Below are 271,331 nucleotides of genomic sequence, written 5' to 3'. Positions count from 1 at the left end.
GCTCTCTCCTACGGCATGGTAATCGCATCCAAAACAAGCCTCGCGCTGCCTGCGCATTTAAGAAAACCAGCATCAGACGTGAGACTTTGCTCAGTAATTGCACACAGCTTTTATACAAAACATCAGCCGGTTCGCCACGACTCTCACCCACAAGCTGCTCTGCCTTTCCGCGCCGGCCGCTGCAGAGCGGCGCTGACCCTAATGCGGCTTCCCGAGCGGCTGCCTCCTCCCGGCCCTCTCCCCCTGGCCGCTGCGCAGCGGAGACCCCGGCACCTCCGCCCCGCCGCCGCGGGGGCGGCCCGCCAGCGCCGAGCCCCTCCGAGGGGCAGCCGGGGCCCAGGGCCTCCCCCGGCTCCGTTTGTGAAGATGTTTTTGAGTTGCAGCACCCGGCTAAAAAACGTTCTTTGCCTCCCCCAAACCTTCCTTTAGTTCGTGTTGATGGGGGACTGGCTGCAACAGAGGAAAACTCTTTTCTGCTCCCAAATCATTTCCAGAGCGCGAGCTGCGGGCGAGGGCTACTTAACGCGTGCACTCGCTGCAAACAGGGGTTTAGACCCTCACCCGGTTAACCAAGCCCCCTTACTTTGTTATTATTTTAATTCCTGCCTGTGCCAGGTTACTTAACTACTTCATTTCTCGTTTGTGCTCGTGCGTCTTCGCTCCAGTGGAGCGCTGTGCCGTGGCTAACGAACAGGCTGACCCGGGATTAACTTGATTCTCTCTTTAAAGTCAGCGTAGCGCTCACAGGATGATGATAGCTTAGGGAAAGGGAAAAAAACACTGCTAAATTATAAGGTTGCTAAAAATCCTACACAAAAGGAAGCCTCACGTTGCACAGCAGCAGTCAGAGGCAGCTGCAGTCGGTGGCAAACACAAGGCAGACTTTCATCCGCGGCGGATGAGCATCCTTTCCTATCTTTCCAGGTCAGCATCGCTGCCGTCCGAGAGCCCGGCTGCACGTGACTGCAGCGCGTGTGCCCGGCGCTGGAGACGGCCAGGCGCATCGCACGGCCCCGTGCACGCGCCCCCGCAGGGGGGTATCCCGGCGTTTCACTGCCGCACCCCAAACGTGTATAAATAAATAAACAACAGCAAAATGCCAAGGGTGAATGCCCCGGGTTGCAGCCTGGCCGCAAGGTCAGCGCAACGCCCCAGCGCCAGGCAGCTCGCCGGCCCCCTGCCTCCCGCTGCACAGGTTGGAAAATTCCCCCTGGCATCCCTTAATCTGCCCCAGCAGCAGCGCTGCTTTATCTTTTTAGGATTAAGGTCTAATCTATTTATAGTGAGCCGAGGCACAGCGTGCTTCAGGACAAGGCTGCTGCTCGTCTGCCACCCGGGGAATTGCAGGGCTGCCGTCGTAAATAAAACGGACGTCGCCTCCCCGTCAGCCCAGGTAGAAGCGAGAGCTTCCCTGCGAGCGCAGCAGCGCTGCCAGCAGTGCTGGCTCGCCCCGGGAGCCGTCACTGATCCCCTGCGGGAAGCGTCACGGCCGGCAGCAGGTGAGCCGCCTGCGAAGCGGGGTTTTGTGCCCGTTTCCGCTGCCCAAGCCGGACAGCCGCGGGGCGGGCTGCGTCCTGCGCTGCGCACGGGCTGCGGGCACCGCGCGGCTCGCAGCATCCCTACCGCTGGCAGCGAGCCGAGAGGCAGAGCTCGGTTCCAGAGCCTGGGTGAGGCAACCAGTCGGCAGAGAAATCCTCTTTCCGACTGCTGCGCTGCTCCGGAGCTGCGGGAGCAAGAAGAAAAGCCCTCGGCTCGACCCGTCAGCCCGCTCCGCACGCAGAAGCGCTCGAGCAGTTCAGTGACCCCGATGCACTTTCCCGGCGCCGCAGCGATGCCGCCGCTCCGGAGGGGAGTGCCAGCACCGCTTAGGTTCAGCCGCGGTGCTAACGAGGCCCTGCTAATTCAGAGGGACGGGAGCGGCGCCTGCAGAGGCTTCGCGGCGATTTGCTGCAGCCCTCGCACAACCCCCGGGCACAAGCCTTTGCGGGAGGCTCCTCCCGGGCCCCTCCGGCAATCCCGGCAGCCCCCCCGGGGCCGCCCCCGGTAAGCAGCAACGGGCTAAGCCGGAGCAATCTTCCAAGGTCCACTCGATACGCCCAAACGCAGCGCGGCCGCAGAGACCACGGGGATCTCCGTAGCCCAGTTGCTCCCTTCTCCCCATGCAAAGGCGCTGAGGATCCCGACGCTGCCGAGAAACCGAGGGCGGCCGTCGCGTCTCAGCGGTCCAGCTTCGCCCGCCTGCCCGTCCCGGTGCGGACTGGTGCCCGTTTCACACCCTGAAAGTTCGGATTTCAACACGGAGGACCGGAGCCCTAATTGCACCGGAGGCCGGCACCGAGGAGCCCTGCACCGAGGAGCCCTGCACCGAGGAGCCCTGCACCGAGAGCGCAAAACCCGGCTCACCTCTGCGCATCGCCCGCCCTCGCGCTCGGGCTTCCCCCGTAAACATGGGGTGGAAAAGCAAAGGGACGGGGACCGCCGGCAGGATGGGGCACCCCCAGCAGCACCGCGTTCGGCAGCGCCAGCACCCAGCCCCAGCCAGGCTGCTGGGCCATTTAGTCGCTGCTTTCAGTTCCTCGATAGCGAAAACCAGCCGCGGTTTTGCACCCAAATCCCCGCTGAGCCAAGCGGCGTTTCTCCCAGGTGAGCACTGCAGGTCTGCGCCCTGGAAAGCTTCCCTTTGGAGGAGGCTCGGGAAGCTGCTGAGACCCAGCATCTGCAGGATTTCCCCTGAGAATAACAACAAACCCGCTGAGATCAGCTCAGTCTCCGGGTGACTCATTCGCCTCTTGTGTCTCCTAATTACGGTAACGCTCCTCAGCCCCTCGCTCCGGGTATCTCCCTGAGCGTTCACACCTTACAGTGGTTTCAGCCTGTTTTCAGGCCTGTTTCAGCCTGTTTTACTGTGTCCCCAGGCGCGAACGCGCCAGCCTGGCTGCAGCCGGGAGCACGGCTCCACGCGGGCCGGCCGGCGCCCCCAGCTCCGCAGCAGCCAGCACCTGCAAGGCTCCTCGGTCTACAGCAGCCCTTGGGCAGATTCAGGCGAACGGTCTCGAGGCGAAGGGCTCATTTATCAGCCCTCTGAGGGCTTTCCCCATCCTTATTTCGTGTTTTCCTTTGGAAAATGACAGCGATGCTTTTCCTTTCCCACTCCCGTTCCTTCCTCAGTGGGTTACACCACTGCAAGGGACTAAGTACCCCAAGTGCTTCAGAATCAGCCGGTCCCTCGCTCAGCACCTCCCTCCCCTGCATCTCAGGTGACTTACGAATTCCCCTGCTGGGGGCAGCCCGGCCCTGCCTCAGGCACCTTCCGAAAGAGCAGAGACGCTCGGCGACGAAGCTGTCTGCAAGGCAGGAGGTGAATGTTGAGCAGGGACCAGACTCGAACCTGCAACCCCCGTGTCGCAGAACCCCACACAAAGCGCCAGGCATTAACAACACTTGTTCACTCGACACGAACCAAATGTGGCCAAACTCCCAGAAGAAGCTGCTGAAGCCAAGAAATTAGCAACACTCCAAGACGAAACATATGTTTGTATGCATAACACTGAATCATCTTACAATAGTTAAATGCACACAGGAAAACAAGGGGGAAAAAAAAAACCCTTATCATTCCTGCTTTGAATAAATCTTTATCAGGAATCAGGAGGAAACCTTAATGGGGGAGGTTGATCTAGCAGAGGGTCTCTTCCTCTGAAGATCACGGTGTGGACAGCAGCTGCAGATCAGACACATAACAGACAACCTCCCATCCCGCCGCGTGCGTCTTTTTTACATGGAAAACATAACATCACGAGTTAAAATCACGGACCATGGAGCTCTCCCCTTTCAACTGCCACCTCCTCTCCACTCCATACGCAAAGAGCATCTTCCTCCCAAAGGGTGGGAAAAGGCAGGTCTCAAATCTTACGCTGCAGCCAGCTAAAATGAAGTCTTGTTTACCTAAGCCACTGGCAGGCAGCCTCTTCCTCGTGTCCTCACTTCAGCGGTGCCTTTCCAACCTCATTTTTTCACTGGCAAAAAACAGGTCACCATCTGCTGTCCCTACTGACTCTGGCTAGATGACAGCGCCTGCCTCTGCAGGAGATAAAACAACTGCTCCGCAAAGTCCTTTCCCTAACGCACGCTGGGGAGCACAAACGGATTCGCTCTCCCAACCAGATGACCAGGCAAGGACACCAGCCACAGGGACGACCGCTGTCGCAGGGAGGCCTGCAGGCTATGAAATAATGACCGAGAAAGCCTGCCGCTTTCACCGGCGTGCCCCCAGGAGACAGGAGATCTGCAATCTCCACCCGCAGGGCTGCGATTCAATCTGCCTGTCTTTCCACTTCTTTTTCTTTCTTCTTCTTCTTCTTCTTCTTTTTTTTTTTTTTTTTTTTTTTTTTTGTTCTGAAGCCCACAGCCACCCGCTCCCATGGCTGCAGGGTGTGCAAACCAACGCGAAGCACTCACGGGCAGGCAACAGGCGCAGGCGAGACCTCCGCCCTCACCCATCTCTGCAGTCGCCCCGGCCAGCTTCTGGAGGAGACACCAGCAGATCTGAACCTACAGAAAAGCTGCAGGACAGGGGCCAGGGGAGAGCTGCCTTTGCTTTCGGGGGAGCGCTAAGGGCCGGGAGGACCTGGGCTGGCACCCTCCCACCTCCTGCTGCTTCCCCAACAGGCCTTCCCTGGCATGGGGAATAGCTGCACAAGAAACCTCTTCCCAAACCCTTTCCCTGCTGAACTCTTGCTCTTGTCTTTCCCTACCGTGAGCTGCTTTGCCCCTGCAAGGAGAGACCCTGGAGAAAAAGCCACCCAGGTAGCTGGGATTTTATAGCAAATCAGGGAAATACTTAAAAGCATTGATTTGACAAGAAATGACGCTTCTACATGAACGTGCTGATTTCTCCTGATGTTGGTCCTGCTAAGTCTCCCCGGCCAGGACAGCAGGGCTACTCAAAACAAGAGCGAGCAGCCCCACGTAGCCAGTGCCTCCAAGAGGCTCCTTAAAGACGAGTGAGGGATCCGAACACGAATCTCGTCTCTGAGATGCCTGGTGAGCATCTGCTGGCTTTGTAAGGCAAGTTTCTCCCCCATCTGGTGACTATTTCTCTGCGCACGCAAAGAGAGCCAGTCCCCACCAGGAACTCCGCTTTGCCGGCCAGCGGCAACAGCAGCTCGCGTTTGGGTCTGATTCGAAGCAGGAACTTGAACCCGCATCCCCGAAAAGTGCCCAAGCCCTTCGGCTACCTGCAACCAGATGATTGCTCATGTTCACGGGGATAAGATTTCAAAGTGCTGGGTCTGACCTCAAAGCACCACTGTCTGCTGTTCCTGAGGGTGGAAAAAAACCAAGAGCAGGCAAGTAATAGAAAAAGGGAAAAAGGAAAGAGATCCAGAGCGCACAAGTTGCACACTACGTGACTGATGAACGAAAGGACTCTTCCTCCTTGGACGGAAGGGGAGCAGAGATTATCGTCTGGCATTTTCACCTCATCAGTCCGCTGGCGGGTGTCCCATCTCCTACCGAGTCCTGGAAGAGCCTTGCAACGATAAAGCACGGGAGAGAGCAGCCTGCCGACCCCCGACTGCCGCACCGAGGCGGTGGGCAGTTGGGCGGCGCAGAGCACACGGGTCTCTCCTTTTTCCATTAGGAAAAGCCATGAGCGGCGCCGCGGAGGGAAAGAGCAGCTCTGCCCTTGCCCCGCTGGTGCAGGATGAGCTCATCTAACCCTGCCGGCTCCAGCTACGCTTTGCTGCTTTGCACCTGAATCTGTATTCCCCAGGCCTCCTCCCTCTCCTCTTTTTCGGGCTAATCCAAACCTTTGCTCACTGGAGCGAGCTGTGGCAAGCGCGAGCCCATAAATATGCCCCACTGCTTCCACATTCGTTCTTTGCCTTGATGAAGCCATTTAATGTTGCCACGCACAACGCACCAGCCCTCTTCGCAGCAACGCTTCGCATCCATCCCTGCGCATCGGCATGTCACACCGGTTGCCATGGCAATGGACCGTTTGGAGGAAGGAGGGTTTATTATCAGTTTTTCTATTGAATAAAACCTTGGATGAAATTTCTTTTTCTCACTGCTGACGCAAAACGTCACAAATTCGTTTCTGACCCTGCTGAAGCTCACTCTGTATTTACAGATTATCCAGGCGAACTTTCAGAGCAGTATTTTCCGCCACTGCTGAGGGATCCTAACGCACAGGTCTAGCCAGGGCAGCGTCTGAATCCCCACTAACAACTCGCCTGCACCCTGGGGTAAACCCCAGTGAGCTGCATCCTGCAACAAAGCTCATCTGGACGCTTCCCAAACACTTAGCAAACAGCCTGGCTGTTGTTAATTAAATGGCAATCAGCTGCCTCCAAGTAGAAACTTTCCTGCAGACCAGAGCTCTCCGGGATTAATTCTGCAAGGTGCAGAGTGCTTTCTCGTGAGCCCGTTCACGTGCTCCACTACAGTACGGAGAGGCTGCAGAACTACAAGATGTTCAGTACCTCGTGAATTAGGCCCTCGGGCTGGATATCAGAAATGCAGAGCAGCAGGTTTATGAGTCAGTTCTAGGAATGTGAGAAAACTGCGGAGGAAACGGCTAAACAAATTGCAGTTTTTTTGTTTTTTTTTTCTTTTCAACTTTCTGTGTTGCCGTGCCAGGGACCCTCCTGCGCAGGCCAATTCCCCTCTCTCCCCTCGCACCGAAAGCTCTTTGCGATTCGTTCCAGCCGGCTCTCGGGCGGGCGTACTCTCCCGTGGGCTCTCTGGAATACCACGAAGCGGCTCGAGAGACGCTCCGGTGTTTCTACCGGAGTTTTAGAAGTCAGCAGGGGAAGAGGGACGCGCAGAAGTCGGAGCGTCGGCAGAGCGAGCGGCTGAGCTGCTCCCCCCTCTCCCAGGACCGGAGATTCCCAGGAGCGCCCGCCGCAGCGGCGAAGCACCAGGAAAAATCTCCAGAAGTGAAAATCCCGCCTCGCTGCAGCCAAGACATATCCAGTACCAAAATCGAAGGAGCTTGAGCCCACAGACTTCCTCGTTTGACTTATATCAGTTTGGACCGTAACCTAGAAGAAAAGTTATTCATGGACGTACCCCTTTAGGCCACGAACCCCCCGCGCTGGGCTCTGCCACCTCTACGTCCGTCCCGTCTCTCTTAGCTAGCAAAGACGTCCTGCTAAGGGACAGCAGGAGACCTTGGTGCGTCTGGGTCTGTCACACTCAGCCAGGTGACAAATGCGCCCTTGTCCCCCCGCGGGGCTGCGTTCAGATTGCACAAGGCAGGCAGCAGATGGGCAAGCCAGGCTGTACTGCACGGGGAACAGCATCCGGAGAGCTGGCAATCACAAAGCATCGCTGCAGAATTCGGGCAGCCTGGGACGACACCCAGCGCACACGGGATGGGTTAGATTTCTAATTACACTCTACGTCTGCGGTTGATGGAGGCAGCCGAGGTGAAACACCCTTGATTTGCAACACATCTTCCGTCACTCCTAAGTGAAGGTCTGCAAAGGTCAAGCCAGGGAGGAGTTGGTATGATGGAGACCTCCGGAGCCTCTGCCCTGGGAGCGCTCGGCTCCGGGGCCGCCCCGGGACGCGCTCTCCAGCCCAGGGAGGAGCGGACGCTCTCGTAAAAGTGAAAGTTTGCATTTTGCAAGCCTCTGCGAGGACTCGTCCACACCCGAGACTTAGCACCGCCTCGTCCCTCCCCGGGACCTCCAGGGACGGCGCCGGTTCAGCTTCGGAGGCCCCTCAGGCACGTCCCCGTACGGACAAGGGGGGAAAGCCCGCCCGCCCGCTCGCGGGCAGCTTCACCGAAAGCAGCTTTGATGAACGTTAGTAGCTCCGCTCGTTTGAGGCGCTGCGCAGCTCTCGCAGAGCCGGGCGACAAAAGCAGAACGAGGAACCAGAAACGGAGCAGAGCAAGACACGACGCCGGGCGGCCAACCCGAGCGCCGAGCAAGCTGCTCGGCGGGACGCGGGGCGGCGAGGTCCGTAACCTCCCTCCTCGGCGCAGGCCACCCCGCCGCGACCGCTCGCTCCCCTCGCGCGGGGCCGGGCGCCCAAGTCTGCCCTGCAAAGACCACGCGTGAAACTCGTGCGCAGCCCGAGGGCTGCACATATTTGAGATGTTGCACTGGGGATTTAAAAGGTCACTGTCCTCCGCATCAGTAAGTGTTTGCCCTTGAAACATCCTTGTCAAGGGAATAAGAATCATTTCCTGCCTGAGTTCTGCCAAGGCATCCATCTGAAATTCCTTCTTTGTCTCGCACCAAATGCGAAACATGCATTAAATCGACACCCCTGGTGTTTTATTACCCTTTTCTCACTGGAGAGGCAGCGCTGGATTCCACGCAAGTGGGAGAAATCCTCTCAGCCTTTAGCTCTGATAATCATTCTCATCTGTTTTCTGCTTCAGCTACATAGCAAACGTGAGGGAGACTCGAGTTTATAATACAAGTTTTATGAAGCATGGAGATATGACATAACGATGGAAATGTGGTAACGGGAACAGACTCAGAAGGCAGCGTTACAGGGAGCTCCACGCAGACAAGTGCCCCTGCCAACCGCCGGTCGGGAAGTCACTTTACAAGCCTGCAAATATATTTCTTCCACTTCTTGTGGGAGGTCCTGAGAAGGTCCGGATTTAATGCTGCTCCATTTCTACCGGGTATCGATCAGATGTTGGTGTTCTGGAGCGGCAGAGCGCGTCAGTTAGGACGACGCTCCTTGCCGCATTAAGCCCTGCAGACGGTGCAGTCAGAAGCCCTCAAAAGCTGACTCAAACAGCAATTGCTTTCGGTATTATTGCATTTTCAATATGAGACTGATCTCTAAGAGGTCACATTTCATTCTCATCATCAAAATTTGCTAACTGGATGAACGTTGATATAAGCCCCAGCAGTCAGACAGCAAGGACAGAGCAGGGATATCCACAAATAACTCCAGGAAAATGGGACAGGGCACCAAGGAGACGCAGAGTCTGTTTGCTATAAGAATATACTGCACTGTCCAGGGTGCATGGGAGGAAAGAGGCTCTGCTCTAAGGGGCTGCCAAGCTCTCACTAAAGTTACAGAGCCCATGATAAGCACAGCCAGATGATATAACAACTCTCAAAGAGGTATTGAGAGAAGAATATTGACCTAAGGAAGCTCTAATGTCCTGCGTGAGCAGCCAGGCCTCTGAACCCACTGCCAGACTTACTGCAAGAAGCAAAGCTAAAAGAGGACAGAGAGAGTCCAGTGAAAGAGAAGGGCTGGGAGAAAGAGCAGGAAGGTGTAATTAGTACATGCAGGGATGCACGCCTTGGCGGGGAGAAACGTCCCGAGAAACGGACTGAGAGTCACAGACTTTGGGCTTACAGAAGTGCTAAAGGCAGTAATTCACGTCTCTTCGAAAACGAGGAAAGGGATGGCTGTGAATCACTCGTTGCAGCTCAGGTCACCAGCAAAATGGCCTGGCCCAGCTCCTGCGTTTTGCAGGAAACCAGAAAACCGAAGGGGAGGCCTCAGCGGGTGGGTGACGGGAGACCGTAAAGGCAGCCAGAATCACGGGAGAAAAGGCTGAGATATTGCTCCCGTCGTCTCACAGCTGGCTGCCAGAAGCGACCGCCGCTGCGTGCGGGGAGGCAGGGACGGCCGAGCCCCTGCGGCACCGCGCGGGGACTGCCCCGCTCCTCCGCCTCGCGGCCCGTCGCTCCGGCTCGGCTTCGCTTTGTAACCCGGACCCCAAATGAGGCTTAACAGCCTGCAAACCACGGTGGAGCCCGGCCAGGACTTTGTGCCTGGCACCTGAATGCCAGAGGTTTCCAAGAAAGAAAAAGCCCCCTGTTCACGTGGGTTGCTCCAGAGCCGCTTCCAGCCGAGCACATTTCCAGAGCTCAGAGCGCCGGGCGGGAGGGCGCTGGAAGGAGGCAGGGCTGAGGTCTGCTGGGGTGCTTTCTGCTGCATTGACCTACGAGACAAGAGGCTCGGAGCAGAGACAGTAAAACAAAACTGCTGGTTGCTGTCTAGCTAAGACACATCTCTTCTGTGCTGCAGATCCTCCTTCCTATGATCAGTTCAGTGCTGAGGCCGGGGACAACAATGTTTTCTCCCCCAAAACAAGGAGCTGCTTCCAGCGAGGCCAGGACCCCGGGGACTGCCAGGTGTCCCGCAGCATCTCTCCCAGGCAGAGCCACCTTTCTCTAGCCTCCGTGCTTCTGCAGCAAAGCGGCACTGGCAGCAAGTGCGGCTGCCAGAGGGAAGCCCAGAGACTTGCTGAGCGAGCAGAGCTCCGGCGGGTGCAGGGGAAAGGGCGAGCAGAGCTGCGGGATGCCTGCGACGAAGCCCGGATCCATTTGTATTCCACCCGATTCTCTCCTCCGCCTGCTAGCACAACACACGACGGGTCTCCCTCACAAATCGAGGCTGGCATGAAAGCTCAGCAACTGCTCCGCTCAGCAGAAATGCTGTTTCTATTCAGGCTCCCGGGGCCGAGCCCTCTTCCAGGGAATGGATTTTGCCACCGTGCTGGTTTGTTAGCCCGTGGTGAGCAAGGGACTCCAGCACTAGGGAGGAGCAGGAGCACCACTTCCCACTTTGCAAGCGTCTGAGCTCCCCCTTCGCCGGAGGACACAGCATTGCTCTACAGACTGGAAACCCCAGGAGCTCCAAGGCAGCTGGGCAGCAGTTTGGTGTCAGAAGGCCGACAGCTGGTAGCTTCACAGTATGATACTGCAGCACAGAGGAGCGGGTAGCAGTTTCTAATTGTAAAAGCTTGATGAAATTGCTTTTTCAACCTCACTGTTTTTGAGCTGATCTGATTTTTGAACCTAGCCACGATTCTCTGGCACACAGGACCGGCAATTTCTTCCTCAATTTCTCTGCAGTCCCTCTAGAACACAGCATGGCAGATTTCCTTAATTCACATTATCAGCACCATTTGCCTCACGAAAGACCGAAAGACCACCTGAGATTAAAAGAATAGCTGTTGCCCTTTGAGTTTTCCCCTTTCGTAGGCGACATGATGCCTCTGCTTTTACCCTCTTGCCACAGGAGCTGTGCAGAGTTTGAATCTGCTACCTAGCAAATGAGCGATGCATGCAAAGCTCTCTTAAGGAGCAGAAAATCTATTCCCTTCCTAGGCTTTTAGACGCCATGGATAATCGACGCATGATTCTATGAGATAAAGAAATAAACCATTCCTCCTTCTGGAGGCCCCTTCTCCCTCCGACTCTCGGAGCTGGGTAGCCTTTGACCTTGAGTTCTTGCATTAATGCCTGCACACAGCCAGCCAGGGATATCACACACGCACTCAGCTCATCTCCTGGGGTTTCTCTTTCTTCTGCCCCTGAATAATGGCAGCTTTGTCCTCTAGTAAATGAAGGAGCAGCCAGTTTATTGCAGACCCAGCTTGTTCTCAAAGATAAACCCAGTGAAAAATGTCACCTGCTGATTTGATCCGCCCTATGTGCCACTTCAGCAGCTGCTCTATCCCAAACACCCATTATCATCAAACAGGTGGAATAATGGCAGTGTATACAGTATATATACATAAACATGAGAGCTGGGGGGAAGATGGCATTTCATCTCACAGCCCTGCAGGCCTGGCTTAGAAAGCTGCTTTGTTCAGGAGCGACAACAGTCCAGATTCCCAAAGAAGTGTCAGCACTGCCCTGCCGGCATTGCAGCAGCGAAGGGCAGAACTCACAACGCGAGTTAGACACCGGGGCCCCTGCAGGTAACCGGGGAGGTCCACGCACCAAAGCGGGGTTCTCGGCAGTGGCGGGGGTGAGGAGGGAAGTGCCCTGGTGCAAGTCTCAGACTTGAATCCTGGAGGAGTTTAATGCACGTCTGCACTTAAGGAAGCTGGGGGGGGGTCTGATGCTGCATTGTTACTGTAGAGCTGTGGGGCAGAGGAGGCAAGAGAAGCGTGAGTGCTGCTTGCAAAATAGCAGCTGTCCAGAACCGCCTCCAGTTTGAGCTATGAGCACTAAAATTCATTTAAAGCCATTTCCAAGCAAAGGCAAACAGTTTAATTCTGCTGCCCTTTGGCAACCCTGCCTTAATTTCTTACTGAGGTCCTGAAATAAATGAAAGGCTTGAACTCTGCTTAGCAGCGCACAAACAGGAAAGCCGTATGATAAATCACCTTTGCAGGCCTGAAGGATTCACCTGGGATACTGCTATTACCTAGTAACCAGGAAGCAACCGTGGGTTATCAGCGTCACATCTAGCTTTTGCGAGCACAGCTTTTACCTATGATGCGAGTGTGTGGGAGACACCAGCTCTCATTACTCCCGGAAAACGCAGCTCCAGTGGCTTCACCGTGGGGTGATGTTAAAGGAGTCCTATCAGCAGCAGTAGTATTCCGAGACTTGGCAGCTATCTGCAGCCCTCCTGGGGTGTTTAAATTTACTGTCATCATTAAGGACAAAGACGCAAATGTCAAACGCAAGGCATCCTGTAACGGATTTAACGCGGGCTGGAGAGGAGTTAACTGAAATGCAGAGCATTCGTCTTACTTTAAGTAATTATGCTTGCAGGAAGAATACTGCTACCAAAAGCACGTCTGTTGTAATTTCTGCCACCTTTCTCCTGACCCCTCTCCTATTTAAAATTTCTGGCTAGCCTCACAGAAAGGAAAGCAAGACTGGCTCATTAACGAAGGTACAAAGAATAACTACAGCAGGTTGGGACGGAGTCCACACCGTAATCAAAACAAGGCTTTGTAGTTAGCACTGAATTCCTGCCGTCTCAATTACGTTTGCGGAGCCTACCCCGTGCTGTACTCAGCTCCGCTCTGGTGAGGCTTTTCTTTGTGCCGTATTGGCTGCGCGGAGTGGTACTGTGAAAGCAGTTTCCTTGACAACATTTTTTTTTTTTAATGGAATCTTTCTTCTTGCCCCACTCCACGGCTGCAAGATCAGGACCGACTCTGAATCCCACTTGCAAAGATGCCACGAATACAAATTAGAGTCATACACAAAAGGAACAGCCCGAAAGCCGTACGGAAAGGTCCCTGCCCCAAGTAGCTTACAGTGTAACCAGACAGGGCTGGTGGAGGAGCTAAAAAAACAGCTCTGAAGAGAGAGGCTAAATATCATTAAGTTGTGCATTTTTGTAGCTCTCCCTCTACATTTCTTTCCACTGACCTGCCAACATTTTACTATAGTCCTCCTTGTTTTCAGTGTCCAAGGAGAAAGAAGGAATCTATGGCTTACATCTACCCCGCAATAAGTTTCTCCAACTCTGGTCACACAGCAGGTGCTCCGCAGTACAAAACACCCCCCGCTGACTCCCCCGTGGCATCAGCCAGCCCCTCCATCCCTAGGGAGTCCATCAAAGCTGCATTTTCTCTCCCCTGTGCCTGACCTGATGGCAAGAGACTCACTGACTTTCTTACTGCCCCCCAGCAACAAAAGCAAAAAGCATGTACCATTATTTGAACTAGTCAAAGCTTTTCTAGCAGAACATCGCTCCCCTCCTGTGAAATGCGGAAATGATGGAATTGAAGCTTTCTGTAGGAGCACATCGATCTCATCACAGTTTTCAACAAAGCAGGAGGCTCGCCTCGGTTCTAGCACTTTGCTTTTCTACCCAGGCTCCCAGACTGCCTGGTACCCAGGTAGCAGGGCTCAGCAGCAGCAAGGATTTGTCATCAACAAGCTGCTGCTATTTTAAATGTTTCTCCCAATCCCATCTGATAGGCTCTGTTGACCTTTTCTCTAAGAAAAGTTCTTGTTTCACTCCTAAAGCCATTTATATTTCATGCAAGAATGTCCTCTTCCCCTTTACTGTTGAAAATTATTTACACCAGAAATACAGAAGCGCAAGAATTAGATTGTACGTAGTTATCTGCAGCAAAAGGAACCCCAAAGCATTAAGTCTAATCAATTAGAATAACCAGCTCAGCAAGACCGTGCCACCCAGCAAGCTAATGATCCAACAGCCTTTTGGATAAAAACAGCAAGGACAATAAAAAACAGAAACAAAACAGTAGTCTAGGAAGGTCACAAGCTCTGCACACACGGCCTTGCCAAAGATAACGCAAGGGCTTTCTGAATATTATTTCAGCCAGGGGCTCATGCTGTGCTCTCCATTCTCCGCAGAACACTGCAGATGTTAGTAGCCCCTGCCTCCCTGCCTGGCTGCGAGTAGGGGGCCTTTCACACCATCACATCCGCCAACTCGCGGCATGCACATCCACCCAGGGTGCTCGTCAGTGCGAGAATTGTTTCAGTAAAGGACTCCAGCATTCAGCAAGTCTCCCCAGCCTGCCTCCAAGCAATGCGGCTTCTCAGGCACTGTTAGACAGAAGTCTTGAGACTAGGTGCTTTGCCCCCTCTGTCAACTCATTATGCAGCCCTAAAGAAGTCACACCATTAATCCATGCTTTGGTTTCACTAACTGGATAGAGAAGTGATTCCTTACCTGTTTTTCCTCCCCTTCAGCTCTTCTAATCCATCCACAGGTTTGGATCAGGGATTCCCCTCTGGTGTTGGTTCTCAGTGTCCCTCGTTTGTCTCCACCTACAGAGTTAAGCCCTGTAAGAAAGGGCACAGACATAGCCACCTCAAATTCTAGCTGTCCTGCCAGTACCGTTGCAGCCACTGCCAAAATAAAGAAGCTTCTCTAGCAGCCTCAAAATCTCACCCACAACTGTTTCTTCAAGAGGTGAGCTCCATGGCAGGCACAGCACAAACCGTGCAGAGTGCTTGCACGCTCAAGGTAGCTGCTACCACACCCCTGAAACAGGGATGTGCTCAGTAGCCAAGAGGGACTTGGAGAAGGCCGAAGTGTGGCTCCTGTCCCAGACGGTACGCAGGCAGCCTTCACCATCCGCACCAGTAACGTTCTGATGAAACGAGAGGTTGGAACAAGAGGTCTTAAGATTCAGCTCCATGCCTTTGTTTCCGTTTTTGCAAAATGGTATTTAACACAAGACTACCAAGGAAACTGATACCTAGGTAGCTCTCAGATGACCTGAAATGAAAGGTATTCCAGATACTGGGAAAAGGGTTACTTACTTCATCTCTTATAGGGCTGAATCAGAAGTAAACCCAGTTCTAGGGAGGATTCCTTGACGTTTCCATTTTCACAGAAGAGTCAAAGGGCTCCTCAATGTCCCAAATTTTACATCCGTGTGTTCAGTCAAGTCAGCCTACCAGACAGCTTACAGCAAGCCAGTTACCAGAGCTTAGTAATTTACTACAAGCTCAGTTGCAGGTAACTGTGCACTCCAACGTATTAGCTTAAGCAGCCTTTATGACTTTGTTAGGGACCGTGTGCAGACAGCACAGTATTGCAAATCAAAACCACAACTCAGACCATCTTCAGGAGGCACATGAACATTATCATCTAGAGTAGACAATACGCAAATCTAGAGAGGCAACAGATTTGACAGAAGCCTTGACATTTTACTTTAAAATCTGTTTACTGACAAAAAGCTACTCTTCCTATCCCCCAAGAAACACAGCCTTGAAATGCTCTCTTAAAACCATCCCTGGGATCGATTTGCAAGTGCTACCACTAAATTAAATGATTTACAATTACTTAGTTAACAGAACACACACTACTGTAGCAGTGCAAACCATGACTGCTACAGTTTCTTTACCCATGCGCAGTCACTCCACTTTGCGTATCATTCCTAATTACTTCAAAAGCAGTATCTTGAGTGATATAAATATGCATGTGGTATTATCTCCAGTTAAAGGATGAGTCAGTATCTGAAGTTGTGGAGATGGAAGTGAAAAAAAATTAACAGAAGACAAGAAGCTCGTATCATACAAGAATATCTCATTTGCAATTAAGTAAATTATATTTTTGGTATGCAAGATGTTACCTTTTGTTTAGCAAGCACAAAAGTGAAGAAACTTTGAAAAATCAAGCAACAGAGTCTGACGCTGAAAAATATCTACAAAAACATCCACGCAGGAAGAGCAGATGAAGCTTCACAGTTACTGCTTCCAGTCTCAGGGTCAAAATGCTTTATTATCTCGTTGCCATCAGGGACCAAAAACTTGTTCTAACACACTAGTGGGAATATCTGATAAATATTGGAAACATGATACTGATTTACAAGTAACATATTTCTTTGATGGCATTTAAGCAAAGCTGATTGGAGTTGTTATCTGTGAAGCCTGGAAAATAGCACCTTCGTATTATTTAAATAAATTACATCTATCTATTCAGTGGCATTCTGCTACACATGGAAGGGAACTGACTGACTAGGATCCAAGACTGCCAGAAGTCTCTCGTTGTTATCACTGAATAATAACCCAATTCAAACCCTGCCCAGGGGAACGGTGTCTAGTCTTGTCCAGGGCACAACGGGAAGTTTCACAACACATCTTCTACGGTTTTGGGGAAAGTTACCAGAGAATTTTTTTTAATATCCTTACTTATTTTAACAGCAACTGTTTTCTTCCGATCAGGTTGTTTACCTGCAGCATTGCTTGCCCTTCTCAAAAGGTAGAACTGTGTTTTTTCCTAATAGTTACAAAGCCACCAGCAAGTTCAAGCCATGTAGTACTGATGGTGATTAGTAATACAAGGGGCACGGATAGACTTGTTTGAAAGCCTTCAGAGATTACAGAACAGCACTTACCATTAATGAACTGCAATAAATTCATCAAGAGTCAGAGGGAAGAGACATTTTACTGCAAGAACTTTATTGCACTATGTTCAAGTGCTGAATATTATGCCTACTGGACACTGTTCATAATTAAGCTCCCCCCATTTGTGTCTACACTGTATGATAGCCTGCATCGAAGTGCCTTCCTTTTTTTCCCCCTCAATTAAGACTGCCAAGTCACAGTATACTATAAATAGCACATTATAAATCAGAGTAAAACTAGGGGGAAAAATGCAAAGTTATACATATAGCATGTAAAATATTTTTTATTGTTCTTCAAAAGGGCTTGGGTTTTGGTTTTAAATCCAGCTCAACACCTTCCCCTCCAGTTCACCATCTGTCATTTGTCAAGTCCGCTTTAACTACCAGTATTTCATTTTATTAAAAACATCAACGATTTTAATTTGCAGAAACAGTTAGAACATTAGTTTCTAGTTTGTGAGGGGAAGGTAAAGGCCAGAATTAGATACTTTCAGCATTATCTACCTTCCACATGGAATCAAACATTACCACGTTATTTCCCTAATGTAGGCATTAACATCACAAACACTTTTGCGTTTCCTTTATCTATTAAAGAAATCAGGAACATTACACATCTTAAAGGGAGGAAGGAACTTATTACAACAATAAAACTTGAGTCAGGGTACAAGACAAGAGTTTTGCAGAGTGCAGTCTTTTCTAGCCATGAACCTACACACAGGCCTGTTGGCATATCTGTAAAGCAAGGGGCTTGACAAGTACCATTATATTTGCTTAAATTTATAAATCCCTTCTAGGAATAAAATTAAAAATGTCCATCACCTGTTTTCTGAAAGTGTTTGTGCAGTTATGTTACAAATTAAAAACAACTCTAGAACAGGAAGAACTCCTGTGCAGGCAGTTCACATCGCCAGCATCTGAGGTATCAGTAGGAGATGGGTACCAGTCTACACCCACTACAGGCACAGACAAAAGCCTTTGGTGCTCCATAGTAAAAGATCACAGGACAGTATGACCTTAAACCTGTATCCAGTGCCTTCAGTGGCTGCGTATTACAGACATAATGTCAAAGTGAAAGCACATGAGGTCACTAACAGGGCAGGGCACTAAGTTAACCTGTGTTTGGTAAAGCAGCCTGGTTGAAACTGCTTCTTAAAGGCTGTAAAATGACTTGTCTTGATTAATCCAGTGAGCAAATCAGTGGCCCTACAAACAGAATGCAGTGCTGGCCCCAAAATCATACATTCAGCCGCCACGCTCCGAAACCAGCACGTGTTTCCCACTCCTTAAGTTATGGTCTGTCAATGCATGTTAGGCATGTTGGTGTGCAACCAGAGATTCTCCCTCCAGAAGAGTCTAATAAAAAATAACAAGGCAATCAGTGGTTAAACTGAACTGTACATGAAGGCTAGTCTGGGAAAATACCCATATCAGGCATATATATTCATGGACCACATTTCTATGCATACTAGCTTAACCTCATACACAGTACAAATGAGACCCTCCCTCCAAGTCCTGATTTACTGTGTTCAGTAAGGCAGAGAATCTGGGCAGCAGCAAAAAGGTTTTTTTGCTTTCCTCATGACAGATAAGTTATTAAGTCTTTGCCTGAACTCCCCCTTGGTCACCTATGACAGTTTGAACATTTGTCTTCTGCTGGATAGATTTTCTATCTAACAAAAGAAAGATAATTTACCTTTCAGCCAAATTCTTTGGAGAAATACGACTTACACGCACACAAAAGCACACACATGCATGCATTCATACACACACACACACACACACACACACACACACAGTTTAAAACACTATCTCCCACCAATCAAAAAAGGCCTTTAGCAAGTTCAATAAAGATATTGAGTCTTCTGTTAAAGCCCACCAGAAAGTTCCTCATATCTGAAGAGCCTAACACCATGTGGACATACAACACAAACATCATTGAATCTCTAGCAGAATGCCCAGGTTGGGCTTAAGGCTGTCAGACTGCTCACATACAGCAACAAAAGCTCCTCCTCATTTCTGTCTGCCAGCTCTCAGCAAAGAAAAAAAAATCCAAAACAAAAAAACCCCAATTAACTCAATTTAAAAGAGTCCCATGGGAATTAACATATTAGGACCTAACTGTGGGATACTTTCCTCAAATCAAGAAAATAGCTTCTGCACAAGCCAATGCTCTGCTGGTTTTCCTTAAACATAAAATTTACTTTATTTCTTTTTTTAAAAAGTTAAAAATACAGAAGGTTCTGAAACTGATTTTCTCCTTGCAGATGTTCAAACTGCAGCCTGAGGAGAAAATAATCCTTCACTGAAATGTTTCTCTTAATTTTATTTTTTTTTATTTTTTATTTCTTAAATCATCACCACCATTAGGACAGAGGTTGAGGAGGACTGACTCCACCACTATATTGATGACGTAGTTTGATTCCAGATTCACATTTCCAGGTGCCAAGAGTCCAGAAAACAGCCATGATAAACTTCTGCCTTCGTATAGTATTTCTTTCTATTGAACACAGCAGTGACCGTTGGCATCTTTGAAGCGTAATCGCATCTTAGGTCGGTATTTCTCAAGGTAAAGCAGCTGTTTGGAATTGAAAGCTCCCCTCCTTTTCCTAAAACAAACAGAACGAAGGCTAATATCAATGGGAAAGGCATGGCTTCAGTCGCGGTATATATTCTAAAGCAGACCAGTTACTTTGTTTCAAAGCTTTTCCATACCCATAAAACAGCATTTTGGCTTGGTTCTTTATCCATTGACAGTTTGAGGAAGGATAAACCAGACCAGCACATGCCGTTCATTACCTATGTGCCAATGTTAAATCAAAATCCAACTACCAAATTTCAGCGTACTTTCTTGGATTGGGAGAGTTTGTTTCTATCACCAGCAGTACTCACTGAATAACATCAAGGTCAACCATCCCTTGAAGATGCATGTGCTACTTAATGTATTAGCTTAGTAAGACCATGACAGTCAAATAATATATAAATGATGCTCAGAAAAGAATTTAGCATAAATATGAAAGGTATTGTACCTAGAAGGAGAAAAAAGCATTTAAGAAGGAAACACACACATACATACATACACACTTACAAAAACTGTTGACACAGCATAGTTTATGGAGACAATTCGTATTTCAAGGATTATATGCAAGGATGAATTGCTTTTGCAGCAAAGTTTATTCAACATCTCTTACCTGCTGGGCTTCATTTCAAGATCTGATGTTAACACTAAAACGACAGAGCTCTACAGTCTCACCAATGTTATTTTCCAGATGGGAAATGTCAGCAGTCACCCAAACTGGATAATGCACCGTCAGGATTGCTGATGTTTGGGTACTTGCTGTAGAAGCTATTCTGCCTGGAAGCTCGATTTCACTACATTTTTCCTTGAAAGAGCAACACTTTGTCCAACTCGTGCACAGTTTTTACAAACCTAGCCTGTAAATTATCTTTTTCTAGTTCCAAAGATCTGAGTTTTGAACAAAGTCCAAAAACAAAATTCAGATAAAATTTTGAAAAACAAAATCAAGAGTCCAATGGCTTCATATGTTAACCAGGAAATTTATTGTAAATTAAGTTTAACTTACTGCCTTATAAACTGAACTGCATCTTCGTACTTCATTCCACATTCAATAAGAGCAAGTGCAACCAGGACAGGAGCCCTAAATGAGAAATCAATATTTAAGAAAGATCTGGAGAACCAATATATTGAATCCCTCAAAATACATCAAAATTAATCTATAAGAAATATTTAATTGTCTTCTCCTTAAACCTTTTCTACAAAAAGACATTTGCCTGCAGAGTATCTAATGCAAAACTCCTTTTATCAGACAGCTCTGCTTCCAGAGAACACAAACACACACACCAAAAAACAAACAAATAAGCAAACAAAAATAGCACCTTAGTGTTTGGAAAGAAACAGTAATTGTGGATCTTTATGCTTTCACATTTCACTATGGTGGAATTTCTTGCTTTGCTCAAAGAAGTCTACAGTATCTCTTCAATGCATTTTGTTTCTTATGACACTATAGATTTAGTTGCACATGAGGTGTATCTATATGGCATTTAACAAATGACTTCTACAGATTCATCTTTTTTGCTGTATGCTATATATGGAACCAGAGTTCCAGGAGCAATAAAGTAAAACTTTCTACTTTGGCGTTCTCACTTTGGAAATCAGTGAAGTGTAAAGAGTTAGCTTTTCAGATGAGCTGAAATCATAGTATGTATTAGTTTTCTATTGGACTGATGTTTATCCCACTAAACACAGTTGCCACTAGCACCTCAGCAGAGTTTTAATGGCAGTTGGACAACTTGTATTCATAATTAGAAAAGAAACAGTTCAGTAACTAGGAGAAACAACTCACACTATCACTGTCATGCTGCACCTGCATAAACAGAAGAAATTGCTTTCCAAAGGAAATAATCCGAAACCTCAAAAGCACTAAGCACTTTTGTTTTTAATGCTGTCTCTGTTTACTATAGTAAAGGTTTAATTGCCTACTACAGGTAGACAGTTCTCCAGATTAAAGCAAATTCTAGAAAACTTTTTCTTCTGCCTGAAAGAATCTGAGAACAGCAGCACAAAGGTTATTCTGCATGGAATAAACATACATTACAAATTTACGTGATACACATCAGATGGGAAGCTTCTGTGCCCTTTTGCCCGATACCACGCAAGAAACAGGAGAGTTTAAAATCATCTGAGTTACAACACGTGTTCACCTTCCTACAGCTAAACCCTTGAACAGGACCCTCAGCTAAAAATATGGCAGAAATAGATAGGTAAATCATGCTAATTGCCTTGGTTTTGTCTGGCTAGTTTTCAGTCTTAAAACATTGGCCATTTTCCCCCCATCTCTCAATTTCCCCCTACCTCTTCTTCTCTAGTGGAAGAGACTTAAGAACTTCACACACATCAGCCTGCTTACACCTGACTTTGAGTTACTTCACCTTTCTGTCTTATCATCCAGATGCCTGAGTATTAACAATCCTGTAGTTACCATAAAAATACTAGCACTTAAGCTCCACTCCTTCCTAGTTCATAGGATACACAGAACATCTAAAGATTGCCTTTGAGAATGTGAATGTAGCATTTAACTATTTTTATGTGTATTTATTTCACCCTGAAAGTAAATTCTTCCTCGAGATGGAAGTTACACTTTCAGCGACTGGTGGGGGTGGAGAAGGAGGATTCAGCCTGCATGTAAGAAATATTAGACTAACTCTACTTGCCTCTGAAATTATGCCACATAAGAAAAAACAGCAACTGAAGTGCGTTTCTTCTAAATGCATTTTTTTTGACACATGCTGAACAGAATATCCAGTTGAAAATAGGAATTAAAAAAAGTATGGCCTTAAGAAGTTGTACTGCACATGTATATTGCATTTGACAGAAAGCAAAGAGATTTTATTCCTTTAGCAGGAAGAAATCTACTTTCAATTAGTAGTGTCTCCACCTCCTCTTGTGTCATTTATGATTGACAGAAATGTCTTGAACACTCCAAATTTTTCTCTCATCTTGGAGCAGTTATGAAATTATCAGACTTCCACATCACAGTAAATTTCTTTTGCTTTACTGATACAAACTTGATTATGATACTCAAAAGTGTTACTTGGGAGGAAAGAGAAATTGGCAGTTACTCAACACCTTCCATGATCAACCTGCCAAAATATAAACAACTTACTGAAATCCAGCATAAAAACAATATAGCAGAACACCAACCTTCCCAACCCTGCAACACAGTGAACAGCAATACAGCATCCAGGCTCTTCACGAAATTTGCTTTTCAACAGGTTTAGCCAGTCATCAACTATCTGATTCGGGGGTGGTGCTCCATCATCAAATGGCCAGTCCTTTGAAGGAAAAAAGACATTAAATATAAACTTTCCTGAAGCAGATGTCCACACACAAATTTTAATCCATAATCAACAGCAAGGTAACCATATTTAAGATAAAGGAAAATAATCCACTCAGCCAAGAAGTACATATTATAGCAACAGTTTAGTAGGCAGCTTACTAGACATATGCACATCAATATCATAATGTAACACTGAGTTTTTAACAACCAGGTAGCTAGACTTTTCAATAAAATTTCAATAAAACTCTACTTTAGCATAGAATTTTTAGAAAAAAACTGCTTTTGAAATCCCATTTTATTCAAAAAATATAAAAATCAATAGATATTTCAATTAAATATTTGAAAAAATGAGAACTCTAGATTTTTGTTTGTGTTTGTATCAACCTTTTAAAATTCTGTTTGTACTGCAGATTCTGCACAGAGGAAAAGATACTTCAGAACAATTCCAATGGATCAGTTTGTCCAGATGCAACATATGGCATCCAATAAGCAAGACAGTCATAATTACCAAAGTATTTTCCAGTTAAAAATACATTCATAAGCAAAAAAAAAGAGTGCTTAGGCAAAGTCAACAACCAGAATCTATTACTTCATTTCTGCCTATAAAAGGGGTTGCCAATGTTTAAATTATCTAGGCCACACTAAATATCACTAACATGACTGAAAATCAAAATCACATGCAAGAAGCTTCCCATTTTCTCTAGACCATAGCTCCCTCCTGGAATCCATGCTAAGCGGAGTACTATATGTCCTAAAATTACGACCAAGTATAAGATGTCACATGTCTCACACTCTTCTCAGAAACAGAGAGTGCTGCAGAAAGAGCACTCCTAGGTGCAAGGGGGAAAGTGACACCTAGCAGTTACTTAGCACTTGTCATTAGTAGACTGCAACGCATATTACAAGAGAGATTCACAGCCACGCTTTCGTATTATTCAACCACCTCTCCAAATGGTAAGAAAGCTGTTCTGAAAGGAGTCCTCTCTTTCTGTCATTGGCCAAAACTATGCCTTTCAGTCAGTATCTTGAGAACAGGTAACATGAAGAAATTAAAGATTATATAGAAACCCAACAAGCAAAGGAAGGTGAGAGAAACACTAAACTTTCCATTCTAAAGTACACTTACTGCCACCCTGACATTTCCTGTGGAGTAAGCAGTGATTCTTACAGAAGATCTCAGCTAAAAAGCATCTTCTAAATATGTTAGCAATTAAAACCTGCAAGGTGCAAATCCACACTGCAGAACTACAGGTTTAGCTCAGTTGGTTAGAGTGTGGTGCTGCTAATGCCAAGGTCAGGGGTTCAGTCTCCGTATGGGCTATGTTGAGGGTTGGACTAGATGATCTCCAGAGGTCCCTTCCAACCTTACCATTCTATGAACTACAAAAACAAAAAGCTTCAAATTACTAAATAACTTTGTGATTAATTCAGATACAAGAAGTCTGAACCTAAAGAATGTAGAGAACATCTTTTTAAAGGAAATGGAAATTAAAAACATTTGGGACAAAACAGCAAAATAAAAGGCTACAGAAACAAGATTATAAGGTAAAATTTGTGCTTCCTAGTATAAGTCTTTACGTAAGTTTTCACTCAAGCACACATTACTAGCAGTATTATTTTAGGACCAGCGTCTTCCACTGTCAGGAAAAGATGTATGGGCTGTCAAGATACCGGGCATTACCTTTTGCAACACATTTACTTTTGAATTGGACTTGCAAAGAGCAGAATTCACGTATCAGCTCTATAACTTAGTTTAAATTAAATTCAAATTATTTCCTTCAGACTCCAAACATACAAGATTACTATATTACTTTAGGTTACTTTACGCATCATATCCACATAACTCTTGTGCTGGTTGGAATTAATAGCAATCCTTATTTTCCAGAGAGCACCACTTTACCATTACTGATAAAACACTGATATTAAATCAGAGCTGATAAAACACTGCTGCATGTGATACTGCATAAAACGTGACGCAGAAATAATTCTGGGACTGTAACTGTAGCAAAGTTTTGCAGTTTTTCTCCTGATTATGAGTTCTGTCAACATCACCTCAGAACTCCTGTCAGGCAGCACAGAAAACAAACTGCTAAACTCCAAGACCAAAATAGTCATTAATAACCAGAATGATGCACTGAGCTTGTACAAACAGAAAATGTCTCTTTTGTGTCACTCTCCAGAAGCATGATAGGCAAGAAAGAGTTATTCTTATTTACCCTTTATCTAGGGTAGCCCTGCTCAATAGAAGAACAACTCTGGGTTTGTCCATCAGCAGTGACAGCAGGATTAGCAATGCAGAACGGAGATAACCGAGAAGCAGCAACAGAACTTTAAGGTGACAAAGACTCCTTTCTTCAAAATCTACACCGAGCTCACTTGCAGCTCAAATTACAGTGGCAAAACACTCACAGCACAATGACCAATGTCTGCATGTGAGGAGACTGTTGCTATCAGTGTAGAACTTTCCCACCTTCAAGCACCAGAGTCCGTGGTTACAAGATAAATACAGGTGCAATGAGTTGACATCCCTAACATGAGCATTCTTGACTGCTTGCTAGCATTAAAGCGGTGGTTGTTCTGGTAAGTCTAGAGGGCACATAGACACCTTCCCCCCTCTCCTCTCCCCCCCCCCCCCCCCCAGAAAAGGATCCACATCTGAACAGTAAATGAAATTTTGATAGAAGTAGAATAGTGAAAGGTGTTTTAGACCCTTAGGGCAAACAAACCTATTACAGTCTCTTTGGTCACCAGCTAGCCAGCACAAAAATAACTTTAAAGAAAACCAATTGCTGTTTTTCTGAAGCAACATTCATATGCAGACAAAACCTTACACAGGAACATAACTATGAGAACTGCACAGAATCCTACAGAAACTAAATCCATCTCCACCTCCTGTCTCCCTGATTTAATCCCTGTTGATAAACACGCGTATGCAATACTACTACTTCAAACACGGTACATCTAATTCTCTAGTTTCTCACTACACCATCTGCTAATGCAACTCTCTCGCTGCCACATTCTACTCACCCTGCCAGTATATTATTCTGTATCATGGCGTGAAAGCAGGCTTTGCTAAAATGTTCTCAGTTTCAGGGGTTTTGCTAGGCTTTTGACCTCAACAGTTTTAAAATAGACACTAATCGCTCTGAGGCTGTGTGTTTAATCTTCATTATTTTTACAAGCAAATATTAGCTTTAAATAGTGATGTGTTATTTTCTCAGCCAGCTGGTAATTCAATACCATTTCTGCACAGAACAGAATGCTATTTTGAAAAAGCATGTAATAATAGGAAGGAGAAGCTATGTAGGGGGTGGTCATGTTGATTACTACTTAAAGTATCAAAATGCCATTACAATACAGTAAATTTTGAATGCAATATCATGACTATCATGACTGTGATCATCTGGATCAATGATAACACAAACAGTAAACCTTCTCTTGTCACCTCGTTTCCTGTTACCCTTTACGGGTGCCTAGTGGATGCGTGCTCTGTACTGCTTTGCCTTCTGCAGCAATAGAATACTAAGAAAAACTGAACCACACTGAATGCAGACAGGTTGGCTGGCTGAGGCAAATGTGTACAGACACAAGACACTTGTATGCATTACTCAAAGTGAAAGGCTCTCCAACAGCACGGCCCTTAGCAGAGTTGGCTGAAATACCATTTCTAGAATTTGAAAAGCTTCCTCAAAAAATGGTTTCAATTCTAACCAACACCAAGTTTCCAAGTTTTCAAAATTTCTTGAGAATCAAAATCCCCCAAATATTTCAGAAGTGCCTGCTCCAAAGCAAAGAGCACTCCCATGGCTCCTGCACTGCCCAGGGAACAGGGCCATGGCATTCCTGTCGGTTTCACTCACAGCTTGCCAGGATGCCAAGGTCAGCTGGCCCCAGCCAGGCTCCCGGCAGAGGTGGAGCCCTGGGAATTTGGCCTAAGGCTTCTAGGAAGGATTCAAATCTCTGCACTATCACAGAAACATAAAAATACTCTAAGCTCCAGCTTAAACCAGGGCTCTGAGGGCTCCCACACCCTCTTCTGTAGATCTAAGAGAACAGAAGTTTAATCCTTCTTATCTATTCCAATCTTAGGACCACTAAAGCTAGAGGTTTCACAGCAGCGTGCCTGAAAACACAGTGATGCCCAACTCCAGGACAGCTCCTAGACTGAATAAAAACGCTATTCCAGAGCGACAGCCCTAGGAGCCTGGAAGCCTCAGAATGACTGATTTTCCAACAACATAGAGGCACACTTGGCTGCCTACAACTGAAGTAGGTGTTTACTAGGGCTGGGAGCCAAGAAATCTGACTGATCTGTATGTAGAAGCCAGATATACCAGAGTAAAAGTTTTCCTCCTTATGGAAAATTGTAAAAGTATTCCTCCAACTGTGCCATAGAAATCAAGAAGCAAATGGAGGCCTGACTATCTGCAACAGGAAGGCAAGACGCAGTTTCTGGCATCACAACAGAGATTAGTCACTCAGTAAAATAAACTGATCATATCTGACACACCATAATAATTCAGAAGTATTGCCTGGAAAAATACCGCCTGCAAACTTAACATGCACACACACCTATTAAAAAAAAACTCCCTTAAGACATCAAGCAATACTAGATGATGATACAGTCAGACAGCCATTGCATAATATTAACTATGAGTAGCAGTTATGGAATTCCACCTGCTGAACAGGGAAGACGCCAAAAGTCATACTGCTTTTACAGTCAAGCAGTGATGAGGCTACTGATATTCTACTATGGCAGCCAGTGGAAGCCTTGGTTTTATGCAAAACAAGTAGCCTATCAACATGTCAGCTATAGTCTCAAAAGGTGGAACTTTTTGACTGAGAAAAAGAAAGGAGTTTTATCTTCACTCTGAGACAGTCAATGGTAAAGCCAAGAAGTGCTACGCCTAGGGAAAAAAAATACTAAGTTGTATGAACTGCAAGGCTGAATAGGCTGTAAGTTCTACGAATTCACATCAGATTATTAACACAGTCACTAAAAGGCAACAAAAATATCTTAACAAATCTAGAAATCCAAGAATAGAAATTTCTATTCTAACTGAAATGCTTGGTCCGTAGCAATGAATCTGCAAGTATGTTTCACAGAATTACAGTTAAGTTTCTCAAAATCACCTTTACCTGACGCAGGGAAATCACACAGCTTTTGGCCAATCTGAGAGAAATCATGGCATTATTGAGCCTAAAACATTAGGGCCATCTGCAGTCATTTGTAGACCAGTGTGTTGGGGTTTTTTGTTTGTTTGTTTTTTGGGTTTTTTTTTTTATTTTTTAAAAAAGTTTTAGACAGTTTTTAGAGGCAACTCACTAGAACCTGGATTCCTTCTTTTTCAATAGGAGCTTGATCGTAAGTGGCATCACAAACTCGCACCAAGGTTGTCACTCCGTACTTCTTCAGCTCCTTTAAGAACAAGGAAAATGTGTGAGCACACTGATAGAGTAAGAAATTAAGGAATTTTCTCAATAGCTACAAAACTAATCATACTATACTGAGTCCGCAGTATTGCAATCATTCCACAGGTCCAAGGAAACTAGATAATGAAGCAGCAAGGGCCAAATCAGAAAAGAGTGTTTATGGTCTATATAAGGCCAAGGGTTCCAAAATGACAAGAATAAATGTGAAATACCTCTGAAATATTCTTCTCTAGAAAAAAGCCAGAGCGGAAAAAAAATGCATATATATAAGAGCAAAATGAAAATAACTGCTTATACTCTCCATGTACTTTCTTCTTCTCTTTAAATAGAAGCATGGAACTGCTTGCTTCAGCCAGTGTTGACATTTTGAGGCAGGGAGGAACAGAACACGCACCACCATACTCTAGCTTCCTTGTAATGCACTATAAGTAGCACATTGTGCTAGATAAATAATCAGGAGATCAAACAAAAACTGTTCCAGCTCACTTTGAAGGTTCATACAGCAAGCAGAATTTCCTCTCATGTTTGGGCTGAATCACTTGACTTTTAACAATTAGCAATAATAATATCTATTCCAGACTCAAGACTCCTGAAGAGTCTTGAGAGAAATAATGCATAATAATAGGGGGGGGGGAATAGAGAGACCAAAAGAATGCAAGTTTCAGACAAAATTAACCATTCACATATAAGTGGTTCATGGTGAAGAGAATGTTGCTAAATGACGGAAATCTTAGCAGCTGCAGTCAGACATCAGTATCAAATGACAAGACCTCATTAGAATGAAAAAGACCTACATATGCAAGATAAGAGTCCTCTGGACTAGACTAAGGGCACGAAGACTAGGGTACAAAGATATAGAAGATGTGGAACAAACTAGAACGCAGAAATAAGCTGTACTAGTATTTCGCTGATGATACCATCTGTTACTTTTTCAGAAAACTGAATGTTAAATTCTGCAGTATTTAAGACCTCAGTGTCAGTATGATACACTGCCCACTGTAAGTGGCTCTCTTCCCATAATTAGACCCAGGTGGATGTCACCTTTAATGGACAAATTTTAACACCTGGTATCTGACTATGCTGGGACTGGGAGGACAGTTTGAGAAAACATTCCCATAAGTTAAACAACAGTTTTTGAGCATTGTATTAAATTACTCTAAGGGCCAAGAAAGATCAGAAACCAGTTACTGTTAGAACATGCAGTCCTTCAGAAACTTGGACAAGAAGGACGGCAAGGGGTGCCTCCATCACAGTTAAAGAAATGGAGGATTTGAAAAACGTCGTCAGTAGATTCTCTTCCCATACTGTCAGGAGAATGCGAACAATATACTACAGAAAAAAAAGTAAATTTCAAGTAACATGCAAAATACATTCAAAACTTTGTGAACAACAGGTGTGAAGAATAACTGTTTTGCACTTCTTTAGAAACTTTCAGCATATAAGAAAAGGGTGATACTTCAATTGGCTGCCTTACCTCTGTGAACTTGTTGAGGGTTGCATTGGTTGGGTTGTGAGTGATCAGGAAACGCATATTCTCATAGGTAATTTCCACTGGGGCTGGACGGTTCATAATGGCAAACAAAATGTGTAAGGGGCAAAAAAAAATTCAATAACTTTTGAAATGCTTCACAGCAGAAAACATTAAAAAGACCACTAAAATGCCTGGGATTGATCAGAGCTTGCTTTGCCGTGTTTGTTCCTTAAAGACTTCACTTCTAGAAAAGCAGGTTTGCTTTAGAATCCACTTGCCTTCAACTTAGGCCTCAATTACTGCAGATGGTATCCTTCAGACTCCAAAAATTCTGACTACATGCAAGACTAGGCAGCCTGTTCTACATTTAGGCACTGGTGAGGCAAAAAAATAAGGGCAGATTTTCTCTCCACTTCGTTTTCTTGACGCTTAGTTTTGCTAGAGTCAGTAAAAGGAATATGCTTCCAATATGCAAAAGATATCCCATATATTTGAGAGTGTTCACTGTGTCTGGAGTCTTCAAGGCAAAGTAATTATGGCACGTAAAACCCCCTGCACCCAGCTCACTTGTCAGCCAGGGTGCTGTGCTGGGCCTGGCAGAAGTCTGCCCTCACACTCAGAATCGCCATAAATGTGCGCCGTATATTCCAACAGAACACCTAAAGAGAAGAAAAATATCATGTAAGAGGAATCATTGTTTCTAATTCCAGAAACACCAAACACCAGCTCTCCTGAAAGTTAAAAATATTTGTAGTGGTTAAGGACTAAATTCTTTTCAAAACTAGTTGATACAAACGTAATCACACCTTTTAGTACAGTATGAAACAACATTTATTTCTTATTTATCAATAATTCTGATCAATTAAAATTTTAGACTTTTGTTAGCCATTGTACTTAGAGCACCAGTAATAGTGAACAGTTCTAGCAAAGTCATAAAAAAGCCATATACAAAAAATATATATATATATATATAAACAGAAACCCTTCGATAAGTGTATAACTGCCATATATTAGAGCTTTTGTTGGCACGGGAATTTCACCAACATCACTGTATCACCAAACTGCAGACAGGCCCAGCCATTTGGGAGAGGAGACACCATCCACTAGAAGTCATTTCAAAAGCAACTTTTAATCTTTCCCAATCTTATCTGTGTTTGCAAACAGGGGCATTAAGATAGTGGCAACTTCCAACCTTAACACATATGATTCAAAATACAGATGTTTCAGCAACATCAGTAAAAGATGCAATAAGGTAATTTTGCCAGGAAGTTCAGGGAGATTAAAATGTAGCTAACCTGAACTAGCTTAAGTGGGAAGATTTAAGGCTGAAATACTAGAGTAAGCAATATGGCTTTCAAGTTGGTTGAAAGGTTGAAGAATCTTTTTTTTTAGATCATTTTTAATCTACATTTTTATAGCAGAACTTGTCTGGAAGATACTAGTGAGAACTTTGAGAAAGCAAGGCATCATGACAGTAGACTGAAATTTAACTTCAGTTATTTTTCATTTTCTGCAATGTCACAATACAAACTCTTATATGTTTTGCAAAATTCTCTAGCAAACAATAAGTAGGCCAGCAATTTATCACTTATTTTGAGAAGTCAGAATAAAATGATCTTCACTACTCCCTTAGATGTGCAAAGTTGACTTAAAGAGCACCAAACTTTCACCTTTAAAGAAGGGAACCAGCTTTCCTTTGGGAGAAAAAAATAAATTTAGCCAAAATAGTATAATCTGCTTCAGAATAATTCATTATCAGAATAGACCTTAAATTGAAGGAAATAAAGTATGTAAAAAACAGGAGGCCAAAAAATCATTGCAGATACACACACACACACACACAAATACAAAAGCTTTAAAAGTATTTAAATAAAATCCAAGTTACCATCCAGAAATCAAACCTATAACTTCAATTGAAAGCTCAGTGTGGCACTCTCAAATGGATATAATTGGGAGGGGGGGATAAATAAATTAAGAAACACAAAACCATGCCCTGGAAGTTCACACCCCAAACTTCTGGTGCTATCCACATTTTAATGAGACCCTCATTTTAAAACGGTCAAATTAAGTACTACAAAATTATCTTTTTCACTGACATGAAGTCAAAAATCACCCAAAGAACAGCAATTATTTCCTTAAAGAACTTTTTCAATGCCAAAAAATACATTAATTAGATTGCCAGAGGCAAGAACAAAGATGTTTTCAATAAATTCCCTCGACCTTAATGCAGTTCTTACTGAGTGCCTGAAACACAAGTTTCAAAATGAATTCCAGAATATTTTATCAGTTTAATGATTATAGGATTAAGTCTCACCCCAGATGGAAGAGTTCCATCTAAATGCATCATTTCAAATCCTTACATTTGTCAATTCTTGCATATTTGTCACAACTTTTTCTCATATATACTACAGTAACTCAAAGGATTGTTAAAATGTATTACAGTCTGCTGTAGCTATGATGCATCAAGAATAGCATAACTGAAGTTACAGCATTCACATGTGTCCCAGAGCAGTGAATCTTTATGCAAGAAAGTCATCTTTCTGACAAATAATGGGTTTTTCCCACCTCCCATTTAAATGTGTACTCAGTCACCTGACAGCTTTCTGGATAGCTGCATGAAGAATTACATTACTATGGAATAGTCAAAAGATTAACTTCTTTACTTTTGAGAACCTAAAAAGGTCAATTAAAATAAGAAGTGAGCAAAAGATCTTGGTATAGGAGATCTAAATTTGAATCCAGAGAACCAGAGGTTTATAGCATTATCAAAGCACAAAGTCTCAAGGGGGAAGAATTATTTTGTCAGATTTAAACAACTTCTTTAAACATTTTTCCTGTCAGCACTGATCATGTGATTGAAAGGGCCTCATCCAGTGCTATCTACACTGTGAGTTGCATCAAGTACGGTCATTGAGGTTATACTTCTCTTCCTTCAAGCCAATCAAAGAGTTAATTGCTATTTAATTATTTTTAATCTGTTTTGTAAAAACCATTCATCAGGTCATGAATAAAGAACACAGGGAGACAGTATGTTCCAGTAAATCAAGCATGGCACTAGGAGTCACCAGCTCCCAGATCCTACCCACAGTTTGGTGACTGCTCATGGTCCAGCCTTGGCCAAGCCCCTTTCAGTAGCTCAGCTTGTCTGCAGAACAAGAATGATATCATCTTGCCTTCCCCTCAGGAATATTACAAGGATGTTTAATTAGCTAATAGCTCAGAAGTGATTAAAAATGTAAAGCACTGTATTTAAGCATGAAAAATGATTTCCAGAAGGGTAAGACTCTTAAAAGTTTATATAGCACATAATCCTATTTTTAAAACAATTTGGTTAATGACACATATATTCCTTCCTCCTATGACCTTCAACTGCTATACACCATAAAGCTAAATAAGAAAAATCAGGTTTTAAATTATGAAAAACAGGAAAAATCCTATTATCTGTAACTTCTGATCTCACCAAGTAAATACTCTCAAATTTCTTCTTCCCTGTTAGGGCTAGCAATGCAAGTTTGCATTTAAAAATCCCAAGAGAACTGAGTACTTGTTATGGCTGATTATGATAAATAGTAACTATGTGCATGTACAATATGAAACAAGAAATAATATTTCAGCCAATTAATCTTCAACTTTTTTTTTCTTAGAAAGTGAGATAGAATATGGAGAGAAACCAAAAAATTACTACGTTTTATTTGGTTGGCCTCAGAAAGGGAGGAAAAGTATCTAACACATCAGCACTACAAATGAGGTGAAATTACTCCATTAGAAACCAGAAGAGGAGAAAAAAACAGAGATAGCAGCACAAACAAGTCAAGTAATAACAATTCTTGCATCAGAGAAGAACTAGATATGCTTGAGAATTAGTTTCTGATATTGTTCAGCTTAATCATCAAGGATTAATCATCAATCAAGATGTCTATCTACACATTCAAATTTAGTGAACTGTGACAGTCCCTGCACCTATGGAGAGAGTTATTTTAAAACTAACAGTGAGCAGAACCACCAGACTGCATCAGCTCCCCACCCTTCACACTTACAGAGTCTTATATGAGGAGAGCACATGATAAAGCCTAATGAGGCCAATTTGAGAAGAGTATCATTCAAAATACCAAGAATGTGCAAGAATGTGCTTAAAAATGTAAGCAAGGAACAGGCCTTCTATTAATCACGCACATTTATTTGTTTGTATGTGCTAGTTAACTAATTTAGAGAAAAGAGTTAAATGAATTCCTGACTTGAGAGAAGCTTCACTTGTGATTGCCTTAAGCATTAAAGCAACACACCTATAATATCCATCTCCAGTGGCTGCCTAGCCTATCATCGGATTGACTTCTAAATTCAGTACTTAAATTGGGCAAATCATTTACTGTTCTGTATTGATCCTGCACAAGTTAGCGAAGCGGTTCTATTAAGAAATAAGTAACAATATCGTAAGGTATTCCTACCTTCACCATCTCCTTCAAACATGCATTTAGAAGTGCTTCCTTTGCTACACCAAGACAGTTGAACAGCTTGCAACAGCTGCAGCTTCCAAAGATTGCAAAACAGAGATACCTTTAGAAAGGTCACTTGGATCACCTTTCAAAATAAGCCAGTGTACAGGATGCAAAGCAAAGCCTGCTAATTTGTCAGTCGATATTAAAAGGATACTTTAGTTTTTTTTTTTTTTTTTTTTTTTTTTTTTTTTTTTAAAGACCAGTATTTTGAAACTGCCTCAACTGATTCTGTTCATGGAAATCTACATTTGATATGTTAATGAAGTTACTTAATGAGCTCCTGAATTTTTCTCCTTTTCCTCTTCTATAAAACCCCTTTGTGTTTTGTATTTATACACAAGAAATTAGTGTGACAGTGCACTGGACAGTACAAAATTTGATCCTAGAAAAATTACAATTCTGGTATTACCCTGCAGCCCAGCTTGACTCTTCCTGATTTCACATTTCACTTCCTTTTCCTGTATTGCCCTGCTAAATGAGCTACATTCCATCAATAGGCTGTCAAAAAGGTCTTGAAGAGCTGCTTCTTCTGGAAGCAAAAGGCACTCTTCAAGTGACAAAATCCATCAAGACCTCCAAAATTAGTCAACCTTAAAACAGCAGAAACATTAATAAACAGTAAGGCAATTATCTTTTCTAAAACATATTTTCTCTGTATACAGAGAACAAATTCTGTAACTAACGTTCTTAGGAAAAAAAAATCTTGAACAATCTCTGAAGGAAGCTTGTTCAGAATGACACGTGCCTAGAAAGGGGTGAGGTCAAAAATTCTACTGTTCCACCCTATCCACCCCCGCCTCCAAGCTCCCTCCCAGTTTGCTGACAAGTTCTGCTGGTGACTCATTCGTTTCCTTTTGCATTAACCTAGTCACTCTGTCCTAGGCCTTAAACTCAGCAGCAGCAGATAGAAATCTGCCTCAGCAAGATTTTTTTTTTTAATCTCAATTTACATGTGAAACATCAGGAAAGAGTAAGAACTGTCAGACAGACCTAGTAAGACTACTCAGTCAGAGACTAATCCTGCATCAAAATTCTTTTGAGTACTTAAGAAGTTATCTGCCTTCCCTAAATTTGGGTGAGATCAAACCATTAATAATCAACACAGGAATCAATGCATGGAGAATATCATCTTGGCAAGTTCAGCAGGGAGAAGTGATTAGATACTCCATCAACTTTTTCAAAAAATTTTTGATATGTGTGCTTTGCGTTACAGATCTTTTCTGAGAGATAGAACCTGTTTTGTAATTTAAAATGCTGTTCTGACATTTATGATTATTGAACACTTTCTTCACCCACCATTTGTTTAAAAAAAATTTAGAAGGAAGATCAATTTGAATGTCATTTACATACCATAGCCAAAAAATTTAAAGATCCTAAGACTATAACTGTTTGATCAGTCAAAACCAAAAGGCCCGCTAAGAAAAAGGAATTTAAAGTTTATTATCCCCTTGTATTAAGTCACAGAATTATATTTGACTTTAAATACATAAAATAATAAGTTACTTTAGAAAACATTTTATGATTATGTAAGTGATGCTAACAGCTCATTCCTAAAAGCAGAATGCAGTTTTCTAAATTGTCAACTGTTGGTTTTTGAAAATACGGTTCTGATAATCATATTCCCTGACAACTCAAATTAAATATTCTTCTCACATTTAAGATGAAGTAACTAAAAAAAAAAATCATTAACAAGTCAAACTGGACTTAAAAGCAATTTCAAATCACATAGCAACAAGGATGTTATTCAATTAAGTTAGAGTCGAATTACTTGCATCTTACTCATCTCAGTTCTTTGAATTTGCCATGTACCTCTGCTGGAAAAATGACTTAGTGGAGAGCTGGCTTCTCTCCCATGCTCCTGTGGCAGTTAAATTCAGTCTCGCCACTGAAACTTAAGCTTACTGATAAATTTCACTGCACGTCCACAAAGTCTCAGTTGTTAAAATTCACAGTCAACTATTTCAAAAATAGCTAGACTCTCAGTGTAAGAGATGGAAAAAAAATTTACTTTTTATTACAGAAAAGAGAGAAACAAGGGGTAACAAAACAAAGCTGCACATAACAGTGACCTGAATGGAGACAGCAATCCAATGTATCAAGCATTATAACACACAAAGGGATCAAGAGATTTAAGACTCCTGCATCCTTTCACAATTAGTTCAAAGAACCACAACATGATACTGAAGTCAACAGCCACTATAAAGGTATTTTATACTCTTACGATATACATCAGCCAGATACTGTCCTAAATAGATGCCAGGCTGATCTAGCACAGTAACTCACATGTGCCAAAGAGAGTAACTTCTACCCTAGATTCTCAAACCATTAGGTCTGTTTTTCAGTGTTTAGACAGAGCAATTTTAAACCTTCAACTCTTTCACAGGCAAATAAACTTCCAAATGAATCCATTACAATAGACGATACACAGCAAGTATAGCTCCTCTCTCCTACTTCAACAGCGGCGTTTTACCGACACATTTTCTCCTCTAAAGATATTAGCAAAATTAAACAACTTGTAACATTTACAGAAATTATCTGACTGCACCACAACATCTAAAGAGTTGTGTTTTCAGCTATGGATGGTCTGTGTTAATCCAACAGCAGAAATGTGCCTTTACACGAACAACACACAGCCCAGTCCTCTCTAGGCCTGTGCATTGGTCCATCCTCCCTCGGAGGCCTCACAACAGTTAACCAAGACAACATTCCAGAACAGGGCAAAGTACAGAGGCAAGAGCGATGAAACACGCTACGTTCACAGTTCAACTCTGCTCTGATATAGGAAGAATGTTTAAGTACTACCATGTGAAAGAGAAAGATGGGTATTTACAGGTAACTAATTCTGAAATCAACCACCTATGCTTATTAGAGAGGTATGCAAAAACATTACAGTAAGAACCCTGTCTTGTAAGGCCACCTACACTCCTGGTTGTGCATCTGTATGTACACAGATATTTACTCCAACCTTAACTCACAAATGAGACACATTATTTCTTTCCAACAGTTGAGTTCATTAAAGCTAAGCATTATATGTTGAGTCATAAAGAGATAGTTTTCTGGTTGTTGCTGGTGGTGGGTTTATCTTTTTTTCTTCTTTAAATACTAACTGCAGTTCTGAGTCAGAACCTGGTTGGTTCATTTTGGGGGTTTTGAAGCTAGTTTCCATTTATACAGTAGCCTTTAAAAGCCAACTCTCTGCTTTACTCCTCTCATATTGAAAGCAACATGCACACAGCCAGCCTGAGAGAAAAAGGAGATCGTGACTAATCACACCAAGGAACCACGAGGAATCATCACAACAGAGTTGAGGCCTCTTCTATGACAATCTCTGTACTGCAACACCCCCCAGCCTACTACCCCTGCTATGCTCCACATCCAAAACTTCCAGCTCTCAATAACTACATTTCCCCATCAAAGCTTTCCCTTACAGGCAAACCACAGCCCCTTGCAGTAAGTACCAAAGCCTGTCTCAGGCCTTCCTAAGGTCACTCTTACACCAGTACCTTCAGCAACACCAGTACTTTCTTTAGCTCCTCCTTTGGTCAGGCCAGACTTCCTAAACTCCCCGCTTCTAACCCAGGCAACTCCAAATCCCACGGGGCAGCCCTGTATAGACACAAATTGGCCTCAACGTTCACAGCCCTGCCCCCACTCAAACCCTAGGAAAACCACCACATCCTGGACACCCTTCCTTTCCAGCCCCACCTCCCCAGCCTGAACATCATCCCCATAACATTGCTGCCAGCTTTACCCCTTTCCATCTTCCAGTCCAGAAATCCACACCGCAGAAAAAAAAATATATCTTTTTATCCTTTACAGACAACCCCTGGGCTAAACACAAGGGAATCTTCCCTTCCCCCAAAACACCTCCAATCTTTGTCCTCTTATCCTCCCCTGCATAAACTTCTGCAGCATCCCTAAGGCCAAGAGACTCTCTTCAGTCCACCACACACACAAGAAAGTCTCTCTCCTCTCTAATAAACCCCTCTGAATCCCCCCCCAGTGCCATTTCAGGTACAAGCAAGATACCCCCAATCATCCCAAACCAACTCCCCCAAGGTCTCCCAATCCTCCCACTATCGCAGCCCTATTGGCAACGGACTCCTCTTCAACCACTCCTCTAGCCCAGGTACAAGCCAAACTTCCTCCTCTAAACCAGCCCTTAGAGGTTCACTCATCCCAGCCCCAAGAGTAAGAGAGAGAACCCCCACAAACCAGCCCGAAAGGCCAGGAGGGATGCCACAAACCCACCCAGCTGTCCAGGTGATGGAAAGACCCTCCAAACCAGCCTCACAGGTGAAAACAGACCCCCAGAAAATAGTCCAACTCCACAGGCAAGGACTACTCTTCTAAAACCTGCCACACAGGCCAGAGGGAATCCCACACACCCATCAGCCCCAGAGGGAAAGGGGACTCTACACACCCCCAGGCCAGGGAGGAACCCACAAACAAGCCCCAAGAGCCAGCAGAACTCGCTCAGGCCAGGAAGGATTGGCCAAGCCAGCCCCACAGGCCAGGGGACAGCCCCAAGACCAGAAAAGACCCCCCGCCAAACCAACTCCTCATGCCAAAGGGAACCTCCTAGGCCAAGGAGGACACCCTGAAGCCAGAGGAAACTCTCAAACCAGAAAGGACCCTTCAAACCAGCCCCACAAGCTAAGGGGAAACTCTCAAGACCACGCAGGACCTTCTTAAACCATTCTCTTATGCCAAAGTGAACAGGAAAGACCCCCAAACCAGGAAGCACCCCTAAAAACAGGAAGAACCCTCCCAAAGCAGGAAAAAAAAATCAAACCAGCCCCTCAGGCCAAAGGGACTCCCCAGACCAACCCCACAGGCCAAAGGGACTCCCCAGACCAGGAAGAACCCCCCAAAACCAGCTCTGCAGGCCAAAGGGACTCTCCAAACCAGGAAGAACTCCCCCAAACCACTCACGCAGGCCGGAGAAACCCCTGGAGCACGAAGGACACCCCCAAAGCAGCCCCTCAGGCCAGGGGGACCCCCGCAGCCGAGCCCCAGGGGCCGGGGGGGTGCCCAGCCCCCCTCCCGCCGCCGGGCCCGCCCCGGGGCGGGGGCTCGGGCCTCACCCGGCGCCCCCCGGCTCCTCCCCGCGGCGGCCCCCTCACCCTGGGCATTGAGCGCGTCGGCGTTCGTCCGAGCGGGCCCGGCGCCTCCCACACACCGGGCCAGGGGCAGGGAGAGGGCGGGCGGCGGCAGCGGGCCGGGCCCGGCGGCGGAGGGGCCCGTGACTGAGCTGGACCGGGCTCGGCTCGGCCCGGCCGCGCGGAGAAACCCGAGAGCCCGCGCGCCGCCACACGGCTCGCCGCGCACAGGCCGCCTCCCTCCCCCTGCCCGCGCGCCCCGTGGTACGGCCCGCGCGCCCGCGCGCTGATTGGCACGGCCCGCCCCACACCCACATCCGGCAGTGGTACGGTCCGCCCCAGCTCCGCTCGCCCGGAAGCGCCCACCCGCCGCCGCCGCCGGGGGGGGGGGGGGGGCGTGGGAGAGGGAAGCACAGCCCGGCAGCGGGGCAGTTGGCGCTGGGACGCTCCCACCGCCCCTTCCGCACGCCTCGTCCTGCCCTTCGCTTGGGAGCAGCCAGTTTCGCCTCCCAATGGTACAGAAGAGTCGCTGCCTCGGCCTCGCTGGTGTTGGAACAGTCCCACTCTCCCCCCCCCCCCCCTCCCCCGCGACGGAGCTGGCATTGGTACAACCCGCTTCCCCATGCTAGCGCCCCCGCTCGGGCAGTGCCGCGGCTCCCCCGAAAGCGGATGGGGCGCTCGGGGGCGGCTCGCCCGGCGGGGGGCGAGTCCTGCACAGCGCAACCGGCGTGGCCGCTCCCCGCCCCGCGCGGCCCCGAGCAGCACCCCAAAACACACACACACGCACCCCGCTTCGACCCCACGTGCGCACGGCCCCTTCCACGCCAACATCCCCCCCCCCCCCGCCGTCGCCGCGCACTGGTACAGCCCGCCCCCCCCCCCGCAAGACGCAGTGGTTGGGGCCGCCCGGCGGTTCCCACGGCTTCCGCTTCCGCCGCCCCCCGGGGCGAGTCCGCCAACGCGCCGCGGGCGGGCAGCAGCGACTCCCTTGGGGGGGGGGGATTAGTTTATAGCGAAAACTCTGCAAATGCCCCCGTTTCTGGTCTGCGAGCGTTTCTGCCCCTCTTTCAAACGGGACGTTCCCGCGCTGCGCGGGGCGGATCCGAAGCCGCGGGCCCGTCGGCAGGCTGCGGCCCGGGCTGCCCGCGCCGCGCGGGGGCTGAGCGCTGCCCCGGTTCGCGTGCTGTGCGCGGAGCGCGGTGTCTCCGTGCTCAGAGCGGGACGGGAACGGGCAAGAACAAAGCGGCCTGGGGAGGGCGAGCAGGTGCCCAGCCAGCTCGGGGCGCCCGGGGCAGGGCAGCACAGCCTGGAGCAGGTTCACACGGCCAGGGCGGCCCTGACCCCCGCACAAGGTGAAACGAAATCAACGAGTGACCCAGTGATCCGCTTCCCTGAGGGCAGGCGGAGCGCCGGATACCCGTGACTCAGAGTTTGGTCTGAGCAGGATCCTGACCCTTCTCACAGCCTGGGCTCTGCGCCTGGCTCGGAGCCACCCAGAGCAGGAAGCCTTGCACTTGGTGAGAGCCTTCCCAGCCACGTGGCATTAACTGATCAAAGGTGACACCCCATCTGGTACCAACTGGACAGTACCAGGCTGCGTCATACCCCAGGCTTATCCCTTCCTGACATCATGCAGTTTTATCAGTGTGAGCGTGACTCTACATAGCACGTGGCTTCTGCATGCTGTGTTTGTGTAATGGGACTCCAGCACCCCTACTTCCCTGGGTGGAGCCTGGCTTCCTTGGCCTGCCTAGAAAACACTTTCCGTGCCTGTCACCAGCCTGCCAAGAGGCAGAAAGGCCATGCAAAACACACCAGTCCTAAACAGGGTAACAAAATGCTACACAAGGCCAGCACAGAGAAACCCTTACTCGGGAGGCACTGCAGAGGGGAGGGGAGGGCTGTGAGGCCAGACAAGATGCTAGATTACACCTGAGCAGGGGTGACAGTTTCTCCTCCAAAAGCTGCCCTGTTGATGGAGTATGGCTGTGAGGGGACCCTGGGCCTGTGGCAGCCTGCCACAACAGCATGCCAGATCCCACTAGAGGGCATCAGGACATCGCATGGGGACTGGACCTGAGACTGCTCCAGTCTCCCAGGAGGCAGAAATATTTAGCCACGGGATGGAAATCACCAAGGCTTGAGGCTCGTAAAGATCCCTAAAAATAGCAGAGTTAGCGTCTCAGAGACTAACATTTATTAACCCACTGTAACAACAAGTACCTTCTAACATTTCCTTTTCTGCTATATGAGATAAAAATACTGGAGCAAAGGACAGAGACACAGGAGAGGCAGCCTATTCCTGCTGGTATTACTGCTGCCTCTGGTCCAGCTGAACAAGTGGGCGGCTGCACTGGAAGTGGCACCAGCAAGGGCTGGAACAAGAGTCCTTCTGTTCTCAGCTCCAGTAGCAAACCCTCCTCAGGGCCCCTCGCCTGAGTACACATCGGTGGCTCCCTGACGCACATCCATTTGCATAATACACAATGTCTAGTGCTCCAGGCCCGCTGGGCCTCTTCCTCTTCTGCAGCAAAACAAAGGCATTTTCTCAAAAAGCTAGCTGATTAAGGACCCATCATCCCAGCAGCAGGGAATAACTGCAGAAGCAATCACATTCACATACAAGCTATCAGCTATTCTCGTAAGACATCCACAGAGGAACAGACACAGGGAAGACAGAGCAGCAGTGGCCACACACTCAAGCACAACCCAGACCCATCTCTTTTCTCCTTCCTTTTGACTGGGAGATTGCCTAGCACGGTCTAGAAAGGTACCACATCCATTTCAATATCCAGGGACTCTCTATTTCAGCAGCACCTAGAGGCTCTGGCCAAGATAAAGGCTACATGCTCCGTAGGCTCCATTAAGCCTGTAATAACAATATGTCTCGCCCCTGCACACCCTGAGCAGATTGGACAATCCAAGTGCAGGAGAAAGAAGGTAGAAGTAATTTAATTTACAGATGAATGGTTAAGCAAAGTGTCCAGCTTCACTCAGGAACTCTCAGTAGAGCTAGAAACTGGTCCCAGATCTCCTTATTCCAAGTCCAGGGCTCCATCAGGCAACTTTCCTCTAAGAACTAAAACAAACTCTAAAGGAGCCAAATGCACTTTTTCTTTCCCCTCCGCAAGGTTCTTGGGGGAATGAGTCAAATGCAAGCAGCTAATGACAACTGCCTTGCAAAGCAGCACCAGCAGAGCTAAGGGGCCAGTCACAGGAAGATGGAAGCTACATGTACTCCAGGAACCTGACTGAGACAGCAGCTGGAAGCCCTAGGGTGATGATGGCCTTCACCAGCAGCAGAGCTAGCACGACCCAGTTCTGGGAAGGTTCCATGGCATTTACAAGTGAAGCACCTGGCAGCTGTGAGGTAGGATAGGGCAGAGAAGGCAGATAGAGAGAGAGAGTCTTGTTGAAAATATGTAAGAATGACATGAATGACATACAACTGGGGTGAGGAAAAAGAGATAGCCTGTGAAAGAGGGGAGAACTGAGAGGGGAGGAACAGAGCAGACACTGAGATCTGCTTCTGCACGTGGCAAGGACCCATGCTGGTCTGAAGCTGTCAGTGACAGCAGCTCCCTTACACAGGCAGGGCTTTACATGCACAAGCTGCACAGCCATTCACTGAGTGGCAAGGTTGCACAGGTTCAGTGGGTCTCTTAAGAATGGCACCCTGGAGGCAAGAGAGACAGAACAAGATTCAGCCTGTGTTACCTGATGATGTCAGAGGCTACGTCTGTCCATGCACATCAGCTCCAACCCTGCACAGAGGCGGCTGCTGCAGAGTGGTCTATCACAAGACATCCAGACACAAAATGAGTTTGACACTTCCTTAACAGGCTGAAGTATATGTGTAATTACAAGAACTATAAAAGCTGTTAAGTCTTCCTGCTATGTTCTTGAGCTATGAATGTCACTCTATTAATAAGCAAAAGCCACATCTGACACTAAGGGGTTGCAGTGCCTGAGATAGCTCCTGTATGCTAGCTAAATAAAAGCTGCCTCCAAAAACCGCAGCAACAGAAATTTCTGCAGCTAAGAGGCCCTTGCACATGAGATCATCCTGACTGAAAAAAAAAAGCGTTCAGTGCCACTTTTGCTGGGTTTCAGGATGATGCAGATAATCCTTTCCTCACTAGCTCTACTCCAGCAACTCTAACTGACGTTTCTAAACTTCTGATAATGCTTCCCTCTCCAACCCTTCAGATCAACCAGCTCCCAGGCAGCGGGCAAGTGCTCTCTTTGAGACCCTGTACTATAGCATAAGGCCACCAAGATGGATGGGTCAAGGACTCAACTCTCACACAGGCTCCACCACGGCCCTGTACCACAGCACAGGGTCACAGGGGCAGGCAGGGGAAGGCTCAGCTCCCACACAGGCACCACTAAGGCCCTGTACCACGGCCCAGGGTCACAGGGGCAGGCAGGGGAAGGCTCAGCTCCCACACAGGCACCACCAAGGCCCTGTACCACGGCCCAGGGTCACAGGGGCAGGCAGGGGAAGGCTCAGCTCCCACACAGGCACCACCAAGGCCCTGTACCACGGCCCAGGGTCACAGGGGCAGGCAGGGGAAGGCTCAGCTCCCACACAGGCACCACCAAGGCCCTGTACCACGGCACAGGGTCACAGGGGCAGGCAGGGGAAGGCTCAGCTCCCACACAGGCACCACCAAGGCCCTGTACCACGGCCCAGGGTCACAGGGGCAGGCAGGGGAAGGCTCAGCTCCCACACAGGCACCACCAAGGCCCTGTACCACGGCCCAGGGTCACAGGGGCAGGCAGGGGAAGGCTCAGCTCCCACACAGGCACCACCAAGGCCCTGTACCACGGCACAGGGTCACAGGGGCAGGCAGGGGAAGGCTCAGCTCCCACACAGGCACCACCAAGGCCCTGTACCACGGACCAGGATCCCAAGGGCAGGTAGGCCAAGGGCCCAGCTCCACGCACCCACCGAGGCCAGGTGGCTTGTGCTCCCCAGAGCACTGCCCCTCCTGCCACTCTCAGTCTGGAGCCGAGCCGAGGCTGGCCCGGCCCAGGACCCCTCCTCCACCACCACCACCACACCCGGGCCTACGACGCTCCTCGCACCTCCGACCTGCCTCCGCAGAGACAGACAGCCGCAAGGCGCATGCGCGCCGCCTGCTTTGTTCTCGAGCGGGACGCCGCTGCGCATGCGCAACACAACCCGCCACGCAGGCGCTGTGACTCCCCCGCGGGATAAGTTTCTCGGCGGCTGGTGACTAATGTCACGCCGTCGCATCTGCGCGTGCGCGGTCAGGGCAGCGGGGCGGCTGTCCCCGCCCACGTGTCTCTTTCCATCCCCGCCCCTTTCACGGGGCCGGCACTGCGCATGCGCGTCCAGAGTACGCCTCGTTCCCGAGAAGGCCGGCGGCTGACAGCGCAGGCGCGGCGCGGGGGGGGGGCGGGCCGGGGCGCCGCCGCGTGCCCGCGCAGGCGCAGAGGCTCGCGGGGTGGTCGCGCGGGAGCAGCGGCGGCGGCGGCGGCGGTGGAGGAGGAGGGGGGCGGTCCTTCCGGCCCCTCACTTCCGGCCCTGGCGCCGCGGCGGACGGTGTGTGCAGCGCCGCTCGGCCCGCTCCGTGCCCGCCCGCCCCGCCGCCGCCGCCGCCCGCCGCCGCCCGCCCCCCGCATGCAGCGCCGCGACGACCCCGCCGCCCGCCTGGGCCGGGGGCCGGGCCCCGGCGGAGCCCGGCAAGGGGCGCCCCCGCAGCGGCGGCCGCCCCGCGGAGGAGGAGGAGGCGGCGGCGGCGGCGGCGGGGGAGGAGGAGGAGGCCGGGGGGCCGCCGCCGGGGCGCAGCCGCCGCCGCTCCTGCCGCCCAGCGCCACGGCGGCCGCCGCCTCGGCCTCGCAGGCCGCCGCCCCCACCCCGCTGCTGCCCGGCGCCTCCGTCAAGATGGAGCCCGAGAACAAATACCTGCCCGAGCTGATGGCCGAGAAGGACAGCCTCGACCCGTCCTTCACGCACGCCATGCAGCTCCTCACGGCAGGTACCGCGGCCGGGGGGGCGGGGGAGGCCGGGGGGCGGCTCCCGGGCGCGGCGGCGCGGGGCCCCTGGCCGCTGCCCACCCCTCGTAACCCTCCTGCCCGGGGCTCCGCGGGCCCCCGAGAGCCGGCACCGCGGAGGTGCGGCCCGCCTTCCGCGAGGGCTCGGAGGCGTTTCTCCTGTTTAATCTCTCTTTAGCCCCCCCCCTGCTTAACGCGGGGCCTGAGGCGGATTAAGCACAAACCTAGAACTTTCTTTTTAATAAGCAGGGCACGGTCATATTGTCCCTTTTTATCCCCGGGGGAAGAGGGGACCCAAGAGAGTGGTAAAAACTGGGGTTTTCCGTGTAGCATCTGCTTAAGTCCATGTGAGGCATGATCCATGTGATCTCTTTGATTTTCTACTCTGGAAGTCTGTATTAGAGCTTGTTTCATGCTTCTGATGAGCCTAAATAGGGAATGGAAATGGCAGTCTTTGTTCTGTGCCCAGACTAGCCTTCTCCTTCCCCATCACCGCTGTCCAATCGCCTGGCGGCTCTGATTTCTCCGTATCTCTACAGTGCAGCTGCTGCACCCGCATTTGGTGGCTGTATCAAGTAGACTCAGCTGCCTCAAGACACTGTAGTTAGCTTAAGAATTGGAACAAGTTAAACAATTTCTGCCACTTACTGCTTAATGTATCTGGAGTGGAGAGCTGGGATGTACTCAGCACAAGAAGGATGTACTCAGATTTAATCTGCAGATGAGCAGAGCGCTTAGCTCTCTAATTGTTACCATTCTGTTTCTAAATGATTTTAAAAAAAAAAAAAAAAAAAACAGTCTTTAAAATACATAATGTTGCTACAGTCGGGGCAGTGTTAGAGACTTCAACTCCTTTAAAATAGGAAGTAATTCTTAAGGCTTGCTGTCTCCCATTGTACAAGTAACTGAGGTATGTCAGTGTCATAACTTCGCATCACTCATGGGCATCTTGATCTCCATAAATCAAATTTATAATCTTATTTGCCATAAATTTAATAATTTTATTAATAAAACCCTTTAGCCAGCTAATGCTCAGCAGTCCAGTGATAATGCCTTTCAGTGAAATGAAACCTAAGGAATTTGCTCATTCTGTGCAAAGAACAGCACTTTCAGCCCATTTAGGGAAGCTTCGTTCACTGAGTGCTGTGATTAGGATTTATGAGTTTTTCATCAATTTAAAAATTGCTGATAGTAGAGTGCAGCTTTGTGAGACTTAGGATTGATCACTGGAAGAGCTCCAGATGCTTCTGCCTTGCTTTCGTTATTGAAAATTGCTGTCCTTTGGGAGCATTCGCTAGGCAGCCAAATTTAGGGTGATCTAAGCAGGAAGCTCATGAGAGCGAATCTGAAATAAAGCCATGGTTTTAGAAGACTCTTTGCACAGATGACCAGCTGTTCCCTAACTGACCTGGATTACTCAGAATTTCTCTACTGCTATGGCACCTTTGAGGATATTATGTTGACAAAGCTACTGGAAATCTTACTTTGGAATTTAGGTCTGGGCCAAAGATTGTAATGCGTATGTGCAGCATGACTTCAGCAAAATGATTTTTTCAGAAAGGTTTTCAAAACGACTGGTCATTGAATGGCAGCAGTATCCCTATGCTGCAGGTTCTGCACTGAAACTAAGGCATCTTGTTTAAAAACATTTTAAAATAGTCCAAAATACTTGTGTGGTTCTAACACTGTTTAGCATTTCTGAAGAAAATCAGTGTTGTGTAGTAGAAAGATGAAGGGCAACACAGTGACATAATTCTAATTCTTGAACAATGGACTGTGTGATCGAAAGGGAGAAAAGTGACTACTTCTTAGGATTCTGTTACGCAGCATCCTGAATAAAATTGAAACTGGGGTTTCTTGCACTTTGGAATATGATCCACATTTCCTCACTTCTGTGATTCAGGGTCTGCATGACTCTCTTCATAGGAACAAGAAGACCCCTTTTTCTTACTTTGATTTTTGCCCTTCGTCTGTTGTGGAGGGAGATGCTGAGGTTTTGAAAGGCACAGCCTTCTCCGCTTTTGTGCGTTGGGAGGATGGGAGACATCCATCAATGTGTTAGCCAGGCATATTTTTTCAAGTTCGTATGTTAACCTTAATAAGCTATTTTCATTTCATGGAAGAACTCTCCTTGAAAACAGCAGGCCTTTTCATTTGTGAGCTTTCAGTGCTACAAATAGATGTGTAAACCCCACCTGCACTCCACTAGCAGATCTCCACATTGCTAGCATCTAATTGGTCCTCATGTTAAACGCAGCCCTTTACCTCCCCAGATGTGTGGAGCGGTGAGGAGGGATGGAGATGGACGGTGAGGGGTAGTTTCAGAGCAATGGGTAGGATGTTAGAGTAAACTCAAGAAGGGAGGAAGCTGTGAGCAATTGGAATTAAATCAAAACATTGCAAAGTAGGGAGCAACTTGAGAAGTTAAAGGAATCCTCAAAAGAGTGCCCTGCTGACTGTGCTGATTCTTGTGCCAGATTCGTTTAATCTGTATGTATTCCTAGGAAGAATACAAACAGTGGAAACACAGGCTGTATGGGAAAGTCAGATGGTAGTGGCCTCGCTGGAGTAAATTGCCAAGGAACCAAATAGTAGGATAGAGATGGGCTGAGGTCAGAGGGGTGATGAGAAACTGTATATAACCCAAAGCAGTAAAATGTCCTGAAGCTTTCTCAGCATGGAGTTAAGGCTGTTCTGAAATGGAGGAGAAATTTCTGTGTTTTCAAGCATGTATCCTAGCCCCCAAAGGAGCTGTAACTGCCGCCTTAAACTTGTACCCAGATGTTGCAGACTGAGGGATATGCTAATAGCATTTTACTGTTGCATTTTAAATGTATTTCCTGCTAAGCAATGCCAACATTATTAGATGCTGATGCTAGCCTGCCTGTCACTGCTGTGACTCTGCCTCCTCCCACTTCTCTCCCAATTGTCCCTACCACCTGTATCATTTTTCATACCTCTCCTCCAGGCTTTCTCTTCCCCCTCCCACCCCTCCATGCTTGAGCAGTATTTCTTTTCTTCTCCATGCCCCTTTTCCCTGTGATAGTGGCAGTCCTTGCCTTTTCCAGCAAAGCTCCAAAGCAGAGCTCCCTGCATATGAATCCCAGTATACAGGCTGGAGGGTGGGGGGTGTGTTCCAGGAAGAAGTGGGAGGGAAATGGTGGGGTTAGACTTGGCAAATTCTGCTGCTTCCACTGTTAGCTGAATTTGTCCAGGAATGGGTCCCTGATTCCTCTCCTGTGAAATCAAATTAACCAGGGAGCAGTGACATGGGAGAGATGGAGCTCTGCTTCCTTCTAGATGCCCCTGTTCCCCCCCACAAACTCTATTTTTCGGGGAGCATGGGATCAGTATTACCATAATTTTAAGATAGTACTGCTGGTATCAGTATTGTGAAGGAATAAGATGGTATCTCTGCTTACAGAGCATAGGTGTGCTGCAGGACAATGTTTAATGTTTCCTTTGTTAAGGAAAAGCTTGGGCTTAGGTCAGGAGTAGCACTATGGCTGCTGAGCCTCCTCCTTGTGAAGCAGCAGTGTTACCAACCCCCTTTGCCTACCCCTTAGGATTTCTTCTGAGACAATGCAATCACTGCCCCACATGAAGTCCTGGAAACCACTGCCACACATGCTGCCAGACTGCTGACATTCCCCGTGGCAAGAAGGTAACCTTCTGCTGCACCTCTGACACGGCTTTAAAAAATCAGCACTGAAATGAGGCATGCTTAATCCCTCAAGGTATATGTACGCTTCTTCATATCAGTAAGTGGTCTGACAAACTGCTACCACTCATCGGTTCATTCAGTACTGCTTCGTGTTGCATAGCTAATATGCCAGAATGCATACAGATAACGCTGGAATCCAGATCAGTAGGACACGTCACAAGCGGCATGTTTTTAGTCCTTCTGCACACTGCTTTGCAGACCTGGAATTTGTCTGAAGGTGTGAAGGGAGCTGCTAGGTCACCTATGCTGACCTGGATAACAAAAGCTGGAGAACTTCGAGTTGTTCTGCTGGGGTAGGGTTTTTTCTCCTCATATCTTTTGGATTTCGTTTGAAGGCTTGGCAATGGCGAATCCGATGCTTCTCTCGGAAAATGGTTAATGATCTGTTGTCCTTGTAGACCAATTCCCAGACCTTGTTGCTACTGTTGCAGGAGGCAGGATGGATTTTGCTGTGTGGTTGGTGTGAAATGCAATTCACTGGTTTTCAGAGGCTTAATTTGATCACTTTGTGTGTTTTAGCAAGATGGATGCCTCTGGTAGTTTAACTTTGCATTAAGAAATTTTGAGGATGCCTTTATTTTTAATAGGTGCATAGAAAGTACTTTGTTATTGTGCAGAATACATTTCCAGAAACTTACTGTGTTTGCAGAAGCAAAATATCTGAGATGGAATCTCATTGCACTAGAGGATCTAAAGCTATGTTTAGCCAATGATAAGGCCAACAGTGCAATCATTAGTTTCCAAAGCCTTGTTTCTTTGGTGTATTATTATAGTAAAAATTAAAAACCTGTAAGTAAAACCAACCAAAGCAGACAGCTCTTTTGCTTATTTTATAAATTTGATGGTGCTTGAACTTGTTTTTACCTTTGTATGGCATCTTCAGAAAGTTATTTCTTTTTAAAGCAAAAATCAAGCTATCCTTTTCAAAGCCTATTAGATCCTTTCTTTTTTTTCCCTTTTTTTTTAATTTAGGAGTTATGATAACATTTGTAAGGGAGCCAACATGTTGTTGCAAGTAGAACTACAAAATTTAGGGTTTTTTTATGCAATATAATCTCCAAGTTCTATAATTAGATCTCTAAACTAAAAACTAGTTTGTATTAGCTTGACCATAATTGATAATTTAAAATATTGATCATTCAGTCTGTTTCCTTAGGCTTGTTGATTGCCCACCTAGTTGTTTGACTTTCTTGCAGTCTGCATCATTCCAAATATGCCAGTCATGCCTCTCGACGCGTTAGGCTGTGGTTTCCTGTCCAGTCAGAACTTTATGGTAACCCGTTGTTCCTATTTGTTTGGATTACATGGACGTAGTGCTAGGTGGAATGTCAAGTGCCAAAACTGTGAGCATGGAAGTGAAAATTCTAAATATCTAAGTATATAGTTTCTGACATGGACTGAAATCACAGGAAAAACAAGATATTGCAGCTGTCTTCTTTAAAACATGGTAAATGACTAAGCAGTCTTCTGTTTCGTTTCTGTCTTGCAGCTTTAATTCAGTTATGTGTATAATCCTCTGAAAGCCTCTCCCTCTCCCTGCCCCCCTGAGATGTGAGAAGTTGTATTTAGAGCACTTTCGACTCAGAGAGGAGATATTTATAGTTCTTGGGTTTGCTGATGAAACTGCATAATTTAAGGAAGGGTCATGCTCCTCAGCGGATAGTCACCTGTGAATAGGTTGTGGTGGCTGCGCATGGCGTGACAAAATTTTTGATTGGACTGAAGAGTACAAAATGGTTTACCAATAATTTGGGATTGACAGTGATGCATTAGCTCCAAATTCTGGCGAACTGGCTGTCTTGCTATTGGCTATCAAACAGAAACTGCACATGACCGGACATCTGTGGAGGAAAAAAAAGGCAGTCAACTGTGAGCTGTGTTCTTCTGCAAAACTTTGGGACTTGATGTTTGTCTTATTCAAGGAGAAGGACACTTATGCCCCTAGCAGTAATGAATTTGGTGTGAGAAGCTGTGATAGAAATGTCTTCCTTGAAGATGATCTTCAGTCTTTTCCATTTGGGTTACCCTTTATGGGATGCCAGTCTGCTGTCGTCTCTCACTGAAAGCTTAATTTCTTGTCAGATTTGAGAAAGCATGTACTAGTTGCTAATTGACCTACCTTAATAACCTAGTTCTAGAATGCTATTTGGTCTCTGCTCCAGGTTCCCCTTCTGGCTGCATCGGGCTTCAATTCAGTCAGGCCACCTCAGTGTTTTTCCAAGGGTCTGTAATTCACAATAGAAAATTAAAAATCAGAATCCGTGACAGATGAAAACTTAAGAGTTGCATTTAACTCTATCCAGTTAAAGACTTCTGATATTTATGGTTAATATGGCTGAAGCTTACAACTTAAAACTCCAACAGTTATGAATTGCTTGTGTGATAAATATGATAAAGGGGCATTTGTTTAATTCAGTAGAGTTAATAACAATTTAATAAACCACTCCAAACTCTAGGAATGACACTAATTTTAGCTTCTATTTGTTAGGAATGTTTGCAATATGACTGAAATTCATAGCTAATTCAAAAGTGTCAGTGTGTGTTGGCACACCTAATCTACTTAAATTACACATTGAAAATAGTGCATCAGCTTGAATTATAAAAATTTGCCTGAGTAGCAGATAGCTGCTGTATTGAAGTGAGTGTTTATAGTTGGGCGTGTTGAGTATTTTCGGTGTAGCTTAGAGGAGTGTCTATGAGTTTGGGGACTGACAGAGGAAGGCCCAATGCAAGTGAGGTACAGGACTATGCTTAAGGTTTCTTGCTCTTTAATCTATTGAATTTTTGCATAGGATGCTTTCTGCTATTCTTTCTTATCGCTGTTCATTATCTTGGTTTTGGTTTTCTGGAATTCTAGATTTGAAGGGAAGGGAGAAACAAGCTTGGTTAGCACTAAAAAGGCATTTTGTCTGTCCGGATTCCATTATCGTAGAATCACAGAAATCAGTAAGGTTGGAAGGGACCTCTGGAGATCAAAATTAGAAATGTTCATATATTCACAGAGAATAAGGGTGGTATGTCCTGCCATGATTCCAACTCTAAAATGTTGCTTGTTTGAGGAATATAAGCAGCCCTATTTTTATCTTGTTTAGAAATTGAAAAAATTCAGAAGGGTGAAACAACAAAGAAGGATGAGGAAGAGAACTACCTGGATTTGTTTTCCCACAAGAATATGAAACTGAAAGAACGAGTTCTGATACCTGTCAAACAGTACCCCAAGGTGAGGGCCAGAAAATAGCTTACTGAATCTCTGTGTTTTGCTTACTTTCTAAGGACTTTTATGATGGACTGCTAGTGATAGTAGCTGTTAAAGTGTCATTGGGAGTTAAGCCACTGTTCTGCTACCACTATGGTATTTTTCCTATGCAAACTTGCAGGATCTTACTTCTAATATTTTACATTTCTAGAGAGTCTTGAGATGAAGCTAAATGGTGATGCATCATTTTGATCTTTCATTACTGGAATAGACTTTGCGTATGCAGACAGTTTTACAGTGAAAACCATGTTGAACTCTTAAAACTTGCTATACGTTAAAAGACTGGAGAATAGAAATTAGAATTAAATACTTAAACTAAATTGCTTGATTTTTCTGGTGGAGTGGTTTTTCATGAAAAGAATGTTCTGGAACTTACATTTTCCTGTGCAATTTTTTGTCTGAATTTTTGTGAGGCTAGGAGAAAATGCTCTGACTAAACTTTATCAACCAGTGTAACATTAAGAGCAGCTTTTGCTAAGGCTGCAGAGCTTTGAAGCTAAAATAGTGTGGTTTTGTTTTTGTTTTTGTTTTTTTTTGCTTTACAGTTCAACTTTGTTGGGAAGATTTTAGGACCTCAAGGCAACACCATCAAGAGACTTCAGGAAGAAACTGGCGCTAAGATATCTGTGCTTGGGAAGGGCTCAATGCGAGATAAAGCAAAGGTGAGGATATCATCCTTGAAATATGTATTAATGCATTTCACATTGCTGTGAAAAGTAAGTGAAGGAAGTAGAAAGTCACCACTCCTAAATTATCTTGTGTGTTAGGAGCAATGTTGATTGGGGTAGAAGTGATAATTGTTCTCTTTGTGAGTATGGCTTACAGAGACCAGTCATCTTTGATATCCTGTACTTTTGGAGGCAGAGATGAACTTGAGATGTGTTATACTAAACTTGTGAACTACAAGTTTTTAAAGTAAAAAATTAATTCCAAATGGTGAAAAGCCATTTGCTAAAGTAGTGTGTTTCCCCTCTAGAAACAAAACAATTCCTTTTCTGAGCTGTCCCCTCTGAAATCCTGATATTTTTTCATGGTTCACTGAAGATGTCAGAGCAATATGTTCCTGCTAATCTTTAGTGAATCATGAAGTACCAGGAGTCTTTTTGAGCAGAAAAAATGGAATGATTTTTTTTCTTTTTGCTTGTTTCTAAAACTGAGCTAACAAACAGTTAACAGAGCTGTAACTTAATTTAGCTTTTACTTTAGAAGCATAAGAAGATTTTTAATTCTTTCTTTAAGAAGCTAGAATAAATGAAGCTGAATGAATGCAGGTATCTAAGAGCAGAGCTGAAGATGGTTGTTTGAGGCATTAGACATTATTTTTCACTGTAAGTAGTGCCCCGGGCAAGAAGGTGGTATAGAAGAGAAGGAACATTGCTTGTGTGTGCTTAATCTCCTGGAGAAGGTTGCTGATACCAAGGCATTAACAAAAGTATCATGATCACCTAAAAAGGCAAATATGAAAAGCTGGAAGATGTAGACTTGCAGGTGGCTTTTTTATACAGCTGCATTCCTGTGTGCTTAGCCTGTTACTATAATCTGTAGCCAGGCATGGCTAAAAAGCTGTAACAGACATTTTCTGCTAAGGATTAAGAAACAGAAGAAAAACAGTTTCTCTGTGTCTTACTCAATTTTGGGACTCTCTAATCTGCTCTCTTTCAGGAGGAAGAACTGCGTAAAGGTGGGGATCCTAAATATGCTCATCTAAATATGGATTTGCATGTCTTCATTGAAGTTTTTGGACCCCCATGTGAAGCTTATGCTCTAATGGCTCATGCCATGGAAGAAGTCAAGAAATTCCTTGTTCCAGTATGTTTACTGATGCTCTTTTCTTCTTGAGGGAAGTAGATGGGTTGTGAATCTGGCTGTAAGTTTGGGTAAGATATACATAATGTAAGGCTCATGTTTCAGGAACGATGTAGCTGAGGAAGCCTGGAGCTGCAGGAGTGAGTGTGGCAGCTTAAAGTGACCCAAATAATCTTGCTTAGTGGCGTATATTAACTCTATGACAGTAACTGGGGGGGGGGGGGGGAACGCTTTCAAAGCAAAACACTCATTGTATAGAGCACTTAAGGAGCAAGTCTTTTTCTTTCCCATTACTGGTCGTGGACACTGGGACAGGTGGGTAGCTTTTCTAGCTCCATGTGACAATTTAGCAGGAGAATATTTTTAGCTGTGCCTGGCATGGAAGGAGACTTCTTGATTGCTTCCTCTCAGTTGGAACTGCGGCACAGAAAACTAGCTAGGTAACTTTGGTCAGATCAGAAACTGTAATTGTACAGACATCTTTGCAGAAGGTTCTGTGCTGGATAGAGGTCAGAGGAAGTGGAGGATTACTGCCCAGGTACCCCAGTAGCAGTATTGTGGTGAATTTCTGGGATGCATCTGTTTAATCAATATTTCTTCTGCTTTAAATGTCTGTGATGTGAAGCAACCTTTTTGCCATTTTTACAGATGACATTTCTTATCTGTCTGGGGATGTCTTACTGTTCAAGCTTATAAGACCTTTACCAGTAGCGATACATAATGCAGTAGTTCTAGAATATCATCTCTTAAGAACTGCAGAGTTTGAGGGAGTGTTTCATGTGTTACTAAAATGATAGTGTAGCTCACTAAATTAGGAAAAAACAAAATGGGAAGGAAGTACAAAGTGCTCCCTCCTTCTGCCTAGCTCAGCCTGTAATTCTGTAGGTCGAAGAACCAGCTGGTACAGAACTGAATAGATCCCAGTGTCGTACCCCTTTGTTTGAGCTCAGCTGTGACTAGTGAGCTCAGATGTTCTGCCTGAAATACAAAGGGCGGGTGGAACCCAAGAGCAGTAGGTAGGGAAGTGTGAAAAGCATATGGATACTAGATGATTTGTGCGAGTCTGTCATGGAGAGGAGGAGTGATTGGTATGTGAAATGCCTTCGAAGGAGGGAGGTCGTCTTCAAGGAGCCCCTGGGATGTACAGAACCTTGTCTTGCTAAAGCAAGTACGTAGCTTGCTATTTAAAGTGTCCTATCTATTGCTGCCTTCAAACAACATGTTAAACTTGTGAAAATTGGCAGAGAAGTCGCTATGGAAGCCAGCAGTGCTGTGAAGACACATCTGGTAGGAGACTTCTTGCTTTGTGGTGTTGCCATGACAGCACGAAGATCCCCTCTGACAAGATTGGTAGTGCAAGGCCCAGCCTGCGTGAGACTTTAGGGAAAGGGTGGGGTAGAATGACTTCTGCAAGGTTACTAGAGATTTGTGCTAATTCCTCAAGCTAGATCCCCTGGGGAAATAAAAATGCATGGAGCAGAAACATACTGTGTTGTTAAGAATGTGAAAAGGCAGCCTGGATTTGCAAATTGGTATTTACTGTTCATCATGCTGCCTTCTGTCCTGTTCCTTCCGTGTGCTGGGAGCACAGCAGTATACGGTGATGTTGCACAGGCTCGTTGCCAGCCAGCTGCCTTTAAAGGGGAGCTGTAGGTGCTTGAGGTGAGATGTCTCACCTGACTTAGCCTCTGACCTCTCCAGCGTTTGCAAATAGATCTTGCTGATATCCCTGAGATACCAAACATGAGATGGCTCCAGTATTCCTGTGGGTGAGGTTCCCTTTTCACAGGGACTAGCTGTAGTGCCCCACTGCAGTTCCCCGCTGAGAAGGGTGGGATGTGCCTTTTTTGGCTGTTTTGGGGGAAGCTGGCAGTTGTGCATTGCTGCAAGCTAAGTAGATCTCAGTAAAATCAGATTTAACTTAGGAGTATTTGGTAATTTTTCTTCTAGTGTGACAGTCTTTGAGCTCTTGGAGCACAGACTGGCTAGTTGTTGTTTGGAGTTGACTCTTTTTCCATTTCAGGATATGATGGATGATATCTGTCAGGAGCAATTCTTGGAGCTCTCCTATCTGAATGGTGTGCCAGAGCCAACTCGTGGTCGAGGAGTCCCTGTGCGGGGAAGGGGAGCAGCTCCACCGCCACCTCCACCTGTTCCAAGGTATCTTTCCCAAAAGCACGGTCCTGGAAATGCTGTGTCTTGCTCAGTTGCACTGAGAGAGGAGGTTAAACTACTTGTTCTTGCACATCAGCTGTTGGCCTTGAACCTTGGTTTTTGACCAGGGCTTTTTGGCTTTCTGCTTTGAAGGCTTGCTTTTAGCAAATGGGCATCAAATGTTTGGTAGGTTTTGTGATTCTGCAGTGTGACTCAGCTTAATGAATGTCTGTATTCTTGTTATCAGAAATTAGTAGCGTTATAAAGTAACCTTGCAAAAATTGGAAGAATGGATAGATGGTGAAACAAACCCTACATGTGATTTCACAGGCCAAGCTTTTGTTTCAGTAGTCTTCAGCAGAATAAGTACTTGCAATTTAAACTGATCTTTCTTTGAAAGTCATAAGATGCTGTTATTCTGTCATTGCTGTCAAGTCATTGGGCTAAATTGGTGATGAATCTATGTTACTGTAGTTGTTTTGCTATGTAGTTCATGGCGAGGGAGAACTCTTTGCTTCTATCTGAATGTTTACCCAAAAACATCCCTGTTCAGCTCATCATTGATCTTTATTTTTTGGAAGTCTGGCTGATCTTACTAATTACTGATAGAAGGTTGTTTAAAATGAACTTTGAGAAATGGTTTGGCCCCAGTTCTGCAGTAACAGGAGCTGATGGCAAGCTCTGTTAATCAGATTCATTTCTTTGTACATCTAATGCAGCAGAATCCCAGATGAGCTTTTTCAAATCCTACAATACAGCAATATTAACAGTTCTTATATGTTCATTCTTGATAAGGAAATCATGGCTTAGTCAATGATAATTGTATTTATCAAGTAATCCCATTTTATAGTAGGTGTAAGAAGCACATATATTGCCTTCAGTATTCAGAACATGAGCAGTAGAGCAGTAGCTCTTCACAATCCTTTTCTTCCTTTCCAGGGGGCGTGGTGTTGGTCCTCCTCCTCCTCCTCCTCCTCCTCCTCGAGGGGCCCTTGTGCGAGGAGCCCCAGTGCGGGGTGCCATTGCTAGAGGAGCTGCTGTAGCCCGTGGAGTACCTCCTCCCCCAGCAGTAAGGGGTGCTCCTGCACCAAGAGCGCGTGCAGCTGGCATTCAGAGAATACCGCTTCCTCCTCCTCCCGCACCAGAAACCTATGAGGAATATGTAAGAAACTATATATACTTCTTTTTCTTTCTTTTCAGCTAGCTGATCATGTGTTTCATGTTCATATTCAACATTATTGAAATAAGGGCTAACAACAGTGAGATTGCAGTGGAGAAGTGACCATCAACGAAAACACTGGTATTGTGCTGGGTGACCTCAGCTGCCTGTTTAGTTGTCAGAGAAGGAAACTGCTACTGTCATAAACACATGGTAAGGGGTTGTTACAGTAAAACCAAAATGTGCGCAAGATTGCACACTGGCATAAGTATTTGTGCATGGTAGAAAAAGTGCATCAGTGAACTTCTGCAAGAAAATCCTTTGAGCCGGGGGCACCGAGGCTTCTTGTTGCCCCTAAAACCTTTAAGTTAAATATATTAAATGAATATAATGCTGTTTCAAGTCATATAACCAAGCACCTTCCTCCCTCGAAGCTTATCATATAGTATTTGCTCTTTATGTTCTAAAGGGAGAACAAGATGACTGCTTTTGGTACACAGCAGCATTTGGGGGAAACATCACAAATATTGAGACTTTTCAAAGTATTGTTTGTTCTGTCAGTAAAACTTTCCAGTTTTACCTGTGGAGTCAATAAAAATAAATAGTTTTTTTTGTTAATCTGTGTTGGACAACACAGGTGCACCTCAAATCCATGTGTCAAGTGGTTTGTAAGTCAACTGTAAGCTTGGTCATATAACTGACTTTAAAATGTGTTGTACATATTAACGTAGTTCATTCCTTCAAAACTACAGAATAAAGCAGTTTTTAGTGGCCTATCTCTGTTTTGTGATGGAGCCCCTCCTCTGTGGCTGTCAAGGATTCACGTGTTCCTTTGAAAGCTACAGTAGCTTAAATTCAGTTTTGTCATTACCCTTGGCCAGGAATTAACCTTTGGTCCTTCTGTTAACACAGTTTGTAATCATCTGTTTCAGGGCTATGATGATGCCTATGCAGACCAGAGCTATGAGGGGTATGAAGGCTACTACAGCCAGGGCCAAGGGTAAGTTCGTTTGTCTCCTATCTGAGAAAATTATGCATGTTTTTTTCTTTTTAAGTGGAAAAACTTATTTCTGAGTTCGAGCAACAGGGAAAGTGCCTGTTCTGCTGGAATCTAGCAGTGCGTGTCAATTAGCTTTTGGGAGTGTCCCAGTGTTCTTGACTATTCTGTAAAAGCAATAACCAGACTTAACACAATTGTGAACACATATTGAACTGTGAACTATTGTGCATCTTTGCTTTTCAAGTGTTTGTGCAAGTTGTGTTGGTTTAGAAATATTATTTCAGCACTGTATAACCAGCTTAATTACTCTTCCAGGGACACAGAATACTATGATTATGGACATGGGGAGGCACAAGAAACCTATGAAGCTTATGGTATGTCTGGGAATACTGTTGTTGTGGTAGGGAAGGGGCTACACAAGTTTGAGAATTGTTTGTAGCTGATTAGCTATTTTTCAGTGCCACTCCACATTCCTAGCAAAAGCTACTGATACTTAGAAGATCCTGTAGTAGACATGAATGTTTACTCCTACAGATGTAAACATTCATTAAGGCAGAATATTTACATCCTATAGATTTACCTAGATCTAAACAACCAAAAGGACATTTTTTAGATTCTTATCCTGATGGTCACAAAGGTGACCTTTTTAAAATTCTAGTCTTTAACTATAGCAATACCTTTTAATTTTCTTGTAGATTTAGTGTTTTAAGAGCTTTGGATTTCCACCCACAACACCACTTTTGCAGCAGTCTAATTTTTATGGATTGTATTTTGTTGAGCTAGATGAATGTACACTTCCATCAGCTTCCTTATCCTTAAAACCCTTCCAGTTGATGTTGACTCGGTACTAAACATTTGCTTGAAAAAGGATTTAAATGTGATATTAAGGCCTCTCCTTGACAATGTGGAACATTTTGGTCAAAATGACTTGCATGTAGTCTATAAAGTTTGGCTAATTTAACTTAAGGCTAGCAACTCAGGCTAGTCTAAGGGGTACGGGAAATTGATTTAACCAAAACTATCTAAATTGCTAACTGTTGAAAACAACAGGCCTTATATTTGAGATGCTTGTAATAAAGGATTGAATGACTGCTATTTTTTAAGCTTCTTCTGGTATTCAAGCTTATGAATGACATCTGCATGTAGGAGTAAGTAAGACTTGTTTTCCCTTCTCTGTAAGCAAGCTGAACTGTAAACAGTTGCAAAAGTGAGCTGCTTAATGGCATGGAAATATGCTGTATTGACAACTGTCCATTTAGCAGAGCGTCAGTTGCCTGAAGGTATAGATGACTTCAAGTGGAGATGATAATGACCAACAGGAAGGGCCTTTCTGGGCTTCTCAGAAGCAGAGGGAATCCCCTTGCCATCCTAGTATTAGGGAAACCACATTGTTAATGTAGCAGTGTCTTCTGCTTTGAGTGAGCAGAAAACAAGGCCTTCCTCTAGGTGTTCTCTGCTCTGTGCTTAACGTTGTGCAAGGTTCAAATTCAGGCGCCTAATCAGAGATGCTTTTCCAATCTAAGATGAACTTGAATAGACAACTGCTGTCAGTAATGCTGAGTATCTTTTGTGTCTCTGTTTGGAATGGCTGTTAAATGATTTGGTTTGTTGCCTGTGTTAGTCGCACCACACAAAGAGACTTTTGTGTGTCCTATTTGGTAGGAGAGCAGTGTTGTTGTCTGGGATATGAAGGCCAAAATGCTTGTTGTACACTTGGCATTAAGTTGCCACAGCTAATCTCTTTATCCACAATAATTTCCTTTGATCTTTGCTTTCATGAAAACAAAAGTAGAAAAAATAAATTGTTAGGTCAGGATGGAGACAGTTCTGAGGAGATTCGAATGTGTTCCATGGTGGTAGGGAATAGCCTGTTGGGTTGTCTTCAGGGGTTTGAACGCATACTTCCATCAACGGGTGGCTATGGAGAGAATGGCAGACATGCACATGTGAGTATTGCAAACACATGCCATAATGAAAGCTGAGCTGAAATTTGGGGCTAGAACTCGTTCCGGATCAATAGGATTGGAACTTGCTTCAGTTTTGGCTGTCTTGAGTATTTTGTCCTATCAGCAGCATATTAATGCTACTGCAGTGGCTAGCAAGTTATGACTGGTCTCAAGAGGTAAGCAAATGCTATGGTGTCTACTGCTATAAATTTTCCTGGTAGTTGCACAAGGGAAGGAACATCAAGTAACAATAGAAAGCGGACTAATGCTTAAAAGTTCAGTAAGAAGCTGTGCTGTCCTAGAGCGGTGTTAGCGACTTAGTCATTCTGGCAGTCTTTTCCAATGAGACTTCCTGCTTGGCATTTTGGAAGAAGAGAAATGCTACCTGTAGCAATATCCCCCGCACAGTCAGAGTTCCGGAATTGTAAAATGCTGCTGGCTCCCCATCTGAAAGGGCTGGGACTGTTGTGGACTTAGCAGTGGCTGGCTGCCAAAACTGCTCCACGAATTGGCTTCAGCTCTGATGAAATTAATTACTCATAAAAGGCATCAGATTTGTCCAAGCCTGAGCTTAGTAGGGGTGTCAGAGCTGTAGGCTTCCAGGGGATTGCTGTGTGAGTTGCCTTTTTCAATACTTTTAAAAAGATGTGATTGAAAATAGAGTTTTTTTTGGAACTTCAGGGAATTTGTAGATACATTTTAGTGTCAAACTGCTTCGAAGCATGACTTACAAAGCCATAGAAACCAGCAAAATATTTAATGTTCTACTGCAAGTTGATTCCAGCGTTGGAGCTAGGCCCCTCTGACTGGCACCAAGTGGTGCTGCTGCTCCCTGATGTACATGTCGACCCAGAATGTGATGTGCTGTTGCTCTCTTTTCTGCAGGCCAAGATGACTGGAACGGAACGAGGCCCTCCCTGAAGGCCCCACCAGCTAGGCCAGTGAAGGGGGCTTACAGAGAGCACCCATACGGACGTTATTAAACACAAACATGAGGGAAAAATATCAGTTATGAGCAAACAGTTGTTACTGATTCTTGTATCTCCCAGGATTCCTGTTGCTTTACCCACACCAGACAAGTAATTGTCTAACTGTTTTTCTTCGTGGCCCTTTTTCTCCCACTCCATCCTCACCCTGCATTCTGGCTTCTGTACGTAGTATTTTAAAATGAGTTAAATAGATTTAGAGGACCGACTTTAATTTTTTTTTAAGTGTGTAGATTGCTTTTCTTTCTTTGTTGTTTAGATAAACACAACTGTACCTTTTTTAATAAGAAAAAGTTGAGTTAAAATGTTAGTTTCAAAAGTGACATGCTTGCGTAACAGTTATGAAATTAAGGTTTTGTTAACCTTTTAAGTTTGGTTTTAAGCGACCCATAAAAGTTGTAGTTGCAGAATCCCAAAGTAGGCTACATTTCAAAATTCAGGGCTGTTTTTAAGAATTTAAAATCATAATGTAACGGTAGTGGCTGCCACCGTTTAAAAGTAACCACAGATATCAGACTTTCCTTAAAAGCAGATTGCTGATGAATCTAAAGTTTAAATTTTAATACAGAGGATCCTCAAACAAATTAAATAGCATTTTTTTTAAAGTTAATTGACTTAAAAGAAAAAAATTAGGTTTGTAAAATTGACTTTTCTTATGTGGGTTTTGAAATCTAGCCCCGAACATGCAGTGTTGAGAGATGCTTGGGAAGCAGTTTTTCCAATGTAAAGGGGTTCTTAGCTTGGTTCTATATGAAGAACTTTTAAGAGAAGAATAAATTAAAGCATGGCTTTAATTGCCCAGTGATTGATAATAGCTTATTAAAAGAGTAGGTCTGAACTCTGTAAAATTACAGTGTTCTCATTTTTATAGTATTTGGCAGATAATACAGTACGAGTTTAAAACTGATACAAATTGTCAATATTAGCAATCCCATTGATTTGTTCAAGTGTATCTCAACACTAGCTTTACATAAAAAGGGACACTGCAGCTGAAAAAAAAATGAGGAAAAACTTCACTTTGTACATAGGTTAAAGTCCTAATTGGATTTGTACACTGTCCTCCCACTCTGTTCTTGAAGATTAAATGCTACATGTGTAAGTCTGCCTAAATAGGTAGCTAAAACTTGTCAAAATGTCTGCCGCAGTTTGTCAATAAAGTTTAGTCCTTTTTTAATCAAAGTAAATGTGATGAATTGTCATTTTTTGTTGAGCAATAAAATAGCTATTCTCTTTTTCAAATAAATTTAAATTAATGCTAAATCTAATTGTCTTTTTAAAATACAAAGACATTCTAAAAATGGTGGTTTTTGTAAGAATTACAAAAAGTTTATCAAGCTCATTGAATGAGCTTAATTAAAAAAAATTTTGTTTTTCACCCCCTGGAAGTTGTTGAGCTCAGTTTGATCCTGGACTAAAGCAGAAATCTGACCTATGTCTACTGGAAAGAGTGTTTATGGTTCTTAGCTGAATTAATGATTCAGATTTCAGATGGTCTCACAGGGTATTCCAGACTGCAGACTCCAGGTTGAGTCTGAAATGGCTGGTTTAAAAGTAGAATGACAAAATGAGTGCTGAAAAATCGAAGGCTTAGCTGCCACTAGGAGGAAGATGAAGTTTGTTTGTTTGTTTGTTTTTTATATATAAACGCCCCTAGTCCCCTTGACCCCCTCGGCCCCGACGGTGCCCTTCCCGCTTTAAGGTAGCCTTTATTTGGGAAGCCAGTTACAAATGTGTCCCTGTTTGGGAAGGGGGCTGCAGTTGCTCCTCATATCTTCTGAGAGGGTGTGTATGTACGTACATATAGATGTATATATTAGTTAAAAGGTAACTGCTTCTTAGAAAAACATTAAAAAATGGTTTGTATTTCCCATCTGCAAAGTAAATCTGGCATTCTAGGGGGACGTAATTAAACTGCTCGGGGGTGAAAAATAGAACATTAGGAACCAAACTGCTGGTAGCAGTGCATGATTGAGGGGAATACTTTAAAACAAAAAAGTTGTATTTGTAGATTGTTATTAAAGTGTAAATAACTGAATTTTCAACAATGGTTTGGAGTCAGCTTTCAGGGCATAATGTCTTGCTTGATGAAAAGATCACCCTATACCCCCCTTTTAAAGGAAAATTATCGCAGGAGAATCAGGATGTGTAAAGCTAACATGCATCGCAAAAAACAAAAGGTAACATAAATGTCTGATTTTAATAGCACATTTCTTTTACATAAATTGTGACGGCAACTTGCATAAACTTTATTGAAACAATTCTTCAAATGTTAATTTTAATGTAAAAAATTTGAAAAAAAATGTTTAAAATAGACATTTTAAAAAACCCACATGCTTCTGCATAAATTAGCAATAACTTTAATAATGTGCCCTTTGAAAATGCACTGTAATGTAATGTGGGCAAAAAGGAATCGGCAAGCTTAAATATCAAAAGATGTAAAATGACAACGAATATAGATAGTCCTGCTATGGCCAAAAAAAGAATTCTGCTCAGTTATTTAAAAATGTAAAATGATGGCCCTTTTTAGACCCCAGTATTGATATTTACTGTGACCCGTTCAAAGCTCAGCTTAGTTGCATGTTTTCCTTCCTGTATAATTGCATGCAGGAATCTTTTCTTTTGATTTGTGCTTACATTGAGGAAACTCACAAACGTCTTCAATTTGCAGGAGTCGAGAGTACATCACTATGAATCACTTGGGTGAAGAAGAGCAGGGGCAACGTGAAGTGGGTAAGCTTGTCTGTTTATTTTTGCATCTCATTGCAAGCTGCTAACATGTTCTGCGTGGGAAGTGCCATCTGAGCTGCTAAGTAGAAGCCATTCTTTATATACCCACAAATAAATTACTCTTGCAAAAGGTCAGTTACATGACTGACAGTCTTGCAGAGGTCATGATGTGGAGGAGGCTTGAAAATGCACCTGTTTAGAGCTCTCCCATTGAGATCCCATGGAATAGGACATTTAAGTGGATTTGAGAGGGAAGTGTGATTAAGGAGATCTTTCAGAACTGCTTCCTGGCTGAGATGCTTTCATGAGTGCTCTCTGTGGTAAGGTAGCATTGAAGTTGTCCCACGCTCTAGGAACAGAGCAGCCTAAGGAACATATCATTAGGAATTCCTTAGTGAGTCTATAATGCATTAAAATCCCATGCTGCAGATTTAAGACCAGATGCTGCCAAATTAGACCTTGCTAGTATACTGCTTCTATGCCACCATTGCAGCTTGGGCATTGGTGGGCTCTGAAATACAATCTGTTGCTGGCTGGCGTTTTCTATGTCTTTGTGTTTGATGCTGTTGTCAGAGACTGCTCGGCCAGCAGTCCTCAAGGCCCAGCTGGGGCGTGTTTAGCTCAGAGCCGTGCAGGGCGGCACAGCTGAAGTCAGCGAGCAAGCACCCTGAGCTGTTTGGGGGGGCGATGAACCTACAGCACTTCTGGGTGCCAGTGGTGGCCAGCACCCGTGGTGGCAGGGCTCCCTCTGGAGGTTGTTGTGACCACTGCGGCTTGCTTGTTCTCCAGTAATTATCTTAATAAATGCATGCGTATGCTCGCAAAGCAAGCGGTACCTTGATTTGGGAGATCATCTGTGTATCTCGCACGGAGTGACAGCTGAAGGCATCGGTGGAATGACCTGCTTACACAGCAAGGACATGTCTGCCCTCTGGCCCCAAAGACAGCAGCCATAAGAGTTTCCTGCAGGGACAGTTAATCAGTTTCTCTCAAATTTTGAGACCTTTTAAAGTCTGAGCTCCAAAAACGAAGGAACAAAGAAATAAACTCTTGCGTTGCTAAAGAAGTATAATGGCTTCGAAATACTTATTTGGAGTTGTAAAGCTACTAAACAAGTGCCTCTTAGAAGCATTAGGAACAAGAAAATGGTAATATGTGGAAATGTTGCAACAGAGTGAGATTAAAGTCAATTCTTTAACTTTAAAATTGGATCGGTAGTTTTGTTGGAGAAAATCATAGCATGATTGTATTTCTGCTGTTTGTTTATCCAATGCATCTTCTTTTGCAATGTGATTAGAACTTCAGTTTATGGTGTTGTACCAATCTCTCCCATTTTTTTCTTAATAGGCACAACTTTTATATCAAGTGGAAAAGATTTGATAGAGATCATCTATTATGATGCAGTTTTTTACCAGTAGAAGTGGATCTTGTGACACTGCCTTTGGAGTAATACAGCTTCCTTGTGCATTGCATTTATCTTGTTTATGTGAAAGGTTTTGATGTTGTGGAGGAATGTAAATCTTAATATATTGAAAATAACTGCATATGATGATAATATTTTGAAAACATGTCCTGCATCAAACATTTTCCTCCCTCTCATAGCATTACTACACTTGAATTTCAGGCTAGAGCATGCAAAAGCTAATTTGAGATCCCAACATAGCCATCAACATCGGATGTGTATGTCAAAGACACTAATTCGCCAGACGTTCCGGGGGTGATATAGGACTCATTAAAATTTGTGAGGGATAGGAATTCCTTTGAGTACTGAAGTCTGAGTCACCTAAATAACTTCCTCTTTTATACTGACACCTAGCCACTGGATGTAATATTCTGCTGGCTGTTAGCAAACAAGTGCCACAGTGATGCTTAATCTCCAGATTTCCCAAAGAATAAATCCCCATCTTATCATTATTTTTAGGATTTTGGTAAAGGTCACAAACAAGATAAAGGCCCTATTTTGCTTGGTATTGTGCAGCATGATAACGGCGGTCATGTCCTTGTCTGTGGAAGTGTTTCCCAACAATACTGTTCTTCTGAAAAGAAACTTGGCTCTAGAAACATTCTGCGTTTCCCTCCTGCTGCAGGGCTTTTCTTGCTTCAGCAGTCACATCCTCTCTGGCCCTTGTTTCTGGGTGGCCACTGCTCCTTCAGAGCCTAGTCCGGCCCGTTGGTGTAAACACCAGGCTCGCCTAGCTTGGAGCTGGTACAGCTCTGGACTTCACGTGCTCTCAGTCCGGTCTCACCACATGTAGTGGTTCACAGCCAGCGTCTTGGACAGCAACAGGAGCGTGAAACTGGGCTTGCAGGAATAATGCTCCAACTGGTATTGCAGAGCTGTCCCCTGTAGCTTTTCCTGGAAGGAGGTTGTCATACCGTGCCTGTTCCTTACCCTTGGTTTCAAGTTGCTCTTCGGATTATTGAATAAAGCAAATGATTAAATGGCTTTATTTTATAACTTACCTATGATGTTTTTGTTACTGACTTGATTTCTTAGTTGTACTAAAAGCATAGCATTTTACCATGGTATGGCCTTCTGTAAAATTCCTAATTTGGCAAGTTGGGTCCAGCTAAGAGCACAGCTGGATTCCCTATTTGGCTATAAGAGCAGATGATTCTTTTCATACAGAATGAGGTTTTTAAATTTGTATGAGAGCATCTATCATGAACAGAGCCAAGAAAAACAATTTAAGTGTGCACGTCTTTCTTTCCTCGCCCTGTGCTGCTGCTCTCCTAAAGAACACTTGGGGCAGAGGGCGATTTCTGCAGCCTGTGGTAGAGCCCCAGCTGTGACCCGTCTGCTGGGACACGCAGGGAAGAGCGGGAGGTGCTGCTAAGACAGCTGTTCTCTAGGCTGGGAGGAACAAGTGCATGGCTTAGGGAAATTCTTTAATTAATAAACCTGTAACATCTTGGATGCGATGTTGGACACATGGCCTATTTGTAAGCTTTGAAGGGGGAGGAATTTCTGCAGGCCAGACATCCCCCATGGAAACTTCCATCCCAAATGTAGAATTATTCCTCTTTTCTACTAGGAAGCTCAGTTCTTGTGAGCAGAAACATTTACTGCTACTGCTCAGCTGAGCCTTTGGTAACTGCCATATGTTTCAGTAGAAATGTTTGTTTCCATTCTTTCTGCTGCTCTCTGCAAAGTGGGATGAATCTCAAATTAGTTGATTTCAGATATGATAAGGTAACGCAGTTAAGCTGCCTTTCACTTTATTGTGCATGGGAAGTGGGAAACTGCCAGCTTTTGTGAGTGTATTGGAGGACATTGGAGTCTCCTTGCTCTCCAGCTTTTGAAGCAGGCGAAGGAGTGTGTGTTTGAGACCGAAACAAAGTTTGTGTCCCGGAACAGCTGTTCCTTGTGCTGCTGGCTGTAGAGCCCAGTACAGTCAGAGGCTTGTGTGCGGTTACGGAATGAACCTCAGTTTTTAACATGGCATCAGTAGGCTCTACTTGTTATCTTTATAGTTCTACCTGGAAATTTGAGTTTAAGGTGTCTAGATACTCTTGGTTTTGATGGTTTTACACAATGAAGGTTTCAAAACCAATAAAAAATGAAAGATCGGTCTTGTGAAAGTTCATTAATTTTAGAAATGGCTTTGGCTGTAGCCTAGGCAAGGGTGGTTTACAAGATTATATAATATTCCATCTGTACTAAAGCATCAAACACCCACAAGTTAAGGAATTCAATGAAAAATACTGCAAGTCCTTTGTAAAGATGGTGAAAATTGATCAAGGTGAATCACACTTTTAAAATAACTTGTATAGGAAACTGGCAAGCTATTGCATGGCTGGTATTTAGCAGTAAGTGTTCAACAGATGTTTTAAATGATTAGTCATTCCTTGTAATAATAAAGGTCTAACATTTAATTTTATTGTTGAGATTTTCTGTTTCTCTTCCTGCTGCAGAGTCACTGTTTATCTGAAGCTGTAATTCTTGGGATCTCTGTCCAAAGGGTGATGGAAGGGAGGGTGTGAAAAGAAGAGAATATTTGCTGTTAAATCAGAACTGACTTTTGCAGTGTCTTTGAAAATGTTCAAAGGATGCAACAAAATGCTGGTGGTATATAAATACCTGACACAAGCTTCTCAACTCAAGGTCAAATAGAATATAAAAGAAGAAAAGATCTGAAAAAAATCTAAGAGGTTAAGGATCATGTGAGATGGATTAGGTAAGAGACAGCTCTCAAAGTCATGGCAGATCTCAAACTTTGTCAGTTTAGCAGGGATTCGAGGTAAATGCCATGCAGGTAGTCTGTCCTGCTTTTAAGCTTAAATATTTTAGGCATTTATGCAAAATCTGTAAGTTTTCTTGGGAAATTTCATGTGACCTGGAGAGAGGGAGAACCTCCACTTTGTAAAAGGAGGTAGAGGCATTGAAGTGTGCTGACTACATCTGCGGGATCTCGTGGTGGAAGGCATGTGTGGTGTAGGCTGGTGGAGTGCGGTGCCCAGGCCTTGCTCAGGACTAGGTGGGAAGCCCTGATCTCCACAGCTGCATGGGTTGGAGACGTGGGGCTGCGTAATTATTCATCCAAGATCCTTCTTCAGAAAAGGGGGTCATACGGAGTTTGAGCAGCAACTTGGCAGAGCTCTAGCAGAGACTTCTGCGTCGATGGTCGGGTTCTGGCTGGTCGAGTGAAGTCCTCTGCCTGTATCGGGCAGAACCTGGTCGGAGGGGGCAGCGTGTGCCTGCTGCCCAGAGCAGAAAGGGCAGACCTCAACGGCTGAACGCGCCCAGGCACCTCGCGGGCACTTTGGGCACGGTTGTGCCGTGGACAGCTGTACAGGGGGAGCCGGTCAGCTCGGCTTTAGACGAGGCGTCCGCAGGGGTGCGGGGTGGGCGGGAGGGTAGGAGGCTGGACGGGGCGTCCGCAGGGGTGCGGGGTGGGCGGGAGGGCAGGAGGCTGGACGGGGCGTCCGCAGGGGTGCGGGAGGGCAGGAGGCTGGACGGGGCGTCCGCAGGGGTGCGGGGTGGGCGGGAGGGCAGGAGGCTGGACGGGGCGTCCGCAGGGGTGCGGGAGGGCAGGCTGGACGGGGCGTCCGCAGGGGTGCGGGGTGGGCGGGAGGGCAAGAGGCTGGACGGGGCGTCCGCAGGGGTGCGGGGTGGGCGGGAGGGCAGGAGGCTGGACGGGGCGTCCGCAGGGGTGCGGGAGGGCGGGAGGGCAAGAGGCTGGACGGGGCGTCCGCAGGGGTGCGGGGTGGGCGGGAGGGCAGGAGGCTGGACGGGGCGTCCGCAGGGGTGCGGGAGGGCAGGAGGCTGGACGAGGCGTCCGTAGGGGTGCGGGAGGGCAGGCTGGACGGGGCGTCCGCAGGGGTGCGGGGTGGGCGGGAGGGCAAGAGGCTGGACGGGGCGTCCGCAGGGGTGCGGGGTGGGCGGGAGGGCAGGAGGCTGGACGGGGCGTCCGCAGGGGTGCGGGGTGGGCGGGAGGGCAGGAGGCTGGACGGGGCGTCCGCAGGGGTGCGGGGTGGGCGGGAGGGCAGGAGGCTGGACGGGGCGTCCGCAGGGGTGCGGGGTGGGCGGGAGGGCAGGCTGGACCTCCGAGCGTTTGTCCCAGGGTCAGGATTTGTCCCGCACCCTGCGCGGGGCTCGCTGCCGGCTGGCTGTTAGCGTCGGAAGTCAGGAGGTGCTGGGAACCAGCCCGAACAAAGCAGCACCTTCGCCTGCCCCGCATCTTGGGGGGGAGGCAGGAGAGGTGGGAGCGAGCAGCCGTGCGGGGGCTGCGTTTGGGGCTGCGCTGGTGTCCGGGCATCGCCCCTGGAGCCCTGGGGGGCTGCTGTGGGGTGAAGGCCCTCGCGGGGGTCCCCAGGCCTGGGGGGGGTTGGGGGGTTCAGGCCCCCCATGGCTGGACCTCCCCCGCCCTCCCCCCCGAAGCCGCCTGCGCTGGGGGGCGGCGGGGGGGGGGGGGGTCCCCCGGGTGGGCGGGGCGAGGGGCGGGGCCATTGTGGGAGGGGGTGTGGCCACGCCGGCGGGGTGGAGCGGGCGGCGGCGCGCGCGCGCCCTCCAGGAGGATTGTCCGCTCGCGGCCGCCATCGCGCCGCCGGCCCCGCCCGCCATATTGTGCGCGGCGCAGGCTCAGCGGCGGCCGGAGATGGGTGAGGGGGTCGGCGGCGGCGGCGGCACCGGGGCCCGGCACGGGGCGGGGGGGGGGAGGGAGGCAGACGGGCACGGGGCGGCGGGGGGGGGGGGGGGAGGGAGGCAGACGGGCACGGGGCGGCGGCGGGGGGGGGGGGGAGGAGGTCGCGGAGCCGAGGGGCGGGGCGCCTGCCGGGCCCGCGGCCGGGCCCGCCCCCTCGGCGGCCGCTGTGAGGGGGCGGCCCGGGGCCCCGGAGCCGCCCTGCGGCCCCGTCGCAGCCCCCGCTGCGCTCCTGTTGCCTCCGTAGCGTCCCTCGGGCCCTCACTGCCCCGGTCGAGGCCCCCCCCCCCCCCCCCGCGAGCCCCGGTCTGCGTTCCTGGAGCCCCTGCAGCTCGCCTGCAGCCCTCCTGCAATCTCCAGCGCCCCCGACGTTCCCCTGTAGCTTAATTACAGCCCCTGCGGAGTCCCCCGAGGCCCCATTGCACCACTCTGGCACGGGTCGGTGTTCCTACAGCCTCCATAGCCCTCCTGTAGCTCTCGTTGCTTCCATACAGTCCGCAGAGACCCCACAGCTCCGCCGTAGCCCTGGCCTGCAGCTGCAGCGCTCTTGTTGCTCTGTTATAGCACCAGTCTACACACCGAAAGCTCTTATAGCTGTTACTGCTTCCTAAGAGGGCTCCCGTTCCTCTCCCGTAGTCCCCATGTGTGTCCCCAGAATTCTCATTTCTCCTCTGTCACCCTGCTTATAACCTGAGAGCTTCTGTGCACCCTGTTTCTCCCCTATAGACTCTGCTCTGTGCCCCTGCACCTATAGTCCCTGGCCTCAGAGTTCCCGCTGCTCCCTCAGAGCCTCCACCAGAGCTCCTATAGCCTCTGTAGTTGCCAAGCCTGCCCCCCAGATCCCCTCAGCTCCCCAGCTCTCTCCCAGTGTTCCCTAGTGCCTTTTTTGGTCACTCTCTCATGTTTTGGTTCCCTGGGCCCAAACCCACTGCCTTCATCTTCCTCAGCAGTGTCCTGTCTATCTGGTGCCCCTCACATAGTCCCCGTGTCCTGTCCCATGGGGCCCACTGTGCACAGCCCCTTCAGTTCCCTGGTGTCACTTGCAGTTGTTCCATGTGCCCGGTTCATAAGGACTCTGCTGTGCTACGCCACGTACTTGGGTTTCTGGCCTTTGCTCTGTACCCCTCACACTTCTTTCTTCCTCCTCTGCTATGGGCACCTCCGTGTCCCACTGGCCTGTGCAATGGTACCTATCTCTGGAGGTATCTTTTCTTCCTTTGGGTTTAGCCCCAGGTTCATCCTGCACCTTGTTGTCTAGGACTAGTATAACTGTTCAGTGGGAGCTCTGGACCTTAGTGGAAGCTTTAAAATTTGTTAGAGGGCAGTTTTAAACCTTTAGCAAAGTTTTGCATTTTAGATGCTCACTACCGAGTGATGCAGACTGGAAGTAAACAAAAAAAGGAATTTTAAGTAGTTGATGTGGCCTGATCCACTTCCAGTAAATGTTATATTATCATCCTATTCTTTCTTTAAATTATATAGATTCTTCCAATACAGACAAAATCCAGATTTGTTATATGTAAAAACAATGAGGTTTTTTAAACTTTGGGATTATTATTGTTGGTTACACTGTAGCAGGCAAGACATAGAAAATCTAACTTTGGGCTAATGTGCCCTTGAGCTCCGTGGCATGCAAACACTCCGCAACAACAACAAATGCACTGAAAATGCTACAGTGTTTTCTTCCCCACCTTAAAGGACCAAAAGAGATGTGAGTCCATTTGCTTGCTTTTGCAGCTCTTTTAAAGAGCTGCAAATTTTTGATTCCAGCACAGAATTGGGCAAAAGGGGACCTAGATAATATCCCCAGTTTATTGAATCCTTTGGGCGAATTATTTAACATCTCTGTAGGTGTATTGCTCTGCCTATGAAGTAGGTGTAACACTACAGGGATGCAGATTAAATTCCTTGTAAATTGCCTTGGGTTGGGAGAGAAGCATGAAGAGCTGCTTTCTGCTCATTCGAAGCCTGCATACATTAGGCTTTAGACTCTCAAACAATTCATGGCACCTTAACAAGCTGCTGCATGTCGTAGGAGCGTCAGTAACTATCTGAGGCCACATCTATAGCCTGTGGCAAATACAGGAGGAGACGTAGCTCAGCTTAGCGCATAGTGGAAGCAGTTAAGCAAACTTGCATTATTCTGCTTTTTGCTGCAAGCTAACAGTGTGACTGGTCAGCAGGTGTGTGGGAAGCAGATAAGCCATAATTATAAACCTTTTCTTTCCAGTTTTAAGGGCTGAAGAAATAATCCCACAGTGAACAGTAGAGAAGCCACCTCAAGGAACAACCCTCCGTACCCTTTGTTGTTATGGCAGGGGGAAGGCGGGGCCCTAACCGGACATCCTACTGCCGAAATCCTCTCTGCGAACCTGGGGCTGCTGGCGGCTCCAGCCATTCCACGAGTTCCTCTGTCACGGGTGTGCGCTCACGCACCAGGTAAGCCCAAATCTTTTTGTACCTAAGCTGGGTCAGCAACTCCTTTCTGAAGCAGGCGTGAGGCCAGACTGTATCTTCCCATCTCACACTGACTCCTGGTGTCCAGCTGAAATCGTTTTCGTCGTATGTGACAATGTCCATGCTACGTGTTGTAATTCGGAGAGGTGGTTCTAATTTATCTGCAACTGGTAGGTGCTTGATTTGACCATAGCAGACTTCTAGGAGTGTTCAAAAGCCTTAACCAACCATTGTGTGGAAAGTGAGAATAGAGACAAGTTTTTATGCAAAGCCTGACTCCAGAATTTTGGTTGTCATACTCATACCTCTTGTTCCCCAAAGTGTATGTCAGGTTGGGTATTTCTGGGTAAAGTTTGGTGAGATCAGGTGATGTGTAAGCTGCACTTCTTTGGCAGATTCTAGTCCACAGGTTTGGTTGTATTTCTGTTCCTGAGGTAGAGAGGAGGAAAGAGTAGTAGTACACTAACAGGCATACATAGTTGTGTTAGCAGGAGGTACCTTATGAACTCTATACATAGAAAATGTTAGATCTATCTTAACATACTCCCTGCCTATGGCCCTAGGCCAAAAAATCTATATGGATATGGTTACTCAAACAAGTTAGTGCAAAGCCACCGAGAGTGGGGCAATCCACCTTGTACGTACTGTGCTATGAGAGCGTGCACAAAGGTATTTATCACAAAGTAGCTAATGTAGTACAAATCCACACCCCAGCTTACCTCCAAGAAATCTGTTCTTGTAGCCGTGCCATCTGATACCAATCACTTACGTATAGTTCAGGCTGAGGAGTTCCAAAATGCTCTATGCTCTTTATGCACATGGGAGCTTTGATGCACAGGAAACCTTCAGTGATGGAGGGGATGTGTCCCCATGTGATATTGCTGAGGGGGGAATTTGTGAATTCTACTCTTGCAAAAGCACCTTTAGATCTTGTGCATCTGCTCAGAGTAGAAAGGGCCTTGTATCTCTATTTAAAGCCTTCTGAAGGATCAGTGTACAAGAACAGAGTTTATTGGCAGATATATTCAGTACAAGAAGCCAAATCAATCCTGTGAACTTTGCAGTCTGGGGATTTCAGAGAGAAAGTTCAAGTTCCTAAATCATCATGCATGCCTTATTTGAGGCTGTCAGGCTTATATTAAAAAAAAAAAAAAAAAACTAGTTAAACCTGCCCCTGTCCATCCCTGGGCTAGGAGTTTTCCTGTGGTCATGCTCCAAAACTGTTGTGGTTTTGTTTTGGGATTTTCAGCAGAAGTTTGGCACCTAATGCTCTGTAGTTTCTTTGAAACCCCCACCCAGATTCCTTTGACTATTGTTACTTAGAGATTGAAAATCAGGGGAGTTATATCTAGAGCATATTAATTCCCTTCCCTTTGATTAAAAGGGTGGGTGTCTGGAATTGTCTGCGTGCTCACACAGGAATATACACCTCTGACTAAACTTGTTTTTCCTCCATAGTTGAGTAGAAGTTGAAGAATGAGAAAGGGCTTGTGTTTAATTGCTCTGTATTTCATGTTCAAGCACTGTTAGAAATGTAAATAGCAACTCGAGGCCTAAACATTTTCAATTAATTAAAAAGACCACTGGTTGCCCATTGGACAGCACGATACAGCCATGGTTTTTGAACCTGACTCAAAAGAGGGGATTTAATGTCAAATGACCTGGTGCTGTTGACTGGCCTAGTTTCAAATATTGCTTTCTCTTAGCAAATTCCTGCTCACATCTGCCTGCAACAGTTGTTCTAGAAATTCTCAGGGTGCTGACGCTGTTGATTTGTGGCAGTCATTGGCGATGGTAGTTAGCTTAAGTTTTTCAGTCAGTATTAGAACCACCTACCTCTACAATCTGAGTATGTGGGCTGGAAGACAGTGCTACGTTTATCTCAGGGAAGTGACTGCTGGCTTTTGGTTTACCTTGGTAGGAGCGGTTCAGGTACAGGCCTTTCCAGTCCACCACTGGCAACTCAGACAGTCGTTCCCCTCCGGCACTGTAAGATCCCAGAGCTGCCTGTGGAGAGGAGTGTCCTGTTTGAACTTCAGCTCTTCTTCTGTCATCTGATTGCTCTATTCGTCCACTACATCAACATCTACAAAACTGTGTGGTGGTACCCACCTTCCCATCCACCTTCGCACACGTCACTGGTAAGCACCAAAGGACAGCTGCTGTCCTGGCCCCATTCAGAGACTCTTTCTTGGGTCTTGAAGGCTTCTGTTATCTCTGTTTTGTGCAAACTGCATGCAACTCCATGGTCCTGCAGAATTGCTTGTGTGATTCCCATTTGGCAAATTTTAGGAACTAGCTGTCTGCTTGGCATTCTCCTCCTGGTCTTGGAAGAGAGAGCCCAAGGTGAAAAGCGTAATTTGGGGAGCTTCTCTATCAGTTGTGGGTTTCTGCTGCCTGGTGGAAAATGGAATTGTGTTCTTCTTGTCACTGCAGAATTTTCATCTTATTGACTTCAACGTGCTGACAGTGACAACAATTGTCCTGGCACGCCGGCTGATTGGTGCTATTGTGAAGGAGGTAAAGTCCCCGAGTGGATTTCGGAACCATTCTTTCCTCTCAAGTGAATGCAAAATTGTGTGTCCCTTTTGCAGTTTCAACTCTTCTGTCCTTTTCTAAAGAACTTTGTGTTATGTTCAAGTCAGAAACGTGGGCATGGTTTCTGATTAGACGAACAGTGTACAGAAACAAGTATCTCAAACCATCAGTCATGACTGTCACTGTCCTTTTGTTTGTTTCTGAATTACTGTCTCATCTAGACTGTAGTCATTCTGCTTTATTCCTTGCAAAGAACAGTGTTTAGCTCTTCTTTTTTGTTCTCTGAGCTTTCTGTTCTCTCTAGCTTTCTGCAAGGAGAAGCAAACCTAATTCGGTTTCTGCTAACTGCAGAAGCTTTCTGTCGTGAGCAGGTCCTGGAGAGTGGACTGGACTGGATAATTACTAGAGCTTAGCAGGAGAGCTCTCCTCATTCTAGAGTGAGGGAAAAGGCCACTACCCCGGCCCAGAATCCAGTCTGAAGGAGGCCTCTCCTTTATGGTGGCACTCCAACAAAGCCTTCTACTAGCTCTTTCATCATGCTTATGAGACTGATTTTTCTGACTAAGGCTGCTCACTTCCTATTTGTTTCTGGAGGAGGGGTGAATTAGTCTTCTTTCTGCCCTGCTTCTTCTTCTCTCCCGGCAGGCTTCGCAGAGTGGCAAAGTATCCCTGCCACGCTCTATTTTCCTGGTGATCACTCGGTTTGCTGTTCTCACTGGCACAGGCTGGAGTTTATGTCGATCAATAATTCACCTCTTCAGAACCTACTCTTTCCTTAACCTCCTGTTCCTGTGTTACCCGTAAGTATCTCCCCTTTCATTTGTGTGTGATTTCTAATGTTGCTTCAGTGTACTGGTGTTACTCAGATGCAATGAAGCTTGAAAGTAGATAAGCACTTGATTTCCCAATAACAAAATTTAAACAACCCATTCCTTCCTTGCTATGTCACATTTCCTCTTGGATGCAGGGCATATCTTTACCATTTACCTGCATTTCAGCTTTAATGTAAACGTTAATTGTAGTTCTTAGATTGCTCATGACCTCTGAAAAGGATTGCCTGCTTTTCTCATGGTATACAAAGAATCCATTTCTTCAGTTTACTTTAGTCCTTAGGTACCTCTGCCAGATGGAATGATCAAACACACACCTTCCTTGCTTTATGTTAATCAACCTAAGGAAGCCAGTTTTATTTCCAGTCAAGTAGTGGAATTGCTCCCTTCCCTCTGGAAGATGCAGGAGGAAGTATCTCATAAAGATCCAAGACTTGATGCTACTGCTGTTAAAGGTGGCCTGAGTAGATGGGTTGAGGTCAGACAGGGGAGCTGGTCAATGCTGTGGTGGATAGGGTGATCTTACATAAATAGATGATGAGCAAGGGATCAAGCAGACCAAGGAAGGAGGAAAGCTAGCTTGGCCTGTTGCTGACATGAATATCGCCCACACAACTTTGCTGAGCCCTTCTAGAGCCCATACAGCATCAAAGGGAGTCTGGCTAAGGCTGTAATTTGATTTTTGCAAAGTGTAACTTACAGTGCATTCTAGGTGTTCTTTTCTGGAGTGTATATAGTTACCAAATGCCATTTGGGAGGGGATATGAGATAGTAATGCGTACTACCAGCAAAGGCGTTACATACTAATAGGGAAGTAACCAACTTTCTGTACTTGTGCTGCTCCAGGTTTGGCATGTACATTCCCTTCCTTCAACTGAACTGTGACTTTCGGAAGACAGGCCTCTTCTCCCAGGTGGCCAACATCGGACCCAGAGAGACAGGGGAGGTGAACTCTAGGAGCAGAGACTACCTGACTGTCTTAAAGGAAACCTGGAAGCAGCACACTAGACAAATGTACGGCATGGAGGCCATGCCCACTCACGCCTGCTGCCTCTCCCCAGATCTCATCCGCAATGAGGTGGAATACCTGAAAATGGACTTTAACTGGCGGATGAAAGAGGTGCTGGTGAGCTCCATGCTCAGTGCTTACTACGTAGCCTTTGTGCCAGTCTGGTTTGTGAAGGTGAGTGAGGGCCACCACTGTTTTTGAAGCACTGTGCATGCTTCACACCAATCCTCCTGGCCTGGGACTAGCTAGGGAGCATTGAGTCCCCAGGAGAGGAGGATGCAGGATTATGGAAAATGTCTGGTTCTCACTTCTTGCTTAGCCGGAATGTGGGAGAAGTTAGTCAGAGGCCTGGTCTGTGTGTGCAGGCAGCTTTATTAGTCAATCCAATTTAGAGGCCTTGTAAAAAGTAACAAGCAAAAAGATTTAGGTTTAACTTTGTTTAAACTCCAGACAACAGAGAACAATATTGTCCTGGTAAAGCCTGTATTCTGGCTGTTCATGAGAATGTGCACCCATCTATTAGGGAACAGTGTCTTCCTCCCACCTCTCCGTGGAGTTAAAGGACTCCAGTGTGACTTCACACACTGATCTTCTGTGTGGGCAGAGCTCCAGGACGAGAAGAGGATTGACTTTAGTATGGGAGGCAACACAAAAGAGGGCACATTTTATTAGGGTTCTTAGCTGTTTTATGTAGTTTCGTAGTACATTGTGCAATGAGACAAATGTCTTACAGTAAATCTGTCAGACCTCAGGGAGAGGCTCAAATCCTCTTTTCCTCAGGATCTGGTGTTCCCACCCATCATCAGCTGAGCTAGGAGCATCAGGGCAGAAGGAGCTATTTCCCCAGTTATGTTGATGGATGATGATAGCATAAATGTTTCACCGTGGTATGTTCAGGAGTTGTACAGCAGCCACCCTATGTAGGTGCTCATTTTTCAAGCAAGATTAATAGCTAAGTGAAAAGCCCCCGTTTTATCTGTCTGAGTGACATGTGTTTTGATAGTTTTGTTAGGAGAGGCTGTCCAAACACATTGTCACACATTCTTCTTGACCCCCCACAGAACACTCAGTACTATGACAAACGCTGGTCGTGTGAGCTCTTCCTTCTGGTTTCCATCAGCACGTCTGTGATTTTGATGCAGTACCTCTTACCTGCTCGCTACTGTGACCTGCTCCATAAAGCTGCAGCACACCTGGGCTGCTGGCAGAAGGTCGATCCAGCCCTCTGCTCCAATGTGCTACAGCATCAGTAAGGATCTCTCTCCTGGGGCTAGGGCTGGAGGATCCTCTTAGCCAGAGTGCCCGTTGGCAAGCTAGCTTGAGTAGGGGCTGGATGGGGAGCTCAGCAGGCAGTCAGCTTTCCAGCCATCTCTCCTCTTCCTGTTGTTGCTTAAAAAATGAAAGAGAAACGAAAACAGAGTTGCCCACTGACACATCTGACAGCATACAGACACTATCTGTACTGTCCGCTTCAAAGTGTGGCAAGCAGAACCGTTTTTTGGCAAGATGCCTGCTGCTTCTGGCTGTAGATAACTGCAGTTTGTCACTGCCTTAGTTACATGCCTCAGTGGACCAAACTCTGCCCTCAGAAATGACCACAGCTTACTACTACGGAAAACACTCCGGAAGCAGCTCGTACATTATCCTCCCTGATGGTGGGAATGCTGTAGACCTCTTTAACCCCTGTCTCCAGCTGTGGAGGTAGAATTAAGAAAACTCTGCTTGTTTCCTGCTGCAGGTGGACAGAGGAGTGCATGTGGCCACAGGGAGTGTTAGTGAAACACAGCAAGAATGTGTACAAAGCTGTGGGTCATTACAATGTGGCTGTACCATCAGACGTCTCACACTTCCGTTTCCATGTAAGATCACATTTTCTTTCTGTGAATTTAGTTACAGCACTTTGGCAGCATTTTCAGTCTTTTTGTCTTGAGCACCTAAGAGTCCATGTCTGCAAGAGGTGGCTCTCTGAGCATGACAGCTGCCCAGGGGATATACTAGAGGGCAGTGGAATAAGCTGGGTTCAGTACAGTGTTTAACATTAGTCCTACCTCTCCCTTCAGTGCTGCCAACAGGGCAGCTTTGACCCGTGCAGGCTGGGCCTCTGTCCTGAACCATTCACAGCTAAGTGTTGTGTCTCCAGAGGGGAATCCCAATGGGTCACCTCACAGGCTTCTGTTTCCCTTGTCCTGTTGAAAACGCCTCTAGAAGGGCCTAACTTCACTCAGTGCCTTACCATGGTCTCTCTTCTACAGTTCTTTTTCAGCAAACCACTGAGAATCCTCAACATCCTAATTCTGCTGGAAGGAGCCGTCATCTTTTACCAGCTTTACTCACTGATTTCTTCAGAGAAGTGGCACCAGACTATCTCACTGGCTCTGATCCTCTTCAGCAATTATTACGCCTTCTTCAAGCTGCTGCGTGACCGGCTGGTGCTGGGCAAAGCCTACTCATATTCTGCCAGCAGAGACTCAGAGCAGAAGTTAAATTAAAACAATTGCACTGATGCTCAGCTTATTACAAAACAAACAAAACAAGAAACCCTCAGAGCTTTGTATTTTTGTTACCACTGCTTTTTTTTCTTTGATAACTGATGTAATTAAAAGGAAAAAACATATTTTTTTACTCCCAACAGTTGTTTGTGTGTTTGTTGACTGGTGAACTCCCACGAGGAGGCTTCCTCCTGTTTGTATTTGAGAGGAGCAATTTATTAACAATGGTGCTTAGTTTTGAGAGGTACAAATACTGTTTCTCTTGCTGTAGTCAGAGCTCCAGCTGGCAATGAGTGGGAAGATGAGAAATTACAGGTATGTCAAAGCTCACGACTTCCGCTTTGAGTCCTTTTTTAAGTGGCCCATGAATCCTGATGTTGTTTCTTGCTGGGACTCTGAAGAAACTCCTTGCACTGGTACTGCTTCTACCTCTTGCTTTTGGGAGCTGTGATGAGCTTAGCCCCCAGGCAGTGTTCACTAGAAGGGTCTGTATTTCTTGACTCAGAAAGGAGGCAGCAGGGACCTGAAATAATTTGAACTCAACCCCTAAGATACAGTCTAGGTAAAAGCCCCAGACCAGTGCACAGGGAAGGGGCAAATGCTATGTGCTCCTCTGCTTCCCAGTCACACAGGGGTGGCAATCTTGTTCCCCGCTGCTCCAAGGAGCTGGGTTGCTGCGAACAGCTGTTGTTCTGCCTCCTGCCAAGATATATATATATACACATATATAATAAGCCCATTGCTATGAATTTCTATTGTGCACTTTACTCTCAGATGTCATATGCTTATCAGAGATGACAGAGACCAACAGGAGAAATCTTTCAGCAACAGCTTAAAGAAATTACCCCGCCCCAGAAGCAGTTGAAGATGTCTTGAATCATTAATCTCAGCTGAGCACCTCTGCTCCTGCCCAGAATCTCCTAAAAACAAACCTCCCTCCGAGGAGACCTTGGAGCATCCTTTGCTGAACCACTCGTGCAGGTTACGTTATGTTTCAAAGCTGGCACCTGCAGTGGCATGAAGTGACCTGCCATGGAAGGGCAGCTCTCACGCGGCTCCTTTGCCTTTTATGAAGTAGGTTGGGTTTATTTTTTTTTTTCTTTTTGCCTTGCTGCCTAACCTGCCCTTCAGGTCTGGCCAGGGCTGAGGCATCTGGAGGTCTCCAGGATGAGTGAGGGGTGACATCACGGAGGAGGAGGAAGGAGCTCTGCCTCCGGGGGACTCAGGGCTGGGAGCGAGGACACCCCGTTAGTGCCCTGCCCAGGCAGCAGGACCATCCTAGCAGCCGCTGGCAGAGGGACCTGCCAGCTGTCTTACCAAACGAAAAGAAAGGGGGTTGTATAGTACCCGCACAGGCAGCCCTGCGCGTGCCCCCGGCCGCAGTGCTCCTCCCAGGTCGTGGTCAGGCACCAGGCGGGTGGCTTTTCTGGAGGAAAAAAGAAAAAAGAAAAAAAAAAAAACAATAAAATAAAAGCAGTTACAGAACAAGGCAGGAGCATCGATTAGCCCAGTAGTCCGAACAGCTGCGACGGGCTCCTGGCTGGATCCGCACGCCGGGACCGGATCCCGGCTGGATCCGCGTGGCCGCGGCCACATCCCGGCCTTTGTTCGGGCTCCGTCGCCGCTGCCGCGAGGTGGCGCCTCCGGCGAGCTCCGGCGAGCTCCGGCACCGCGCACCCGCCGGACGCCCCTCGTCGTCCGGCCTCGCCGCGCAGCAGCGCCGGCCCCGCAGCCGCTCTGCAGCCTGCTTCCTCCTCCTCCCTGCACCCAAACACCCCCAGTCCTCGGCGACAGCCGGGACCCGCATCCCCCCCCCCCCCCCCCCCCCGCCCTTCGCGGAGCTGGGGGACACCGCCGCACCGCGGCCGGCGCCGGGCTCCCCGGCACGGCGGGGGCCCCTCGTCGCGCCCCGCAGCGCAGACCTCCCGGGCCGTGCCCCCGCTCAGCACCCGGCCCGGCCCGGGGTGGCCGCTGCCGCTCGGGGAGCTCCCGCAGCGATCTAGGCCATTGGAGCACCATCTGTCCCAGCAAGATTATTGCAAATGAAATAAGAAAGGTCTTAGCCCCCAGATTAAATATTTAATAGACGTGTTTCCCCCCACCCAGAGGAGCCTCGCACCGGGGAGGCAGGCGAGTGCAGAGCTGCCCTTTTCGCAGCCCGCCGGCGCAGGGAGCGGCCGCTGCCGGGGCCGGCCTCGCTCGGAGCGGGGCGCAGAGACCCGGCCGCTCGCTGCACTGGTGGCCCCCCCGCCGGGGGAGGTGGGTGCTGCTGCCGGCTGCACCCTGCCCGTCCGGCACCCCCGGCAGCTCCGCAGCCGCCCCGGCCGCGCGGCGGTTAACGACGCGGGGCGCCCGCTGCCTGCTCAGCGCCGAGCCGCTGGCTGTTTCCACAGCAACAGCCGAGCGCTGATTTATTTCCAGCATAATTAAAAGCACCGTGAGCCCCGCAGCCCCCTCCCCGAGCCGGCAGTGCTCCGGGGTGCCGGTGCCCCTGGAACGAGGGGCGGCTGCAGGAAAGCACCCTGCAAAGCCCCACGGTCCCGTGCTCTGGCGCCTCGGGGCTGCCCAGGCTTTGAGCACGGTGCCAGTACAGCTGGCCCGGGTTCGGCCCGCTCTGATGCGTTCCATCACAGCCAGGGTGGGGAAAAATATATATAAATCCCATCAGGAGCAAAGGGAAAGCACCAGAGCCGTGCTGCGCCGGGGGGCCTTCCCCTCGCTCCTGGCTGCTTTCCGCGCGCCGGAGTCGCCCAGCTCCTCCCTGAGATTTCACCCCATCCTTGGCACGGAGCCAGCGGTGCGGGCGAGAGCGTGGTCCCGGCTCCTACTCCGGGATGCCCTGCCCCGCTCCTGGGTGCGGCAAACCCCAGCCAACACCCAGCTGGAGCAAAAGGCGAGGAATCCGCCGGGGCCGAAGGCCGCCCGATGCAAAGCGGCCGGCGGCGGACTCGCCTGCGTCTTATCTCCGCAGCTGGGTGAAGGGCATGGCAGCCAGGGAGGGCCGAGGGCCTGCGGCTCCCCAAAGCATCCGGGGACAGAGCCCAAGGTGGCAGCGGGAGCGTTTGAAGCACGAAGGAGGAGAAAAAGAGACTCCCACCCACGCATCGGCAAGGCAAAGGGAGAGGATTTTGCTTGCAAACGGAGGAGAAAAGCTGCAAGCAGCAGCCCGGGGCCCCTCGCCAGCTCCGGCGGGGCAGGGCGGACGGCAGGGCCCCCGTGCTGTCCTCCATCCCCACATCGCCGAGCGCTAACCATCCCCTCGCGCCCGGGACGGGGCAGCGGGTGCTGCCGGGGGCCCGGCGTGCGGGAGGAAGCCCGTGCGCATCCAGCCTTTCCCGAGGATGAGGGTTTCCTTCCTCCCATTGAGCGGGGACCCTGAGGTTAGCGTGCAGCCCCGGGGACGCCGGGCTGGCGGGGGGGGGGGGGGGCTGCACGGCCCCACGGCGAGGGGCTGCGCAGGGAGTGCAAGAGGGAGGCTCCCAGCCGCTTCCCCGCGTTTTCGCCCCGCTTTGCTCAGCCTGAGCCCGCCGCAGGATTCCCTAGGATGCGGCCGAGCGGGACGGCATCCTAGGGGCACTGGGGCCAGGCGCTGCGCCGGATTCCCAGAAAAGCCTCTTCCTCCTCTCCCGACAGCTGGGAAAGGCTGCGCGTGGGGAAGCCGGGGGCAGCTTTCGTTTCCCTCTAAGGCTGTGACTGCGAGAGCGCTGGGGCTTTCCCCAGGGCCAGGAGATCCCGGGGCGGGAATTCCCCCGCCGGAGCAGCCCCCTATCCCCACATTCCCGGCTCCGTCCGGCCCCCGCCGGAGCAGCCCCCTATCCCCACATTCCCGGCTCCGTCCAGCACCGACTCCAGCTGGCCCCGGCGGGCTCGGCCAACGCCGGCGTGGCCGCGGGCAGCGCCGGGGGGCCCGGCCGGGCTCCATCTGCCGCCCGCCCCGCTAATCCCGGGGATTAGCGGCCAGATGCCAGGCGCAGGTTTGCGGCAGGTAACGAGGATCCCGCGGGGCGGAGGCAATTAGGGCTCATCCCGCGCCGGTGCCTAACGAGGCGGGCAGCGCAGAGCTGGCACCGGGCAGGCCCGTTTCTCCACGTTTCCGGACCTGGGAAAGCTTTGCCAGGCCACGTGCGCTGCCGCCGCCAGCCGGGAATCTCCCGACGCCGCTTCCCGGCAGGGAAGAGCCATCGGGAAGCGGCTGCTTTTCCCGGAAGGTGCTGTCCCGGGGGGGGGCACCCAGCTGGGCTGTTTGGGGGCTCGCTGGCCCCTCACGTCGAGGCCTGTCGGGGGGACGGAGGGGTCCCGGGGGGTCAGGCCTGGGCCCGCCATCGCCGCCCTGCCGCCATCATCGCTGTCACCCCCGGGGCCGGGCCTGGGGCCAGGCCACAGGCGGTTGCTAGGCAACGCCGCTCTCCTCCAATGGGGGCTCGCACCAATGAGGTAATGGCCCTCGCTGGCTTCCCATTGGCCAGGTAGAGCTCTCCCCGCCCCCTCCTCGGGGACTGGCCCCGCCCCCAAGCGATGGGGGACCCCCGAGCCCTGGCCGTGGGTCAGGGACCCCCAGCGTGATGGGGGATGGAGGGCAGAGACGGGCGACTGGGGTCAGGGACCCCCAAGCCATCGGGATGGGGGCCCGGGCCTGGGGGTCAGGGACCTCCGAGCCCCTGTGATGGGGACGTGGGGGTCAGGGACCCCCAAGCCATTGGGATGGGGGCCCAGGCCTGTGGGTCAGGGACATCCGAGCCCCTGTGATGGGGACGTGGGGGTCAGGGACCCCCCAAGCCATTGGGATGGGGGCCCGGGCCTGGGGGTCAGGGACCTCCGAGCCCCTGTGATGGGGACCTGGGGGTCAGGGACCCCCAAGCCATTGGGATGGGGACCCAGGCCTGGGGGTCAGGGACCTCCGAGCCCCTTTGATGGGGACGTGGGGGTCAGGGACCCCCAAGCCATCGGGATGGGGGACCTGGGGGTCACCACAGGCCCAGGAAGGTGCAGAGAGGGGGTCCCCAGCCGCCCCGACCTCCCTTCCCGCTGCCCCCGCCGGAGGGAGGCTTCCCGGCTCCCGGTTTTTCCGGTTCCTTAGGAATCCCTTTGAAGGCCGCGCTGCCCTCGCCGCGGCGGCGTGCTGGCCTCGCGGCTCGCCGGCCGCTCCTCTCCCCGGGCTTCTCCCGGCTTTCTGCAAGCGGGCGGCTGCCGCCAACCCGGCCCCGCTCGCAGCCCGGAGGCGCCGGGTGCCCCCCGGCTCCGGGCCTCGGTTTGCCCACCTGGGAAACGAGGGCGGCTCCAGGGCCAACAACGCGGATCCGATCCATCCCCCGCGGGAGCATCCTCGCCCTGCACCTCCCGGCCGAAATCGGGGCAGGACACAGCCCAGGAGGCCCCGGCGAGACGTGCCTTAATTGGCAGCACCCAATTAGCCGGTGCTGCTCCTCGTTAGCAGTTACGCCCGCGCGCGCCCTCGTTTTCTCCTCCGAACAAGCTCACGGGAGGGAGGCCCTGCCGGGTGGCGGGAGCAGGGGCCGCCGCGCCGGCGTTTCGCGCTCCCAAATTAGCTGATTAGAAAGGCCAGTAACGGAGCGAGCGAAGCGGCGCGGGGCGGCCGCGGCCGCGGTCGAGCCGGAGCACGGGCCCGCGCCGCGGAGGGAGCTCCCGGGGCTCTGTGCGTCCGGCTCCGTCCGTCTGTTCCCCTTCTCCCTCCTCCTTCCCCGCTCGCCTGGATTATCGCCGCGGGGCGGCCGCCCGCCCGCCCGGCCCCTTCCTTTCCCACCCGCCCAGGACTGCTGAACTCGTTGCACTTGTGGCCGATGCCCAGGGAAGCGTCCCCTGGGCCAGCGAGGGGACGGGGACAGCGTGGCCCGCTCCTGCTGCATCCCCTCACCGCGGCCTCTGGGCGTCTCCGGCTCACCACGCCGCAACAGCCAGACCCCGCGCTAGGAGCTGTGCAAACCCCCAGCAAAGGGTCCCCCACGCCCCCCCCGGAGCTCGGAGGCTGAACCTTCCGACTCGTCCCCTCGTGTCCGCCCCCGGGGGGGCTGGCGGCCGGAGCCGCCCCGTCCCGCCACGGAGGGAATCTCCTTCCCGCCGCGGCGCAGGCTGAAGCGGCTCCCGTGCACGGGCACCGGCCGGGGGCCAGCGCGGGCGGGCGGGCGGATCGGCCCCTTTCCCGCCGCCCCCGGCACAGCCGCGCGGCTCTTCCCCGGGGCACGCCGGGGCGCGGGAAATCCGCCCCAAAACGGCTGCCCAAAAAACCGCGGTGGCTCGGGCAGCGCGGCGAGGTCCGGCTTCCTCCGGCCGCGGCCCCCGGCCTTTCCTCCCGCTCTTCCGCCGAGCCGGGGCCGCCGCCGCCGCCTTCCTGCCCCGTCCCGGCCGCCCCCGTTTCCTGCGCCCCGGCCCAGCGCCGGGGTCGCGCATCAGCCCTTCCTCTCGCAGGCTCCTTGCCCGGCGGCCGCCCCCAGCGCTGCCGCTTCCTCCCCCGATCGGCACGGGAAGCCCAGCCCCGGGACGCGTCTTCCTCTTGCAGCACGGCCCCACGGGTGCGCCGGGACCCCTGCCCGCCTGGGCTCGTCCCCGGCCCTCACCCGGCCTCAGGTCTCTTGCACCGGCAGCGATTTCCCTGTTTTCTTCCAGATGTGTGATAAAGCCGTTGAACGGAGCAGGTCTCCTCCGGGCTCGAGCCGGCGACGGACGGGACCCGGGCGGCGATGCCGGAGCCCGCAGCAGGGAGGGAAGCGAGGAATTTCCTTTCCCATCCTCGGGCAGCTTGGCCAAGGCTCCCGCGGAGCCGCCTGCGGGGCTCCCCACCGCCGCGGGGCGGGCGCGGGCCGGGGAGGGCCCCATCTCCCCTCCTGGCTGATGCAAGGCTTGCTCACCGGCCCGCTCCCGGGCCACCCTGCTCCCGGGGAAGGTGACGCTGGCGGCGGCGCTGCTCCGGGCCGGCTGGGCCCTGGCGCCGCCCCGGAGCGTGGGAATTTCTCCAGCCCCGTTCCCGCGTGGCCCCGGTCTTGCTTCCTCCCGCGCCCTCGGGAGAGGCTGGAGCTGGCCCCGGGGCGCCCGCCGAGCTTCTCTTTGCAACCGGATAAATCGCCCCGCGGGGAAAGCCAGCCCGGGGAGAGGCATGTCCGTGGGCCGCAGCGGCTGGGCAGAGCCGCGGCCAGCGGGGCCTCGGCTGCGGCGCCCGCGGGCATCCCCCGAAGGAGCCCGTCTGAGGGCCCCCCGCTCTCACGAGGCCGCTTCCCAAGCACAAATTTGATTCAGTCGCAGCCTTCCCTCGCGTCGCCCAGCATGGACTCAGCTGGGAAGATCTGCAGGTGCCGCACGGAGCATCCTGCCCCCCCCAGCGCCTCCAGTGCTGGAACCTCCCGGCCGGCTCTGACCAGCCCGGCCGGTCGCTGCGGTGGACGCGGCGCCCGCAGGCGGGAGCATCACCGGCGACGCTTCCCGTGGCGTGGGCGAAACCAGCCCCTGCTGCTTTCGGACGCCCGCCGGAGCTAAGGCGGGGGGTCTCCGACGCCGTGTTGCACCCCGGGATCCGTGCAGGGAGCAAGGGGCTGCCACTCCTCCGAATCGGCACCGGCGGGTCCCCCGCGGAGCCCGTCTCACCCGGTGCTGCGCGAAGCCGCCCGGCGAGTTCTGCCGCCCGCAGCGCTCCCAGCCCCCGGGGCTCCAAACCGGGAGAGTTGGGAGGGAGAAACCAGGAAGGAAAAGTGCTGCCGGGAGAGTCACATCCTCGCCGCCGCCCGGCTCCCAGCCTCCTTGCTGCGCAGCCAGGGAAACTGAGGCACGGAGCCGGGGAGCAATGCGCAGTCTCCCAGCCACGGGCAAACTCTCCCAGCGTCCGGACCAGGCTGGCGGCAGCCCTCAGCGCCAGCCAGAAATAAATGGATTAGGCCCCAATCTCATCGCTGCTGTTAGTGGCCTCGGCGCTGCCCGTGTCTCGGACGGGGACGCGGAGCAGGGCCCCGCCGGGGTGCTCGGGGCGGCCGGTGCCCGGTGCGGGGCAGCGGGCGGCCGCGGCGCTTCCCGCGGGACGGCAGAGCCGCGGGCCCGGCTGCCTGCTGCTCCCGGAGACGCAGCATCCAGGCTTTAATGAGCTGGAACAGTTAATTAGCCTGTGTCAATTTATGTTAATTAGCCAGAGGAGTTGCAAGACTGATTCCTCTGCCACCTGGCTGGCACCAGGAAACCAGGGGCACGGGGGAGCTGTGCACGTGCGCACGCGCGTGTGTGTGCGCGCACCTGTGGGCACGCATGTGTGCATGCACACGTGTGCATGCGCGGTGCATGTGCGTGCGCACACACACAAGCATATGTGTGTGTGTACGTGCCCCCCTCCCCAAGCCCCTTCCGAAATAGAAGCGAGGCGGGTTTAACCAGCGGGTTTTAAGGGCCTTGCCCGCGCGCCGGCGCTCGCAGGGCGCAGCGCCCCGGCAGCGCCTGCTCCCGCGCGCGGCCTCGGCCCGGGCTGCAGCAGGACGGGGCGAGCGAGGCAACGTTTCCTGCGGATGATTCACGCTCTTCCTTGCGCTCGCTGCTGTACGAGCGAGAGCTGAAACCGCACAGGAAACCACAGGGATTTCCAAAAGGGCTTGGAAGCCTCCCCCCCCCCGCCCCCCACCCCCGCCGGAACCGATTCCGATTTCCTCCCGTCTTGACCCCCTCCGGCCCCCGCCGGTGCTGCAGGATCCGGCCTGGCCCCCGCAGCCCGAAGCAGCCGTCCCGCCCTCCGGGGCGCGGAGCCCTTCCGCGCGGCTCCCCTGCTCGCAGGCGGCGCGTCCGCGCGGTCCCCAAGGAGCTCGAGCGCAGCCCCGGCGCGCGCGGGGCTCCCCTGGGGAGGGAGCGGGCGCCGGGAGGGCGCCCGGCGAGCGCCCACGTGCACGCGCGTGTGCACGCGTGCAAGCCCCTGTAGGCAGCAGCCTGCATTTTATGCATTTTTTAAGAAGAACAAGGTTAGTGGGTCACTCCAGCGCCGGAGGCTTTTCTCCAGCTGAGCTGCTCCGCTGCCAAGCCCGTCAGGGCCGACAGCTCGCTCCGCGGCGCCGGCGCGCAAGGGCACGGCGGGCAGAGCCCGGCGCGGGGCCCGGCGAGCCGCGGCGCCTCTCCCGCGCCGCGGCCCTTCCCGCCCCGCAGCGAGCGACGGTGCAACCCCAGCGCCAACCCTCGCGTTAGCTGGCCTCTCCCGGCGCCCGCTCCGCCGCGGGAGGAGCACCCTGCTTGCACACGCGTGTGCAAAGCAGCACGTGCATGCTTGTGCCCCCCCTCTCCCCCCAGCGCTGGGCATGCTAATGCGGGCAGCAGGAGGCACATGCTCAGCACCGGGATGGGCACTGGCATCGCCGCTGGGACCCGTGGGCGCTGGAAGCGCAGGGCCGCTCGTGGCCCCCGCCGGCTCGCGGCCCCGCGCTCCCCGCCTCCGCCGCGGCGCCGGCCCTCCGCCCCCGCGCGCCCACCCCTTCTCTCGTGCCCCCCTCCCGCTCGGATCCTGCAGCCGGAGCAGCTGTTTCCATAGCTACGGACATGCAAGTCTTGGCGAAGATGCATCTGTCATTGAAGTGTGCCGAGCCGTGGGGGCGGGGAGGGCCCCGGCGGCGGCGGCTGCACCGAGCGGCCGGGGGGGGGAGGCGGGGGACGCGGTGCGGGAGGCGGCGAGGGGCGACGTCCCACCCCCCCCCCGCCCCGGCACCAGCCCAGACCCTCGTTCCCAGGGTCCGTTTCCATGGCGACCCACCAAACGGCTGCTTGGGGATGCGGCTCGTTTGCAAAGGGGGCGCAGCACGCGTGGGGCAAGGGGGGGGTCTGCGGCCGGCACCTGCCAGACCCTCGTCCCCGGCCTCCGGGAAAGCGGCAGCGTGGTTTTAAGCCGTTAAGGTTGCAGGCGTCCCCCCTGATGCAGGGAAAGCTGGGGCCAGGCGATGCGCCGGGAGCCCCTCACCCGGCTCTCGGGGCTCCGCTCACTGCCCCGGCTCCCGGCCAGCGTAGAGACCCCCGCGCCCCGGCCCTGCTCCCGCTCCACGGTTGTGCATGGAGCGGAGGCGCGGGAACCCAGGGACGCTTTCGGTTTTGTTCTGAGAAAGGGGAATTTCGCTCCTGGCAATTGAGCAATCCCGGCCGCGGCGGAGGGAAGGAGGGGATTTCAGCTGGAAAATCGCGGGCGCTCCCAGGGCTGCCCGCCAGCCCGCGTGTTTCCCCCCCACCCCAGCACCGCGTTCGGCCGCCCCTGCCCAAATCACCCGCGTGGCGAGAGCGTGGGGCGGCCGGCGCCCTGTGGAGCCTGACGGCGCCGGTGCCCGCGGCTGGGCCACTCGCGCCGCCCCGTGCTGGGCCGTGCCAGGCCGTGCCGAGGAGATTTCTCTGGAAATGCTCAGAGGCGGCAGCAGCAGCGGGCAGGCGGACGGCGCTGATGCTCACAGGCTCCCAGCGAGGCTGCAAAGCGGGCCGTGGGGCTGCATCCCTCGGGGATGCTTCTCCAGGCTGTCTGGGTACCAAACGTAACGGCCCCGCGGGAGAGGGGGCACGCGTTACCCCGGGGCTCCCATACCGGCCCCGTCCCGGCCACCCCGGCGCACGGCGAGCTCGGGCCAGGCACCCGGCGCACCCCGACCCGCCGCCCGGCCCCGTCCCGCGCGCGCCGCAGCGACCGGCCGCTTGCAGACCCGGCGCGGCCCCGTGGGGCTGGAGCATCCCGCGGGCAGGGGAAACCCAAGCGGCGCGCGCGGGAGGGACGAGCCCGTCCTCCGGGGCACCGCGCCGCCGCCCGCCTCCTCCCGGGCGCTGCCCTTCCCTCCGGTGGCGGCGGCGGCCCGGCCGGGTCCGCGCGTCCGGCACCGCGGCGGCTCCGCTGGGACCGTCCGCAGCCCTCCCCCCCCCCCCCGCTCCCCGCGGCCCGGCCTCGCGCGCCGGCCGCTCTCGGCCCGGCCCGTCAGATGTTGCTCAAAGGGAACAATGCGCCGCATTGTCTCGCCCGGCTCCCAGGCACCGCCGCAGCCCGGCAGCGCAACAAAAAGGCACATTGACTCGCGCGGAGAAAGAGGCCCATGCACGGCCCCGCCACCGCGCCTCCGACGGGAGGGCCCGCGGCGCCCCGGCAGCCCAGCGCCGCGATCCCGGCCCCGGCCCCGGCCCGCCAGGCTCCGCGGGGAGCAGGTTGCCGCGGCGGGCTGCGGTCGAGCCCCACGGCTGCCCAGGCACTGACACCGCGCGCCCCCCCCCGCACGGGCACCGGTTCTGCCCGGGCAGAAACGGGAGGGCGGCTCACACGCCGTGTGCACGCTGGACCCCACGCTGACGTGGTGCACAGGACGGATGCACACCACCCGCGCACACACGGCTTGGACCCACGCCCGCTGTGCGTGCACAGGTTGGATGCACACCACCCACGCACACACGGCTTGGACCCACGCCCGCTGTGCGTGCACAGGTTGGATGCACACCACCCACGCACACACGGCTTGGACCCACGCCAGCTGTGCGTGCACAGGTTGGATGCACACCGCCCATGCACACACAGCTTGGACCCACGCCCGCTGTGCGTGCACAGGTTGGATGCACACCGCCCATGCACACACAGCTTGGACCCACGCCCGCTGTGCGTGCACAGGTTGGATGCACACCGCCCATGCACACACAGCTTGGACCCACGCCCGCTGTGCGTGCACACCCCTAATCCCAAGGTCCTTGAACAGGAGCAACCGAGGTGCCACGAGCCGGCTCTGCCCCGGCAGGACTGCACTGCAACCCCGGCGCCTTCCCTGCGGCACGGCTGGAGCCAGCGAGCGCCGTGCGATGGGGAGCTGCCCAAACCCCCTGTGGCCCGGCGGCGGGCAGCGTGCGGACACGCTCCCGCTGCCCCTCCGCCAGCGGCTCCGGAGGAAACGGAACGGGAAAAGCTCCATTTGGACCGAGAGTCGCTTTTGTTTTCATTATGCACTTCCCTTTCAAGGAGGAAGGAGGCTTTGCAACATGCTCCCCGCTCAGCCCCCGGCCGCGGGGACCCTGCCAGCGGCGGCGGGGAGGCAGCCCCGGCCGCGGCAGCCCCGCCACCCCCCCGGCCTCCGCTGCCAGTTGGCTGCCGCAGCCCCTTTCCTGCCCAGCTCACCGCTGGCAGCTGGCCTGCCGCCGTAACGCGGCCGAACCGGCAGCGCACGGCTCGGCCGGGCTCGGGCAGCTCTTTATCAGCGCCGAGCCGCAGCCTGCGGCGGGCGCAAGGGCGATGATAAGGTGCGCGGGGCGAGCGTCCCGCGCGGGCGGCAGCGCTGCAGCGAGTTCCCGCTGTGCCGGGGGGGGGGATCGGGAGAGCCCGGCTCCTGGGAAAGGCGGCGTGGAGCAGCCCCGCTCGGCCCTGCGTCCCGCGGCCGCGGCGGCGGGGGCGGCGGGACGGGCGGGCGGGCGCGAGAACTGCCTCGGCGAGCTGAAAAGCCGGCACGGAAATAGAAAACGTGGTTACACAAGGCTCCGGTTGCCATGGGATCTGCACAACCAAAACCGCCGGGGCCGCTGGCGAAGGCAAGAACGGGCCCTTTTATGCGTTTCTATGGGGAGCCGGCGCCGCGCCGCAGCCGCCCCGGGCGGGAGCCTTTCCCAGGGCAGCAGCGCTCGGGGGCTCCCGTGAGCGAGAGCTCCGAGGCCGCCGCCGCCGGCTGGCGCAGCGAGCCGGAAAGAGCCCGCGGCCGCCGCCGCGCCGGCCCCGCTCGTCCCCCTGCCCTGCCTGGCCCCGCGCTCTCCCTGCTGCACGTCTCTCCCCGGGGGGAGCTAATTAGCTAATTCCTCCACTGTTTTTAAATCGATATGGAAATCCCTCTGCTTTTTTTTTCCCAGCGTCGCGGGTTGCCCTGGCTGGGCCTCCGCTAACTCGGTCGAGCGCCCAGAGCAGCCGATCGGACACCCATGAACGGCTCTGGATGCACAAAAAAATAATTGCATTAATTCTTTGCTGGGGCCGGGTGACCGGCAGCGGGGTCAGGGCGCCGGGCCGTGAACTGCTCCGGCCCCCCCAACCCAGCCGCCTCGCGCAGGGGCTGCGTTTGCTGCCACATCTTGCAGACGACGAGTGCTTAACACCCAATAAATTAATAATCAGCAGCAGTTTAAGTAGGTCTGCAAAGTGGAAAATAACATCAGCAAAGATCTTTCATCCCTGAGGCCTTCCAGGCAGCGGCGGCAGCAGCAGTGCACAGAAAGGCAGACAGATTTGTCTGCCTGTCCATCTGCTAGCAACGCAGATGGACCCGTAATCTGTCCTTCTGCCTGCACCCTGCAAATCCCCGGTGCTTCCCGGCCAGCCGCAGCGCCGGAGCCGCAGCCGGCCGCCCCGCGCCCGCGGAGCCGGCCCCGGCTCGGCCCGTCCTCGGCAAGCAGCAGCCGGAGGCGCAAACCAGCCAGTTTGCCGCTAAAAGCCGGGAAGGGAAGGCGCCGCGGGGGGGGGGGGAGCCGGCCGCGGAGCCCGCGAGGAGCAGCTGCCAGCGCGAAGGCGGCGCGGGCCCAGCCGAGCACTCGCGGCGCTGCCGATGCCGGCGCGCGCCGGATGGACGCCTGCCGGGGAAGCGGCCCCTCGGGAGAGGAGACGCGCTCGGAAATCCACGGGGGACCGGGGGCTGTTTGTAAACCCACCCCTTAGGGCGCTTTCGCGAGGCGCCGAGACCGAGCGAGACGAGGCGCCCGGGGGCTCCTCCGAGGTGGAAGGTCGCGGCGCCCGTCGCCGGAGCAGCCGGAAAGCCGCGGCGGGTTTATCGCCCGGCGCGACGGACGAGCCGGGGCCAGCGCCCTCCGCAGAGCAGGCGAGCGCCTCGCCACGCTCAAACGCGCGCGCCTGGCAGCCTGGCAAATCCTCCGCGGCTCCATCCACAGCCCTGACGGGCGCTTGGGCAACTCCGGATTTTACACGCGGATCAAGGAGCGGGCGGACGAGCAAGAAGCCGCGGAGCAGCCATTCAAAGGGCTTTATCAACTGACAACCAAAAGTCAATAAGGAAGATGCCGCCTGTTTTAATTAACACAGAAATTTCGCTCTAACGGGGGTGAGATGATGTGCGTCGGGGGGGAGGGAGGCCAGAGACAAAACATGACCTTGTTGGCGCAGCGCACACAGCGGCGCATTGTTTTCCCCGCGGAGACGCTGGCCTTGATCCTGCACGTAGCTCGCGGCGCGCAGCTGGGCGCCGGAGCCGGGCACCCCGGCCGCTCGCCCCGGCGGGTTCGGCACGACCGGGGCGCCGGCCCGCGGCCCTTCCCGAAAGGCACCGAGGCAACCGGCTGGTGGCACGTCCTGGCCCGCCGCAGGCCGGCGGGGAGCGGTGCCGCTCAGAGAGGCGCAAACGGGCCTCGGTGCTGGGAGCCTCCGGCACCCGCGGCCCCGGCCGGGCGCCCGGGAGCTCGATGCCCCTGGGAGCGAGGGCCCGCAGCGACCGCCCGCGCTGCGCCCCGGGGGCGCAGGGAAGGCGCAGGGAAGGCGCAGGCCCCCCTCTGGCAGTGGCACCCATTTGGGTTTGTTCAACTTCCCTTTCTCCTGCGCTCTCCCTTTCCGGGAAAGCAGGCAGGAGGAGGAGGAGGAGCCGGAGGGGAAAACCTTACCCGGAGCAGCGGAGCCAAGGGCAGGGCACAACCCCTGGTGCAACCTGCCAGCTGCGGCGGGACCCTCCTGGGGCTGGTGGGGGTGGGGAGAACGGCACCGCGGGACCCTTTGGGGGACGATGGCGTTGGGGGCAGCTGCACTCTGGGGTGATGGGGTGGGGAGGGCCGCACCCTGGGGGTGACGGTGTCGGGGGCAGCTGCACCCCGGGGTAATGGGGTTGGGGGAGCTGCACCCCGGGGATGACGGGCTTGGGGACCCCCCCCCGGGGGTGATGGGGCTGAGGGAGCTGCCCCCGCTGCCCTTCCCCACCGTCGCCCGCGGCCGGGGCGGGCAGAAGCGCGGCCGGGAGAAACCCCCCAGCCCCGACGGGGCGGTGGCGGCCGGCCCCCGCCCCCGGGGCGGGCTCGACGGCGGCCCGCCCCCGCCCCGCGCCTTATTACCGGGGCGGCGGGGGGCTCTGCCCACTGCCTCTCGGCGCCGCTCGCCCGCCGAGCCCAGCGCCGCGGCGGGGCTGCCGGCTCCGCGCCGACGTGCCGCACCATGGGCAGCCAGGGCTCCAAGGCGGCCAAGGCGGAGGTAGGCGCCCAGCCGGCCGGGCCCGCCGCCGCCGCCGAGCCCGCCAAGGCCAACGGGCAGGTAGGTGCCCGGGGAGGGGGCGGCGCGGGGGGGGGGGGGCTCCGCCGCGGCGGACAAAAGCGGCGGCGGCGGCGGCTCGACGGGGCGCGGCCGCGCACCGGGCGCTGCGGCGCCGCCTGCGCCCGGGGCCGCTTCCCCCCGGCGGCCGGTGCCCGGCGGGGGCGCCGCCGGCGGAGCCCCGGCCGCCGCCGCCCCGCCCCGCCCCGGCCCCGGGCGTGGAGCGCGGGCGCCGCCCGGTGGTGGCACAGCTCGACCCCCCCCCTGCTGCACCCGACCCCCGTTGCCCCGGCTCGGTGCATATCCACCCCCGTTGCCCCGGCTCGGTGCATATCCACCCCCGTTGCCCCGGCTCGGTGCACCCCGCTCCCCGCGGCGCAGCCCCCGCGCCGTGCACGCAGGCTGGGCTTTCCCGGCTAAGCCTCTCCCGCGCCACCGCTGGCTGCAGAATGGGTGGGTTTGGGGTGGTTTTCTCTTTTTTATTTATTTTTGGACGAGGGGGTGCCGAATTCTGGCTCCCGCGGCGCCTAACGTGGTGCTGTGCTGCTCTCCGCAGGAGAACGGCCACGTGAGGCTCAACGGGGACATGACGCCCAAGGTGGGCGTTGAGGCTGCGCCCCTGAACGGCAACGGCTCTGCTGAACCCCTCAAGGAGGAGGGCAAGGGCGAGGCGGGCGGCGGGGACGCCATCGAGCCTGCCCCCGCCGCCGAAGGCGGGGAGGCTAAGCCCGAAAGCACTGCGGCCCCCAAAGACACCCCCAAGAAGAAGAAGAAGTTCTCGTTCAAGAAGTCCTTCAAGCTGAGCGGGATCTCTTTCAGGAAGAACAAGAAAGAAGCTGGGGACTCCTCTGTGTCCTCTCCCACTGAGGACCAAGGCAAAGCAGACACCAAGGGAGAGGAGAACCCTGCTTGCTCCGCGAGCGACACAGAGCCAACTGCTCCTCCGCAGGAAGGGAAAGCAGAGGAGAAGGGCAGTGCAGGGGAGAGCAGTACTGCTGCTGATGGGCAGCAGGAAGCTGAGCCCAAGAGGGAGGATGCAGAAGCAGGGGAAGCCAAGGAGGAAGAGAAGCAGCAGCCAGGGGAAAGCCAGGGAGATACAGCCAAACCAGAGGAGCCCTCAAAACCTGCAGGGCCTGAGCCTACAACAACTCCTGCAGCAGCTGAGCAGAAGGAAGAGTAGAGCCCACTTGGTATTGTCCTAACTTAAGACTCTTATGCCATCCTCTTCATCCCAGTAACACCACGGACTCGCTGCCTTGCCCACACACCTTCCGTATTCAACGTAGAACTGACAAACGCTCTCTAAAATTGACCCCAAGTTATTTCTTCCCCTCTCCTGTTAGAAAACTGGTCTGGATTCCCACCACCATCACTACAACTTGGAGTAGTTTTACCTGAATCCTTTAAAACTGTGGAGGAAGACTATCCTGGACATAACTGGAATTTACAGTTTGATAAGAACCCAGATTTTTACATCATGCTCTGGTATCTCTGCTGGCCTCCTGACTGTTCTCACTATCTTCCAAGCAGCCTTTGAAGCCCAGCAAGCCAGTGACTGTTCAACGGATTCTTTTTCTCAGTTCACATTCCTGGTTCTGACTTCATTTAAAGTATTTCGTGCTTTTTATAGAAACCAATGGTTTAAAAGCTAATCTGGCTAGTTTTTTATAATGTCTTACTATTGGCTTAAAACCATAAAGCTTGTAAGTCCGCTGTGTTTAATTCTGCTTCTAAGGGATATAACTTTTGGGGTGTGGGGGTGGAGGGAGGGGGTATGCCAGCTGTATAATGTGAAGCATTGTTGTTTTCTCTGTAAATAATTTTTTAATGGCCAAAACACTTGATTTGCAATTTTCTAACTCCTAAAAAAGCTGTATGGGTTTTATTGTAACATTTGAAAGGAATAAATGGTGACCCCTTTATGGGTGAGCTTGAGTCCTTCTTGTCCCGGATGCCAAACAAGGGCCAGTGAAGATAGCAGTTGCTGATTTAGTTCACCAGCTGCTGCATTTAATCACTCTAGCCCAAGCTCTGCTAGCAGTTAATTGACTCGCAGCAGATGCAGAGCTACAGCCACAAAGGACTTTCTCACACAAGCCTCTTGCCACTACCTTAGGATCACTGTTCATCTAGCTGCTCCAGACCTCTGCTTTCTTAGAGGTCTACCCGAACTTCTCATGGGCCTTTTTGAGTAAAGAGTGGGCTCACCTCCCACAAAGGCTTCTAGATGAAGTTTCTCAGTATTTTTTTCTTTTTTAATGCATAGATCCTTTAGAAAAAAGCCTCAGCATAAAATCTGCTCTCTCCTAAAGAGACATGCTGGATTGTAACTATTTGCATCCTCCTAAGCACTGGGAGGGAAGATTCACTTCCAAAGAAAAAAAATGAAGGCAAAGCAGGTATGTTGAGCATTTCTACTGTGATCTGTACAGGGCTACAGACCAGCTAGGCATAAACCAGGGCAGGAGCACTACCCCACTGCAGCAGCTCAGAGCATGAAGGTTACAGCCTCATTAAGAGCTCTTGCTGCCAGCTTATTGACTGTAGCAATAGTTTACAGTCTCTTTCAGTTGGTGGCCTAGTTCTAATTCCCTGATCAATCAGCTGCCTCTGCTATTTCAGCTGGCAAAGAGGAGTCCAGAGAGAAGTAAGGCCCACTGCTGGCACCATGCCTGGTAAGCTAAAGGCTGGTGCAGGGAAGAGAAATGCTCTCTTGTAGCCTCTCTTGAGGTAGATGGAAGTGGTCTGAATCTCAGTTTAATGCAGCACATCCCATCAACGGTGCAAACCTAAAGCAAGGGACCTGCTCCCAGATTCAGCAGTTGAGGGGCCAAAGCTGGTCCTTTAAACAGAGGCGATGTGATCCGCACAGCATTTCGAAGCTTGCAGGATGGCTCTGCGCGCCGTGCTAGGCGCAGCTGCAGAACGCTCCAGCTGAGCTGCCGGGCTCAGCGCATCCGAGAGGGCGAGCCGTGTTCGGCACCCACGGCCTCGCGGCAGCCATTTTAAGAACCGCTGAAACAGGGAGGAGAGGGACGGCAGTGGCACAGGGGCAGGGGGGGACTTGAATTGTACGGTTATTTTTGTTGAAAGAGAAGAGCATTCTGAGCTCTTCTGAGTATTGTCTGCTATATGAAGACAGAATAAGCATACTGGAGTATTATTACAGCCATGAAAGTCAACGGTGCCACACAAAGCTTTTCTTTTAACCACATGAACAGAAGATGTGGCTTAGGAACCTTTAGCCTGCAGTTTGCAAGGCAAAATTAACCTGCTCCTAATTTCATTAAAGAAACTTTTTCACTTCAATAGCAGAAAGAAAGCACTTAAGTTCATCCAAAAAATGCTCCCTTCCCATAACTAATGATTCTATTTCCAGATTGGCATTGCTTTCAAAGCAAGAGTCAGCTGCATGAAGTACTAAACTCTGAGCAAACCGCAAACCCAGTGATCATCAGCAACGCTGCCGGATGCAAACCCAGACGTAATTTAGGCAGGAGAGAAAAGAATGACCCTGTAATCCTTAGTGGAAGAGATGTGAGCAAACAAAACCGATGGCATTTCCACTTACCTTTCCCGGAGAGAAAAGTCATGAGGATAATTTCAAGGCTATTTTATAAAGTGGAGAAAAGTCTACAAAAGGAACTGAAGCAAGCTTTTACATGAAGCACAGAGTATGTTTCACATAAAATGCAATAGGCTTCGATGAATCAATTTTGGCCAACATATCTAGCCCCCTTCTTGAAGGGGGGGGAGAGGAATAATTATGTCTCACCTTTCTCCCCAAAGCCTCACTTCAGCTGTCTTTTTTTGTTTGTTTTTGTTGGAATCTATACTACATCATGATCATGATCAAGCTACTGCACCATTTTCCAGTAATGACTGAAAACAAACTGAACTCCCACTCTAACCTAACATTTCCTCTCTGCAGAAAGCAGTACAAACTCACGCCAACCATAGAAATGTACCAGTTTTATTACAAAGATTCTCAAAATTCAAAATAAAAGCATCTTTAAAAAACCACAATATTTCCCCCCAGACACAAAGATAGATACACTGATCTCTCTTGTTTCACATACAAACACTGAAGAGCAGGAGTGACATGTCACTCAGATTTAAAGAGACTAAAAAACTCACGGTGGAAAAGGGGGGAAAAAAGCATTTAAAAAAATAAAACATTTAAAAAATAACCTGTGTTAAGTTAGCAGCATTATTAGAGTTGAAACCCTCAGCAGCGCTCCGTGGGAGGTGCAGATCCTCTTGTGGACAGAGGAATCCCCCTGAGAAAGGAGAGCAGCGAGTCAAAACTGCCTGCAAAACTTCTGCAAATCTGGAGCTCGGCAAAGCATTTCACAGAAAGCTCATCTAACGACCAACTGTAAAAAGTGAGATGCAAGAAAAAGGCCAGTTCTGGTCACAAAAGACCTTTGGGGGTGAGATAATGTGTGGGAGTAGGAAGAGGAGTAGTTATAAAAAAGTACAGAGCCCCATCTGCTGTTTCCCTGTAAAGATAACAGCTCAGACTGCAAGATAAAAAGGTTCTCCACATTTACTGGCCTTGACAGCAAGAGAGAGAAAAGGCTCAATTTGAAAACATTTGTACTTCAGAGAATTTTTCAGTGACTGACCCATGTCGACAAGAGTTTTCAACTGGGCTCTGTGTGGTCTGGGCTTTAGATGACTTGGGGTTTTCTGCAGTGGTTTCAGCCTAAGACAAAGATTAGTACTGAGAAAGCACACTACAACATGTGTAGCCAAGGGCAGAACAAGCAGGGAAAGCAAAGTTTGAGGCCAAACGGGCAGTAACTCGCTTCCCCCTCCCTCCTCCTGCAAAGAGGGGCATTGGTATAGAAAAAAAAAATAATGTATAAAACTTTCATCTGTTCTCTTACTTGAGCTGCATAATGCTGCCACACTGACTGGATCTGCAAGATCGTGGAAAATGTTAACCACCACATCAGGGTGATTTTCATTTTGTATTTTCCAGATCTAGACCTGGAGGGCTCTTGGGCTGATTCACTAAAGCACTTTTCAGATCTGCTTTTAAGCTGCTTCATCTCTTTCCACAAGTTTGCTGCAGGGAGGTAGCCAACTCTATTCAAGAACTGCATTATTTGACCCTGAGAAGTGGCACCAGCTTGCAGTTACTTGCCACGGTGGAATCAGACTGAAGACCAAAGTCAGTCTCTCACAGGCTTCATTTGGGAACTCCTATCTCCCACCAAACAAACAAACAAAAATTTCATGGCCATCTTTCCACCTAACCTGAAATGCAAATACTACTTCTACTTAAATTATTATTTTTCAAGGGTGGTTATTTTAGAGGAGAAAGTAAAGGAAGGAAGTGATTTTTTAAAGACACACCAAGGAGGCAGTGGAAGGCAAGAGTGAAACTTCCCAGTCACCAATTCTGGGCAGTGCAGGTCTGTCTACTCCGCAGAATCCTCCCTATCTGCTCCCAGCGGAGTGCAGCAAGGAATAATTTACAGTTCTTGAGTCATTTATATATTTATATAGAAATATATACAGAAACATATATAAAATATAAATCCTGTGGAATGGGAGGCAACCAGAGAAGCTAACCTATGATAACTACGCACTGACAGGTACTGTCCAGCTGCAGCCATCTTAGGCAGATTTAGTCTCTTCCTTCACCCTGTGAAAGCAAGCAGTAGAGAATATGCTTTAGACAAACAACTCAGGCTGTGCCAAAGCTTCAACAGCAGGCCAGAGCCACAACACAAAGAATGCTGCTTAGATGGCCTATGCTAAAAACACTTACCATACTCTGATGTCAAGCTTCATCTAAAACTTGCGCATCGCTGACAGGCAGAATGTTACTGAATGAATACCCAGCACTTTAAAGCCCTTTTCATTGAGGGCTCTTGCAGTGCTTTATCAGTTATGCTGTTCTATGCATGCAAACTCCTTCCTCCACAAACCCATGATAAAGTCATCCAAACAACCATGTCTCTCCTCGACCCCGCAAGTTATTAACATCCCAACATGGGCATAAGCAGATGCATAAGGAAATACAAATGCAGCTATTTAACTACCATACCAGGATATAGGGCTCACCCTTTGGGTTCTGCTTTCTCCTCTTTTGCTTTTTCCTCTTCTTTCTCATCTAAAAAAGGAAAAAAAAAAGACATATAGCAGAGCTGTAGAAAAATAGCCTGCAGGGACACAGGACATGAAAATGGAGAGGGGTTGTTAGACCAGGACTTTTTTTAAGCCCAAATTAAAAATCTGAAAATAAAGTTCCCCTCAGTCCTTCAGAAAGAACAAACATCCCAAGCCGTGAAAGAACGAGTGAGTCAAAGGTATATGCATACCAGACAAATTTCCATGGAACTATGAGGATTTCCAGTCCTAGTTCTCATGCTTACCTTTCTTCTCCTCTTCTTCCTTTTCCTCTTCTGTTTTCACACGCTTAGCTTTCTTAAAGTTGGCAACATTTTTGCGGCCTCCTTCCCCTTCATCTTCAGAGTCAGAGAATTCTTCATCACAGGATATTCTCTTATCAGAATTGCGGACTGAGAATGAAGGGGACAAGTGGTTGTTTCAGCAGGTTTGGAAGTCGGGAGACAGCAAATCCTAACTTCTCCAAGCACATATACACACTGGAATGAACTGAGCCTAATTAAGTCACAATAAGGCCACAACAAAAACACTTAAATCTTTCTACCTGCTTTATCTGTTAACTGATCACTCTTGACTGCTTATGCCTAAGATCCAAGTGCCATATGTGATCTTGGATTAGGCACAGAGCGATGTTTAGACTTGACAGCTTAGGCAGGTTAACCAACCTCACACTGAGAAAGACTGACTGCCAGGTCTAAAGGCCATCAGCCAATCTATTTTATATCAGCCAATGCTGATAAAAATCAGCATTTTCACTGTGGAAGGCAACTTCTGGGATCAAACATGCCAGTCTTCTGGAAAGCACTCCGTCACTGCATCCACAGTAATTGTTTAAATTCTCACATTAAAGCCTAGGTTCCTCCATTATGGAAATTAGCTGGCAAAAGTACCTTTTCCTCAAGGGAGAGGAATCTACCTGCCATGCAAAGCTTAGCATCAGGGCTTGATCTTATAAAATCAATCACAAAGGTGATTCAAACTGAAGGACTCCAGAGTCAAAAAGAGAAATCTGTATCATACATCCTCTTCTCTTTAGTAGAGTAACTCAGCTTAGAGCCTGTGCACCTCTCCAGCTTCCTGATCCTGTTCAGCTTTGACACTCACAGGCTCTGAACAGCATGTTTCCCAGCAAGGCAATGCAGTCATGCCCAAGGCAAGTACGTACTTGAAATGCGTTTCTCAGGATCTTCTTCCTCTTCATCTCCACTGTCTTCCTGAACAGCATCCTCAGGAATTGGCTGCATTTGGACGCCAGGGGCATGAGGCAGCATGCGCAAATTCTCAAAGAGACGTTGCCTAGATCCAGCCAAGAAAGGAACACCTCGTCAGCCATCCACAGCTGTGAAGCTCCCAGCAAAAGATGTCAATCTTACTAAGAGAAGCAAACACTTACTTGATCTTTTCGAGATACTCGTTTGTATTCTGGTTGGTCATGTTTGAGGGACTGATGTGGAGTTTAAAGTCCGGCCCAAAGTACTCAAAGTAGTCATTATATGGAAGTTCTGCAGAAAAGTCAAAACAGAGCAAATACCAAGTTATCACTGGACCAGTAGTGAAATACCACATACACACTGCCCTTCCGTGCAACATACAGACAAGTGCATTACCCTAGAGGTAGGAGCTGAAGTTCTCATAGGCAAAACTCAGATCAAAGCAGACAGCTTGGCAACAGTGAGGTCAAAGCTCACTTGGCAGTCAAACACTATTAGCATGCACAAAACTTTTCAGTAGAAGGCCGCCTTATTTCAGTAAGACAGCAAGATTGCTGGATACTTTTTGCTGGAGGTGAGAGCTACAGGACTAAAATATAAACAAGAACAGCTACTACAAATCAGGTTTTCCAAAAACTCTTCCACAGTAATAATCAAGAGCTAGTGAAATAGCTCAGGGTTGTTACACCTCCCACAGCAACATAATTTCCCTGAGCTTTGTCACTAGATAGTCATTTTCTTACTCTTGCTTCAAAGACTCCAGGGAAGAATTACCATTCGGAATTTCAGTGTCCAAAGCCACGGCAGTCTCGTAGGTCCAGCATCTAGCTACATTACGGATTGTATAGCCACCTCCTCCCAGCATCAGCATAGGCAAATTAAAACTTTTTACAAACTCCACGCACTTAGCATGACCTGTAGCAAAGGCAGTGGGGAAAAAGATCGTAACTTTATGGCATAAGGAAGAAAAAAAAACTTTCAATGTAGTCTACCAATATTAGTTATGCCAGTTCAACACGGACACTCTACTGCAAAGCTCCGGCCTCTCAAGACCACAGACCTGGCCTGGCTACTTTGTGTGAATGCTGTACTCTTACCTTTGATGGTAAGATTAAAACAACCCAGCCTGTCCCCTGACAGAGAATCTGATCCACACTGCAAGACAACTGCACTAGGCTGGAAAGTCTCCATCACTTTGGATATCACCTAAACAAGAAATCCATTGTTAAACACTCTCCATAGGACAGTGTCACAATAACACAGTAATATCCATGTCAGCAAGCAACATGAAGACATCCCTAGTGTTCGCACAGCTGTTGACTCCCCTATACTGATAACACTGAGGCTCTTACAAATAGAAGTCTACAGATGACAGGCTGCAATTGTTAGGCAGGAATATAGCCCTGAAGAATCTTACAATGGAGGACAATCTCCCCAAAGAGCGTCTCCCCAAGACACCAAGATGACAAAGCAGCACCCTGCAAAGAATCACTCAGCAAAGACTCACCGGTTTGAATATTGCCTCATACGACTCATCATCAATTCCGTCCCGGAGGGGATAGTTGACAGCATAATACTTGCCTTTGCCTGCACCAATATCCTATCAGAAAGAAAGATAGGAGAGACCACAAGGTCACCAAAGAACCAACTGCAACACACAAAACATGTGCCAACTTAGAAATAGAAGCCTGGGATTCTATCAGTGTTATCCAAATTTAAGCCTAGACTCTCTGAGACAAATACTGTCTTGGCATAAAAGGACAAGAGTCAGATGATTCCAACAGAGCCGTGGTACAGCCATGGCAACATGGCATAAGTGGGTGCATTTGGCCCTCACTATTCAACTCACTACCTAGATGCTGAAAGCCTGAGAGTATTGTGGGATTACATTTAGAAAAGGGACTGAAACAACCACCTCGACATTCAGCTTACATCACAATCATTTTCTCAACAGGTAATCACTCGCAAGTGAAAGGCAAAAGAATTAGATCAGAAGAATGTAATTCCATATTACACTAAAAAGGGCGTAAAATAATAAGGGACCTTTCAACCCTGAGAAGGGCATTCTGGCAACCGCAGCAGTCAAAGTGAACCACACCTGTATCTAACTTGAAAGAGTGCCACAGGTAATACCACATGATTCATTAAGTGCAGAATTGACTCATAGGAGGAAATGCCAAGATACACCAACACACACAAAAGCACTCCCTGATTAATATACACCAAAAAGCTCCTGTGACCAAACTCAGTTTGCAAGCAGCTACAGATGACGAAGATGCCATCTTCAGAGACACTCTTCTGAGCACAATCACACCAGAAGCTGACAAATGACTGATACTCAATTCCTGATTTTACTAGTGTACAGGCTATACATGATCACAGGAACAAAGCACCCACTCTGGAGTCAAGCCAGCTGCCTCACATATACACATTTCCCCCTCAGTAAAAGGATGTTATTTTGAGAGCATACATTTAAAGCAGGAAAATCCAGAACAATGATTTTTGTTAAATTAGTATGATAACAAAGAAATAGAAGAAAACAAATTTCAAGGGAATTTTTTGCTAAGCGTTCATTCTCACCCTCAGGTCACCTGTTCCTGGGAAGTATTCTCCATACTTATGAAAGGACACAGTCATGACACGGTCTGTGGTATAAAAAGCTTCTTCCACGCCATCTCCATGGTGAATGTCAATGTCAATATACAGCACTCTCTGATGATACCTAGGATCAGAAGGGAGTCAAAATGCTGCATTTCTTCAGAGTAGAAATTGCCTTCACCACCAGAGCAAATGGGAGGAGAGCAAAGAACATGGTGCTAATCCCCCAGCTGCACAGCTACCAGCCAGCTGTCTCTCTGCAGTCGAAGCAAAAGAGGTGTGCAGAATGGCCATGTGCCTGGTCAGCAGTGGAAAAGAATTATCACGGAAAACAGTGGCCTTCATTGCTGCAAGTGATCTTTGAAGGCAGATTCAACCAACAGACTCCATGTTTTATGCTCAAACCTTGAGCATAAAACTGTCAGGGTGGGAACTAACAGGCACATCTTACAGCAGTGCCCCTTTTTTGTGGGAGAGGGGAGAGAATGGTCTAAAAGCAATCAGACAATGCTCCAAACCTGCCTACAGCACAATGCCACAACTGGAGAGACTCCTTCTAGAGAGAGGGCATTGAATCCCAAAAGATATCTGATTAAACCCTCCCCAGAAAACACAGTTACAAAGGCAACAAAAGGACCAGATTATGGGGGAAGACGCTAAGAACTCAGAGGAAATGCAGCAGAATGGACAAATGGAAGTGGTAAGTAGTACTGCGCGTACTTTAGGAGCTCCAAGATAGCTAAGACAATGTCGTTGACGTAGCAGAAGCCAGAAGCCTCTGACTTCTTAGCGTGGTGAAGGCCTCCTGCCCAGTTCACAGCAATATCTGTCTGTTGCTTGTTCAGCTTCACAGCACTGGCTGTAGGGAGAAGAATTATAAATATTAGCAGAAGGGCAAAGGACTCATGACAGAGACTGAGGGGCAAAACACAGGTCCTTTACAATCACATCATTGCTTGTGTGTGTGGGGGGGGGGATTTTGCAAAGCACAAAGTTTTAAACACTGCATATCTTGACAAACTAACAAAAGGCAAGGGAAAAGAAATTCAGCCTCTACTTTGCCTGCACAAAGCTTTGACCATTTCCCATTTGTGCCTCAGAGCATAAAATCTGCAAAAACGAACCCACAGCATTGCAGCTTGGGTCGCAGCTGAAGGTAGTATAGATTTCTCATTGCCTCAAGCAAAAATTGTAATGGAAGGTTTTATCTAACATATATTTAGGCCCTCACAAAATATGCATTTAGGCAAAGGAAATACTCCTCTTCCTCCAGCTCCTTCACAAACTTTCTGCAATTTTGCAAGTCTCCCAGGACCAAAACAAATGATATTTTCTGTGGAATCTACAACCTTGGGACCAGAGACCATAACTATTTCAAAAACTGCTGTAGTCAGTACTTGTATAACTGCTAAAGTGTGCTACAGGAAATAAAAATTTCTAGATGTCATTGTGGGAGTAGCAGCCACAAAGTTTTAACGCCTATGTACAATAATACAGTTCCGCAATACTTTGTCTTTCTGCAACAAAGTATCTGAAAACAGTGAAAGCATTTTAGATGTTCCAGTTTTCAGAGAGCTTACTGAAACCCTTCCAATCTTATTTTGCCTCATGTCCAGAGACAAGTGGCTTTTTGTTAAAAGCAACAAAAAAGTAGTTTTCCTTTCCACATTACACTGACCTGGAACAAGGCTTTTTATGAACAAGAAAGATGCCTCACACGGATTTTTTTATTAAACTCTCATTGCTGTTCTTAAGTTATCATTTGCAGTGCTGTCACATCACTCAGAGATTTCATATATTCACTGAAGTAACTTGGACTAGTGAAGATATGCTTAACAAATGCAGAGGAATCTGTCAATATGCAAAGCCTTCTCATACGAGAAGAAATACAGATCTAATTTTTTAAAGAAATCAGAAATAGGCTCACAGGGCTTCAACAAGTTCTCCATTACCGTTAACAACAAAGTTCTCGCCTAGACAGAAATATATCACATACATCTGCTTAAGAGAAGAAGAGAAGCACATATGACTTGTGAGCTTACCAACTGAGCCTCCAGCAGACAGCTGACAAAATTCAAATAAGCCATCAAATACAGGGCAGTCTTCCCCAACATTGACTTGAAAAGAATACAAAAGAGTTAGTAAGAGAAAACCACAAAGAAATGGCAAAGCGTGTACCACCAAACTGATTTAAAAGCCAAGCAGATAAGCTATGGAACATTTTGAGCAAACAAATTGTCATATGCATGTAACAAAAAGTTAATGCAATTAACCTTGGATTTCCCAATGAGGCAAAAAGGTTTACCACTGCTACTTTAGGGAAGACGCTCCTGACTTTCCTACGCTTTGTCAGAAAACACGAAAGCAGGTTCCAAGAGCTCCAGCGAGAGATGCACGCCACCTGCCGGAGCGTGCTGCAAGGGGACCCAGCAATCAGCCAAATCACGGCGGAAAACGAGTGGGTGGAGAAGAGATGCTATCGATAAAGGCTGTTATACAACACTGATACACATCCTTAGCAGTAGCTTGAATGACATTTGTTGAGACTTTACATTTACAGTATTTTGTTCAATTCCAGCAGCACATGCTGGTCACCAGAGGCACGTGACACAAACGGTGTAAAATGGGGGCCAGGGTCCCTTGCAATCCCACGCAGGCGACAAACAGAACCGGGCACGTCCCCGGTAGCTTACACCTCACAGGAGCAGTGCTGCCTAGCCCCCAGGCTCTGCGCTTCAGCCCAAGGGCTAGGGCACTGCATCTGCTGGGGGGTGTGCTGCCATTTCGGGGACTACAGAGCTGACGCTAAGCTCCATATCACCACCCAAACTCACCACAGTGAGCGGGAAAGATCTTTGCTCCCACTTCCTGCTGTACTGCTGACACGGAGCTGAGAAAGCAAATAGTGCCAGCACTGCTGGAGGAAAGCAGGGAGAGAGTGGATAACTATGTGTACTCAGGGAGGAATTTACATCCACATCTGTTCTTTTACACTTTGTATATTCCTTTTACTTCATATTGGACAGTCAACTTTTAAGTTCTCGGTAGTCTTATCATTTTGGCCTGGATAAATTTCACTGTAAATAGTTTCACAATTAAAAATAAGAATGGTAACAACAGACTTGCACCAAATCTAAGATATGCTTTTACGAACAAAAAGATCAGTATTTTTGAACAACATCTGTAGAATATTTTCTTCCATGCTTAATGAGAAATGAACGAATAGCACAGATCTTTGCAGCATGAGAAACTCCTCAGTACATAGACTCCACAGAGATTTTATGGTGTGATAAGGTAATTTAAATGGTTTCAATTCAGGACTGAGTTATCTGAAATGGACAGCACACATCAGGAGACCCAGCAGGAAATAATTGCTCCTGCCTTTCCAACTGTTTCAGCAGGGCACAGCAAGCGGCAGAGTTGAAATAATTAATTCAAAGAGGTGGTTGGAAGCTTTTCCTGTTAAGTGAGAAGAATTTAAGTCATCAATTTCTACACGCTTCCCATTACAACAAATTAAGTTTCTTGCCCTTTAGGTTACAGAGTAGCCTTCCCGAGGCCTCAGATAAAGAGCAAGGCATTAGCAGAATAAAATTAAAGACTCTGCTCATTACCTTTACCGCCCCTCAGAACTTTGTGGGCAACACTGACAGTACTTGAAGGCTTCCCTCTACTATACCTGGCAAAGGTATGAGCTGCTACTCTTGTAAACAGAAGACAGATAGGCTTTTTCCCACCAAGCCATTCAAAGTAGCCAGCACTATAAAGGGAGGTTATCAGCAACAGGAGCCGATCATTCAGTTATAGGCATGAAGCTCTGATACAAGATACAAGGCACAGATGCTCCTTCTTCCTTACGCTGGGCAGGTGAGGAGCTTTGTGTCTGGGGGAGTGACCAGACAGAACTCAACACAGAAGGTGGGAACATCCTTAGGGAAATCCCAGCACCTACTCCTTCCTCAAAAATGATGTCAGAGCACCAAGCAAGCTACAGAGACCTGCCACTGTACTTGGGAGTGATGACCATGTCTCCTGTACTGCTAATCTCTGTTCTGAGCCTCCCAAGCTAGTTCTCTAACTAGGCTGAGGCTAGTATTTTGCAGGTCTTGTTGAGAAAAGATCCATCTCCCATATGTTTTTTGTTAGTTTTCATATTTTGCCTCCTTCGGGTAAAAACATTTCCATGAAAGCACAGTGCAGAAAATATTGACTATCAGCGAGAGAAGAGTGGGTGTTTATGAGCCACATCAGCTTCAGGGGTAAACAGTTCAGTTTGTGTAAATATGTACTTTAGTACATTAAGGCATACTATTTTCTGCAGGAAGTCTTTTGACATATATTACTCATGAACCATACTACCCATTCCTCTCACATGCTTGCACCTAAATATCCTGCCCCTTTCGGTTTGTACCAAATTTTCAAGTGCATCTGCTTCAGACCTGAGCCTGTAATTCTTCCAATTTGGATATTACACTTACTTCACATAAATGAACTCCATGGGCTAACAACTGTTTTCTTCTCAAAGACTACAGTGTGCATGATCAAAATACTCTTTAAACGAACTTTGAACCTTCCCTCCATATTTGTCTACACTAGCTTGAAACCTAATCTGCTGCACAGTAATTGGCAAAGAACATCAGCACAGCCTTGCAAAGAGGCCATAAAAAGGTTTCTCTAACAATAAAGTTGCAAAGAGATTCTTAGTACTTTCACAGACTCAAGGAGTTAGAATGAGAGATTAGCTCATAAAATCTACCACTCTAACACAGACAAAGTGGACAGCTATCACTATGCAACTCAGAAGACCTGTATTTCCAAACCCTTCTCTGGGCTCTGAAAAATCCTTCAGTGCTACTGCAGATTTTGGACATAATCAAATGCCTTCTTTAACGAGGGGGGGGGAAGGGGGGAATCACAACCCTTTCTCACCTGAATATCTTTTGGTTAAAGATAAGCAATGACACAAAGTATATGCAGCACATGAATAGAGTAGTTTGGACATCTCTGAGCCAGGAAGATAGCTTAGAAGAGCTCCCATTAAAACACAAGGCCAAAAGAGACAGAACCATTTCTAAAATGCTTGATTTGCCAGGCAAATTAAAAATAAATTAGGAGATATTCAAGTTTCCTGGACTTCCTCCTACTATTTTTAACCCAATTCTCTAAAGTAGACCCAGGAAGCAAGAATTTTATATTTGGCAAAAACTATACCAATATATACATAGCTTACATCTTTGCATCTGCTTGCTGTACTCAGACATGTTATCTGGGCGAATAGATCTCAGAAATTTTATGTAGTCATCACTGTGGTACTTGGTCATTTCTTCTGCATTTGCCTTGTGAGGACGCTGCAAGGAAAAAAGCAAGCAATGTTTGTTTGAAAACCTGTCTCTTCTCTCTCCCTAATTCCCATCTCCAATCTCAGATTTACTCTCAGGAATATCAGAAAACTCAAAACAGCAGCAATAAAGAAGAGAAACTGATTTTCAAAGGCAGGAATTACTGGAGACTGGAACTTTTCATATATGTAGACAGAGAAAACATTTAAGTTGCAAGGAGGACAGCCATTTTCCAGTTTCCAAAGCTTATTTGCAGCAAAGAATACCTCACGACAAGAAAGTAGAAAAAAAGCAGAAATGTATCAGCTCAACTATTTCCCCCCACATCTCTTCTTTGGCTTGTCAAGAGAGAACATGACAGTCTGAAGCATCAGAGCTAAAACCTTACAGGTAAACTAAGACCTTTCCTACACATTTTTCTTCATGACCAGCCCTATACTTACATATATCTCCATCTTCCTGTAGAGGCCATAGTTCAGCAGTAGGTTGTGGGTCATCCGGATCCTGTGGGGTTTCATTGGATGTCCCTGACCATAATAGTAGTTTCCAACATCACCTAGGAGCAAAAAGGATTCAGTTACAGCAGGAAGAAAATATGAATTCCTTCTAACAGAATCACAGCTGAGCCTCAAGAGCTGCCATCAGTTCATCTGTCATTTTATCCATCCTTCAGTAGTGCGTCTCTTCACAAGGTCTTGCTCACACACATATCTAAATTCAGATTCAGAAAACTTTAACCGAGACTCAGATGAGATAGATACTTGTAAAACACGGTTTGGCCAAACAAGAGAGTTTGTAATGCTGCTTCTGGGAAAGGCACTCCAGGTACAGACAGTCTGAGCAACCAAAATTGTACTGCAGAAGTTAAAAAGGGGGAGCTCCAGCTTCCCCTGGGCAGGGCAGCTTTGGGCACCACACTTGCCCATCCTCACTCTACAAATGACAATTCTCTAATACCCTCTTAAGATGGCTCTGATCCACTTATGATATCTCACATTTACAGAGCATACAGATTTCACTGGAGAAATGCAGCCGTAGTCCTTGCAGAGACTTAACCCCAGCTCAGAGGTGACTCATCACACATTCGAGGTAGGTCAGTTTCCCACTATTTACTCAGTAGAAATAGGATTCAAAGTAGCTAATTCCTGCACTAAGCAGAAACAATATAGCTGTAATTTTACAGCTTCAATTATTTTTGCCCTTTATCATTGCTTGAAATACATCAGAAGAATTTCAGTCCCTATCAACTGTGCACCCACACAGGTGCACTCTGATAGCTATTCTTTGGGCACCAGTGTTAATGGTTAATGGGCACCAGCTTCCTACAAATGTGTCTCACAGGTAATCTCCCCATGTGGATTCTCTTACACCTAGTAAAAGCTGAGTTTGTACTGCAGTCTCCCACGCTAGGGGCCATTAACTGTTTGTTGTTGTTTTTTGTTGTTTTTTCCCCCCTCTCCTCTCCCAGGGTACTTATTTTCATGAAACTAACAGAAATTTAACTTTTAGATTTCTGCCTCATCTGATTTGTTTAAGAGATGCACAAGCTCAGAAGTTGGCATAAGCAGGAAATATGCAGACAGCCACATACAGTAGCAATATCACATAAGCCCCATTTTCTCAGGAAACCAGACTAAGAAGTTCATGTAGCTTTACAACTTTCAGTTTAGGAAAAAAAAGAGACCCAGTCCAGTCTGGCTGGTGACTCAGCTGGGAGTATTAATATTTCATCATCAATCTGAACATTCAGGAGAAACTGCTACTTCCTCTCAGTGCACAGCTGTAACTCCTCCTCATGTGGATATGGCCCTGTTTTCAGTCAAGCAGATGAAATGGTGCAAATCCCATGGTTCTGCTGCTGAAGTTTAACTGCACGTAGCACTACAGTGAAAATGGATGTCCTTTGTCTACCATAATGTTTTTTACTGAAGCAACTATGTCTATGCTAAGAACAGGTTAAATCAAGCTTTGGAGAGCTAGAGACGCTCAAAATCCTATCTAGAAAATACAAATAAGAAATTACAGAAAGCTTTGAGAAATTATCATCTGCCTTCTTTACTGCAAGCTGTCAACGAAATGCCCCAGGCAAGCCCCAACTTCCAGAGTCTGTTTGGGTTCATTCTGCTAAACGTAATGCACCGAACTCCCACAGAGCAGCAGATGAGCCTACAGCTTTTAGCAGCTTGCCTGTATGTTCACATCAGCACAGATTAAGAATGTGTGAACTTAACAGATACCTCTTCCTGTCTACTAGGGTTAAGTAAGTCCCCACCATGGGACTTACAGGAGAAGTTACTGTTCTTTAAGTTCAGATCCTAACTAAGCAGTTCCCAGAATTTCCATGAAGATACCTGACTGCTTTTTCCCTAGACTTCCTCTCCCATCCAGACTCTCCCCTGCACTCAGGGAATAATCTCTATGGCAGTTTCCTTCTCCATCCCAAAATGGAGAATATCTTTCTGCCACTTGAAATTTATGCTCAAAGAACAGACCCACCCAGTACTCAGAACAGCCTCCCAAGAGCCCAGAGACCTCCCTTTAAGGAATTATTGCACTAGATTATTCCACCCTTTACCTCCCCTCATAAGAAAAAGACCATCATAAGCCAGTCTCCTACAACTGCGGATTGTGCCTTCCCTCACAATAAAAGCACACCCTCACTCTAGGATGCACAGTGGATGCTTGCCAGCCCCTCATAAAAGCACAGTGGAAACAAGGCACTAAAACTTTACCAGGGTAAATTAGTGAGGTCAGCTACAGACAGCAGAGTATAACGCTACCTACACGTTACCGTGCAATAAAGACTACAATCATACCTATTTAGCACTTTAAAGCAAGATGACTAGTTATTTTGTGTTTAAAACATCATATTTTGTCTCTAAAGACTTTAGCTTGCTCACAAACTGACTAGCTTTCTTTGTGGAAATGTTATATTCTAAGGACAAGGCACAGTTTGGACACACAATTTTCTTTCAATGCCCAGGCCACTTGCACACCTATGGCATTCTGACACTTCCTACAACTACTCTTCAAGTTTGAAGCAGCCATTTTAGGGCCCATGGCACCAGCACCCCATTGTATTTTGATCTGCTGGGTACTGGACAGAGATCAGTTGTACGCGGCACTGGGAATGAAAAGAGTGGTCCACAGAAACCAGGCTCACTGTTTCACTGCTCTGGAGTCCTAATTCAGACCCTTCCTTGCCACACTCCCCTGAAGACTCTGGCTAAGTCAGAGACTTGGTACAGCTATCATTACAGGCTACAAACCTATTACTCAGATTTTGAAAAAAAAATAAATGCCCTCACTGTATGCCTCACACACTAAAGCAGTTCAAAAGAGCCCACTTTACTGCCTTAATGAACACATCCACTTACCACAGGAAAAAATATTGAGAAAAAGTTTTTATTTGACTTCAGAGGCTAAAAATCATGATGAAATAGAGGAGAATTACATACCTTTCACAAAGAGTGATCACAAACTACAATAAAAATCAGCTCACCCACCACTAAAACACTAGTTCCCCACCAAAGGGGAGGCAGTTGCAAACGTGCACAGACTCCCCCTGCTAAAGGAAAGGCAGCTGTGACCACGCACAGAGATGACGCAGTTGTGATTTCTCTCAAAGACTACAGGGGAAGAGTAGGGAAGCCATGCAAGTTACCTTGTCTGACATCTGGCCAGCTCTAATTCCCTATTACTTGCCTACCCCAATGGGATGATTACATAGCCAGAAAGCAGTGTTTCTCTATTCCCGTGAAAGAAAAACAAAGCAAAGCAAAAAACACAGTCTACAACTCGGCCAAGTTTAGAGTCGGAATTAAACAATACTCCTAGGCACAGGAACTCCCTACAAATAACCAAGCCACTGGTCTGGCTGCCAATGTCTCCATTTTTGTCCCTTGCTTGATAGTAACACCAGTGATCCAAACAGAGTTTCAGGAGTGCCTCTTCCTCTTAACATGTCTCCCAGGCTTCATCACCCCTTAACCCTTCCTGTCCTCCAGCATTTCTCTGAGCACTTCCCATCCTCTCCCCCCCCCAAAAAAAAAACTTCCTCAGCATCTTGGCACAGCTCCCAGAGCCTCTCTCAGCCCCTTGCCCTTCTCCCCATCTTGGCCCCTTCAGAGCCTTTGCTACTTCTACCCCATCTCCAATGCCCTGGCTTTCCATTCCTCCCCACCTTATTCCACCAACCTTCTCCTGTTTTCCACCAGTGCTGCTCCCTATCTTTCCCTTGCTCCTCATCCTTCCCTTGCACCCTCCAGTGTTCCCCCACATCCCTCCGATGAACACTCAACTCCTTTGCAGCCCCCCCCAGTGCTCCCGTACATCCCTCCCACACACCCCACATCCCGTGCAGGCTCTCCAGTGCTCCCCTACATCCTTCCCATGCTCTCTACATCCTTCCTGTGACCCCTAGTCTTCCCCAACCCTTCTCCTGCCTTCCATTGTTCCCAACCCCCCTCACTGCAGCTCCCATATATCCTGCCCCCATCCATGCCTTAAACCCTGTGTCCCCAACCCCCAATGCAGTCCCCATCCCTTACTTGTCCCTCAGTGTCCCCCACTGACCCCCTTATGCCCCACTACAGCCTCCAGCCTATGTCCCTTTACCCATCCCCTACCTCCTAGTCTATAGGAGTCTGTACCCCCAGAATCCATCTCCCTACCCTGAGTGCAGCCCCCAACCCCCAAATGTCCCCATTATCCATCCCCCATGCAGCCCCCAGCCCCCTAGTGTCCCCATTACCCATCCACAGTGCAGCCCCAGTCCTCCGCACCCCCCAGTTCCCCCATTACTCATCCTCTAGTGCAGCCCCAAGCCCCTCATGTCCCCCAGGGCTTCCATCTACCAGAGCAGTCCCTAGCTCCCCATGTCCCCCGCTCCTGCTTTATCTGTTCCCTACTGCAGTCCCCAGCCCCATATCTTCCAGGGCCCCCATTATCCATCCCCCAGTGCAGCCCCCAGGCCCCCAGTGCCATTACCCATCCCCCAGTGCAGCACCAGTCACCCACGTGTCCCAGAGCCCCAATTACCCATCCTCCAGTGCAGTCCCAGCCCCCCACATCCCCCCAGGCCCCCCATTACCCATCCCCCAGTGCAGCTCCCAGCCCCCCATATGCCCCAGTGCAGCCCCCAGTGAAGCCCCCAGGCCCCCAGTGCCCCCATTACCCATCCCCCAGTGCAGTGCCAGTCACCCACATGTCCCAGAGCCCCAATTACCCATCCCCCAGTGCAGTCCCAGCCCCCCACATCCCACAGTGCAGCCCCCAGCTCCCCACATCCCCCCAGGCCCCCCATTACCCATCCTCCAGTGCAGCTCCCAGCCCCCCACATCTCCAGTACAGCCCCCAGCCCCCCAATGCCCCATTACCCATCCCCCAATGCAGCTCCCAGCCCCCCACATCCCCCAGGGCAGCCCCCAGTGAAGCCCCCAGGCCCCCCGTGCCCCCATTACCCATCCCCCAGTGCAGTCCCAGCCCCCCACACCCTCCCAATGCCCCCCATTACCCATCCTCCAATGCAGCTCCCAGCCCCCCACATCCCCAGGGCAGCCCCCAGTGAAGCCCCCCAGCCTCCCAATGCCCCTATTACCCATCCCCCAGTGCAGTCCCAGCCCCCCACATCCTCCCAGGCCCCCCATTACCCATCCCCCAATGCAGCTCCCAGCTCCCCACACCCCCCAGGGCAGCCCCCAGTGAAGCCCCCAGGCCCCCCGTGCCCCCATTACCCATCCCCCAGTGCAGCCCCAGCCCCCCACATCCCCCAGGGCCCGCATTACCCATCCCCCAGTGCAGCCCCCCGCCCCACTGCCCACCGCCCAGGGCAGCCCCCAGCTCCCCAGCCCAGCCCCCAGGCCCTCGGTACCCCACTGCCCCCCCTCACCCCCTCTCCCCATGGCCTCCCCTCCCCCCGGCGGCCCGTCAGACTCCCGCCCGCCCCCAGCCCCGGCGCCCCCCCCCCCAACCCGGCATTGCCCGTAGCCGCCTCCGAGGGCGCACCGCAGCCCCTCACCGTCGTAATAGTAACAGACTTTCCGCTTGGTCCCCTGCGTCAGCGCCATTTTCCTGCCTCCCGACAGCGACAGACCCTACCGCCGCGCAACCGAACCCGCCCCGGGGCCAGGCGCCCCGCCGCCCCCCCGCGCCCCCGCCCCCGCGGGGCAGCCGGCCTATCGGGGAGGGGCTTCCCGCCCCCTCTCGCCAGCCGGCCAATAGAAAGTCCCGACGGCGAGGGAGAGCGGGCGCGAGGAAGCTAGCAGGCTAGATCGAGCGCCAGGGTGCTTGGACCGTACCATTGCCAGCCGAGGAGGGGCCGAAGGGGGGGGGGGAGGACCAGGGCAGACTGCACCATTGCCGGAGAGCGGGGGGGGAGGAATGGTCGGCAGGCTAACGGAGAAAGGGGCCGGGGGGGGGGAGAGGGCGGAACTATCAGCGGAGGTGGGGGGGAGCTCCAGATGGGGCTGGACCATTGCCGGGGGGGGGGGGAAGGGGGGCAAAGGGGGCCGGCGGGAACGGGCCCCGCGTTCCCCGCATCGCCCCGGGGCCGGGCTGGCGCCGGCGGCCCCCCCCGCCCCTCCGTCTCCGCCGCCGCCTCGAGGGGGTCGGTCCGAAGGCCTTTATTTGCCAAAAACGAGACAGCAGGACGAGACAGAATTTGGGGAATAATAATAAAAAAAAAAAAAAAAAAAAATGGGGAGAAAGAGGGTCCTACAGCCAACGTCCGGCCCGTCTGGACGCCCCCGCTCCCGAACGGGGAAGAGTTTCTGCTGGAAAAGCCGCCGCCGACGGAAGCACGTGCTGCGGGAACCGGGGAGCGCCCCGGAATCGGGACGGGCCGGCCAGGCCGCGGCGGACGCTCTCTGCGGCGGGTTGGGGGGGGGGGGGGCTCTGTGCCAGCGCCCCTCGGTCATCACCGTCCTCCGAGGGGGCTGGAGGAGAGGGGGGAGAAAATCCGCCGCTCCGGAAACGCGTCGAATCTTCACTGTTGCCTGCGGGAGCGGCGAGGCCCGGCGTCGTGTCTGCGAAAGACGTGCGGGGGGGGGGGGGGGGGGCCAGCGGCCGGGAGCACCCGCGGGGCGCCCGGTGCCTCACGGCTGCTGCTGGTACTGGCCCTCGGTGGCCGTGAAGAAGTCCTCCAGCACGCTCTTCATGTACTCGAAGGTGGGACGGTCCTCGGGCCGCTCCTTCCAGCACTGCATCATCAGTTCGTACAGCTCCCGCGGGCAGTTTTCCGGCTGCGGCATGCGGTAGCCGCGCTCCAGGTTCTGTATCACCTCTGGGTTCGTCATCCCTGCAAGGGCAGCGCGCACGGCGCCGCGTTGGGGTCACCCCAGCGCGGCCCCGGCAGCACCTTATATTTGCAAACCCCAGGGAACGCTTCCACCCCCCCCACCCCTTCCCTTCCACCCCCCCCCCCCCCACCACCATGGATGTCCAAACCCCCGGGTGTCTTTGGGGCTGGCAACGTGCGTTGGAAAGAGGTCGAAGGCGTCGCGGGCTGGTGAGCCGGACGGGGCGGCCCCGGGCGCGTGCACGCGTGCGTGCGTGCGGGAGTGCATGTACTCCCGGGGGCGTGCGTGTGCGCCTGCGTGCGCCGCAGCTGCCGGGAAATCCTGACCTGGATACGGGATCCGGCCGTAGGTGACGATCTCCGTCAGCAGGATGCCGAAGGACCAGACGTCTGACTTAATAGTGAACGTCCCGTAATTAATGGCCTCCGGCGCTGTCCATTTAATGGGGAATTTAGCCCCTGCGACGCAGAGGGGAGGAGGAAATGTTACGGCTCGGCTGCAAACCACCCTGCTGCGCGGGGACGCGCTGGGCTCGGCGTCAGCTACCCCCCCCCCCGGCACGGGCCGCCTGTCCCGCCGCGGGCCAGCACGCCTGTTCCCACGCTAGCCGCCAGGCAGGGCTGCGATGCCCCTGAAAGCGGGGTAGGGGCGCAGGCGGGTCGCACGGGTGCAGCCGGGGGCAGAGGGGGAGCCCCGCGGGGCCGGGCCGGGCCGACGCACCCTCGCGAGCCGTGTACTCGTTGTCCTCGATGAGGCGGGCCAGCCCGAAGTCGGCGATCTTGCAGCACAGGGTTTCCGACACCAGGATGTTGGCGGCCCGCAGGTCGCGGTGGATGTAGTTCTTGGCCTCGATGAAGGCCATGCCTTCGGCGATCTGCGGCGCACAGCGACGGCGAGGGGGGCTCAGCGTCACTGCCCCCGTCGCGTCCCGTCTCACCCCAGCCCACCCCAGCCGCGGGGGCCTCCCCGCGGCGCCGTGCCCCCTCACCTGCGCGGCCATGTCCAGCAGTTTGTTGATGGTCAGCTTGATCCCTTCCGAGGTCTTGAGGAAGTCCACAAGGCTGCCTGCAACGAAGCCGGCAGGTCTCAGCGGCTGCGCAGCCTCATCCCCCGCTGCTGCACCAAACGCCGAGCCCGGCGCTGAGAAACGCCCTGTGCCCCGGAGCAAGGAGCTGCTCCCGGAGCGCGGCGATCCTCGCGGCGGTGCAGGGCCGGGGCCGGGCCGGATAACCCCGGGCTGGCAGCGCGCGGGCGGCCGCTGGCTCGGGACCCGTGGTCACAGCCGCGCACAGCAGATCCGGCGCGTTTCCTCCGGGAGGACTGCCAGCTCCGGGAGGAAGCCTTGGACCGGAGAGGAGCCTGTCCTTGCCCTCGGGCTCTGGCCTCTGCGACACCGCTGCTGGGAAGCTCGTAGTGCCCGGAAAGGCAGGCCGGGAGCGGAGGGGATGGGGGTCCTCCCCTCTGCCAGGAATAACGCCGGAGCCTCATCCGCTCCCGGCGGGCAGCAGGGCCCTGGTCCGATGGCCGGGCCGTCGTCAGCGCGAGGAAGCGACCAAAGGCGAAGGCAGCTCTGGATGCAGCAGCCAGCGCCGGGCAGGCGCGAGGTGGGACAAGCCGGGAGCAGGGGGGACCCCGGAGGAACAGGAGCAGGAACCTCCCCGATCCTGCATCTGCTCTCGCTGGGGACAGGGAAGCACCCCGGCACCTCCCAAACCCTGGCCACCTCCCGGCGGGTCCCCGCTGCCCCGTCCCGGTGCGGAGCAAGCTGTGCCCTCCCGGGCCCGCGGGGTCCCGTGCCTCCTCGTGTTGGCACCACCATGGCCCACGCTTCCTCTGCGGCCACCAGCCACGGGGGGGGGGGGGGGGGGACAAGCAGCCCCGCACGGCACGGACGCCTCCGGCTCCATGGCACCCTTTCGCACGGCCCCGCGGTGTCCACCGTGCCGGGCAGCGCCCGGCGGCTCCCGCGCCCCCACCTTTCTCCATGTACTCGGTGATGATGTAGATGGGCTCCTTGGTCACCACCGCGTAGAGCCGCACCAGCCGCGGGTGCTGCAGGTTCTTCATGAGGTTGGCCTCCGCCAGGAAGGCGCCGGGCGACATGCTGCCCTGCTTCAGGCTTTTGACGGCCACCTTGGTGTGGCCGTTGTAGAAGCCTGCGGAGAGACGGGGCAGCGCGTGGCGGGGGGCAGAGGGACCCCCGCAGCGCCCACGGCTCTGTCCGTCGAGCCGGAGCACCCCAGCCCGAAACCGCGCAAGCCGGAGACGCTGGAAGTCGCGAAGGGCGGCGATGCGCCAGTAAAGCCCCGCCGTCCCAGCCCCCCCAGCCCGTCTCCTGCCGGGCACCAGGAGGGGTTTTGGGGGGCTGCAGCACCCCAGGAGCGAAGGCAGGTGCCTGCAGCAGGGGCGGTGCGGTGGGGGGGGGCGGCGGGGAGCGCGGTGGCCGCCGCGGCGCAGGAGGCGCGTTCGTGGCTCGGCCCCCTCGGTCGCAGCACGCTCGAAGCGGCAGCGGCTCCGCGCTGCCCCCGAGCCCCCGGGGTGCTCCGAGCCGTCGCGGCAGCAACCGCAGTGGGAGCAGCTTCCCCCGCGGCGGGGGGGTGGGGGGGGGCACACGTGGCGCCCGTGGCCCGCTGCCAAAACCTGCCGGCGGCTCTCGCCCCGAGCACGCGGGGCAGCGCCCCTGCACCCGTCCCGCCGTCGGGTGTCCGGCCGGGCAGCGGGCGCAGGGGTCCCGGCCGGCCCTGGCCGGGGAGCAGGGAAGCCTGAGCGCATCCCCTGCCAGGGCGAACCGGGGCAGCCCCCGGGCTGCTCTAGCACTGGTTTTAGCTCCTGCCCTCGCTCCTCGCGGGCCCGAGGATGTGCCAGCACCCGGCCGCCGGCGGCCGGGAGGAAGCGCTCTGGTTTCGCCCTGACTCACCCATCCAGACTTCTCCAAACTGCCCCGCTCCCAGCTTCTCCACCAGCTTGAGCGACTCCCGCGGCACCTCCCACTCGTCCTGCCACCACGGCTTCTGCGGCTTCTGGGTCCGGCAGGGCTGGCCGAGGCGGGTGCACAGCCCGTCGGAGCTGCCTGCGGGCCGGGGGAGGCAGAGCCGGCGTCAGGGCGGGCAGAGGGTACAGGGGACCCCCAGGGCGAGCTGCCGCCCTGGCGGCACAGATCTGGTCCATCTTGTCCCATCCCACCACATCCCATCGCATCACATCCAATCCCATCCCACCACATCCCAACCCATCGCTTCCATCCCATCCCACCACATCCCATCCCATCATATTCTGTCCCATCCCATCACATCTCATCCCACCACATCCCAGCTCATCCCATCCCATCATGTTCCGCCACATCCCACCCCACCGCATCCCATCCCAGCCTCCTCCTGCGGGCAGGACCAGCCCCTGGACCGCGGGTGGCTCCTGCCGTCCCGTCCCCAGGGCAGGGGCTGGACCCTGCCCCGCGCGAGCGGTGCCGCGCAGCCCCGTGCCCTCCTCGCGGGGCTGGCCCCCGATGTCCCGGGCGGCGCGTACGTGTGTAGTACTCCACCAGCTCGTGCAGGCTGCCGAAGGTGACGCGGGGGGAGATGTAGTACCCGCCGTTGTCCATGTTGCGGATCTTGTAGTGCTTCACCGTCTCGCCCTGGTTCTGGTCGAAGTCCCTCACCGACAGCGAGTAGGAGCCTGGGGGACGGGGCAGCGTGTCGGCGAGGGGCCCGGTCCCTCCTCGTGCCCGTCCCAGGGCCGGGGAGGTCGGAGGGTCCCGCTTCACGGTACCTTTGGAGGTCTCGCTCTCGCGGATGAGGAAGGAGCCGTGCGTGTTCCCCGAGGCCAGGAGCTGCCGCTCCGCGTCCTTCCTGCTGAGGTTTTTGAAGAACCACCTGGGGCAAGAGGAGGAGGTGAGGGAGGTTCAGGCCCCCTTCGCCCGCCCGCACACCGGGGACGCACGGCGAGCCCCGGGCTCCCCTCCGGAGGCACCACCGTCCCTCCCCAGCGTTTTCCCAGCCCCGACTCACGGCTCCGGCTCCAGGCTGTTGACCGTGGCCACAAAGTTGTAGGGGATCAAGCCCTCCTGGCCGGTGGTGAGCGACTGCGCCTTCCACCACTCGCCCGTCCTGGAAGGAGACGGCGCGGTGAGCCCCGCGGGGACGCCGGGACCCCGGCGGCACCGGGGCGCCGGCCGGCGAGCGCGGGGACTCACTCTTCGAGGATGCGGAGCTTCTCGCCCTTCTGCAGCCCCAGGTCTCCATCGTGGTTGGGCTCGTAGTTGTACAGAGCCACCACCAGCCTCTCTGGGGGGGGGGCAAAGCGGAGGGGCAGGGTGGAGGCGGCGAAACGGAGGGGGGTCCCGCGGCTGCTCCCCCCCCCCCCGCTGCGGCCGGCCCTTACCTTGCAGCGGGGAGCAGGGCGGCGAGGTGGCCTCGTAGGACACCAGCGGGTCTCGCACCTCGGAGCCGTTGCGGATCAGCCTCTGCGAGGGGACGGGGAGCCCCGTGAGCGGCGGCCGGACTCCCCCCCCCCCCCCCGCTCCGGCGCCCCCCGCTCGCGCCCCTCACCTGCCGCTTCTCGCTGGGGTCGATGGGGTAATTGCAGCGCTCGCAGATGTCGATGTTCTCGATCCAGTCGTCGTCGTAGTCCGAACTGCAGCAGCAGCCCATGGTCGCTGCGGAGGGGTGGGCCGGGGGGCGAGAGGCCCTAGGGGAAGCCGGGACGTCCCTGTCCCCGCGTCCGTCCCGCCGCCCGCCCCGGTCCCCGAAGCTGAGCCCATTCCTACAGCCCCGGGCCGCCACGTCGCCGGCGCCCCCGGGTCCTCCGCGGCACGGAAGACGTCCCCTGACTCTCTGCAATCAGCTGTATTTTTTTTGTTCTGGCTTCGTTAATCCAAAACGCCGATGGCGATCAGCGCTGGTGCCTCCCGAGCTGCCGGCACGGCACAGCCACCCTCTGGCCGGCACGGCTGTCTGCTTCGCCGCCGGCGCCTTCCCCCCTTCCAGCCCTGACTCCTACGGTCTCCCTTTTAGTTAATCGTTTTATCAATGAATAATTCCTCGCATGGCGTTGCACCAAGTGTTTTACGAGGTCCTGGGCTTAAAAGCAGCTCCCCGAGGCAAGCTGGGGGCCGAGCGCCGGGCCAAGAGCTTTGCGAACCGCAGCGCCAAGGAGCTCGGCGGCCGCCGGCCCCGCCGGCGCCCGACCCGCGGCACCCGCCGGGTCCAGCCCCCGGGCCGGAGCCGCTCTGCGTTTTTCCCCTCCCGGAGGGTCCTACCCTTTAAAAACGTACATCTGTTTTTGCATATTTTGCATATAAAAACGCGCATCAGTTTTCGGGCCCCCCCGGGGAGGCTGCAGCCCCCCAGCGCCAGCCGCCAGGAAGGGCCCACGCCGCCGCCTCGGCACCGCGTCAGCGCCCGGGCCCGGGGCTGCGTTTTTCGACATTTTTGCGTGTTTTCTCCCCCCCCCCCCCGCAGGGGTGGCAGCGCTGGCGGTGGGGGATGGAGGGGGGGGTGAAGACAGCGAACATCCTGCCTCGCCTCCACGATGGCGAAGCGCAACGGGTTCAGCGCGGCCGCCCCGGCGCGGGGCCGTCCGCCGAGCATCCGCCCCGCGGCGCGGGGTGCCCCGGCGGCCGAGCGAGCCGCCCCCCAACCCCGGGCCGAGCAGCGCCGCTCCGGGGGCTGAACACCCCCCCCCTCCAAACGCCCTGCCGCCCCCGGCTCCTGCATGCAGCACGCATGCAAAAACGCTCCTCGACGCCGGGCGCTCGGCCGCGCTGCCCGGGCAGGGCAAGGCGCCCGTGTCCCCGCACGGCCTCGGGGCTGCCGAGCGAGCGCCCCCGCCGCTCCCGGTGCCCCCCCGGGCGGCCAAAGCAGCGCAAAGCCCCGGCCCGGCCGAGGAAAAGCCGCCCGAACCCCAAAACCTGCGCACCGACGCGCTCAAAGGCCGCGGGCTGTTTTTTCCTTTCTGCGAGAAGCCGGGGAAGGGAGGGAGGGAGGCGCCGGCGCCGCGCGCACTTTTTCTTTTTCATGTACTCAAGCCACAGCATAATTTCCACCGAAGAACCGTTTCACCCGCTTGGTGTGAGGGGCAGGCTGGGTCGCGGGGCGTTTGAAGTCGCGTTTTGTGACTGCATCTGTGCAACCGAATTTCTCGTGCCGAGGCTGCAGGCGCGTGCTGCGTGTAGGCGCCGTCGCCCCGCGCCGCGGCCGGCTCCCGGGGCTGCGCCTGGCGGCCCGCGGGTGCCTGCCTGTGCCCGCAGGTACCCGCGTGTGCACGCGTGAGCACGCGTGTGCACGCGTGTGCACGCAGGCACCGCTCCCCGGGTTCGCCCACGAGCGTGTCCACGTACGTGCGACCGTTTCCAGAGGCGCTGCCGAGTCCCGGCCCGGATGCCGTGGTTCAGAGCAGCCGCTCCGTCGGCCGGGCCTTGGCTGCTTCGTTTGCAAGCATGCGTGGGGCTGAGCGTGGGGCCCGGAGAGGGCTGAGGGCTGGGCTCCCCCCCCTCCCTGTGCTCTCCAAGGGTCCCCTGGGTGCCCCAGCGGTCCCCAGGCTGGCTCAGACCCCGCGGGCAGCCCACGGCCCCGCGCCGGCGTGGCCGAGCCTGGCAGAGCTGCCAGCACCCCCAGCACCTGCCCCTTCCTGCCACCACGGCACGGAGGTGTTCGCAGGGAGAAAACACCTAAACCGGTCGCATCCGAGCGTCTTAAAGCAGCCGGGTTTAACCATGCGACGGGCACCGAGACCCAGCCCGCGCCTGATCCCTGCCTCCTGCGGCCGGGGAGGGGGGAACCCGGCCCCCAGCCGCGCCCCGGCTCTGCCCTGGGAAGGGGGCTCGGGGCGGCCCCACGCTGGGGCCGGGAGCTCCTCGGCCCCTGCCTCCGTCCGCACCCGGGGCCGCGTGCCGGGAGCGAGCCCGAGCCGCGGCGCCGGCTGCCTCCCTCCTGGGGCACCGCTCCGGCCCCATCCCCATCCCCATCCCACCAGGGCGACTTTGGGGGGGCGCAAAGAGCCCCCCCAGCCCGGCTGGGCCGCGGCAGCACCCGCGGGGTCCCGCGCGGGCGCCCCGGCTCCCCCGTTACCTGTCGGCGGCGCGGCGAGGAGCGGCCGCGCTCAGATTCCCATGGCCCGGCGGCAGGAGCGAAGGCGCCGTCCGCGGTCACCTCCCGCTCGCCATCCTCGGCGGGACCCGGCCGGGCGAGGAGGCGAGACCCCGGGCGCGCGCTCGCCGCCGCCGCCGCCGCTCGCGCTCGCTCGCCGCCTTCCCCGGTTTCCTGCCTCGCGAGCAAACTCTATAGAGAAGCTGGTTCGCAGCTCGCGCACGACCGCAAGCGCCAGCGGCAAACCCCGGGGCTTCCTGCCAGCCCGGCCGGGCCGCGGCGGCGGGGCGCTGCTGGCACCGGGCACCCCCGGCCCCGGGGACCCCCGCGGCGCGGCACGGCACGGCACGGCGGTGGGGGGGCTCATCTCAGCCGGCCCCCCGCAACGGGGCAACCCTCGAGGGGGGAAAAAAAAAAAAAGCCAAACGCGGGTCCCCACGACACCAGGACGGGGCAGGGACACGTGCACCGGCGACATGGGCTTGTAAACGCCAAGGGATGGCGGTGCGGGGCGGGGTGGGGGGGGGGGGAGCCGGCGGCGTCACCCCCGCGCCAGGAGCCCGGCCGGAGGGCGAGCAGCGTCTCGCGCGCCGGGAGCTGCTGCAAGGGGCCCAGGGCGGGCAGGATTTTCTCGCGCCCCGCGGCCCGTGCCCCGGTGCCCACCCCGGCGCGGGCGGCCCCGAGCGCGGCGGGGGGGGGGGCATGGGGCAGGGGGGCTCCTCCGGCGGCGAGCGCGCCGCGCCGTGCCCCTTCACCCGCCTCCTGTTTTCGGGGAGAGCTCGGAGCAGAGCGACCGCAAAGCTATTGTGTCGGCTGGCGCGGAGGCGAAGCCGCAGGCGGCGGCGGGCTGCTGCGCGGAGGCGGGGGGGAGCAGGAAGCCTGGCCCGTGCCGGGGGGCTCGGCGGCCGGCAGCGCCCACCCCGGCGGGGACGGTTCCCAGGGCTGGTGAGAGGCCGTGGGAAGAGACGTGGTGGGAAAGAGGAGGGGGGAACAGAAGAGCCCGGGCTGGGGGCTCTGGCCCTCGCGGCTCCCTCCGGCTCAGCCGGCACGTGGTTTCGGCAGCGCTTCCTGCCCCGGGGTGCACGCCCGGCCCCGCGGGCACCCGCCGCGAGCACCTGGTGCGCACGCGGGCTGCTCTGCCCCGCGCACTGCTGCCTTCCCGGGAGCGGGAGCCGTCAGCCGCGGCCTCCCCAGCACCGCCGGCAGAAAGCGTCCCGGGAAAAGGGCGACTGCAGCAAACGGCGGCGTCCCCCCCACCCCCCGGCCACGGTTTAGGGGGCCGGCGGCGGGCACCAGGGCTGCTCAGCCCCCGGCACCTCCGGAGCAGCGACCGTCAGGAAAGGGGCATTTCCTGCAGCAGCTCCCATCAGCGCCGAGGGGCCCGAGGACGACGCTGGAAATAAAGCGGAGAGCCCGGAGCCACGCCGGCACGGAGGTGCTCCAGGCGCACGCGACAGATAACATCACCTCCCGCCGTCGGCTCCTTTTATTCCTTCCCCAAGGGTTGCTTCCTGCGTTTGCCACCGTGGCTGCCCCGGCTCCACGGGCCCCACTGGGTCCGGAGCGGGACGGCGGCGCCCAGCAGCCCCGCGACGCTGGGCCGAGGGGCCCCCGGGGGTCCGGCGCGCTCAGCAGAGGGAGAAGCGGCGGGAGTTGATGTTCATGCGGGTGACGCCGATGTGCTTGAGCGGCACGGAGAGCAGGAAGGCGGCCTTGGGCGGGATGTTGCAGAGCAGGTCCGAGTCTTCCTCGCAGCCCTCGAGGCCGAAGGTGGCGTCGTCCAGCATCTCCTTGTGCCGGTGGCAGGCCTGCTCCACCTTCAGCCGGTGCAGCTGCCCCCGCAGGCGCATCAGCTGCCGGGCCAGGAGCTGGTCGGCCGCCTGCATCTCCCGCTGCGCGGCGAGAGCGAGCCGTCAGGGCCCCGCGGCCGCCCGTGGGCTCACCCACGCGCGCGGCGGGACGGGCGAGCCGGGCCGGGGCTCGGCCAGGGCGCCGTGCGCGCACGTGTGTCCCCGAGACCGGCACCAGGCCATGCACCATGCATGCACACACATGCACGTGCATCCCCGGGACCGGCACCGGGCCCATGCACACACATGCACGTGCATCCCCAGGACTGGCACAGAGCCCATGCACACACATGCACACACATGCACACGCATCCCCGGGACCGGCACCAGGCCCATGCACACACATGCACACGCATGCACATGCATCCCCGGGGCCAGCACAGGGCCCATGCACCATGCATGCACATACATGCACGTGCATCCCCAGGACCGGCACCAGGCCATGCACCATGCATACACACGCATGCACGTATGTCCCTCGGACCGGCACCAGGCCCATGCACACACATGCACACGCATGCACATGCATCCCCAGGACTGGCACAGAGCCCATGCACACACATGCACGTGCATCCCCAGTACTGGCACAGAGCCCACACACCATGCATGCACACGTGTCCCCAGGACCAGCACGGCTGCCCCTGCACAGCTATTGCCACCTGCTGCAGAAGCCACCACGGCCGAGCCTCGCCGATGCCGCAGCCGTGCTGCCGGCGGAGCAGAGCGGAGGGGGCAATGCGCAGAGGCGGGCAGACCCCAGGCCCCGAGCGCCGGTGCCGTGCAAGGGAGACCAGCAGAGTTGGCACAGAGCCATGCACGCCTTGAAAAAACCCCTGCACCCCAGCCACGCTGGGTGCGGAGCTTCCCGCGCAGAGAAGCCCCACGGCCACCCCGAGACCCTCCCTGTCCCTCGGGACCCCCACGGAGCCACGCTCCCGGTAGCGGCTACTCACCAGCTCCGTCCTGAGCCACTCCAGAGCCTCCTCCACGGAGGCAAAGCCGCAGAGGCCGCCGGCCGGTGGCTCGTCGGGGCGCGCGGGGGCCCGCTCCGCCCCCCGCGCGCCCCCAGCCCCCTCCAGCCCCTGCACCCGCGCTTTCCACTCCAGGTAGGAGGGCCGCCGCGTCTGCAGCTTCAGCTTGGCCGCCAGCGCCTTCACGCTGTCCAGGCTCTCCTCGTCCGAGCCGGGCTCCTCCTCGCCCAGCTCCTTGAACTTGAGTTGGCTGAAGGGCATGGTGGCACCCGCGCAGCGCCCCGGCGCGCCGCCGCCGGCCCCGAAGCCCCCGGGCAAGCAGCAGAGCAGGGAGCGCTCGCTGCTGGAAACCCACTCGCCCCAGCTGCACGGGAGCCGCGGCTATTTATTTATCCTTAGAACAATAAAGGTTGGGGAAGCCAGTGATAATTATACCGAGCAGGAACTTTATTTATCCAGAGGATTGTGAAGAGAAGGGTGTTTTTTTTTTTTTCCTTCAGTTCTGTTTCTTTTTTAGTGTTATTGTCTCCAGCTGGGAGGAGGCTCCCGGCTCCCCGGGAGGAAGCTCTAACGAGGACATCAGGCCTGCAGGAGTGTGAATGATTTATCCTTGGGCGCTCCTGCCCTCCGGCGCTGTTACCGGCACAGGGCTGACACCGACTTCCCGCCGGGAGCGGGAGCGAGCGAGGGCGGCGCGGGTGACTCGGGGCCGAGCGCAAAAAGGGGAGAGGAAGAAAAACGGGCTGTTCCCTCGGCACGCCAGCCCAGGGACCCGGGGGTCTGCACCCTGGGGTGCCGCTGGGCCGGCGCCAGCTGTGCAGCCAGCTGTGCACGGCCAGGTCGCTGCAGCCCCTGAGCTGCTGCTGGCAGCTGCAGGGCTGTTAAGGTGGAACCTGCCAGCGCTGGCGGGAGCAGCGGCCCCGGGAGCGCCCGCGGGCCGGGCTCCCTTGCAGCCGGCTCGTCCCGGCTCCCGGAGCCCCGGGAACGCTCCCTGCAGCGTGGCGGGGTGCCGGCACCCGCCGCTGCGCAGCACCCACCGCGGGGACCTGGAGGCACGAGGGCAGCTCGCGGCCGCTGCTGCCCACCTCCTGCCGGCGCCTCCGGCCCCGCGGCAAGCCGGGGACGACCCCGACGCCCTGCCCGCGGCTCCCTTTGGCCCCCCGGGCTGGAAGCCCCCCGCATCCCCTCGCGCTGCCGCCCGCGCCCGGGCCGCCCTCGGCCCCTTTCCCGCGCTGCCCTCGGCCCCTTTCCCGCGGGCATCCCACCCCGGCCGGAGCGCGTCGCGGCCGGCGGCGCCGGCGCCGAGGCCAGGCCACCTTAAACCCGACATCCTCCCGGGCGCCCAGCCCGGCCGCCAGCCTCGCCCGCAGCCCCGCTGCTCAGTTCCTGCGGCCGGGGCTCCCGAAGGCAGCGACCGACCGGCCCCGGCCCCGGCCCCGGCCCCGGCCCCGGCCCCGCGCCCTCGCCGCCGTTCCCGCTGCCGCCCGGCCTGCCCGGCGCTGCCCGCTCGCCCCGACGCCGCAGCGGGTAAGCGCGGCGGTAGCAGCGGCGTGCAGGCGGGTGCCGCTGCCGCGTCCGGGTGCTGGGAGCAGCCTGGGGCCCGTCTCCGCAGCGGGAAGCGGCCGCCGGGGAGGGGGGTCCGGCTCCTGCCGGGGGCGGAAGGCAGCCGGCGCACGGCCCCTGCGCGGCAGGGAAGGACCCGGAGCGGCTCCCTGCAAAGCGGTAGTTGCTTTTTCACGCGCCACCAAAAACCTCCCTCGCAGCGGGGACGGGGCGCGGGGCGTCTGCCTCAGGGTCCGAGCACCGCCGGGAGCCGAAGGATCGTCACCGGCTCCGCCAGACCCACCGCTGCCCCGTGCCTCAGTTTCCCCACTTGCAACGACAGTGCAGCCAGGGGGGGCCCCAGGGAGGAAATAAGTGATTTCCCCCCCCCTGCACTTTGCAGCAGGAAGCGCCGTCGGCTCCCGGAGCCTCTTGCGTGCCGGGGCGGGTGCCGAGGCCGGCGGCGCGGCGCGGAGGGAAGGGGGTTTTGGAGGCCGGGCGCGGCGCTGCAGGATTTCCCCTTTCCCTGGCCAGCCTCGCCGCCGCCGCCATGGAGTTCGCGGAGCTGATCAAGACGGCGACGGTGGAGAGCGTGCTGCTGTCGGGCGCGGGGCTGCCGCCGGTGCGCGGCACCCTGTGCATCACCAGCCACCACCTGCTGCTCTCGTCCTGCCCGGGGGGGGACGGGGCGCCGGGCGCCATCGAGCTCTGGCTGCTCATCCGCAATGTGGACGCCGTGGAAAAGCGGTGGGTGCCCCGCGCCCGCCCGCCCCGGCCCCCCCCCCCCGGCGTCCTCCCCGGCAGGTTCCCCCCGAGCTCCACCGAGCCGCTGCCCTCCTCCTCCTCCTCCGCGGCGCCCAGCAGGCGCCCGCGGGCTTTAACCTCCTCTTCTCTGCCGTGACCCAGAGTGCAGAACCTAGGCTGGTACCAGCCCCCCCGGACTAACGGCTCCCCGCGAGGCACCAGGTTTGGCTTCTCGCGCCCCCTCGCCCGGCCCGGCGCCCCGGCCGCAGCAATACGACGAATCGCAGCTCCGGCCGGCGGGACGCGCGTGTGCGCGCGCGGGGCCGGCGGGCGCGAGGGTGCCGCGCGGCCGCCCCGGCCCCCGCGGGGCTGCTGACCCCGGCCCGCCTTCCCCCAGGCTCGCCGGCTCCTCCGGCACCATCACGCTCAGGTGCAAAGACCTGAAGGTGCTGCAGCTGGAGATCCCAGGCATGGAGGAGTGCCTCAACGTCGCCAGCTCCATCGAGGTGAGCAGCGGCCGCCCACGGCGGTCGCTCCGGGTTCGCCGTTACCGCGGGTAAACGCGCGGCTCCCGGCCCCTGTTTGCGCAGGGGCTGCTGCTGCGGGCGCCCGCCTGGCCCGCGCTCCCGCCGGGACCCCGCGGCGAGGCTGGGGGTGAAGCCGCGGGGGGTTTCTCCGCGCCCGTGCGCAGTGACGGCGCCGTCTCCGCTCCCGCCGCAGGCCCTCTCCTCCGTGGACTCCGTGATGCTGACGTACCCGTTCTTCTACAGACCCCAGAGCCTGAGGCTCGAGGCCGGGTGGCACCTTTTCCCCCTCGAGCGGTACCACGAGCAAATCGCCGCCCAGGTGAGCCTGGAGGGAGCGAGCGGGCGGGCGGCCAGGGGGCCGGAGCCTCGGCCCGGGAGAGGGGCTCGATGCCCCGGGGCGGGGAGAGCGGCAGCGCGGGAAAGGCACCCGTGGGAAAAGGCACCCGTGGGAAAAGGCACCGTGGGAAAAGGCGCCCACCACAGCCCCGACCCCGTTTCTCCCCCAGACGAGCCAGTGGCGGCTGAGCAGCGTCAACAGGGACTTCACCGCCTGCCCCACGTACCCGCCCGTCGTCATCGTGCCGGCGGCCCTGGACGATGACGCCTTGAGGAAGGCGGCCCGGTTCCGGCACGGAGGGCGATTCCCTGTCCTCAGCTATTACCACCGGAAAAATGGGACCGTGAGTCCGTTTCCCCGTCCTGCCCCGCGGCTTCTCTCCCGCCGCCGCCGGGCCGCGGGCGAGGACGTCTCCAAGGGCCCGTCACCCGCAGGCGATGCTCCGCAGCAGCCAGCCGCTGACGGGCCCCAACCGCAAGCGCTGCCGCGAGGACGAGCTGCTGCTGGCGACGGTGCTGGAGGAGGAGGGCGAACGCGGCTTTATCATCGACACGCGGTCGGCCCAGGCGGCGAAGCAGGCCCGCGTGACGGGCGGCGGCACCGAGCCCAAGTCCTCCTACCCGCGCTGGAAGCGGCTGCACCGGCCCCTGGAGAGGTGAGCCCCGGGGCCGCGCTGAGCCCTGGCCCGCTCGCGACACGGGTGACCGCACCACCCCGCCGTCAGCGCGGCGCGTGCGGCCCGGGCCGACTCAGCGAGCTCCCGACGGCGCTTTCCATCCCTCCCAGGGGCCGGCCGCTGCAGGAGAGCTTCGTCAAGCTGGTGGACGCCTGCAGCGACACCTCGCTCACCATGGACCGGTGGCTGAGCCGGCTGGAGAGCTGCCGCTGGCTGAGCCACGTCAAGGCGGCCTTGAGCACCGCCTGCCTGGCCGCGCAGTGCATGGACAGGTAAGGCAGGGCCGGGGCGCCGAGCGGCTGCCCGCGCCCCGGCTTTGCCCCCTTGCAAACGCCGGGGCATCGCCCGCCGGCGGCCGGGGCGTTTCCGCAGGGAGGCGGCGTGCGTGCTGGTGCACGGGGCGGAGGGGACGGACACGACGCTGCTGGTGACGGCGCTGGCGCAGCTGATCCTCGACCCGGGCTGCCGCACGCTGGCGGGTTTCCAGGGGCTGCTGGAGCGGGAGTGGATCGAGGTGGGAAGCCGTGGGGGGGGGGGGGGGGGCAGCAGGTGACACTGGCCCCGCCGGGGACCCCTCGGTCCCCTTGGCCGGAGCCAAGTCTCTGCATTTACTCCTCTGCCCCTTCTTCCCCGGCGGGGAGCTGCAGGCCGGACACCCCTTCCACCTCCGCTGCGCCCGCTCCGCCTACTCCCACGCCCGGCCCAAGCAGGAGGCGCCGCTCTTCCTCCTCTTCCTCGACTGCGTGTGGCAGCTGGGCCGCCAGTTCCCCTTCTCCCTGGAGTTCGGCGAGCGTCTGCTCCTCACCCTCTTCGACAACGCCTACGCCTCCTCCTACGGGACCTTCCTGGGCAACAACGAGAAGGAGAGGCGAGTGGGGAGCGCGGGGCTGGCGGGGGGGATGGAGGCACCCAGCTGCCAGCTGGTCCTTTAACCCCTCCGTTTACCCTGGCCCCGGCAGAGCAGAGCCCTCCCGCTAACAGCTCGGGGTAAACCTGGCCCCGCGCCCCGAGGCAAGGGCTGAAACGCAGCTCGACCCTCCTGCAGGTGCCTGTGCAAGGTGAAGGAGAGCACGCACTCCCTGTGGGCCTGGCTGAACCAGCCCGGGGAGAAGAAGAAGTACCTGAACCCTCTGTACTCGCACAACGCCCTGGTCATCTGGCCCTCCGTGGAGCCCCAGAGCATCCAGCTCTGGCAGGGTGAGTGGGGCCCCGTGACAGCCCTTGGGCAGCCTCGCTTCAGCCAGGTCTTCGATCCCCGGGGAGCCACGCTCACCCCTGCAACTCCACGAGCTCGGCTGGGTCGGGCGAGGCGGGTTAGGGGAAGCTGCTCTGCTTTTCCCTCTCCTCACGAGGCTACGGCACAGCTAACGTAACACACGAACCCACCACCTCCTAGGTTTATTCTTGCGGTGGATCCGTTCATCCGAATACCTAGATGAGGCCTGGGCAGAGATCCAGCGATTAGTAGGGAATGACGATGGCTCCGTGGAGGAGAGCGCGGGGAACAGACGGAGCCCGTCGCTCTCAGACACCACTGCCCAGACTGAAAACGAGCGATGAGTGGCAGCGCGGGTGACGACAGCGGGGCAGGAGCGGGTCGCAGAGCTGTTGCTCCTGCAGGCTGCCAGGCCCAGACAAGACACTGCAGCTTTTGGCAGGAAGCTCTGCGCAGGACGCATGCCTGGAGGAGCCCAGACACGCCTGGAGCGCAACGGACATCCTTGGGAGGGTGGGACGAACTCACGCTAGCAGCCTTTGGGCTACACAGGCCGAGCTTGTTACAGTAAAGTGGTCTCTGTCGCAGTCTGCTCCTGCTTTCCATGCGGGCTGTTCCTCAGGCAGGAGCTGGGCAGTGCAGCTCTCAGGAGCAGCAAGGGCAGGCTCCTTGGAAGCAGGGCTTGATCCTGCTTTCTTCCCCAGCAGTATTTCAGCAGCTCTTGCACCTGGACCGCCAGCGGAGCAGAAGGGCATGAGACAGCAGGAGGTCAATGTGCCCAGGAGCAACAGCCTCTGACAGCTCCAGCTACTGCGTCTGACTCGCAGCCCCTGGCCCGTGACTGAGGCATGGTTGGCACAGCAAAAACTAAGCGGCAGAACACACTTAAATCACACCACCCTCTGCACAAGGGGCACGTTGGCTGTGGCCTACGTATTGCATCAGTCACTCTGAACGGGGAGCCAGCCTGAGAAATGTGCCCTTGAACCCAGTATCAAGGAAGGAAAGAGATGCAAACCACCCCTCCAGCCAGACCCAGGCAGAGAGGGTGGAACGATCAGGAATTGCAACACAGCCTTCCTAGTGCAGGAAATAACTGTTCCATGAGGAAAGTTGGCTCAGGGTCAGTCCAGCAGATAAACAAAGCACCAGAACTGGGCGTGCGTGTCATCTGGAAAACAATGACTGACTGCTGCATTTCCAGCCTCTTTACAGATTCAGCATTTCTAGGCTTGGCCTGAACAATAGACAGATCATCACTGGGAGAGAGTTAACTTGGGCCTAGGGGAGGAGAGAAGCCTGGGGAAAAAACAGCATTGCTGTCTTCTGACAGCTGCAGAGAGCAAGACAGCCAACATAGCCAGGAAAGCAAAGAAGTCAGGTTATTTTTTTCCCAGGCCAAAAGAACAGAGCCACTTTTCATTGTGTTTACAAAAGAGTTCTATTTATTTCCTGTTGTTTTTTTTTTCCCCACTGATACATAAATATGAGCAGGGCGGGGAACCAACCCAACTCCTTTCCCTGCCTTCACTCCACCTCACACGAAAGCTAGTCCTGCCATTTCGAGCTGGTTTGGTTCCTCGTTCACCACCTTCATGCAGCCCCAGTGTGTGCTGCTAACCACTTCCTGTGGAGCAGACTAACTTCAGACCTTACAACAGTTCTGCAGAGAAGCCAATGGATTGGGAAATGGAGTGGAAGAGGAAAGAAGACAGGAAGTGCTCCTTTAAGCTTCAAATTCAAATTCGAAGTACTGGGGATCAAAGTAATGGATGCGAACGTAGCCATCCTCACCACCACTGCTGTAACTGTATGGGAGAAAAGATGAGATAAAAATCACCAATCCTTGTCATGAGCTCACTGCTTCTAGGTTTATACCAGCAAGTGTTAAGAGCCTGTCTTCATAGCTCCCTCCTCCTACTAGTAAAGGAGTCACAAAATGGAAGCTCACCCAGGTATAATCTGTGCAAGGTGGATGTCAAAGCATCCTGTCTGCAGGGGCAGGGGGAAAGCCTGAAGGGAGGGACCTCTGAGCATGCTGCTGCAGAAGTGATGTTAGAGAACTGTCTACCAGCTCCTAGGAGAGGTCAGTTTTGCATTTTGGGGCACTCAGGAAAATAGAGAGGAAAACAGAGAAGTTAGAAGTCAACAGGCGTAAAGCAGGTGTGTTAAACAGCCAGTTTATCAGTAGATGTTCTTGCACAGGTGCTATAGCACCAGCCTTGTTTAGCTCATAGCCAGCCTAGCTACAAGGACTTCTGTCCCCAGGACAGCAGGGCAGACTGCCAAGAACACAGTGTTTTCTTCTCCCAGAGAGTTTGGAGATGCCACATGTTAGTCTGAGGAGTCAGAGACGCAGCCAAAATGTGCAGCAGGGCATAAGTGAACCCCCACAGCCAGCCCTCAGGGAGGCAGCAGGGCTGGGCAAGGTACTGGGTTCATTCCCCCTGCAGAGCTCCCAGGAGACCAAGCACAACCCACATTTCAGTTAGGATAAGCTTGACCTGGTCATGCTGCAAGATTTACACAAATCCTCACCTCTTCCCATCAGGGTGAAAAGCGACGCTATTTATTGGACCGAAGTGACCCTTCACTCTGCCAAACTCTTCTTCAAAAGCCAAATGGAAGAACCTGGGAGAAGACAGTTTAGATTATTGCAAGAGGTTGGAAGCCCCAACTGGGCACAATCAGGGTTTCCTGAAAAAGCTCTGCAATTTTAATGACTCCTCCAACTCTGCCAGGAGCAAGATGCTCTGGGAACAGCATCCCTCTGACTGAGGAAAAGGACCAACCTTGCCTCAAATTTGCCAATCCTGGTGGAGGTTGTGGTCACATCCATGGCCTCCTGCCCACCACCAAGCACGACCTGCAAAGCAGAGAAGTCACAACACCTCAGTGCTGCTTGCACCACACACAGCTGGCAGGAGTCAGGAAAGCAGATAGCCAAGTCTTGGGGAAGCCTCCTACTAACTCAACAGACCGCACAAACCCATTAACAGGCCAGGTTCCAGTTCCAGAGAAGTTGCTGCCTCACAGACACTCTTTTTTTTTTTTTTCCCAGATGGAGTACACAAAGCCTTGTCTCCTACAGCAGACAGCAGCTGAGTTCCCTGGGCCTACCCCAGCACCACATTTTTTAGCACAGACTGGGCTGGTCACACCATGCCTTCCTGGTGGAATTTCACAAGGAGCTCAGCACGCCTCCCTCCCCTCCACATTCCCAGCCAGCGTCACGAAGCCAGCGATAGCATCGCTACCACCGTCAGAGCTGCCAGGCGGCACCACAATCTCACAAGTGTTTACGCTGATAGACACTACAACAACTCTGAGCAGGCCAGGCTCACAGCCATGCTTCTCTGATGCACTGCCTTACTGGGAAAGTCCTCGCTTCCCTGCCGCAAGGCTCAGCAGGCAAAGCCTTTCCCCACTGTGTTGCCTCTGCCAGAAACTAGTTTACAGGCACCTGCTTCACACCAGCCCCCAGCAGCACACAGTGACAAATGATGAAGCAATGCACAGTATGTGCTTGCAGGGCTTCCTGCACCCAGGATACAATCTAAGCACAAAGAAAAGAAAGGGTAGCAGCACTAGAAACACCAGTAAATAGGATGAGTATCACTTTCTATCATCCTCCTCACATCCCCACACCAGAAACTACAAGATTCTCCTCTACATACACACTTGCATGCACCTCCCATTCCCTCTACCTAGGACAATGCAGGAATCACAGTAAGACCTAATAAGATCATTCTTACATGATCAAAAATGGGGGAGAGCGCTGCAGAGTTCACTGGTCGCTCTGTCCGAAACGTCTTCAGATGCTCAAGCGTTGTGCAATCAAAGAGCTAGGAGGCAAAAGGAACAGAGAGTTACTCTGCAAAATTTCTGACAGAATCATCAACTTACAAGCATACGCCGTTATTTTTTGCACGGGCAACAAAAATTATAAAGCAATTAACTCATACAGCCGCTGGCTGCCAGTCTTCACCTGAGCAGATGTGTTCCAGCCTCTACAGCCATTCACGGGTGCCTAAATCCCCAAGACATTTCATAGACTCCCAAAACACCAGCCTAAGGTAACTCCCAACTCTGTCACCTCCTGGAAGCAACAAACTGCAATCACAGTTTTGGCAATACTGACTCCAATGCCTGTGTGCTAATCTAATACAGCAGGGCCTCCCCTTGCTCACTGAACTTTCCCACTGAGCTTTGACTTCACGCCTTCTCAAAATTTTAAGGAGTAAACCTCTGAGACAGCCATGTCTTTGAGCAGGGTTCTGCAAGCAAGTGTCAGAGTCCATAGGAGGCCTCACCTTAGCTGTGTTGTCCTTGGAGGCAGTGATGAACATGGTCATGTCCCTGGAGGTCTGAATATCATTGATTTGCTTGGTGTGCTCCTTGATGTTAGAAAGCTGCTCCCCTGACTGAAGAATAGAGAGGGCAGTTTCAGTGTGCTGACAAGTGAAGTAAGTGTAGAAAGATCCTCTGTACACGCAACCTCTACATTAAAAATAATTTAGGAGGTGTCACTTTCAGCAACAGGGCCAACACTGATACATTAACCTTGCTCAGAGAAACCGTGTATTTTAACTAGTCTTTCCACAAGTCTGCTGGTTTGAGCCAAAAGTCCTTATTCTGCCCCACAGCCACAACAGGAACACTGCCGTATCCTCCCCCACACAGATGCCAGAGGGAGAGACTGCTTCTTATCATACTGACCTTGGCACTGAACTGGTTCAGCTCTCCACTCTCGTGTCCTGCAATGATGAATTCTCCTAGAGGGCCCCACACAGCACTTGTGATTTTTGAGTCGCTACAGGGTATTTTCATGTAAGGCTCATTTTTCTCTGTAGGCAGGAAGGAAGGAGACAGACAGACAGATAGACAGAATGGCACCAGTTCCAGCTATCAGCACTTCCCCTTAAGTCCCTTGTGCCGGCATGGCCCAGATTCCTTACCAATCTGGCTGGAGTCACGAAGGTCAAAGAAGCTCACAAAACACTGATATCCCATCTGCTTGTCTGTGGAAAACATGATGATGTTTCCTCCAAAGTCAAAGCCACATGTCCTCACAGCTGAGCTAGTCTTCACTAGAGCAAGCTGCTTTCCTAAACACAGGGCAGAAAGCGTTACCTCATCGGGTCTTTCATAGCAAGATTAATGAAAATGATCAGTTTAAATACAAGGTTGGAGCAACGGTGAGAGCATCCGACATGTTGACAAGCAGGTTCGGTGACCTGCAAGCATTAACAATACACGGACTAGCTGGGCAGTGAGATGAGTAAATTAACTAAATGTTCATTAGAGACCAGGAGCAAAAGCAAACCTTTTCCTCAAACAGTCTGTTGGGATTCAGATATGTTTTAAAAGGTTAAAACAAGTACAGGTGATGCTGCCACCACGTACTCCAAGGGCAGAGGTGTGAGTCAAACAAAGCAGCTTTGGGGGAGAGTCTTACCTGTTTCACAGTCCCAGAGCCGACAGCTGTTGTCTGCAGAGCCAGTGAGCACATGTCGTGTGTCCCCTAGATCATCAGTTAGGGAATCTCAACAGGCTCCCTGTTCCAAAAAGCTACTGTCTAGATACACTGCTAACAGTTACATATAAGATTTAGAAAAGCATTATTACACAGAGAAATTGCAGACTGAGCAACTTCCATTCCAGGACTGGCAGTACTTCAGTACAGACACCAGGTCCAAGCACTCCTATTGCAAAACCCCAACTTTCTATTTGAAGTATTAAAGGAAAAGGCTCCAATTCCCACACTAACATAACATTTGCACATTTCTATCTGCGTTATCTGCTGCTGGCATTAGAGACAGAAGATCCTGTGTGACTCGGGCACCCTCCCACAACTCCCAGGGTCCCAAAGCAATGAAGCACAAGTGAAAGCAGAGGGCGCATGTTGCTCACCACAAGCAGCAAGGCAAAGACGCAGCTAATTGCATTGCGATGCCCCTGCATGCCTTTTCAGGAAGGGCAGCAGCACAGCTGAGAGGAAATCACCGACTGGGACAAGCTGCTTCCAGCAACCTGCTTCGAGCAACCAAAGGATACAGTCTGCGTCCACGCACCAGACAGCTCCCGTGTGGCCGTTGTACGTGCCAAGCCTCTCTCCATTGATCGAGTACCAAACATTGACGATCTGGGAGAAAAAGAGTCACGCATCCCCCCCCTTCACCGTACTGATGAGGCAGCCAGGCCCGTTAAGAGCCGACCCCGCTGTGCTGAATTACCACTTTTTACCACCACACACGTGTGTGTGTGTGCGTGGCGGGGGGGGGGGGGGAACAGTCTCCACGCGGGGAGAGGGGGGAGCCGCACTCACGGGGTCCTTGGCTACGGTGAAGAGCAGGTCTCCCTCGCGGTTGTACTTGATCTGCGTGATTGAGCGCTCGTGGCCCTGCAGCAGGATCGGCTTCTGCGGGGAGCGGAGCGGGGGGAAACGCCATTTAACGTCCCCGACGAGGCGCGGCCTCGGCCCCGCGCGGGGCTCCTAGGCTGCGGGGGGGGGGGATTGGGGGCAGCAGGGACCGACTAGGCCCCGGCCCCGGCCCCGGCCCCGGCGGCCTCGGCCCCGGGCCCCGGCCCCCGCTAGCCCCCACTCACCATGGCGGCGGCCCTGACAGGATGGTGAGACACACCGACCGCTTCCGGGTCACAGAGACCACCCTTCCCGCCGCCGGGCGGAAGTGCGTCACCGTAGCTATGGCGTCGGCGGGTGAGCTTCCGGGGTGCCCGGTTGCTAGGGAGCCGGTGTGGGGCTCAGGGGGACGTAGCCCCGGGCTCGGTGTGGGGCGCTTCCTGAGGAGGGACATGGCGGGAGGCCGGGCCCGTTGTAGGGCCTTCCTTGAGGGGGGACATGGCAGCGGGATGGGCCCGGTGTGGGGCCTTCCCTCTGAGGGGTATAGCGGGAGGCCGGGCTTGGTGTGGGGCCTGCCCTGAGCGGGGACATGGCGGGATGGCCGGGCCCGGTGTGGGGCCTGCCCTCTGAGGGGTATAGCAGGAGGCCGGGCCTGGTGTGGGGCCTTCCCTGAGTGGGGACATGGCGGGAGGCCGGGCCTGGTGTGGGGCCTTCCCTGAGCAGGGACATGGCGGGAGGCCGGGCCTGGTGTGGGGCCTTCCCTCTGAGGGGTATAGCGGGAGGCCGGGCCTGGTGTGGGGCCTGCCCTGAGCGGGGACATGGCGGGAGGCCGGGCCTGGTGTGGGGCCTGCCCTGAGGGGGCATTTTGTGGCAAGCTGGGCCCAGTGCGGGGTATCCCAGAGCAGGACGTGGCCTTTGCACCTCCCCAGCGCGGGCCGCCATGGGGGGATGACAGCAAGCCAGGCCCGATGCTTGCTGGGTTCAGCAGCCCGCTGAGGCATAGCTGTGCCGCAGGAGAGGCAGCGGCGCTGGTGCTGGTGGCTGTGCTGTGGGGCAGCACTGGGCCGTTCCTGCGGACGGGCGCCGCGGGGCTGGAGCAGGTCCGGGGCCGGGGCCGCCTGCGGCAGCTGCTTGCTGAGATCCGCTTTCTGGGCCTCAACTACAAGGTGCGACCCCGCTCTGGCTGCTGGGAGAGGGAAATACCTGGGTGTTAAACTGCCTTTGGGGTCATTTCTATCCAGTCATTTCTAGACTTGCTATTTTTATTTGAACTACCAAATAGTCCAGCTATCATCAGAATTATTTATTCTCCCTAATACTTCACTTACTTGCCTACAGCACTGCTCTCCCCTTGCAGAATTTAGACCACTTTGTAGACTTCAAGTCATTAAGTCTTATTTTGTACAAAATAAGCGCTGTCTGCCTTTTGTGGGTTGGGAAACTAAGACATTGAACAGTTTGTTACTGGCAGCAGAATCACTAGTGCACTGCATTTCTGCTGCTAAACAAACCACAGAGCAAAGGGTCTGGGCTCCTTCATTGGCCACTCCCGGTGCTGTTTCTGTGGGACACCCGATTGTTGTGTGTGCAGTGACTGACAAATTTCTGTTCTCCTTGCAGTATATGGTGCCATTTCTGCTCAATCAATGTGGATCACTCCTCTTCTATTTCACCTTGGCATCCACAGGTTAGTTCTCTTTGCTTTTGTGGAGTGGGTGGATTGGGATTTTGAGGGGAGCAGTCTTTTTCATTAGTCTAGTGGCCCAGCTAAACATCCAGCAGCTGCACTATAATAGCAGCAAAGTCACTTACATACTTAGTGCCTGTGATTTGTATAAGATCACTCATTTTTGTGTTGAAACTGTTCAATTTCAGATCTGTCCCTGGCAGTACCACTCTGTAACTCTCTGGCTTTGATAGCCACACTAGTGACTGGGAAGATTCTAGGAGAGGATATTGGTGGTAAAAGTAAGTTTGACTTGAAATACATTTTGTCACAGTGCCTCCTGCATGTATTTGCTAACTTGATAGCATAGGCGACCATATTCTGTTTTGGTCTCTTTGGTGTTTTTGGTGTGGTTACTGTTTATGTTTGTAGGGGCTGTGGCAGGAATGCTGATCACTGTCCTAGGAGTCACTCTCTGCATAGCTGGTTCATAAACAAGATACAGTGAAAAACAGCGGGAGGAAAAGTTATTCTAAGATAATCCTCTGGTCTGAAGAGGCAAGTTTCCAGCTCAGCAGCAGACCAGTGGGCTCAGTTGCACATTGGAAGCTGCGTTTTGACACATACATCTGAAAACATGGATTGTATTCCCTTAGCACCATGGTGGAGCAAAGCATTTTTCAGGGACAGCCTATTGGATGCCCTGGGTTAAGGAATTTTTTTCCATGAGCATTTTAAGGCAGGGAATTGTCTTGCTTTGCACTGGAGGGATAATAAATTGTTAATAAATCATGCAAAGCGACTCTCCTTTGAAAATGACTTTGCCTTAATTATGACCCAGTTGATCTTCTGTAGAAAGAATCAGTTAGGAAGTCTCCTCTTTCATGGCTGAGGCTATGAAAGTGGCTTTCTTCATTGCTCTCAGCTGCAATGTATCCAGGTCACATTGCACAGCCCAAAGGTGTATCACAGGGCTCTTTTCGGTGTTCTTCATTCTGTAGAATGACTCCAATCTGTAAAATAATAAGTGCAGTTTGCTGCTACAAAAGGAAGCGTCTTTCTTTCCAGTGAAATAATCAGTCCAAAACACCAGATAGATCACTGAAGGAACATCTTTCTGTATCCTTCCCTAGAGTTCATGATTAATTACAAGGGTAACAAAATCTTGCACAAAAAGTGTTGAGATAATAGCCATTTATTACTAGACTTTTCCTGAATTAGGCAGATATTCTTAAAACATGTCTACCAAATTTGGGAGCAGATTTGATTGCTGCAAGCATTATCCAAGCACTCCACATTCAAGGTACAATGATGCTATGAAATATTTTAAAAAGAAGTATCTGACACAACAATTTTTCTGGCAGATGTTTTATTATAAAGGAGTAAATTCTGTTTGGTAAATCTTCCTCCTCTAAATTCAGATACAAGCCATTTTCTTAACTGGAATTCAGAAAAATAGCTATCTCTTCTGCCAAGTCATCGTACTGTAGATACGAGGAGAGGAAGACTACTTACATTATTTAACAAAATTGTGCATCTGATTCCTAGTTCACAGGTAGTTTCCCTCTCAAGCCCAGATAATTAGGGTGTTTAATCTTAGAAGAGTTTGTTAATTCATCAGAAACCTCGGCCAGTCTTTGGTGTTATAAATCTGAGGATCACGTGCTTTTGTTCTCTGCAGCTATCCTGATAGCAGTCTACCTAGCTGACTCTCTCCCATCACAGTCCCTTGGTGAAGTCTTCAGAGTTCCTTGCTGCCAAGGAAAGACATCATTCAGTGCTTTTCATCCTCGGAGACACTGGCATACCTTTGCATTGCCATCTTTTGTGATTTGTCTGTGCTCCACACCTTTTTGTGTTACGAAAGAAATACAGTTATTAATGTAGCACCTTCTGCTGTTACAGACAGCTTCTGTGACTAAACTATTGCATTCCATTTTCAGTCTTCCCATGACTTTGGCAAACTCAGGTCCCTTTGCATTAAGCCACCTTTGAATTTAATTGAATGATTCTCTCCCAGTATGTGGGAGAGTTCTGAAACTCAGATAACAACACCTGTACAGCAATGTGATCTCATGGCAAGGGAAAGGCCACTTAAGCATTGGCACTGGAGTGCCTCCCCATGCCCTGATAAAGAAATGCTGGCCCAGCGTCTCGGTAAATACAGCACATCAGACTCCACACTGAGCCAAGAAGTGGCTAACTCATTACTAAGGCTTTCTCTAATTAAAGTTCAAAGGATGTGTTTTCCTTTGAAGTTGTAGTTAATCCACATAGACTACCTAGGCAGAACTGTGAATCATCTTTATCATAACACATGTCATCCCATTATATCAACTCTAAGCATCCTTATGAAAAGGTTAAAATGTGAATACTCCACTAACACTAAGCATCTTTCAGACATTTTTCACACTGATTTTTGTTTTTAAAAATACAGTAAGATTTTTTTTCCTTCAAGTTTCAGACTTGCTGTTACCTAACAAATGTATTCAGTCATTTTAGGAATTACACATTTATATCCTGCTGGCTTCCAGTCTGCACCTCGCTAGAGGCAAATTCTGCTTAACAGTTGTATTTGAGGCTGATAAGTTTTAGTGTAAAAATCTGCACCAGAACAGAGCCAGGAAGGATCTTACACATTTCACAGAAACATCAAGTGGAATAAGTACCTTGTTGTGGTTTCTCATTTTGGCTTTTTGTATAAATTCCTCTTCCACAGTCTCTGCAACTCTCTGGAAGAGGGATAAGGACAGAATTAGGACCCCCCCCCAAAAAAAAAAAAAAAAATCCAGGGAAGCCTTTGATATTTCTGCTCTAGTGGAGCACTGTTGCTCTTACATACTAGGAAAAGGGAAGTGTTCATTACCCAGATTACAATCTCCAGACTTTCTAAAATGTAGAGCCCTACAGTAACCTCTCTGGCTTCTGAAGTTCCCCCTCATGGTTACTTTCATTGTTACAAATTCCAGAGGAAAGTGCTTTATAAATCTAGTGTAGAGCTTGGCTGAAGACAAGCTAGAAAAAAACAAACTACTTCCCCAAACCATTGGTATAAGCTACTGATTAACTTTTTTTCCAGGCTGTCTCACAAAAAGGAAGCATTTCTCTGATGGGATACTTCTCAGAAGATGTTCCCTGAATGGCTGTCTCCTGGAGTCAGCCTCCTGCTGTGCAAAATCAGGAGCACCAGTGGGTTCTAGTGGGACCATGAATATCTGCCTGTAGCAGCATGAGAATCCTGAGAGGGCAGAAAATTGTATCTCATACCTGATCAATGGGCACCTCCACCTTTGTGTGTTCATCCTCTTTTACTGCCTCTGCACCTTGCATCTCCTTCCTGGGATCTTTGGCTTTATAAACACTTCCTTCTGCAAGCAGGAGAAAAGCTGTTAAATGGGTATTGCAGGTAGCCATGGCCTGATCTTGTTAAAGTTACGGAAAGGTCATGGCCCTCATGTGCCGTGATGAGAGAGGAAAGAGCAGAAATGCAAAAGTTGCTGGGTACACTGCATGGCTGCTTGCTTTTAGTGCATCTACAAATACTTTGTCTTTAAAGCCAGTCTGTCTCAACATTTATAGCAGAATGTCCTTTACCTTGATCAGGCCAGTGCTGCACATTTGCATTACTCCTCCTGTTTTCTCCTGCACGGACAGGTTTAGCATGGAAAACAGACTGTTCCTCTTGGAGGTGAGATTTCTTGTCTTGTTTGTGCAGCGGTGGAGAAGTAACAGGGATTTTGTCTTTCTCTGTGGCTTCTGTGGTCTGCACCCTGCGACTGTCCACCTAAAAGTATTCATCACACACTTCTGTTATGCCTTCATGATAGAGCAGCTTATAAAACAAGCAGTTTTGCAAGGCAGTCCAGTAAAAAACTGCAACTTCCTGCCTACAAGCCCTAACCCTGACTGGTCTGAGGCTGTAACATTGCGTTCTCTTAACAAGGCTTTAAGTTGATATTACAAGTGAATACATACAGGGAACACACAAAATTATTTCTGTAGTCACTACCTGTTGAGATGAGAAAGCAAGAGCAGAGTCACTAGCTCTGTCCTGGGAGGTGGTGTAGAGTTTGCCAAACTGAAAACAAGAGGAAAAGGAAATTTTAAAAGCAAAATAGCACTCAAAATAACAGAGAAAGCACAGATCCAGCTTTCAGTGGACTGTCCAAGAGAGCCCAGCTGCTATACCTGCAGACTCCACTGCCTATTTTTCCCACACAGTGAGCAGGAGAGCTCTCAGTCCCAGCATGAATTCTCCCTCTCCACCAGCCAGAAAGGAGAAGAGATGAGTAAAGCGACTTTAAGGACATTTTCTTCAGCAGTGAGATTGAATTCAAGTGCAAACTTGCTATGTCTTCAGCTGCTCCTTTGGGGATGGTGCCAAGTAAGGGTGCTGTAACCATGGCAATTGGGAATGGAAACTGCTATGCCCACCCATAGCTTACAGACTGATGTCTGCACAAATGCAGCTGTGCTCATAGCACATACAGTCCCACACCAGCTGAGCCACCTACCCTTTTGCTGTAGTTTTTGCGCCTGTTATTTGGGTGGTTCCTGTAACAGAAAAAGCAGCAGATTCTCGTTATCAGGCAGAAGTCATGGAAGACATGATCCCCCCTTCCTTTTTCCCCACAAGGAAGAGTCCCGGAGGCATCTGTTCTCAGCACAGTTAGAGCACACTCCACAGCGGCACACGTTCCCCCACCAAGATGCCAGAGTCCTGCACTGAGAGGCAGTTTGACTGTGGCTTGCCTGCTGAGACTGCTCTCAGAAGCAATAGTTTATACTGACCAGTCACATACTGCTGAGGTGACAGGATACAAAAGGCCACCCAAGAGGCAGATGGCTTTATATCACACTGCTGATCACAGGCCTGTGAGATTCAACACTATACCTACTGGGCAGGTGCTCCTCAGTGCTTGCTGAACACTTAATGAGAAATAACCAAACCACTTGCTTTCTTTAGTGGTGAACTCTGGATTTCGGGAGCTAACTCTTACACTAAAAGCTCTGCAGCCACATTCTTTCTTTATGAACTTCCATCACATGAAGCAGGATTCAAGCCTCAAGGCAGACAGCACTGAACGGAGGGGCTATGGAAAGGTTGGCTTTAGTTAAAGACCACCACAGAGATGACTTTTTAAGCCAGCCAGCCGCAAATACCTGCCTACGTACCATAGTGTCCGGTTCACAGAAGGCTGGGGCACCAACAGCTCAAAGTAGGGCAGGTTTTTGTATTTCTCAGGTCCCACTGCCACATAGTAACCACCGTTTGCCAGCTCCTCCCCACTGGACACCTGCGTTCCATCCAGCCTGCAGAGCCTCAAGGAAAAGATAACATAGAGTTCAAACAGAGCATGCCAGGGAAGTCACCTGACCACCAGCAACATCAGCCCTCCTCACAAACTATTCAGCGCACTGGGATTATCCCTGATTTAAAGATAGGGAAACCTAAATTCCAGGACCATGAAAGCAAATGAGTTTGCCAAAGCAGGTTAGAAGCAGCTGTCTGAACTCCCAGTTCTCTGTGCTAATCAGTGATGCTTATGTCCAGGGACAGAAGAACCCGCAGTGCTTTGTCTAGATACCCACTTGTGAACAGCTCCACTGCGCAGATTGGCTTTCTCTGTTAGCATGGTCAGGATCATGTCCCACTCCAGCAAGGCGCTCTTGGAGAGCAGCAGTCGGAAAGGAGGGCTCAGCAAATCCCCGTTCCGGAAAACACTTCAGGAGAGACAAGGCAGAGCATGTACCAGGACTCACACTCGCTGTACCAGGACTTTTCAGCCCCCAGGCCAGTGACAGCCCCTTATACGCACACCATGTTGTGTGGGTCACCTACTACTCAAAAGGCTGCAACCAGGAATCAGTGGAAATTTTCTAGTAACACTTACGAAAATATCAGCTCTCCCTACCCCTAGTAGTTCCTAATCTAAGGACATGACCAGGCACAGGACTCTGACAACGGTAATTGTGCCACATGCATCTCTGTCATCTCCCAGAACAGGCAATACGTGGAAAGTGGGGGAAAAGTAGGACACCAATGCCTGGACAGTATTTGCAACATACACTTTTGGGAGAAGCTGGGATTGCCAGGATCATGCAGAAATTTCCTCCTCCAGTGTCTGAAAATATTCCTAGAGACACCCCCACCTCCCCAAAGAAGAAAACACTGAGGCACTTACTTTATCATGCGGGACAGGTGGGTGTGCTTCTGCCATTGAGCTGAGACGTTCTGCTTCCAGGGTGCTACAGTGCTGGGCTAGAGACCAAGTTAAGTGCACAAAAACTGTCACAGCCTTGGCACAGAGCCTCCCAGGGCTGTTCCTTTCCTCTGGCAGGAGCTGTCTGCTCTGCCTTCACACTTCCCGCTGCTAGGTGGGGTTTGTTGTCAGCAACACCAAGGCCTGGAGAGGCTCTTTGCATAGCTGGGTGCATTCCAGGATCACCAGCACCCATGAACCACTGTGCACAGATCCTTCCCCTGCACTATTAAGGGGGCTGGAAGGTACACAGCAGTGGTCCCAGCACTGTCACACACACGGCCACACACACAGAGTCCTATGGATTTCTGTGGCATTTTTACCTATCTCCAGTGGGCAGCTGGCAGCCTTTCAGCTGAACTCTTGTTTCATCAGTGGCAGCCATAGCATCTTTCACACTTCTTCCCAGCTCATTCTGCACTCATGCCTGCCCCTGCTCAGCTCAGGGACTCACCTGCATGTTACTGCTGTTCCTTGTCTCATTGAGTTGCTTCATTCCACGATTTAAATAGCTGCAAGAACAAGAAGTTACCATATACTAAGTGGGACAGTTTGTGAAGGGCAACACTTCCCAGGAGCTGTGACCACTGGAATATGAACAAGCCAAAGGGGAAAGAACAGGCTGCTAACCATCATGGCCCAACTTTCAGCTGCAGGCCAAACCATCCACGTACAGTTTTTGGGAAGCGGCTCCATCAGTGCTGAAGCTCCAGCCCGACTTTTAGGTGATATTTCACACAGCAGAAAGGGTCCAGAGCCACATCCATGCAGCTTCCCCCAGCAGTCTCACTTTGAGTGAGTTCTTCCTCTTCCAGAATTACACATGGCTCCCTAGTACTTTGACCGAAGAAGTGTCACACATACAAAGTGTGTCTGTGATGCGACCAAAACTGAATCCTGTGCCACAGCTGACTAAAGAGCTGTACGAACATGACTGACTCCTGCCTCAGTGCGTCGTGACCAAGTACGTTTATTGTTGGGTCACTTCTGAAACAATCTTCCAGGCCTCTTATCTCTTGGACCTCCAGAACTTCAGGCTAAATTTGTGCTACATTTAAGAAATTCCCAGCCGAACTCTGAGCATTTCAGTTCTCCATGCTGAAGACATAGAAAACATTTTTGTCCTTTGAGCAAATTGTTGATCTAGGCTCCCATAGCTGACCAGTATTAATACAGCTTGGACTGTTCCCTCAGTAAAATACAATATGCACACAGTGAGCCAAATTCAACCTCCCTACAGTACAAATCCTCTGATGATTCAAGTGATGCCAGGAATCATTTGAGCCTTGACTTTCAGGATATACCAAAAGCTCCTTGTTCATGTTTCTGCTTCATGCAGGATTAAAAAACAAACACTCCACCAAACCAATCCAAAAGTATTTGTCAGAGTAGAGGCAGTGCAAATGGTGACTCTGACAGGGAAGCTGGCAGCAGAACCTCCCACACACCACAAAATGAGATACTTGCAGGCAGAACAGCATCTATCACAACATCCCCAGAGAATGCATTCCTCCCCCAGCATGTTTTTTTCTGAGAGTCAAATGACCTTACCAGGAATATTTGCACTTTCCAAACAAAGTGGAATATATCCAGTAGATTCCATGAAGAAAAGAAATTAAACAGAGAGATCTGCCTCTGTTTATAATTGTATTTGTACCTCTTTTATTCATTCACACCTCAATATATCCCCTGACAGGTGATTTAAAGCCGCTTTCCAAACCCAGAAACCAAAGGCCCTTCTACTCACTTGAGCCTTTTGAACCTTTCAAAGCCTGCAGCCACGTACTGGCACCCATCCTGCAGGTCCCCCAGCTCAGTGATACGGTGGCCCTGCCTGGGCGTGTAGAGATTCCTCACAGCCAAGGGTGCACCGATGCTCTTGGTCACCTCATTCAGAAATGCCTCAAAGGTCAGGAACTGCCGCTGGTTGAGCACAACCTTTCTTCCGCGGAAGAAGGGGTCCCCGTTGCGATACACCACCACATTCTTGGCTGCAGGTGCCAGAGCTAATCCGTGGGAGTTCATCACCAGTGAGTCAAGCAAGCTCCTGTAACCGTAGAGGTAAAAGGACCAGTGTGGGGGCAAGGAGAGCTCTGACCAGCCTCACACTGAGCCAAAACCCTTCTGACCAAGTGCCTTTCTGTTCTGCCTCCTGTCCCAGCAGAGCCCCAGGAGCGACTGGCCGTCTCCACGGCTGCAGGCCCAGCAAGAGGAAGTTGTGGGCCAGCCTGGATACCACATCAATCAAACTGCAGAACATCTTTTTGTTTGAGCACCAGGAACTGCACCGCTCTTTAACGCTCACTCTCACCACCCGCTGAGTACTGTGAGCTCCCTCACTGGCCAATGCAGCCACCAGTCTCAGATTAACCAGCTCAGAAGAGCAGTAAGTGTCGGTACATTTGTGGCAGCAGCTCACATCCCATCCAGTGGTATCCAGAAGCCCTCCCCACCTTGCTATCACTTGTCACCTATGTGAGAAGTGCAGTGTGCTTCTGTCCTGCAGCTATTGGACATGCACACCACAAGGAACACACCACTCTTTTGCACTGAATGGGTTGCCACGGGCCAAAATGGGCTATGGGCTCATTTGGCTCCATCCAGGAGAGGAAGGCAGGACAGACAGGGACAGGCAGATTCGGAAACAAACTTCAGGAAAACTTTTATTCACAAACAAGTCAGCATCATCAGGAACAAAAAGCTTTAGCCACCATACTGCAAGATTGTCTGTTCAGGCAGTAGGAGCACAGAGCGCACAGAATGCTCAGGGTCATAACAAGGAACCACAGCACTGTGTGAAAATCCCTTTCTGAGGGCCTCAGACACCCCCAAACTAGAGCAAAGTATATCTTTGGAGAAAGTGCTTTCAAGGCATAACACCAAACCCTCTAAGTCCTTACTTGTTCCCTCAAACAACAGGGGTTTGGTCCAAGCGACTTGGCCACATGTAGAGGTATTACCACTGCCAGAGACGTGCAAGTTAGGAATCCAGTCTCATCTCCTAAAGGTCAGATTTGATGTGCCATCTCTTCCCACCAATAGCACCAGAAAGCTAGGAAACTTTCCTCCTAACTTAGTACTTCACATAGGTGTTCCCCAAAACCTACCACAAATGCTTGAAGATCCCAGATACTGGAAAGCTGTGACAAACAGAATCGTCCCAAATATACAACTCAGATACCAATATTGGTCACTCCTAATTCAGCAGAGAACTTGTTCCTGTAGGTTCAAAGCACCCGCTGTCATCCAGCAGTTTAGTTCAACAACAAGCAATCAACTGGTCACTTGGAGCTGGTCAAAAAACACCTTCTGTAAGTGACAGTCTTCCCAGCCTCAATTTACCTCTAGGAGCATCCAGCTTAGCCACCAGAAATGGGGTTCTTGTGGGAGGAGGCCTCACTAGGACTCCCTCCAGACACACAACCTCCCTGGTTTTGCAGTGAAATTTACCTCCCTGTTTTGACCAAATGTTCACATTTAAAAGAAAGAAAAGGCTTTCTTGCCACATTCATCTGAAGTGGAGAACATCAGTCCATGGAACTGGAGATCTCCCAGGCTGCTGCTGTCCATGAGGTCACGCTATGACTATGGTCCTCCAGCTCAGCTGCTGCTCCACAGCAATACAAATTTCCTGCATCCTCTGGAATATCCTCCTACAGGTCAGGAGTCCCCAGCTTCTTTTTCAGCCTCAAGTACTGCCAGAGAAAGAAAGTCAAGCATTGACGATTAAACCTAGAAGTAGGAAAGCACCTGCCTTGGCAGACTAGCCAGTGAAATCATTAGCACCTGACCAGAACATTCACATGAGTCTCACCTTTAAAGCAATGCAAATAGCAACTTGCTGAGTGCCTAGATATGTACTACTCTATTGTACAGATATTTATCAAAGCAGCAAGATCTCTTTAAGTGGCCAGGAGCTAAGCTTGTAACCAAATCTAAACAGCCTCTGTTTTCCTTTATCATTCTTCATTTTCCATAGAAGGAAGAGAAGGGGAAAAAAATTGCTGTGACCAGATCCAGTCCTCGAGTGACTGAACTTTCACTGTTCAACCCCTAGTCTCACTACAGCTGACACTTCTCTGATTGCAAACAGGCACCAGTCCAAACCACTGTTTTGCAAGAGGCAGGGTCAGGCCCTTACATTTTTACGGCTCACAATAGCTTGTTGCAACCACAGCAACTCCATGATCAAGTGTTTTCTATAGGACACGAGGCCAGGCACAGTCTGAGGAAGCTCCTTGAAATCCTCAAGTGGAATTTCTGCAAAGAAACGGACAAATAAACTACTATCAGAACAGAAACTCGGTAGCCAGTCCCCTTTCCTTGCCACACATCTTAGAGAAGGGATTTCAACCAAAGGCCCAGGCAAGAGACCGCAGATTGCATCTGTTGTCTCTTCTGCAATGAGTTACTTGCACTCACCAGTGTATTCCTGAGCTTTTGGCTCTCCAAGACCTCCTCTGCCACTTGCACTTACTGCTAGGTCATTCAAACCACACAGGGAGTGCCTGCAGCCCTGATGTGTAAAGTGACTCCTGTCCCTTACCCAGGCTGGCTCCGGGGGACTCCGTCTCCATGACGGGGCTGTCCCATACAGAGGAAACACTGATGTTGTTCTTCCACTCCTCGCCTTCTGCTGGGGCTCTGCACACCTTCGCAGCAGATTTATCTGCATCAGTCCCTGCATTTGGCCTCACTTCACTGTCTTCACCTTTGGAAGTCACCTCCTCACTTTGCAGCTCAGCTGTAGGTTTCACATTGCTGCCACAGCCCCAGTCTCTTTCTGGTTCAGAAGCCTCCAAGAGACATGTTTCCTGCTGCAATTTTTCTGTGCTGGCTTTATCACTTGATACAGTCTCTTGTGTAGCTGAACGCTTTACTTCCACCGGCTTCTAAGAGAACAACATGCAAACAGCTGAACATAGAGACAAAAATATAAAAATCTCAAAGGTTGGCTCTTCGGGCGGCCAATGCTTTTGCCCTAGCCAGAAATCTGCAGTTAGCAGCAGCTCTAGCGTGATACCAACATACACTGGTTTGAGCCATCACTAACGTTTTAAAGGGCCTTTGTTCTAGAAGGGGTGAGCGCGTTAAAGAGCAATGCTGAGCCATTGCAAGAGCTGATCAGATCACTCAGTGCGAACAAGTGAGGTTGGTACACATGAGCAAAAACTGCAGGAGTCATGTGCACAGTTCAGATGTTTGATTTGTGGCTAAGGTTCATCTGCAGGAAGAAAGCCTCAGTCTGGAACTCAGTGACACAAATCGGGGACACAAAAACCAGCCTTTGCTAAGCAATTTTTCTTTGGTAGAAATACAAGCTACTGAGACTACGCTGTGGAAGAGAATCAGCAGCAGCACTGCTGCCTGGACATCAGGCCCCCCCACCCGCGTGGATCGGTTTGGTGCTGGTCTTCTCTCTCAGACCAAGCTGCGAATACCCCAGCCTGTCCTGCAGACCAGCTCTCCCAGGTGTGGTGGCACAGGCGAAGGCACAGACCTTCTCCACAAACACAGGCATCAGCAAGTACTGCCCCCTCCACTCCAGCTGGTCCAGGCTTCCTTCGATCTCCATCACCACGGCCTCATACTCTGCCCTCAAGCTCTGAAACCGCTTCCGCAACAGGTAGCCCCTGACGCAGGCCTGCAAGCACAGGGCAGAGGCGCCAGTGGAGCCTGGTGTGCCGTTACGCCGCTGGATCCCAGCGAGACCCTTTCCCTTCCCTTCCCTTCCCTTCCCCCCGTGGGTCTGTGACCACGTAGCCCCCAGGAGAAACATCTTACAGATAAGGAATGAGCACATTCTCTGTTGGCTTTTGGGATGGTTTCAGTTTTAATGAAGCAGTGCCTACAAACTGTCCGGCTGGCCCAGGGCCCCCTCCAGCCATGCAGCCTCCCGCAAGGGAACCCCATCCAGCTGTGCCCCCCTGCCCAGATGTGCCCTGCACATCCCCCCAGGACACCCCAGCTGTGTCCCTGCATGGAATCCATCATCCAGCTGTGCCCGGCGACTGCACCAATAACCCCCAGTTGTGAGCCCATGACTGCCCATCCAGCTCTGCCCTCTGCCCCCCAGCTCTGCCCCCATGACTGCCCTGTCCAGCTCCACCCTCTGCCCCCCAGCTCTGCCCCCATGACTGCCCCGTCCAGCTCCGCCCCCCAACTCTGCCCCCATGACTGCCCCGTCCAGCTCCACCCTCTGCCCCCAACTCTGCCCCCATGACTGACAGTCCAGCTCCACCCTCTGCCCCCCAACTCTGCCCCCATGACTGCCCCGTCCAGCTCCGCCCCCCAACTCTGCCCCCATGACTGCCCTGTCCAGCTCCGCCCCCCAACTCTGTCCCCATGACTGCCCCGTCCAGCTCCACCCTCTGCCCCCAACTCTGCCCCCATGACTGCCCCGTCCAGCTCCGCCCCCCAACTCTGTCCCCACGAACACCCCTTCGAGCCGCGCCCCCGCTCCCCCAGTGTCTCCCGCGGAGCCCCTACGGGCCCCATCTGCCTGGGCAGGTCCCGGGGCGCCCCCATGTTCCCGCGGGGCCTCCCAGCTGCGCTGCCACCGCACGGGACCCCCAGCGGCAGCTCCCCACGGGACCCCCCCCCCCCGTCCCCACCTGCAGGCGGACCAGGGCGCGCAGCCACCGCTGCTCCTCCGCCCCCAGCTCCATGGCGGCGACCGCCCGGCGCTGCCGGATGGCGTCACCCATGCGCGACGGCGACGGCGGGCTGGGGGCGCCGCCGGGTCACGCCCCTCTCCCACGTGGCCACGCCCCTCTGCCACGTGGCCACGCCCCTCCCCACACGGCCACGCCCCCTCCCGTCCGCGAGCCCTCGTTGTGGGTCCCACCAAAATGGCGGCGGCGGTGGAGGCGGGGGGGGGGGCGGGTGCTCAGCAGGCAGGGCCCGGCCAGGCCGCTGCGGCCCCCGGCCCGCATCGGGGCGACGGGCCGCCCCAGCCCCAGCGTGGGGCCGCGGTCAGGCCGAGGCGGCGTCCTCCGGCTCCGGCTGCTCCGCCAGGTGCAGCTTCTGTCTGGGCCTGGCGTCAAGGGAAAGCGCGGCCCCAGCGCTGCGGCGGCGGCGGCCCCGCGCCCGCCCTCCCGCCGCCCTGCCCAAGGATACATGGAGTTGCTGAGCTCCTCCAGCTGCGAGGAAGGAAGCGGGAGAGCGGCTAGGACGATGGCCGGCACGCTGCGGCCACGGCCAGAGCGGGAGCAGGACCAGGCCGCTCAGTGACAGGAGGAGGAGGAGGAGGAGGCCGTGGCCGTGCTCACGTTCGTCAGCAGCTGGTCCAGGTTCCTGTCAGCCACCGTCTTCTTCTGCTCCTCGGAGAGCTCCTCCACGTAGACGTCGAGGCTGAAGTGGAGGCGTGCCAGCTTCTCCTGCATCTCCCGCACGTGCTCCAGCTGCTCGAAGGAGCACTCCTTCCCTGCACCGGCGCCGAGGAGCCGTCACGGCCTGGCCCCCGGCCCGCGCCGCCCCGGCCCCACGCGGCCCGCGCGCTCCGGCCCCGCACCGAAGGCCTGCAGCTTGCCCGAGTGGAAGTCGTTGAGGAGGTTCAGCAGCCCGCCCTCCATCTCGCAGACGTTGGAGACGTCGGTGAGGAAGCTGTGCTGCAGTGGGGCCCCCAGCGTTGCCCCCGCGCCGCCCACGGCCGGCACCGCCCGCACTTTCTCCTTGCTCGTCCTGCACGGAAGGAAACACGGGTGGCATCGCCCAGCCCCGGCGCCGTGGGGGCCACGGTGGGTGGGGCGGCCGTGGGGGGGCTGCTGGCCACCCCCAAGCTGGCACTGACCGTCTGAGCTTAGCCCGCTGCTTGGGCGAGGGCAGGTGGGGCAGCGGCAGCGCGAAGGAGGCGCTCTTGCTGGTGGGCAGCGGCAGCTTCCGCAGCGTCCCGGCGGGCGCCGGCTGCGCCAGGCACGCCTTGGGGCTCCGCTTCTTCTTCCTGTCGTCCATCGCAGGGCCGGACGAGGCTTTGGGGGCGGCGGGGGAACGACCCTGCGCAGGAAGGACACAAGGCTCTAGGCAGCCCCGTGCCCTCCGAGGTGCTTGCCGGGCCTCTCCGTGCACCAAAGCGTTTGCGACCCCGGGGGTCTCCTGCCTCCGGGTAGGCAGCAGCTGCCCCGGAGCAGACGGGGATGCTGGAGTCCCTGCGGGGAGCAGCGCCCGGACAGTCCCTCCCAGGGCAGCGCTGCCATCCTGCCCGAGCTCTGCTTCGGTTTTCCCTTGGGCTCGGCCAGGCCGCCCCAGCGTGCGGCACGGCGCAGCCTCGGCACGGCTCGCGCCGAGGCCCCGCCGTGCCGTAGCGCGCCGGCTACGCACGAGGCTGAGCCGCGGCACGGCTCCGCGGGCTCTCGCGCGCCGGCCCCGCGCGGTGGCACAGCGCAGTGGCGGGTGGAAGGGCCGCAGCCCGGGCGCTTGCTGTCGCTCAGGCTGTGTTATCCTGGTGTCTATGTCAGAGCATCGCACGGTGCAGAGCAAAGCTCGGGGGGAGGGGGGGCAGGGGGCTCGTCCACCCCCACCAGGCGCTGAAAACCAGCCCGGGCATTCCCAGGCGGGGGTTATTTTTCGCTGGCGATCCCCAGAGCTGCAGGAAGGGATTCCAGGCACACGCGTGTGCGTGCACCGAGGCCAGGGCAGGAAAACGCCCCCCCTGCCCTAACCGAGAGCCGGGCCAGATCCCCCAGGAGGGGGTTATTTTGGGGGGGCGGGCTCCCTCGCCACCCGCCGCGTTCTGGCCCCGGCCGGGTGCCTCCATCCGCTAGGCCCCTTCGCGGCAGCGGGACGGCGCTGGCCGGCGGAGGCTGCGCGAGCCCCTTCGTCCACAGGCTCTGGCCGCCCCCCTCACCCCCCCGCCCCGGGCAGCGCAGCCCCCACTGGGGGGGACACTGACCTGCGCCAGGCCGCGGTGCCTGGCGTGCGGTGCCGACCGGGGTCGCGTCCCGGAGCGGAGCCCGCAGGACACCGCGTCCCAGCTGCAGGCCCAGGCTGGGATTTGCATTTAAAGGGAAAGGGAACTTCCTCCAGCTCCCGAGGCGGCGGCACTGCCGGACACCGCGCGTCCAGGCAGCCCACGGCACGCGAGCGGGCCGTGGGGCCCGGCCTGCAGCCCGGCACCGGCTACGCACGGGGGGATGAGGGCAGGATCCGGCCCCCAGTCACGCAGAGCGACGGGCCTGTTTGCACAGCAGGGGCCTGGTGCGGACGAGGGCCAGCCCCCGCGCGCCTTCCCCGGGGCGCTGGACGCCTGCCTGTGCCGACCGCTGCCACCCGGCCTCCCCTTAAATCAGCTCGGGCTGCTGCTCACAGGCGTTTACACCGCGTCCCCCCCGTATGACCCGTTTCTCTGCTTTTAGTATCTGGATTCGTGCGATCGCAGGAGCCGTTGCCACAAAAACAAGCCTCCAGGCTTCTCACACAGGGACAAGGGTAGGGACAAGAGCAGCAGCCCAAAATGAGCAGCAGCGTTCAATTCTTACTTAGATCATTGTGGGATTTTGAGCCAGTCTTAGGAATTTAGGGGTGATGCGAATGCCAAGGGCGGGCTATTCCGGGGTTGATCCCGCTGGTGCCAGGACGTTTCCCCCCGCAGAGCTGTTCCTGGGGGACGGCAGGGTCGGGCGCACTGGAAGGAGGGCGGCCGGCTCGCGCCTCCTGTCCGCCGAACCCTCTGAGCCCTCCCCGGGGGCAGGGACGCCCCCGGCCCCTCATGCCCTGCCTGCCCAGAGGGCCTGGGTCAGCACTTGTTTCCTCGAGAGACGTTGGGGCCTTTCTGCTTCCCTGCCAGGAGCGCGTGAGGCCGAGGGCCCGCAGAGCCGGCGGGCGGTAAGGCCCGGCGCCCTGGACCTCTCCCCCAAACGCTGCCTGGTTAACGCGGTAGCATCAAGCGCCGCAGCTCTTCCTCCCGCCGAGCTCCTTGCTTTGGGCACGTGCAAACAGGGGAGAAGCACAAAGGCTGCTCCAGCAGCGGCGCCCACCGCGCGCGACCTCGAGCAGCCCGTCACAACCAGACCTGCGCGGGACAGAGACACCAGAGACACCAGCGGCGAGTTTGTGAGCGTTTCTATTGGGTATACGGATACATACAACAGACCCCACGCAGAGGCTACCTCTAACGTAACAAAAAATAAAGGGGTTGCGACTCGTGAGGGGTTTTTCTTTTACTGAAAAACAGGAACGAAAGTCCAGCGACAGGCTGCAGCCCTTGCTCAAACACGCCGCAGGGGAACAGCTTAGTCCCCCAGGCCAGAGCTACGTTCGTTCGCTCAGGAAGGGCCGGCTCCTGTCGGAGGCAGATGTGTCCCTGTGCTGGAAGGAGCAATACCGAAAGTGAAGGACCAGAAGACAAAATCCAAGCTAAGTCCCGGGGAACGTGTCCCACAGCACGTTTGAGACTGCGGCTCCGCAGAGGCTCGTTAGACGCTGTCTCCTCTGCAGATGACCGCGTTTGTTAAAACTGAATTTTCTGGAAACCTAGTGGAGGAAGCGGGGTGCAGAGAGCCAACTCCTGCCGGCTGCTCCCTCCAGCAGCGAGGCAGTTCCTTCACAACGGTGCTGTACGTTTGCGGAGAGAAGACAGAAGAGCAACCGTGTTGCCAGAAGAGAAATTAAAATTGTTCCACTAAATACATCCAGCATGAGGAATGGCTCAGGCCAACTCACTTCAGCTTAAAGTCAAAGGAAGGCAATGCTGAAAATAAAGTCTGTTGTAAAGAGAAGCTGCAGCAAAAGAGTTTCTAAACAAGCAGGGGTCTCCCAGAAAGAACAAGGAACAGAAAAAGTCTTGAGAAACTAAGTAGAAGTCCCCCAAGCACCGTGCTGGCAGGCCTCATGTGTCTGTCCTTAGATGAACTCTAAGCACAACATGGTCCTTCAGGCAGAGCACTTCGGCATTTGTCCGCCCCGTCCTGCGGACGGGAGAGGCCACAGGCGTCCTCCCGGACACAGCAGCGGTGGTGCAGGCAGGGTGACAGCAGGGCACTTGGGAGACGCTCTTCTGACAAAGCGAACAGGAAAAGAAGGAAGAGCCTGTCATAGCCCCCGAGCACCATCACAGCCTGACGGGAGGTGAGACCCTGCAGCGGGACCAGCCCAGAGCATGGTCCTTGTGGTGGTCCCAGGATTCAGCTTAAGAAGCGAGTCAAGGAGCAGACAGGGTTTATTCTCCTGGAAACCCAGCTCTATAGACACCTCTGAGACTGCCCCACTCAGCACCGTGGGATGGGCGCCTGGAGGTCCAAATGCAGGGAAGAGGATTTCAGGGGAAAGGACTTCTCTGTCCCCTTGCACAACTGGTCACACGCGCTTGTGCAAAACATTTAGGAATTAGACCTTTGGATTAACTGTTTAATACACTTGTGCACATGTGCGTATAGCAAAGAGGCAACTGTGAATCATAAGGCTATTGAGACATTGGCAGGTTTTGGGAATAGCAAAGGCCCCATGGGGGGCCTGTGTGTACCAGGCACCCACAATTACTCTGCTTCTTTTTGTTCCCATTCAATACACAAAACCCAGACAACAGAGGAAAGACAGCCTCTTTCTCCCCCGTTTGCTCAGCTCACAGAGTAGAGAGAGCTGCCAGTCAGGACGTGAAAAAAACAAAACAAACAAACAAAAAATTAGAGCAAGTCCAGGAGCTCCCTCCTGCCTGAGGCTGGATCCAGAGGAGGAAGGGAGAAGCCAGTGCTGGGAAACACATTGGCTCTCCCCTTCTTAGCTCTAACTCTCCTTGAGCGCGTTGATCTGAAGCTGGAGGAGGCGACACATCCATCTGTCCCAGTGCCGCAGGCTGGAGGAGGGCCGGGGCAGTTCCACACACCTGCTTTCCTGAGCTGTGCTAGATTTTAGGGGAGTCACAGCCTGCCAATGACAAGGTCTTTTAGTGAAAGGACGATCAGTTGAGTCTCCATATATTATTCACACACATACAGGGAGGTGGGTCATTGTAGTTATCATATATATCCATATATAAAGTGTATGTTGCCCTGCACATTATTTTATATATCATTATATATATCATTATTTATATATAATTTTAAAAACCCTCCAAAAACCTAAACTAGGAAATCTCAAAGCCCGTGGAGGGCTGTCCCCTCACACCTGTCCAAGGACTGGGAGAGGGGTATCAGGTCAAGTCTGTGGAAACATTCATGTTACCCTCCCTTGCCCTACCTCTGGCTACTGCACAGCAGGCTCAGTCAGCGCCCTGCGTGCGTTCCTCAGTCCCACTCTGCCCCAAGGCTCCTATGCTCAGTTCTCCCGGGCTCTCCGCAGGGTCCGTGCTGTGTGTCGGCTTTCCTGAGTGAAGGCAATCCTCAGCCGGGCGCTGCTCTGCCGGCGCACCTCCTGCTGCCGCCTCAGAGCCGTCCCGAGATGGGTCCTTCAAAGGCTCCGACAGGTCCGCGTCTACCCGGGGCGCGTGGGCACACAGGTCCTGCACCTTCTTATTGAGGTCGTTGCGCTCCGTTTGCAGGGCTCGGCACAGTTTCTCCAGGCGCTGGATTTTCACCTGAAGCCCCTCTAATTCCTTATCTCGAAGGGTTTTCTGCAAAGAGAAAGGCAGCTCAGACTTCACCACTCCGGGGAGGAAGGCAGAAAGGGAGAGATGAAACCCCAAAGGGAACTCAAGGGGAATATATTTGTGACTGAGCAAACTTAGTATTCAAAGTCACTGCTTCTTTCCCCATTTGCCCCATGGAAGCCAAATGCAGCTGAGACCGTCTCAGGCTTCCAAGCACCTCTGCATTCATTAACCCTCACTTCTGCCACATGGCAAGAGGGCTCCTATCCTCATGTACAGGGAAGGAAATCAAGCTGAAGGGAAACACAGTTCCCAGCATACGGCATGCCTGCAACAAGACAGGAGCTGTCCTGTTGCTCCTCAGCTCCGACCCAAAGCTATAAATCACCAGCTGCCTGAGTCAGCACAGGAGAAAACAAACAGCCAGAGCCTCCTTACCTCTTCAGCCATTTCCAAGAGAGCCTTGTTGCTGCTCTCCCAGCGAGAACGGTACATAGTGGTCTCCTTCTCTAGCTTCTTGATTTTCTTAGTCATCTACAGAACCACAGCAACAACAACAAAAAAGAAATAAATAAGCCACATGCAGGATGCTGCAGTCAGTTACACGTAGGATACCTTCCAATGGTATCCCACTTTCCCAGCACAGACAGTGAGATGTTGCTGTCCTTGGAAATGTCTCCTCGTCTTGCTGGATTCAGTTTCTCCAGTGGGAACCATGCAACAGCAAATCCAGGAGCCAGAGATAGCCCTGCTTGTTCTGATACATACAGGGCACAGCAGTCACCCAACAAGGATGGCATCTGTCTTCTACAAGCAGCCATCTCATGGCCAAATTTAATACCAGTAAAACTGAACAAAACCAAAGAGCTGCTGCTTCTTGGCTTGCAAAAGCAGCGAGGAGAGACAGGCAGTGCCTCCAGTCCACGCTAGCTCTGCGGGGCAGTGACAGTTACCCACCTTCTCCATTTCCTGCTTAAACGTTGTGAACACTTCACTGCTTTTGGAAAGGGTGTTCTGGAATTCTTCAAACTTCTCTGTGTATAGAGCCAGCTGTGGGAAGAGAAAAGGTCCCTCACTGCCTACAGTGGCAACTGAGAGCCTCCCCATTCAGCCCTCCCCAGGAGCGGGAGGATATTTCAGCCATGATCTGAACAAGTTATCTTGGGGCTGGACTTCACAACAAACTCACAGCACAGAGCTGCTTTGCCAACACAGGCACAGCAGAACAATCCTTCTGCTTTCTTACAGGGACATCCTCAGAGTGAATGTCTCCTGGCCTCAACACAAAGCACTTGCAGGGTCCGATTCAGCAAGGTATGTTCACATGAAAGACCCCAGCACTGGGAAAGGTGCTGGTAAAACCAAGGGCCCTTTCTCCAAAAGGGCAGAAAAGCTGCAGGAGGCTCACAATGTGCTTTCTGTTTTGACATGGACTCACTAATGTAAAATTCAGGGACAATCCTTTCCTGGAGTTTTCCACCTTAAGAAGCTAAAGTGGCTCATCCCTGCTGAGGGAGGAAGGAAAACAAAGCAGGCCAAGCACACAGACCAGGTAACTCACCTGCTGCTTAAGATGGGTCTCCTGTTGCTTCATCAGCTCACACATCCTCTGTGACTCCACAGCTTCCTTCAGCAGCTAAGGAAGAGTAAAAACAGTTACCTTGCTGCCACCAGAGAAGGGTTTCAACATGCCCCCACATGGCTGATGCTTGGCCTGGAGACAGCAGAGAGCTGGGAGAAATGTGAAGAGCGGTGCAGGGCTCCAGTCTCACTCCTGAGGCAGCTGGGGGAACAGGCCTGGAGTGGTCTGATCCAGACTGGGCTCTGCACTCAGAAGCTTGATAGTAACAAGCCTCCACATAGAGATGAAGCAGAATTTGCTGCCATTAAGGAATCACAGTAAGACTTACAAAGTCCTTCTCCCTCTGGTGTCTCTCCTCTGCCTCCTTCAGCATTTCCTGCGCTTGCTGGAGCTTGGCATCCACCAGCTGCTGCTGCAGGTCCTTGTGTTTGAACACCTTATCAATGTGCTGCCAAGGGAAACACGCCACTGGTCACTGACATGTTCACCTGGGGCACTGTTGCCCACATAGCAGTGGCAGTGATCCTAAGGGAAAATCCCAGGAATCCAGAGGCTCCCTCTCCCCTCTGGTCCCCAGGGACACAGTGCTGGGCAGAATGGAAGCACCAGAGCAGCCCTACACCAGGCCTCCTGCCCTGACCCACCTCCTCCCGCAGCTCATACTGCTCGATGAGCTTCTTGAGCCGCTCTGCCAGCTCCATGTTCTCCTGCCGCAGCTTGGAGTTCCTCTCGTTGTGTTGCTCCATCTGGAGCTGGATGTCGTTCAGCGTCACCTGGAAGTGGGATGTCACCTCCTTCCGTTTCTCCTCTTCCTCTCGTGCACGCTGGACACCCTCTTCCTGTGTGAGGAGGGCAGAGACAGCAGGACCACATCAGCCCCTGTGCTGGACAGGTAGGTGAGCAATCCTGCCCAAACTGTGATGAACCCACCTGCCTCCAACTATTGCTTATATTAATTGAGAAGGCACCTTGGGCCACTGCCGGACTGCCCGCCTCAACCTGCTCTGGGCTTTTCCCTCCATTTCTCCAGTAAATAGGCCCTGAAATAATGCTCCGGCACACTGGATAAGTTATGTTTTGCTCTCCTAGATGTCTGTATGGATTTACCTCAAGGGCAGAGGTGGGCAGCACTGCAGAGCTTCTTCGGAATGTAAGTACGTGCAGAAGTTTGCTGACCTCAGAGAACTCCCCTGTACAGCTGCAGCTCTAGCAAGCAGCTGGATTGATGGTAACCAACACTCCAGGCCGCTGCTAGTCACGGTTACCAAGGGACATGCTAGGTCCCAGACACTGCCCCACTTGCCTTCCCCATGACATTTGGGCTAGTCCACAAAGCACCCTGCTCTTCTCCACTCAAGACAAGACCATGAGTGCTGACCTCCTTCCCTCGCATCGCTTGCCTTTCTTGCGAGATGATGGCTTAAGAACAAAATCAAAGTGCTGCCCTGGACAGTGGACTGTGGGCAAACACGGGCAAAGGTAAGTCTGCCAGAGTGGCTTGCAGCACCAAAGCAAACAATCCAAGTGCTTGAGATCAAACAGCTCCTGGAGTAGTGGGAAAACCAAGGCACTTGCCTTGAGGGTACGATTGTGTCTTTGGAGCTCGCGGCACAGGCTCTCCAGCTTGCTGCGGGCCAGGATGGCCTTGCTGTGCTCGCTCTGCAAGTGGTCCTTCTCTTGCACCAGCTGCGTCTGCTTCTTCTGCAAGATCTTCATCTGTTTCTGGGAGTTACGGTGTTCTTCCAGCTATGGCAAAGGAGCAAAAGGAACAGATGCAGCAAAACACATCAGAGCCATGCACTGTGCCCTTGGGAGGGGACTTGGGAATCAAAGAAGTGCTTGCTGCCTTCTGAGAGGAGGACAAGAGCTTTAGATCACAAAGCTGCCACTTTAGAGCAGAGCAGGACTGCCAGAGTCCAAGATCGCCTCAGACACAACCTTTCTGCTTCCCAAATTGATCATCCTGCTGGAATCTGAAAGACTCACACATTTATCCAGCATTTCAAAGCACTGCTCAAACGGAGCAGAGCTCCGAGCACATAGCTGGCTGCACAGCAATCCTGAAAACTCTACTTTGGATGCACACAGAAGGCCCAATAATTCTGTGCACTGAACCTAGGCACATGCCTGGATCTCCTAGCCCTGGTAAACATGGCACATGAGACTTATTGGAATTTTTATATGCACATTCAGCCATGCGACACGCAGCAATGAAGTGACTCTGGCAAACACACATTTCTCGTCAAGGAATTATCATCAGGAACACGATGACCGAGTAATAGAGACTGGAGAAAAGCATTCATGTTGTCCTCTGTCACAGCTGGGCCTGTCAACACGCAGCTGAGTGCTGCCTGCAGAGAGAGATCGAACACGCAGGCCTCAGCCTAACAGACCTGGCCACTGTACTCTCCTCAGACACGATGGGCAAGAGATGCAATATTAAAGGAGGAGAGAGGAAACAGACCTGAAATCCTCTCCCATACAGATCTGCCAACAATACTCCTGTCCTGACTTGCACGTCTGCAATAGAAAATAGCAACGCCCGGACAGACCAAGCAATATCTATCTTCTGGAATTTAGATATCCAGGGATCCCAGAACACACACTGCAAAGCTGCATGAGAGTAGCTGAACCAAGAGCCATAACCTCCCAGCGCCAAGGAAACAAACAAACAAAAGTAAACTACAGCCATCTTCCGCCTCATCAAACAGTTTCAGTGCTTGCTCTGGACTGTCCTTCCCCAGAGCCTGGAACGAAGAAATAAGGACTCACCAACTCAGCGTATTTCTTGCACAGTGCCGCCAGTTTCTCCTCTGGCGTGCTCAGGGTGTTCAGCGTCTGCATCAGCAAAGTGATTTCTTTGCCTGGAATGAGACATACATTTTTAAAAATTCTATCTCCTTTACACAGCGTTCTGGCTCATAAAGCAAGGATAGGAGAGAGAAAACAGGCATCTCTACGTGCCCTATCTCACAGTCACAGCTACCATCTCCAGTGCCTTCTCTGGACTCTGCCCCATAGATTTTACTACGCACAGCCAAGGGGGAATTGAAGCAAGTATGGGGAAACTTGGCTTTCAGAACAGGCACCACCACTGGGCTGACTAGGCAGAGCTGTGCCTAGCAGAAGGGAAACGTGCAGAACTGAGAGGCTGCAGCAGCATTCAGGGCCAGCCAGTGTCTTTGCAGCACTCAGCACGTTTCCTCACGTACCACAAGAACAAGATGCCATATTGTTTCCAAACATGGATGTACATCAAACACATAAGGTGCTTATTTCACCAAGGGCAGTCAGTACGGTATTAAACAAACAAACAAACAAAAAAATCAGTGCCTGCACTGAAGTTCTCAAGCTGCCTGCATACCACACCAGGGAACCTCTTACCAAGGCCTTTGGCTTTCTTCTTTTCCTGAGCCCTCTTCTGATCCCGCTCCCCACACTCCTCGCCAGGTCGAAACTCTTCGGTCCCCTTCGAGCTTTCTTTCTCCCCATTCATCTCAGGACTGCCCGACTCCTGGTCGCCGTTCCTCGGGGACTCGCTACGACACTTCTCTGCTTCTTCCGGCTCCGCGGGCTCACTCTGTCCACCGTCCTCACCGGGACCCTCCTGGCTGGCATCCACACAGTACGTGTTCAAGATGTCCTCGAGCTGTCTGCTTAGCTCTTCAGAGACGTCACGCACGGCAGGCCGGGAGGACTTCGTGTCCTCCTGTGCGAGAGGAGCTGTGGGAGACGAGAACGCAAAAGCATGATACTTCCCCCACACGGTCTATTCTCTCATCTCTGCTGCAGTCCTATAAACACAGCCCAGGGAAGGTTTCCCCAGCACCCCACTGCACCAGGACAAGCTAAACTTGCAGCAACATAAGCTGCTTTGTTCTGGCTGCGTCTCCAGCCAGCTGCCCTGACAATAGAGGTGCATTCCTAACAGCCTCTCTTTTGATCACCAGAGCATGACCAAGCCCCTGACATCTGTCAAGAGCAAAATTTCACACCCCCCCCACCCTTTAAGGAAAGCAGGCTTTGCATGAGCTTTTCTTCACAGGAACAGCCTGCTAATATCCTTGGAGCGAGGCTTTTAAAGACAACAATAGATTTAAAACCCAAGTTAGTCTCTTTTGTCAAACATAGAACAGCTGTATTGGGTCAGATCAAAGGTATCTTGTCCCTAAGAGCAACTAACAGTGGATGCTTAGGAAAGAAGTAGGCAGTCCATCCCTCAGCACACTTCTTAGCTTCCAAAGATCCCTCAGATGAGACTCCTTGATGACAGACAACAGTTGGTTATTAAACTAACTCTACGCACTGGGCATTTGCTACATCCCACATTTACAAAGCATCAGAACATAAGGCACCTACTTTATTAGCCATGTTTTTCTTCTTCCAGACAATTATTTTTACGACTTGAAAAGTGCCAGAAACAGGGCAGGTCACTCAACATAACACTGTCCCAAGGAAAGAACCGTCTGCCTTTTTCCTGTATGGGTTCCTTAAGGTCTAAGCAACAGTAAATAACCCATCATGTTCAGGTCAGGATCAAAGGCAGATGAAACTCCACACTTTGATAACATATTCCCGTAGGAAGCAGTAACTACTTTAGAAATGCACATACATAGAAGCGAAAAGAAATAAGGATTTTCTGCTCCTGACATCACAGCTGCTCTTATACAAGTAAAAAGGGTTGGATACAATAGCCCACCCTCCTACGGAAAAAGCAACAGCTCAACTCTTTTCAGGCTGGAAACCTGCCCTCCCACTTTTCCTGTGCCTCGCTGCTCGGGCTGTCAGCACTATCCCTAGCCACCGACAGGGAGCTGCACATCCCGGGGCCTGCGGGCTCCCCACCTGCAAGGGGTGCTGCGGCCTCAGGTAAGTCGCCTTCCTCCAGCACCAGGCTGCTGCTCATTTTGGAAGAACTAGCAGGCCGCGGAGCAGCTTTGGTCTCCCCACCTTGGTTCTTCATCACGACTTTTCTCCCCTCTCAGTCTCAACAAACCCTAGTGAAAGAGAAACAGCAACTATATTTAATTTTAAGTAACAGTTTAGGGGATCATAGCAGGATTCATCACTTTGCTGGGGAGTCAATGACAACTGATGCACTCAGAACAGAGAAGCAACTCGTTCCTGGAGAGGCTGCTTCCCTGCTGCCAGCTGCCACTATCCCACCTGCGGCTCAGCGCAGAGGAAAGCAGCATGTTGTGGTTTGTGCCTCACTGCAAAGGCTTCTATATCAGAATAACTATTCCTCCAGTGGAGAAATACTGGAAGCAGTCTCTTTTAGGGGCAAGGCAGCAAATCCCAAATCACGCACAGCACGTAGCTTTCCTAATCTGTAGGGCACAACCTTCTCAGCACTGTTACCTCCCCCTGCCCTCACCACGCTTTCCTCTTAGAGCATTTCTCCCCCTGCTAACAAGCATGTTCTACAGCTGAGAGCGATCGGTGCATGCGAACAGCAAAGCCCTCTCCCTATGTGGAAGGCCCACAAACCAAAGCCTGCACGGGAGAAAAGTCAGCACCAACTAAAACAAAAATGCATACCTGGCTGGAGGAAAGCATGCAGCTCCCAAGCACAGCTGGAGCTCAGCGCTGAAAAACTTAACTAGCATCACCCTGAGCCACAACTAACAGACCAAGCTCAACTCCCAGCTCATCTCCCTCCTCCTTCCCCCAGCAGGGTATGTTCTTTCTAACTCTTCCCCCCTGCACCCTCTGCTCCAGTTACAATACTAATTACAAAGCAGAGGCTGCCAGTGCTCCTAGAACCAAAGGATTGTTCAGCAAGAGCTGGGAAAAAACTGTGCTGCAACTTTGCAGTAGTCACCCAGTGGGACTTGGGCTTTTTCTCAGAGAGCAGCCCAGGACACAGCTTATGAAGTAAAAACAGGAGAAAATTAGGTGCAGGCGCAGCAGCCAAGCACATGTATCATCCACCCACGGGCCGGCAAGGCTGCCCGCCCTCCCACCCATGGCAGGCCCGCAGCACCCAGCACGCTGCTCTCGTGCCCTCAGGCACTCTTTTTCCTGGTCTGCTGCAAACAGCAGAACTCCCATGCGCTTCCCCAGGCTCCGGCAGCCGATAACCGGCTCCACGGCACCCCACGCGCCCCACCTCGGGCTAGAAGCAGCTCCTCCAACCGTGCCCTGGCCTTTGCCTTTCCAACCGAGCCCTGCCTGACCATGCTGCACCCAGCCTGGCACCCTGCACAGCCCCCTTGTACCCCCGCCTCCTGCCCCACTGCCACGACAACCCTTCCCTTTGCCCTTAATACCCCTGCGCTGCCCCACAGCAAACGCTGCCACTCTTGCCCCTCTCCCCAGTGAGTACCCCACACCCGCCCCCAGGCAATACCTGCCCTACAGGCCCCTGCTTCACACAGCAATACCCCTATCCTGCCCCCTCATTAATACCCAGCCCCTGCCCCTCCACTAGCACCCCAAAACCTGCCCCCCTGATCACTGCCCCTATCCTCTGTTATACTCCAAAATTCACCCCCTGGTCACTACCCCCATTCCCTGTTACACCCTCAAATCCACCCCCCGGTCACTGCCCCCATCCCCCGATACACCCCCAAATCTGCCCCCGGTCACTGCCCCTGTCCCCATTACACCCCAAACCTGCCCCCGGGGCGCTGCTCCCGGGCCCGTTACACCCCAAACCTGCCCCCACTTGATGCCCCCGGGCCCGTTACACCCCAGACCTGCCCCCAGGGCCCTGCCCCGTCCCCGTTACACCCCCAAACCTGCCCCGGGGCGCTGCCCCCGTTCCTCCCCTAACACCCCAGACCCGGCCCTGCCCTCGTCAACACCCCGCCCGCGGCACCCCCATGCGGCGCCCTCCGGGCCTTCCCCTCCCGACATGACGTTCTACGCGGACACTCATCCCCCTCCCCGCAAAGCACGGCAATGACGTCATGCACGTACCCCGTGACGTCACCGCAAGGGGGTCTGACCCCCCCCTTCTCCTCAGCCAATCAGCGAGCAAGGCTCAGCGGCACCCCGGTACATCAGAGGGGAGCGAAGACGGAGCGGCCCCCTCCCCGGCGCCGCCCCGGTCCCGCTGCCGCCGGCGGCTCCGCTGCGGCCCCTCCCCGCCGCCCCCAGGTTCCGCGCTGAGGGAAGCGGCTCCAGCCCGGGCCTCCGAGCGGGCGCACGGCGCGCATGCGCCCCCGCGCCCCACCGCCCAATCAGCAGCCGCGGTGCCGCGGTGCCCGCCGGGAAATACCGGTGAGAGGCGGCAGCGGCGGCCGGCGGTACTACCGTTCCCGGCGTGCCCCGCGCGCAGGCCGAGGGGTGCGATCCACCGCTCCCGGCGTGCCCCGCGCGCGGGCCGGAGGGCGCAAACTACCGCTCCCGGCGTGCCCCGCGCGCGGGCCGAAGGGCGCGATCCAGCGCTCCCGGCGTGCCCCGCGCGCGGGCCGGCCGTTAACGGCGCTGAGGGCCGTTCCCGCCACCCCGCCGCCGTGGGGAAGCCGCCCGGAGGAGGGTCCCGGGGGAGCACCGCCCCGCCGCCGCAGCAGCCACACCGCAATCCGATGCACAGATGTAGTTTATTCGTTTAACAGCAACGGGTGCGCGGCCGCCGCCGGGCCGCGCTTCGCGCCCGCCCACGCTCCTCTTCCCACAAGCGCCAAAAGCAGGGGCATCCACGGCAGGCAGCAGCGGGGGCCGCGGCGCTGCCACGGGGTAGGCCCGCACCAGCGGCAGCTTTGCTCTCTGCAGCCAAGAACGTTATTTTTTGTTTGTTTTTTCTCTTTTTTTTGTAAGGATCTTGGCTAAGTAAATTCCTCTACCAGAGTTGAGTTTAAGACAGATCTATGATTGCTTATACAGTACGTGAGTAAACAGAGGAAAAAAGAGGACAACCACTGAGTGAGTTCATAGACCGTCATTTCCAGGTATGCCTGCCTCACAGTATTCTATTTACATAAGTTATGAAATTTCATATATATATTTGTTCTCTGCAGCCCAATTAGAGAAATATCTACCTATATATAATATAAAAAATACAGGAATTTGACTCTTCCTTTTGAAGTAAAATGTACATGATCCAACTGTGAGCAGGAGTTAACCTGAAAACTCAGGCCTGTTGCTACTGAAGTTAACACCGCACACAACACTGCTGTCAAGTGGAGCTAATTCCTCTTCCTCCCCAGCCCATATAATGATCCACCCCAACCCTGTCAGAAAAAACCCCAAACTCAAAACATTTTCATGAAAAAAAATTTCAAGTAAGGATGAAGATGAGTTTCACCATTTCAACAGTTTGCAACTTCAGTCAGTAGCAATGCAAACAAAGCCTGTGCAATGGCAGCTGTGCTTCCTCTTTCAAAAGCCACCCAAGCATCCCACCCTCTTCATAGTTACCATCTTTGGGGTTGTGTTGCTTTTCTTTTTTCCTTGTAAATACCACTAGCAGTTCTTCCAAAAAAAGAAAAAAGGAAAAGGAGAAAAAAAGACAAAGGGAAGAATCCTTCCCCTAGGAAGCCTTCCCGGGAGTGGGAGACTTCCTGCTTCTTTGTCCATTTACAGTGTATTTCAGGGGAACTTGGCCAAGGTCCAACAGGACTGTCCACTGAAGGAGGTCGCAGAAAGGCCAGCGCTAAATTTTGCTCTTGGCAAATTAGAGTCTTTAATGAAGAGTAACATGTGCAAAAAATTAAATAGATCAACCCAGGTTTCCAAAATTGTCAGAATGCTTACTTTCTATTTGTGTTCTTACCCAACCCAATGCTGAAATCTCAATTAAGTACCCGAGGTAAAAAGTGACATTTGGGAAGAGATCACCAAAAAGAGAAAAAAAAACACACCAAACAAGAGGTGCAATCTGTTACCTCAGTGTCCTTCCTCCACCCAGATGCCTGCTTTAAAAGACATATGCAGCAGCAAAAAAAAGAAAAAGTGTAAGAACATCCCCTTCTCTCCATGAGGACAAAGCACTGCTTCTAGTTGTTTCTGAAGGAGGAATTGTTTCCTAACAGGTGGAGTGGGTGTTTAGCCTTCCATTTGCAAGGAGGGGGGGGTGAGACCATCAGCTGCTCCCAGTTGCTTCCTGGCAAGTTTGTGGTGTTCTTTTGCCCTCTGGGCACATTATAGCTGGAAACCTTCCATCGGGGCTTCAGGCTGCTGGAAGATGAATTGCTGCTGGTTCTCATCTACTTGAGGAGCTAGAGCAGAGTCATCCTCTACTCCAAAGTAGTGCTCAATCAGGTCAAAGGCCTTCTGGTAAATCTCTTGGTTCTCATGGCTTTGCAGGAACTCTATTTTATCCAAGCCTTAGAGAAAAGAGAAGTGGCACGTGATGAAATAAAAAAATCCTAATGTTTACACCGTCCACATCCATCCTCCCCCCTTGCTCCTGTTCAGGACCCCTGCCTGTGTTAATTTGCATTTTGTCAGCAGCACTGACATCTAAAGCTAACTCTTCCTGTTACTTCAGAGTTGCTTGGGATTTTATCTGTATCAGACACAGACATCTTTACAACAGTAGGTTTAGACAATACAGCTAAAGTAGATTTGCTCTCAGCACTCTACTGAAGACTAAACTGAAATTGCTGGAATACAACCAGCTGTGAATGGTTTGACAGTGCTGGGTTGAAAAGGGGAAGAAGCAGGCCCTGACACAATAGCCTCCCTCCAGCAGGAGGGCAGTGACTGCTTTAGCCCTCTAAAGTAAATCCATTGCTGAAAATGAAGCATCCAAGCAATATACACTCTTGGGCATTTCAAGAATTGCTCTCGCTGGGAGAATCAGCTAATTTGGAACATAATCCCTTGTTTGGTACAGACTTAGGGCTGAGTAGAAATGAAACCAATCAAGTCAGCAGACACCTGTCAACATATTCCATGGTTTTCAGTCAATAGCAGCAAGGCCACCAGCCACAACCTACCATAGGCCTCCTCAATCAAGCTGCAGTAAGGGTTGATGCCTGTCCCACTCTGATTGGCCTCCTGCTCTCCAAGCCTCAGTATGTTCTCCAGGCCATTCAATGCCACCTGAACAATCTTTGAGTCCATGACAGTCAGCAGGTCACAAAGAGGCTTGATACAACCCAAGTTTACCAGGTATCTGCAGAGAAAGCACCGAGAACATACACTCAGCTTTCAGGATAGCAAGCATCACCTTCATTCGTTTAGAAAAGCTCAAGAGAATGAGTCAAACTAAAATAATGTTACTTAACAATACAGTAGTATATTTTACCATTTTGCAAGCTTAACTTTTATCCATTAAAAGGGGAGTTAGAACTCCCCTTTAAGAAAACTACCATCTCCCTTTGAAATCCAGGTGATACTCATTAAGTCCACATTTGAACATAATTCGTAAGTGAGGTTTGGACATTTAGCTTAGTTTAAACTATTTAAAAATGTGGGGTGGGAGAAGCAGTTTGGATTAGTCTGACACTTGCTTATCCTTTTAAGGAAGGAAACTGCAATGCACAACGAAGCCTACTGTCTAGCTACGACCTTCCCTGTGTCACAGGTACTCTCCCAGAGATTCTCTAGATTCCTTCTTTACTACTTTGTCTCGCAGTTTCAGAAGACAAAGCTGCCATACATTCAGAATGATTTCCCCCAAGAGGAGCCATAGGAGTACCTGATCTGTTCTGGAGTTCCTCCTGATGTTGCATTTGTAATAGCCCATGCTGCCTCTTTCCTTGTACGAAATTCTGCTTTCTGCAAGATTTCTATGAGCACTGGGAAAATGTTTGCATCTATGACTGCCTGGGGAGAAAGAACAGTAAGAAGTGTTTGAATTGGCAACATGGTTTCTAGAAGTAGCTGAAAGAAGTCTCTATTTCTACTTTCCAATAAACTTTCCAGCCTAAACGTTTTTCAGTGATTCCTCCATCTTATTCTACTAAATCCTGTTAGTGTAGAATATTCAGTTCCATAACTAGCACAGTAGCAATCCTTCCTTACTGCCTTTATACAGTACCAATGCAGATAAAATGATGAAAGACTTTCTATATAGGCCATTAAAGGCCAATTAAACCTCAACAAGCAACAGCTTTTCAAGGGGGTATCTCTAAGCATGGAGAAATCAGGACTTTATGTCCTTTTCTTATTCTAATGATCTCAGAGGGGGCTCATTTCAGAGTAGTGTTTGTAGATACAATTAGCAAATTCTAGCTGTTTGGCAGACAACTGGGAGTAGCCTGCCTGCAAAATACTGCAGAACAAAAGTGAAGTTAAAGCCTCTGCACATCAGGTAAAAGTTTGTAAACTCAACACTAAACTCAAAATCCAAGATCACCACACATGAAATAGAAGTGCCTCAAAGCTGTACCTGTATTTGTGCTCTGTTTCCTGCTGTGATGTTAGAAATAGTCCAGCAGGCTTCTTTCCTAATTGACTCCTTGGGACTACTTAATAAGTGAAGGAGACAAGGCAGTGCTGAACAGTTCAGGATGACCTTGTGAGAAGGAAAGCAGAAGTGAGGTCACCAGTATCAGGTACCGAACTAACTTTTCTACCTTCTTTCAATTTTCACAGTGAATGTGCTATAAAGGTGCTGTTTCCTTCCCTGAACTCTTCAGAAAGAGGGAAAGAAAGGTACTTCTATTATGCAGTTGTGAAAAAGGTACTTTGCCCCATCTCCCATATATCTTGAAATCAGAGTTTCTAAAGCTCCATTTAAAGAACAAAAACACACACCACACACATCTAAAGAGGAAAAAAAATAGATGCTATTCTGATGAGTCTTGTTTCTAGAAGTCTGCAGCAGTCAGACTAAGTCACACTGATGAAAAACGGACTGCTACCAACTAAAGCATTCACATTGAAAGAAATCATGCACTGATAAGACATTTTTGACAACTGTAAGCATCACTAGTATCAAGAGTTGTACTATTCTCTAGTTGAATCTGTAAGACAGTCAGAGCTCCTCACCTGGGTCTGGATGTCATCACCTGTCACAATGTTGCCGACAGCTCGCAAAGCTGGAGAGGCCACTTTGTAGTCATTGTGCCTGCAGAAAAGACAATGTAGGGATAAAAACAAATCTGTCAGATCACATGCACCTGAATCTTTAAGAAATTCTCTCTCCAGCTTATCTGCACAATTTAGAATTCCATCCCCTAGCATGTGGAGGAGATGCTCTAGACAAAAGTTTTCCATGGGATAAGCAGAGACTGAATATAAACTTGTGATAGAGACAGTTAATCTCTGGCATCCTAACTGCATCACCTTCATCTCAGTAACATATCTGATCCCCTTCCTGAACACTGTTGTTGTTAACCCAGTGAAGTCACCCAGATTTTTTCCAGGAGAATTTTGGAAGCAAGTAGCTTTTTGTTCTATCAGTTCTCAAAATTTAAAGAGAAGACACCCATGCATTCAAACCGCAAACAAAACATTTTTGTTCAAGTTTCCACGTAGATATCAAAAAGACAAAGGCAAGTCAGCTTTTGCTAGACACTGTCGTTCTTAATGTCCAATTTGTCTAGTGACTAGGCTTCCATGAGCATATTTGAAAAGCCTGAGAGCATGAGACAAACTATGCTAATCAGTACAATAGTCTCCATACACAGAACAGCCTAATTGTCAGTCAGGACTTCTGTTATAAGTTCTTCCCAGCATACAGTATTAATTCATATTCCAGCACTAGAATACTCAAGTTTCTGTCAAGGAAAAGCCAGTAAGATACAGCCCTCCACCTGCCTCAGACATTAATGTAACTGCTCCAGATTTAGCAAAAGTATCCAAACAATACTAGATAATAGCTGGATTCTGTGCCCACCAGAAACGGCAAGTGCGCCCCAGCAAACTTTGGTATGAACACATGCTCAGCCACGTGTTGCCCATTCTCACTGCTTCAGCTCTGAGAGAGAAGAGATACTTACATTAACAGCTCCACCAGTCGTCGACACACACCAGAGTCAATAACTGCTTGTATTTTCTCATTTGGGCCATCTGATAAATAGGAAAGAGCCCAGCATGCATCTGCCAGCAAGTCAGAGTCACTGTTGAATAATAATCGGGACAACACTGGCAGGCAGGGAGATACCTACAACAACAGCAACCACCCAGGAAGGTTAGTCACATTGTCAAGGACCACTACGCTTGCATGTAAACATCATACGGCTATGCTGACTGCTAAGATAAGGGCTGAATGTCCAGTTTCCTTCTCTAAAGTCAGCAGCTTCCCAGACAGTTTACATGGCTCAGAATCTAACATTGCCTCAACAGCTTTATTCCTAAATAAAAATTATATCCCTTCCTTTTGGGCCAAGTCTAGGCTCCCAAGACAAGTGCTACTGTACATGCTACAGTTTGGAAGCTGCTCACGTTTCTTATATAAGAGCACTGCTCCATTTCTTGCCCCAATCCAAAATAGCTCAGTACATAGAACTGCAACCATCAATAGTTACACCTATGCTTACTCTGCTCATTTGTAAGTGTCTTCATTTACACTCAGTTCAGATTTCATCCCTCACTGCAGCCTCCCCAGCTTTGACAGGTGAACATTTAAGTGAAATAGATCTTAAACCATTTTATTGCTACCAAAAAAGAATGGGACAGATCTGAAGGGCCAGCAGAGCCCCTTAGTAACAGCAGCACAGCAGGAAAGGGAAAACTATCACAGCTCTTAGGTAGCTGTAACAGTTCAGAGGTAGCCCTGTTTTGTTGCATGTGTGTCTCAATCAGGTTTTAATCATGATTTGGAATGAAGTCTCAAGACTTCCAGAGTTCCTCACAAAAGGGTTCAGAGAAGCCGAGAGCATGCGTTCCTTGCACAAGTCAGGGTTCATCCCTTGCTTGAGCAGCCCAGTTGATGGGCTGCCAACTGAGTGAGATGTTCAGAGGTTGGCAGAAAGCTAACTGGGCACTCAAATCCCTGCTGAACAGTAAGATCTCAGTCTCAGCAGGAAGAACCTCATCCTGTTCCTTCCTGGAATGGCTTATGAAAGTCCAAGTGCCAGAAGTAATTTGGACTAACACCTTAATTGGGTCTCCCCCCCAGCTGCCTGCCAATAAGGTATTTATTCTCACCTTATCAAATTCAGGTGGTGGATTCTTTCCTCTGCACAAGTTTGACAAGGCCCAGACAGCATTTCGTGTCATTGTCAACCTGGTGGACTTCGTAAGGAGCCTAAAGAGACAGTTACCATCAATTATAATTATAGCCTTAATGTAGGATGTAAGTTACTGGAAACCAGCAAGGGAATCAAAAAAAAATGAAGAAAAAAAAAACTAACAATTCTTGCTGTAACTCAAGTCATGCTGTTTGTCACGAGCCTCTCAATAAGCAAGACAAATGAAACACAGCTACTTCTAGGATGAACAGCTATTGTCCCTACAATTTAAAGTAACATTGAACAGGAAGGCAAGTTGCAGAAGAAAGTGTATTTTAGAAGAATGCAGTTCCAAATCTGACTTCAGCCAAGGCAGATACACTTATCTGAGGTCAGATGGTTCTCATTTAATGAGACCAGCCAACAGGAACTGCTGTAACTCAACGCTAATGAATACCATGAGCCCTGCTGACTGAAGTCCCCCTCAGACAATAATTGCTGCTGAAAGAGGCAACTGACAGAAGTGTAACAACTTAAAAGTCATTTGTGACAAAGCATCAGTTTGCCAAGGACAGGGCAAAGTAAACATTTTTTCCAAGAGCAGTAAGTAGTACTTGACAGCACACCCTCAAAACAGATACACCATACTAGCTGCAAAGAGAAGGCAGTATGCAGAGACCTGTTCTCCTTCCTCAGTCCTAAAGGAGCCCATTGAGACAGGCTTTCAAAACTCACAGCATCAGCACAAGACCAGGCATCCAAAAGGACACACACTGAAACAGCAAGCCCTGTGACATCAGAGAGAAGCACACTGCAAGGGCACTCACTTCAGATTCAGAGCAGTATAAAGGTTTGTGAGAAGGCATGTTATCTACCAAGTCCCACTCTACTTTCAGATACTGTCTGAACAACTGTTAGTTTATCTGTTACCAATGGTTTGATTCACAGTAAACACTGACACATATTGCTAGGGAACCTGTTCACCTAGCAAGCATATTGCTCTGCTGTAGTACAATGGGACTTCGAGAACTGTATTGGCAAGTATTCATGGCTACTCACATTAACAAAGGAGGAAGAATAGCGCAGTTAAGGACATAATCTCTACACACAGAGCTGTCTCCAGCAATGTTCCCCAATGCCCAGACAGCCTGAAAGGAAAGAGCAACAGTTTTAGCATTCACAAAGTCTCTAAACAGAGAAAGAAAAGGGCAGTGTGCTAAGAAGGCATTTTCCTATAACTCCAGGTAACTGATACTTCAGTTCATGGTCTGAAGCCAATTGTCAGACACCACTCATTCTGAACACTGTATTTTTATCATGTTTGGTCCACTGTGGTTCTTTCCTACCCCTAAAGAAAGAAGTGAGCCTTACCTGTTCTTGAACATCCTCAAAGTCAGAGTTTAACAGCTCTATAAAGATAGGAACTGCCCCAGCCTCAATTACTATCTTTGTTTGTTGGGAGGTTCCTGATGCAATATTCGTCAGTGCCCAGGCTGCTTCAAACTGAAACAAGCAAATAGATGACACAGGCATGAATTAAAAATCCTGATACAGTAAGATATTCACCACTGAATTTTGGGTGTTATTCTTTTGCCCTCTATTAAATATAAAGGTTGTGAGAGGGAAAAGAAATATTCCATGAAACACCTCTGTACCTGAAGAAAAAGGATTATGTTTTCCTTAAGGACAGCAAAAACATGTCTACTAAATGCTTTCTCAGATGCTATAGCTTCTCAAAGAATTAACAAGTGAAAGCAACCATCAGTCACACCACATCATCTCACACGTATGACCACCTTCCAGTATGACAAGTGAAAACATGTAGCCTAGAAATATCTATGAAGTAGAAAGCTTCATCTGTGCAGTGCAGACAGCCAGTTCTAGTCCACTGCCTTGTCTGGCTAATACCACAGAGATGCCTTAAGTTAAGTGAAGTTGAGCAACAAGTTCTCCACTTTCATTGCTCATTCATTACTTGATTTAAGTACAGATTTACATTCAGTTCTCCTTGAAGGTAAGCCCCTATAAGGTTTTGGGCTGGAGGACAGGAAGGAAGGCTGTCATCAACCCTAAGATTAAATCCCATGTATGGAAGTATTTAATCCCCACAAAGTAACTATGGTTATTACCAAGCTGGAAGGAATCTCCAAAGCCATCTAGTCCATCCCTCTACCCCACAACCAGATCAGCTCTACCTAAGCCATTTCTAATAAGATACTTAGCCTGTTCTCAAAAGCCTTCCAATAATGGAGATTTTTCCCTACACAGCATATTCCAGGTTTTAAGTATCTGCCAGCAGAAAGTTCAGACAGGAAAGCCAAACTTTCTTGTGTGGCAACTTGGATATGATTTCTTGTCCTACCCCAATGGAGAGCATATATAAATTATGATTTTTTTTTTTTGCTAGTATCATTGAGTTTAGGGCAATTTATAATTCCCCTTTGTCTCCTTACAAGCTTTATGTGCTATCTTTATTTTTTCACATCCACAATATGATCTACATCTTTTGGGTCCAAGACAGCACTTTTTCCTAAAGGCACTTGTGTGTTTCTCAGCTGTGAAGTTAATGGCTACATACCATCAAGAATTCATACTGTAGAGCCTTTCTTACCTGTAGCGTGCAATTTTCACTTCTTTTCAGAAATTCAACAAATCTGTCCACCACTCCTTGAGTGTTTATCACTTCATCTATCGGAGGATTTGGCTCTGAAATAGCAAGGCAGTATCAGAACAGTATACAGAGGAGTAAACAAGCATGGACAATTACAGAACTGAATGGTTTCCAAGTTGTACTGAACTGGACAGGTCAGCTCCCCAGAATCATATTCTGAACAGTTCATCCAATCATAACTTATTAGCAAATTTACTAGATAATCAAGTTTCTAGATTGAAACTCCCCCAGACCCAAAGTTGCTAAGCTTCTGTACAGCACAAGTCCACAAATGCTCTCAACACAGAAGCTACATCAAATCCATCAGATTTAGTAACACAGATAAGATCAGCTGTATTTACCTTTGGACAGTAGCTTCCTGAATTTCTGAGTAGTTGCCAGCTGTAGATCAGGGTCATCTGAGAAAAGCATCTCTACCATCTCCCTTGTAATCACTCCTTCCTGAAAGGACAGAAAGGAGATAGAACCATTCCATTTCACACAGAGGTTACTAAAGGTATTGCAGTCAAGGCCAGCTATTGATTTTGTGCTTAGCTAGTAATTCAAAGACTCGCAACTCAAGATTACAACACACTATAAACTGGAAGAGTCTTCCAGTTTATTATAGAAACACTTGCAGCATTTTCAAAAGCAGGGGAAAACAAAGGCAAAGCTTGTCAGTTCACCGTATTAAATCAATCTGAAGATGTGACTGTAACAAGAAAAAGCCACCTTACCCCACACGTTGTGGAACTGACATAGGAATCCACAAGGAGGCTATCAAACATGGAGGCATCTTCATTAATCAGTTCCACATTTCTTCTTTTAAAGAGCTAGAAAAGAGAGTCTTATTAGAAAGCAATAATGAAAAGTCTTCATAACCAGATATTCTTGTTCCACAAACAAGATACTGTCAGCTAGATTAAGTGTAATTTGAATAAAAAAAGCAGTCATTAATAACAGCTATGCATGCTGAAGACTAGTTTGGCATACAAACCTTGATAATAAAACAAGTCAAGTCTTGCCCTCAGATATGCAAATACCCAAGTCACTGAAACACTGGTATAGACAAGTGCAGAATTTAGCCTAACAAGCTCAGGAAACTAGGGAGAAGACAGCTTGTAGATGACACTAACAGAGCACATATTTAGTTAGAGCCACACACATCATTGGGAATTCTCTCACTTTCATAATTTTTCAAGCTTAAAAAAAAAAAAAAGCTCAGAGTTGAGAAATACTTTCACCCCATACTTTCATTTGCTTTTTCTGCTTCTTGAGGAAACAACCCCATTCACTAATTGATCAAAAAAGTCTTGAAAGTAAGGATCCATGAACAAAAGCCTCCAGTACCCCAAGAACAAAAAGCTTGGAGCTCTTGATATGAACTACAGTCTGTACTAGACACACAGGGAAAAAAAAAAAAAAAAAAGCAAATCTCAATTGGAACAGGAAATTCGGACTCCCAACAAGTCTTAATACACTGACCCTTGAAGTTTCCAGTCTAACAGAAGCGCATTCCCTATTGTGTTAGGCTGCATATAAGCTAGTCAAGGTGAGTTACCTGTTGCTCTCGTTTCTGTTTGCGCAGTTGGATCCCTTCCTCTTCTCTTCGCCGGCGCATTTCCTCAGGATTTAGGGCTTTGTTCTTGTAACTCTTCATTCGATAGTTATCCTTTGCAGGGCTTGCCATGGTTTCTGTAAAGAGAAAAATATCTGCTTCAGATTTCTTTTCATTCTCCATTTTATAACCCACCTGCCCTCCTCCCTAAAGTCAGCACACATGAGACCGGGCATGGAATAGCCAGATCAAACTGCCTTTTAGATTAAAAACAAGATTTAGTCTCTTAAATACTGAAGTAGAAGTTTCAAGTTAGAATGCGATTCTGACCTTGTCTTAACATCATGTGAACTAAGAGTATTATGAAATCTCCAAAAAGCACAAGAGTAGATTTATTGCTCTGAAAGCAATCTCAACCTGACTTCAGTATCAAGCACACTACCCATGGGTAAGGCCTCTACTTAAAACAGCTTCATTGTCCTCAAGAGGTGCATACCTAACTTCTGCCTGGGTTTTCAGCAGAAACAGTTTCCCTGCTATCATCATAGCATAAAAATCACATGTTAAAAGAATCTTTCCTAGATTCAAAGGTCTATTCAAGACCATCTAGCAACAACTAGTTTGTCAATCAATACAACTACATCAGCTTCAATATTTTAGAGCAGTCTGAAAGCACCCAGATTTGTATGCATGGCAAAAATACAACAGAATTCACAGCTGAGGCTTTCAATTCACAACACTGAGGCTTTGGTTTCACACTTCTCAGAAAAAAAGAAAAGCTGTACCTAACAGTAATCTGGCAGGACAAACATGGCCTAAGTGTTCAGTTCTTGACCTAAGTATTTTGCCACTTCATATTTATCTAATACAGTACTTCAAACTTTATTGTTTATTTCCCTCCTAGTCAGCGAAGTGACACTGCACTATTTGGCACCATGAGTGCAACCAGGACCAAGCAGTAATTTGGATACAAAAGGAAATCAGCTCCTTAACTGCATCCAACTATAGTCCACTGCTTTGACCACATCAACTCCTTTTTGCATCTTTCCAAAGGCTCCCTTTCTCCAATTTATGAAACAGATTGCTTGGCTTAATTTCTGTGACCTTCAAAGGACAGGAAGGAACTAATTATGATATACAGTATCAAAGTGCTAACTAATCCTGTGCCCAACAACTTACTTTACTCTGTCAGTCTGACAGATACCAGTAGCTTTGTTTTCTTCCACCTGCTTTTAGCACTTGGAAGGAATGTCCTGTGAAAGTCTGCAATGCTATCTCATTATACCTTTTCTTTCAAACTTTGAGCACTGCTCAGCCATGTTGCTTACAAAAAGTTTAACTCTGACTGTTATCAGCTGCCTCCAGCCATTCTGTAACCATTCCAAAATCAGCTGTAGAAGTTTCAGAGCTCACTGCCCTACTACTGGAGAAGTCCACAGCTATGCCAGGATACAGACACACAAGCAAAGTATAAATATCCAACATTTCATTATCACAGAAAGAGAAAACCACCTGAGGAATTCACATGTTAACATGAAAGGCAACAAAAATACTTCTGTTCTATGATTTCAGAGAAATAGCTAAAGACAGAACACTTGGGGGGGGAGGAAGACTTCATTTCATAGTATCTGCTTTCTAAGAGGGCATTCCCTTACCTAGCCAAAACAATCAAGAGGCTGTTCTTGTGAAAAGCTATGGAAAAAAAAGCAAAAACTCCATTAAGATCCAAGCTTCTCAGGTCATTTGCACTGTAACAAATACAGATGTCCCTAGCAGATAGCTCTGACCCTATGCTGTCCAGAGTTGCGAAACCATTTTGAAGCTTGGCAACTGACAGCTGCAGCCAGAGACAACACGTTGCTTGAAGAGATGGTGTAGCATGATGAGCTTTAAGTTTAATGGCAACTCTGAAGCCTTTAAACACACACACACACAAACCCCTCACCATAACTCTTCAGCAGCAAGAGCAGTATTCCAGTGCAAGATTAGAAATTGCTTTTCAGTAACCTGCTTAAGACACACTAACAATCTGAGCACATGCTTAAGTGGTCAGAATTTATAAGAAAATGACTACATCTTAAGCAACAAGGAAGATGTATACAGCCTCAAAAAAAAAAAAAAAGAGACAAGCAGAGGCTGAAGACTGCAGAGAAACTACGCAACTGCTCCCACTCTTTCCAGCAGCCCTTTATGCCAAAATTGCAGGGAAGGCATCTTATTTACTGAACAGCAACTAATTCAGAAGGTAGAAAAGATTTAGAGAAGAAAAAAAAAACTATAGGCTTTAGGGGTTTGTATCTGCTCTTACAGTAGCAAGATGTCATCTATACATAGATTTTAATTCAGGAAATATTTAACTGCTGCTTATTTTGTAGGCGTTAAGTGTTCATATTACTATCTCAACACTAACTGCTGTTACATCTACATAGAAGAGTAATAGTTGCTAGTTTAATTCAGAAAGACACAGAATCCTTAAAAAAGACGAATTTGGAAAGTGAGGTCTCCAATTAAAATGTAGTTTTAAGAAAGGGAGGAGGAAAAAGTGCTTAAGTCGGTTAATACTGTATACAGGATTACCAGCCAGTTAGTCATATAAATAGCTAAACGACACATGACAGTTCAGCTGCCTGGAAATTTGCACAATCCCACCCAGCTAGGCACGCCCTGCGCACTGCTCTGGACAACCTGGATTCTGGGTGTCAGGAAAACAGCTAAGTTAGGCCATGCTATGCACTCTCAGAGCACACTTAGCATGTCCTGTACCTCATGTGACAGAGCTAAAAACTCTGCTGTGCTGCAGGGAAACCCCAAAGATACAGTTAGCCACTGAAGAGGGAGCTTCGTGACAGCTGTATAACCATACACCACTGTCCAGTGGAGTACCTGGCACTTGATTTTCTACTATATCTTGCACACATTTACCACTTCAGGTGCTGCTGACTTTCCCAGACTGTCATTCATCTCAATACTTTAATGAGATTCTAACACTAATTTATTACATTGCATCTAATTTCTATGGAGACAGATGAATATCACAAATGCAGGATTATGACTTCACTGTGAGCTCAGCAGATGCTGTAGGCAGCGCAGACTGCAGCAAGCACAAGCCTACGAAAAACAGAACAGAAAGATGCCAAGCACATACAAACTCTTTACTTGTAGTGTTTCTGTACAAAACATCTAGCTAATCCAGTATATCTGCAAGTCAAGCTTCAGTGTTAGCTGTTAACTCAAATTCTATCAGTGTAAACACCCACAAAACTCTCTCACTAAGTCAAGATTATTGGAGTAATTTGGATTTTATGGTTAGGAAAAGCAATCATCTACTGAGAGCAGTGATGCTCAGGCCACAGATCTTTCACTTTACATTTTAATGTTTTAGCTGTTGCTCTAATAAGTTTCTGCTTTTAAAGCAGAATTCTTGACTGCAAGATGGCCATGGAAACCTAACTAGACCAAGTTTCTCTTAAATAAAAGCTCTAAAACTTTCATTGCTGCATTTAGGCAGCTGCCCTAAACTTTTAAGTGCTATCCTCCTAGGACAGCATCTTATACTGCATCTCTCCTAGGAAAGGTTTTTCTCTAAAAGCCTATTAAGCCCTACCTTAAATCAAGATAGCATCAGCTCACACCCTAGAATTATGGAGTTGCTCTGATGTTATTCTAGCCAGGATTCCTGGACTCCAAGCTTAACTGCAGAGCTCAAAAAACTATGCAAGATGACCATTTCCCTCTATGCCAGTGGTCAAGCTGCAGCCTGTCAGCTGTCTGCAGCGTGCCCAGAGCAAATCACGCAGCCTGCAGCTGCTCCCAGTGCCCCTTTTCCAAGGCCACAAGCAGACTGGAGACCAGATGAGCTGCTCTGGCAGTTCCTGCAGCCTGCTCACCACCAGCCTCTGCCCTCAAGCCCTGACCAGACTCCAGTCAGGACAGGTACATGCACCCCATTGCCAGCACAGAGGAAGAGAACTGCAGACACGCAAGCACAGGTGCCTTGGGACACAGCTCTGAGCCAGCAGAGCCAATCTAATAGGTTGCCACACAAGGAAGGCAGACCTACTGCACACATTATATATATTTCAGCACAGGACACAAGAAGGCTATGCAGCCATCTCACTAGAATGGCTGGACTCCTCAATGCCAGCATAGTCCCTTCACAACAGCTCAAGACTGTATTTTTACTCCTAGAGCTGCTCATGCGAGAAGGTAAGCTCAACTGAGTTTGCCCAGAGCAAGGAAGGAGGGGGAGCTTCCCACACAAAGCAAACCCCCAAAACCAAGACCACATGCATGTCTTTCAGAGCAATACTGTTAGACAAGGGCCAGAGCTTGCCTTGTTCTACTAAAAATATCAGCACAGCATGAACACATTGGTATAGAAAGGAAAACAGGAATTAGGACAGAAGAGCCTTAGTATGAGGCACCTCCTCCACCAAGAGGAAGAGCAACAAGTAATCTTTCCAACAGCAAAAGCTAGTCCAGCTACTTATATTTCAGGCCCTTGCTCATACTTTAGTCTTACTGTCCTAATCTCCTGCTGCAAAAACCAACCTAGCTTTCTAGGAACTTGTTTTCCTTTAAGTTCAGCATCCCTTGGATTATTCTAAAACATAAAAACCTGTCTTCTCCTTTTTCACTGGAAAATTAAACCTGATTACTGAAAGTTCCTTTAAAGTATCTGAATTTCCTTAACAACATATTGCCATTCACCTACCACAAAACAGCTCAAACTGCGTTATCCTTAGGTTAAACTCTTCTAGTCAGGTTAATCTTCTCCAATATAGAGGTAAAAAACAGCAGAGAAAACTTAGTACTACCTGTTAAAGATACAGCCTGCAGAGCTTCAAGCTATTTCCTCTTAATACCCCTGCAAACAGTTCTACTAATCATATTTGAAAAGTGAGTTAATACTTCTGTAGAAGATCACTTGAGGATCTGCCATTTCACAACAAAAAACTCATGGTGTCCATTCAAGAAAAGTACAAGGAGGCTTACGTGGTCAGAACACTATTTTAAGTGGGATTAACTAAGCCTGGAGCAGATACCACTTCTGCTCTAGGAATCCCCTGACTTCACATAGCTATAAAAGGCACCAACTTACGGGACTAAGTATCTCCTTGCAGTAGTGAAGTTTATTCACAGCAGCTCCACTGAAGTCACAGTGTTTGCATTTAAATAGAGTTCTCCTATTGAGCATCTGAGCTCTATCTCCAATCCAATCTGCCAACTATTAGCCTTAAGATGCCAAACCAGACATTGAATTCAGTGCTAACATAATACATTAAGTAGAAATAAATATTTATATATGCAGCCTGATAATCCTTAAGTCTATATCCTGAACACGTAACAGCAGGTAACCCTGGCTCTGCAGGACAAATTCTGAAGCCTGTTTGTACATTTTGACAATTTGCTTTAACAGAGCTCAGCTACATAAAGCTTTGCTTAGACACCTCAGAGGAAAAAAAAAATCCCATAAAAAACAATCAGCTTCTCTTACTCTCAGAGCAGGGCCAGAGGGGAAAGCCCATCTGGGATTTCTGAAGTCCTGTACGATCTTGCCTCCCGGTATACAGCACATCCTCAGCATATACAGTTAAAAGGCATCCACAGCTTGTTGCCATGAGGACACCACCTTTGGAACCAAGGTATTCACAAAAACTATGCAATTTAAGTCAAAGCAAGGCTTTATAAAGCTAAATCGTAACTCATACTGGAAAGGACTTTTTAAGAGGATTCTCAGCTCTCGGGATCCTTAAAGAGCTACAGATGCAGTCAAACTTAGGGACAAAGTTAAACTGAATTATACCTTTTCCTTTTAATTCTTAAAATTAATGAAACCTTCAGGAGCTGGAAAAATCTTGTCTCCGTCTGTAGGTTTTGTTGGTAATATTTTTCCTCAGTGAAGCAAACTTTTTGTTCTATTCATTCAATATACCGTAGAGATTGGAGAATGAAGAGTATTTACAACTTAAATAACAGAACAAGGAAAGCCAATGAAAAAAATTGACTTTGAAGGCTCAGCAGAGCACTCAAATCCCGTAAGCCTCTATGTAAATGCCAGCATAAGCTACAGTTTTCAGATAGAAAACTTTAATTCTAGGGCCTTTACTGGTACACTAAGATTATCACAGCTTCTTAATATTGCAGGATCAGAAACTCAATCTCACTTTTCTCCAGATGATGTTCTTCCAATTTCTCTGCATTACAGAAAGCATTTGCTTCAAACATTTTTCAACTGATGATTAAAGCCTCCCAGCTGAGTCACTGCAGGGACTCATATGTCTAAATCAGGACTTGTGCTGCTGAGTCAGACTGAAGCAACAGAACAGAGAAACAGTTACACTGACAAATTCGACAACTATTTTTAAGCCTAAACACCTGTTCACGAAGGTAATTTTTATAAGATACTCATTACAGCTCTGTTACTGGGCATAAGATACATCCCTAAGACAAAGCCTGCCAGCAAGGAAGACTGACAGCCACACATTCAAGGTGGGGTATGGTAGCAAGATTATACAAGTCTAACTAAGTGTCTTTGATGAATTCCATCAGCACTGATCAATTAGTGCCTAGGTGGTACGTTTCAAAACTTAGCCCAGCTGAGAGCACAGGTTGGACCAGATGACCTTCCAATCCATTTTCCTGTGATACTATAAACTTGGTCAGTTACAATTAAAAATCAACCACTAAACTACAAAATTCCATTTGACCAGCCCTGTTTGATATATTCCTTGGATTCCTCCCCACCTCACCCCCAGCAGCAAGTTTCTCCATTTCATATACTGGCTTGAAAATCCAGAGGATTTCCAAACTCCTCCTGACCTGCCTCCCTGTTTGCACAGGCTCTGAACTCAGTACCTTCCCCTACAGCATGACACCCCCGCCCTGCTGCTGCAAGGCAAACTGCCACAAGTACAGCAGTGGTTACCACTCTTTGCTGTCCTCAGTCTCCCCATATTCACCGTCCAAGAGCAAGTTTTGTCACACTGAGTTACAGGGGGATGTAGAAAGCCACTTTACAGATTCATACAGGTTTCTCCACCTTCAGGGTACCAAGGAGATTCACAAACTGAACAGGAAACACAGGCCTCTCCATTAGCACAATTATCAAGAAAAGCAGCCTAGTAATTCTTTGTGAAGTCTGTTTTCAACAAAATGTCTGTGCTTCAAAAAAGGTGTCCTTCAGGAGTAGCACAAAGTTTAAATTAAGTTGATTTAGTAGTAAACATTAGAGCAGTTCAGATCATACAAAGTGAACACTTTGCAATTAGAACAAGATAACAGTACTAAAACAAAGACTGAAGACTCACCACCTGAAAATATTGACAACTGCTTGCATATATTGCAGTTACTGGGGCATTTTTAAGAAGAAAAACCAAATCTTTGTGATATTCTTAGAGCTAGGGAAGAAGGGGACTGGAAGGATATGCCAATCGTTATTTGAAGCTACAAAGAGTCAGTAGCAGGCAATGGGTATTAGGCTGAGTACACATTATTGCTTCATGATCTTTCATTCCTCCATAAGGCTTAATTGCTAACATTTATTACTCAAATTCTCATTATTTCTGCAGTCAGCTAGTCAAATACAGCTCAAGAACACAATGACAGTTAAGCTTGGAAACTTGATTCAGTATGAGCTGAATGCCCAGCTATATCAAGTATTTTGCTTTTCTAAGCCTATCAAGTCAATCAGTAGCTGTGGTTTGATTCCAAATTACTTTGAGATCACTGGGCAGATGGCATTATAGGTCTGTCATGTTAGTTTTGGACATGAATTTCTTATTGCTATCATCTATTTACAGCTGCAAAGCAAGCCTCTGGCCACTTCTACATTCCTTCTCCAATTGACACTTCTTTCCTCAAACCATCAGCAAAGCTGCTGTTTTAAGTGAACAAAAAAAAAAAAAAAAAAACACTCAATGCAACAGAGACAATGCAACAGTATTAGGTACTTCTCAAAGTGTTTCAAAATCTAACCTCTCTCTAGTATATTAGCATTAATCGATAATTTCTTAGTAAATTTAGAATGTCACTTTGAAAACTATAACTGAAGTCTTGCAGCTACAGTAGTAGTAACATCTGAGGCTAACTTAGAAGTAGTTTTAGCAATTTATTTTAAGTTTACTCTACAATTAGCAGTGCTTCTGTATGTCATTTTCATTTGTGAAAGAGTTGCTTAACTTTAAGCAACAGTAAAAATTCATCTGCAATTCAGATCACAGAATGTATTTTACATCATTCTGACCATTGATATGTCCTTAGTTGAGCATACTGAACTGAAACACCTGCTTTACAAGGTAACAGAAATTCTTTGTAACAGCAGCTACAAATTGGGACACATCAACTTCTCTAGAGAGGTCTCTTCTAAAAAGGTGCATCTCATAACCATTTCAGTTGAGACTATAGAAAGAAAGGAGTAAACAATTCATGGTTCTTAAATACAAGTCAAATGAACTTTGCAGAATTACTTGTATACATCCATAAAGACAGCCCTAAACAGCTATAAAAAAATAGGTTCTTTAACAAAATTTGTTATTTTATCTACCTGAAATTATTGGTAGTTTTCCAATGAAGAAAAAGTTGAAAAAAATCATTCCATTGCTCAGAAGATACAAAGGGACAAGGAAATCAAATGATTACACACAGAGAAAAAAAAAACACCACACACACTACATAGGAAGTCCTGTCAAAAGATGCAACAACTGAAGACTTCCTGTATGGTCTCAAAATTATCCCAGCTGGTGTTAAATCTTGGAAAAGTATCAAGTATTTGTGGTCTTGTCACTTGTGCACTTCTGTTTTGAATGTTTTAGCTCTGCTGCTTTTATGTTCTCATGCAGGTTCTTAGTGTTTACTACGAATGAGCACCACAGATTCAGTAATCTCCAAGAGCTGTCTTGAACACAGCTTGTCGCTATCCCCTAGCTGGGTGCTTTGCACATAGTACATTCTGTGCTAGTAAAATGCTTATCCATGCAGTTATTTGGCTGTCTGGTGCAGCAATCACCATTGGCTCATTCCCTTCTGTTTTAGCTACCAAGAGCCAGCGATGTGATATCATTACTGGAATGCGCAAGCGCTTTGCTGATGGTGCTGGCTGTGGAGGGGGAAGGGAGTAAAGCAAAAAAAAAAACATTATTTGAGAGAATTAACAATCATACAGTGTACTTGTCTTTCATTAGTGTCTAACATTAAGACTCCTTTTACCCTATCTGTGCCCCAATGTAAGAACCCACCTAATCCTCAGTCTTGTTCAAAACTAATTTCAGCTCTACCTCCTCCTAACCGTTTCATCCCAAATCTAAAGTTTGAGGGCTTTAAGTTCTTTGCAACCTGATTCTCATGTTCTAAGACATTCAGACTTCCTTAAGAGTGTACTGATGTTCTATCAGGTATAACAATCTCTCACCTGAGGCCAGACAGTCCTTTGCAACAGTTCTAAAAACACACCTGAACAGTAAGTCTGACTAAGCCAACGTGCCTGAGTTACAGACATGCCTGAGTTATAGGAGTTAAAGCAACCAGAAACAGTGGTAGGAAGCCAGACAGCTGTTAAGAGCCTGACAAGCTCATCCTTCCCAACATGTGCTTTGCTACAGAAACAAAACAAACAGCACTGTCTGGTTTTTGATAAGCAAATTTGAGGTTGAGTCTCACTAATACAATAGTCACAAACTGAAAAGGATGAAAAATTAGTACTTTCACTATTACACTAGCTATTTTAATGACTGAGCTCCCCTTTACAAAGTTCATGTTTGCTCTCTGCTAAACACAAGCAAACAAAGCAAACTAGCCAAATAACTAGTTAAACTCATCATCCATCAGCCACAGAAGTTTTGGTTTAAGAATCAAGCATCACATACTACTCCATCTGCTAAGCAGCACAATAAAGACATTTAGACATGTAATTTGCAGTGAACGAAGGAAGACCTGGTGACCATTTCCAGTAACACTGAGAAGACCAATACTCTACAGCTACTTAAAAACACAACTGCGTTCAACCTGTGACTTACAAAAGAAAGGGGTAGCAATGTTGTCCTTCCACAATACAGCCGCATTACCCCAAAATATGGGCAAAGTAGTCCTGGTTTATTAATAAAAAGCAGTTACACTAGTACTCAAAGGAAGAAGAGTATTAAGTTGTTACTGTCAAGAAAAAAGTCTGCTTGAAGCTCCAACAAGAAAGTGAGGAGTGGAAGGGGAAAGGATAAGAAAGCTCCTTTGCACAAGTGTCCTCAGCTGTGGATAACACACAGTTTTCAGACATCCGCCAGCAGGCCTGAGGACATTTTTCTACTCAAAGTTGCCAGTCAAGATTTTAAATCTCAAGCTATAAATTAAGTTTTAAACGCTACTCTACACTGGGTAGTTCTGGAGCCATTGCATATGCAGACTTGCAACCACTAACTTCTGGAACATCACAAGAGGTGTTTGAAGATGAAACAGGAGTTTGACAAGGTCATTTTGATCAAGCTGCACGCCACTACGAAGGGCATTTAAGACTTCTGAAGGCAGGCCTGGTTGAGAGATAATATTGCTGCTTAGAATTGATAAGAAAGTAGTCCTTATTTCACAGGGAAATCTTATTCTACTTTGTAAAGGATAAGCCTACTGTAGGCTTGCTTTTCACATTTACCTCATCCATTCAAATCCTGCCTTGCTACTTTAAGTCTCAAAAAAGTGACATTCTTGCTTCCTTGAGTAGGGAGCTTTCATTGAAGCTATGTCAGAGACAATAAAGGAAGTCTTCCGTTATTGAAATGCCTTTTGAAGGGCAATGCTCAGTTACAATTTATTTGTAGCTAACAAGAGATAGCTATCTGCTATCTCTCTGAACCCTTGCTTAAGTACATTTAGTTATACTGCTTATGAACATACAGAGCCACCCGCTACATTCATTTCCTGCGCACAGCCAGTGTGGGTATTTGTTTGTTTTGTCTACAGTGACATGCTGTACAGAGTCAATGCTACCTGACAGCCGCTACCCATTTACATTCACATTTAGTAAATATCAGCAGTAAAGAGTTCACCCTAGATTTTCTACCATGGCAAGAGACAAGCACAATCACAGGCTAGTAGGGTTTTCATCCAGCTTAGCTTGGAATTGTAACTTGTAATTGAGATTCATGCAATATGGTGAAGTAAAAGTTCTACCCTACTGCATTAGGATAACGCACAGAATAACACGCAAGGTAAAATGAAGCGGCCCCGGCTGGGACATTAGAGCACGGAGCAGCGCAGCAGGAGCTCACCCAGGTGAGCCCCCGACTCCTACAGACTTTAGGATTTAGATCAACCAGACAGCAGGGGAGGGACAACACGCCGCAGACACCGAGAGAAGCTCAGCGCCGGCAGCGCCCTTCAGACCCCCGCTGCCCCGCAGGCTTCGGCCCAGCGCGCGGGGCGGAGGGAGCCCCCGCTGCCGGGCCGCTCCGGGCAGGGGCGGCCCGCGGCACCCCCCGCCCGAGCGCGCCCAGCGCCCGCCCCGCGCAGCCCCGGGGCCGCCCCGAACCGCCGCCCCGCGAGCCGCGACCCCCCCCGCGCGGGGCCGCCCGGGGCCCAAGGCGGCCGCGGCCCCCCCGGCCCGGCCCGGCCCGGCCCCACCGCCCCGCCCCGCGCGCCGGCGACCCCCGGCAGGGAAGCGCCGCGGCGAGGGGCGCGGACGGGCCGGCGCGGACGGGCCGCCGCCGCCGCCGCCGCCGCCCGGCAGCGCCCCGGCCCCGCCGCCGCCCTCACCCATCGCGGCGGCTCCGGCGGCGGCTCCCGAGCTGCGGCGGCCACAATATGGCGGGCAGCGGCAGAGGGAGGGCGAAGGGAGAAGGCGGCGAACGGCGGCCGCCGAGGGACAAACCTCCTCCAACGGCCCCCCGCCGCCGGCGCCACGCCCCCTTAAAGGGGCAGGGCGGGAGGGGCGGGGCGCCCCGCGCCGCCAGGGCGCCCCCAGCGGCCGGGGGCGGCGCCGCGGCGGCCCCGGGAGCCCCGGCACGGCCCGGCACGGCCCGGCACGGCCCGCTGGCAGCGCCAGCGCCGTGGCAGACAACAGGCCGGGACAAGAGGCGCCGAAACGCTCTAAGTCCTTTTATTATAAAGTGCGTCGCCGATCCGCGTGTCCTTCGCTGCTCCCCCGATCCGCGGCTGTTCGTGCCGCCCCGGCGCGGGGGCCGTTAGGTGGGGCGGGGCCGGCGGTTCCCACCCATGGCAATGAAAACGTCAATGGGGATGTTGGGCAGGGTCAGGCAGTGGCTTCCGGGGCATCGTCGCAGCTGCCTGTGCAGGGAGAGAGCAGGGTTAGCTTGGCGGCACGGCATGGCATGGCACAGCACGGCATGGCATGGCATGGCATGGCATGGCATGGCACGGCACAGCCTCATGTGGCACCACATGGCACAGCACACATGGCGCGGCAAGGCATGGCAGAAAATAGCGTGACACGGCACAGCGTGGCATGGCACAACATGGCACGGGTGTTGCATGGCACTGCATAGCCCAGCATGGCACAGCACAGTATGGCACAGCACGGCGTTGCATGCCACTGCTTGGGCTGCATGGCACAGCATGGCACAGCATTGCACAGCATGGCATGGCATTGCATGGCACAGGACGGCATTGCATGCCACTGCTTGGGCTGCACAGCATTGCATGGCATGGCATTGCATGGCATGGCACAGCATTGCATGGCACTGCTTGGGCTGCACGGCACAGCATGGCACAGCATTGCATGGCATGGCACAGGATTGCACGGCATGGCACGGCACAGCATTGCACAGCATGGTACAGCATGAGCCTTTGGGCAGCAGGCGTGCGGGAAAGTGGGAGCCGCCCTGGCCCATGCTGCAGGGCAGAGGGGCTCAGCCGTCGTGGTGATGTTTTTGAGTGCAAAACATCGGCGTTCGCCAACGAGGGGTCCCGGTCCGGGTGCTGGGGACGCGGCCCTTACCTCCCCGCGGTCTGCTGAGCGGCTACCGGCTCCTGCGCTTCGGGAGCCACGGCCAGGCCGGGAGAGTCGCCCGCCTCTATGGGAAACCTCCGAGCTTGCGGGGTCTCCTGGGAGCTCATGTCCGAGCCCCGGAGCTGCGCGCGCGGAGAGGAGAGCGGGGGCGTGAGGGCAGGCGCGCGGGGCGGCAGCCGAGCCCGCGGCCGCTAGGCTGCGAGGCGCTGGCCGGGCCCCGTGGCGCGCGGTGGCTCGGCGGCGTGCCCGTGCCCGTGCCGGTGCCTGTCCCCGCGACCGGCGCGGCCGGGCGCTCTGTGACCCGCCGCGCCGCTCCGCATCACAATGCTGCCGGCGCCGGCGCCGGCTCCGGCGGGACCCGCGGCAGCCGGGGACCCCCCGCTCCCCGCCGCTTCCCCGGCTGGAAAAATTCGGGGCAGAGCCGGATACGGCGAGGAGGGAGCCGGGGGGCCGCCGCTGGAGGCGGAGGATGCCGCCGAGCAGCGGAGCGTTTCCCGCGCGGCCGGAGCAGCAGCCGCGTCGCCGGATCCTGCCCCGGATTGGGGAGAGGGGACGGGACGCGGGGAGAGGAGCGACGGCGAAAGGACGGGGAGCGCTGGGAGGGGGGGGGACGGGACACCCCGACCGCCACCTGCTCACGGCGCCCGCCGAGAGGCCGTTTCGGCACGGCGCATCGCCGCTGCCGCCGGGCCGCTGCCCGTTTCGGGGTGAATCCGTCACCCCGATTCACGCAGCGTCACCTGCATCACAATAGGGCACCCGCGTCTCAAAATGTCCCCGGTGCCCCCTTGCCCGGGCCGGGGAGGCGGCGGCGGCGGCTGCAGATGCCGGCCGGGGGCGCGGGCGGCCGCCGGGCGCTGGCAGCCTCTCGCCCGGTCGCTGCAGGATGACCTGAGCGAACGGACGGGCCCGGTTCGCGAGAGGAGATGGAGGAGATTTTGCTCGCCAATGGCTACCAGCTGGGCAAGACCATTGGGGAGGGAACCTACTCCAAAGTGAAGGAGGCTTTTTCCAAAAAGCACCAGAAGAAAGTGGCTGTTAAAATTATTGATAAGAGGGAAGGTCCAGATGGTAAGAGGCGACTCCGGAGAGGACTCCGGGCTGAGGCTCGGTCCCTCCTTGGAGGTTTCTCACTCTTGGCAGAAAACTAGTTTTCCAAACTTTCCTCCAAGGAGCGGACGGAGAGGCAGAGTCTTGGGGGGGGGGCAACTGCCACTGAGCTCCAGGAGGGTGGGAGAGCTCCCGCCTTTCCCTGCTGTGGGGAGAAGCCACGGCCGGGGGATCAGGCCATGCTTCTGCCACGTCCCCGGTCCCCGTGTCGCTCCGGGAGCAGCCCTCAGCGCAGGGCCATGAGGAACAGGGAGCCAGGACAGGGCCTTCCCTTGCTCCTTGGCCGAGTCCAGGAGGGGTGATGGGAGCCAGCAGCTCGGGGCGAAGGGCCGGCTCCGTCCCCGCAGCACCAGCAAACCCCCTCGTCTCTCGCCGCAGAGTTTATTCAGAGATTCCTGCCCCGGGAGCTCCAGATCGTCAAGCGCTTGGACCACAAGAACATCATCCGCGTGTACGAGATGCTGGAGTCCGCCGAGGGGAAGATCTACCTGGTGATGGAGCTGGCGGAGGACGGGGACATCTTCGACTGCGTGCTGCACGAAGGGCCCCTGCCCGAGTGCCGCGCCAGGGCCCTCTTCCACCAGCTGGTCGAGGCCATCCGGTACTGCCACGGCTGCGGCGTGGCGCACCGCGACCTCAAGTGCGAGAACGCCTTGCTGCAGGGCTTCACCCTCAAGCTGACGGACTTTGGCTTCGCCAAGCTGCTGCCCAGGAACCGCAAGGAGCTGAGCCAGACCTTCTGCGGCAGCACAGCCTACGCGGCGCCCGAGGTGCTGCAGGGCGTCCCCCACGACAGCCGCAAGGGCGACGTCTGGAGCACGGGCGTCATCCTCTACGTGATGCTGTGCGCCAGCCTGCCCTTCGACGACACGGACATCCCCAAGATGCTGTGCCAGCAGCAGAAAGGCGTCTCCCTGCCAAGGCACCTGGGGGTTTCCGAGGAGTGCCAGGACCTCCTGAAAAGCCTTCTGGAGCCAGACATGATCCTGAGGCCTTCCATTGAGGAAGTCAGCTGGCACCCATGGCTGACTAGCCCCTGAAAGGGCCTTGTCACACTGTCCCCAAATAAAGGGGACAGATTGCTTCTAAAACGCCGATACATTTTGATGTCAGTGTTTCCCATCCATAGGATGGGCTGGCCAGGCCTTGGCTACCAAAGCCAAGCAGATGATGGTCTAGCCCATGCTCTGTTCACCCAAAGACCTTGGTCTTCAGGCATTATACGAGCTCCAACGAGCCTTGAGTAGTGCGTGCCCACCTTCCCAAAGCCGTCTCAAGCGCCGGCTCACAGGGCAGTGGATCCACAGCAGTGCACCCCTGGCCACAAGCACAGTGGGGAAGCTTCACAGCAGCCCTTCCCCTGCCTGCCTAGCATGGCAGGGAAGGGGCAGCCAAGGCAACAAGACAGGGAAGAGCCCAGCATGTCCCATCCCTCTCCCCCAGCATCTTCCCAACCAAGCACATATCCCTTGGGGTGAGGTGGGAGGGAAAAAAATTAAAAGCAGCTGAAGAGACAGAGACCTCTAGGTGCCCCCGCCCCACCTGCAGACAAAATGAGGACACCCAACACAAGCAGTGACTCTGTAGAATTCCTTTAATTGCTGTTAACTGCAAGTCTGTAAAAGGTTTGGAGAAAGTCATCATTACAAAACTACTAGCTTTTAGAATTGTTTCTGGTTTTTGCCCCAGCTAGAAAAGGCTCGGGGAGATGTGGAATAGTTCAGAACACAGAATATTGCACAGACAACCAGTTAATTTGACTGAAGGAAAAAAATAAAATAAAAGATGAGAGCACTGCACCTTCAGCAGCTCTGCTGCAGGCCCACAGGTGCAGACAGGACTCAGCCTCACACCCCACAGCCTGGCAGCCCCTGCCCCAGCAGCACCACGCAGCCCTTCAGCAGAAACAGCCCCATCAGAATCAGGGCATCAAACTACAACAGGTTTCCTGCTGTAGCTAAACTTGGCTCCTGCCTCTGTACAGCAACAACACAGCTGCCTCCTCAGGCTGTGTCAGAGCCCAGGATAGGGCAAGGCTGCAGCTCTGCTCAGAGGCTCTGCCAGACCCCTTTGACACCATGAAGCAGGAGCTGTGCTGCAGCACAATCCCTGGACTTTGTGGCTGTGGCAGTACCAACAAGCTCTCATGTACGGGCCTGAAGTCACCTGTAACAACCACCCACCTATGCAGGCAGCTGCATTTAAGAACCTCCCCAAAGGAAAAATAACTCTCCAAGTATCCCTAGGTTAATGCTATCCAGAAACGGAAGAAAACCCATAACTCCAATTAAGCAGCCTTCAAAGAGGCAGAATGACAAAAGGTAGCATGGATAGAAGTCAGTGCTTGAAGAGTGAGACAGAGGGGCGCAGGCTCCTTCCCATTAGGATGATTGTATATTAGCAACATCTCTTAATGAGCATTTTATGACATTAGGAGGGAACTGCTGTGGGGATAAAGACCACAGGCCCAAAGGAAGCATTGCAAGCAGTGAAAGCATGGTTTAAGTGAAGGACAGCAAGTGTGCAAGCCTAGTAACTCTAGTGGCCATGTGAAGCCTGGTGCAGCTGGGACATGAGGGAGAGTCTGACAAATTAACACAGTCTCAGCCAGCAGGTACCATCCGCACTCACCTGCCCCCAGGAGGAGAGGATCAGCTGAACCTTGTAGCCAAGGCAGAGGTCAAAGCAGTCAGGGGGCTGAACTGGGCACCACAAGGGTGACTCAGATCACTGCTTGCCTGAAGTGCTCAGGTAATTGCAAGCCACAAGTACTTTGCTTGGAAAATTTAACTAAAGTACTCAAAACCCAGCAGAGGAAAATAGTGCAGCTAAGATAGCTGCAAAGGGAAAAGCATCAGCCCTTGGCTCTTAGAAAAGCTGCTGTTCTTGCAGCAGGAAATAGTTTCCATTAGAAAAACCTTCCAAGACAAAAAGCCAGGCCAGACAGAAGCTCAGGAATTGGCAGGGAGCTTGGCTCCTTACAGCAGGGCCCAGCTTTGAACCAAAGCCACAAGCCAACTGCCTTTCCTTGCAGCAGCAAGTGGAATGGCAGGAGCTACTTCAGCTGTGGCATCTCCAGCCCCTGGCCAGTCCCCATTCAGAGGCTTTTTCCAGGGATGGCTTGGCAGTGCAGAGCAGCAACCAAGCAGGAGCAGCTTGCCTTGAAGAGCCTCTGAACTGCTGTATGGTAGGTTATGCACACACACACAAGCAGACAATCAGCTAACTGGCAGTCTGGGGGCACCAAGCAATCCTGGTAGGTGTCTCAGTGTCCAGCTTACCCCAGGGACCTCTCACTGCACCACACTTGCCTCCATCCCACTGTCAAGAGCAGTCAGTTTTGGCCTTGCCAAGTCTCTAGGATCTACCGAGACGATGGGCTCCCTAGCAGCTAAGTGTACAAGTGAACTCCTGCTTCCTCCTCCTCCAGATCTGAACAGGTCATTTAAGTTGCCCAGAGGCAGGGATGGAGCAGGGATGAAACTCTTCTAGCCTGGAACTGCAATCCCCAGCACAGTACACACAAAGGAATAGCCGGTCCGTGATTTAATTCACATTCGATGGTGGAAATGAGCCTGTGATACACACTGGAAGCAGTCGCTTTACTCCCAGTCTTCCCACTCTTCATCTTCCAGCTGCAAACAAGAGAAACATCCCTTAGTTTCTTTAACCTATCAGCCATCTGTCAATAGAGATCCTCCTGCCCAGTACACCTGAATCTGTGCAAAGCCTGACATATCCACTCATCCACATCCTCTCAATAGGGATTTGCTTGCTATGTCCCCCTCCTTGGGAAACCTGCACATTCACTTTCTTTTAAGCATGCCCCAAAAGCCATTCTCTCCTTCTCCAGCTAATACCCACATGACTTCCATGGCAAGATCCTAAGCTAAATTTGTCTTCCTCTAAAAGGAACCATGCCTTTGAGAAATTCAGTGCTAGAGATCAGATGCTGCAGGCAGCCAGGTACCTACTGCAGCACTGCCCTTCCAGGCCAGCAGCAGCCACCAGCTCTCACTGAAACAAGCTGCACAGCCTTGGTTCCTGCACAAGGGCTGGAAGCAGTGCTCAAGCCAAGGGATTTGCCTCTCTGACACTGCAGTCTCTCTCCCCATCTGGCCCTAAGCCCAGGGGAAGCCCTCAGCAACGAAGAGCTCTCACTATCACCCGAGGGAGCTGCTGAAACGCTGATGCTTTCTGGGAAGGACTCCCTAGCCTACGTGAGCTAGCACTTCCCCTTCACTCACCTCCCCAGATACCTCCACCTTCGAGAGCGCCAGCTGCACCTCCTCTTCAGTCATGTCCAAATCAAAGTCCTTCTCCCAGTCCTCACTGATATCAGTGCTGGAGCCTGTAACCACAAACAACAGGATTGAGCCTTGCAGGCTTTTTCTGGGAGGACTCAGAGCTGTGGATGCTCTCCAGATGCTCTGGCCAAAGTTGATGGGCAACACACAGCCATCCAAGCAGTCTTATAAAGTCCATATATTCACAGGGCTTAGATCTATCACAGCCTGGCCAAGGACAGAGGGTCCACCCGGTTCCCAGTAATGTGCTCTCAGTTTGCTAACAGAGACGAGATGGACAAAGCTGGACTTCTGTCACAATAATGACACAACCTACCTCTCCTGCTTGCTCTGTACTAAATGAAACAGTCATGCTTCAGTCACACAAAATATACCAGACAAGGAATGGTGACCTAGAGCAGGGCATGACCTAGATATGGGAACTGAAATAGAACCCAACAGGAATCACAGCCTCACAGAGCAGAAGAGCAGCATGGGTACTCCAAGAGGTGACAAAGAGAGGAGAAGACACCTTCCCATACACAAACCTCAGCCTGGCCACCAAGTATCCAGCAAGCCAAGGACTAATGGCACTGTCTACTCAGTTCAGCAAGGAGACTTTTCACTTTTTCCTCATTTGATTCTACTCAACATGAAAACAGATCCAATGCACGATACTGAATCACCTTCCCCAAGCTTGGATTATTTCCAGCTGCTTTATAATCCTACAGTTATCACAACCATTACACTAGAAGACCTACAGCAGGTCCTGTTGATGGCAGCATCCCCCACAACAAAAGGTTTGCAAACAGCATCAGCCAGAGCTGTAACTCTTCCCCCTTCTCAGAGCCAGGCAACCTCACTGAGGAGTCTCGCCCTCCACAGGAACGGGGCTTCCCACAGTGAGACCGCGCTCAGGCTACAGCCAGCCACAGCACCAGCCTAGCCACCCGCTGACAGCAGATACTGACTATTTGCCATGACCAACGCAACCCTGCTCAACAGTATAAGGATTCGTTTCCACTTCAGTTTAGCTATTAGACAGTGTTTGAATCTAATCCTCCCTGCTGACTTCTAGAAAATTCCTTTTCTCCTCCCACATCAAGAGAAAACAGAATCCAGGCTTGTCCTTTGGTGTCTTCTGGACACTAATTTGGAGAAGGGACAGGGCAGAGATCTTTCCCATTGCAGAAACAGTCACAATGGGTCAGTGTTGCTGCCAAAATAGGTATATTAGCAACATACTGAGCTTGATGAATCAGGTAGTCCTAATGGAGTATCAGAAATACTGAACTGACTCAGATCTACATGACCAGCAATCACAGCTCCAAGCCCAAGAAAGGCTGCACCCAGGTTTCCTTTCTGACTCTAGTCTCTACCCTTTCCCCAAGAGCTGCCAGGCCCAGCAGAGGGTTTCCAGGGACAGGGCTGGTCCCCTCATACGCACCTTTCTTGCCATTGTTGGAGGGTGTGGATTTCCCACTATCTGAATTCAGCTCGAAGACTCGTAAATCTGTTGGTCCTTCCTCTTTCAGAGTCTCTGTCCTGCTCTGGACTTTGCTCTCCACCTCTTTGAGCTCTGTGACAGCTCGCCGCTCTGAGGATGCTGCCAGCTCCGAGGCAGCTGCAGAAGGATGGCCAGGTTCTGCAGGCTTTGGTAGGGAGCCCTGCTCTTCTGAGGTGGCCTCCAGCAGCCTTTGGGAGAGGTCCTGGGTCCCCGCTGGTTGTACTCCAGTCTGTAGCTGTGCAGCAGGCACAGAGACAGGGTTTGCAATCTGAGTCACAAGGGAGACGCTCTCACTGCTCTCAGAAGGGCTCCCCTCTGCTGGGGCTGAATCAGAAGGGGGGACAGCCCAGCTTTCTTCTGAAGCTCCCTTGAGAGGGGTGGGGTGGCTTCCCTCCAGGGCTGCAGGGGCAGATTCTTTCTCTGCTGCTCCTGGAAATTTCACATTTCCACAAGGCAGGGGTGACATTCCCAAAAACTCCTCTGTAGGAAGGCAGAAGAGAAGCAAGAGATGTTTCAGCAAGTGTCATAAGCTGGGAGCAGCAAGAGCACCACAGCTGGGCAGTCCCCAACACCGGGCCTGAAACTACCGCAGGCTTCTTCTAACCAGGCTCAACCAGCCTCTTCTGCCCAGCCCTCTGGGGAAGCCCCCCTCATCACCCCAAGGGGCTGCACAGCTAACTCCCCCCAGTGCTACAACACTGGGTGCCTCAGAGTGTTCAATTACTGGTGGTTGCGCAGAGCAGATCCAGTCAGTAGAGCAGTGCCAGGGGATTAGCTTCCTCCACGCTCTAGCCAAGCAAGGAGCAGCTGATAACAACTGCTAGCAGCTGGAGCAACTGATAGCCCAACTACTAGAGCAGCAGCTGACAGTGGGGCAAGAATGGCTGTGGCCAGGCTGGGAGCCAAATCTGCAGGAGCAAGAATGAGCCACTAGCCTCTCAGCTCAGACCTGCTGGGGTCCGCATGAGCCCTCCCCACAGATCCCTTGCCATCTGACCCACCTTCGTCCTCTTCCCAGCCTGGCTCCTCTCGGTGCATGCTCTGCTCCACTCTCTGCTTCAGAGCTTCCCTTCGGACCTCATCCTGCAGGGAAGCCAGAGTCAGTCATATCTCCAGTCCTTTCTTTCCCAAAGCAGTCCAGTGTCAGCAACAGAGACATGGAAAAGGCAGCCCAGAGCCCTGCTTTTCAGGGGAAGGCAGCTTCCTCGCTCTCTCTGCTCTGTATCAGAGAGCCCCTCAGCCCACTGAAAAAAGCACCCTCCTCCTGACCTACCTGCTCCAGGCGATGCACTTTATAGAAGTAGCGCTGCCAGAATTCAGAATGAGAAACAGCCACAGGGACCTAAGAACAACGCAAAACTGCAATGAGTCACTTTAAAGGGACATCTGTGGCTGCCATCTTGCTCCTCTCTCCTCCTGTGCCTTACAGTTACCCATGTAACCTACACAAGTCACCTGCAGATTTGAGACTGAGCATCAGGTACACACCCACAGATGCTCAGACAGACAGACAGCTAGAGAGGAACTCCTGCTCCTGGTCTGCAACAAGTGAGCAGGGGGGAAAATCCAATATGCTGCCTTGTAACAGCGTGTCTGTTTACTACACGACCACAGTCCTTCTGCTAACAGCTCCAGGGCCCAAGCAGCTCAGAGCTTCCCTGTGTCATCCTCCACTCCCAGTCAGTCAGGACTTGCCCACTAGAGGTGCCTCACCATCTTGCTGTAAAGTGCACGGATGGAAGGGCTGGTTGCCAGCAGCTCTGAGATCTCCCCTTTCTTCTCCTCTAGGTTAAACTGAGAGAGCCAGGCCTCAAGGAGCTCAGCAGGGCCTGTAAATGATAAGCATAGAGATAGCAATATTCTTGGCAAAAATAAGGCACGATAAGCTTCAGTAGGTTTCACAGGAAAGATGTTACAGCCCAGCCCTGCTGGGGAAACAAGAAACAACCAAGGAAAGGTAGGACAGCCGCAAGATGTGCAACCCTGAGATGAGCGTCCCACCTTTTAGAGACCTTACACTCCACACAGCAGCTGGGACAGGATGCCCTAGCAGGATGCAGTCAAAGCAGAGTAACCAGGGGAGGAGGGAACAGCACAGGTTCACAACTCTTTAAAAGCCAAGGACAGTCGAGGCACATAGGGGTGCACGAGTGCCCACCCACTCCCTCTTCCACACTCCCCTTCCCCAGGAAAAGGGAGCATTTCTGCAGCTCAGTGAACGCCTTGCTGCTGCAAGGGACTGGAATGCCTACCCCAGGGGAGGCTCAGCAGACAGCACCTGAAGCTCACACACTAAGCAATAGGCACCAGAATCTCACTGGAAGGGCTGAGAGGGAGACAGGAATCCCTGAGCCCTCCCTACATCCTGGGTTCTCCACCAGCAAGAGGCCAGACAGCACCAGCTGTGCAGGCAGTTCAAACAGATCCACAAACTCAAAGTACAGGCTAGTCCTCAAGGGCAACAGATAGATCTGCCTTCTATCACTGGTGACCCAGGCTACAGCCACACCAGCAGAACCACAGGTTAAAGGCCCCAGGGAATTCAGGACAGCCCATGGACACCCACACAAACACCAGCTTTGCTTGGCAGCCCTGCCCAGCCCCACATGTACCATCAGGTTCATTGCAGTAGGTGGCTGGGTCTGACTGAAGACTGTAGAGACGAGCCTGGAGGAGAACACAAGAGAGAAGAGCTGTCAGCAGAGAAGCAGCAGATAAGCTGCAAAAGGAGAGGGCTCGGGAGTCTGTGCCCCAGGCGGAAGCTCCGAAAGGAGACGCTCACCTTAGCGCTGTCGTAGGGCTCTGTGGTACCTGTGGGTGTTGCCATCAGCGTTATGACATCGCAGTCAATGGTCTTATCTGGGGAAGGAGCAAACGTGTCCGAGATGACACCCAGGAAGTCAGAGAGCCCTTTCCTCACCTTTTCAGTTGCACCTGAGGAACCTTCTGTCTTCTTGAAGAGAAAAAGCAACATGGCATAAGTAACAGCACCTGAAGCAACAGGACAAATCTCAAATAGCCTCTTCTGGCTAGACTCCTTTACAAAAGTATCCTTCACTCCTCAAAAACATGCTAATCAGACAATTGTGTGGCCAGGGCTGGGCTACAGGAAGGGTGTGGTAGCAGCAACCAGCCTCAGGTGGTGGCAGGCAGGCATTGGTAATAAGCTGGTAGGGAACCAAGCTTGGGTTGTGAAATGGGAAAGACACAGCCAGGTGTGGGGGTTGGACAGTTTCAGCAGCTGCACAGGGTAACATTGACAGTCTGTAAAGAGATGTGATGCCATGTTACAGCAACACTACCAGTAACCTGTCTACACAGTACAGAGGGATAACAAAAACACAGGAAACCCTTCTCCACTCATCTCCAAAGGTTCCTCCCCAAAACACAACAACAACAGAAACACACAAGGCTTGCTACTGAATTGGCACTAGGGAAAAAATCTGAAATGTGAAACCCAAGTTTATAGCCTGGGCTTCGTTTAAGAAAGGATTGTTTCCTTAGAGAAAGAACCAATCTGCTTGCTGCAGGTACGTCTTATTTATCCTCAGTTCTGCTCTCTGCAACGATCTTAGCTCTCTTACTCCTATACTCACTGCCAGTTTGTCCTTGACCACACTGGCCGTAGCAGCAATAGTGCAGGCTGTATCATGCTGCACTACTTGGGTGAACTCGGCCAGGTCCCGTTTCATGAACTCCAAAGCTTCTGTCGACTGTAAGAAGAAGAAAGACAGGCTGAATGATCTTTTAAGTCTCTAACAAAGGCAGTGTTATCCTCAGAGCACATGATACGTTCCACATGCTAGGGCATCAGAGCCTTTAACGCAGCTGAGATTCATACCTAACACATACAGTAGGTGAGACACTAATAACTACAATAACAACAGAAGGCAGCGATTCCCCCAAAACTTCAGTGGGGTTTTTTTTAAGTCAAGGGTAGGAAAGGAACAGGTTAGGCAGAGCCATGTTTTGGGTCTTATATATAGTTAGCGTAAGCAGCGCTGTCACAGACAGGACGTTACACACCATAAATCGGTGCCGGGAGCACAGGGGCCCCCTGCTCCGGCTGCGATGCCCCAGCGGGGCCCCCCCGAGCACCAAGACCCCGGCAGCGCGGAGCCGCCCGGCCCTCGGCTCGCAGGCCGGTAACAACCCCTCCCCGGGGGAGGCGAGGTCCGCCCTCCCCTCCGCTGGCGCGGTCCGCCGAGAGCGGCGCCCGCCGAGCCCGTGGCGCAGGGAGGGAGGGAGGCGCGGACGGACAGACGGACGCCAGCCGCCACCGCCCGCGGGAGAGGGGCCCGGGGGCCGCCGCCTACCTTCTCCTTGACGGCCTGGTAGCTCTGCTGCAGCCAGCTCCGCCACCAGCCCGCGTCCTCCCTGCGGGGACACGCGTGTAAGCGGCGCCTGGGCCGGCCCCACGACCCCACCGGCCCGAGCCGCCGCCGCCGCCGCCGCCCCACGGGCGCCCCGCTCCCCCGCCGCGCCCCGCTTACCCCTCCGCCATCTTGGCGGCGGCCTGACGTCACCACTATTTACCGACCCCTCACCCCGCAGGCCCCGCCCCCGGGGGCGGGCCGCTGCCGCTCATTCCCGCGGCGCTTCGCGGTGACGTCACTTCCGCCTTCCGGGAGGGCCGGCGGCGGCGGCGGCGGCGCGGCGGCGGCGGTGCGGCGGTACGGTGGCCGGGGGGCGGGTGGCCGGCCGGCGGCGGGGAAGGTGACGGGCCGGGGACAGCCTGGGGGCTCGCCGGGACAGCTCGCGGCTGTGGGTCCTGCGGCGCGGTCGGGGCCGGCTCTGGCCCTCGGGCCCGGCGCCCCGGGAGCGCCGGCAGGGCCGGGGTCTGGCGGCCCCCCCGGTTCGTGAGGCCTCGCTGCGGCGGGGGGAAGCGCCGCGGGGCGGGGGGAGGGGCGCGGGCCTCGGGCTGCCCCCACGCCGCCTTTCGGGGCGCTTGCGGCTGGAGCTCGGCGCTCCGGCCCTCGGAGGAGGCTGGCGGAGGGACGTGCCGGCGCCGCCGGCTCGGCCGTCTGCTCCCGGGGGCTTCTTGCGCTAACGGCTTCCCCTTACCGGCTCTTGACAGCGACCCGAGGCGGCGGCAGGAGCAATGGAGATGCAGTCGTACTACACCAAGCTTTTGGGAGAGCTCAACGAGCAGCGGAAGAGGGACTTTTTCTGTGACTGCAGTATTATTGTGGAGGGGAGGATCTTCAAAGCACACAAAAACATTTTATTTGCAAACAGTGGCTATTTCAGAGCCTTACTGATTCATTACATCCAAGACAGCGGACGACACAGCACTGCTTCTTTGGACATTGTCACGTCAGAGGCCTTCTCCGTCATCTTAGATTTCCTTTATTCAGGGAAGCTAGATCTCTGTGGGGAAAATGTTATTGAGGTCATGTCTGCAGCTAGCTATTTGCAGATGACTGATGTGGTCAACTTCTGCAAAACATATATAAGGTCATCATTAGATATTTGCAGAAAAATAGAGCGAGAAGCTGCTTTTTATCAGGCCGATAGTGGGAGTGCTAGTTCTGCAAGAGAGGGCACCTCTTATGGTTCAAAGAGCCAGGGTTCTGCCTCTGTCTCTTCTCTGCAAGAAAAGGAAAGGATTTCAGGTTGTCAGAGAGATCCTCCCTGTGGCGAATGCAGCAGCTGCCATCCCTTGGAGCTCGTGGTGAGAGACCCCGTAAGCAGTGACTCTCCAGATGACGTTAATTCTTCACTGCCCAAGGGGGTAGAACCTAAAGTAGAGTTTGACCCAGATGGAGTAGAGGTAGAAGTGGGGGAACGTCTGCAGCAGTATCCAACTCCGTTGTCCCTTGAGCAGATGGAAGAGGGGCTGCACAGTGGGCAGGCGATGGACCTGGCCTGCAATAACTATCACATGAAACAATTTCTTGAGGCCCTGTTGCGCAACAGCACAGCTCAGAGAAAGGACGATGTGGTTCACCACTTTGTTCGGGGCTTTGAGGGTAGGCCAGAGGATGCAGGGGTAGCCATGAGTTCCATGATGGACATTCACAGCGACTGGTATGGTGAGGACACAGGTGAGAGGACTCCTGAGGGTGTAACGCATCAGTGTAATTGATGAGGAAACTGCTTAGTTGTGCAACTCCCTTTGTTAATTGAACAGTTATTCTCGTTCTTGTTCAGGAATATATTGCTGAATTTTATGCCGTAGCAAAATAAACTATTGTTGTGGACTTCAAAAGAAAGCTGTACTCATTTATTCAGTGCAGCATTTGGAAGGTAAGTATTTCTGATAGTTTTACAATGTTTTTGAAGCAGACCCCAGAGCTGGATTTTGGTGAACCTGCTTTAATAAACAATCTCATTTGGGACCTTGTTGGAATGGCAGGTGGATGTTAAAAGACAATCTTCATAATTTCAGTGGTATAAAGAGCAATCGGACAAATAAATTGGGCTGCCCTGAGAGGGATGTCTGTACAAACTGTCACACCAGAAGTAGTTTTTTCCCCTGGAGCTCCTGGTAGCTGATCAGTTGCTGGATGATAGTCGTCTTTATTGCTACCTCCTTTGAACTTCAAAACAGCAGAAATCAGTTTTATTCGTTACTAAGTGGTACCTAGAATGTCTTTAATGCTTAAATGTTTAAAGCACTGAAAGCTCTAAATTCTGCATGGTATTGCATAAAGACTTAACTTGCTCTTCTAGAGACAGATTCCTGTTTTGGCTGCTGGTCATTTTGGCTTCTGCTGGTTTCACTAGCCCAGTCTCTGTTGGGTTGCCTTAGCACTGGCAGGAATGTTGCATGGCAGGAATGTTGCATAGCAGCAATGTCAGAGACTTGCAGAAGTTCATGCGTCTCCTGAAACGGAAACTGAGGATTTGGGCGTTTTATCTGCTTACAGTAATGCTGGAGCACTACTTTGTACGAACTGACTTACAGGGGGAGGGAGGTTGCTCTGGTGTACACCGCAAGCGTTAGAGGCTCTCAGGATGCTACAAGTTAAATAGTGGTGGGGCCACACAAAGGAAACCTTTCATAGATCTAGATAGCAAGCTTACATTCAGGCTGTTTCCAACTCAAGCATGCGTGATCTTAAAGCCAATAAAAGCATTATATCCTCTCAAGTAAATCTGACAGTCACTAATCCGGTCTCAAAGCTTTACCAAAAGACTAAAGTTGTCAGAACAGAGTACTGGCACTAGATCATGTCCACACTTTTTAAGTGTTGTAGCAAGGCAGGAGCATCTAACAGATAAACTGTACTTAACTATTTTCCTCTTAAAATCTTCAGATGGTTAGTGTAGCATTGAAATGTTTTTAAAATATGATAGAGAACATGTGGTGTTATGACAACATATTAGAAATGTTAAAGCTAGAACTGTTTTATATAGGTAATAGCCTCCTTCCATTCAGTTAATATTTCTCTGCTAAAAATGAACATCGTAAGTGTACAGTAGAATGGGAATACCTTTTCACTGTTTTTAGTGCTCCTGGCATCTTCAGCATTTTCACAAAAAACAACCATGAAGGCACGTCCTGATAAACAAAAGAATGACCCTTCCACACACTCAAAATTTTTTGAAGACAGATGAGGTAAATAGCATTTAAGCATCCATATCTCTGGTAGACATTCTGTCTGTCTCCCTAGTTGGTGGAGGGAAAACTGGCACCTCTAGAGTGTGGTGGCTCTCATCCTGAAGCAGACACTGGGAACTTTGTAGAGCTTTAGACCAGCTGAATTTCTCCTGAAGGCTACATATCAATACTAAATATTCACCTTTTCTGAGACTGAGATGGAAAAAGCTTAATTCAAAGAATGCTCTAAAGCTCTATCTTCTTTGATGGACCTATTAAGGCACCTATGGCTCAATATGCAAATGCTTTTCTGAATCAGTACTTAAAACTGTTATGGACAGCTGATCTTTTAATGCAACACCTCAACCTTTATGCTACAAAGGAAGCTCAACATGTGGGCTGCTACTGAAAAACTTCACAATACTCACGTTTATGTAAAATAAAATATTCAAATTCTCAGTTGATGAATCTGACTTCATAAATATTTATTGTGTGTATGCAGTATGATTCTAGGAAAAGTAAAACAAAACTAGCAAATATATTGGAATCCTTCGTCTGTTATTTCCAGTAGAAAGGCTGAAGGGAATGAGAGTAGAAAAAAATCTTCATCTTTTTTGATGGGTTCCCCACGTTAAAATTAATGCACTTTCTGAAAGCATGTGGAAAGCACTGCACTACTGCCTGTGGTTTATGTTAAAGGTTCTAATATCTAAGGCTCTTTAATGCTAATGGAATGACATCTTAAAAAAGGAGGGGGGGAGAAGAAAATAGGAGACTTTTTGTGGCTGGGATAGTGGAAAGGCCCCACTGCTCTAAATGCATATTTTTGGCACTTCAATGTTTTTTTAAATAAAATCAATTTGTTTTTCTACTGTGAGCTGAGTCACTCAAAATTGTGATCCGTAGAAATATAGTCAACCTGATTTTCAAGGGATTTGATCATCTGCAGCTCCATTAACATTTTCTGAAATTGTACAACCTACAGAAATTCCAGGTAAGCCAAATAAAGAGGGGAAAGCACAGTTACCTTGATTCTGATTTGCAACAAGGAGAGTAAGAAGCCAACAAAGCTAACATTGCTGAACTGCCTAATCTAATGCACTGTTTTTTTTTTTCAAAAGGTGATGTGTTAGTTGTGCCAATCAAGCTTCACAAATGTCCATTCTGTCCCTACACGGCTAAACAGAAAGGAATACTAAAACGACACATTCGCTCTCACACGGGTGAGAGACCCTACCCCTGTGAGACATGTGGAAAACGTTTCACTCGGCAAGAACACCTTCGGAGTCATGCTTTAAGTGTAAGTTTGAAAGACAGTATCTATTAGAAGATTTTAAAAAGGGGGTCTTTTTTTTGGTATCATTATGCTATCCTAGGTAAAAACCGTATTCATCATATTTTGAATTAAGGCTGCTTTAAACTACATTGCTTGCTGCCACCATATGAGATAAACTTTGCCAGTAAGTTTAAGCATCTGCCCTAAAGCTTAAGTGTAGATGTCTTCCTGTTGTAGGAATATACACAGACTAACCCCTTGGAAAAAGCTAAGGCAAGAAGGTAGACTGAGTTTTTACTATGACATTTTATTTTTAACTTTAGGTGCATCGATCAAACAAGCCAATTATCTGCAAAGGTTGCAGAAGAACGTTCACAAGTAGCATGTCTCAAGGATTACGACGCTTTGGCTTGTGTGACAGCTGCACGTGTGTGACCACTACACATGAGGACTCGATGCCTATTAATCTCAGCCTAATGGAACCTTCCTCAGAAGGCCAAGAGAAGGGTGATACAGATAATGATTGGCCCATATATGTGGAGTCTGGAGAGGAAAATGATCCAGCCGATGATGATGATGCCGATGGTGATGATAAACAGGAAATCCACAGGAGCTTATCAGATCGAGAAATGCTTATGTAGCAGTGAGATGAGAGTGGGAGCATTTAAAGCATCTCCCTGACACTCAGTGGTCAGAGTGGTCAGTCTGCAATGGAAAACTGGGTATTTGTCCTGTTAGTAAGACTATACTGTTTTTTTATCATTCCATTTTTAAAAGAACAGTGAGGAGAACTGGATTTTTTTTTATATTTTTAAGTTTTCAGTGCTGTGCACCATAATTTTTTGGAGAATCTTCTGTCTAGGGTTCACAGAGGTTGTACTTGAATAATCTCCTGTTGTGTCTCTGCATCCCAGGTTTAAGGAAGAAGCAGCACATTTTGCAAGTGGAACAATTCTGTGTTATTTTGATACCAGGTTTCTTCCAGTACTGCTGTCATAGTCCTTAATCCCTGATCTTAAACAGGCACGGTCTTCTCTCTGAAAAGAGATGTAGGTTAAAAGAAATGTACTTTTCATCCATTACCTTGGACTTTTCCAAACTAAACTGTGATCTATGTTAGGATGGTATCATCTAAACTGTAAACTTTAGCTGTTTATTTAGACAAGACTTGACCTGGAAACCAGGGTAGACCAACCAGGCTGACAAAAATAGGCTGCAGATGAAAGTATAGACAGTAAGAATAAATATATTTCACCAATGAGATATTTAGAGAGCAAGCTGCTTTTTCTGAATTGTTTTCACTGCATCTGCCTCTCTTGATTGGACTATAGATCTTCAGATGTGTCTGTAATGACATTTAGACCACACTAGATCTGGCTCAAGAAGCACTAAGCACACTTAAGATGTTGTAACATTATGGTGTCTGATGCTCTTGTCACTCAGTTGAGAATAAGTGAACTGCCCGATTCTCTTCACTTTTTTACAGTAGAAGTTAAAATCTGTCAATCAGGTTATTTTGGAATTCTAATTCTATTAAGTTAAATATCCAGATTCATAGCTGATGTAGCTGAGGAGCAGTTAAATATCTGAGCTATGCATTATGAAAGAGCTCTGTATACCTTTTTTAAGCAATTGGGTGGGAAATCTCAGAAATTTGTACTAGCTTCTTTGTATGCAAATCCTTTTTCTCTTACTATATTTTATTTTAGTCTTTGGCAGTCCTCCTTATGGATTACATTGTTGTGTGAATTTATCTAAGTACTGTTTTGTTAAAATTCCAGTGTGGACCTCCTGTTGCTGCTGGGATAGGTAAAGGTTGGCTTTCAAAGGGGGTGAGGTCATGTTACCTTTTCAGTACCGAATTGATATAAGCTATGAAAATCAAGCTGGGAAGCTTTAGAAGAACAAGCAACACCAACAGAAAGCCTATTTGTTCATGGGTAACCTACTGTTTCCTAATGAAGAGACAGTATTGAAAGATTCTGTGAAGTAAGACTGTATAGAGTTAATACTTATTTAAGTGTTTAATGAAAAGGCAGATTGCATAGGAGTATTTCTAGTTGGAGTTAAGTACTAGATCAGAGAAGACTGGAGTCAGACATGGCTGGCAAAGAATAAGTTCCTCTCACTTTACAAGACAGTATTTTTTTTTGAAGTATTAAAGAAATACTTCACAGTAGGGAAACATACAATGAAACCTGGGTGTGGGGGGGGAAAGTCCTCTGATTTAACCTTTTTTATATATATCTTTATGTATCTTATCACATACTGAATAAGAGCAATTCAGTTTATCTGCTTCACGCCACAGTGAAGCAATGATCTTGTTGCAATGTCACAATTTGCTTGTACAGAAGTGATTCGGATATTGCAAAGGCAGAGAAGAATTCATTGCCAGATCAAGTAGGGCAAGGAAAGAAGAAATAAGCTTCTTCCTGAACAAGTCACTTTTTTTTTTTTTTGCTACTTTATTAATGATTCATAAAAACAGCAGAAGGTAAGTAGACTTGTTTTGAAATGTCTCTCTAGATCTACGTTCTTGGTAAGTGCTACCCTCTCAGGAAGATACTGGCATCACTTCCTGAGTTTATTTTCTGAAGTTTAAATTGAGTAAGCAATGTATCATCTTTAAGATCTGATATTTATAGCTGCATTACGAGTTTTAAACTTTCAGTAGCCCCTATTCCAGATCATTTGTAAATTGGGAGTTTGTAATAGCTGAACAGTATCATAGTGACACCAGAACAGAAAAATATAATTGAAGCGAAGTTTTCAAAAAATTTCAGGACTCTGTAATCCCTGTTTAGTCATCTAAATAAAAACTTTCAAAAAGACAGATCATGTAGGTGCCAGATTTGGAGCAGAGCTCTTTTGAAAATCCTACTGTAATTTTGGATGCCAAGCACTTTTGAGTATCTGCGCAAAAGGTGGGCTTCTAAATCATGTAAGCAGGTTTGAAAATTCCCCCCGACACCCACCCCCCAGCTCACTGGGATTACTCTTTTGGACTACTCTATTTTTGTTGAGCCAGTCCAGTTTCAGAGGGTATTTTCCTGATATTTGATTATCTGATAAAGGAAGGACCTCTTTGTGTGAGAACACCTGAAAGAGAATCATGGTGTCTGTGATTGCTGGGAGACTAACTGGCATAATGAAAGTGGAGTAGGAACATAAATAGGGATCCGAAATGGTATTTAGTGACTAGGCATCCCACTCTCTGGCATCTCATTGTAAATATTGTAGAGGCCACTAGACATGCAGTATCAGTTGGGCATGGTGCTAGCTAGTGTGCTATAATTAAACTGTCAGATGATTTAGCTTACCACACTGTGGAACTGTGCTGAGGTGCAGACTAGCTAATTCTGAAATTGTGAGGACATTCAGAGAAGGGAAAATTAAAATCTTGTGAAAGTCTGTATGTAATAGAGTTAAGAGCTGCAGGAAAGACTGCACAGACCTTCAGCATTTTTACTTCAACCTGCTTTATCTTAGAGATTGTTGTTGTGTGTTTTGTGCGTAGAAAATGGAGCTGTGTTAATTTGTGAAACACGGGGTAAAGGGTGGGTGGGGGAGGCATTACATTCGCATTTCTGATTGAAAGTGACCACCAAAATTGATGTTTCCTGTGGATCTGTCATATTGTGCTACTTTGTTTTTAATGGAGTCCTTTAGTCTTTGTATTTAGTGGAACAGGGTGTAATTTACCCACTTTCTTGTGACCATGTTCATGTAAATCTGTTTGCTGTGCACCTGTTTTTTGAAATGTTTTTTTCTGAAATCTTCCATTGTAAATCCAGCCTCTACAAAATTTGAAAAAATGACCTGGCTGTTTTAAGATTCATATGGTGCTTAATGAAGAATCAAAAATAATGTTTTTAGATAACTTATTTCTAATATCTCTTTCTCAAAGACTTTAAAAGGCCACACAGTCTGCATATCTTAAAGTTTTAGCTCTATGTAACCCACTTTGTTTAGGAATATACATTTTAATGTACTTTTGCACATAATTGCACTGTATTTCACTAAAGGAATACATGCTGCACTGATATTAATAGTGCATTTTACCTCTTAGTGCAAGACCTTGTAAATCTTCCAAATGTGGTCATTTAATTTCCTGATGTTTTGTAAGGCAGTTGCATAACTGGAATCCTTTAGTCTAGTTTAAATGATGAATTCTTACAAACTGAAACTTTATTTGTGGAAGTGACTTAACTAGAATAGTGGATCTTGGAGCACTTTGGAGGTTTTTGATTGTCCAGAAAATAAAACACGTTGAGAGGGTAGCTTTTTTTCATTCACAAAGTTGACTAAGATATATAGATTAAATCTTAAATTTCTGGGAATTAAAAATGAATATATCCATAGTTAGCAAAAGACATCATGCAAGCATAAATCACGTTCATGTTATGAAAAGATTAAAAGGATGCTGTCAACTTAAAACCTAGCCAACTTTCTTTTTCTAAGAAATTCTTATATATTAACACTAACTTTGTTTCAATATCAGTTTTTGTAGTTTCATAATCATCTTAATTTTTAGAACTCTTTATTTTAAAGCTTTCCCCTTTTTATGCTATGGTGAAAAAATCCACACAACTGGATAGTAGTTACTGATGCTGGCCAGAACAAAATGCTGACAAATACTTGTAATAAAATGCCTGGGGAAAAAAAAGGAAAAAAAATCCTAGATCACTCTGCATTGATAGTGGATATTTCACAATTCAACTGTTTAAAATCTGCTTTTACAGAATGTATTTAAAACCTGTATTTATCTGTTGATTTAGAGTATCTTGAAATCAATGGAAAATACAGTAAATCCCACTTTCTTTTTCCTGTTTTAATTTAAACAGTGAAATCTGTTCATTTTTATTTTATGGGGGATCTTTATGTTAATATTTTTGTATTACGGAAGTGCCTGGGAAGTATTCCTATTTCAAAACCTGCTTATCATTGAATTTTTTAAATCATTAAAACTTTTCCATTAGAATTAAAGGTTTTGTTTATAAATTTTTTTTATTCAACTTATGTTCACAGTGCTTTCTGCCCTTTAATGTGCACAAATTGTATTCATTCTCTTAAAGCCTATTGTTAATATTATGCCAACGAAATAATTGCAGACAGTCTGTTTTTTCCCTTGTTGTCAGATTGTTTAAAATTCAATTCTTCTCAATGTCTGGGAATATATTTAGCATGTATTAGAAGCTAAAGGACATTAGCTGTTAAAACCTTTCAAATGGCTCCTTTAGGCATGCATATGTTCTAGTAAAACAGAATCCTGATGGTAACTCCAAAACCTTCCCCCTTTCCCCCCCCCCCCCCCCCAAAAAAAAAGGCTTATGGGCAGAAGTCTGGATACTAGTAAATAAAATCTCAAAACGGTAAGTACTGTACACAGCAACTTTAAATGCCATCGCAAAATATCCAAAGGCAATATGCCAGACTTCAAACTTTGTGCTGCCATTCAAGATGCAAAGTATTTGAAATGATCTACTAAAAGATATGACTCTGTACTTCTTACATGCCTTTAGCATAACTAGCTCAATCTGCAGTCCTGTAAAAGTTTAGACACATGATCGAACCACTGATCGTGAGCCTAATTATTTTGCCCTAATTATTAGGGCAAAATTTAAGTTTGTATTAACGGTTTTACAGAATTAGAAACCGAAACAACTCTTAGAAATTCTTTAAGTTCTTCAATTACAAGGCTTATTTTACGCTTTCTTTTTAGCTGCTGTTTTTTTTTCAGGTCAGAGGAGAATTATGTGAACACTAATTTCATTTTAGATCCAATGGTTGTGCTACTGATTTTTCAAGTTCTGTGTTTTTTCAATTGTTAGTAAGATATGGGAGTGTGTATTGTTCAAGCAAAATTAAGAACCTTGCTTTGTAATCGTTTTATTGTTATAATTGTTTGTGGTTTTTTTAATACTACAAAGACATCTTTTATTGGTAAATAATGTGACAGCTATTTCTAGATTACAAAAATTTTTGAATACCTCAGTCTTTAGAGACTTGGATGATTCTTCTCCTGTATGAAACTAAAAGCTAAAATACTCACTAAACTAAATAATAGGTAATACTCTGAATCTGGAAAGATACCCTGATTTTTGAACATTCTTATTTTAGGTGTCATGTAGATGGATTTATGGCTAGATCCAAGAGCCTTCATAAATCTAAACACCCATTCCAGGATCTGTTCATGTGAAAGCCAATATAGTGATAGCACTGTATTTTATAAACAAGATTTTGCATGTTTGCTGAGGCAGTAAAGGAGGTTTTTCATGTTCATTATTCATTTTGTTAATGCAGCATCTCCAGACAGTTTATTAGTCTGATCAAAATTATATTGTCTTAAAATACTAATTGGTACAAATGATGTTTTCTTTTGTACCATCTGAATCTGATGCATGTGAAATTCAGTTATCCCTGCTTTCTTTAAACATCTATCCTCTTTCACATTTTTCAGTTTTAACTCTGTTTAACAAACCTTTAAATGCAGAAGAAATATGACTTTTAAAAAGTGTCCCAGTACATGCAAAATATGGGCACCTAAAAAAAATCTAGTATTATTCTGGTGAATAAAAAAAGTGCTGAATGAAAGAAGGGACTGACAACCAATTTTTCATGCTCTGGTTCTGTAAGAATTTAGGACCAATAATTCTATCTGGAAAAAAAGATCATGTAAAGTTCCAAATCTAGGCTCTTTATTGCATTTCCCAAAGGATAATTTTACAGTATTTAGACAATTAAGAGTACAACCATGTAAGCAAGTGTAACCCAGCAGACCTTTCCAGATTTAATAGCTGGACAGTTTCCACCGATCAGTGAAACAGAAGTTGCACTGACATTTTATCCAGAGCTGCCAGATTTGCAAGTGTATCCCTCTTGATGTTGAGATGTCTGTGTGTGTATGTATTGGGGTGGAAGAAATAAATAAAACCAAAGTTGAGAATTAATGTACATCACCACCATATACGCAGTTTACCCTTTCAAGGGGTGGGGATCAAATCTTTTAAGTGCTTTTTGTAAGTTTTTTTCTACAGTGGTTCATTACTGAATTTGTCTTTATTGTATGTTAAATTGTACTATACATGTTTATATCATTGTATGTAGTCTGGTTATTTTATAGTTAAGGAACAGAAAACATTAAATACTAATCTAACATTAAGTGCAATTTTTTCCATTTCCCACAGAAAGGGAAGACACTGGAGTTAATTAGGTATCTTGGTAATAATTTTGTGAGATTTTTTACCTGGAGATGTACTTTAGCAGGGATATGCCAAGGTTACTTTTGGGGCAGGGGAAAAGACATGGATTGAGCAAGGATGTGTGGATAAATACATAGAACCATTTCTATAGTTTTGTCATATCCTGTACTCTTCACAGGTTGTAAACATAATGTTTAGAAGATATCCTGCTCAGCTAAGGTTTGGTGGCATATTGGCAGTTAGAAGAATCTTCCTGTTATTTTACAGTTTAGGACAAGATACAGTAATTTCCTTTTTATCGCTGATTCTGATAAATCACAGAGCTGTGACATTTCGCACAAGTCACTTCTTGTTATATTTATTTTTTTAATTAAATTTTCACAAATCCATCCAGCTTGCAAGCTAATACATAGAAAACGTAAGTGCCATGTGACGCTGACAGAGCAGGCAGTGCAAGGAGGGACAAGGTGTTACAGAGTATGTAATAAGTGTCTGGATGAACCTGGTATAGAAAGTATTTCTACTGACCTGGAAGCTGAGCAAGCATTTGTGTTCATACTAGAAGAGAACAAGGGTGCTCGTTAGGGATCTAAGTGAAGACCACAGAGCTAAAGAAATTCTGTACAAGTCTACTGTCTCTGTCACACAGAAAGCTGATGAAAGTGAAGATGACGCCAAGGCAAAAAAACTAAAGCCAAATATTAGCTGGCAGTGTCTTACATGACAGTAATAATCTCATCCTTAAACTCATTTCTGATGTCTTGGTCCTGGTTCTCCTACATCCATGTCTATTTAACTTTAAAAAGCTTTTTCATTATGATTGTGATATATTCTTATCTGCACATTCTGTATTCCTCAAGGCATCACATCCTGTAACACAGAAAAATATCCTGAGATGGAATGATTAACAACTCACCTACTAAGTACCAAAATAATGTATTTCTGTGACACAAAGTTTCTCAGAAGTCTTCAAACAAACAAAAAATGTTCACCAACATTCACTGAAAACTACTTTTCCTTTAAAAAGTGTAGCACTATTTTAAAAGCAATAGTTTTTGCAAGACTGTAAACTGTAATTCCTGTTGTTCACATTGTTTTATTATGTACATTTTATATCCAGGAAAAAAAAAAAGAAGAAGAAAGGCTGGCTAGTAATTCATTCCACAAGCATGGTATGTTTGTGATCCAGTAGAAGAGGCTGGTGATTATTTCTTGCATGCTGAAAAGAGGAAAGGAACTGTGTTACTTTAGCACCAGGGTGTTTGTAATTTTCCTTACACTTTCATAATTTAAAAATAAATATGAAATAAAAACATTGGTAAATGCACTGTACTTCATTCACACATCTGAGTAAAATCCATCTTAATGATAACAAACTAGTCTTGTGAATCAATGCATGTCAGTCTTTGACTCTATAGTACCTCAGTTGTACTCTCTTGAATTTTCTTTGGTAATAATGATACTTAAAAAAAGAAAACATACACCGTCACTGAAATTAAGACTTTTCAGAAATGTTATTTTAAAGGGAAACTGAAATATTTTAACTGGTGCTACTGTTAATTATACTTGGTTACCAAAACCCAAATAAGATGATGCAAAATTTATGTTAATAATCTTCATATCAGCATTAGCAAAGAAGGTGAACTTTTTAAGTCTTGTTTTTACATTGCTCCTTAAAAGACACACTATCAATCTTTCATTTGAACACACAATACTATGTTGCTGTGAGAAGCATGTCTTCTAAATAGCTGCTAAGTTTATTCCCATTGGATAGGTTCTCCAAGCAATATCTGATCTTCCAAGTGGAGCTTTCTTGGCCAGGAACAGTAACTCACAAATGCAGAGTTACAAAACAAAGCACTAGATTAAATAACACACTTCTAGAATCAGTATATTGTGATGTATTGTGCAAAACAGGATGAAGATAGTTTCTGTGCATGAGAAAACCAGTAGTCAGTTCTGTGGCTGCTCCTAGCAAGAGTGAGTAGACCTGGGCAAGGTTACTAAAGTATTCTGAGCAAAGAACTTGCAAACTCTTTGAAATTTTTAATTAAAATTACTCTAAATATCACTGCATTTTTTCTGCTTTTTAAATTCTCTTAGTCTGTTCCTAATAGAGGGGAACTCTTAATTCTCACTGGTATTCATATAAACTGCCATGCTTAGCTTTCACTGGTATGCAAGTGAGAGTACAGATGATCTGAAAATGCAGCTATGTCAGATAGAACATATGGCTACAAATAGTTTGTTTCATAAGGAAGTTTTCAGCAGATCATGTATTTTTGGCATGGATCTGAAAAAATGTGTAGGCTGTTATATAAAAAGAGGTGCTACTTGGTTGAATTTGCAGGCAAAATCCAACTTTAGAGGAATGAATTCAAGCACTACAAAAGCCTGGTACTGGAAATAAAAAAAAAATTTAACTTAAAGATTTATAATAAATTTAAGTATATTACTGTATGTCCCAGTTTTTGTTTCTGAGGGAGTTTAATCTTAGTATTCTCAAACAATATTGCTTAGTTCCACATACACAATGCTTTTTTTGTGGAAAGTATGGAAAAGACTGAAGCTCCAAGGACTCAACCCTGTTTAGCGCGGTCAACCTCTGCGCTTGTGCATACATCTCCATAGAAATCAGCAAGTATCAAAGAGACAGTGATCTGTGCTGACAGAACAATTTACATAGTGGTGAGATGTATGGAAAACTAAGAAAAAAAGACTGTACTCGAAGAAAATTTGCTAACTGCTCATTAATACCCTAAGAATGAAAATAAATATATTCATTGAAGATGGAATTTTGTTTATAGCAAGATTCTCTGGATTGAGAGAATCTAAATTTAACTTATTCTTCACTTTAGTGAAATTGATAGATCTCTCAGAACTTAAATGTTGACAGGAATTTACCTTTGAAATAAAAACCATCTGTAAGCAGGCACCTTGAAATTCAAACCGGGCACTCAGAAGCAAATAGGGATATGCTATATTGTTACCTTTTGTGCTGTTACCTACAGAAACAACCATACTTTCTCTACATTTGCCTGATTAAAAACCAGCACTTAGAGACTCTTTCTAAATATGGTTTACCAGTAGCTGTAGAACAGATCCTAAGACTATGAATATCAGGAGGGCATTTAACAGAGACTGCCATTTTTACTGCTTTCAAACAGAAAGAAGTGTGTATTTGTTTATTTCTGTAACTAAAATGTCTAAAATCAAGTGAATTCATGATTAAAAAAACTGAAGGAAATTATTATGAACTACTTAAGTTCTAAGAAAAGTATTGTTCAGCTAATTTGCAATAATATTCATTTGTCCTGAAAGATAAGTTTGCAGTGGTAGAAACTTGATGGTTCATTCACCTTTCTTACATCTGGACTTTTTCCTGACATAGAGGAGCCAGCTTGACTCCTTCTGTTTATATAATTCACTGTAGTGCCAGTTTCTCTCATTGCCTGTATTGACTTGCTTTGGACTACAGGTAAATGTGTTACATGCCAGTTGAGCCATTCTAAATTCAATTTATTTCAGTGCAGAACGGAATCATGACCAAAGGTATGATGTTTGAGTCTGGTATTCTCCAATCTTGACAAGAAACATCTGCTGCCAGATTAAAGCAAGTGCAAATACTTGTCTGCAGATACAGACTGGATCTCTCCACTGAAAAAAAACAAAACACATCATACTAAACAACTCTCACAGTAGTTTCTATATAGTATTTTACTAGAATACAAATAAACTTCATCCAAGGCTGAAAACTGATAAAATTGGCATGAGACTCTTCTCACACACCACATGTCCACAACCTTTAGGCATGACACGGTAAGGTCTTCAGTGGCTTGCAGAAAGGAACACTGTATGTGTTATGAGTGAATGCAATACAAATAAAATGTGAAATATTGTTTTGTCCTGTTTTTCTTCTTTCTATCTGTTTGCTTATGGCTACAGCTTCTTTTCTTTCTTGTCCAAATTCTCTTTGCTTCTTTGCGAGAAATCAGTTAGGTAATGCCAGCCCCAGAGAGCCATCTGACAATTAGGATGGATGAAGTTTAAGACTAACAAGTACAGACCAAATACCATGAGAACATTTTGCCTCATTTTCTAAAAAGATTATAACAGATATGACAGCAATGATAAGAATATTGCCGAAGAACTGGGACAGGGCGTAACAGTATCTGAGACTCAAGTAAAACTTACCGAGCTTGCTCTGTCCGGACTGAGATAGTAAGAAGGGAACCAATAGTGGAACTGACAAATTCCATTGGACTGAGCACAACTTAGAAAGAACAAGCACAACTAATTGCAAATTAGTAGTAGCTAGTAGCCAGTTTCTAGTGGCTTTGTAAGCTCAGGGATAGCAGTGTATGCAAATTAATGAAAGGACAGCTGTAAGAGCTCATCTAACCCACCATCCTGCTTACAACAGTAGTCAAAAGCAGCTGCTCTGTGGAAGAATATGGCAAGCATACAGCAAAAGTTTTACCTGAATACTTCCCAAGCCGCCTACAGTTCATGACACAGGGATTCCCTAAGACACACAATATTTCTATAAGCAAATCTCAAGTCTCTCCCACGACCTAATCCAGCATCGCCTGTAATAATCAAAACTTTTTGCATCCGCAACAGTTTATCGCAAGAAATTATAGTATCTAACAACAAGTTATCTGAGAAAGCACCTTGTTTTGTTTGCTCTGTCCCTGCCACCAGCCAGCTTCATTTAATACCATCTTCTTCTTATATTGGAATAAGCAGTGAACAATCAGTCCTACTCATCCACCTGGGACTTTCATGTTATGTGCCTCTTTTTTTTTTTTTTTTTTTTTTTTTCCATTTTGAAGATTTCACACTATATAGACATTTGCACAAAGTTGTTCTAGATCTTTTATCATTTCTCTTTTCAGTTTTCTGAACCGTTTCAGGCTCCAATGCTCTTTGAAATGAATGAGACCTGGACTGTACAGACTATTCAACAGGCAGGTGTGCACTATTGAATAATGTAAAATCTAGAGGAAGCTGGCTACTGGGTTTATGTTGGATTACCTTGAAAAGGGAATGAGGAGGACGAAGAGAGGTATTAATGGTCCTCCGTACCAGCCTTAGAATCAGTTCAGCTAACACATTATTTAAACTTTGATGTAAAAGCACAACACAATCTTATGAAATTTGCAGATGACACAAATTCCAAGGATTTGCCAATACCATGCAAAATAGAATTTAAAGCACAAACTAATGTCTTTCTGGACTGCATTGACATGTTCACACTATAAAATGCAAAAATCATGACCTTCCATAGAAGAATATGCATTACAAACTATTGGAGACAACAGAAAACTAAAGGGATGTACCCACTGATCACAGGATGACTATGAAGCAGCATTGCAATATGGCTCGAAAAGACTAGTCATTTGTAAGATACAGCAAATTCAAATGTTTTCAGATGTCAGAGAATTAATACCATTGTCCAAGGCACTGGAATTTCATGTCAAATGCTGTTTAAGCTCTGATCACTTTTATATTCAAGAGTGATTCATTTAAACTGGCAGGTCTGATGAAAGATTCAAGACTGTGGCCTGCATACCAAAGTTGGAAAGGAGATGGAATCCACAGAACCAAGGAAAATTATTAAAAAGAGTGAAGTAAGTTGACGATAAATATTGTTACTATACATATATATATGGATATGATTAGTGGATATGACTAAATTTACATGAGACACTGAAGAACATTCCTAACTATCAGAAGAAACAGTCTTCAGATAACTTTCTCTTTTCCCCTTAGTGGAGAAAGGAACGTAAATTGTTTCAAGATGGACTGTTTTAAGTTTACGGAAGGAAGGGCTAAAAAGGACACAAAGGATATGGTTAAGGCAGAATGGCCCCCATGGGAAAAGAAATATTTGTGACAAATATCTGGGGTGTCAGAGCACATAAAAGACCCTGGTGGTAAGAACAGGAAAGATTCCAAACTTCAAGTGAGAGAAGGTGAGCAGCTCTGATAGGATTTCAGACATTATGGTTTCTACAAAAGATAATGGAAGTACACAAGAAGAAAAAAAGAAAAGAAAAGAAAGAAAAAGAAAAAAAGGACCACCACATCTCCCCCTGAGGAAGCTGCAGGCATGTGAAGGAAGGATCTGGGTCATCAAGGCCCCTGCTATACATAAAGGTGTGAAAAAGAAACATCTAGGGCATCACATCCCCTCCTGGGTAGCATGTGGGTGTGAGAGGAGGAAAACAGCCCAGTCTGCAGGGCGATCAGGCGGAGGAAGCTGCTGGGCTGTGCCTGCAATCGGTGCGTTGCCCCTTTAATTGTGTCCCCAGCCCTCGGGCGTCTCTGTCCAACGCCCACGTCAGCAAATACCTTTTGTTTCTCTCACGTTCGGGCTTCCAGGGTTTGGGGCTGCGGGACCAACACATTGCCCTAAAACGCAAAGAGCCCCGACGCGGGGGCCGGGCATTCCGCATCCACCGCCTGCTCTTCTCGGCTAAGCGGCAGCGGCAGCCAACCGCAGAACCCAGCCGGTAAGTGGCGGCTCTCGTACGCCGGCAGGCCAGACAGGGCGTTGCGATTTGGGGGAAAAGGGCCCCAAAGCGAGCCTGCTGCGCGGGGCAGCGAGGGACGTCCCTCGGCTCCGCAGTCCCCGCGGGCGCTGGGGCCCGAGCGCGGCCGGCGCGCTGCGCGCCGCCGCTCGGAGCCGCTCGTTACCCGGGCTGCACAGCGCTGGGAGAGACCTAAGCGGGCGCCATTTGCAGCCCCGGGCGCGGCTGCGAGGAGCCAGGCACGGCAACAAAGGGCTGCGCGGGAGCTGGCAGCGGGTGCGGGGCGAGGGGGGCCGCGGCAGGGGGCGGGCAGGGCGCTGCCGGCGCGGCGTGCGCGGCGGAGGCGGCGGGCAGCGGGGGCAGGAGCTGCTGGGGCCACGCCGGGCGCCAGGCGCTGGGCTGCCGCCGCGCGGCGGAGCCCCCGCGGAGCCGGGGGAGCGGGAGCCGAGGCTCCGGCAGCACGAGCGGCTCCCGAGGGTCGCCCCGGGCTGTGGCCCTGGCGCGGTGTCCCTGGGGGGAGCGCGCAGCCGCCTGGAGCCGTGGCGGGCGCTGACGCTCGGCTCCCCGCGGCAGGCGGCAGCAGGACCGGGGGCGGCAGCCCGCGCAGCCAGGAGGCGCCTCGGCGCCGTGCCGGGCGGGCCCTGAGCCGCCGGGCGTCCCTGGCTCCCGAGGGTCGAGCGACCAATTCGGCCGGGCGGGTGGGTGAGTGACGGCGACCGCTACCAATGCCGGGGGAGCCCGGGCCGGGAGGGCTGCGGCCGCTAAGGGCTGCGCCGCTGACTACCCATTTCTGGTCCCTTCGGAGGCGAGGATATGAGCCCAGCCGGACCAGGGCGATGTGATAACGTCAACTCAAGGCATGGACACACTCTTCAACCGAGACACTCACATCTGCTGAAGGGCTCGTCGTCTTGTTGCTGACTGTCTGAAGGTTGTACAGCTTCCAATGAGTTGCATACATCCTTAGGACGTAGACGCTCCTAGCCGTAGCACGCGCATCCCTGCCAAATAATATGTACAGGTTTATTTGGCTTTCTTCTATTTCTGGAGTCTTTTCTTTTCAAAATAAAATGTATGGTTATACATATGTTTTTTAAAAACATGATTTATGAAAAAATATTTTACAAGATATCTGTAAAATTGGGTCCAGTATCTTTGGCTGAGTTGTAGGATGCTGAACTGAAGACTTTAATTATGTTTTTATTTTAGAGCAACACTACATTTCACCTTTTCTGGAATGGAGATTTCTTCTCACCAGTTTCACCTCCTGCAACAACTAAATGAGCAACGCAGGCAAGACTTATTCTGTGACTGCAATATCCTGGTTGAGGGAAAGGTCTTCAAAGCACATCGAAATGTGCTGTTTGCCAGCAGTGGCTACTTCAAAATGCTCCTTTCACAGAGTTCAAAGGAGACTAGCCAGCCAACAACAGCTACTTTTCAGGCATTTTCTCCTGACACATTCACAGTTATTCTAGATTTTGTGTATTCAGGTAAACTGTCTCTTACTGGTCAGAACGTCATTGAAGTCATGTCAGCAGCTAGCTATCTTCAGATGACCGATGTCATCAGCGTCTGTAAAACATTCATTAAGTCATCACTGGACATCAGTGAGAAGGAAAAGGATCGCTACTTCAGTCTTTCAGACAAAGATGTAAATTCAAATGGTGTGGACCGCTCCTGCTTATATGGTGCTGGCTGGAGGGCAGAAAGCAGCCCTCCACATTCTCACTTAAATCCGGATCAAGGGACATGTATGATGGGTGGAAGTGCTTGGAGCAATTTCAACTACTATCCAACTTCTCAAAGAAATGCACAGCAACAGCTGTCCAAGCATGAGCAAAGGCAGGATTCCATAAAAAAATCCAGGCACCTAGGATTGCAGCAACCTTCTGACATTCCTCACTATAAATCAAGCAAACTTGAGGACAGAGCTTCTGAGCCTGCGGGCCACATTACTCAATCTGAGGAGCAAGTTCAGATTGAAACAGAAGTTGAATCTCCTCATGTGGGATATCAATATGGTCAAGGGTCTGATGTGATACCAAGGAGTTTAGCTGTATCACAGCAAGAGCATGAATCACCTCGTTCTTCTGGTAAATCGAAGTCTTCAAAAGCAGACGAGCAGTATACGAGCATGCCCTCGATTCTAGGTGTCATGGGAAGCTGGGCCGAAGGTAAGAGTTGTTTTTAATGCTTTTAGTACACAATCACCTGTTCTGTCAGTGAGAAAATATGTATTACTAAGAAAGTGTATATTGACAAAAATTCATCTGTATTTCCCAGAAATGTAATTTTGAAAAGTTTAACTCTATTTTTTAATAATTATGAATGATGGAAATACTTGTCTTAAATTTGTCCTGATAGCTATACTAGTTTGTTAGAACTAGCCTTTCAAAATGCATAACCTTTAGTGTCTCCACAGCTTCACCCTGCAAATATAAGTCATTAGTCTTTTTTAATTTTTTTAAATCTATTTTAATATAGCTAATAGACCTCTCCATTTCCTTTCCTCTTGTGTAATTAACAGGAAATGCAAGATCTTTGTATTTGACAGGACCTGTAACATTTTTTTTAAGTAAGAATGGCTTCTTGTGTTGCTTTTCATAACTAGAATAACCTTCTCCTAGAATATTACGACTCGACTTGTTCTGACTTTTAAAGTTTTTCTTATTTTCTAACAGATGATCTGCCCAGGATGAGATTCAAGTGCCCATTCTGTACACATGTGGTGAAAAGAAAAGCAGACCTAAAGCGTCACCTTCGCTGTCATACAGGAGAGCGCCCTTACCCTTGTGAGGCATGTGGAAAAAGATTTAGCAGGCTAGATCACCTAAGTAGCCATTTTCGAACAGTATGTATTTTTAGTAACTGCATGATTTGTTAATGTGCAAATCTAAGTGTGTTAGTATAAACAAACACAGTATGAGTGTATTGTGTTGATATACTGCCTACCTTAAGAGGTAATACAAAATTAATCTGTTTTTAAGTGAATGTGAAGCATAATTCCGACGAAAATTCATTGTTAACTGATGGCTCAGAAAAGTACTGTGTTCCATGTAAGTCCTATAATAGAGTCTAAGTGGGCAATTACAGAGCCTGTGCTTGTTTTGTTTTTTAACATCTGTATGACTGTCTCTCAAAATGAGTTAACACTTACGTTTGACACTCCTCCAGAGCTACATTTTGTTATCTTAAAAAATGCTTCTTCCCTGTGGATAAAATATCAAATTTATTCGTTTCAATTTTCCCAGATTCATCAGGCTTGTAAGCCTATCTGCAGAAAGTGTAAACGCCACGTGACTGAGCTAACAGGACAAGTGGTCCAAGAGGGGACAAGACGTTACAGACTCTGTAATGAGTGTTTGGCTGAAGCCGGCATAGACAGTATTCGCATTGACTTGGATGCTGAAGCACCCCTTGAATTTCCACAAGAAGGGGATAAGGATTCCAGGTGGCACTATGGGGAAGACAACAGATCTGATGTGGAGATTGTGGAGGATGGGTCAACCGACTTGGTCATTCAGCAGGTTGACGACAGTGAGGATGAAGCAGATGAAAAGGAAGTAAAACCAAATATTAGGTAGTTGTAAGATAAGAATTAGTAAATTATCCCTTTTACATTGAACTCCTGTGTCTTGACCATAAGCCCTACACCAGCCTGTTGTTATCATACAAAGACATACTGTTTTCTCTTGAACAGGTCCAAACTTGCATGCATTTATGGACATGCCATTGATCCCATTTTGAATTTTGTCAAAATACTCGTACTTTGCTTCATTAGAAATAATCAATCCTTAAATGGAAATATGGTGAACAAGCAAACTGAAGTACTACATGGATAACTTTTTATAGTAGACAATGGATCCCTTCTAAAAGCCTTTTTCAATAGGGTAGAGTCTAAATACTTTAAAAAAATCAGAAAGCATTGTAAACTACCCACTTCTTTAAACTTTTAGAGAGATACGGGTTTTATATGGCATATCACTTGGTGATCAAGAAAGTATAAATACCCACCACCACCACTAGAATATACAGTAAATCTTTTTTCAGCGTTCAGAAGTGAAAATCATCTTCCATGAAATTTCATGAAGTTTTCATATTATGATTAGGAAAGCCAGGCAGAGGCTTAAGAAAGAACATATAAAAATGTTTTAGCATACACATCTGGAAAAGCGCTTTCTTTTAAAAAATTAATAAGGAGAATCTTTGAATCTTTAGCAGATCGTTCATTCAAGAAATATTCCTTTACAAGAAAATAAAACACAGGCACACTACTCCTAGTCAATACATCAGAGATAAAATGATTACTAATATGGATCGTTAATTCATACCAGTGTATGTTTTATTCGCTCTGAAAACGAGGAACTCAAGTTGGGGTATGTTTTAGTAACCATGGGAAAAATACTTTTTTTTTTAATCTTGAAAGTGCTGATGAGATGTGACTGGTAGCCCAGCATCCACAGCACTACCAGTGGCACTGCAAGCTGTTCAGTGCCAATGGGAAGGAAACAATCTATACAAGTTGCTTTGGCCTTTGTGTTCTTTCCTTGTTCCCTATTCTAATTGCCTAGAATGATGGCAAAGCCAGCTAACTTGTACATACTATATCATTAGAAATGGAACTGACGAGAATTACATCTGAAGCCCTTGACTGTTCCTATTTGTATTGACCTGTACTCAATTTAAACTGATGAGTTTTAAGATGCAGTCATTACCAATTTATATTGATAATTTGCGGTCATTCAGACACCAAGAAAAGACTTCTAACCTTTTTCAGTTTCTACTATACACCACTGAACAATACGTACCGAAAGCTCTAGACATTGTATTTGTTACTTTACCTACAATTAGACTACAAGAGATGACAAATGGTGAAGAAAGTTTACTTGTAAAACAAAATGAGCCACTTCATTTTCTAACTTAGTGAGTTTATCTCAATCAGCACTATAAACAGGAAAAGAGCAGAAGTATGCTGCTAGGGTGCTTTTACTCTGTATTTTCTTGGACAGAAATGAGTATTACTACAGGCTTCATCCTCTGATCACTGAAGTCAAGGATAAAGGTTTAGCAAACTTTTTTTTTTTTTTTTTGATACTGTGTAAGCATGTTTGCCTGAAACCTGGGATTAATTACAGAACAATTCCATATATATACTATATAATCTCTTTCCCAGGGTCAGCTACAAAGTCACTATTTTATTTTTATTTCTGTAAAAACTGTATAGCCTTATTATTATCATCATTACCAGAGAGTGCAGCATTTTCCTACCAGGCTGCAGATGGCTAGCCTGCAAGTCTCTTAAATGAGAGCTCAAGCGCTTCCTTACCAAGTTCATAATGTAAGCATTAAGTGCTCTCCTCCCCTGCAAAAAACAAAAAAACAAATCTGCAAGACTGTCAAGAAATAGCCTGCTCATATGTTCTAAGGAGACTCTCCTCCTTTTTTTTTTTTTAATCCATTTGGGGAGTGGTGTTTATTGCTCCTACAGAAATTATTCATTTGCTTGGACTTGGGGGGCAGGTAGAAGGGGGCATTTAATCAAACTTTCTAATGACCCTCTATACTTATGTTACACTTTATTCAGCAGTCCACAAAATGGACTTGATGTAAAAATAGCTAGCAATTTCTTGGAGCATATTGCTCCAAAAATTTGTAATACAAAAAGGTTAAAAATATTCCATGAACAACCTTAACTAAATCAAATATAGAACAAAGAAATATATAAAGGAATATGGAATGGCTTCAATCAATTGCAAATTCCAAGAGAATATGCTTGCAGAAATAGAGTTTAATAGATTTTTTTCTCTTTCCCTTTAAATTAAACAGTATGCACAATAAATTCTAGGTATTCGTGCCTACTGTCCCAGAATACTAAAAAACTGGGATTGGTGTGTGTGTGTGATTAGTGTGTGTGTGTGTGTTTGGGGATGGATTAAAGGGATGGGAAAAGACAGCGTCGTTCAGAAGACTGAAATCCTAACTGCCTACTATAAAGATGAGAATACTGAGGGGTGTTATACGTCTGAGGAAGGGTTTCAGAAGCAAAGGGATTTGTGGATCAATATTCTGTCTGCTTAGATACTCTAAATCTAAGAATAGTGAGGACCAGATGCTTCAGAAAAGATATGAAATACTGTAATAGGTAATTATGCAAAGAACAGTCTATCCATATGAAGACATTTACTTTTTAAGTATATGCAGATTAACTGCTGGTTTCTATCTTGGCAAACAAGGGTTTTTATCGCTTTTTTACATTATTATTCTCAGTAGCATAAATAAATATGTGTAGTCATTCTTAAAGTATCTTGCTAAGCTTGGAGTTTTAGCTAAAGGCTGCGATTCCCATAGGTCAATTATGTTTTGTATTTAAAAAGGTATAATTTTTACATTTGTTGCCTTATTTCAGTTGTTGTTCCCTTATTTTTGTATTGCAAGACAAGATAAATGTAAGTGCCTTATATTTTCTACACTGTCCTTCATTTTGCATACTCAATCATATATTTTGCTTGTTTTTCTCTAAATGAAAGAAATCCTCTTTTGTCCCTTTGTTTTTTTTTTCCCACCTCCTTGTATTTCCATGCCTCTGGTCACCCTTTTCTTCATATTCCTGTTAGTACCACATACCACCCATTAGCAGAAGTAACATTTTTCTTCTTTTCAAGGAGGAAACCAAAGATCTTGTAGGAAACTTTAAAAGAAACAGCTTTGACAGTTGTTCATTTCATAGGATTGTTCCCACAGAATTTAATTCACTTGATAAGTGCTGATTTTAATGTGTTGCTTTTAGAACTTTGCCAGGCTACTAGTAAAGTACCTGATTTTATCTTTAAATCATAGAGAAGGCTATTTAGGACTGTATTGACTTCTTCTTCTAACACTGATCAATTCAGATTCAGTTTCTGGGCTTTCTCTGTATGTACAAATCACTGGTGGGTTCAAATTGTGCAGCACTGGAATAGGTTACCAGAGAAGCTGTGAAAACTGTCCTTGAAGGTCAGATTCTCAGACGATCTGATGTGATCTCAGTGCCTCCCTTGTGAGAGGTGGGGTTAAAGACCTTCAGAAGTCCCCCATGATCAAGAGTTCTATGAGTCCTCTCAAATTGTTTCTTACTAGTGTCTTCATTGTGCCTTTTACTTCTTTCTGCTTCTCCCTTATGTTTGCCTTGGATGCTCTTGAATGCTACTTGTTAACGCATGTTTTGGTTCTTCATTGATTTTCAAAACGTCTTTCTCTTGTCTTCTGCTTTTCCATTCCCTATTTCAACTCACTAACATTGGAGTGTGTCCACTTCAAGTGACACTCCCCTTTTAAATCTCTACTTTCTGTGAAATCCTAGTGTCTTTGTCCCTTTGTCTCCTCTATCTACACTTTGTCACTGGAAGACCATCTCTGTTTGCTTGGCTCATGTTTATCATGTGTTCATGAAACCATGGTCAAGAAAGAAGACATGGATTCATCATGCTCTGTTTAGTACCTGACCTGCAACTATCCTTGTTTTGTGGCAGCAACCTTGCCATCCACTCAAATGCTTAAATACCGCATTCTGAAGCATTGCTCTTTCCGCTATTTCAGGTGTTCCTTATAGAATTCTTCCCACCTCTTAAATGTATGGCCTGCTTGATATTTGATTTGCTTTTCTCTTTCAACTGCAGCATACACATCATACCCCTAATGTTTCTGTTTTCCATTAAGTTACCTAAAATTCTCTATTTACCAATCCTACAGAAAACATTTGCCCTTGTCTTAAAATTTCAGGAAGACTAGCTTTCAGCTGTCATTTTCACAATAATAGGAAAAATACACAGAACTAACATCTCTTTCCAATTTTCTGATATATATTCTACTCTTCCAAAGAACTGAGGTGAAAAAAAAAGTATGCAAAAATGGTGATTTCACGTGAGCTATGAAAATGCCTGTGAGCCCACAGATTTCTGCAGGAGAGGAACTGAGTAGATACTGACATTGACTGCTACATGTATCATTCTTTACTTCTGGCTCCTCAGAAAAATACCCCATCCTCCAGGATTCTGGGATCCTTCTAAATTTTTCAATGACAATTTAGGAGAAACTTCTCCCATGGATATCAAATTACTATGAAATATATTACAACATTTCTCCCCTGAAGCATCTGGTCACTGTTAGAAATTATATTATACCATTATCTAGCTATGCCAATGTCAGTGTTTCTTAAATTTTGGTCTCTTAATCTGCACTGGCAGCAACCATCACACAACAGTATTAAGACAGACACCTTGCAGTATAAAACTGAAATCAATCATGCTGTTGTAACATCTGATGTGACAGCTATGATTAACAAGCATGCTGCATGTTGATGCTGAGAATATGGTGGCAGGAGTATTTTAGATTTACTTATTAAGATTTGAGTTAAATCCTCATCCTAAGTATCTTATAGCGTGTAATTGTCCCTTAACCCTGTGTCTAAAGCTTGTGCAAGTATCTTAAAAAAGACAGACAGTTCTAAGCTCTAATACCTTCCGTTTGGGTTTGTATTACTTTTTGGTGGATTATTTTAAGATGCTGCCGAACTGATTATATGCATTGGCTAGCTTCAATCACTGAACAGTTCCATGCAGGATAACTTGCATTTTCTTCTGAAGGTAAGCTGGCAAAAAATCGTTTAATACTAACCCTCTGTGCATTAATGATAAAAACAACGTTCAGTAAAAAGCAAGCAATTTATCCTTCCAACATTTCAGTTGACATTTTTTCCAAAGACTACCTATTAAAGGTTCTTCACAAAGAACATAAATACTAAAGATCTACCAAAACATATCTTGAAATGACTTCTAGGTACATCTTAGACTTTTATTAACCAAGTTATATTAACTGAGCAAATTATTCTAAAAATACCGATTTACTTCTGCAAAATAGTGCAAACTTGAGACCACAGGGGCTATTGCTATTTGCATAAAAAATCAATAGGACAAGCCATATATATTCTCACTACAATGCAAGACATTTACAAAGACATAAACTGTTTTATATTAATGCATATAACAGAAACAAACAAGCTAACAGTTTGTAATACCATAGTCGAGTATTTAGTCTAGTATTTTAGTAATGTCCCAAAATGCTGAATTTCTACTCTCTGAACTCTTCCCTGACTGTCTCTCCTTATATCACGCATACTATGCCTTTGGCCAGAATAAGGTTAGAAATACTTGGGTTTGAACTTCTGATAGCCTAAACAGAAGTGATAATAGCCTTATACCTTCAGCATTATTAATTATTTAAATGCACCTTGATTAAGCTGAAAAATGCCTGACCTGCCATCTGGGTTTAATTGAGTCAATGACCGTGTCTGGATCCCTGGATCCCTTTCTGATAGTGATTAGTATCTGTTAGCACAACAACAGTAGTGTTAAATTGAGTATCTATCTAAAATTTTAACTGCTGAGGCTTAGCAGGTCTAGATTGGTGTTAAGTGAATATTACAGTTAAACTAACCTTGTTTAATTGAATTTATCCTAAAAAAAAAAAAAAGGAAAAAAAACCTTATTTTTATTCAAGCCAGGAGGGTAAAGTTAGCATCAGTCAGACTAGAATAAGCACATTCATTTTGAGTTTATTAAATAAGTATGAAAATTCATAATTAAGATCCTACTTCAGTGGACTGCTAAGGCCAGTATCTATGTGACCTGGTCAAGCTGGCACTGGTGACTTCTAATTGTTTGCACGGTAGAGAAATATAAACTACAAACCCAGAAGAGCCCAAATAGTTAATTCTATAGTCCTTTCATTCTTTTACATGAATAAGTAAAATGGAACAGTAAACGCAGTATTTCAGTATTCTAATATAGTCATTCCAGAACTGCCTTTCTTTTTTATACAACATTTCAGGAAAGTTAGAAGTTAGTCAGGGGTTACTGTTAGTTCAATGGCAGCCTCGTTAGTTAAACTAGTAGACTAATATTAGGTCAAGAACAATTTTATGTATTATTTAACTTAAAAAAAATCCACATTTGAATTAGCCTGTTAATCTTATTTAACTCCAGATTCCAAAGAAAAGAGGTGTCTCATCTGATGCATATATATATAAAAAAAAAAAAAAGTAAAATACCGGGAACATGGAACAAAAAAATTATTCTCTAAGGAAAAGCTGAGAAAAATGGTCGGAGAAAGATTCTGCTATCTTGGTTTATCTCCTGCACTAAATGTAGCACTAACGAAGTTCTCCGCAGCACTCCCAACTTGATACCTTCTATTTTGAAAATGGGAACTGTTCTTTTACACTGTTCTAATTGGCCTGCCTTGAGGAAGGGGTTGCACTAAATGACCTCCAGGGGTCCCTTCTAAATGAAGTTGTTCGCTGATCTTCAGAAACAAGACTGGAACCAACTCATATTCTTATAGGCATCCCGAATTTTTATTCCAAAAACAAAAGAGGAAATAAAATGATTATCTGTACTACTGCACTCCTAATTTTAGTACTTGAGTTCTAGATGATCTTCATTGTCAGAATACAAAACTTTCCTGCTTATAAAAAAAAATGCTTCTAAATTGGGCAATGTAATGTGTGTCCTATTCCATAGTACTACAGCTATTTCCCATTCAGGTGGCGCCTTCCTTCCACATACAACGCTATCTAGATCAGCCTTTAACAATAGCGATGCATTGTATGAAGTAAGTTAGTGGGCCTCCAGGGTAGCATGTGGGTGTGAGAGGAGGAAAACAGCCCAGTCTGCAGGGCGATCAGGCGGAGGAAGCTGCTGGGCTGTGCCTGCAATCGGTGCGTTGCCCCTTTAATTGTGTCCCCAGCCCTCGGGCGTCTCTGTCCAACGCCCACGTCAGCAAATACCTTTTGTTTCTCTCACGTTCGGGCTTCCAGGGTTTGGGGCTGCGGGACCAACACATTGCCCTAAAACGCAAAGAGCCCCGACGCGGGGGCCGGGCATTCCGCATCCACCGCCTGCTCTTCTCGGCTAAGCGGCAGCGGCAGCCAACCGCAGAACCCAGCCGGTAAGTGGCGGCTGTGTAATACAGGACAGAGCGGGCGTCAGGGCTGAAGGCGCGAAGAAGCGCGGGGCAGCGAGGGACGTCCCTCGGCTCCGCAGTCCCCGCGGGCGCTGGGGCCCGAGCGCGGCCGGCGCGCTGCGCGCCGCCGCTCGGAGCCGCTCGTTACCCGGGCTGCACAGCGCTGGGAGAGACCTAAGCGGGCGCCATTTGCAGCCCCGGGCGCGGCTGCGAGGAGCCAGGCACGGCAACAAAGGGCTGCGCGGGAGCTGGCAGCGGGTGCGGGGCGAGGGGGGCCGCGGCAGGGGGCGGGCAGGGCGCTGCCGGCGCGGCGTGCGCGGCGAAGGCGGCGGGCAGCGGGGGCAGGAGCTGCTGGGGCCACGCCGGGCGCTGGGCTGCCGCCGCGCGGCGGAGCCCCCGCGGAGCCGGGGGAGCGGGAGCCGAGGCGCCTTGCCGGGCGGGCCCTGCGCTGCTGGGCGTCCCTGGCTCCCGAGGGTCGAGCGACCAATTCGGCCGGGCGGGCGGGTGAGTGACGGCGACCGCTACCAATGCCGGGGGAGCCCGGGCCGGGAGGGCTGCCGCCTCCATGTGCGGTTCCGGTCCGCTCTGGGAGAGGCTGTGCCCGCGTCTTAAAACATGTAGAACCAGGCACGAACTTGCTCTCGAATTGTGGCACTCCGCACTTCTGCAGGACCGAATTCTTTTTTCTTGCTTAATTTGTGTACTATTTAGGTTTCCATTGACCTAATCTTAATCTTTTATGATATGAATCCTGTAATCTTGATGAGGCATCTTTCTTGAAGAGATTTTAATTTTTCCTCCCTCATGTTAACATGTCATAGCGTGAGAGGTGGGAAATAGAAACGTGTTGGGAATGTAGTAATATGCATGATCTTCTTATTTTTATAGAAAGAGCTCATCTGCTCTCAAAATATGATTCAGCTACTTTAGGTTAGGCATAGATTGTCATGCTTTGTTCTTATTTACTTTAGGGCAAGACTTCCTGTTATTCCCTCATTGGAATGGAGATTTCTTCTCATCAGTTTCACCTTCTAGAGCAGCTAAATGAACAACGGAAGCAGGATTTGTTTTGTGACTGCAATATCCTGGTTGAGGGGAAAGTCTTCAAAGCACATCGAAATGTGTTGTTTGCTAGCAGCGGCTATTTCAAAATGCTCCTTTCACAAAGTTCAAAAGACACCAGTCAGCCAACAATAGCTACTTTTGAGGTCTTCTCTCCAGAGACATTTATGGTTATCCTGGACTTTGTATATTCAGGCATATTGTCTTTAACTGGTCAAAATGTTATTGAAGTAATGTCAGCTGCTAGCTATCTGCAGATGACAGATATTCTTAATGTCTGTAAGACATTCATTAAATCCTCACTGGACATTAATGAAAAGGAAAAGGATCATTACCTTAGCCTTTCAGCCAAACGTACAAACAATGAATCTGCTCACCCATCTCTTTATCGGTCAAGAAGGAAAGCAAAGAGCAACCCAACACGTTCCAATTTAATTCCAGATGAAAAGGCAAGTATGGTGAATGAAAATTCCTGGAGTAATTACAACAGCTATCTATCTTCACAGATAAATCTTCAACGGCCAGAAATGCAGCTATCAAAAAGAGGCCGAAAATTGGGCCCAACAAGAAAGCGCCGAAAACATCTAGGACTGTCACAGACCCGTGATTTTGTGCAGTGTAAATCAAACAAAATTGAGCAGACTAGCGGAGGTTGTAATGCATCAGATTCTAGCCACACCTCTCAGGCAAGAGAGGAAATTCAATTTGATGCTAAGAATGATGTTGATCATGATGATTATGGATATAATCAAGAATCAGAAGTTATACCAAAGAGGTGGTCGGTTGCTCAGCTAGAACAAGAACTGTCAAGAAATTCTCCCGAGTTAATGGAATTAAAAGCAGATGAGCTGTACACGTCAATGCCCACAATTTTAGGTGTAATGAGTAGTTGGAATGAAGGTAAAAAGATACAGTTTTGGAAAGTTTTTCTTTGTCTGGAAGAAGTCAGCAGATCTTTTGGATAAAATCCTGTATGGATGTATTGGCACGAAAACCAAAATGACGCCTAGACTTGCAGATTATTTTCTTGCTTTATACTAGTACCTAACAGAGTAAGAGACTTTGTGAAGTCAAAACACAGGATGAGAATTACAGTCAGAGAACCTGGTCCAGCTACTCAGTGGAGTTAATATACATCAGATTATCTGGACCCAAGTGGAATGAATTTGAGGCCTATAGAGCTGAAATTGGCTTGGGGATGTGGCAGTATTTTCACTCAATCTACTATTTTCTTTATAAGAGAAAGGTCATACCATTGGCCACTTACAATCTTTAGACTGAAGCATTCTCCACTTCCCTTATGGTCCCTGAAGAACAGAGGGCATATGCCTGATATGGTGGAATAAAATTTTAAGACTTCAGGCACCCTAACACACTACATAGGCTTTATGAATATCTAAACTAAAAACTATTTCTTGATGCAAATGTGCAATACACCTATATACTTGCAGTCATAAATATGTCTAAAGAACACTCACTCTGCGTGAGGGGAAAAAATATACTATCAAATGCCTATTTAACATATTCTGTAAATAACATTTGCTGGAGAAGGATAAGTAGTATTTTGGGGCTATATTTTGGGTTTTCTCCTGTTTAGTGAAAGACCACAGGACAAATTAACTGCTTATTTAAGCTTAAAAATAAACCTAGTACTGCATGAAGTAGGACTATTAATATTTGACATATGTTTTTCTCTGTATCAGATCTACCTCGAATGCGATTCAAGTGCCCCTTCTGCACGCACACAGTGAAACGGAGGGCAGACCTAAAGCGTCATCTTCGGTGTCACACAGGGGAGCGACCATATCCATGTGAAGCATGTGGGAAAAGATTCACCCGACTAGAGCATTTACGTAGCCACTTCCAAACAGTATGTCATTTCAATCAGAGACTCAGCTTAGGGGAAAAACAAACAAACAAAAGCCCCAAACCAAGATTCCATTGGTAACAGCTGTTTTGTCATTTCTAGAACTAGTACCAGAGAAGCTTCCTAGCTGCAGCCTTAATTATTCATAATTTAAATTGGCAGATTGGACTAGTGTTCATGGAACTCTGAAAGAAACTTGATTTTATTATCTATGCTGCTTATGGGGTATTTATTGTTTTTCTTTTGTTCTTCTGCTGCTTGTTTTTGCTCCAGAAATTCAGTGCACCAGGGTGGTAATCTCCAAAATCCACACAACATGAAGTATTTTCTTTCTTAGACATGTTGCGTAACATGTTTTTTGCGAGTAACTAAATAGCACTGTAAAACTAGACTGAGATTTTGAAAACATAACTAAAAGCAGCCAATGTATTTTAACAGACTTCATAAAAGGTGATCTGTGCGTATCTTCTGCTCCCAAATTTCTGTATTTTTACTTTTATTTTCAAAATGATTCTGATTTTTTTTTTATATAAAGAAAACTGCTTTTGGATGAACACTGACATTTTCAACTTTTAAATCTCTTTAGATACATCAAGCTGGCAAGCTAATATGCAGAAAGTGCAAGCGTCATGTAACTGACCTAACAGGATGTGTGGTTCAGCAAGGAACAAGGCGCTACAGACTGTGCCATGAGTGTCTAGCAGAAGCTAGTTTTGACAACATCCCCGATGATCTAGATGCAGAGCATTCTCTTATCACCTCTCCAGGAAACAAACATTCCAAGTGGGCTTTGGAGGAAGAACAGAAATCTGATGAAGAGACAATGGAGGAGGAACCATATAATTTGGTTATCCAACATGTTGACGATGATGTATCAGATGAGGCAGACGAAAAGGAGAAACCAAATCTTAGGTAGATATATTTGTATGTTTATTACTGATATATTCAAGATTAAATTACTTGTGTCTTGCCAACTAACACTAGTTTATTAGTTTCATTAATAAAACTTTAGTGGTATTTAACTCTATGAAAAGCAAAATAAGGTCTTCAAACACACTGTTTTGTACTTATGGACACGCAGCAGTATAACTACTTCTGGATACTGTCCTAAAATTACTTAGTATTTGGTAACTAGAGGAACTGCTTTGTATTTAATTAAAGACTTACTCAGAGTATCTGTTCATAGTGGAAGGGTGAACTACTTTACAGTTCTGCAACACAGATTCTATACTATATAAAGAAAAAGCTACTATTGATAACTTGCTTTGAAAAAGTCTTACTAAAACTAGCAACTAAGAAATGTAATATGAATTTTTGAAGACACCATAATTAATGCATAAATACACTTAGGAAGCTTCATAAAAAAGGAGTAAAAAACAAACAAACAAACATTCTTCCAGCTGACTGATCTATTTACTAAAGCTACGTTTTTTTGGAGTGAACTTACTGCTTCTTATAGTTCAGAAAAAGCATAAATAGTTTAAAAGAATACACAAAGCCATACAGGGTAGAAACAGTGAACAGAACAGCTATAATGCTTTTGGCTAGCATGAGTTTGCCTCTTCAGATATGCAGTGTTTTTGTACTGTGAATTTTAAACAAATTTACACTAATGTGGTTCCAAGTAAATAAAAGTGCAATCTCTAGAAGCATGATTAACATTTTTTTTTCATTTTTTCAGGACTGGCACAAGATTTGCTCTAACTCTTGTCTGTCTTATGCAAAGACAATAAATAGGAGAAGTCCCTCTTATTTCAGCAGGACACTTGTAACTTAAATCATAGAGCTACTTTAGGAAGCCATTCCAGTTTATATACATTTAGGAAGCTCAGAGGCTGCTGGGCAGTCTGTATAAAAACACTTCTTTCTACATACAGACTTCTATTTTAAGCAACCTTTGTTATTCTGAAGTTTTTTAGTTTTAGTAATCACATTTTTCTGGACTCCCAGAAAAGTACCTGATACCCATCACTCCTTCAGCTGTGGAAATTAAAAAGGAAGAATGTGAAGCCTATTTTACAGTAAGTACTTAATAAATATTGAAAAAATAGACAAAACTTACTTAGTGAAGTCCAAACGTCTTTCAAAATTCCAGTCAAAGCAGTTTACTGTTATCACTCCAGTCTGTGACTGCTGGTATAAACAGGGCACCTCAGCATTCCAACAAAATTAAAACTTAGCGACACAATTAAATTTTCTCGTCTCACTTTTTAGAGGGACGAGCAAAATGAAAACAGCCGCCGCTGCCCTGCAGCCCACCAACGGCCACGACTCCCTCACGCTCTGTGGAGAACAAAGCAGCCTCAACTCGACGCCCGATTGGCTAGTCTCGGTCGCCTGACCCAGCCAGCCAATGAGGTGTCGAAGCCGCTGCTGAGGGATGGGAGCGTTCGGTGCGCAGCCACACGCAGCAGCTCGCAGTCGCTTTTAGGGCGCTGCGATGCGGAGGGAGAGGCTTAAAGCTGTTTACTTACAGTAACTCTAACGGTTTATTTGGACCAACTTTAACAGGCGTGCCCTGACCTCACTTCTCTGCAGCAGCCCCGCTTGTGGCTGGTGTAGTCCCACCCATGGCCTGGCTCCATGGCAAGCAAGTACTGGAGCCCCGAGCTCCCTCTCAGGAAGAAAGTCCTTGGCACGTAAACCTCAGTAATTTATGTACCATCTACAACAGACGTGTCTTAATTATTACTTACGCACAAGTCTGCTCACCTTGCCTCAGAACAAAGAGCAAATCTATTCATCTCAAAAATCCACTGGCCAAAATAACTCACACATGCACATAGCCATAATTCTTTCTTAATCCAAGTTTTATTTCAGCGTTAAGGCTTTATCAAAAAATAAAATGATTTTATCCTCCATCTTCACAATAAAGAAATAAAAAGTCTCTGTTTAAGATGATTTTACAACAAAATAGAGATGGGACATTACCTCCAGAGATGAAGCATTTAACAGCATTTACCAGAAACAGGGTCAGGTCAGCCCAGATTTCATATTCACTGTGCCTGTCTCATATTTAAATAGCAACAGCAGATAATGCACATTAGTTGTCCCATGATTTAAAACAAAACGCACACTTTTTGATTATTATTCTTGATTCAGTGAATAAAAGTTCAGTATTTTCTGGCATTAAAGGCAAAAGGAAGCTTTTCTGGAATTTGCCACACCTCACAACTCTGTAGTATAAGGACAGATGAAAACCATGAACTCTTCTCTACAGCAGAAGTGGAAATAATCAAGAGTTACAGGCATGTGCATTACCACACATAGTTCTCCTACACTGCAAGTGGGAAGCTCTGTGGGTCTTTTTTGGTTATTTTTTAAGAGGAGATAGAATCTTACTTAAATTTGAAGTGTCTGCTTAGTTCTGTTTTAAAATAATTTTTTTTGTGTGTGTGTGATGAAACATATTTGGGAATGAAGCTGCAAAAAACTCCAGTGTATTCCTTTTCACAACAGCAGCAAAGAAATCTGTGCTTTTTAGACTGGTAATAAGCACTAGTAGGATTCCATTACTCAGAAACTTATGGCAATTCAGCACCACCTGGTGGCATTACTTTTTTTTTTTTTTTTTTTTTTTTTTTTTTTTAAGTACTCTCAAAGTTTTTTGAAAGATTGGTTTACTTTCTTTGGCATTCTTCAAACAATCAGAAACTTTTCTACATTAAATCAGACTCGCTGCAGATGTTTTAGAGCCTTCAAATAATATGGAGGGATGTCACCTCAGAATTAGAATATTTAAATCTCCAAATAAGGTCATGCAGTTTAACAATTTTTTTTATCTCCTGCTCCAACACTGCCACCTTAGAAAAAGGCAGTATCTTCTTTACTGGCTTCACTAATCTATTTAGATCATATACCACCTAGTATATACATCAGCCTTAAATGTTGATATAAAATACCAACCTTGCTGAGAGATTTTCAATCCCTACAACTCTCATCTTCTCTCCCTCACTCCACTCACCTTCAAAAACAAAAGAAAAAAGAAATAGAGAATCCCAACTCGTTCTTTTTTTTCCTGGCATACAGGTCTTGGTCTGGCTCACCATCCTCAAGTCCAAACACAGATGTACATTCCCTGCAATTACTCCCTTCAACTTATGATTTGAATTGGCCAATTCCTTAGTTATTTCCAAGAGTATTGCTTTTTTTGAGGGACCTCTGCTAGCCAGTGATAAGTATGCAGTCATTTCCTTACACTTTTCTTGCTTTAAATGTCAATGATGACAAAGACTTCTGGCTTCTCTTCTTCACAGATCTGCATTGCTGAGTAAGTTATGGCTTTGACCTCTGTGCCCTAGAGAGAAAAGACAAAAAAACCCCATGGATTTACTAAAGAAGGATTGCTTGCAGCAATTCTTCATGGCAATACACAGTATTTACCACTTTCTACAAATGCTACCCAGATTAAGAGTTTTTTCTTCCCTCAAAGCTGTAACTATAGCTGTTCTGGTGAATACGAAAGGTAGCATATTAATAACAATGACTTGGTCAAGCCAAATATCGAACAGATAAATCTTTCCTTCTTGTACAAATTTCTCCTCTTATCTCTGACAGAATATCAACATTGCTGTTCTCATACTGACATACCTAAAGAGCAGGCTGGGAAGTAATAATTGGCTTTTACTAATTCTTTAGAAAATAAACTTGCAAAAAAGATAAAAAGCTGAGAATACAAAGTTAGAACCAACCTCATGCAAACATTTTGAATATAGCTTAGTTTACTGTGTTATCAGCATCACAAAAAAGGAAGCCAGCTGTTCAGTTTTGTCAGTGCTGAGGAACCACCAACGCAACAGTTTCAGGAATGTACTCACAAAAAAACAGGTAGGAAGTGAGATCTTAAGTTAATGTGGCCTGTGATACCATTCAGAAGTGTTTATGCTCCAATATCTTGGTAACTTAGGAGTCTCATTTAGAAGAGGTCCCCCCCACATACTTATGTTCTATCCTTAAAATGTAAAAAAAATATACAAATAATTGCATACCTGAGGGTGTTTGGATAAAGAGAACTCTTCTCCCCACCTTTAACAAAAAAAAAAAGTGGTTGAAATTTGGTTATATTTATCAAATGTTGTAACTAGTTTCATTAATGAAATGGGACAATGAAGTTTTAATTTAAAACCTCAAAAAATAAAAGGAAGTCCAAAATCCACTTTTTAGAAAGTCTCAGTGTACTTCAGCACACCATAGTATTTCAGAGTAGTCACTCTAAACGCAATTATGTGACCCTCCCGAAGTGCTGAGTGTTTTCAGTAAAGATACTCATTACTCAACTGATCTTTTAAGCTCACCCAATTGATCTTATTTTGAATTGCATTCGGTCAATGTGAATCACTTTCACCTCCTGCAGAGAAAGAAGAAAAACATTTCAGTAAGGTTTTCTGTCTTCTGGCAGAAAATCTCAGCAAATCCCCACATGCAAGACTTGCATTTCTAAATGTTCTCACTGTTCTAAATGGAATCTGAAACCACAGAATCTGAGCAACCTCAAAGAGACACACTAATACTAGGAACTTAAATACACTAGAGCTGTCTCTACGATATAGTAACAGCTAGTGGTGGGTGTCTGAGCTAACAAAGTTAATGATTTATTTCTCAGGTCTTTCTACTCTGGTATCCTCCATGCATTAAGTAATCCGTGTTTCTTTTTTTTTCTGAAGTAACATTGTATTTGGAGCAGGTGTTACCAGAGTCTCATCCTACAAAACAAAAAAAGAACAGAACACTTACCCTTGGTATAAAAAACTCATTAGCACTGAATTTATACAGCCACTCATCCAAGAAGTGAAAAAGAAGAGACAGCATGTCATGTCCTGCAGAGTTGAAGCAGAGAAAGATAGTGAGCTGGCTGTCCCAGCAAGAACACCAAAACATTTTCTAAAAGTATGTCAGAAGTACAGATTCTCCACTATGAGAAAATTAGGGATGCTTAATCAGGCTTTAATTAACTGCAGCAAAACTGCAGCTAAAGATTCAAAGGATTTTGGTACCCTTCTCCCTTAGAGTTCATACAGTTCCAACATAAGTCACTACAATCTTACCTTCTGCCTGTACTTCTACGGTATCCAGAGGTTCCACAGTCTCTGTATCGGTCATGTAGCCAAACATGGCCATAACACACTGCTCAAATGCTTCTTCCAAAGTATCTCCCCAGGCATGTAGCCTAAAGAGACATAGAATAATTCATGGGACGTTAACCACAAAAAAAGTAAGTTTTATACATATGAGATATGCGAACATGAGAATAAATGCAAAGAAGTGAATAAACAAAAATGCTGGCCTTTCTATACCTCTACATTCAGGCAGAAGATTGAATATATGTAGATATTCCTTGCAGGATGTTATAAGAGAGTTTCTTCTTGGGAGAAAATGGAAAATAAATGTTTTAACAGATAACAGGAATGTCCTTCCTTGCTATGACTTAAAAAGTAGACTGTTTGGAAGCAGTCTGATTCTACAGCAAGGCAATTAAAAGCCCCGTTTTGAAAGACATTTTCAAATAATATGGTAAAATAATAAAGTAATAATCAAAAGCACCAAAGGATTATTACGTTAGAGGAGAAGCTAAACAATACAATGCCTCTATGTTCTCCCAAGAGCAGAAACAAAACAGATCACCAAAAAAACCAGTGCGAGCGTGGCATTTCATAACTGCATAAGGTATACATCTGAAATCAGTTTTCAACAGTCACTTCTGATTTATAGCAATGTAAGAAATAATTAATTTGTTATATTGTGAAATCCCAGCTGCTTGTACTTACTGCACATCTGCTGTGTGATCCAGATCTGAGGATGGAGGAAAAAGAAAAGGCATGAAGTCACCAAACGTATTTAAAAAATGAGGAATTTTTCAAAGGAAAATGACATATGATATACAACAACTTTTTGTATTCATCTTGACACATCAAACAATGATACTCTTTATTTTCCAGTAGCTAGCATAGGTGAAATCTTGGATTATTTCTGCCAAACTTAATAGAAGAAAAGTAGTACTGAAAATAAATTACATCAGTGCCCTCTGTGTAGAGCACTGTGTACAAGGTATGGCTGTTGAAAGGCAACAGGGTTCTGCAGGTTGATTGTGAGAGAAAAAAAACTTTAATCAGAGGTAAATTACTTTTGGTGAGGTCTGCAGGACTGAAAATTAGCCATGCAGAGGATAAGATTGCAAATGTTTACTGCTCAATGAACAATATACCTATCCACACCCAAAACACCTATTATGCAAAAAAGATATTTAAAAAAAGTATATAATACAAAATATACAGTAATCTTCATTATCAAGATAGGATTAACATCCTGAGCATTTATCAAGTTTTACATTAATATCATTCCTATTCACTTAGATGAATGACAGAAGTGCATAGTAATACCAGGCTGGTAGAAACAGAACTTGGGACGAAGAATGAATGCCATGCCATGATCACTCCAGCTGAAACACTGTTCTGATGCTGCTCAGATCACCCACCCACTATTAATGGTTCTCAACAACTGTCTCTAAAGCAAACAAATTGCAGTGGGTTTAAAAGGAGAATAAAACCGCTTCTGCTTATGGAAGGAGCATGACTATTGTAATGATCTCCAGAGGTCCCTTCCAACCTTACTGATTCTGTGATTCTAATATGTCACTGTATTTCTTCACTACTATCAAATAAAGATCTAAACGTATCCTAAAAATATATATTCTAACAGAGTAGCATACAGCATCCCTCCAGATAAACACTGCTCAAATAGAAAGACAGTCAAATACTGAATGATCTGCCAGTGCCCGAAGCTAGTCCTCGGGCTGACACCCACTTACTTGAGATGTTCTTAGAAGACATTTCAGGGGTGGGGAAAGGGAGAGATAATGATCTTTTAGCAGTGCGGGGCGGGGGGGGGGGGGGGGGGAGTGCGGGACGGGACACAACCACACGGAAGACCAACTCGTTCTCTGAATATCTCTTTTTATGTAATAGAGGTACAAAAATGTGCTGCCTGGCTAAGAAATGTCTTGAAAGGGTAAAATTTTCAAGCTAAGACTTGTAACTAATTTATTCATATCAAAATTTCTTTAGCACCCATGACAGAAAAGACATTTATCTGCAGTAAATACAGCTATAGATATCTTTATTATTCAATTACAGATGCATCCCACAGCCCAAATATAGGACACCTGTATATTATGAAACCCCATATGTGCCTAAAAAGATATATCTTGCTCACTTCTTTCCTCCTCCTCTCCCCCCCTCCCCCGGATTATGCTATCACACGTGCGCTCTACCAGGGTAACATTAGAAATACTCACATTCATACTTCTTCGTGAGCGGTGGGTATTTGGCTTTGATAGCCTTCTGCTCCTTTGTCAGGTTATAATCCCTCTCATCGCCTGCCATAGCTGTTGCGCTTGAATAACACTCACTCACTTCCTGGTCTCACAAAAAATGGCCACCTCCATGCATGCTTCAGCCTTGCCAGGCTTCCCATGTGATGCTAGTAATGAAAGGGAAAATTCCTTTTTAGTTCAGTTTCTTTTACTCGCTATCAGTTTTGTAACAGTTGTACACACACTTATATTTCTAAAATAAGATCTTAATTGCATATCTTTAAGTTGTTTGCTATTAAAACTGTTACTGGGAGATAGGTTTAAAAGTTCAGCCCTTTACTGCTTGCCTTACTAACTGATTTAAGAATGTTCAGTCAGTGAAACCAAAGAATTACAATCCTTACATAAAGAGTACACTTAGGCTTTTTCAAGGATCTTCAGGATTCCTTGGAGCAGGAACCACATTTCATCTTTGCTGCATATAGCACTAAGCACTTGAATCATTCTCAAGTAATAAGCTATTGTAATAATGAAAAATAATCAAAGAGCAATAAAGTGGATTAAACTGCCATGCTTCAGGTAATTTCTACTCATACTACATTTTACAGTTGAGCGTAATCAGCTCATTAATGTGTTACACAGCAATCTGAAATATCCATTGCCTCCAAACCACAGATGTGACAGGAGGAAAGATCTGTAGCCCTCAAGTATGACCTTTCTCTAGGAAAAAAGCTTAGTTACCTCTTAGGATAGGGACTGCAATTAAAGCTTCAATCCTGGAATCACATACATGGTAAATATGACTCACAGCTAAGCACAAATATTCATTTGCTTGCAGAATTTGTCCTTTTTCTTTTAAGCAAAGAACTTTATCAAATCTCCGCTTAAAAGTCTTGGATTAGATCCTGAGTTTCATGTAAGTTTTTCATTTGTAATTTAACAGTCACAAACTTCATAATCTGATCGACTTAAGGCCTGTCAGTTTTCCTCGGATTAGACCTCTGCAAGTTCTCAAAGTGGTCATTCCCACTCCCTCTTAATATTTTTGTGCACAGTAAGATTCTTTAACAGCTTCCCCAAATAACCAGAACCAGATAGATTTACAGATTAACACAAAACACCATCAAGTCCTCCAATTTTCAACGTAAGAGTCAACTTGCGTTTCTCATGGCTAGTCCTAGGTATGACACCACGGCGTGGGGCCTCCCGACTTCCATTTTCTGAGAAGCACCTGGGCCGATATGGGGCAAAGAAGAGCTTGAAACTGGGAGGTCAGTGCTGCTCAGAGGCAATAAAACCAGGTGAGCGTAAATCTTGGTTTTAAACCTGCTCCTTGAGTGCTGCTGTCAGACCCACGACTGACTGTGCCAGGTTATCTACAGCTAGCCAGGCTTGCCTTATATGCTGCTCCGGTTGTCTATACAGTCTGTCTCTGCAGGGAATTATAGAGGGAAAAAGAGAAGGAAAATTAGTAATTTTGGGCAATTAACAACCCAAGAGGAGGCAGGAGGATGCTCTGGCGGTTGCCTGGCCGCCCTGTGGGGAAGGAAGGGCCGGGCTGGGCCTCAGCCCCCTCACAGCAGCGCGCCGCGGCCGGAGCCACGGAGCCTCGCGGTACCAGGCCGGGGCCTCGCGCAGGAGCCGCCGGGGCCGGTCGGCGGCAGGAGGCCGCCGCGGGGTCGCGGCCCCGGGCTGGGCGCTGCCCCTTTAAGGGCCGAGCGAGGGGCGCGCTGCACCCTCCCCCTTCCCCTCCGGAAAATGGCGGCTCCCAGGGGAGCTTCAGCAGCACCTTCCTCTCCCCCCCGCCCGCCCCCTCCCCGGCCTCCCTCCCACGTGACCGCCGGGCGCGCTCGCCTGCCCCTTGTCCCCGCCCCGTGCCGCGCGCGGGTTGGCGGCCGCGGCCCGGCGGCCGGCGCCGATTGGCCGACGTTGGCGCGCGAAGGGGTGCGCGGCGCCGGAGCGGCACGCAGCGGGGGCAGGAAACAATAGAGCCGCGGCCGGAGGGGTCGGAGCAGCGAGCGCAGGAGCCGGCCGCCCTCCCGCCTCGCCCCGGAGCCGCCCCGCCATGGCGGACAAGGAAGGTAGGGCTCGCGGCGCGGCGCGGCCTCCTCCTCCCCTCGGGCTCCCTGAGGCGCGGGGCTCCCCCCCCCCCCACCTCCCCGCACCGTTCCTCCCCCCACCAACGGCCGCCGGCCTGAGGGGAGCGCGCGCGGCGCGGCGCGGCGGGGCGGGGCAGCCCCGGCAGGGGGCGCGCGGGGGCCGCAGGGGCGTCCGCTCCCCGCGCCGGGCCGGGCCGGGCCGGGCCAAAGGGGGCCCCGCGGCCGCCGAGGCGGTGCCCCGGAGGTCTCGGCCGTCCTCCGCTGCTCCATCCGCCTGCGCCAGGCTGGGCGGCGTTTGGAGGCGGCGGGGACGGAGTTATTATCTTTTATCGCTGTATTTATTTTATTTATTTTTTTTTCCCGGAGAGGTGGCAGCGTGCAGGCAGGCGAGCAGGCCTGGTGGAGGCGGAGAGGGCCCGTGGGAGCGGGCCCGTGGCTTGCGCCCTGGGAGCGGGCAGCCGGGTGCATCGTGCGAACAAAGAAATGTCAGGGGCCACCCAGCCATGTTACACAGAGGTGCGCTCCCAGGCGAGGCGAGCAGCTCTGCTGCTCCCTGGGGCTCAGACCCTGCCTCTGTTCTCAAACAGCACAAATTATAACCGAGTCAGACCAAAGGTCCGTTTAGACTTACTTGTCTAGCAGAGGCTAGCAGCAGACGGCGTGGAGCAGTGCGTGAGGGATACTAGTACAGCACGAGCCTTGGTGTGCTCCTAGGCTGTGCCAACGAGCGGGGCAAGGCTGCACCTGAACTGCTGCGTTTGACAATAGTTGCTGGACCATAAGTTTTGTTTCTGCAATATCCTGTGGCACAACATTCCACAATCTTACTATACTTTTCTGTTAAGATTATGCAGTTTGACATAATCGAGGTTAATTTGCAGCCATATATGCGGAAACAAAGATTATCGTGTGTAACAGAGGATTTTGAATGATTTAATAACTACTTTGTTAGAGTAGTCTACCAGCAAACCATTGCTGTGTTGACTTGTTATTCAACGTCCACTTACAGCTTTGTCTATATGTTTTGAGTATGTTTATAAAGGCTAATTTTATGCATTAAAAAAACACAAACTTTAGCAGCCTTTGATGATGCAGTGGAAGAACGCGTGATCAATGAAGAGTATAAAATATGGAAAAAGAATACTCCCTTTTTATACGATTTGGTAATGACCCATGCTCTGGAATGGCCCAGCCTGACTGCTCAATGGCTTCCTGATGTAACAAGGTAAACTAGTCCTTTTATTTTTTTAAAGCAGAAGATATAAGAATGAATTTGGGATGCTTTTTGTCCGAGAGTATGTGATTACTTTTGATTTTAATCAGCTTTTTGTACCTTTGTTTTATGAAGAGCAAATCGAGGACTGAAATCTTAATATGTAAAAATGTCTTGTCATTAAGAAGACATCTTAATACATTTGATTTTGAAGCTTTTCTTTTTCCAGCTTCACCCTACACTTAAGAAATAAAAGCAACCCTCTCCATAAAAACAGAAGTAAATATAATTTCAGTACCAAATGGCTGTGGGCAGCTTGTCTTGTGCAGAATAACCACCATGTTGTCCTAAGCCTCCAGACCAATGTTCTTGCAATTGATGTTTATATACCTCAAAGTTTTATTGTGGAAGAGTTGCAAATGTCTCTTAAAAGAAGGCAAGAGAATGGTGGTGGTATATTTCTGTTATTTAGAGATAGAGACTGTACTAGGAGAATTTCAAGTTGAGATCTGTCCGGGGTTAGAGTAAGTTATTCTTGTCTGAAGGAAAAGGGTTTGGTGTCGGTGCAGGAGAGCAAGGGCAACTTTAAAAGGTGTTACTAATGTGGGAAACTCATCAAAAAAAAAAAAAAAAAAGGAGTGTTTTAATCAGCTCAGTGTCTGTGCAAACCCCTCCTTTTGTTTCTCATGTAGTTCTCTTCTCTTGCAGACCTGAGGGCAAAGATTTCAGTATCCATCGGTTAGTCCTTGGGACCCATACTTCAGATGAACAAAATCATCTTGTGATAGCTAGTGTGCAGCTGCCTAATGATGACGCGCAGTTTGATGCTTCACACTACGATAGTGAAAAAGGAGGTAAGGAACCAGAAATGTGAACTAAGTGGAAATTTTAACCATCTCTTCCTCCTCATTCAAAGAAAATATGGGTCTTTCCTTAGCTCTCAAGCAATAAAGTACAGATACTATGTCTAAACTAAATAAACCATTTTATTCTAAGCTGTACCCTTACTTAGCAGACAAATGTAACATATAATGTACATACATTAATGTTTTATTAATATAATTTTGAAGAAAGGAGATGGTAGACTTACTACCAAATATATACAGGGAAAAGACCTCCCTGTTTCCTACTTTTCATCATAAGTTGGCATTGAGTTTCATGCAGTGTTTATTCTTTTATTATCGTTTTTATATTACATGAAGTATTCTTCTACACAAGTGACTTCTTGTCAAGTCTGTTTTAGATAAGTGTAACATTTCAAATGTTCTTCTCTGGTTTGAATTCTGCTGCCTGATATTTGTGCCTCTTGGACAAAAGATGATTGTATTTTGTTCAGTATATCATGCTTGGATTGTCTGCTTTCTGTAATCTTAGTTGGTTGTCAGCATTGCTACTAGTTAGGCATTTCTCCTTTATATTTGATTGATTCAGTCTTTTTACATTGTTAAAGTCCTTAATGGTCCAACTGTTAGCTGTTCTTTTTGCCAAAACCCTGGATTGTACAGCTGGTATTTCAATCTTTTGGATTCTTAGAGCTATTTCTGAATACAGTGTGGGCTAATAAATACCTTACATTGGTATTTCTGTTTTATTTTAGAGGGCTTTGCTTTTAAATAGAATATTTTATTTTTGAAAAATACTAAAACCATTTTTTGTCAAACTGGTCTTGTGCCATTGTGTGTGTTATTAAGATATTGTAGCTTTTAATTGTAATGAGAAGGTAGCTTTAGCAAATTTTGTTATGGTTCTATGTCGTAAACATGATACAGCAATTTGTTTTTACCAGAATTTGAACTGTTCTGCAATACTAAATTTTGTTGTGTTTGAAAGTGCAGTTACAGTGTATATGTTTCAATATAACGTTACCTTTAGTACAAGTAGGAGTTTTTGATATGATGAATTTTGGGCTTGAGCTGGTAAGTCTGAAATACTCAAAAGTTTCCAGGAACAAACTGTCTTTAGCTGGCTCTAAGTATAGATCTTCGTGCCTTGATCTGAAAATGGTGTATTATTTACAACTATTGAATTCTGTTTCTAGAGTTTGGAGGCTTTGGGTCAGTTAGCGGAAAAATTGAAATTGAAATCAAGATAAATCATGAGGGAGAAGTTAACAGAGCACGTTACATGCCGCAAAACCCATGTATAATTGCTACAAAGACACCCTCCAGTGATGTCCTTGTCTTTGATTACACCAAGCACCCTTCTAAACCAGGTATCTGCATCTTTTCTTATGTCTGTGCTTCGGAACTCATGGGAAAATCTCTATTAGCCATTCCTGAAGAAAAGGCTGATGATAGTGCAAAAGACACTGAGAAGTTTTGTGGGTTGCATTTCATTTGTAATTTGAAAGGAAAGAGAGTCTTTAGTTTAAAATATTATACATAAAGCTTAAATAGATATACTTTTCCATTGATATATATTGGATATATATCTGTTCTTTGCTGCATGTTTTGTCATGTTGCTGTGTGTAATGGTATTTGGAAGAGTGGAAGGTGCTTAGTGGCCAGCTGGAAACTGATTTGCTGGGTAGCTGAGCTGTTCTCCTGGTCTGTAAGGATAGTATTAGGAATTTACTGATGAATTAGGCAAGATCATATAGAATAACTAGTTTTGCCACTTGTGGGGTGGATCAGAAAAGCATTTCCAACTTTGAAGTGCAGTTGGAGATGAAGAAACATGATGCGCCAACAGATTGTTTAGGAAGGATTATTTGAGCAGTAACTGGGTTACTCTGTTTAGCTTGACCAGGTGTGTCGTGCCAAAGCATGGAGGTGGCTCGGTGAGTTTCTTGTACTCTTCAGCAAGTAGTACAGCATGATACTAATTTAGAATGGATCATTCATAGATGATCCAGCTGAAAAAGACAGCAACTTGGAAAAACCTGCAGTGTGCGTCTCTTAGGCCAAGAAGACAATCCGCTGTATGTTGCCTCAGTACGTTCTGTTTTAATGAGGTGATTTTTTGTTTGGGGAAAATGCTCAAAAGGGTAGACTGTGCTGTTGGAAATGTCAAAGCAGAGTTTAGTAAAGCACAGCGAGACTTACACAAAATATTTCATGATGTGCTGGGTGTCGAACTAGGCATGGGGGTTCTTACACTCTGTCTTTATAGACCCTTCTGGAGAGTGTAACCCTGATCTGCGTCTTCGTGGACATCAGAAGGAAGGTTATGGGCTGTCATGGAACCCAAACCTGAGCGGGCATTTGCTTAGTGCTTCTGATGATCATGTGAGTACTTCAAATACAGCTGCGATGCAATCTGCACTTTGTCTGGCAAAAGTTTGTGTTTTGGAGGGGACAAGAAGAGGAGGTGAAGAGAGTTGCTATCTAAAGGTGCAATCTTTCTATTGATTTATTTAAGACCATCTGCTTGTGGGATATTAGTGCTGTTCCAAAAGAAGGCAAAGTGGTGGATGCAAAGACCATCTTCACAGGGCATACAGCAGTAGTAGAAGATGTATCCTGGCACCTGCTCCACGAATCTCTTTTTGGATCTGTTGCTGATGATCAGAAGCTCATGATGTAAGTGGGGTAATGTCTTTATAAATTGAGAGCTTCCATCCCTTTCCTTTCCCAGCTATATCCTAGTCCCTCAGTAAAATGGAATGTAAATGTTTGTTTCAATTCTGGATTTTTTTTTTTATTTATTTTTTTTACAGTTGGGATACTCGGTCAAATAACACCTCCAAGCCTAGCCATTCAGTGGATGCTCACACAGCTGAAGTCAACTGCCTCTCTTTCAATCCCTATAGTGAATTTATCCTGGCTACTGGATCAGCTGATAAGGTATGTTTGCCCTGAGCTCGGAACATGTTTGTTTCTTATACATCCACATTCATGCATATATTGGTTACTTCAGGAAAAAAACGTGTTTTTTCTTGGGTTTCTTTTGTTTGTTTGTTTGTTTTTTGACTAGACTGTTGCTTTATGGGACCTGAGGAACCTAAAATTGAAGTTGCACTCGTTTGAATCACATAAAGATGAAATATTTCAGGTATAGCAAAACGTCTTTATCTTTTATGCACTTAGACTTAATTCTTAGCTATCTTAAAATGTTCTTTTCCACTTACATTTGTATTAGATGTGTTTTAATTAAAAACTCATGTATTCTTTTTTCTCATCTGCTCATGAATTTTTAGCTTATTGTTGTGGAGATGGATAGCTGTCTGTGTGGAGCAGAACTCCAATACAGATAGAGATGTCCAGAAAGTTAGGTGGAGGATGTAAAAAGAAAATGGTAGAAAGCTTTGTCTGCAACATAAGAGTGAAACGCTAGGAGTACAGAGCAGATCTAAATTATTCATGGCAGCAGATTGAAGCAGGGAGACACAATGAAATGGCTGCAGCATTTTCATCTTCTCAGCCTGGTCATACAGAAAGGCTTTGGTTGGTGACCGATTAAGGGGATTGCCAGGCCATCTAGTGACAATGAATGATGCAAATCATGCAAATTTTACTTGTGTAAATATAGAACATTAACATCATTAGTAGCATATGCTTATCAGGAACAATATTTCCGTGTCCAACTCATGCATGGCCCAGAAGAAAAATATGTAGAGATTTTTTGATAGAAGGATTGCTACTTGGAAGACTGTAGTTATTTCTAGATAAAATTATACATGGAATCTTGAAATGTCTAGTTTGTGTGCAGAACTCCGAGCTCTTTCCTATTAAGTGGTATATTTTGGAAAGATATATCTCCTGCAGAGGTGATAAATATGAGCTTTTGGGCCATGAAGCTTAATTACAGTCTTTTTGTTCTCATTTATAAACTACTTATTCAATTTAAGGAATACATAGTTTATGTTTGTGTGGTTCATATTAAGGTGAGGAGCAGCTAATATCCTTTGTAACCTATCCTCTGACAAAGACCACACGTTAAGGTACATGTGGTACATTATGGAGCTCAAATGCCTCTTTAGTGTATGAATGTTCACAAACAGGCTTCTTGTGTTAGAATGTTACCAGTGGGAGTATTCACATATTAAGCTGATGTCAGTTTGAATTTTCATAAAGCTTTCCTGATACAAAATACTGTGGTGTCTGTCGTGAATGTCTACCGTGCTACATCTTCTTAGGACTAACTTCCTTTCTAAATTCATTCTTGTCTGTAGGTTCAGTGGTCTCCCCATAATGAAACCATACTAGCCTCCAGTGGCACTGACCGCAGGCTAAATGTTTGGGACTTGAGGTAAATCCCAAATTAGTTGTGTTATCCAGACGAAGTATTATTCTTGAGTTGCGTTACCCCTGGGGGGGGGAGGGGGAGCAAAACTCATTGTTCCCTTGTTGTTGTTACAGTAAAATTGGAGAAGAGCAATCCCCTGAGGATGCTGAGGATGGTCCTCCGGAGCTGTTGGTAAGTCTTTTGACTGTTAATTTTTGACCTATAATTCATCTCTGCAATGTGAATTTGAAAACATTCTCCTCTTGTTTCTCCAATACCAGTTTATTCATGGTGGTCATACTGCAAAGATATCTGATTTCTCCTGGAATCCCAATGAACCTTGGGTAATTTGTTCTGTATCAGAAGATAATATCATGCAAGTCTGGCAAATGGTAAGTTGTTTGGGAAAGTGTGGGAAGTGGTAGATAAGAGCTAGTATTGAACTGTTTGGATTTCAGCATTCCTGGTTTTATTTACAGCTCTCAGAATGACTTGCTTTGTAGCACTAGCTAAATCTCAAAGGGATTGTGAAATCCATTTTAGGTTTGATAGAAACAAGGACTTACAAATAGTGAAAAGTTGTTTAATGCTTCTCATAGTTTTTTTTTTAAAGACTGGAGTAGGAGTAAGTGGTTCTTTTTTCCCCTCTTTTTTCAAATTTGAATGAAAATATAGTGCATGAGAACCAAAGGTGAAACTTAAGTTTCTGTTAGTTATTGTCTTAAAGAATGAAATCTCTGCAAAAAATAAGTGTCTTCCTGTAGATGGAGAGTGGTAGGAGTAAGTAGAAAAAATATGCTGACCTCAAATTAGCAGCTGCTAAAAGTTTGTCAGAGGTTATTCAAATTACACAAAACTGTTTTCTAAAAGTCATTCTTGTTTTTGTTTATCTATAAATTGGCTCACGGCAGCTCTGTTCTTAACACTGTTCTATATAGTTCTTTTGGCAGCTGCTGCTGCAAAGTGGAGAACGTATTATATGTATGCAAAATACTCTAATTAAAAGTAACTCTTGCAGTGATTTCTAGTTAAGAAGGTGAATACCTAAAAGCTACAATAACTTGCAGAATACTTTTGAAATGTTTAGAAAACGTTGACTTTTATGAAAAAGATCGCTCATGTTGCTGCTTTAAAGTTAAATGGCCTTGAGGGATCATGGATAGGAGATACTTATCTGCAGCTGAAAAACTGCCAGAACTTTTCAAAATGTTCTAGCAGATGGAAGAACTGAAGCAGCACGTAACATGACGTTTAACAAGATTCCATCTCCTTTATCTTACAGGCTGAGAACATATATAATGATGAAGACCCTGAAGGAAGTGTGGATCCAGAAGGTCAAGGATCCTAGATGATGACCTCTTCCTGTTTTTAGTCTTTTTCCCTTTCTTCCCTCTCAACTGTCAAATTGACTTAACACTGGTTTTGAGACACACGTAGACTCTGTGTTCAGCCATCTTTGTGTAGATACCATCAGCAGTGCTTCTTAATCCAGACAGTGAGTACTCCCTTAAATAAGGGCTTAGCCCAACTCAGCTGGTACCATGCTGTAGCTTCTTGTTCAGACTTCTTACAGCAATCTTTTGTGTATAGAGCTGGCTATCCCATTTTAGCTGCCTTTGTCACACAGATCAAACTTGATTTTTTTTTCTTCTTCTTTAGTCCTTAGCTTGCTACAGCTATGGGGTTTTGCCTAATTTAAACAAAAGTTAAATTGGTAGAGCTGCCAGAGTATGCTTGAGCCAATGCTGTACAGATGATAAAAGTGTTAATCCACTGGCAGTTCAGAAATGGAGGGTGGAAGGTCTTGTGCTCTTCAGCATGACTCGGAAGTCTTGGGATTCCTTTAGTTAGTCTGTACCTGTGTGGATTTTTCTGCCTTTACAGGTGCGAAACAGACTTGCAGATTCTGACTTCAACTAGTATTACATTTCTTTCTATATTTTTCCTCTCTATTGGTAATTCTGGTGTTTTCATTCTTCCCTTCCTTCCTTCCCCTTTCTTCCATCTGCTGGGCAACAGCAGTTTGGATACATTAGCTATACCTGCAGAACATTGTTCACCTTCCATGTATTTTGCTCTATTGTGTGTTTCTTGAGCTGTGTTTTCACATATTTCTTTCCTTTCTGTGAAATGGTTTTTAAAACTTGGGGCCACCAAGTTGTAAAGGTGTATGTTTTTACCGACTGATGTACCACAGATGGCATGCCCAGTAATCTAAAACAGCATTGGTAGCTGGTATATGTAAAGCAAATTAAATGTGGATGAACTACTTTTTTTAGGAGTTAGTCCTTGACCACTAGTTCCTGCACATCTTCCACTAGGGTGTCCTGTTCCACCAGCAACCTGTTATTCTCCATGCTCTTCATGACTAATTGTGTGTAAGTGCTTCAGAAGGAATAAATTTTTCTACATAAAACATCGTGTAACTTTGTGCAGATGTTTTTCTTCTGCCTTAACTACTTTCTCAAGTCTAAACTGTACCTCTTAGGAAGGCACTGAAGTAAAAGTGTAGAAGTATTTTGCCCATAAAAGACACTAATAACTTCTAGGAGGACTCAAACCTTAAGCAGGAAATTCTGCTGTGGAGAAAACAAGGGCATAGTCTCTATCTGTGTGTGTCCAGTGAGTCCCTAGGTGCTGGTGTGGACATGCCTGGCATTTCATCTGTCCCTTCATCAGGTTGTTTCCTCTGTAGATGGTGTGCCAAAGATTTGAAAACAGACAACCTCTGCCTCTGTCCCCCCACCCTGCTGCATGAGTTTCCCTTGCTGAGTTGTAGGGTACTGGAACTGCATCTTTTGACAGTTTTGCAAGAGTAGGTTTTCAGATGTTGGTAGCTGTGGTGACATTTTTATGTTTGTGAAGGGAAAATAGGATTTTCTGTAACACAGAAACTCTTCTTCAGGGCCACCAACTCTTGTTTCTGTTTCTTTCTTTGTGAAAAAGAGTACTTAATACCTCCAAGCAAGAATGCACTGAAGTGTGCAGTCAATGAAAAGCGTTCTGCTGTCTGAATTTCAAGTCTGCCTGCAACCCTTAGCACTGAACTTTTTTTTTGATAGTCTGTAGCATGAATAATTGGATACCTTACAAGCATCTTTGTTTGATCATAGGAGCCTGTTATTTTCTCTTTGAGACAGAGGTTTGAGAAATAAAAGGATTCTTAAACTCTGGTCTTTATTTTCAATGTGAGACTTCATAGAGTAAAGTGGAAACCATGTATCCACAATTTTTAGTTTGTGGCTTATGTTGAACATGTCACAATACAGCAGAGACCCATTGAACTACAAAAGAAAATCCTGTTAAAAGGATAAAGCTTCTCTTGCATGTAAACTTTAAAAATCAAACCCCTAACACAGGCTTCCAGAACAATACTTTCTGCACAGGCTTATACAATCCATCTATAGAACAGGACAAGATACATTTTCCAAACACAGCAAAACATACATCTGTTATTCTTCATATATGAGTATTTTCAGTGCAAGTATACTTTTCTCTGCTCCTCTCTGGAAAAGCAGTTTTATTAGAAGATCAACAGCAGAACCTCAAGAAATACAAACAAGCAAATGATTCTCTAGTATTCCTGATTTTAGGCAGCTGCTGTATATCAGGTGGGATAAGCAGCAAGAGGGAAGTGTCCCCTGCAGATGTCTCTGTCCTTCACTTTTTCTAAAAAGGGGGAAAGTCCATCATTCCTAATAGTCTTGGTCTGCTTTTTCTTCTGATTTGCAAAGGTGTCCATAGATTTCTAAGCAGCCCCTGTATGGGTAGAAAGTACGTTTAGGCTACTGAATTCTTACATGAAGTGTTCTACTCGGAGAAAGGGTGTGGGGACACAAGCTCTAACTGAAAAGCATTCTTCCTTCTTGCAGTATGGAAAAAAAGTAATCTGGTAAGAAACTGGTTAAGTGCATGGTCAGGTGAGCATGCAGACCTAACCTAGGCCATCTAGAGACAAATGAGAAACTAACTCTAGCAGAAAGAAGGGGATGTAATCTTTGGTGTAAGATACGGGAGAAGGCAGCTCGCAGACATGCTTAACTTTGAGATTCCCGTGTTCAAATGTGAAGCTTAATGAGGTGGTCTAACATTTAAGAAGTCTTAGGCACTGTCACTTCCACTGATGGCAATTCATGAGACTGTGCTGTTGCTGGCACACCAAGCCTTAAATATTGGCCTCTACAACCTGTGATTTAGAAGGATCCCAAGTAGCAAATACAGTTGCTGGTATCTGTTCAGGATCCTGAATCCAATTGCTTATTTGTTAAGAGAGTATCTGGCGCCATGACAGGCTAAAACAGAGAGAAATGTACATAAAATAAAACTATACCTCCTCGTGGTAGGGAATATCCTTCCATGGCATGTTTGCACGAGCAACCTTGGAGGAGGAAACGCGGAAAAAGGATACTATAGTAACAGTGAAGCTACAGAAAATGGTTAAGAGTGTGTGCAACTGCAACTGGAGTAATATGTAAGAAGGTGAAGTTTGGTAAGTAAAATAGTCCACAAACTTAAATCATTTTCTGGAGCTTTAAAATATCCCATATTATAAAGAAGTCCTGAACAAAGCCAGCAGTATGGATTCACAAATAGAAGATAGTTCTTTGTTGATGAAGGACATCTGCAGTAGTGTTTCCTAAACTTAAAACTCAGTTCCTTTCCATATGTTGCTAAGGGAACAGCTAATTTTTAAGTTGCCAGACCTGTTTCTTGGAAAACAATCTCTACTTTTAGTTTGTACAGAAACTTCCATTAAAATAACTTTGCTGTAGGGTAAAGGGTCTGAATTTTCCACTGTGCTACCACAGCAGACTCCTTGTTTGCACAACTTCCACAAGTACAGGAACTGGGAGCCAAAGATCTAGCTATCTAAGAGCTACACAGCCACCACCTAGAGCCTGAGCCTCGTTCCAATGCGTTCTCCGTCAGACTCCTCCTCGCTGCCCTGCTGTATAGCTTTCCCTCAACACAGTAAAGAGAAACAGACTGACTTGTAAATGGAGAGCTCCTGGTGGAGGCTGGTCCTCAGCTCTTCCAGCTCTTGATTCTTGCGCTGCTGAAGCTGGACGCCGTTCTTCAGCTCTTTCAACCTGTCTTCCAGCTCCTCAACTTGTTCCTGGGGATTAAAAAGACGAGATTGAATTATCTGGGCGAGTCTTGCTGGTTCAGAGCCTGTGGTCAGCTGTTACTGGTGCCCGCACGAGGGAAACGCCTGTGCGTGCTGGTGGTCTGGGCAAGTGTAACCAGGCTGACAGTTGGCCAGCCAGGGTCTTGAAAAACCTCTGCAAAAAGCTTTGTTTTCCTAGCAAGGCAGAAGCTTGGGCGTTAATGTAACACATCGGTTCCTTAGGCTTCTCTCTGCTAGTGGGATGTTTCTCTAATCTTCATTTTTTAAGGGATTATTTTATTCTTGAGACTATTTTGCACGTTTTCAAAAGCTACCAGAAATACATAAAACTGAAACTCAGCGAAGATAAACAAGGAGTTCAGGAAAAGAAAAAAAGGGGATGCACACCAGGGACTTCCCAAAGTCCTGTTCTCCAGGTGGGAACGGAGCCCGAGGCACCGACAAGCAGTGCGGCAGGCGGGGGGGTCGGTCCTGTCGCTCACGCCGCGGCGTGTCCTCGGCTGCGGTGGCAGGCACCTGCCACCACGCTTTCGGTAGGAAAGAAAAGCAACAGCAGAGGGGGAAATCAGCTTCTAGAAGCTGCTTAGAGCGAGCCCTAGAGCAACTGAGGACCGAGAAGCAGGGAGTGTTGAAGGGCTGGAGATTAATTACGGAGCCTCTTTGCCAAATGAGCTCTTGGAGATACTGAATTGCTTTTTCTCCTAATACAAGACGAAGCGAGGGGGGGATGAGATGTGAGGCCTTGCCCTTGCGCTTGCTTATAAATAACCCCGTCGGGAGGCAGCCTGTCCCCGGGGACCGGCACGGGAGGTGAGCCTCGTCCTGGCAGCGGGAAGGGGCAGGCGGCCAGGCAGGGCTTTCGCAGGGAGCAGCTGCCAGAGCCGTCCGGGCAGGGCCTGACTTTTAAAGGAGAAACTACCTCCTCTGCCTAAAGCTTTTTTCTTTTCCAAGCATCTTACTTAGACCCCTTGCTGCTCTCACGAAATGCAGAGCTGCGGGGCTGATGCTGTGTCCGCATCCCACGCTCACCCGGAGACATGGCGGGATCACCTCCACCTCCTCTCCCCCTGCTGAGCTTTTGCTGCTTTCAATCCCTTGTGGTTTCTGCCTGCCTCTCCGTGCATTTCGCACCCGTGAGCTAACGCGGCTCCAGATACACGCGAGTGCACGCGTCCTTTCGGTCCCTCCGTGAGCCGGGGGGTACTGGCACCTCCAAGCCTGTGTCCCCAGTTCCAAGGTGCATCTTCTCCCCCAGACGCATCTAAATTCAGCAAAGGTGAGCTGCCTTGGTACTCTGCGTGACAAAGCTTTATCCAAATCAGCAGACTGCTGACTTGAGTGCAGACCTGGCTGGGAAACCTTTTTGCTCATGCTCGCATTAAGGCTTAAGTGCTTTCGTATTTAACATCCAATTCAAGCAAAATATGCAAGGCACGGTGCTGTTAAGTCACTGTTTTGTGCTTAGAGGCTCCCTTAGAGGTACAAACTAAATCGCTCTGGAGAAAAGCACATGTTGAATATCTGTGCTTTACTCCCTAGCACCAGATGGGATCTCACTCTGGGAAGGGAATTTCACTTCCCTGCTTTTACCTGTAGCGGCAGGGTGGCCCCAAAGCAATGAGAACAAAATCAGGAGACTGGCTTCCCCGGCAGCGAACCCTCGGGGTGAACCCTCAGCACTTTCCCACCGCACCCCGTTAATCTCCGCTTGCCCAGCAGCTGCTGCTTCGCCTGGCCTGGGCCAGGGAGCGCGGATGCACGTGGGTTCGTCCAACAGGACGTATTCGCCCTTATTCCCTGCTCATCCGCTGCCATCCCTCCCCTCCGCGCTACAGCTGAGCTCTCCAACATCTGCATTTCCGCGAGCGGTGAAGGATGACTCCCAGGCGTTTCTGAAGCCCCAGCCCCTGCACCGCGGCACGACCCGCCGCGCCGCCCCGGCGCCCCGGCGCACGTACCCGGTACTGCCTGACTTCTTCGTCCCGCTTCTGCTTGGCGAGCACGATCTGCTCCTCGAGGCTCCTGTTCTGCAGCCGCAGGCGGCTGACCTCCCCCTGCAAGGGCCGCAGGGCCTCCTTCATGCCCTGCATCTCCCCCTGCACCTCCTGCAGCGCCTTGGCGCTGGCCTCGCGCCGCTCCAGCAGCCGCAGCAGCTGCGGCTCGTAGTGCTCCTCCAGCCCCCGGCGGCTCTCCGCCACGAAGCTCTCGAACGCCACCGACAGCCGGCGGCTCTCCTGCAGGTAGTGGTTGTCCCGCCGGTTCGGCGGTGTCTCCAGCTGCTGCCTCACCTCCTCCTTCTCCTTCTCGCAGCTCTCCCGGAGCCGCGCCAGCTCCTCCGAGAGCTGCCCGGCCCGGGACTCCAGCTCGCCGCGGTAGGCAGCGAACTGGCCCAGGTCGTGCCGCCTGCTTTCCAGCTGGTACTGGCAAGCCACGCACTCCTTCGTCACCTTGAACAGCTTCTGCTTGATTTGCCGGATCTCGTCCTTCAGGTTGTCCCGCTCCAGCTCCACCTTGGCCAGCAGCCTGTAGGCGGCCAGGATCTCCTCGTGGGCCTGCCGGATCTCCTGCAGGGCCGGCTCCCGCAGCAGCGCCAGCTCCCGGATCAGGCTGTCCCGCTCCTTCTCCAGCTGCTCTACGGCTTCGATGCACTTTTGGAAGTAGTCGCCCAGCTCTTCGAGGGTGAAGCACCGGTGCTCCGAGCCCTCGGCGGCCAGCGGGGTCCCAGCCCCGTCTGCGTCCACTTCCAGTGGGACCCCTGCCCCGTCTGCATCTGCATCCAGCGGGATCCCTGCCCCGGCTGCGTGCACTTCCCACGGGATCCCTGCCCCTTCTGCGTGCACTTCCCACGGGATCCCTGCCCCGTCTACGTCCACGTCCAGGGGGATCCCTGCTCCACCTGCGTGCAGTTCCCACGGGATCTCGGCTCCATCTGCATCCAGCTCCAGCGGGGTCCCTGCCCCGGCTGCATCCCCCTCCAGCAAGCTCCCCGGCACGTGCGGCTTCAAGGAAGGGGCTGTGAGAGCTGCCCGCAGCCCCCGGCTGGCATCCGGGCCGCCCACGTCCGCGGGAGCAGCCGTCGCCCCCGCCGCGGGGCCCGGGGGGCCGCGCGAAGCGCCCGGCTCCAGCGGCGAGTCCGCGGCGGCTCCCTCCGGGGCCAGCGACGCTCCCGCCTCGCCCACGGGCGGCTCCGGCGGGGGCTCCGGCGCTGCCATCAGGTCCCTGCAAACGAGAGGCGGCGTGAATTAGAGCGACGAATGCAACAGGTCTCAGCCTTCCCCGCCCGCCCGGTGAGCGGCGGCCCCGCGGCGGCCGGCAGTGCCAGCGGCGCTCGCCGCGGGGGTCGGGACCCCCCCCCAGCTGCCTGCGCCCCCGGCCCCTACCTGCCGCCACCACGGCCAAATCCCGGCCGCGTCGCCTGCAGCCGGGCCCGGGCGGGGGGCAGGGGGCCGCGGCGGGGGCTCGCCGGCGGCGCGAGGATGCTCGCGGCCCCCGCGGCCCTGCGGGCTGAGCTAATGTCTAGTCATGCTGGGAGGAACGAGCGCAGGCTGGCACTGCAACGGCTTTAAGGAAAGAACTGATTTTCACCGATACTTTCTCTCCTAATAAGGTAGTTTTCTGCAGCGATGACACATCGCAGCCTCGGACCGGGCAGCCCGAGCGCCCGACACGCGGGACGCGCGTGAGGAGGTGGGAGAGGGCTCCGCTCCGCTTTTCGGCTCCGCTCCCGACACTTTATTTTCCAAACTTCCCCACGGCGGTGGCGTGGAGGGGCTGGGGGGGGGGCTGCCCCCCACCCCGCTGCCCCTCCTCACCGGGCCCCCCGCTCCCCCAGCCCCCCGGCCCGCCGCCGCCGGGGCTGCTCCTACCTCGGTGCACGGGAGCCCGGCGCCTCCCGCCCGGCTCGGCGCAGGCGTTCGGCATGGGGCGGGCGGGCGTTATTAATAACCGCCGCTGGAAATCGGACTCCCCCGGGGCAGCCGCCGCGCGCCGAGGCCGGCTGCGGTGCCCGGCTGCCGCCCTCCCTCCGCCCGCGAGGAGGAGGAGGAGGAGGAGGAGGAGAAGGAGGAGGAGGAGGAGGGCGGGGAAGGCCGCATGCCCCGGCATCCCCAGCAGCCGGCTGCAGCCGCTGCATCCCTGGGGAGCATCCTCCGGCGGCGGCCGATTTAAGGGGGGAGGTTTCGCTCGGGGCGGCCTCCAGCCGGCCCCTTCCCTCCGGGGGCACGGGGACGCCGGGGTGCCGGGACGGGAGCAGCCTCCCTCGGGGCACGCGCCGGCTTCGCCCCGGTCCCGGGTGGGGAGAGGCTGGTGGCCGCGCTCGCGGGTGGCCCGGCCCGCGCCCCCGCCGCCCCCCGCGGTCGGGCCGGCGCCCGCGGTGCCGACGCCTCGGGCGCCCGCGGCCCGTCCGCACACGCTGCCCCGCGGCGCGGCCTCCGCTCGGGGCAGAAAACGGCCCCCGAAGGCGCCCCTACCTCCGCTGCGGCCCCCCGCGCCCGCCCCGCGCCGGCCGGCTCCCCAGGAAGTCGCCGCTCAGGAAGTTGCCAGCTTACGTGCCCCGAAACCGCCGCGCGCCGCGGCTTGCGACATCGCCGCCGCCGGCCCGTGCCGCCGCGCAGCCGGCGCCCGCAAATGCAGGAGGGAGAGCTGGTTTCCTCGTTCCCCCCGCCCCACTTTTAGCCCCGTTTCTCTTGCAGCACCATCCACCTTTTCTCCTCCCCGCTCCCTCTCTCTCCTTCTCGGCCGAGCGCCTCTGCTCGTGCAGAGACTTTTGACTCAGCGGGAGAGGAACACCGTTAATTCGGGCGAGTTGCGTGTACAAATATATATCTGTATCTGAAACCGCCAAGGGGAAAAAGCGGTGGGTCACGAGGGCCGGGCGCAGCAAGCCCTTGTAGGGGCGGGAGGGGGGCAGAGGAAGCGCCGGGCGGGAGCTGAGCTTCGGCTGAGCCTCTGCCAAGGGGCGGCGGGGGGTCGAGGCGGCTCAGCTGTTCCCCTCCCGGTAAGCGGATAGCCCCGGCCGCGCGGGGCTGTTTTGTGGATATAGCTAGGCAACGGCCGGCTCCGGTGTCGGCGGCAGCAGGGCCGCCCGCCCGCCGCGCTCGCGGGAGCCGCCCGGCGCCGAGGCCGCCCCCGGCTCCCGCCGTCCCCGCGGCGCGCGGACCGCCGCCGCCTCTCGGACTTTGCTCCGCCGGGGCTTATCGGCGGTGCTGCCGAAGGGAAAAGCAAGAGGCAGGGGGCACGTTTAAAAAACTAAGTGTTCCGGCTGTTCAGAAGAGAAGAAAACAGAACGAAATCACAGCATCTCTAATAGCTGCACGTTGGTTGCTGGCGCTTTCTTGGCGTTGGACCTGGCAAGCTACTAAAAATAGCCGGTCATCACCGAGAGCAAGAAGTACACTTAGGTCATCTTTTCCCCTCCATCTCGTTTAACTCTTGCCGGTGCTCGCTGTCCTCCCTCCCGGGCTGGATTTCCCCTCTCCGCCACCGGCCGCAGATGCGGCACGCGGGCGCCCGGGGCCCGATCGGGCTCTCGCCAGGGCTTCCCCCCGCTGCCCTTCCCGTGCGAGGCTGCGTTTCGAACCCACCCCGTCCCGCCGGCTTGTGCCCGTGGGAAAAGGCCGCGGCGGCACGTGGGGGATTCGCCCGGCGCCGCCGGCCACCGCCGCTGCGCGCGGCTCCCCGCCGTGCCCCCGGCTCCCGCGCGCCTCCCGGCCGCGGCTCTCCCTCCGGCCCCGCGGGCGAGCGGTGCTGGACACGGTCCCGTGCACGTGGGAGCTGCAACCTGATCCTGTGGGGGGGGGGAGAAGGTGAGTCACTGCCAGAGCCAGGAGCAATCCAGGGGGGGATTGCAGCTTGGCAGGGGGCTGCGCCGGGCGCCGGTTGGGCCGCGGTCCGGACAGCGGCCGTGCCCTGCTGGCGCCGTTTGCCACGCTGCGGTGGAGGGCACTGGTTTATTGCCTGCTGCCGGCTCCAACCTCGGGAGCCACACGGAGCCAGGAGCGCTGGGACGTTTGCCAGGAGCCAGCGGGTCGGATGCCGCTGGCCTGCTGGGGTCACCTGCACCCAGGGCTGTGAGGAAGAGGAGGAGGAGGAAGGAGGTGCTGGTGGTGCTTCCACACCAGCCCCGGCGCACCAGCTCGCCGGTGCCCAAAGCAGCGCTTGGCCGCGCTCCCGCAGTCCTGGCTGTTGCGTGTGCACACATGTGCATGCGCGCGTGTGCACACAGGTGCACGTGTGTGCATGTGCATGCACATGTGCGTGCATGTGTGTGCACACATGTGCAAGCGTGCAGGACAGCAACCGAGAGCAGCCGTACAACAGGCAGCCCGCGGCGCGCGCGCACAGCCCAGCACGCACGAGCAGCCCTGCGATAACAAGCCGTCGCAGCCAAAGCCCCGCGGTATTAACAGCGCCAGGCGCTGCCGTGCGGGAGCTGCCGGGGCTGGCACGGGGGATGCCTCCAAGGCACCCCACGCCTGGGGACACTTAGGGCTCGAGCGCTCTTTTATAAAAAGCAGCAAGCCTAACTCCGGTTTTTATCACTGCAAGGGGCTCCGGGCCCCGCTAGCCTCCAGGAGGGGCGGCGAGCACAGGGCGCGCAGGCGGGCTGCCACGGGGGCTTTCCCACGCCGCGGAGCAGCGGCACCGGCCCCGCGGGGTGGTTTCCAGCGCGGCCGGCTCTCGCGAGCGGCCCCGGGGCTGTGGCGACCTTGTCCCGGCTGCCGCAGACGTGTTAATGAGTAACGAGGCAAGGAAATGGCGGGCGCCCGGCCCGGAGCGATGTGCCTCCGGTGCCGGGAAAGAAATGGGGCAGAAAACGGGAAAAGGGGCTTGTTTCCGCGGGGCTGCTGGAAAGGCAGCACCTGGGAAGGGGTGTGAAGGGCACCCGCCATCCTGCCTCCTCCCGCGGCCGCGGCGGGTCGGAGCTCCCCTTGGCGACCCTCCGCTCCGAGCCCGGTGTCCCCCCGTTTTGGGGACCGAAACCTCTCTATCGCTGCTGCTTGTAGGGCCAGTGAGCGGAAGCTGTCGCTTTGGGGGTAATTTGGGGAAGATTCATCGTGGCCCCAGGGAAGAAGGCAGCATCCGCTAGCCGGCGTCTCTGGCCCCCCGTGCCCCTTCGGGCCGGGGCTGCCACGCTCGGAGCGTTTGCCCGCAAGAACGGCGTCTGTGGGGGCTTCGTGGGCATTTTCATCTGTTTTCACCCTCATCTCCTAGCCTAGACTGTCTGATGAGAGCGGTTTCCCTGGAGGGTAACTGATGCTCTCATCCGTCTTGCCGTGATGATTTGACGGCGCCCCATAACTGCGTGCAAAAATATTTTCGAAACTGGTTCTGCCGACATCCGAGGAGGGGAAAAGATGTGAAAAACGGGGTCAGGTTTTTGGAAGCTCCTCACTGAGAAGCTGGAGCCGGCGGCAGAGAGCCAACGCACGCGCCCAAGCTGGGGGTTAGCTCTCGGGCCGGCCCGCTCGGCTATTTCGAGCCGGGGAGGACGACAGCCGCAGGCTTCGGGGCCGCGGGGTTTGTACGAGTCACGGGACACGACACCTGCCCCCGAAACCCGCCGTCCGGCTGGGAGAGAAACGCCCCGGGAAGTCTGCGGGAGTCTTTCCTATGCTCTTCCAGGCGTTTCTAGACGCTGGCAAACTTCTCCGGGAACGCAGCCAGGCTGTGGTGAGCCTCCGCGACGGGGGCGCGTTAAGTGCACTTTTGCAGCTTTTCCCGTTAGGGAACGCATCCGCGCGGCGAGCCGAACCCGACCGCAGCAGGAGCGCCGGTTCCCCGCGGCGTCTGCGGCCCCCCGAGACCGCCGCGGGCCTGCGGAGCGGCTCCCGCCGGGGCCCCAGCGCGGCACTCGGGGCCCGGCGGAGCGGGGACTCGCCACTCCCCCAGCACGTGGGAGCGCGGGGGAAGGACGAGCCCCCACCCCGGGGCCGGGGCCACCTGCCCGGGGCACTCTCAGGCTGTCTGTCCCCCGCCCCCTGCTCCCCGATGCTGTGAGCCCCTGTCCTGGGGGCCGGGCAGGCCGTGGGGCATGGTGAGGTGGGGGTCAGCTCCTGGGGCACCCCAAACGGGGCTGAAGTCCTCCTGCCCAGGCACCCCGCAGCCTCGGGGGGGGGGACCCCAGAGTGTCCCCAGCCCTGGGACCCCCTGCAGTCCTCTGGCCTGGGGTCCTCAAAGGCCTGATGGGGGGGGGGGGACACTGCAGTGTCACTGCTATCCTTAAAAGGGGGGGACCCAACACCATCCCCAGCCTGGGGACCCCCAGCATCCTCGGAGAGGGGGCACAGCTCCCTGTGCCCAATCTGGGGACCCCGGGCAGCCCCGAGATGGGGGGCACCCCTCCCCGTGCCCCGTCCCGGGTCCCCCAGCAGCCTCGGAGTGGGGGGGGGGGGAGGGAACCCCTCGCCGTCCGTGTCCTGGGGACCCCCTGAAGCCCCCCACGATGTTCCCTACCCTGGCACGGGGGGGGGACCCCGCAGGGCCAGGGACCCCCCCTCCCCCGCCGCCGCCGCCGCCCCGGAGCGAGCCCCGGACGCCCCAGCGCTGCGGGCGCGGCGCCACCTGCGCGGCGGGCGGGGCCAGGGGCGTGTCCCGGGGGGCGGGGCGCGTCCGGAGGGGGCGTGTCCCGGGGGGCGGGGCGCGTCCGGAGGGGGCGTGTCCCGGGGGCGGGACGTGCCCCGAGGAGGCGTGTCCGGGGGGCGGGGCGTGTCCCGGGGGGCGTGTCCCGGGGGCGGGGCGTGCCCGGGGCTCCCGCAGCCGCCGCGCCCGCAGGCCCCGCCCCGCCCCGCCGAAACTTTCCCGGGCGCCGCGCGCGGGCGCAGCCCGGAGCGGGGCCGCCGAGCGGGGCAGCGGCAGCGGCAGCCGGGCGGGCCCGGCCCCTATGGGCAGCGGCGCCCTCCGCTTCCCCCCCGCCTCCCCGCCGCGGCCATGTCGGCGGCGGCGGCTGCACCTGCGGCGGGCGCCGAGCGGGAGCGGGGCGGCGGCGGCGGCGGGGCTCCCGCCGAGGCGGCCCCGCGGAAGAAGAAGGCCAAGGCGGGCTCGCTGCGCCGGGCCCTCAGCTGGCTCCGCGGCCGGCGGCGGCGGCGCAAGGGCGGCAGCCCCCCGCCGGGTGCTGCACCCGAGGTGCCCCCCGAGCCGCGGGGCAAGAAGGGCCGAGGTGAGGGGCGCCCGCGGGGCCGGGGAGGCGGCTGACGTGGCAGCGGGGCGGCCGCGGTGGTGGCCAAGGAGGGGGCCGGGGTGGTGGCCACGGTGGTGGCCAAGGAGGGGGCCGAGGTAGTGGCCAAGGAGGGGCCAGGGTGGTGGCCACAGTGGTGGCCAAGGAGGGCGCCGGGGTGGTGGCCATGAAGAGGACTTGGCAGTGGCCACAGCGGTGAAAGTTCAAGGTGGTGGTCGAATTGGTGGCCAAAGATGGGCTGAGCTGATGGTTAAGGTGATGGCTGTGATGACCATGGATGGGCAAAGGTGGTGGCCAAGGTTCTGGTTGTGGTGGTGGCTGAGGTGGCCAAGAAGAGGGTCAAGGTGGTGGCCACAGTAGCACCCGAAGTGGCTGTGGAGGGGCTGAAGAGGTGGCAGTTGTGGCTGTGGTGGAAGTTTATGGTGGCTACTGAGGGGGCTGTGGCCATGGTGGTGGCCAAAGAGTGGCCGAGGTGGCCAAGGGAGGCTTGAAGAGGAGGTGGCCGTGGTGGTGGTCGTAGCAGCTGAGGCAGCGGTGGCCGCCGTTGTGGTGGCCCCGGCAGCAGGCCAGATCCGGTTCCCTCCAGAGGGAATGGCAGGCCCCGGTGCAATCTCGTCCCTGCCCCGAGGGATGTTGCTGGTTCACTGGGTAGGTTTGCTCTCCGCTGAGTCAGAAGGTCACTGGGGCTGAGGGAAACCTGGAATGCTGCCATCCGCCGCCTCCTTCTCCTTCTCGGGAGGGTGTTTGCCGTACTCCAGGTGTGGCCCTTCCTGCCCTAGATATGGCCCTCACGCAGGGCCAGCTTCGCAGGGTGCTGTCCTCAGCCACCTGGGCACGTCTCTGCACGCCAGGGGCCCAGGAGAAAGCTCCTGGGCAGGATCCTGGCTTCAGCTTGGCCCCGGGGCTCGTCCTGCAGCTGAACTTGCCATAGGCGTTCTCTTTTCGCTGCCTGGGGCGACGTTGTGGGGAGCTGGGGGCTCAGCCTTGGGTCCGGTGGGCACAGACACCCGGCAGGGTGCTGGGTGATGGCACGTCCCATCGTGCTTGTCTTCTCTGTGCAGTCACCTTCCCTAGTAGGTGGCCCAGCGTGGCAAAAGTAGAGCTGCTGGAGGTGCTGCCCTTTGGCAGGTGTGTGCTCAGCTGCTTCTGCCCGGTGCCGTTGGGGATACCGTCCCGCAGCGGCTCTTCCTGCAGGCCACGTCCAAAAGGAGCTGTCGCCTGCTCTCCTCCCTCCTGCGAAGGGAGAGGCCGGTTCTGCGGCGCCCAAACCGGATGCCGTTGCCTGGAACCTTCTCCTTGGCTTGCCCTGCGGAGTTAACTTCCAGGTATCCATGACTGCGCGCAGGCGTGTTTACTGCTCCGCGAAGCACGCTGAGATCTGCGATAAGGCAGGAGTGGCCGCGGGAGGCACGAGGGTCTTTGAGAGAGGCTGCGCTTTTGCTTAGGAGGTTCCTCCGACGCTGCCTGTACCTTCCCCCGGCACTAAATGCACGGACGCCGCCTCGACGGGCCCCTTGCCGAAGCCCGAGCGGAAAGCGAAATGCCCCAAAGAGCGCGACGGTCCTCTCTGCAGCGTGGAAACACCCACGCCAGCTCTGTCCTGCCGGCTTTCGAAGAGCTGGTGTTCACCCGCTGATCTCTAACTGGGAACCCTGGATCAAGCCGTGGCCAGCGTGGAGGTTACGGCGCGAAGACCTCGCGGCCAGCCGGCTCGCTGCGCTGCCCCTCCGGAGCAGCGCGCTGTTGGCGTCGGCCGGGATCCGTCACCGCGTCGCTCGCCCGCCGTGAATCGGATCAGACGGCGCCTCCGAGGCCGGCAGAGCCGCTCCGAGCGCCTGCTTTCCCGCGGTCCGGGCGCGCGGCGCGGCTGCGGGGCGGAGGGGCTGTGCAGTGCCACCGCCGTCCCCGTGTCACATGCCTGGCGGCCGGGCTGCGGTGGGCAGTGCTAAGGGGGGACGGACGGACGGACGGACGTAGGACCCTTTGCCTTCCAGCTCGCGTCGCGGCTGCGCTGGCAGGCCGGAGCATCCCCCCTCGCGGGCAGGCCCCTGGGAGCCAGCGGGCTGGCGCTGCGCGTTCCCGCAGCGCGGCCGCTCGGAGGTGCGGAGCCGGGGACCGGCACGAACGTGCAACGATTGCAGCTTGCGTGCCTGATTAAATCGCTCTCCCTGTGCTAATAACAGCTCAGCTCGCTTCCAGCGAGCAGAGCAGCCAGGGCCCCACCCTGTTTAACCGTCTCTAGCCCGGCCGCTGGGCCCTGAATTTCCACAGGGCATTGCCGTGAGAGCGGCGTGAACCGGAGGATTAAACAAGGGCTGCAAAACAAGGAAGTCGGGCTGCGTTACGGGCTCGCTGCAGGGTGACCTTGGACGAGCCGTACTCCGCCTTTCGCCGTCCTTCCCTGTGAAACGGGGCCGAGGGCGCTTCCCCGAGGGCCGGGAGGTCGGCAGGGCTCTCCTCGCTCCGGCGTGGGTCACGTCGCGGAAGTGGAAAGAGTGACAGCTCTGGAAGCGCCGAGCTGTTTGCCGGTTGCTGATGCTCGGTGCAGCCGGGTGACGCTCGGCCGCCGCCGCGCAAAGCGCTGACCTGCCCGGAGGCTGCATCCGCGTGCGCGCAGCAGCAGCCGGCCAGGCAGCGTGCTCTGCCCCAGCCTGGGAATTTTTCCAAATATGAGGCTGGAAACTGCGGTATGGAGAAAGAGGAGAGCTTAAGCAAGTCATTGTAGGCTCCGGTTGCAGGAGCTGCACTCATCTTTCTCCTGATGTACCCGTAGGTGCGTTCGCTGGGGGCCGCGCAGGGTCTGAGGAGGACCCGTGGGGAGCGAGGGAAGCCCTTCCAGGGGAGCCACGGGTCGGGACTAGTCCCCGGGAGTTTCGGCATCTGCCCGTTCATGATCTGGGTGTCAGAGCTGGGTTTGAATTGCTCAGCACTGAAATCATGGGAACAGGAGAACGAAAGCGTTTCCAGGTTGGATCAAACCAGTGGTCCGTCTAATCAGAAATCCCACCTCTGGCTGCGCAGCCAGCTGAGCTGGTGGGAGGAAAGGCGCAGTAATCCTGCTAATGGGCAAATTTCAGGCCCCCTCCGCGGGGCGGGGGGACACCGCTGGGCAGAGGCGGCTCGGTGCCGAGCAGCAGACCAGGCTCCTTTCCCAGCTGAAAGCCCAGAGATGCAGGACGAAGTCTGCTCCTGTTTCCTGCCTGGATGCTCTCTTCTGTACGAGTTTGCAGGCTGGAGTAAAGGCCCGAAGCAGCTTTCGCTGTGGCCTTCCCGTGCAAAGGATACGTGTTGTCGGGCCGCTCCGCTCCGGCAGAGCGTTCCCGCCGTCCTGGCGCAGGTCCCGGCCCCTCTCCTGCCGCGAATTACGTTGCCCGTGCGTCTCCTGCCGAGACGGCTGCTGCCGGTGCCCTGACCTGTCCCTGCGCGGCGGCTCTGTCCTGGCTGTTGCTTTTCGGCTGCCTCTGCAGCCGCCTGGCCGCCGTTCTCGCCTCTGCTCGTTGAGGGAGAGAAACCCTACGGCTCTGAGCTGCGTCGGCGCCCGGGAGATGGAGAGCGAGCTGCCCCCGCGGGCTGCCCCACCGCCGCGAGAAGCAGCACGCTGCAGCCGGCTCGTTGCGCTGGGGGCGCCGGGCCGGGCCGGGCCGGACCCGCGGCACCCGTCCTCTTCTCCCTCGCGGAGCTTTGCCTCGCGCGGTCTGTCCTAAGCGCCCCCGCGGCCCCTGTTCCCGTGGTGTCAGAGCACCTCTCCGTCTTCGTCTACCCAAACCTTGGGAGGCAGAGGAGGGTTATTAACCCCTCGGGTGGGGACTGAGGTACCGGGAGCTCGAGTGACCTGCCCAGGACTGCACAGGTGGCCTAAAATGAAGCAAGAACTCCAGGTCCTCCCGGGGTGGTTTTTGATTTTGCAGCCTGCACCGGTTTGCTATGCAAGGCCACTTTTTCTGGGGGGAAAAAAAAAATGGTGTCTGTGTGAGGTTTCTCAGTTGGGAACGAGAAAGCTGAAAGCTTTTTCTTTTCCTCTGAGCGACGCTTGCAAACCCACACAGATCAAGCCGGGCTTTTAACCCTCCGCGGTGCAGGCGCGGTTCGTGCGCCTTGTGCCGGCAGGGCTGCCTGAGCAGGCCGCTGCTGAGGCAGGGGGTGTGGGGGGTGTTAGTCCAGTTTTTGGCTATTGCTTTATACTAGTTTCACAATAGTGCTCTTAATCCCTTATGAAGTAAAGGAATTGATGTTCCAAAAAATTTAAATTAGATATTTTTTTTTTTTTTGGTGCCAGTTTATTCCAGCAGCAGCAGACTTCCTGAGTGTTGGGGTCGCCGTGATGTTAAAAATAAAGCCTTAAATGCTTTATACCGTCGGGGAGTGCTTGCTGAAGACGGCAGGGCTGCTTTACGGTGCGCAGCGGCGAGCCGCAGCAGCTCGGCGGGGACGCGGACGTGCCGGATCGGCGTGCCGGGCCGCGGCGCGATGCCAGGGCTCTGCGGCGGCGGCTGCCGGGCGCGAAGCCGTGGGGACGTGGGGTGACAGAGGGGTGCGTTAGCACTCGAGGTGCTTTGGGGCCGGGCTGCAGCGATGCTGCTGCGGGTCCAGGCGGGAAGTTCCTGCGTGTTGCTCTGATAACAACAGAGATGTGAAATCTCTCTGAGCCCTCGATTTCCTCTATCTTCTGCTGCCATATGGCAGAAGTGTCGCTGTGTGAGGTGTAAACACGGTGCTTGTATTTTAGTCCCGAGCTTCTCAGCTCTGCTGAGACGCAGGAGGCTGCGGAGACGTGCAGGCGCTCCTGCCTGCTGCCCCCCGCGTCTCCCGTTCCCTGGGATTATTTCCATGAACGTGGTAATGAATTCGTTAATCTGTAAAACGGCAGAGTGACACTTCAGAAAATCTGAGCAACAGGAATCCGGCGGCTGGCTCGGGCCGGGAGCCCCGAGCTGCTCTGCTGAACAAAGAGAGGTGTGTCTGCGACCGCAGCCGCTCCACCTGGGACGGCCGCGGGAATTACTCTTGCAAGTAATGTTCCTTAAGATCCGATAAAACTATTTCACCGGAGTCATATTTCTTTTTAGCAGGAAGGTTTTATTTCATAAGACAATATCATCATTGACTTTGACTGCAGCGCTGATGGGAACGTAAGCCGCTGGCAGGTGAGGAGCTGAGCAGAGATGAAGTGAAAAAGCATTTACCTGCCGAGCGGGAGCGGGAGCCTTGGGCTCATCTCCGTGCCTCCTGCTCCAGCAACGAGCAGGCGAATACCCGAACCGGAGCGCGGAGCTGAACTTGGGCTCCTGCGGGCGCTCCAAGTCCTGCCTGGACTCCGGCTCGAGCAGGAAATCACTCGAAACCCTCCTGGTTATGCATTTCTGTTAATGATTGGGG

General features: G+C 50.0%; 23 protein-coding genes across 44 annotated transcripts; 10 read left to right on the top strand and 13 right to left on the bottom strand.

Annotated features, from left to right (window-relative positions):
- Positions 1–16,842: 16,842 nt before the first annotated feature.
- On the bottom strand, positions 16,843–39,165 carry PTP4A2 (protein tyrosine phosphatase 4A2). Of its 2 annotated transcripts, none has more exons than XM_062594106.1 (6): positions 38,958–39,165; positions 29,339–29,994; positions 27,758–27,850; positions 22,296–22,426; positions 20,158–20,232; positions 16,843–19,182 (listed from the first exon to the last, which is right to left on the bottom strand). In XM_062594106.1, the coding sequence occupies exons 2-6, from the start codon at positions 29,432–29,434 to the stop codon at positions 19,074–19,076; spliced, it is 504 nt and encodes a 167-aa protein (XP_062450090.1). In that variant the 5' UTR covers positions 29,435–29,994; positions 38,958–39,165; the 3' UTR covers positions 16,843–19,073. The 2 variants fall into 2 exon arrangements, with proteins under 2 accessions (XP_062450090.1, XP_062450091.1); XM_062594107.1 differs by lacking the exon at positions 38,958–39,165 and adding an exon at positions 38,767–38,868.
- Positions 39,166–44,583: 5,418 nt separating this feature from the next.
- Positions 44,584–62,172, top strand: KHDRBS1 (KH RNA binding domain containing, signal transduction associated 1). Its single transcript, XM_062594256.1, has 9 exons — positions 44,584–44,941; positions 51,774–51,901; positions 52,483–52,599; positions 53,600–53,746; positions 55,767–55,903; positions 56,837–57,059; positions 57,989–58,056; positions 58,372–58,430; positions 60,888–62,172. Exons 1-9 carry the CDS (start codon positions 44,584–44,586, stop codon positions 60,983–60,985), a joined length of 1,335 nt encoding a protein of 444 aa, XP_062450240.1. The 3' UTR covers positions 60,986–62,172.
- Positions 62,173–63,326: 1,154 nt separating this feature from the next.
- On the top strand, positions 63,327–79,323 carry TMEM39B (transmembrane protein 39B). Of its 5 annotated transcripts, none has more exons than XM_062594152.1 (9): positions 63,327–63,718; positions 72,089–72,297; positions 74,237–74,456; positions 74,752–74,835; positions 75,499–75,653; positions 76,530–76,866; positions 77,754–77,941; positions 78,431–78,551; positions 78,945–79,323. In XM_062594152.1, exons 2-9 carry the CDS (start codon positions 72,170–72,172, stop codon positions 79,179–79,181), a joined length of 1,470 nt encoding a protein of 489 aa, XP_062450136.1. In that variant the 5' UTR covers positions 63,327–63,718; positions 72,089–72,169; the 3' UTR covers positions 79,182–79,323. The 5 variants fall into 5 exon arrangements, with proteins under 5 accessions (XP_062450136.1, XP_062450137.1, XP_062450135.1 ...); XM_062594153.1 differs by lacking the exon at positions 63,327–63,718 and adding an exon at positions 67,853–67,893; XM_062594151.1 differs by lacking the exon at positions 63,327–63,718 and adding an exon at positions 69,728–69,817.
- A 14,894-nt stretch (positions 79,324–94,217) lies between these two features.
- MARCKSL1 (MARCKS like 1) lies at positions 94,218–96,291 on the top strand. Its single transcript, XM_062594120.1, has 2 exons — positions 94,218–94,374; positions 94,928–96,291. Exons 1-2 carry the CDS (start codon positions 94,279–94,281, stop codon positions 95,549–95,551), a joined length of 720 nt encoding a protein of 239 aa, XP_062450104.1. The 5' UTR covers positions 94,218–94,278; the 3' UTR covers positions 95,552–96,291.
- A 2,037-nt stretch (positions 96,292–98,328) lies between these two features.
- HDAC1 (histone deacetylase 1) lies at positions 98,329–115,819 on the bottom strand. Of its 2 annotated transcripts, XM_062594275.1 has the most exons (15): positions 115,683–115,819; positions 110,107–110,219; positions 109,555–109,672; positions 106,367–106,441; positions 105,045–105,183; positions 104,307–104,448; positions 103,234–103,326; positions 102,824–102,932; positions 102,501–102,641; positions 101,909–102,017; positions 101,681–101,811; positions 100,761–100,907; positions 100,450–100,498; positions 99,955–100,027; positions 98,329–98,651 (listed from the first exon to the last, which is right to left on the bottom strand). In XM_062594275.1, exons 1-14 carry the CDS (start codon positions 115,729–115,731, stop codon positions 100,000–100,002), a joined length of 1,443 nt encoding a protein of 480 aa, XP_062450259.1. In that variant the 5' UTR covers positions 115,732–115,819; the 3' UTR covers positions 98,329–98,651; positions 99,955–99,999. The 2 variants fall into 2 exon arrangements, with proteins under 2 accessions (XP_062450259.1, XP_062450258.1); XM_062594274.1 differs by having other exon boundaries at positions 98,329–100,027.
- A 272-nt stretch (positions 115,820–116,091) lies between these two features.
- Positions 116,092–125,587, bottom strand: LCK (LCK proto-oncogene, Src family tyrosine kinase). Of its 4 annotated transcripts, XM_062594272.1 has the most exons (12): positions 121,506–122,564; positions 121,339–121,420; positions 121,151–121,241; positions 120,966–121,064; positions 120,727–120,830; positions 120,484–120,633; positions 119,879–120,031; positions 118,938–119,117; positions 117,950–118,026; positions 117,682–117,835; positions 117,288–117,419; positions 116,092–116,960 (listed from the first exon to the last, which is right to left on the bottom strand). In XM_062594272.1, the coding sequence occupies exons 1-12, from the start codon at positions 121,605–121,607 to the stop codon at positions 116,758–116,760; spliced, it is 1,527 nt and encodes a 508-aa protein (XP_062450256.1). In that variant the 5' UTR covers positions 121,608–122,564; the 3' UTR covers positions 116,092–116,757. The 4 variants fall into 4 exon arrangements, with proteins under 4 accessions (XP_062450256.1, XP_062450257.1, XP_062450254.1 ...); XM_062594273.1 differs by lacking the exon at positions 118,938–119,117; XM_062594270.1 differs by lacking the exons at positions 116,092–116,960; positions 117,288–117,419; positions 117,682–117,835 and adding an exon at positions 125,511–125,587 and having other exon boundaries at positions 117,958–119,117; positions 121,506–121,644.
- FAM167B (family with sequence similarity 167 member B) lies at positions 125,502–127,250 on the bottom strand. Its single transcript, XM_062594276.1, has 2 exons — positions 126,847–127,250; positions 125,502–125,935 (listed from the first exon to the last, which is right to left on the bottom strand). Exons 1-2 carry the CDS (start codon positions 127,123–127,125, stop codon positions 125,672–125,674), a joined length of 543 nt encoding a protein of 180 aa, XP_062450260.1. The 5' UTR covers positions 127,126–127,250; the 3' UTR covers positions 125,502–125,671.
- A 1,597-nt stretch (positions 127,251–128,847) lies between these two features.
- LOC134150186 (myotubularin-related protein 9-like) lies at positions 128,848–133,761 on the top strand. 2 transcript variants are annotated; one of them, XM_062593841.1, is made up of 11 exons: positions 128,848–129,153; positions 129,313–129,372; positions 129,548–129,656; positions 129,871–129,996; positions 130,184–130,357; positions 130,449–130,669; positions 130,801–130,962; positions 131,063–131,204; positions 131,338–131,558; positions 131,736–131,887; positions 132,087–133,761. In XM_062593841.1, exons 1-11 carry the CDS (start codon positions 128,957–128,959, stop codon positions 132,248–132,250), a joined length of 1,728 nt encoding a protein of 575 aa, XP_062449825.1. In that variant the 5' UTR covers positions 128,848–128,956; the 3' UTR covers positions 132,251–133,761. The 2 variants fall into 2 exon arrangements, with proteins under 2 accessions (XP_062449825.1, XP_062449826.1); XM_062593842.1 differs by lacking the exon at positions 129,313–129,372 and having other exon boundaries at positions 128,850–129,153.
- On the bottom strand, positions 133,323–138,579 carry EIF3I (eukaryotic translation initiation factor 3 subunit I). The gene is made up of 11 exons (XM_062593846.1): positions 138,516–138,579; positions 138,235–138,327; positions 137,964–138,051; positions 137,365–137,430; positions 136,865–137,014; positions 136,626–136,753; positions 136,220–136,330; positions 135,662–135,751; positions 134,699–134,772; positions 134,445–134,537; positions 133,323–133,714 (listed from the first exon to the last, which is right to left on the bottom strand). The coding sequence occupies exons 1-11, from the start codon at positions 138,516–138,518 to the stop codon at positions 133,633–133,635; spliced, it is 978 nt and encodes a 325-aa protein (XP_062449830.1). The 5' UTR covers positions 138,519–138,579; the 3' UTR covers positions 133,323–133,632.
- Positions 138,580–138,708: 129 nt separating this feature from the next.
- Positions 138,709–149,383, top strand: TMEM234 (transmembrane protein 234). 2 transcript variants are annotated; one of them, XM_062593853.1, is made up of 4 exons: positions 138,709–139,436; positions 139,891–139,957; positions 140,146–140,238; positions 143,016–149,383. In XM_062593853.1, exons 1-4 carry the CDS (start codon positions 139,089–139,091, stop codon positions 143,159–143,161), a joined length of 654 nt encoding a protein of 217 aa, XP_062449837.1. In that variant the 5' UTR covers positions 138,709–139,088; the 3' UTR covers positions 143,162–149,383. The 2 variants fall into 2 exon arrangements, with proteins under 2 accessions (XP_062449837.1, XP_062449838.1); XM_062593854.1 differs by lacking the exon at positions 143,016–149,383 and adding an exon at positions 140,369–140,739.
- On the bottom strand, positions 141,289–148,752 carry DCDC2B (doublecortin domain containing 2B). 3 transcript variants are annotated; one of them, XM_062593843.1, is made up of 11 exons: positions 147,947–148,752; positions 146,654–146,711; positions 146,122–146,198; positions 145,529–145,660; positions 145,112–145,258; positions 144,451–144,490; positions 143,946–144,014; positions 143,531–143,720; positions 143,204–143,304; positions 142,606–142,668; positions 141,289–141,785 (listed from the first exon to the last, which is right to left on the bottom strand). In XM_062593843.1, exons 1-11 carry the CDS (start codon positions 148,222–148,224, stop codon positions 141,711–141,713), a joined length of 1,230 nt encoding a protein of 409 aa, XP_062449827.1. In that variant the 5' UTR covers positions 148,225–148,752; the 3' UTR covers positions 141,289–141,710. The 3 variants fall into 3 exon arrangements, with proteins under 3 accessions (XP_062449827.1, XP_062449828.1, XP_062449829.1); XM_062593844.1 differs by having other exon boundaries at positions 141,289–141,690; XM_062593845.1 differs by lacking the exon at positions 142,606–142,668.
- IQCC (IQ motif containing C) lies at positions 148,837–153,036 on the bottom strand. 4 transcript variants are annotated; one of them, XM_062593851.1, is made up of 5 exons: positions 152,814–153,036; positions 151,700–151,843; positions 150,746–151,088; positions 150,341–150,459; positions 148,837–149,894 (listed from the first exon to the last, which is right to left on the bottom strand). In XM_062593851.1, the coding sequence occupies exons 1-5, from the start codon at positions 152,904–152,906 to the stop codon at positions 149,853–149,855; spliced, it is 741 nt and encodes a 246-aa protein (XP_062449835.1). In that variant the 5' UTR covers positions 152,907–153,036; the 3' UTR covers positions 148,837–149,852. The 4 variants fall into 4 exon arrangements, with proteins under 4 accessions (XP_062449835.1, XP_062449834.1, XP_062449831.1 ...); XM_062593850.1 differs by having other exon boundaries at positions 150,746–151,091; positions 152,814–153,034; XM_062593847.1 differs by lacking the exon at positions 152,814–153,036 and having other exon boundaries at positions 150,746–151,091; positions 151,700–152,292.
- Positions 153,037–153,054: 18 nt separating this feature from the next.
- On the bottom strand, positions 153,055–155,362 carry CCDC28B (coiled-coil domain containing 28B). The gene is made up of 6 exons (XM_062593852.1): positions 155,090–155,362; positions 153,992–154,194; positions 153,713–153,882; positions 153,471–153,625; positions 153,319–153,341; positions 153,055–153,229 (listed from the first exon to the last, which is right to left on the bottom strand). The coding sequence occupies exons 1-6, from the start codon at positions 155,195–155,197 to the stop codon at positions 153,175–153,177; spliced, it is 714 nt and encodes a 237-aa protein (XP_062449836.1). The 5' UTR covers positions 155,198–155,362; the 3' UTR covers positions 153,055–153,174.
- A 1,974-nt stretch (positions 155,363–157,336) lies between these two features.
- TXLNA (taxilin alpha) lies at positions 157,337–167,399 on the bottom strand. The gene is made up of 11 exons (XM_062593855.1): positions 167,226–167,399; positions 165,147–165,298; positions 163,686–164,024; positions 163,074–163,165; positions 161,877–162,047; positions 160,946–161,140; positions 160,630–160,749; positions 160,281–160,355; positions 159,677–159,769; positions 159,158–159,253; positions 157,337–158,743 (listed from the first exon to the last, which is right to left on the bottom strand). The coding sequence occupies exons 2-11, from the start codon at positions 165,262–165,264 to the stop codon at positions 158,393–158,395; spliced, it is 1,650 nt and encodes a 549-aa protein (XP_062449839.1). The 5' UTR covers positions 165,265–165,298; positions 167,226–167,399; the 3' UTR covers positions 157,337–158,392.
- Positions 167,400–167,832: 433 nt separating this feature from the next.
- On the bottom strand, positions 167,833–190,387 carry KPNA6 (karyopherin subunit alpha 6). Its single transcript, XM_062593998.1, has 14 exons — positions 190,261–190,387; positions 178,528–178,661; positions 177,704–177,799; positions 177,329–177,428; positions 176,928–177,022; positions 175,688–175,819; positions 175,376–175,464; positions 174,294–174,393; positions 173,144–173,307; positions 172,191–172,269; positions 171,589–171,714; positions 170,896–171,023; positions 170,192–170,370; positions 167,833–169,576 (listed from the first exon to the last, which is right to left on the bottom strand). Exons 1-14 carry the CDS (start codon positions 190,262–190,264, stop codon positions 169,392–169,394), a joined length of 1,611 nt encoding a protein of 536 aa, XP_062449982.1. The 5' UTR covers positions 190,265–190,387; the 3' UTR covers positions 167,833–169,391.
- Positions 190,388–192,399: 2,012 nt separating this feature from the next.
- TSSK3 (testis specific serine kinase 3) lies at positions 192,400–193,623 on the top strand. Its single transcript, XM_062594259.1, has 2 exons — positions 192,400–192,544; positions 192,962–193,623. The coding sequence occupies exons 1-2, from the start codon at positions 192,400–192,402 to the stop codon at positions 193,621–193,623; spliced, it is 807 nt and encodes a 268-aa protein (XP_062450243.1).
- A 536-nt stretch (positions 193,624–194,159) lies between these two features.
- BSDC1 (BSD domain containing 1) lies at positions 194,160–202,919 on the bottom strand. The gene is made up of 11 exons (XM_062594339.1): positions 202,870–202,919; positions 202,693–202,753; positions 201,973–202,089; positions 201,159–201,329; positions 200,989–201,043; positions 200,090–200,205; positions 199,650–199,718; positions 199,378–199,459; positions 198,317–198,856; positions 196,831–196,934; positions 194,160–196,218 (listed from the first exon to the last, which is right to left on the bottom strand). The coding sequence occupies exons 1-11, from the start codon at positions 202,878–202,880 to the stop codon at positions 196,186–196,188; spliced, it is 1,359 nt and encodes a 452-aa protein (XP_062450323.1). The 5' UTR covers positions 202,881–202,919; the 3' UTR covers positions 194,160–196,185.
- An 88-nt stretch (positions 202,920–203,007) lies between these two features.
- Positions 203,008–208,311, top strand: ZBTB8B (zinc finger and BTB domain containing 8B). Its single transcript, XM_062594340.1, has 4 exons — positions 203,008–203,049; positions 203,454–204,423; positions 207,044–207,222; positions 207,522–208,311. The coding sequence occupies exons 2-4, from the start codon at positions 203,478–203,480 to the stop codon at positions 207,837–207,839; spliced, it is 1,443 nt and encodes a 480-aa protein (XP_062450324.1). The 5' UTR covers positions 203,008–203,049; positions 203,454–203,477; the 3' UTR covers positions 207,840–208,311.
- A 12,343-nt stretch (positions 208,312–220,654) lies between these two features.
- LOC134150421 (zinc finger and BTB domain-containing protein 8A-like) lies at positions 220,655–224,564 on the top strand. Of its 3 annotated transcripts, XM_062594337.1 has the most exons (6): positions 220,655–220,688; positions 220,788–220,918; positions 221,742–221,867; positions 222,146–223,113; positions 223,621–223,790; positions 224,191–224,564. In XM_062594337.1, the coding sequence occupies exons 4-6, from the start codon at positions 222,174–222,176 to the stop codon at positions 224,521–224,523; spliced, it is 1,443 nt and encodes a 480-aa protein (XP_062450321.1). In that variant the 5' UTR covers positions 220,655–220,688; positions 220,788–220,918; positions 221,742–221,867; positions 222,146–222,173; the 3' UTR covers positions 224,524–224,564. The 3 variants fall into 3 exon arrangements, with proteins under 3 accessions (XP_062450321.1, XP_062450322.1, XP_062450320.1); XM_062594338.1 differs by lacking the exon at positions 221,742–221,867 and having other exon boundaries at positions 220,661–220,688; XM_062594336.1 differs by lacking the exon at positions 220,655–220,688 and having other exon boundaries at positions 220,758–220,918.
- A 7,094-nt stretch (positions 224,565–231,658) lies between these two features.
- LOC134150281 (zinc finger and BTB domain-containing protein 8A-like) lies at positions 231,659–236,866 on the top strand. 2 transcript variants are annotated; one of them, XM_062594077.1, is made up of 6 exons: positions 231,659–231,692; positions 231,792–231,922; positions 232,909–233,899; positions 234,703–234,869; positions 235,453–235,778; positions 236,817–236,866. In XM_062594077.1, the coding sequence occupies exons 3-6, from the start codon at positions 232,939–232,941 to the stop codon at positions 236,857–236,859; spliced, it is 1,497 nt and encodes a 498-aa protein (XP_062450061.1). In that variant the 5' UTR covers positions 231,659–231,692; positions 231,792–231,922; positions 232,909–232,938; the 3' UTR covers positions 236,860–236,866. The 2 variants fall into 2 exon arrangements, with proteins under 2 accessions (XP_062450061.1, XP_062450060.1); XM_062594076.1 differs by lacking the exon at positions 231,659–231,692 and having other exon boundaries at positions 231,789–231,922.
- A 792-nt stretch (positions 236,867–237,658) lies between these two features.
- ZBTB8OS (zinc finger and BTB domain containing 8 opposite strand) lies at positions 237,659–244,199 on the bottom strand. Its single transcript, XM_062594281.1, has 8 exons — positions 243,916–244,199; positions 243,157–243,341; positions 241,631–241,655; positions 240,911–241,032; positions 240,600–240,682; positions 240,161–240,213; positions 239,855–239,891; positions 237,659–239,163 (listed from the first exon to the last, which is right to left on the bottom strand). Exons 2-8 carry the CDS (start codon positions 243,242–243,244, stop codon positions 239,077–239,079), a joined length of 495 nt encoding a protein of 164 aa, XP_062450265.1. The 5' UTR covers positions 243,245–243,341; positions 243,916–244,199; the 3' UTR covers positions 237,659–239,076.
- A 918-nt stretch (positions 244,200–245,117) lies between these two features.
- On the top strand, positions 245,118–254,078 carry RBBP4 (RB binding protein 4, chromatin remodeling factor). 3 transcript variants are annotated; one of them, XM_062593949.1, is made up of 12 exons: positions 245,118–245,255; positions 246,369–246,498; positions 247,195–247,340; positions 248,525–248,698; positions 249,598–249,713; positions 249,847–250,007; positions 250,145–250,271; positions 250,402–250,479; positions 251,600–251,676; positions 251,787–251,844; positions 251,934–252,044; positions 252,935–254,078. In XM_062593949.1, exons 1-12 carry the CDS (start codon positions 245,240–245,242, stop codon positions 252,998–253,000), a joined length of 1,260 nt encoding a protein of 419 aa, XP_062449933.1. In that variant the 5' UTR covers positions 245,118–245,239; the 3' UTR covers positions 253,001–254,078. The 3 variants fall into 3 exon arrangements, with proteins under 3 accessions (XP_062449933.1, XP_062449932.1, XP_062449931.1); XM_062593948.1 differs by having other exon boundaries at positions 246,354–246,498; XM_062593947.1 differs by having other exon boundaries at positions 246,351–246,498.
- Positions 254,079–254,812: 734 nt separating this feature from the next.
- On the bottom strand, positions 254,813–261,306 carry SYNC (syncoilin, intermediate filament protein). Its single transcript, XM_062593945.1, has 5 exons — positions 261,250–261,306; positions 258,739–259,999; positions 256,644–256,768; positions 255,983–256,030; positions 254,813–255,411 (listed from the first exon to the last, which is right to left on the bottom strand). The coding sequence occupies exons 2-5, from the start codon at positions 259,990–259,992 to the stop codon at positions 255,348–255,350; spliced, it is 1,491 nt and encodes a 496-aa protein (XP_062449929.1). The 5' UTR covers positions 259,993–259,999; positions 261,250–261,306; the 3' UTR covers positions 254,813–255,347.
- Positions 261,307–271,331: the final 10,025 nt, after the last annotated feature.

Source organism: Rhea pennata, chromosome 23 (genome assembly GCF_028389875.1).
Source record: "Rhea pennata isolate bPtePen1 chromosome 23, bPtePen1.pri, whole genome shotgun sequence".
NCBI lineage: Eukaryota > Metazoa > Chordata > Aves > Rheiformes > Rheidae > Rhea > Rhea pennata.
Note: the sequence above shows the minus strand (reverse complement) of the source record. Positions and strands in the feature narration are given on the sequence as shown.

Bases quoted from the DNA above. Each gene is read 5' to 3' on its own strand.
- PTP4A2 (XM_062594106.1), bottom strand. From the start codon at position 29,434: ATGAACCGTCCAGCCCCAGTGGAAATTACCTATGAGAATATGCGTTTC. The intron at 22,427-27,757 runs GTGAGTTGCCTC...TTTCCTTCAAAG, and splicing joins AAGAAGGAATCCAGGTTCTA to GACTGGCCATTTGATGATGG. The intron at 19,183-20,157 runs GTAAGTTAAACT...TGTTTGTTTTAG, and splicing joins GCAGTTCAGTTTATAAGGCA to GAAAAGGAGGGGAGCTTTCA.
- KHDRBS1 (XM_062594256.1), top strand. From the start codon at position 44,584: ATGCAGCGCCGCGACGACCCCGCCGCCCGCCTGGGCCGGGGGCCGGGC. The intron at 51,902-52,482 runs GTGAGGGCCAGA...TTTGCTTTACAG, and splicing joins CTGTCAAACAGTACCCCAAG to TTCAACTTTGTTGGGAAGAT. The intron at 57,060-57,988 runs GTAAGAAACTAT...CATCTGTTTCAG, and splicing joins CAGAAACCTATGAGGAATAT to GGCTATGATGATGCCTATGC.
- TMEM39B (XM_062594152.1), top strand. From the start codon at position 72,170: ATGGCAGGGGGAAGGCGGGGCCCTAACCGGACATCCTACTGCCGAAAT. The intron at 75,654-76,529 runs GTAAGTATCTCC...GTGCTGCTCCAG, and splicing joins CTCCTGTTCCTGTGTTACCC to GTTTGGCATGTACATTCCCT. The intron at 76,867-77,753 runs GTGAGTGAGGGC...GACCCCCCACAG, and splicing joins TGCCAGTCTGGTTTGTGAAG to AACACTCAGTACTATGACAA.
- MARCKSL1 (XM_062594120.1), top strand. From the start codon at position 94,279: ATGGGCAGCCAGGGCTCCAAGGCGGCCAAGGCGGAGGTAGGCGCCCAG. The intron at 94,375-94,927 runs GTAGGTGCCCGG...TGCTCTCCGCAG, and splicing joins CCGCCAAGGCCAACGGGCAG to GAGAACGGCCACGTGAGGCT.
- HDAC1 (XM_062594274.1), bottom strand. From the start codon at position 115,731: ATGGCGCTGACGCAGGGGACCAAGCGGAAAGTCTGTTACTATTACGAC. The intron at 102,642-102,823 runs GTAAGAGTACAG...CCTTTGCTACAG, and splicing joins TTTTAATCTTACCATCAAAG to GTCATGCTAAGTGCGTGGAG. The intron at 102,018-102,500 runs GTAATTCTTCCC...ACTTTTCTGCAG, and splicing joins GGACACTGAAATTCCGAATG to AACTTCCATATAATGACTAC.
- LCK (XM_062594270.1), bottom strand. From the start codon at position 121,607: ATGGGCTGCTGCTGCAGTTCGGACTACGACGACGACTGGATCGAGAAC. The intron at 121,065-121,150 runs GTGAGTCCCCGC...GTCTCCTTCCAG, and splicing joins AAGCTCCGCATCCTCGAAGA to GACGGGCGAGTGGTGGAAGG. The intron at 120,634-120,726 runs GTACCGTGAAGC...CCCGTCCCCCAG, and splicing joins CGAGAGCGAGACCTCCAAAG to GCTCCTACTCGCTGTCGGTG.
- FAM167B (XM_062594276.1), bottom strand. From the start codon at position 127,125: ATGCCCTTCAGCCAACTCAAGTTCAAGGAGCTGGGCGAGGAGGAGCCC. The intron at 125,936-126,846 runs GTGAGTAGCCGC...CTCGCCGCGCAG, and splicing joins AGTGGCTCAGGACGGAGCTG to CGGGAGATGCAGGCGGCCGA.
- LOC134150186 (XM_062593841.1), top strand. From the start codon at position 128,957: ATGGAGTTCGCGGAGCTGATCAAGACGGCGACGGTGGAGAGCGTGCTG. The intron at 129,657-129,870 runs GTGAGCAGCGGC...CTCCCGCCGCAG, and splicing joins ACGTCGCCAGCTCCATCGAG to GCCCTCTCCTCCGTGGACTC. The intron at 129,997-130,183 runs GTGAGCCTGGAG...TTTCTCCCCCAG, and splicing joins ACGAGCAAATCGCCGCCCAG to ACGAGCCAGTGGCGGCTGAG.
- EIF3I (XM_062593846.1), bottom strand. The intron at 136,331-136,625 runs GTCAGTATGATA...TCTATTCTTCAG, and splicing joins TGAACCAGTTCAGTGCCAAG to TCAGGGGAGCAGCTTTCTAA. The intron at 133,715-134,444 runs GTGAGGATTTGT...TCTCCCATACAG, and splicing joins TTTCACCCTGATGGGAAGAG to TTACAGCAGTGGTGGTGAGG.
- TMEM234 (XM_062593853.1), top strand. From the start codon at position 139,089: ATGGCGGGAGGCCGGGCCTGGTGTGGGGCCTGCCCTGAGGGGGCATTT. The intron at 139,437-139,890 runs GTGCGACCCCGC...TTCTCCTTGCAG, and splicing joins TTCTGGGCCTCAACTACAAG to TATATGGTGCCATTTCTGCT. The intron at 139,958-140,145 runs GTTAGTTCTCTT...GTTCAATTTCAG, and splicing joins TTTCACCTTGGCATCCACAG to ATCTGTCCCTGGCAGTACCA.
- DCDC2B (XM_062593843.1), bottom strand. From the start codon at position 148,224: ATGAACTCCCACGGATTAGCTCTGGCACCTGCAGCCAAGAATGTGGTG. The intron at 146,199-146,653 runs GTGAGTCCCTGA...CTTGGTCTCTAG, and splicing joins GGAACAGCAGTAACATGCAG to CCCAGCACTGTAGCACCCTG. The intron at 144,491-145,111 runs GTACGTAGGCAG...TTTCTGTTACAG, and splicing joins TCTGTGAACCGGACACTATG to GAACCACCCAAATAACAGGC.
- IQCC (XM_062593847.1), bottom strand. From the start codon at position 152,002: ATGTGCTCATTCCTTATCTGTAAGATGTTTCTCCTGGGGGCTACGTGG. The intron at 151,092-151,699 runs GTCTGTGCCTTC...TTGTTCTCTTAG, and splicing joins TGCCTGTGTTTGTGGAGAAG to AAGCCGGTGGAAGTAAAGCG. The intron at 150,460-150,745 runs GTAAGGGACAGG...GTTTCTTTGCAG, and splicing joins GTCCCCCGGAGCCAGCCTGG to AAATTCCACTTGAGGATTTC.
- CCDC28B (XM_062593852.1), bottom strand. From the start codon at position 155,197: ATGCAAATCCCAGCCTGGGCCTGCAGCTGGGACGCGGTGTCCTGCGGG. The intron at 154,195-155,089 runs GTCAGTGTCCCC...CTTCCTGCGCAG, and splicing joins GGCACCGCGGCCTGGCGCAG to GGTCGTTCCCCCGCCGCCCC. The intron at 153,883-153,991 runs GTCAGTGCCAGC...CCTTCCGTGCAG, and splicing joins CAGCGGGCTAAGCTCAGACG to GACGAGCAAGGAGAAAGTGC.
- TXLNA (XM_062593855.1), bottom strand. From the start codon at position 165,264: ATGAAGAACCAAGGTGGGGAGACCAAAGCTGCTCCGCGGCCTGCTAGT. The intron at 161,141-161,876 runs GCAAGTGCCTTG...CTCCTCACACAG, and splicing joins GACACAATCGTACCCTCAAG to GAAGAGGGTGTCCAGCGTGC. The intron at 160,356-160,629 runs GTAAGTCTTACT...ACTCTTCCTTAG, and splicing joins ACCAGAGGGAGAAGGACTTT to CTGCTGAAGGAAGCTGTGGA.
- KPNA6 (XM_062593998.1), bottom strand. The intron at 172,270-173,143 runs GTAAGTATCTCT...TCTTTTCTGCAG, and splicing joins CGACTGGTGGAGCTGTTAAT to GCACAATGACTACAAAGTGG. The intron at 170,371-170,895 runs GTACTCCTATGG...CTTTCTCTGCAG, and splicing joins GGAACTCCAGAACAGATCAG to ATACCTGGTAAACTTGGGTT.
- TSSK3 (XM_062594259.1), top strand. From the start codon at position 192,400: ATGGAGGAGATTTTGCTCGCCAATGGCTACCAGCTGGGCAAGACCATT. The intron at 192,545-192,961 runs GTAAGAGGCGAC...CTCTCGCCGCAG, and splicing joins TAAGAGGGAAGGTCCAGATG to AGTTTATTCAGAGATTCCTG.
- BSDC1 (XM_062594339.1), bottom strand. The intron at 201,330-201,972 runs GTGAGTATAGGA...TTTCTCTTCAAG, and splicing joins TGGTCAAGGACAAACTGGCA to AAGACAGAAGGTTCCTCAGG. The intron at 198,857-199,377 runs GTGGGTCAGATG...GCCTTCCTACAG, and splicing joins AGGCTGGGAAGAGGACGAAG to AGGAGTTTTTGGGAATGTCA.
- ZBTB8B (XM_062594340.1), top strand. From the start codon at position 203,478: ATGGAGATGCAGTCGTACTACACCAAGCTTTTGGGAGAGCTCAACGAG. The intron at 204,424-207,043 runs GTGAGAGGACTC...TTTTTTCAAAAG, and splicing joins CTGGTATGGTGAGGACACAG to GTGATGTGTTAGTTGTGCCA. The intron at 207,223-207,521 runs GTAAGTTTGAAA...TTTTAACTTTAG, and splicing joins TTCGGAGTCATGCTTTAAGT to GTGCATCGATCAAACAAGCC.
- LOC134150421 (XM_062594337.1), top strand. From the start codon at position 222,174: ATGGAGATTTCTTCTCACCAGTTTCACCTCCTGCAACAACTAAATGAG. The intron at 223,114-223,620 runs GTAAGAGTTGTT...ATTTTCTAACAG, and splicing joins CATGGGAAGCTGGGCCGAAG to ATGATCTGCCCAGGATGAGA. The intron at 223,791-224,190 runs GTATGTATTTTT...CAATTTTCCCAG, and splicing joins TAAGTAGCCATTTTCGAACA to ATTCATCAGGCTTGTAAGCC.
- LOC134150281 (XM_062594077.1), top strand. From the start codon at position 232,939: ATGGAGATTTCTTCTCATCAGTTTCACCTTCTAGAGCAGCTAAATGAA. The intron at 233,900-234,702 runs GTAAAAAGATAC...TCTCTGTATCAG, and splicing joins AATGAGTAGTTGGAATGAAG to ATCTACCTCGAATGCGATTC. The intron at 234,870-235,452 runs GTATGTCATTTC...AAATCTCTTTAG, and splicing joins TACGTAGCCACTTCCAAACA to ATACATCAAGCTGGCAAGCT.
- ZBTB8OS (XM_062594281.1), bottom strand. From the start codon at position 243,244: ATGGCAGGCGATGAGAGGGATTATAACCTGACAAAGGAGCAGAAGGCT. The intron at 241,656-243,156 runs GTGAGTATTTCT...CTCCATCCTCAG, and splicing joins GCTCACGAAGAAGTATGAAT to ATCTGGATCACACAGCAGAT. The intron at 240,683-240,910 runs GTAAGATTGTAG...TCAACTCTGCAG, and splicing joins CGTAGAAGTACAGGCAGAAG to GACATGACATGCTGTCTCTT.
- RBBP4 (XM_062593947.1), top strand. The intron at 246,499-247,194 runs GTAAACTAGTCC...CTTCTCTTGCAG, and splicing joins TGGCTTCCTGATGTAACAAG to ACCTGAGGGCAAAGATTTCA. The intron at 250,480-251,599 runs GTATAGCAAAAC...TCTTGTCTGTAG, and splicing joins ATAAAGATGAAATATTTCAG to GTTCAGTGGTCTCCCCATAA.
- SYNC (XM_062593945.1), bottom strand. From the start codon at position 259,992: ATGGCAGCGCCGGAGCCCCCGCCGGAGCCGCCCGTGGGCGAGGCGGGA. The intron at 256,769-258,738 runs GTACGTGCGCCG...TTTAATCCCCAG, and splicing joins AAGAAGTCAGGCAGTACCGG to GAACAAGTTGAGGAGCTGGA. The intron at 256,031-256,643 runs GTCAGTCTGTTT...TCCTCCTCCAAG, and splicing joins CAGGAGCTCTCCATTTACAA to GTTGCTCGTGCAAACATGCC.